This window comes from Antedon bifida, chromosome 6 (assembly GCF_963402885.1).
Source record: "Antedon bifida chromosome 6, ecAntBifi1.1, whole genome shotgun sequence".
NCBI classification, from domain to species: domain Eukaryota; kingdom Metazoa; phylum Echinodermata; class Crinoidea; order Comatulida; family Antedonidae; genus Antedon; species Antedon bifida.
Genome location: NC_136231.1, coordinates 20169162 through 20455599, shown reverse-complemented (window position 1 = coordinate 20455599; position 286438 = coordinate 20169162). Strand labels below are relative to the sequence as shown.

Sequence of the window (286438 nt, the reverse complement as noted above, 5' to 3'; positions counted from 1 at the left end):
TTCGTTCAAATCCTTTTTCAGTTCTGAAGGTTTCGCATGTTCAATTATAGATACCTTCAAAGTAGTAATCAATAATAATATTTATATAATATTATAGCATATCCCACCAATCAGAATCAACACATATAACTGAATTAAATTCTTTTTAAGGTAACAGGTTCAAACTGATTTCTCATAAAGCAAAAAAAAAAAATATGAATCTTCTAAAATCATTGGATAAATATAAGCAGAGATTACGATGAACTGCATATTTTCTGTTTTATCTGCTTCGAAATAGATTTTTAAAATAAATGAGTATGTTGATTAGCACATCTGTATTGAGCTTATTACCTACCATATATGAAGGGAATGTTAGCACTTTTTTGTGCTTTCCAGCGCTAAGTTCTGGATCATCCAATATATTTGGATCATAAAGATGTCCTCCAGTTAAAAGATTCTCATTAAATATACTCTCTACATCAACAACTGAAAGTAAAATAAATTAATACAGTAAGCATATTCATAATTTATTAATATCTAATGTATTATATATCTTTTGTAAAATCATATATATCTTTCATAACATTTTCTTTGTGCAAACAAAAAAGTGTGTAGTAAACTTTAATGACTAAATCTTGAATGGGTAACCATGAAATAAGAACGATTTTTAGTAGCAGCCCTTTTCGGAGAGTTTCTAGTAGCCAAGTGTGTCATTGGCCCATTTGTGGGGAGTTTCCAGTATGCATTATTATCCCATTTTGGAGGAATTTCCCGTATCCAAGTGTTCCCTTTTGGACAATTTTAGGAAAGTTTCCATTTGGAGGAATTTCCAGCATCAACAATTTTGGAACTGTTTTGGGAGAGTTTATGATTTTGGGAGAGGTTGAAAATACAGAGTAATTTAACAAGAGTACAAAACCTTTTGAAGGTGAAGGTGGAAGTCCTGCCGATTTAAATGGGTGTGAGGTGAGCTTTTTAGCAGCTGGTGAGTTTGGTAAAGTTGTCATGTCTTGTCCAATATGTCTAAGTTGTACATGCTGCATATGCAAATGCTCTCTAGTAGGAACCAAGAAGTGACGATAGGATACAATCTGTAAGCATTAAAAAGAATTAGTGATACAATATTAACAAAGCAATAAAATTAATACCATAAAACATCATTTATATAACACAATTAATACAGCGCTAAAATTACAAGAATAGTTTACACCGATTTCAAATTAATGGTCAAATTTCAAAACTAAGGCATTTTTGTATGGTAACATGAAATGGTATCCTGGAGGTAAGTTGGTTTAGAAGCAAATGTACAAATTGATAAAGTAAAGAGGAAATTTTGTAGATGATGTTAACTTAAACTATCTGCAATGAAAAAGCAGCAAATTTGGTCAAGTATGCAAAAACCAAAGCATAGATAATTTAAATGCATAGTAGATTATGATTTATTTTAGTAACTTGTTTGGTTTGTGTTATACTATGTGTGTTTTTTTTTTCTTTGATAAAGTTTTTAAATATTTATATCAACTTCATCACTGTTTACTTGATGCAATAAAGGAAGTAAATAAAATAAATAACTAGACATGAAACTCGTCACTTTGACGAGTTAGTTATCCGCACAACGACAAACGCCACGTGCATGTCATACGTTGGAATATTGCACACAGATAAAGATTATGGCATTATGACAAGAACTGAATAATATGATATGCTGTTAGTGCTGAATTCTGTCAATTTGTGTCATATAGTATATACATGCAAAGAGTATAATCTGTATACATATTACATACAGTGTAGAATAGGTGAAATTACGGGACCCGCCATTTATTCCAATTTTTAACATGGCGACGGTATCAAAATGAAACACTTAAATAGCAATTTCTGGAGGAAATTATCTCAGGAACAACATATTAACGTGTAGAAGAAATTTGAATACGTAAAATATAGATGCGCACCCTTTTAAATGTGATGAACTATTACGCAAAATATGAAAATACGACTTTTTTTATTCAACTGGCCATATGATGACGTCACAACATCCGATTGGCAAAATGTTTACATGAATTCGTATCTACAATCCAATAGCTTCCAGAAAACGTTTTAATCGTGATTATCACATTTTATTCTTACGAGCTATTACAGATTAAAATTTACTGTAAAGATGAAATTAATGACCCACGTAATTAAAATTTTTAGGCATGATGACGTCATAAAAATTAAAATATTTTTATCTCATGCTAAAGAAAGTTGATTGACCTACACAATATATAAATTTAGGAGAAAAAGGAATATAGATAAGCGTGATGCGCTCCATTGAATGTGATGAGCAATAACGAAAGAGACAAAAATCCTATATTTTACATTCGTGTGGCCATACGATGACGTCACAATGTTTTTTTAGCCTTATCGATGCATGATCCGATATCTACAACTCATCAACTTCTAGATTTTGTAATAAAAATAAACGGTTCACGGTTTACTTTAGAAACTATGACTGTTTAAAAAAAGACATAATTTTGACGATTTTTTAAGCTTTTTCATAAAAAACGCGCACGAATTGTCTAATTCAACGTGTTCGTATGGCGTTATTTAAACTGGAAAAGGTCTAAATTGTTTTCAAAATTACTAGGAAAGACTTGAAAAATATAATTCAAGAGAAAAAAATATGTTTTTAACGGTACGTGCGCACCGCGTGCGTAAAAAATTGCGCGCCCGTGGGAATTTTTGACATGCTCAAAATGACAAGAAACGCATAAAAAGTTGATTAGAAATTAATTTTGCGCATTTTGAAATTTTAAATGCGCGTGCGCGCGTAACTTCTTGTGAAACATGCCATTTTTAATCCGTAGAAAGTTTGCCCCTGATATGACTTAAATTTTGTCAAAGTGTCAATACTAAATGACTTTTGGTTTTTAATCTATAATCAATCATTGAAATTCATAAAATTGCGCGTAAGTCACGTTGCGCAACTATGAAGTCATTCAAAAATAGGAGGTGCACAACTTCACGTAAATGCCCATATGTTGTCAAAGTTATGAAATGTTATGTTTACACATTTTAGAGAAACGCGACTCACAAAAAGGAAGGAAGGATCCAAGAATAATACAGAAAAAAAATATTGATCCCATACAATAACAAGGAGTTATCCGCTCTACCAAGCGGATAACTAATAATAAGTATTACTGTATTACCTTACTGTCAGCCACCTCACTGTTTAGGTTCACAACGAAATCATCACACGTTCCAATTTGCTGGTTGCCAGAGTGTTTCCGAGATCTCAAATTGGATTCAATCTCATATCTGAAAAAAAGGGAAACAATGACAATAAATTCAGAAGAATTGATTGATAACTGAACCAAAGACAAAAACAGAAGATTATTGCCCATGAATCTATAATGTAAATGATTACTACTACAGTATATTTAAAATTAATATACAATTTAACTCATTATTCTATTCATAATTCCTTTAAAGGCAATCTGTATATAAAAGGCATTATTATGACAATTTTTTCGAATATTGAACTTGTCAATTTTATGCAATGTCAATAATTTGATTTTTATTTTTATTTTACTGCTCATATAGATGGCAGTTTTGCATGTGAATCGACCAGGTGTTACTACATCATAAACTGACTCACAATGTTTGTTATTTATCAATAAATTAAACATACCTGCCTGCTCCTGTTTTCAATCGTTTATAGGACAAGTATGAAAATATTGCAAATGGGGATCGTTGACTTGAAACTAAAACCATTCTAAAAAAGTAAAAAATATCAGAAATATGTAAATGGTAAATTCAGTAGACCTACACCAAATTTGAATTAATTAATGAACTAGTTTATACATAATTTTGCAACCAACTGAAATTGGTTACCAACCAAAACATAACTTAAGCTGTTTGAACAGATTTCATTACATGTGGAGTATAAATAAAACAAGTCTGTATAAAGAACAAGTAAATATAGCCACAATGCATACTGTATGTATAAGAATATTAATGTATTTGTCCTTCTTTGCTTTATGCGAGTATAGCTTTGAATCGTCAACTGATTGTTATTATTTCATTTGTACAGTTACTATGTGCATGAAACGATGACGCTTATGTGTATGTAAATCCACTGCATTAAAATGAGAACAATAAAGGTGGATCGATTCCTACAAAAGAGAAAAAAAAACTAAAACAAAATATCAAAATTCATTATATCAACTTATTCAGACAAGCATATGTAGTAGTAGAGCGGCCAGTTAACATGTATTATTGTAGGCTAGTTAGTGGAAGTTAATTGATCAATATACCAACTGTAGCATACACAGATAGTTCTCCATAACATTGATTCTGTGAGTCATGAATTGGTAGTGATGTCAACTAAGAACTCATAAAATCTTGGCCAATTAATATTATGGGTAAGATTCTCATTCTTGCGCACCTTTAAATTGTACAACTATGTTTTTTTACACACCCAATCCAATAGCTACTATTGAGCTACAAAGGGTTCAATGCACAACAAGACATGTCAAGAAGTAACCAATCACATGTTTAAATGCTATGGAGAATTACAGAAGCTACCTGTTCGAGTCCGTTTGTGAAAGCTTTCAGAAATATTTTGTTTACGCAGTCGTGTTATCTTAAACACACAAAAAAATACACTTTTTAAAAAGCCATCTGCATATTTTAGGCCTATAATTAATATTATTGACAGTGTGTAGTAGACAGCACTAATGCGTTTTTACACCTGACTTTAAGGTCAAGAATCAAATACACAATTTCCGTGCAACAGAATACATCTTTAAGGGAAATAGTAGCATGGCGGATTTCCACACCTTGTGTTGACTTTACTGGAAAATGGTAATAAAAGGTTTGCCCACGTCACTGTAGGATTTATATTATATGCAATATGCAATGCAAGTAAACATTTTAGTGTACAAACATAGATGCAGGGCCACCACCATTTGACTGCTGTGTAGGTGTATTGTATACTGATGCAAGTATACTGACTGTTCAAGTTATCCAAACATTTTAGAATGGTTAATTGTTTCTGGGAAATGGCTTTAATTGTATGAATTAATAATGAGAAAATGTAACATGGTATTTTTCGAAAAGGTGGGTTATATTTTATAAGAACAATATCCATTAACAAAGTGCGAAAGTGCATTACAACACTATGCATCCTAGCTAGTGTGAAACAATGCTTTTCTGAATATTTTTTTAGATGTGTGAGACCAAAAGTGTCTTTCACACATGTTCCTGCACGGTTCTACTCCGGTGGCCTGAAAATTAAAACGAACGTCAATGTTTTGTTTTCACGTGGCTATGCACATCTAGGCCTATTGGCGCATATAGCTCCGTGTAGCCTTGTGAAAACGAAACACTTGAAAGGGTGTGAAAGACCCTTTATGCATGGGAGTTGGCAGGTAATAAAGTGTGGGTAGTAATAGTAGTAATTCTTTAATAAAATGCAGCGTTACAATGCTTGTCTGAATAAGGTGTACAATTACAATGGTAAGGTCTTCCCACCTGATATTCACATTACTGCTCCCACATAGTGGTAATGCTATTTTTTTATCATCAGGTAACACGGATCCCATAACTAAAGTTTTATCTTGACTAATTAAAGAATGCGAACGATCTTTTAGAAGAACTACAGAACTTTGTCTTTGCCGAAAGTTTGTCTCTAATTCATCTTTACTTCGTCTCTTTCCACCATAAAATCTTACGCTTGTGTCCTCAACAGGATGGAATTGGCCTATGCCTTGTTGTGAGCTTATAGCAGTTGTACTTCCAGCAATGCCACACGTGCTGTCCATGGAAACTAACCCTAGGCCTAAGACTTCTTCCGCTGTCGATACATCATCAGTCAGAGCTGCTGCAGCGGCACTGCCGCTACGTGTAGGCCTACAGTCTTGTTGCAATTTACCCTGCGATTGCTCCGATAATTCACTCGAACGTGCATGTTTTAATTGTATAACCTCATGACTTGGACCATCAAGTGGAATGTTTGATAGAAAAACCAAAGCATCAGACCTTCTTTTAGACTTTAAATGCTTACGCCTCCGACTGATTATATCAGCCATGTTGTTGTTGTTGACGAAGAAGTCGAGCGAAAGCAAAACAACGCCCCCACCCCATCCAACGAGCAGCGAACGGGAACGCGTTTTTATTAGTCAAGTGCTGGATCATGACGCGTCATTTTAATTTTTGGCGATGGATGGTTTAATCTTTTACTTGGAACCCATCGATCTATTACCCAAAGTAGCATTTAATTCGGCGATAATACACTTTAATACTCTAAAACAATGGCTATAATTTTGTATAAACACTTAAAAAAACAAAAAAAAAGACATTTAAAAAAAATTGCCATTCATCCTCTAGTCTGTTGAGTTGAATTAGGCTAATTATCAATAAAAACATATTGGTGCGCAACTGATTTTAATTCCCCGTGTTAATTGAGGTGTGATCGACAGTAGTATTTTGTTGCGGAATACAAAGAGCCTAAAGGATCAACACAGATACGTGTTTATTGAAAGGTACCTAATTAGTCTGTTACCAAATACAGTATACTGTATTTGGTAACAAAATAATTAAGTACATGATTAACAGAGCGAATAAAGCGGTGAAGGCATTTTATATAGCAGCTTGCTAAATCATTGATAAATTATTATCAATAAACAGAGACTATTAAAATTAATTAAAATTTCCCGTGTTAACTGTTGGTTTTGTAATTAAGGATGACATTGTCAAAAACATAAAAAAAGAAGAATAAATTAGGACTATGCCATTTTTCAGTTTTAATCATAAAGCTATTCACTCACTCAAAAAACGGTGAAATTTAACCAAAAACCCATTGACAGTTGCTTTAAATTACACTTTTCGTGTAAATATCTTTGTTTGGATCCAATTTGTGGTCAAAGTTATTTTTTATTTCTTTAAAATGGCATATTCAACAAAGAAATTTTTAAATATTTTTTCAGGAGAAAATATTACCTTTAAATCTATTTCTCGTATGGAATCGACAAAATAGGCCATAAAATTGTGTCTCAAAGATTCAATATCATTAGAAAACAAAACCAAGGCTGTAGGCATAATTTTTTTCCAAGAGATGTTACGCATTTGATGTTATGACAACATATCAGTGATGCCTACGGTAAATAATAGTCACAATGCTCCTGTGTTTAGACCTCATCATGGAAAAGCAAAGCAGTAGGCCTACTGGTAAAATTACAACCTTCTTGAGATTCCACGCCGTAAGATGAGAAAGACAAACGATGCTAGATTGAAGTATGATAACCCTCCCGCCTATTTTGTTTTTCTTTTTTTTATGTAGTACCGGTAGGCAAAGAAACAGAAAAAAAAACCTTTTTACAGAGTCAGGTAAAATACTAGATTGGTAAAATGCTTAAAGATTTTCAGGTCAATTTTTGTAATGTTATTACTATATTAAAATCGCCATTAACACTTAGAAAATATATTATTTATATACTGTATTCCTGTCATGTTTTTGAAAAATGACCAAAATAGATTCACTTATGTTTGAACAATATTCATTTGCTATGATTTAAATCAAATTATTAACAACTTGTCAAAGCTTGCTGTGTAGGCGGCCTATAGGCATAGCTGTTTGTATACTGTATTCCTGTCAGTTTTTTTTTTAGAAATGACCCCAAAATACGAATTAAAAGACGTTTACTATATAATTTCAATATAAAATTTAATGACAAAAATAGAGATCGACGTTTCGGTACCATCATAGAACCATTTTCAAGTGAATACAAAACAATAATAATTATGTGCACTAAGCACCAAAGTTGGTGACAGGAAATGCTAATTGAGGGCTAATTAAGTAATTAGCTCCTCCTACTGAGTTAGATAAACAATTTAGCTTTGATGGAATCCGATTGTTTATTGAGTGTAGGTTTTATCTCTTTGATCCACAACATCTCCTTAATTAGGCAATCAAACTTATTGTTATATTTACATTTAAATGTAACAATAAGTTTGATTGCCTAATTAAGGAGATGTTGTGGATCAAAGAGATAAAACCTACACTCAATAAACAATCGGATTCCATCAAAGCTAAATTGTTTATCTAACTCAGTAGGAGGAGCTAATTACTTAATTAGCCCTCAATTAGCATTTCCTGTCACCGACCCCAAAATAGATTCACTTATTATTATGTTTGATCAATTAATTTTTTATAAGAACAAATGCCTTTTGATATTGCGCACGAATATGACCGAGATACATTTTAACCTTGTCAATTTTCTTGAATCAAATTAAAAAGGAGTTGTTATTATTAGGTATTATTCACATGACCGATTTCATATTCGAATATTGTTTTTATAAGCTATATACATTACATTTTCTAATCACGTAATTGCCTAAAAACATTATACAAGCCCTGGGCTGTAATGGAAGAAGACGTGGATGTAAACACATCACAGCGCTGTACGACAAGAAATTAAGTTTAAATTTACTAAAATATTAAAATATTATAGCTTATCAATTTCATTTTAAAATCGATTTACTATGAGACTATGGCCAGGCGAAGACATCGGAAGCGCAGAAAACAATATACTTCCATAACGACTTTCCGTGATCTATTATAGTCGCAACTCATTAGTACACAACACGATACAGTGGAACATTATTATTTTTTAAATAGGAATCTAAACATTTTGGAAAGTATGAAATCTATTCCACTTCTTTTTAGTCGCGTGCAAACGCGACTCTACAGCTCACTATGTCGGTCGGTTTGTCGGTCGGTTGGTCGGTCGGTTGGTCGGTCGGTCGGTCGGTCGGTCGGTTGGTCGGTCGGTCGGTTGGTCGGTTGGTCGGTCGGTCGGTCGGTCGGTCGGTCGGTCGGTTGGTCGGTCGGTCGGTTGGTCGGTAAACACTAACTCAAATTTGAGCACGCGACTGCAGCCATGTATATGGTCTTGTTTCACTCAGAAGTAGCTTGATTTTTAAACTAATTATTTTTTAATAATTGTGTATGGAATAATATATTTAACCTCTTATCACACAAAAAAATTCACCCTATATCGAATATAGTATTAGACCAAGTAAATAATTCAATTATAATCAACTTTATTTATAAATATACCTTATTTATATAATTACATTTTCTAAAAGGCAATAAATCTGTCAAAATGTATAAAAGAAGTAATGTCATGTTTATTGAACAAAGGTTTACAATAGTTTTAAATTGAATAATTGCAAATAGTCTAAAACTACAAGATCTACAAGTAGGTAACTTATGTATTATATATCACTGAGGACTTAATACATCATAGGAAACAGTTTACTGCAAAAGTCAACATTGTTTTTCAAGGAAACCAACACTTTAGGCTCTGTCGTCAGATAACGTGGAGACTAGGATGTCTTTTTTATAATTTTGAATTAACAAATTACTTTGCTCCAATAGAATATCCGGTTCAGCGACATAATCGAAGAATTGCAGGTGTTACAGAAAATGTCAAGCATTCGATCGGATATTACAACAACATTGTTGTGCAACGCGGTAGGCCTCCTATTGTAAACTACCTGTAGGGCACAAATTCGAGAGAGAATGTTCAATTGCCTAGCTTTCAACATTACATTAAGATAATAGCAGCTGGTTATTGATTTTATTAGGTGTGTTATAAAATTAAACTATTTTATATTCGTTGAATAGAGATAATGTTTTCATTCGTTGACATTCATCTCATGATAATTATTCTCTCCATTCTGTCCCAATAAAGCGGCAATGGATTATAGTACTCTTGTCGGCCAGATTCTCTTAAGTTTAGTAGGTAGTTCAGTAGGCCAGAATGATCATAAACTAAAATAAATAAATAAACTAAATAAAATCTTCATCCATTTTTAATAACTATAATGATGACGATGATAATAATAATGTATCAGGAGTAGATCTTGATGATTACTCCATCGTTGTGGTTCCTTATAAGCGTAGTGCTATTTGCTGCATATGGGCCACCATCTGATTCACGTTAAATCACAATTACGATTTACAGTGTATGCAAATCAGTGAAAGATTATATCTAATGGTGGAACCATTTTCGTTGTTAAATCCGTTGGTTGTACAGTATTTAAAATCGATAAAGTCATATACCAATGTAGCTAGACAAGTTATTTTATCTTCTGTAGTAGTAAACTCAATTCATCACGAACTATACAAATCAGTAAGACTAAGTTGAGTTAAGGTTTCATAGTTAAACATCTCGGATCGTGTAAATTTCAATCTTTCTGTCTGCTATGTCTGGTTACCGTTACATGTTATGGTGATCTCTCAATCAAAGTAAATGAGTATAATACGAAATGTCAACAGCAAATGACTTCCGAATGTCTTTAAGAAGAGTAATAAGTGGAAAGTGTAATAGAACCAATCACCATCACCAATATTATACGGAGGCATTTATCCTTATCCCGTTGTATGGTGTAGGATCAAAAATACTCTCAGCTGATGTTGTACAGTATAGGGATCTTGGAAAGTAATAATATTGTGATCAAAATAACGAATCTTACTTGATTATGGCTTTGTCACATTGGGTGTTTAGAAACAGTACTATATTATGCCAATATCTGTCTCGTTCTGTTATGTTGTAAGAGAAGTAATGTCATCTGCTGAAATTGTTTCTAACTCTGTATAAAAATCAGTAACCTTTTCTGTATTAAAACCATTCGTTGTTAAATTCGTTATGGTCATCGTTGTATATGAATTAGTAGAAAGTGGAGTAGAGCCACTTGAGGTTGTTAAATCCACCGATGTTTTACCAGAACTTGACAAAGGTGTTTCCATAGTTGAGATACTGTTTGTATTTGTTAAAGTCGATCGGGCTACCGAAGTTTCTGTCTCATGACTTGATATTGTTAAATCCACTGATGTTCTATCAGACATTGACAAAGGTGTTGAGACACTGTTTGTTGTTGAAGTAGTTTCGGCTACCGATGTTTCTGCCTCATTGTTTATTGTTGTACGAGTAGTAGTATCAGCTGCCGGAGTGGTCATTTTTGTATATGAATTAGTAAAATATAGAGTAGAGCCACTTGAGGATGTTAAATCCACCGATGTTTTATCAGAACTTGACAAATTCGTCTCCATAGTTGAAACACTGTTTGTGGGTGTCACGGTAATTTCGGCTACCATTGTTTCTACCTCATTGTTTGTCGTGGAATGAGTAGTAGTATCAGCTGCCGGAGTGGTCATTTTTGTATATGAATTAGTAGAATATAGAGTAGAGCCACTTGAGGATGTTAAATCCACCGATGTTTTATCAGAACTTGCCAAATGTGTCTCCATAGTTGAGACACTGTTTGTGGTTGTTAAAGTGGTTTCGGCTACCGATGTTTCTGCATCATTGTTTGTTGGTGTAGTACCAGCTGCCAGAGTGGATGTTAAATCAACCAATGTTTTATCAGAACTTGACAAATTCGTCTCCATAGTTGAGACACTGTTAATGGGTGTTACAGTAATTTCGGCTACCATTGTTTCTACCTCATTGTCTGTCGTGAAATGAGTAGTAGTATCAGCTGCCGGAGTGGTCATTTTTGTATATGAATTAGTAGAATATAGAGTAGAGCCACTTGAGGATGTTAAATCCACCGATGTTTTATCAGAACTTGACAAATTCGTCTCCATAGTTGAGACACTGTTAATGGGTGTTACAGTAATTTCGGCTACCATTGTTTCTACCTCACTGTCTGTTGTGAAATGAGTAGTAGTAGTATCAGCTGCCGGAGTGGTCATTTTTGTATATGAATTAGTAGAATATAGAGTAGAGCCACTTGAGGATGTTAAATCCACCGATGTTTTATCAGAACTTGCCAAATGTGTCTCCATAGTTGAGACACTGTTTGTGGTTGTTAAAGTGGTTTCGGCTACCGATGTTTCTGCATCATTGTTTGTTGGTGTAGTACCAGCTTCCAGAGTGGATGTTAAATCAACCAATGTTTTATCAGAACTTGACAAATTCGTCTCCATAGTTGAGACACTGTTAATGGGTGTTACAGTAATTTCGGCTACCATTGTTTCTACCTCACTGTCTGTTGTGGAATGAGTAGTAGTAGTATCAGCTGCCGAAGTGGTCATTTTTGCATATGAATTAGTAGAATATAGAGTAGAGCCACTTGAGGATGTTAAAACCACCGATGTTTTATCAGAACTTGCCAAATGTGTCTCCATAGTTGAGGCACTGGTTGTGGATGTTACAGTAGTTTCGGCTACCGTTGTTTCTGCCTCATTGTTTGTCGTAGAATGAGTAGTAGTAGTAGTATCAGCTGACGGAGTGGTCATTGTTTTATATGAATTAGTAGAATATAGAGTAGAGCCACTTGAGGATGTTAAATCCACCGATGTTTTATCAGAACTTGACAAATTCGTCTCCATAGTTGAGACACTGTTTATGGGTGTTACAGTAATTTCGGATACCATTGTTTCTACCTCATTGTTTGTCGTGGAATGAGTAGTAGTAGTATCAGCGGCCGGAGTGGTCATTTTTGTATATGAATTAGTAGAATATAGAGTAGAGCCACTTGAGGATGTTAAAACCACCGATGTTTTATCAGAACTTGCCAAATGTGTCTCCATAGTTGAGGCACTGGTTGTGGATGTTACAGTAGTTTCGGCTACCGTTGTTTCTGCCTCATTGTTTGTCGTAGAATGAGTAGTAGTAGTAGTAGTTGTAGTAGTAGTATCAGCTGACGGAGTGGTCATTGTTTTATATGAATTAGTAGAATATAGAGTAGAGCCACTTGAGGATGTTAAATCTATCGATGTTTTATCAGAACTTGAAAACGGTGTCTCCATAGTTGAGGCACTGTTCGTGTTTATTAACGTGATTTCGGCTACCGGTGTTTCTGCCTCATTGTTTGTTGTTGTAAGAGTTGTAGTATCAGCTGCCGGAGTGGTCATTGTTGTATATGAAATAGTAGAATATAGAGTAGAGCCACTTGAAGATGTTAAATCCACTGATGTTTTATCAGAACTTGACGAATGTGTCTCCATAGTTGATACACTGTTTGTGGGTGTTACAGTAGTTTCGGCTACCGTTGTTTCTGCCTCATTGTTTGTCGTAGAATGAGTAGTAGTAGCTGCTGCCAGAGTGGTAATTAGTGTATATAAATTAGTAGAATATAAAGTAGAGCCACTTGAGGATGTTAAATCTACCGATGTTTTATCAGGACTTGACAAAGGTGTCTCCATAGTTGATGCACTGTTTGTGGTTGTTAAAGGGGTTTCGGCTACAGTTGTTCCTACCTCATTATTTGTCGTAGAATGAGTCGTAGTAGTATCAGCTGCCGGAGTGGTCATTGTTGTATATGAATTAGTAGAATATAGAGTAGAGCCACTTGTGGATGTTAAATCCACCGATGTTTTGCCAGAACTTGACAAAGGTGTCTCCATAGTTGAGACATTGTCTATTGGTGTCACAGTAATTTCGGCTACCGTTGTTTCTGCCTCATTGTTTGTCGTTGAATGAGTAGTAGTATCTGTTGCCGGAGAGACACTTGAGGATGTTAAATCTGCCGATGTTTTATCAGGACTTGACAAAGGTGTCTCCATAGTTGATGCACTGTTTGTAGTTGTTAAAGTTGTTTCGGCTACCGTTGTTTCTGCCTCATTGTTTGTCGTAGAATGACTAGTACTAGCTGATGCCAGAGTGGTCATTGTTGTAGGTGTATTAGTAGAATATAAAGTAGAGCCACTTGAGGATGTTAAATCTATCGATGTTTTATCAGTACTTGACAAAGGTATCTCCATAGTTGAGACACTGCCTGTGGGTGTCACAGTAATTTCGGATAACGTTGTTTCTGCCTCATTGTTTGTCGTAGAATGAGTAGTAGAATCTGTTGCCGGAGAGCCACTTGAGGATGTTAAATCTACCGATGTTTTTATAGTATCACTGTTTAGTTTTGTAAGATCGGCAGTACTATATGGTGCTGTGGTCACTCTTGTGTATGAATTAGTGGAAGGTGCGTTTTGAGTATTAGATTGCGTTGCCGAAATTGTCTTGGTCGTTGACAACTCTATAAAGACAATACAAATACATATGACATACCTCATTTTGTTGCAAGCAGACTACTTTTTATATTTGCTTGGCTCGTCACCTTGACTTCTGTATTACTGAAGTTAGTAGCTTTGGGCTTGAAAAATGTTACGGAATATGAAATATGACCCTTGTGCAGTCAGATATAGCATCCTCAAGCTATCGTTACCTTGGTAATGGGATATAATAGTGCTTGCATAGTATGTTCACCGTTTTAACAATTAAGAACAAATAAATTTGAGCAATATTATCAGTCTATATGACTTATGATATGGACAATTAATAAAGACTAATCTTTGGGATTTCTGTAATGTAATAATTATTTTACATTCATAAATCATTATATTTATTCTCCTTACAACTAACTTTTGACACTTATAATTGAAATCGTGTATTATGTCATTGTTTTTATTGTAGGTCTATGGTCATTTAAATTTTGTTGGGAGTGTCAAACATTTTTTAAATTAGATATCGGCGGAATCATTTGTATATAGGCCTATAAACATCATAGGCACAGAATAAATTCTAAACCACCCAGTGATATACTGAAATTTAATTAATTAATTTGAAATCTATGAGAATGAGAAAAAGTCGCCCCAACCGAGATAAATATATATATAACCGGGCGGCATTGTCATTATTTTCAGTAATTTGCCTTTGGATTTATACATATATATATTATTATTATTATTATTGGTTTTAGATTTAAAAAGCGCAAACAAATCTGTAAGTGATAGGCTTTGTTCCTCTATAGGAAGCTTGCTATGACATACCGTAACGATAACGATTACAGTTTTTAAATTCAGCAATTGATAAGATTGTAAAACAAACTAATTTAAACTTACCAGTATTGTCATCTTTTGGATTAATCAAAACAACACAAAGTATAACAGTAAGAATCAGAAATGCTATAGATCCTATTACAATTGCGATTACTAAAGGATGTTTCGCCATCCAAAGTTTAACAGCTTCATATCGGGTAAGTTCAACATCTTGGTCTATTAAAGTAATACTAGATTTGTACGTATTAACTGCCTGTTTATCGTCTATCGTTGCTTGAACTGTATTAAGTTCCAAGTTTTCTTTTCCATCTAATTCTATCGGTTCGTTTATGGTGACAACAGAATGCGAACTATTTGACATTATGTTTAGTGTGTTGTGTGATATTGCAACCTTCAAGATTGGTAACAAAGTAAGTATGATCAACAAAATCGGTAAAATGCAACCACCGATGACGTACGTACTGCTGTTTAATTGCTGGAGAATAATTAGTCCGGGATTTCCAATATCTACCAGCGCCACCAACTTCCAGAAAAAAATCAAATAATCATTTTCACTAGATCATTCAAGTTTGACAATATTTAATTAATTAAACCTCATTGACAATGTTCTTGAGGGAATAAAGGCTTAGAGTAAAGTTAATTGGGTACCTAAATATTTGTTATTATAGTGTCAGGTAGGACTGTCGATGAATGACCGCAATATCATCTCTCTTAAAATTGGTGAAATGATCATTACCATAGGGACGATTATAAATAAATGGTTAAGTATATTGAAATTGAAAGGTTCTCATATTCATTAAGTCACATCATATCGATTGATTAATTATTTCACAAACATTTTTAATTAAAGAATCAATAACAATATCAATAACGTATAAAAATGTTATTGGAAACCTAGACACCGACGACGTTATAATGTAGAAAGGAATAATAATACTATTGTATTTGTCACGTGATGCTATTGTATAGCTATTGTGGAGTAATAATGATATGAAACGAGTATCTTCTAATCAATATCCTCAAAACCATACGCAGATGTCTAACTCTGTGTGCATTCTGGTTGGCAAAATACAGAAGAAGCTGAAAAGATAACATTTTATTCAAATTATATTCATAATAATATAAATCAAATTTAAGAAGAGAAAATGAAATAAGAAAGTATATTTAAGAACGGAAAGAAAGTAAGGAACAAAATGAAACAAGCAGAAGAAATATAACAAGGACATGGCTGCAGTCGGGTGCTCAAATTTAGTGTTTACCGACCGATCGACCAAGCGACCGACCGACCATTCGACCGACCGGCCATCTGACGAACCGACTGACACAGTGAGCTGTAGAGTCGCGTTGCACACGACTAAAATGTAGTTCAATTACCATTGAATATAACATGCGCCTCCGTAAGCCATTGTCACTGTATAAACTAGAGTTTGTAGTAAGCTAGTAAGCATACTGATGAAGGAACAGTCTACTAGTAGGCCTATGTCATTACTCTATTCGTAGTTCCTGGTTAAATAGAGTTTAATTCGATTGCATTAATTTTGTTTCCCAGCTTATTTTTAATATTTCATTTATGACTAGAGTCACACTGCGCTCTCTTATTTAAAGGAAAAATTTTTTTATTCTATAAAATATATAGGCCTATTGGAACAACAATTGATAATATTAACAATAACTAGGGTCTATTCTTATTTTAATTGATGATTTGTTGTCTTAGAGCAACTTCAAATGTTGGTGCACACAAAACGTTCATCCAACGTATGCTTAAGTCATATCCATGCAAATTAGTAGCCTACGTTCCAAGGGTGGCGCCAGTGGAAAGAGAAGAGTGAAAAGAGAGGGATTTTTTGCAGTAGGCCTAGTAATTAATAAATAACTACATTTTATTAACGCGAACGTAATATACAAGTAGGAAGTACATTTGTAGTTCACTGCCACTCTATCAGGCTAATAACTCCCGCCGTGCATGGACGCGGAAAATCTTATAATATCAAAACATTTTGCTATTTGACACCAATAAATAGTAATTACAGTCCTATTTCCACTTTGTCTATTTCATACTTTTAGTACTCCTGTCAATTTTAGGCTATTGACTAATGGTTGCAAGCTCTAAGACAAGTTTTTTCAAAGACAAAAGGACATATTATGATCTTTTATATTGATTTTAAACAAATTAATATTTTTTTCATTATTAATTTTCAAATGAATTTGTTTACAAAATGTCAAAGCAATAAATATCTAATTTTAAGAGATAATCAAACAAGAATATAATATGAAATACGAATTTAATTACGATGTACGGTAATATTAAAAAATAAAACTTTGCACAAAACGTCTGATGGCATTATGTGACACCACGTTTTACAACATAATTAATTCATAGTTTGTCCAAATATAAATTAGAAATTCAAATTGATAGCATAGACATACACACTCTGGAAATACTTTATTATTTTTTTTTCTGGACACTGGCCACGTGATCTCTATACAGATACCATTAACTATACATATAGTCATTTCATAGCGAGGCTTTGTTTTTCTTACGTATTGTTAATTCAATTAACTTATTTTTTTTTTATTTTTCAACGTCGCAAAAATACAAGTTTACACAATTATAAAGCATAAGGGACCGTTTTATTGGTATCCCTTCAACATTTATTTTAGTGGCAATCGTGATTTTTCTTTAGTTTGATTATTTAATGTAATCATTTTTTTTTAGAACGAATTCTTTAAAACACAAATTATTTATAAAAAAGATGGAAAATTAATTATTTAAAATAAAATTTAGATTTTTTTAATATTCGCAAGATTGTAATGAAATATAGCAAGCTTGTTGTTAGAAAACTAGGAAATCTTTTCATCTTTTTGTATAGTTCCGCCAACTTAGTAAAACTCCATTTCGTGACGATTACATTATGTTAATAATTCACTATTTATTAAAAAGATGGAAAATTAATTAAATATTCGCAAGATTGTAATGAAATATAGCAAGCTTGTTGTTAGGAAATCCTTTCATCTTTTTGTATAGTTCCGCCAACTTAATAAAAATGTGATTTCGTGACGATTGCATTATGTTAATAATTCATTTAACAACACTTTGGCGCGTGTTTCTCATAGTTTTGTTATACTTATATTGTATAATAAAGTATCCTTTACGAGACTTGCTCATTTGTTCAATGCATGCATTCGTATAATACGTATATGTAATGTAAATATTATGTGTATCCAATATCGATACACGAATAATAAACTGATACTTGATACCGTAGCCCACACTATCCATATTACTTTTATGATAACAACCATCCAGAGCTCTCATCAACGGACATTTGTAATTGGCATTACTATGGAAACAAGATACAAACAAATCTAAATGTTGATCATTCGTGTTCTTCAGAAATGGCAGTCATATTTGCCATGTTTGAGATTTATTAACTGTTTTCCAATACTAGTATTTGATTATTTATTAAATAAAACAAATTTTGATCGATTACCGTAGTACAGTAACAAGAATGAATTATTCAGCTAGTTATTAAATGCTAGTAAAGTATAAAGGTCAAAATCAGGATCAAGATTTGTGTTTTAATCACCGACGACGGATCTTGACATATCCTGGACAAATAATTACAGTCGCACGATTTCAAAACCTAGGTATTACATAACCTCTATATATCAACATAAATGAGTTGAAACTAAACCGAATAAATATTCACTTTCACTCAATAAACTGATATGCATCAAATACATATTATTTATAAAAATATACAAAAATGAATTACAATTAATTTGACATCCAGATAAAAACTGGGATAAAATTTATCAAAAACATCATCTTAACTTGCTTAAGTGAACATTGTTTTGGGGGTATTTTTGTTTATACACACCTTTTAACACATTTAAAAAGGATATGATAAATCTATTGAACTAAAAACTAAAAAATAACTTTAATTCACAATCTCATACCTGATTTTAAATATTTATTTGTATTTATTTTCACAAAAAAATGACATACAAGGTTTTGCTATTAATTTAATTACTTTGGTTGTAGTTCTTGTGATATACAGCATTTAAAACCTCGTATCAAAGATATAACATTTTTACTCGTGTGTAAAATATACGTAGTCAGAAAAAAAACTGGCTGCTTTCTAATTGGCAACTGGAACCAAATCACAACCATGGTTTGTACGACTAGAGGGTGAGCTCGCTTTGAAAACGATGGTTCTCGGAATGATGACTTGGCTAAAAAGGTTTTTGAAGGACGTTCTGGCCTGGATGTTTTCGGTCGGTTACCATTATTGAATGCTTGATATTCGTAAATCTACTACTAACCTGTTTCACAGTGTCTTAGATGATTAATAGCATTTTAACGTATAGTGTTTATTGTTTGGTAGGGCCCTTATAGGATGAAGGTGGGGAGGCGGAGTTAATTTGAGGGAGGTGCTTATTCGAGGGATACGTTTATTTTTTTTAGTTTTAATAATATGGTAACATTTATAAATAAAATCCTTTAGTAGATATACAAAGTGGTAAAAAGAATAACAAATGCTTTTAAATTGTAGATAACAGTCCGATGAAATCTACTACAAATAGTATAATTGTGTTATAAAATAATACAATATTGTGTGTATAAATGTGGATGGGCGATTATTATTTTACGTGATGTTTTATTGGGGAGGTGTTCCTGGCGTTTATTAAAATAAATACCATCCTAATTGGTATAATTAATACATTATTCCGCGACAAATTGGGCCGTTTTGGCCAAAGATGGAAGACGTTTTAGCATAATTTATATATAGATACATCTGACAATATATTGGTACAATGCCAGCACAAATTTGAGATAAAAGGTATTGAAACAATGGCGACGATTTACGCTTCCTTTAAAAGTATTTGTATAGAGTTTCATCATTGTTGTAAACCAACGTTTAATCAGACTAAGAGTATTTTATGAGACAAGAATTAATAACTACATCCAGCATTTTGGTTCTACGAAACTAGTATAGTTAAATTTAACACCATAAAATAGAAAGTGGAACGAATGAATAAGTACAATGGCTTGAGAACAATGGCTCGCTGAATCGATTTTTGAATTTTGTAATAATACCTTGACAACTCTACAAAACCGTCATATATAATGATGTAATGGTACATCATTTCAATTGTTCTCCCACGTCTCCGTTTAGTATTTATATTGACTATACTTTAAATCAAACAGCTTAAGCTTGGTTACTACTTGTACACAACGCAATGACGTAGGTACAAGTCAAGTGAGAGAGACCAATCACAAGCGACAGTTGAGACGATCCATTGCGTCGTGATTGGTCAAATTGCTTTTATTTGGGTTTCGTCCAAGTGGAACCCTCGATTTAACCTCATATCTACGCCGTAGAAAGTATACAGAACCTGCTCACATTCATAACCTTGCTCGACATATGGCACTGTGCTTAGTCTAACTTACAATAATCATTATGGTACAGTACTACTGTTACAGTATTATTAGGCCTACGGTATAGTAATCCCAGAGATGAGAATAAATATAACTTTCTAAAAAAAATTGGGAAAAGGTAGCCATCTCTCTCCACAAACACGTTATACAGTACTTAACTCTCTTACATCATAACTACTTTCCATTGTTTTGGTTAGTTGAATATGTTTTTGTGTTTAATATTATTTCGTTTTAATAATAACTTATACCTGCAGGTGCAATTTTTATTAAATAGAAGAAACTATCAAATTATTCTATTTCTCACTGAAGATGGTAGGAAATTACCGAAGCTTAAAGAATATAATAATGTGAATTGTATACGATGTACACGTGCATTTGTGCGTTTTTGTTTTTTTTAAATTAAATGGGTTAAATTATCTTCTATCAGAAAGATCACTTGTCGAATTACAATAATAGTTGTGATGTGGGCACGTTATCAACAGACAAATAAAGCAAAACTTAAATAATAATTTTATGATTAAGTTAACAATGAAGAAAAGATATGTGATTATATATATGAATTAGTATAAGGTGTATGTATAAATGTATGTTATATTGGTACATACATGTTTTCTACATTCCCATACGGCAAATAGTTTGGTTATGCTTTGTAGCATGTTACAAACCGAATACTGTAATTATGATGGATTAGATTAGATGTATAAATGTAAAAATCATAATGAATGAAAAAACAGACACCCCTACGAAAACAAAAATTCGGTTTGGATTCAAATGTTTATAACATTCTTTTTTGTTGCAATTTACACAAGATCACGTCGGCCATGTGACGTATCTGGTTACTAGTAAACAATTCCAATAACTATTCAATAATGTATCAATCAATACTATACTTGACAATTATTTCAACTTTTTATTTAGTGATGAATGTCAAAATCATTAATGATCCACTATTGAATAATAAAACATGTAATAATAAAGTAGACCTAGCTGTTCTGAAAAATAAAAAAAAATTCAAACAATTTAATAATTACAAATTGAAAATTGCAGTTTAGACAATACCATACATTATAAAACAAATTTGTCCAAGATAATCCACATACTATACTTTCCTATGTTACATATTTACATGCTTATTTATCAAGATCTAGACACATAATTTAAAAACAATTTCACATATACCTGGAAAAATCATCATTAACATTGATTAATAAAAATCAAAAGACAACAAAAACAATTGTTTTAAATCAACTAGAACAAACGTGTGTTTAACCAGTAACGATGATGATAATGTTATTTCCCAGTTGAGTAAAATACTAATTATTTATGCATTTCAAGGAAGAATAGTGTCAGATATTTAATTATACACTTCATGTGAGTGCAAATGCAAGTTTCAGTGTGTTTATTCATCAACGTCACTTGTACTGCTACGTTCACTGTCATCAGACCTATCCACGCTGTCTTCACCATCAGACTTTGGACGTTTAGTAAACAATGTCATCAAAGTGTTGAACCGCTCCTCAACCTAACAAAACATAAATTAGACCATTCCATTGATTTTAATTTAAATGTTTACAAGAAATTACACAACTTAATCGTAAACAAATACAAATGATATACAACACCAAATTAAGTTGTAATTAACTAATTAAATTAGGCCTATCTTTCTGGATACAAGAATGTTTTAAACTGTTTAATACATTTTAAATATGTTGAGGCTTTCCAGGAAAATCTTTTATAAATGTATTTATTTGTAATGTCTGAGGTTAATGTTTTATCATTTTGTATGTATTTTTTATAATGATTTTCCAATTAAATTCAAATCAAACTAGAAAATATTAAATATATGGGGACTTTATACAAGCGTGACCCAACCATAGAGGACACTACATTAAACACAATCAACCATGGAGGGCGCTAATTTTAAAAAGGGTCAGTTATTATGTCATTAACATTATTATTCTAACATTCATTACAATATTGAGATTAGGTAAGTTTAACTTAATTTCTGGAAAACTTAACTGTCACGATAAAAGATCATATTATAAACATTATATTATTGATAATATAATGTTTTGACATACAGATAATACCATGAGCACCGTCTGTGCATGTTATAAAACATTATTAACAATGCTATTAAAAAGAGCACTTAAAAATATTTAATTTATTATTATTGATTTTTGTATGTGGCAGTTCATAGATAATAAAGAAAAGGCAAGCCTACATCATACAATGTTTGATTGCACATAGAGACATGAGATTCAACCTTACTTAAGATTATTAAACAGTACTAAAAAAACATAAACATTATTGTAAAGAGAGAAAAAAAAATACCTCAGGAAGGCTTTTGTTGCCCAATATTTCAGATACCTGATCAAAGGCCATTTTGTTATTGTCTATTGTCTGGCAGGTCTGCAACAGTAATCGATCTTCATCTCTGAAATTTAATATTATAAAACATTATTATTATTATCTTAGGATGGACAATATTATTTTAGAGAGCTAAAACTAAAAAAAACTCTTCTTGCTTTATATTAGAATAGAAATATTAATGAGGGCAGTCTAGGGATCAACACTAGTATCGGTATAAATAACTCTTCCGGACTATAGTATCTTCAGGCTAAATCGTCTACCAGTAATATCAAAATAGTAGTATATGATCAAAAAAAGTACTACACAAGTTGTTATTCTACAATTAAATAATTATTTGTTGTCTGTCTGTGTATATATATATATTATTATCTGATGAAGTTTATTTATATAAGTATTTAACACAATGAAGATAAACAATGAAATGTTGAGTAAATACCTTGTCCAGGAGACAACGATACTGCCATCTATTTTCTGTGTAACATTATCGGCAGATATCTTGCTCTTTGATTTACTATCGTGAGGCATACTGTTTTGTCCAGTTGTTTCTATTATTGAGCAACTGGTGTCTTTATGATCCTGTAAACAACTTGTTTCAGCTTTATTAAAGTCTTTATCTTCTTGCAAACATTTTGATGCATTATTGTCTTTTTCTATGCTCTGTTCTGTTGATCTTCTCAATTCTTTGGCACCTGAAGATTTCATATCACAGATTTGTAGTTCTTCATCCTTCTTTTGAACTAACTCCTTGGTTGGTGTCTCTTTTAATCTATCATGCTGGTCATCCTCCTGAAATGAATCGGGTTGCTTAATCTGTTCTGTAGCATCTTTAGCAATAGAAGAATCATTATTACTATAATTGCTTACAACATTGCTATTCCTACTATCAGGGTTCAACGAAGCTTCATTTGATGATAAACAATGCATACTATCAGTCCTTGAATTTTGGTCTGAATATCTACTTTCTCCTTCAGTGTCAGTCGAACTACTAGATTCCATGCATATCTTTTCAACAGTAGGAAGATTTTTACAAGGTTCATTAATTGATATAAGCTTTGTATTCATTTCTAAAGGAAAATTATTACTACCAACAATGTTACCAATTTGTTCAAAATGTCTTTCTTGTGTGTCTTGGGCATTAAATGTGTTATCTATGGATTCTGTTCTATTGTCTTCTGAAGAATATCCAATTGGTGAATTATCTTCACTTCTATCGTTATCCTGAACTTCGAAAGAATTTGATAAAGGACTTTTGTACTCAGGAGATCCAATGTTACTGTCTTCAGATTCACTACTTCCTTTACTTTCTTGACTTGACATCTCAGCATCTGGTGAGTTACTGGATGTTGTATCAGCACCAGTTATCAACTCTGGATCATCCTCTACAACAAGGCCATCACCAATCAACTTCTGTACCTCTTCATCAGCTTCATCATCATCCATCTCCATCTCTTCGATATCTTCCTCTTCTGTTTCCACAGCATCTTCTTCCATCTCTTCACTCTCTCCACATGCATTTTCATTGAGATAGTCTGCTAGATTGCTACACATCTCGGATAAGTTGCTTACAGCAGCACTGTATGGGGTTCCGTCATCATGATCTTCATCATTGTCATTTACTTCAATGTGTCCACTTTCTTTCTGGGATTTTGAGACTTTTATTCTGGTGCTCGTTGATGCACGACGTCTGACAGATGCAATACCTCGGAAAGAGCTAGTCAATTCTGCTCTTGATACCTGAAGCCAATAATAATGTTATAATGATTTGTATACTGAATTGTTTTATATTGTTATATAATTACATATATTTTTGATGTAAGGAGCTTTATTAAATTGTTGAATGTTGTATTGGAAAGATGGAATCTTTTTTGCCCACATTTTACAGCGCCATAAACATTGATTGTTGAAATGTCACTATACAACTGTACATTATCATTATAAATGTTTATTGAAAAACTAACAATGACAAAAGAATAGGTTTGACATCTACGGGATCGAAAGGGGGTCAACTTAAAAAATTGTTTTAAAACCAAGGTACAATGAATGGCCTACTGTGTCTTTGGAAATAAGCACACTAAACAATATATTAACCTTTGCAGCACAATATGCGCAGTGCCTTGTTTTTTTCTGAACTCTTGTATCCAATGAGCGATCATGACAACTACAACGACATCTTTTGGTTCCATACTGAAGCTCCGCATTCAGTGTTTGCCAAGGGTCAACGGTATCAACCTGTAAAAGTAGTTTGACTAAATTAATAAGTTTAATTTGTTTTGCAAATATCTAACAGTAAATGAAATATCAATTACAGGATTTATCAAATTATCAAAAAGCAATTATTCTATTATACGTGAAAGACAATTAGTCAACTGACCTTTCCTGGATGTATTTTGCCTTTAAGGTGCTTCTCCTCATCTTCACTGTCAGGTAATTCAACCTCCTCAAATCCATCAAACTTTAAATGTAAATATCATAAAATAAATCTAAATTTATTTATAGTCTACTGATAACACATGCAACTAGAATATAGTTAAAGTACAAGTAGAATTACAGTATTTATGGTTCGAAAAAATGAGGCACATTGCCTGTGAAATCTAGTGACAACTGACAAAATAGAAATATTGCATTACTACTAAAAGAGAATGGAACAAATATAAGGGTTGTTGCCATCATGTTTCATGAACTATCTTGGAAAACTATGGTTTGTATTCGAGAAGGTTATTTTCACAAAATATTTGCATTGTGTCTGCCTATCTCCGAATTATTTTGCATAATATATACACTATATACTTGCAATTAAAATTAACATACCTCTTTGTCTTCACTCCATTCTGCCATCTCGAAATCAGGCATCAATGTCTCTGCTGGTTTATCATATGGAAATAGACTACTTAACTCTTGCTCCAAGTGAGGCTGACCCTTTAGTAATGGCAACAGCAAATCTTTTAACTAGAAAAACAAATTAAAGTATATATGCTTAACATTACAGTATATGTTTGTTTTCGTACCTTTTAACAATTAAACAAAGGGTGGGATGTCATTAGTCAATTTGTAAATAACAGAAGCATGTTAGAGGACACATTTGCATGTAAAATAAAAGTCATTGTTCATCACTAAACTGAGATACAGTTAATTTTACAACTGGTGTAAATGACATTGGCCTTAGGTAGCAGAACCAGCTATATAAAGACAAGATGAAATAAAAGTATCACTTGAATAATCTGTTCTTCACTGGCTTAAAATTGAACAGTGTATCATCTACAAAATATCTACTCTACCAATCTTCATTTAATATCATTCACAAAAAGGTCTTCTCTCTGAAATGGCTGCTCTTCTTTTTTTATTCATTCTGAAATCTGCCAAGCACCATTGGGTTGAAATCACCTTCCACTTATACCCATCAATGTAAATCTCTTATGCAACTCAAGTAAATTTAAAAAAAAATGTTTTTAGGTTTTTTTTTACAGATTTAAAATAAAAATGTGTTTTATTATTGACCTGTTGGTATGTTCTGTTCTCTGTATCCCCCCATGTAACAATAGCTTTCAAAATCTTCTGGAAGTGGCCAGGCTGCTTCTGAAAATGTACCTCTACTTCACGAAGAAAAAGCTTGGCTTTGGAAAACTCCAAGTACGACATTAGCTTAACAGAAAACAAAATTAGCATAAAAAATGTGATTTTTTACATATAATTACCGGGTTTTTTTTATATTCAAAGTCATTTGATAACAAACATGTTTAAGTGTAGTAAAATAATCAGTAAACTACAACTCCCTGCTCTATCATTTCGACAAAACATTGAACAACATAAAATTCACAAACATCTGCATATAAAACATTGTACAGCTTTCATGTATTTTTAGAACCTTGATCATGGCTCTCTTCATCATATTAAAGTCTTGCAGTACTGTAGGTGATTACTTAATAATCCTTACTTACCACACCACACTTCATTGCTTGGGTTGGATCAAGAAAGGCAGTGAAGTCTTCAATTAATTCATCATGTCCATGCAATACATTCTTTAGCTTTTCATAACACTTAAAAATAAATAACAATTACATATTACAACCATAATTGGGTATATCACACTTTTTTGTCAAACTAGTTTGATATTGTAGACAGAGCTTTAGACTAAAAGCACTTGAAAAAAAGAAACCAAAAAAAAAGACTTGTGCTAACCAACTCAATGCTCAAACAAAAGATTAAAGCGTAACCAAACAACATAAGAAAAAAAATAATTTAAAAAAAAAGGTTTTATGGTACTTACATGTGCTATATGTTGTTCATTTGACTCAATCTCAGCCAAAACATTTAAAAATTCAATATATTTAATAGGATGGTCTTTATAGGTGTTCTGTAGAAAATAATGTTAGTGAAACAGAAAATTTATGTTGGTCTTCATATACAGTATTGTAGTTTGTAGAAAATTAAAATTAACCATCTTCTGCAACAAGATTTTTATATTGAATGTGGAATCATATTTTCTTAAAGACATGAATACATTTGCTTTAATATTTCAATGCATTTAAAAAAAAGAAAATTATGTTTTGATATGGCATTTAAATCAATACCTCAACTCGGCTCAGATACGATGTTGCAAACAAATCATCTCGCTCAGCTTTCTGAAAAAAAAAAAAAATGGAAGTAATGTAACATTATCATCATGCAATCAACTTACTAAGCACAAATCAATATTCAAGCAGTCAACGAACTACTGTACTTAGTCATCTTTTGTAAAAATAATTAATATCTATTCCCTATAACTATAACAGATTTAAGCAATACGTTATGTTAAACAGTGGATTGCCATACTTGTTGCCATGGCCTATCATTTGACATACAATTAGGATGGAATCAGCAGGTTTTGTGTGGAATAATCAAATTCACTTCAAATATTTAATGTCTTGAATTCATTGAATTAGAGAGAATATTTCCATTCATTGGAAGATTGTTCTATACAACATTATATTCAACAGAACAGTCAATCTTTCAATTCATAATAATTTCTCCTCATTCAATATTTGTTTACTAGCGTATCATTTCATTAAAATGTATTTTGTATATACCTTAGGATCATTTTTTACAATTTCTGGATCGAGCAGAACAACAGTTGATTCCATTTCTTTGCGAAGTCTGCTCTTTAACCTCTTTGCAGCTACCTTTCTTGATGCCTTTATCTGTTCTTCAGACATCAAACCTGAGACTGCATCTGTAGAAGTCCCTTCATCAGGACTGTTGTCATCAATGTTACCTGGATCTAGAGATTTCTCTGGACTAGTCATCTCATCTGTTATTAGTTCTTTATATGACTTTGAATCAGAAGCATTGACAACATCCAGCTCAAAATCATCTTCATCAAGTTCTGTTTCTTTATCATCTTCAGCTTGATCTTCATCATCAGCAGTCACACCTTCAACATCAATGTCATCCTCTTCATAATCTTCGTTGATGGTTGATTCATCTTCAATGGGTATTCCAGAGTCAATACTAACATCTGGATTTGGTTTCACTTGCTTTTGTATGTTCTCATCAGAATCAACAACAGGTTTTATTGACAACATATCTGAAGATCCTTCAGAATGGTCACTTTTACAAGATGTGCCTATGGTACTATGGTTATTTTTAATTTCTACTTGACAATCTGTGACATCAACAGGGTGAGAATGTTTGTCAGTTGCCATCTGATGAAATGACTGAGATGGAGAACATTGGCCATCTTCTGACGTTTGAATAGCAGAAACTAAATCTTCAGATGCCGTGATGGCTTGTGAAGAAGTATTCCTTTTCTCTGGTTTCTTCTCTTGCTTTGCTTTTGTTAAATCTGTATTATTTTGATGAATTTGAAATCCTTTGAGTGCTGATATTCCTCCAGCAGTACCTTTATTAAGACAAGACGGTACAATATTGGTATCTGATTTCTTATTAGCATCCTTGGCCAAAGACTGTCTTCCTCCAAATTTAATTACCTGCCCATGCTTTCCCGGACTCAGCTGAATAATTTCCGATTTGGATGGAACAATTGACATATTGGAAGAACTAGCTTTGTTGACTGACCCATCAGTTTTATTTGTATCAGTATTTAATGAATTGTCTTTAACTAAAACAAAATTTCTCTGTGGTGTGCTTTGTGGAATCATTATAACTGTAGGTTGTGAACATATAGGAGTAGTAATTACAGGATTAGTTCTTTGAGAAGGTAGATGTGTTTGGAGGGTCACAATGGAAGTGGTTGTCACCGGTGTGGTTACACTTGATAATGCTGGACTAGATGTTGCAGTTACCAGTTGGCTTGATACAACATTTGTACTAGTCTTCTCAATTACTGGTTTCACAGTTACTATATTTGTTTGCATTGTACTACTATTTTTTACAGAAATGTTAGATGTTGGCACACAAACTCTGGGAACCACTGTTACTGGTTGTGGTATTTGACCAACAGTCACACTTTGTGTGCTACCAAAAACCGTAGGTTGCGGTAATACATTGATTACGGTTGGTAAAGTTACAGGATTGTTTGGTAAAAACTGGATAATTTGTTGTCCATTAACGGTCTGTACAAGAGCAACTGGACAACTTGTTGGTAATAAAGTGTTCACATTCTTACTTTTCTTCTTTAATTTACATATTTCTATTTTTTCAACAGTAGATTCATTGACAGAAGCAAGTACAGCTTTTCTTGTTCTTTCTTCCGTTTTTCTTTCTTTTTCTGCATCTCGTTCCAATTTTATCAAACTGCTCATTTTTAAATTCTAATCAAAAAAGCATTAACAAAATTATTTCAATGAAATTATTTCAAATACATGTGCAATTCATAGCATTTCATATGAAGTTTATAGTTCCTACTCTTTCAGTTAAATGTAAATAATACATACTCCAATCAAATCTAAATCAATTTAGCAATGAATGGTAGAAATTCTTACTTTCATCCAATCAGGTAACTGATCTTGAAATTGGAATATTGGAGCGACCTCTTGACCTGGTAAAACTGGTCTACATGGATTGAAACTTAGTGGTATAATCTTATGCTTCCTATAGTTCTGTAAGAAAATCAGAGATGAGTATTTTAGGTAATAGGAACTTGTTCCTCAGTTGCCTGCTCTCTTCCTGTATGTTGTTTTTATATTCAATGGAGGTACTGTGAACTCAATTAGAGTTCGCTTTAATAACGGGTTACGCTTCTGAAATTGCCTAGATATAATAGCGCAAGCATGAAGTTTGTTACGAATAACGTTCTCTCTTTCTATGAATATTGGAGGAACTCTATACATAGTTTTAAGAACAGAATTCATGACAGTTGCAATAGTCTGATTCAAACCATAATTACCATACTTTCACAAACCACAATTGGTTTTTCAGGATATTGTAGGTTGGTTTTGTGGAAGTTGCTTATATTGTTAATTTTCTGGTGTAATTGTTTCTCTTCTTGTTTTTTTTGTATGATTTTTATATTGATTTACTATTCGAAATAAATGAATGAATGAATATATTTTGTCATTTTATGTATTTTGGGGGAAATAAATATATTAATGTGAAAGGAATATGCGGAATATTTCAAATAAATAAATAAATTGATTGTACCTTTATGATATTATCACGTTTCTTCTTAGTGCTGAAGTTCTTTATCCTTGCCTGAATCTGCTTTACTGTTTTTCCTGGAATCATGTGTTTTTGAATAAGTCTAAATTTAGTTGAATACTGGTCAAATTGGTGCAAACCTAATACAATCAAACTAGAAAAAAAACAACAGGAACATTATGCAGTTATAGGTCTGTACATGCACCATGTTATTCCTAGAACAGTTAAATCATGCTACAAAATCAGAGACATGCATGATGGAAAACTTTAAAATACTGTGAATGTTCATCAATCAGACATAAGTGCAATATTTCACTTAAGTCAATAAATATTTACGGATTTCCATTTAAAAAACATCCATATTTGGCCTAGATTTACTTGTGGTTTGGCATTACATCAAGATGGCAACTGAAAGACCAACTACTGTATCATTTATCACTATTTTATAGATCAAAAATTGTAGGAGTACATACTGGTCTTCTGAGTCAACAAACGTGGGCTTGCTGGATGATTGAAAGCGCAAGCCATAATGAGGCAACAACTCAGGATACATAAACACAATACTGCTCATCAGAATGATCTTAGCATGTTTTGGAACATGCTTTGAATTATAATGTCTTTCCGTGCTACAACTACTACTGTCTACTTGCTTCTTTATACTTTTCGAGGGTGTTGTTTCTGCATTGTCTGTTTCATCATCACCTTCACTCCAGTTATTCACAATCTCTAACGCTCCTTTTAGGTTGCAAGCTACGAAAGCAGATGTGGACTGGCCTGCTTGTTTAGATGTTCCTTCATCTTCAGACCCTTCTGTTGCAGTCAGACCTCCCAGCATTGCTAGTTCATTTAGGAACATTTTGGCTTGTTCAGCTTCTCTGTTGTAATTATTGTCACCTCGCCCTAGCAAATTTAACTGACACAGAAGCTGCACATGCTGTTTGAGAGATAAAAAAACCATAATTGTCTCTGTCAGGTTTATCACCTTTCTTAAATGCATTTTGAGAACCATATATATCATTTTGGTTGGTGCAACACTTTTCACTCATACAGATTATATTTATAATGTACTGAGCTGTGATTATATAGATAAACCCTTTGACTTCACATCTACTACTAACTCACATTATAAATATTTATGTAACATAAAGTTAAAATATAAAACAGTCCATTTTGTTTTGGGCTATTAATTTTTGTACAAATACTTTGAAAATGTTTAATTCATTTGGTATGATAATTTCCAAAGTGTCTCTTTCTGCTTTAAAGAGATGAGAACAAACACTTGATTTTAAAACTAAAAATACAAACCTGTTGCATTTGTTGCTGAAGTTGTAAACGTTCACTAGGCGTTACAATTGGAATCACTTTAACTGGAACTTTGGATGTTGGATTATTGGTAAGGGTACCTGTACTTCTCATCTGAGACAACATGACCGCCAGTGTCCTAGGTGGATTGTAGTCAACTCTTGGCGCTTCAACTGTGTCAGTCCAACTACTTTCTTCACCATACTGTCAATAAAAATGGCTATATCATATTGTTTGAAAGTTTAAGGCAATAAATAAAGTATAGATTTTTCCTATATTTAAATATATTATTTTTATATTGTCTTTAGGCATAAGGATTACCACTGTTCTGTTAGATACTGTAGGTGGTAATCCCGACACAGGGTACAGTAACTCTCTTACAAAATTATAAAGGGTATAATTGTATTATTCAGAAACCCCTCAGATTATATTTTGAATGACTTACACTTTCCAGTAATTCATCCAAGAGAACATTTAACTCTTTTTCTGTAAAAAACAAAAGCAAGTATGTTATACAATAATATTCCTGCATTTTGTTTTTTTATTATCATAAACAATGCCAAACATGCTGTTGAGAAATGATGTGCTCTATTGCTTCAGATGGTGACAAGTATATTATGATTCATTATAATTAATAATTACAATAAAGACTATGTCATATCTACTCTTCTCTCATTTTTTTTTTTCAAACATTCCTAACATTCATAGTAGGCCTCGGCTAGTGCAACAATTTCCAATATAGGATTTATTGAATCAGGCATTACTATTTGAAAACTTTATATTCAAGTGAAATACTTACTGCTAACTCTGACAGCCCGATCATTTCTCGTTTCTTCGGTGTCAATGACTTCTTCTTCATCCGCCATAAAGTTAAAATCAGGATCATTTTGCTCATCATCAAACGTATCATTTAACTCATTTTCTAGAGAAATGGTATTGTAATAATATAGTATTTGGTAATGAAAACAATGATTTTGAAATGGTTTTGGTAATTGCTGTAGCCTTAATGACATAATGACATTATTGTTGGTGACTTGAATGAATTACAAAACTATAACACTGAACATTTAAAAGATTTGCATTGGATTCATAAAACATCATACAATAGTAAACAAACCTTTTTTATCTTTAAATAAATCATTCAGCCACTCTTTCCATTCTTTATTATCCTCACAATCCGAGTCGTACATATCAGCAGTAATATCAGGTGCCACAAACGATGCCTCAATCTCATCTAATGAGTTCTCAATCGTCAGTTTTGATCTGGTTCTTTTTGCAATGATATCCTAATTTTAATTAATCAACATCAAATCAAGTTATTTTGGTAAAATAAAACAACTTAAATTAAAGGCTTCTTAATTTCACAATCAATTTTAGGGGAAAAAAAGGAAAATTATGGTGTAGAAAACTACATTCACAGATATGTTTCACAGGACAGAAAAAAAAACAAAAAAAAGACTATTACATTTTGAAATGCAATATATTTGAATATAACATTTGTCTTCTACATTTGTTTTTATTCACTGGTCCTTAAATTTAAATTTTTTCATAAACCAAAGCTAAGCAGGCCAATACAAACTTTCTGTATGATGACTTTATTTCCAGTAACCAGAATTTATTTTATCTAGAAAACACTGATTTTATAGACTAATACTCAATTCTGCCTAGTTAAAAGAAAACAATTTAATAACATTTGTACCGTTCCATGTGGTTTCTGGCTCATTGAATCCAACTCTTTATCCATCTCATCCAGTAACTTCATAAACTTGTCATCATCAGATATCTTATCTGGTTGTGGAATCGATGATGGTGGCAGCATAGACGTTGTCGCCTTCTCCTTCTCATTTAGGTGAGGAAGAGGCACTGCAAGAGGCTCTGCAGCATCTTCTGTTGTGTTTTCTATTATACAAGTGTCTTTCAAAGGACTTTCTTCTTGGTTTTCTAGGAAACTGTGTTGAGACAATGGCGTAAATGGAGATGGTGACCCAAACTCACTCACTTGTGATGACAGGTAACTTTCATGATCACTTTCATCTTTCTGTGTTGTAACAAAACATTATAAAGTTAGAAATTGAGAACGGTATGGCAAAAGCATGTGAGAGTTTTGGCAAGATGCAGAGATTTTTACGCAGGTATTTTGGTTTTGGTCTCAGCTATTTTCTAAATCTAAGGCCTAAGCTAGAGTCTTCCTTAAATTGTGGGTACTGAATGGTCTCCCCTGCTTTTGTAAAGGTCTTCTGTATCATAAATCTTAAATGAAAACCCTGATGTGAGGGATTAAAGGCCTGTCCGTGACATAATACCTTTAGGCAAGATGCTATCATTGTCTCATCAGATGGGACATACGTAAAATACACATGTGTACAAGAAAGAACTTGGTATGTGAAAACAGTAGTGTGTTGATTACGGTAGGAAATGCACTGTGGCTGCGGACTGCGGCTGTGGGTCTGAACTGAGGAAAGTAATGCACAATATGGATGGACTATCTGGATAGAGGGAAAGAAGGGCATGGTGAGGTTTAGACGGTTCAAAATTTACCTTCTCTGTAAGGTCTAATGCAAGGTTGCTTACCGCAATATATTCAATACTACAAAATTCCATTTCAACAATTCTCAAAAGTACCTCATTTGGATCAGGCTTGTAATCTTCATCATCCTCAGAATCTTCATCAAAATTAATTTCTGCAAATTGTGGAACAACTTTCTTGTTCTTCACTGGAGAAAGCGGCCAAACATATGGTGCCTAGAATTTATAAAAAATGTAACGTTGAAATACAGATTTTAGGACAATTCTATTACCTATTTCAACACAATAAACATTAACAGTAAGACCTACTAATGTTGATATAAGTTTGCGGTACACCACATATGTTAGTTCTGAAAAGAACTGTTGAGAAAATCAACAGTTCTTTTAAGAACTAACATATGTGGTGTTCCGCAAACTTATATCAACATTTGATTTCGCCATGCAAACCTTCAAACAAGACCTACTAATTAACACTTACATTTCTAGCTTGTTGAACAACTTCTTTTAACTTTGATCTTGTCATTTTTGGTTCCTGAAAAAGTTTCATACATATTAGTACATGATAGTAAATTAGAATTGTAATAAAGAAACAGTGCGATTTAAAAGTTTTAATGAATCTCTCATAAACTTAAAGACCTGAAGGTCTCAGATTTCGCAATGTTGGTCAACGAATCATAAGACACACTTCTGTAAAAGTTAATAATAGACATCTGTATATACTGTACAGTACTTACGAATGATGCTTCTTCACTTTCTTCTATCTTCTCTGTTCCTTCAATATCTTCATTTTTTTCTAACTGTTCTTTCTCCTCTTCTTCTAACATGGTATTTCTCACCATTGCCAGAACATGTTCATTTGTTATTACATGCTGTAAATAGAAATTTAACAACATATATCTATTGATAACAGATTTTTTTTTGGAGAGGTCTTGAAAATGAAAAATATTAATACAAAATTTGAAATATGATTATCTTCCCAATTTAGAGACATAACAATTTATTTTGTGTCAAAATTATAGATTAGCATGGTAGCCATTTTATATTCTTAAAATTCAAGTCTTTATTTAGCATTATCTGTTTATTTGGTATTAAAACTCATGGTCATGTCTTGAGACTGTATAAAAAAAGTAGTAATCGTTGTAATAGTCATACATTCAATGTATGTACATACATTTTATAATACTGTATATATAAAGTTTAGTATGTTTATAGTAGTAGGCCACCTCCCACCTCTTATATAAACTTACATGCAATATGCTTTTAACATTAATAGCTGTCAGGTTATTCTTTGTAGCGTTAGCCTCTAACGTTTCCTCTAGTTCATCATTGACTCCAAAACAGCTTTCATCACTTGATTCATTGTCCACTTTTCTCTTTTTAAATCTTAACTTCTTGAGCTTTTTCCCCTGAAGCTTTCGTTTAAATCGGGTACCAGAGCACGACTTTTTAGGAGAAAACCTAAATGGTATCTTATGCTTTGAGATGCTTCTTAATCTGTCACCAGATTTGGAAGTTGATCCCTGAAGGTTGTCATCATGCCCAGAAGAGCTTCCCGTTTTAGCAAACTTTCGTTTTTTAGATCTTTGGTGGTACGTTGTTTTCTTTCTTTTACAGGGAAGTTTGGCTTTGCCAGTTGACTTCACTGGCGATTCATTTTTTGGTGATGAATCTTCATCACTTACATAATCATCATCACTGTTATCTGAAGCGAAATTAACGATTTTTAATTGATTTTCATCGTCTTTCTCAATCGTTTTATCATCAAGTGGTGGCGTTCTTAAAGAAACTGATTTAGAACACATGGCAATGTCTGTATCTTGTTCTTCTTCTGCTGAAAAACTCTCTTTCATTACTTGTTTATTCATGATTTTATCTTCAGAATATGTTTCTTTTTCAGTTGTTTCCTGGGCATTATTACTGGTGTCTTTTGAACAAAAATTCATGGTTGTTTTATTTTGAGGACAATTTCTATCTTCACTCGGGTTTTCCTCCCTTGAATCAGGTGGTTTCACTCCTGCCATCAATTATTCCGAGTCTACCTCACTCATACTATGATAATTTATATCAATCTTTCGCATTGACTGAAATATAAAAAAAATATATAAGTTATCGAATTCAGATAATTATTGATTTTTAATGATACGGAAGACCGTTCAGGCGACTAGTGAATTTGTAAAATGCATCAATGTCTTTATTGCAATGTGTTTTACATTGATGATGTAAAATATAATGTGGATGCGATTATTAAACATCATATTCATATATTTTTTTTCACTATTTTTCGGTTCGGCGTTCATTATTATTGGGGTTTGGTGTTGTTCATTATTATTGGGGTTTGGTGTGGTTCATTATTATTGGGGTTTGGTGTGGTTCATTATTATTGGGGTTTGGTGTGGTTCATCATTGGAGTTCGGTGTGGTTCATCATTAGGGTTTAGTGTGGTTCATCATTGCATTGGGGTTTAGTGTGGTTCGAGATGCACTGACTGAGAGGGAGGTAATTCGAAGGACCCATATTTTTAGCCAGATAATTGTCGCCTAGTCTAGTTATAATATTAGCCTAGACTATTAAGATATCTAGGCCTAGTTAGTAGGCCTAGGCCCTACATAGGATAGCCGCCGGATAGCCTAGGCCATAGTCTAGCTAGAAGACAGGCGCGCCAGCAGCTAGCAGGAAAACAGGTTTTTAGGCTAGCTAGTAGAGGCTAGCCTAGCTACCTTTTTAGTTAGGCCTAGTTACATACCTTCAAAGTTTCAATTCAATTTAAATATTCAGACACATAATCTGCTAGGCAATTTGAAATTAAAGCTTATGTCTTAAACACATAATTAATAAACTCATTAATTTGCACTCTGCGTTGTTTTTGTGCGCCAAATCACAAATATAAAAATTGACAATTGTTTTTAATACGCTGCCCTCATGCGGCCGTGGGTAAAAAATCAACTTTGACATCATCTGAAAAAGATGATGATGTGTATTCGTGGATGAATTGAGCCTGGTGGACTTGACTAAATTGACATTTAAACATGTTTACTGAATTGTATATTGCTGTCAAACTTTGATAATATAATCATCATCTAATGAGTATTAATATTAGGAGATCAAGTGTTGAAATTTATATTAATATCTTTAATAATTGTGTTTATTAACCTAGGCTACAACCTAGCTTATCAGCTGGAGGGCCCATCATTGACACAACAGCCGGTAATCAGTCGCCATGTCCGTGGGCGTTCTTGGAATGAATACCCACACGCCGGCCTACGAATTTGAACGGGCAAAACTGTTACCAACAGTGGGACAAGTTCAGAATGTACAAAACGCAAGAGTATATGTATTTGGGGATGCAGAATTGTCTGATGAAGAAGTTAAAACTGACGATACAGCGATTGAATTAACTCAATTGAGGACTCGAAAAACTGACAAGTCGAAACATGGAAAATCAAAAAATAATCATGTGAAAAATGAACCAGATGAACAGGTTTTGTTAGAAAGACAGATAAGACCGTCGGATACTTTATTAGGATTTGCGTTGCAGTATGCTGTTCCTGTACGTACAGTATCTCAGACTAGCCTAGAAAAAGCATTAATAATTTAAATGTTGTATTTTTGTTTCAGACAAACACATGTGAATGGCACCACTGCGAAAAGCACTGTGGCACTTTTTGAATCTTTCAGAATGTACTTTTCAATTGCATGACGCACTATAGTCTATACGACCCCCAGAATATGTGCGCCATTCTTTTCGATTTGCATCATATGTACAGTACAGTATACCATGACTCACCTCTGCGTCAAAAACGTTAGAATTACGCACCCATATTTTAATTAGTGACAGACCTTTTAAAGAACAATGATGCAACCCGACTGTCCAACGTAAATTGACGTTCATTGAGGTGAAATACAGAAATAAAAAATATATATTTTTAAGCCTACTTTAGTTTCAATATTCAAATTTTACTCTTATTCCATTTTCTATAAAATGCAAATGCATAACAAAAATGCCAATATGACAAATAAATGTTTAAATCACCATAATAAAAACCATTTAACATTAAGTTAATTACATAATCTACTGTACTGTAGAATTAGTATAAATTTCAAATTGATGTTGATTCAAATTTGCTTGTAATTTATAAAACAGATTTTAATTTCAATAACAATATTTTTTTTTTCCAGGTTTCAGAGCTAAAACGAATTAATAATCTGCTTCAAGATCAAGATTTTTATGCATTGTCCAAAATTAAAATCCCAGTAAAACGTTACGGACTTCTAACTGAAATTAAGGAAGAAGAGAAACGAAGGCGTCTACAAGAAAATGAAGCTGGATTAACAAATTCAACTCGCATTGAAAATCTGAGCGAGGAGGACGAAGAGGAAGAACTGTTCAGTGTACGCAGAATTAGTATACGAGATGCCATCCATGATGGCGAAGCAAAGCAATTCTTGCGTAACATGGACCGTGATTTAAAACGTATTCAAACAGCGACAACTTCTAAGAAAGAATCGTTAGATGAGGTGCTATCAATGTTGACTGAGAAACGTATTCACCCTTTCCAGCAAAAAACTCCTGCAACGTATTGTGATGGGGCTACGTGTGGGTTAAAGTGGTGGACAATGCTTATATTGTTGTTTGTTATAGGAATATTTATACCCGCTTTCTTTTACTATGCATGGTCTGTTAATGAAGGCAAAGAACATGATGGCAATTTACAAGTAACTAATGCTGCTGCCGGTCATTGACGGTATATAGAAAAGGGTATAGTAGCTCCGAGCTCAATATTGTCAACATTATAAAATATGCAACAACATTGCACAAAAATTCCTGTAGTACCACGTTTTAGACAAGAGGCTTGGTGAACTTACGTCGACACGCAACTCAACAAAATTAAACTGTGTCGGCATACATTGTCGAAAAATAAGTGGGGTTTTTATCAATGTTGTTGCAAAGTTTTATATTTTTGACAACAATAATTTGCAGAGCTACCCTTTTGCAGAACTGCATAAGCAGATCCACCAGAACATTTAAAAATATGAATAATCTTTTTCTGAAATTATATTATTTAATTTTCATATATTATATTTTAGCACTTTTAGTTTGAACTTGTTCTGCACTGCAGTTTTTTTTTTCTAAATAGTTATGTGGATCTTCTGTGCTTTATTTAATATATTCACATTGTGATGAATCTGAGGTTAAAGTTATTTTATAGACTTCCAAAAAATTGTGTTGCCATTACAGTATATCTTTCTGTTTTCACATCATGCTTTCTTTTAATAATTGTATCAATGGTGAGAAATTGACCTTTGAATTTAAATGAATTTGTAGAATAAAATGATAAATTTACAAAACACACCATTACCAATCTAAAAACATTTAATTTTAATGTAATGCTATAAATGTTCAATAATGTATCTGACAATTTTAAAGAAGCTAAAGCAATATCTTTTCTAAACATTCACACTTTAGGTAAAATTAAAAACGTTTTAATATAAACTCATTTTTAAATTATAACTCCAATTCAACTCAGCAGCCTTTTAATTCTGCAATATCATTGTATGTGTGTTCCTTGTTGATCATGTTATATTGTTATTAAATCCAATAATATATAATATATATACAAATACTTAATTGTATCTTTAATGTTTGTAAAGCAAACATAGTTTTTCTAGTGTAAGGAGGTACTTAAAAAATGTGTATAGATATGGACACATTTTGGTCTTCATATTAATGAATTGAATATTATAAAAATCAAATTACTCATTTACTACAATAATTTAAAATACAGAGTTTTTGGTCAGGATTGAGGTACAGTACTGTTGATAAATGTTTAATTATTATCTTTGTTTTGTATTTTATTCAGTTTACTTGTTTTATTGATTATGCACACTGTTTATGAGATATTTTAATGCGATATTTAATAATATTTACACCACCAACATTAAAATTATGTTTATTATTAAAATATTAAGGTTGTGTTCAGACTGATTTGAGGTAATTTATCCATAGTATAACTTTCTACTTGTTTGTTGTCTACAGCATCCAAATTTCAGTACTGTAGCTACAGTAAATATAGGTTAGTTTAATCGATTTTGGCTCAAACAGTGAAGTACAGTATCTGATCCCGCTTTCTTTTTGTTGATACCATTTATATACTGTACAGTAGGGTATAATTTGTAGAATACGACAGTTACTTGTACATTTCAAAGTTTAAAATCAGTTCTACTACAGTTAAAAATGTTTAGAAAAATAGTGTGTGGTTGAAAATCATTTACAGATTTTGATGAAACTTCAATTAAATATATTATTTAAGAGTCTGCATTGAAGGTTCTACTCTACGGCGATTCAAGCCCAAACAGTTATTGCACATTTTACTTTGAAATTTACAGTTTATTTCACAGATATTGATGAATTTATATTTTATTTCTGATAAGCCAAGTATGATCTGCAGTATATCATAACCCCTCTCCCCCTTTGATATGGCCCCTACTATTGTATTAGTAATAGCAAATGTTGTAATTTGGACACATGGATGAATTTGCATAAACTTTGCTTCAAACTTTGGGGTGAGCTTATATCCTAGGTGTGCTTATACAAAAGTCACTGCAGTTTTTATTTGTGTTTGTTTTCAACACACATTTGTTTCCCAGCGCATGATGGGTTGATACATATTTTTCATTTCAATAAAGTCAAGTGAAGGTTATGAAATAGTGTTTTAAAAATTGTATGAGAATAAGGTGTAAATAGAGAAAATATATACTAGTAATAAAATTCAATGAAGAATAATTTAAAGTCGTCTTTGTGTCATGGTTGAGTAAGCATAAATTAAAAAGTTAAATATGCTAATAGCAAAATAATCAATGTGCATAGGAAAATCAATACAATTATGCATATTTTACTGGGCAGTTTGGAACAAATAATCTGCAGACTTGCTCCTTAAACTACTCTCTGATTATATTTAAACAGTGCTATATTATATATCATTGCGAGTGACCAGCTCTGAATTATTATTGCTGAGACTTTGTTCCATATATATTTATTATTGTACTTGTTGAAATTGCATTAAACTTTAAACATCTCCCTATACTGTAAAACGTTTGGTAGTAGAATGGATCAAAATCATTCATTGTAGCAGCAACCACTTTAAAAAGTACTGTATGTATCTATCGTCGATTGGTTTTAAACTACTTCAGATTGTATTAATAGCCCGATTAATAGATGTTAAAAGTATGTATCCAACAGATGGACAGCAGCTGGACACAATATCTATTTACCTAACAATACTATTTATTATTTGGACTTGAAAGCAGTATGTGATTATACAGTACATTCCTGCTTGGATGGAGGTGACATTGATTTTGCTATAATTGCAGTATAAAATCATAATAATTATTTAGGGACCACTGTTAAGTTCCAGAGCATATATATTATTTATTAAGAGTTATTTTAAATATACTGAGAATTGTACACATTAGATTACAATGAATGATACATTGTAATACAGTACAGTATTTATGTTTTTAGCTTCGAAAATAAATGCTCTTAAAATGAAGAACACTTTTTAAAGGCCTACATTTAAAGGAACTTAAAACATACAAAAAAACACAGGAATTTGAGGTTGGAATTAGGACCAATTTCCTGAGGCACCTAAACCATTTTCGCATACCTTTAATTTTCATTTGGGGGTTGTATTGTCTTTATGGCAGACATTCTGTTTTCTTGTCTACTGCAAATACAATCCTCTTTTATTCACCATATTTTTCCTAAATTTGCTTGATAAAAGCTAAAAGGCATCCAAACCATTATGAGAATGTACATATTGCAAAAATTCAAGAGCACCTTTTTTTGACCATCTTCTGTTTATTCACAATAAACAATAATATAGACCACTTTCTATCATGTATTTACACTAACTCATTGACAAAACAATAACATACTGTACTCATCTTTCTTTTAATAAAGTTTTTTTTTGTTTATACTGTATTTTATTTTAGTACAGCCTGGAATGTTCAAACAGTATAAGCAAAGAGTTCCCATCAATAGGTAAAGACACTATCAGACATAAGTAAGTTTGTGACCTACCCAACAAAATTTGCTATACTTTTTCCATGAAGCCACCTTAACCGTGTAAATTGTATTCAATTGGTCACTATTTCAGAAGGTAAATACTGTTCTTCATCACAATTCGTTTATTTTGTTCTTTTATATTAAAGCACGAAGCATTTAAAAAAAAGCATCGGTTTATGTACATGCATTCTGACTCCTTTCTGTGTTCAGTCTAAAAACAGTTTCTACTATGTGTGCAGTGTGCAAACAATCTGATATCTGGACAAAAACTTTTTGTGAAAATAATTTTTTTCCTGCATTATTAGCATCCTTAAAAACTCTTCATGAAATAAGATAACCAAAACACAAGATATTATTCGGTTGTTCACATATTCACATATTCATAAAGCTAATTTCTCAGTAAATGAATGTCAGATCTTTACTACAGTATACATGATCATTCTAGGCTTGTCTTTACACTATGTTGCAATAGTACCCCATCAATCAGTGCTTGTGACTATCAGCGAGAAAATCTTTCAATGTTTGTTACTTTTCTGAGGTCAGCAAGAAAGTGTTTTTGTAAACAGTAATCTGGAACCACAATCATCATTCAGTACTTTTCAGTGCAAACACTAATGTTTGTTCATTCTTATACCATTCTATATATGATCGATGATATTAAAGAACCAATAACAGAGAAGGCTCATTCACGTCACCATTTTCCAAACTTCACAATATGTTATTTCACAGCACGGAAACTTCTCAATATCTCAATCTTGATACTTCAGTAAACCGGTCCATCTTCTAAGTTATCATCTTCATCAGGTGCAAAATCTTCTCCATTATCAAAATAGTTCACAATGTAATCTGTTCCCTGTTAGTGTTAGAAAATAAGTCATATTGTTTGTACAACAGTTTAATGTCAATTTTCTTTAGGAATTGTAGTCTTATTACAAAGAAAAACAGAATTTCTCTTACCTCTTCCATTTCTTCCTCATCATAGAACTCTTCATCATCTTCTATAGCTTCCTTTTCCTCCTCTTCTTCTCCTTCCTCTTTTCCTGACCCTTCCTCTTCCTTCTTGACCAATTCCTATATAGACAGTTATTTTTGATGAAAAAACATACTCATACACATTTAAAATGTTAAAAGTAAAGACTTTTATACCATAAAACAAATTGCACAAGAGTTCTTCTTGGAAAGATCTCAATCAAAACCTTACCAAGGCAGCTCAAGCAGAGCAGTCAGAAGACTACTCAGTATAAAGGCTTTAAACTTAAGTTATGGTAAGTATCTAGTTTATAAAATAAAATAAAGAGGTCAATTTAACGGAACATTTCAAAGGAACATTTGGAACGGTGGTTATTGATGAGAATGTATACATTTTAATTTGCTTAAGAATATGTACAAGAAATCAAGCAGGCTAATAAAGGATGAAGCTTGGTGCAGTAATTAGTTTTTTCCTTTGCTTTGGTAAAGACATTTATTATCCGCATCAAGTGTAACTGGAAACTGAGAAAATTTGGACTATGCCCTCCACAGACCCACAGAGCAGCCAGCAGTGCAGCACCTACCCAGAAGATGACTCCCTCCTCCTGGTATGAATTAAGAAACAGCTAGCTATTTTAGTGTTATTGCCTTTAAAAAAAAAAAATCTCAAGAATAATAAAAACCAAAAGAAATTACCTCCAGCTTGTTTTCAATCTCTTTTGTTTTTTGTTTATCTTCACTCTGCTTTTTAAGTGAGGGCTTTATGCTTCCTTTAACTAGAAACAAATACTTTGTTAATTTGGGGATAGGTTTTTTTTTCTCTCACCTAAATTAAATTAAGTGCAGACAACAGTGAATGGACGCCAGATTGGACTAATTGGAATTAAACAGAATTTCTATGTTTTTTCTTAAAACAAATGATAATAAATGATACTTGACTTGACTTGACTTAAATAACCATATATTTATATATACCTTTTATTTGGAGAAGCAAACTTAAAGACTTGGCTTTCATTATTTCTTTTCAACGAATATATTCACTATTTGTATACAAACCTCTTGACTTCTTGACCCTTATTTGTAGTTCTTTTGGAAACCTAGTCCAATCTGGCGTCCATTCACTGTTGTCTGCACTTTGACCACTTCCTTGATATTTGTCAGAGTATCTGTCAATATCTGGTAAAACATAACAAAAGTATTGATTTGGTAATTCAAAATTGCTACAAAAACAATGGGTCTGAAATAATTTAAAATCTCTTCATTTGTAAGAGTTGAATTAAATATTTTACATTACCAATTGACAGTAATGGCTTGAAAATCAGGTGAAAGTACCTTTCTTTTTGTTTCGTGGTTTAATGTAATATGGTGAATCTCTGGAGGATGCCCGAAATTCCTGCTTCAATGCCAACATGTACTCCCTTGCCTCACCAGTTAAAAGAGGAAGTGCTTTATATTCTAAAGGCTGAAAAATAATATTTATCTCACAAAATCAAATTAACAAGAATCTTAAATGGTGCTTATAAACTCAGTCATGTTTTAGATTTGCTCTTTTCTATGACCATGGACCTAAAATAGGTCCATGCTATGATGGTAAAAAATTAAGTGCTATTTTAAAGTGAAGGTAAGATTGAACTGAACTGCTGGCATGGCTGGACCTTTTTTTCTTAATCTACCAAGTTCTTTAACTTGCACTATATGAACACGGGATCAACGGCTTTGCATCGAAAGACAATGCACCAAGAGTAAAGCATATTGCCTAAGGATGCAATCAGTATGGTACAGATAGGCTCGAAACCATGCCCATCACATTCTAGTCTGATATATGCTAGTCCGATATTATCATTACACCATCACTCTTCAGTATATACAGCGATTCCCAGAATGCAACCGTTGAGCATAATTTTAACGGAATCTGCACCGGAGGATATTTCTGCATCCACCTACCTTCAAATAAGCTATCTTTGGAACAGGCAAAAGCAGCAATGGTGAGCTCTGCTCAGGGATGAGCCACAATAAATATCTCATGTTGGTCCTTCCCTATACCATACGATATTCACCTACCTCAGACATCAATCTTTGAGGGTACATCTATTGCCAGGGGCTACGAGAGTGACTGACACACTCTCCAATCAGGAGCTTGCACATAGAATCGGGAGAAGACATGCAGACATAATAGGACTGATTCAGTGGTACATCCGTTGCCCAATTCTGTAACATGCTGCTACGTAAAGTGAACTCATGACCAATCCCAATTGATCCAGTATTAACAGGGATCAAGGACCAACGACCAACCTAGTTGATGTGTCGTCAGTAGTCGTCTGGATATAGAAACCATCAAGGTGAGGAGGGAGGACACATATCCAGATATTTAGAAATAAGTATTTTTCCAAATTCAGTCTCCTGTACTAATTCAATGCTCTGTCATTCATTCAATAGCTCCATGAATATTTTACATGCATATTGTGAATGCTAAATAAAATTCTTTGATTGTGGTACATCAGTCAAGGAACAAATAGCAGCATGAAATATATTCTACTCACAACGGAATTTATGACTGCTATAAAACCTCGGAACACTAGTAAACCTTAGTGACGGTCCTCTTACATGAGTGGATAACAAATACTGTACTCTGAAGGCAGTGGAAAACACTATTCAACAACATTCCCTAGAACTGGCTATCGATGAACTTTAGGTTTCCAAACTAGTTTCGTTTTGCGGAAATGGGATCACTATATGTTGGTGTTTTCCAACTTGGAAAAATTAGTTCAAACACATCTCAAGTGATGGCTTGATGGCAGACCCATTTAAAGATCAATTCAAACATCAAAATCATCTGCTCATCAATTCCAACAAAAACGTTTTCATAGATAATTAGGGAGGAATGCTGTCTCCACAATGTTGCTGGTAGTGCTAGGATACACAATAGGAATGTCTAAGATGTTTTCTAAGCTTGGGGACCCTGTCAGTGGCCAGTGGGTTCTCTTAACTATGCTCCATAGGTACCACATGGAATTGAAACAAGTCTACATTGGCTCAGGTCCACAAAACACTGATTGAAGGAGGCCCTCCCAAGTGGTGGTGCAAGCAGATGTATACCATGTGGCACAGAACATGAGTCTACCATCTTCTTTTAGACAAACACAAAAACAGGTAATGTCAGCTCATCCTAACTTGTAAATGTGGGGAAATAACATTAACACATTGCTTGCAACCTAACTGAGCTGAATTGCGAGGACATACAATAACTTTCTTCTCTCCTAAGGGTGCCTTCATGTTGAGTGCTGCCATCAAATGGCGCCTGTTTGTCTGTCTACGACAGGGGCTGAATGGACCATTACACCAGGGTAACCTTACTCTTCCAAAAGATAACAGGGTCTTTAGAGTACACACAAGCCAGATATGTACACCATACCTCTAGTTTTAAGTCCTTATCTGAGAAGACTTGTTCTACCAGGCCACCAGAACAGTAGTCAAGGCATGACTTGCTATAGTTTGCAGATGCCCTGCCTTTAACCACTGGACCACTCGACTTGACTTCAAAAAGGTAAGTGAGCAGTCAATCATCCATGCAAGTTCCACATCCATCCTTTGGGGTCAAGACAAGGAAACTGGGCAGCCACATCAGATTTAGTCTTGGTGCATGGCACTGCATACCTTGTTCTCATGTTCCCATTTACATAAGTGAAGAATTAACCCTGCCATTCTGTTAACACTTCAGCAGTATACAGTACAACTGGCTATGAACATTAGGCTGGGCAGTTGAGGCCACCAATGCATTTGGTATATACAGTATCATATCACATCCTAGAGATATGCATGCCTTCATATATATTTGATGCTCTTTAAACTACCAAACCGCCATCGTCTACACATCAATTGCAACAGTTTTCTCAAATTCAGTCTCCTGTATAAATTTATCACTCTGCCATTCTGTTTATCAATGGCTCCATGAAAGTTTTAGTATTGTGAATGCTGACAGAATTCTTTTACCAACACAGCATGTAAACATACACTATTTATTTCCTAGACAATTGGCTGATCGTGGCACATGTCATTGTCAGTCAAGGGACAATAAACAGTCTGAAATAACATACTCATTACGGATGTATAACAGAACGCACCTGACTCAAAATCAGTCACCTTGGAACATAAACCTGTGTGATAGTCCTGTTGTGACTCTCTCTCTGATCAGTGGGTAGTAAATACACTAAAGGCAGTGGAAAATACTTACTGCTCCAACAGCATACATTTCTGTACAACTGGCTAGGAACATGTGATTTTTTAAACCAGTTTCGTTTTGCTGATTCGGAAAATGGGTGCACTATCTGTTGGTTCAGACTCACTTTAAAAGTGGTTTAAACTAATGTGTTCATTCATAATACATCTTAAGTTGTAGACAAATTTACTAAAGATCAATTCTGAACATCAGTATATAAACAATGCCTCTGGAGTTGACTGGGCGCTGAGGCCATCAATGCATTTATTTTGTATCTGGACATCACAGAGATGCATGCCTCATCAATATATTAGAATTATGGTAGCTCTTATGCTCCTTCTGCCAAACCAAGATCTGTTCGTCAAGTCCAACACAACAGTTTTCTCAAACATAGATAATTAGGGATGCATGCTGTCTCTGAAATTGTGTTGGTATTGTTGGGATACACAGGCAGGATGTAGGGGATCTACTTTTGGCGGCCCCTGTCAGAGTGGTTAGTGGGTTCTCTTACTGTGACTCATAGACACCAGAATTTAAACAAGTCTACATTGGCTCAGGTCCACAAAATACTGATTGAAGGAGGCCCTCCCAAGGGGTGGTGGTGCAAGCAGATGATTGCCATGTCGCAATGAACATGAGTCTACCATCTTCTTAGCCGAAAAAACAAAAAAACAGGCAATGCAAACCCATCCTAACTTGTAAATATTAGTGTGGGGGAATGACCCGGGTCCCTTCATGTCAAGTGCTGCCACCAAACGGCACCCATTCGTCTGTCCACAACGACAGGGGCTGAATGGACCAGTACAACAGGGTAACTCCCTACTCTCAAAAGATGAACTGGGTTCTTTAAAGTGCACACAGGCCAGATGTGTACACTGGACCTCCAGTCTTAAGTTCTTATCAGAGAAGACTTTTTCGATCCCTAGATCAATGGTCGAGGAGTGACTTGAAACTGAATGTGACAGCCTGAGATTTATCCTCCTCATTACAGAATTCTGTGACCGCAACCAACTAAAATTCCTTTCTACCAAATCTTGTGATGGTCCCACCTCCAAGACAGAACTCTTGGGCAGTTGAACATATACGCTCATAGCTCTGATAGAACAGTTTCCTAGTACATGAATTGTCAGGGAGGCAATCATGCTGTCTTGCCACACATGAACATAATTTAGCTGCAGTCTGAATGACGCCCTGTCCCGATCACAACTGATGCTGAGAATTGCCACCCAAATCTTCATTATTTTGGTAGCTTAAACATAGGATATACCTGTGCAGTAGTGCTTGTAACTTCAGGCAACACATTGCAGCTTCTAACATTTTGCAGAGCTGGTATCGTACCATGATGCACATTGACAGTAGATGCCCTGTCTATACCTTAGAACAGCCTAGGGGCATGTACTTCAACCAATCTCAATACTGTCAATGTCAATCAGCCTGATGCAGATGTAGCACCAGAGTGTGCTCCAATGATCTACAGCTGAGCCGATCTGCTATCTACCCTCTACATCAACTTGGTGTTCCCAATAGACAGATGTCTATGATGCGATTGCAAATTTGATCCAATATTCCACAGACCACATGACTGCAACTTCAGTCATAAAGATCTTTTTGTGTGGAAGTAATGTGCTCAGTTCAGCACTTACTTAATACTGGCTCTGTTGGTTTATCTGGCACAAAATAGAATATCAAACCAATGTTGGTAGTTTATGAGTACTGGTTATTGTCCGAGAAAGAATCTATTAAAATTTGAAAATCAAGATGGCCCGGGTGTGATTTAAAAAATTGATTCTAATCATGCAATCAATTTATAACATTTAACCAGTTATTTTAAGCAGCCGGACCTTTGAAACTTACCGGAAAAAGAGGAGGAGGCTGTAGAGCACCAGTTGGTAATGCATCTGCTCCACGACCAAGACCCAGTACTTCTGCAGTAAATGATAAAGCTGACCCCCTTCCTCTACCTCGGCCACGACCACCCATTTTTAGTAAAATCACAGCATTCCACTATTAATATTAGTATTAATAATTATCAAGTAATAAGATTAAGAATTACACTTAGTACAACAGTATACTATAAGTTACTATCAAACATTGGATCGATATTTTATAGTATTTCTTCTAACCGTTAGGCCTAGTCTAGGCCTAGCTAGCTAGTAAGAAGTACTGTAGTACTACAAGTCACAAGTGTAGGCCTAGGTCTAGCTACACTAGCTAACCTGTGGGCTAAGGGCTGGTACTGTAACTACTATCTAGGAGACTATTTAGTAGTAGCCTAGTTATTAGTAGCAGTGGTAAATACAGAAGCCGTATGGCATATAATATTACAATAGGCCTACTAAAAGCTATGATGCCTAGCATACCAGAATGAGAACAAGTTTCGCGGGTCGGGGAGAGAAGTGAGTCACACACGTTGCACACCACCACCAACGACGACCGCGAGATGGTCTGTTGCATGCCTTCACGTCTCACTAAAATGGTGACCTTCTCTATGCTATGCTACGCTGTTTGCACTGACATCTGTCCACTAGACGATGATCTACCAGAAGGTGAAATCTTTGAATTAGGAAACAGACCTATCCATTTTCAGAGGGGGGAATAAAAAAACGTAGAAAAAAAGATATTTTAAATGAAAAAATTATGGTCCTAGCGTGTTTTAGAGCCCAACTTGTTCTACTAATACCTGAATAGTATTTATACATTTTGTTTTTATTAGGGGAACCTGCTGATTATACTATGCCTATGATAAATATACAAACAAAAATAATAAATGAAAACAGGGTACTGTACTAATCAATTAAAAGCCTACTTAATTTAGTTGAATTTAAAACCGTTTATTTTTGTCTTTTTAAGTGAAACGTCTTTTTTTCCTATGGAAGTGATTAACTTTATTAAAACTGCGAATGGCCTTTTTTAAATCTGTTCATGTTTTATTGGGAGAAAATACATATATATATTTTCTATAATAAATAAATACACATTCGTTCAAGACTACGTAATTTTGATTAAAATAAAATACTATCTGTTTACAACACTGTTTTCGTATTTTATCTGTATTTAATAAGAATTAATGATTATAGAAAACGGTAGACATGGATCATTACAGCAGCACAATGTGAAATTTAAAAACCGTATGCTGTATGATATACTTTAAGCATGGAGTTATAAAATTAATTTTATAACTCCATGCTTTAAGAAATAGGATTGAGTCTAGGTGGGGAAAGAGAGAGGAATCTACCCCGCATGAGTGCTTCCAGAATTATACAATTCGATGATCATTGTTTCAGCATTTCTGTCCGAGTGAATAAAAATGATAGGCCTACATGCATGCTGGCATTTTCGAAAAAAATTATTCAAAAAATGGAGCAAAAAATATTTTTGCTCCATGGACGGTATTGGTTTGCATTTATCTGAGATGCTGAGATCAAGTACATACAAGAGGTTGACTGCATTTGTATGCTATTTTACATCCGCCCAAGGAGGGCCGGGCCCTAGTAGGCTAGTCGATCGCGGTTAAGGAGTCAAAAAAGTCATTGATCTTTACCAAAATGAAATACAGTTGATATGGCCATTAAATTTTGAAGGCAATCTGTACCAGGGTAAATTTTTATTATTATTTCGGACCTGCTTGTAGGGAGAAAATTTTCAAAAGTCGTAACAAGTAGGCCTAAACTGAAATTGCATTTTCTCGAGAACTACTTGTCCAAAAAAACTTCTTTGTACAAGTGGCAAGGGTTATAATTTGTGATTTTAAAACATAATTTGATTTAATGTACATTTTTTTTTTTTTTTTTTTTTAACCATATTTAATGGTCATTAGGGACCCTCAGAGGTTCACAAGACAAACATATACACAAGATGCTCTACATAAACAAAGTCTTATTACAAGTCTTTGGGAGTGGAATAATTTGGTCCTTAGAAAAAATCCTGACATGTGACGGGACTTGAACCCAGGACCCTTAGAGTGGTAGTCAAGCATCATAACCACCAAGCCACAACTCCACTTGATACGAATAGTTTTTAAAAACATATTTCTTTTCAAATTCACCCGTTTGTTTTTGGCGTTGCTGTTCTATTGTTAGTCAACAGAAACTATTGTTAGTTGAAGGCTGATTACATAACCATACACCAAATTCGCATACACATGGTTTCACCTCCCTGGTTGTAGTGAACTTAGCCTAATCAAACACAGCTAACATAAGACAAAAAAATAAAAATATTTTATTTTCCGGCCCTCTTATGTAGAAGAATTTTACAGTAGGCGGAGGTATGCACTCTCGGAGTGTCGTTCTAGTTATTATTATGTAGTGGAAATTGAAGGTGCCAAAAATATATAATTTTTTTTTTAAATATACCAACCTATGGAAAGATTTTTAAAATATAAATTATATATTGCCGATCCATTTTTCAGGCTGCCTTTATCACCTATTTTGAATAATGGGAAAACCGACGCATGCGTATCGATGCAACACAATTATCACCATGTGGTAGATATACGCAAATATACGCAAACAATCTATTTTTTATATACGTTATACGGCGGTCCGTGATCAAATGCAGTTTTAGCGAGAGATTTGACACATCAATACGTTTGTGAATGTTGCTTAGGCTAGGTAGGCCTAAATTATTTGTGATCTGATCATGTCTTTTCTTGTAATTTTGAATATTTTGTGAAGAAATTATCTAATGTATTGTAAGTATAACGTTGGGTTTTCTTGTATTGTTTGTACATAAACATGGCAATACTTTTAGTTTTAAACTTATTTAGGCCATGCGTAGGATGCGTAGGGTGGGCCAATATTAATAATCATTTACTTGAGTAGGGGTAGGCTAGGCCTTCTACAAGCCTATGCCTACCTAGTCCTACTACTGTAGGCTAGCTTCTAGGCCTAGCTAGGGTTAGGATTAGGCCTGTTAATAGGCCTAGGCTTAATTTGTGCCCTGGCCTGGTTTTTACCATCCATAGAAATTTTTGTTTTGAATTTGATTTGATAAGCTAGGCCTAGGCCCTATCTATGCCTAATTTATATAGGCCTAGGCCTAGAAAACTATTGAAATAGAAAGTAACATTTGATAATAATTATACTAAGCTTACTATCTATAAGTGTGTAATGTAATTTTTATTGGTGCCAATATTAATATTAGATCTGTTTAAAATGGTAACATAATTTACATGTAGACTTATTTATATTAATATTATTATAATAATAAGACAAGAATTCAAGGTATTTTTAGCTCTTCAGAAGAAACATGCACAGCTACCTTTATGATGAAACTTTATTTAAATAATTCCAGGTATAAAAAATACTGTGATTATAATGTTTTGCGTACAGATTTAACTGTGTTCGTAATGCACTTGTCAATTGTATGACCCACTATACGACCCCCGGGAGAGGTGCGTCATTTGTCCGATGTGTGTCATTTGTCCGATGTGTGCCATGATTACCATGATGCACCCATTTTGAAGACACTGTGATCATGTTTTTTATGATATTTTGGGTGTTAAAGTGACGGACATTAACACACCATTGGTCATTGATTTGACGTACCATCTAGGTTTTTTGACCCACCCCTGCGTCTGTAATTAATTGTAAATGACGCACCCATGACGCACCTCTCCCGGGGGTCGTATAGTGGGTCATGCATACAATTGACAAGTGCATAAGTTACAGTAGTTGGTCCATGCACTCATTACTTTTCGTAGGACCATGTTCCTTTTTGCGATGCTCTTCTACATTAGGATTTTTCTTTCAATATAAATGTGTAATACACTTTTAAATGTAACATTAACAATAAACACTTTTAAATACAATGTTTTCCCTGGTCTGGTCTCTCTAGTCTGGTCTTTACATGGTCTTAAATTGAAAAGTTATCTAAACTCCCAGTCTACTTTTTTACTCATGAGAATAGTCTGGTAAATAGCCCACACAGTTCCTATTTAGAATCAGACAGCCTGCTTTAATAGAATAGTGTTTACTTTTCATGTAATATCCTCTAGTGTTAAATTTAGTAAACTGGTCTGCAATGCTGATCAATGGTCAGTAAAACCCAAGTAATAACTTAAATTGTCTCTTTTGGCCAATTAATGTTTGTATTGCCTTTTTAATAGCACAATAAATACAGTAAATCTCGTAAATTTAGAAAAAAAAACCTTTTTGGTGAAAAACTATTTATTTGTTCTTACAGTTACAGTATATAAACAAAATAATTATTTTGTTAATTTATTTGGCAAAAGTGAATAACTTTATTAAAACTACAAAATAAGAGTTTATTCAAAATGTCAAATTGTATTTGTCTTTATATTATATTGTTCATGTTTTAGGGGACAATTAGATCTTTCATTTTGTCTAACTTTGTCATACAAATTAAAATCAGTATGTACAGTAATGTAGGATAGGAATATACATTAATAATAACAAACCCAGATGGATTTTGGCTCAGTGTGAACGTACTGTTGGAATAATGACATTAAGGAACACTAAGTCTGTTAAGTTAAATTACATTCTAATAGTTCAAAATGTTGCATTAATTTGTAGTGAACATTATGAATTGAGCATCATAACACTGAATCACCTGTATGTCTAAGGCTGTATTAGATTTGACAACCACCTGTCCATATTTCCGTCCAAAAATATTAAAGCAGAATATAATTATGTCAAACACAATGCACTACTAAGTGAAAAAATATGTTCTATTCTTTGACCAGTGTAAGCTTCTCATACTTATTTAGCCTCATATCTTAATATTCTTCTTACTGTAAAGTGCTATCTAATTTCTTCTTATATGAAATAGTTTGTTTTGTTGTAAAATTAAAAATCAGTTCATTCAGTAAAATAAAAATGTAAAGTGTAGTAGTAAATTCAATTATTTCCCACATTATAGAAAGTTTACACACATTTCACAGTTATGTATTGAGGAAATAGGATTTTATTTTATTTCAGAGTGATAGAAATGTTACACGAAATTTAGTTTTTACATAAATGTCACATATACATTCTGGGAAATCCATTGGTCTACTGAATTTCAGTAGCAATAAAACTGAAGCACAGGAAACCATTGTGGCTTTTATCAATAGCACCTATTCAATAATAAACAAGGATAACAATGGCAAACAGATTGAATTGTCTTGAAATGTGGTGTGGTAATGAATAGGCTTGTGTAAATAGTAGCCTTGTTAATTACTGCATGATTTCATGACCATTGTGGTGCTTGTCCTGTCCAAAACATAAACAGTACTATACACTACTACTGTAGTGAATTTCCAGAAAATACAAAAGAAATAAAATATATCATCAGTCATTTAATACGTACATTGTAAATTTAGATAAGTAAAATGTAGGTCAATAGTATGGACCATGTATGGCCAGCATTTGAGAGTCCATTAGGAGTGCTAAGCCTGGAGTGCCTGCGTTATACCCTGTGTAGTTCCTTACTATATATACATTATATTCCTCTATCGTTTTTTTACTTTCAATTTGTAAATTAGTTATGTATTTTCTGTTGTTTTGTAGGGAATCAAAATGCCGATCAGTGCTGCAAATGCACAAAGGTGTCTCAGACTTCTGCGTGAATTTCAAGAAGATCTAAAATCAGAACCAGTGTCTATCCAGGATGATGTTAACCAGAGTGTACGTGTGCTCGAGCTCTTCCTCAATGGAATTGATTCTGCAGGTGGAAGTCCTGATAAGGTTGATGAACCAAAGAATGCACAAAGAAGAGACAGAGAAGAAATACATGTTGCCGTGTTCAGAAACCCTCCACCCTCTATACAAGAATTAGGAATATCACTTAAAGCAGAAAGGAGCCTGCAAAATTATTCTTTCTTAAAGAATAAACCCCTGGTTGGCAATATTAGGATTAAGGCAGTGACACCGGATAGTCTTGCAACAGGGCAACTGCAAGCTAACGATGAGATTTTACAGATAAATGAAAAAGTATTAGAGAGATGTTCCATTGAAAGGACTAAGTATGTAAAAATAAAATAATGTCTAATATTAATAATAATGTCCATGATTAGCTTACCTTGATAAACAGAAAATAGCCCATACTCTCCTGAAGGAGATCAGTACGGTATGATTGGAAATGTATAAAATATTTTACCACACCTACAATAATGGACTAATCTGCCAACCATGCACATGTCGTCATTTCTTTTTTGGTAATAAACTGACAATCCACTACAGTATATTTGTTGATAATTGTAGAAGAGTCCTCATAAGGACCTCAGGAGAGCTTGGGCTAATTGTCAGTTTATCCGGGTGAATAGACTCATATCATAGACTACCATACCAACTCAATAATTTGTGATTGTATTCTGTTTAAAAACTACAGTTGGTTAGAACAAGTTTTTGAAATTATCCTCACGTTATTTAATTTGTAAAGTGTCCACAGTTTATGAATTTCTCTTTTAAAATGAAAAGTACAGTTAGTATAATAGTTGGTTAATTATTCATGATTAATGCTTTAATACAAATTAAATAACAATTTAAAATAGTACCAAATGTAATTGTGTATATTGCAAGACAAATTACAGTTTACATTATGCTTTGCTCAACCGATTCATGTACATGAGATAAGGTAATTAAATTTGATTAACAATACATTTTTCATGTACAGGTTTCTATTAGAAAGTGCTCTACGTGCAGGTAAACTGTGTCTTACTGTACTAAGAAAAAGTAAACGTAAGGCACCATCACCACCACATGACACATGTCCACCTGGCGCTTTAGTCGAGAAAAGAGACATTCAAAACTGGATTGAAAAAAATGATGTTGGTGGGAAAGTAATGATGGACTGGAGTCAGGAAAACTTTGACCCAAACAACATCGGGAATTTTCTGTCTCCTTACGGAACTAGTATTGATAAAAATTCATTTGACCGTAATCAAGAAAAGCGTTTGTCGGGAACAAAACGTAGACATGAACCGCCAGAAAGTGATGTTGATTTTGAGGACACGATTGAACTTCAGCAAACGGATGTACCGCCATTGAAAACAGTTAAAATTGATGAAACCTTGCCACCCTTATCACCACAAAAAGTGGTTAGAACTGATTCTATTCTCTCACATGCAGCTCAACAAGCAAAGAAAAAGGTACAGTATGGCTATAACATTTTTTATAATTGCTAAATGAAGGCTTAGCACTTACAGTATTTTTGTCATCCCTAAAGTAGTGTGTTCGACCTACTCCATTATTGTGTGTTTGAAATTGAAGAAAATGGTTGTTATTTTGAATGATGTGAAGAAAGAGGCAAAGGAAGAGAAATATTACAAGTTATGATTAAACTTTTGTTGTCAGATATTTTTTTTACTTTATTAAATTTAATAGCCTTTAAGAACGGACCTCTAAGATACTGTAGTGTGAAATAATACAAACACATTGCATATAACACAATTATACTTTTATTGTTTTGAGTATTAATTATGTAAGTCTGTACACCGATTTATTACAATTCGCGTTTTGTTTGCCAACCAAATATACAGTAGTTTCCACAACCTGTGTTAAATACTTTTGTTTGATTGCAACAGATATTGATTTTGCCTACTATTGTTGTGGAGTATGGTATTATTTTACTTTTACTGTAATACTAGATCTGTAATCCTGTTACTTGTGCAAATTGAACAGATTGCCTTTAACACTATGTTTACTACTGTACAATATATCTGAATTAATTCAGTTGAAAGTTTTCTAATGTGAAATATTTAAAAATGTAATGCTTTTTCTGGTGTTGATCAAACATGCACTTTTAAGTATTTCTTTTTCAAATCATACTACTATTGTTCATTGGAAGTACAGTAATTCAGTCAGTCTTGTTACTTACTGTTTATGATTGTGAATGAAATAGATATTTAAGGAACATGTTCATTACAATTTACATTCATTCATCTTCTACTGCGTTTATACAGTAGTTCAGACATTGTTCATTTCAAATAGATTTCCTTAATTTCATTGTTTATGCTCCATTGTCCAAACGTAGACAGGCCACAGATTCAGAGACCTGTTACAGTCAATGAACTAAGATAGGAACTGTGGCCTGAAACTTGTCAGTTTAATCCCACCCTAATTCTTGCCAAATGTTGTACCATGTGATTTAGGTCAAATGGGGATGTAATTTCCAATATTACCTTGTGTGTACTTACCACTTTTTAACAAACTGAAGCCTATAGTATTGCTTGGATTGAATCATTAGATTATACTTGGCCTTGGTGCTCTTCTGTCTATAATAAATTAAAACCAGATTTAACTGAAATTGCCTACAGTAGATATAAACTACAGTAAGTAGTACTAGGGTACAAGACTTGTTTATTTTTTATCTAGACATTTTCCAAGAATAAATAACATTGCACCAGGTAGGCCTTGATAAACTTCCTAGAGTGTGAAAAGTAGGCTGAAAAAAGTGGGTAAAGTGTACACTTCAAAAATCAAATGCACTATGTATCGCAAGGTTAATATCTAAACCACCTCATCTACCACCTTATTTAGACATTTGAAAGAATAAATAACATTTCGCCAGGTTTTGCTGAATTGCATAAAGTGTGCAAAGTAGGTGGAAAGTAGGTAAAGTGTGCACTTCAAATGTGCTATGTATTCCCAAGGTTAATAATCCAAACCACCTCAAATTAATTATATCAAGATGAGGATGATTAAAAAACATATTAACATTAACACTTTTGATTCCTTTACAATTAATTTAAAAACTCATTTATTTTGGAAAATTTAGGGATTCAATGCACTAAATGTTGTTTTTTTTTTGGAATTGCATAATAAATATTTTGATTATAATAATTGTGATATTTTATTTGTTATGGTACCTATCAAGTACTAAGAATTGGTCAATTTCTCAATAATGTTATGATGATTCATTTCTGTTGGTTTCTTTTTTTCATAGAAAAGGGAAGTTGTAAAAATGCATTTGGTGAAGGGTGAAGGAGGCCTTGGAATTCAGATTGCCGGGGGTAAAGGTTCAAGGAAAGGGGATATTGGTATATTCGTAGCAGGGGTTGATAAGGACAAAGCTGCAGAAAGGTATTTGTGAATCTTTTAAATGTAGGTTAATAAAGACGTTTGTTATATTACAGTATTTCTCAACATGGTCATACATTCAATGATTGTAATTATAAAGAAAATATGAACTTAAAATAAAAAGGAAATTACACTGACATACATTCATTTTTAATTTAATTTTTTGTTGTGGTTAATGTAAACTGTTCTTGCTTAGGAATTAAACCTGTTAATTGTGTATTAACATATATTTTTAAAAAATATACAAATACAGTGTACAAAAGTTAAAAATGAATACTGATATTGATTTGAGGCATAATTACTTTGTATCTCTACTATTAAAGTACAGTAATAGCAACAGATGTGATTAATGGATGAATTTTATTTATGATAATTTGGGAAAAAATGAATAATGTTTTTAATTCCTACAGTATCATTATTTGCATCATACATTGTATGTGTTATCTTTACATCCTATATTGAGTAATGGTAAAATGTAACTAGTATGGATTTAAATAGTTTACACAGATACTGTATACAATATACTTTTTCTATTGTTTTTCTTCATCTCTTAATCAGTGGTTCCACATCATTTATTATAACATTACAGTTTGGAGTGTTTTTGTAAACACTCTTAAAAACTAGAAATATGAAATCTAAAATATAAGGCCATCTGTACCTTAATACACACAAATGATACCAAAATACACAATCAAGAATTGCAAAAACATATGTATTGTTCTAATATTATAGTTAATAGTTAGTGGCACCACACCACGTTTTCTAGATTCTTCGCTGATATAGAGTTTGGTATGACTTTTTATATTGGCTGATTACGGCATAACAGATAATGATGGGAGAAAATTGTATTAAAAATTACTCTCCGCCATATAAAATCATTAGGAAATATTTATTAACCGTCTTTTCAGTGCTAATGTTTACACATCCCTTCATTCTATTTTTATTTCAATTGGTGACTTAATACAATTTATAATATTAAGGTCATATATTTTTGAAATAATTTTCTAGGGATGGCCGACTTCAGAAGGGAGACGAGATACTGATGATTAATGGACATAATCTTATGTGTGTCACACACAACGAGGTCGTCGACATCCTGCGTAATGCGGGAAATGTTGTGCAACTTGTTATTGCACGCAAGGTGAGTTTAATATCCCATAATATTAATCCATTGTTCAAGTGGGTATTTACATAAACCGATAATATTTCACTTGAAATTAACTATGAGTTCTTCAACAGAGGTTTACAGTTGTATAATTTGTTTTTATATTGCAAAAGAAAACATGTTTAACATTGTTTTATTACCACTGTGCTTGCAGTTAGACAATTGCTAAGGAACAGACAACCTATCAATGTACAGTTAACATTAACAATAAAACTTGTTTAGATCATAATCAGCACTTGGGAGTTTCCCTCAATATTCCAACACTAATAACATTAGCAATGCTACTGGTGGGAAATTTTTTTTGTAAGAAGAAGGAAAACATGCTTGGTTGCCTACGTGATTAAGTATTTTAAACTTGATGCTGTTTACTAGTTCTACCCCACTAAATTATAGCGAAAATTTAAAAAATCTTAGTTCCATTTTTGCAACACTTCATTCTACAAATGTCAGATTTTATCAAACTGTGCAGGTACTGTTCTGATCATTAAATCCCTTCAGGATTTTCTATTTTTAATGGTGCTGGAGTGCTGTGGCCTAGCTGTCAAGGAATTGACTTCTCCACCATGATGTCCCTTTCTTCTCTACAGACATTACAAAAAGTGGCCTGAACGATTTTGTAACTTTCTAAAATAGCTTAAAATAGGCGTGATGAATGAAATGCGATGAAGGATTGGCTGAAAACAAAAGTTTAGATCATAATCAGCACTTGGGAGTTTCCCTCAATATTCCAATACTAATAACATTAACAAACGCTACTGGTGGGAAGGAAAACATGCTTGGTTGCCTACGTGATTAAGTATTTTAAACTTGATGCTGTTTACTAGTTCTACCCTACTAAATTATAGCGAAAATAAAAAAATCTTAGTTCCATTCCACTTCATTCTACAAATGTCAGATTTTATCAAACTGTGCAGGTACTGTTCTGATGGTTAAATCCCTTCAGGATTTTCTATTTTTAATGGTGCTGGAGTGCTGTGGCCTAGCTGTCAAGGAACCCAGTTTAATTGACTTTTCCACCATGACCACCATGATGTCCCTTTCTTCTCTACAGACATTACAAAAAGTGGCCTGAACAATTTTGTAACTTTCTAAAATAGCTTAAAATAGGCGTGATGAATGAAATGCGATGAAGAATTTGCTGAAAACAAAAGTTGATCATAGCATGGAGGAATTTAGATCATTCCTCCATGATCATAGTAACACTGGTTATACCCAAGTTTAAAATCATAAAATAAAGAATCGATGTATCTTGACTTTACAGCCCATAATGTCTGTATTGTAGCTTATTGTTGTAAGGATATCACTAGTACTAGTAGTACACTGCAAAGAGATAATTCTCCATGGCTGTAGCACTTAATATGTTCAGTGTACGTACATCGAGAAACATGCGCATGTAATATTATCCTTAATCTCAGTCTCTGATGATACTGAGTCATGTTTGCACTTTTGTGTCAGGTTTGCTAAATATTACTAAACTGTATGTTTGGCAAAGAACTGTACCAGACTAAAGTTATTACCCTGTAGTATTCTTTACTGTAGATCAGATCTTTTTTAAACATTAAATTACAGTAAGTTATGGTTATTGACTGATAAATCGCAGTATTGATATTTTCAGAAATCGTTTTTGAAAGTTGTCATACATCGTATAAACCATTATTAATGTGTACAGTGAAACGTCTGTGTAGCATTATTGGCATTGATTTTAATGTTTATTACAAAAATCCAAAATGAAATTTAGGTTAATAACACATGGTTTACTTTACTTTCACAATGCCCAATGATGTTTCAGAAAATTTTTAGTCGCGTGGACGCGACTCAATAGTTCACTATGTCGGCCTGTCTGTCGGTCCGGTATCACTATGCGTTTTATCGCTTTATCTTACTTTTTGAACTGTTTTGATGTACAGAAAAATTTTAAAGTACATTACTTTTTGAAAGTTCATTTTTTTCTGAGAGCACGCGACTTATGGCTGTTGGCCTTGTTGTCTATTAAAATACAATTCTTAAAAACTGAATTTTTAGAAAGCTGACCAAGGGTGTATTTTAAGAAAAGATCATGATTTATTATTACTGCGAAAACTAAAACAAAATGAACAAATTGTCACAGATGGTCAAACTCCTCTTGAATCTAGAATAAATTATAACACTAACTTCCCAGGGTGTGATATTAGCATGCACACTAAAAATTCAATGAAATAGCTTTGTCAAATACTCCATTTAATAACGATATAAATTAACTAATTATGAGGGTGAAACCATGTGTGCTTTATCAGGAAACTGTACTTGTCACTTTTGCTACTGTACATTTCTACTCATTAGAGCAAGTGAAGTGATATTTTAGTTATATTTAACACTATGAACTCATAAACTTAAAGTATCCATTCGATAGGTTGTCATTAAATTACCATAGTCTAGGTGCCTGGTAGGTAACTGTAGTCTGAAGTTAAGGGATATCAATTTCAGTTAGTCTGCCTTAAAAACTAGAATTTATAGTTTGTTTAAACAAAAAAGTATTTAACTGTATTTGTATTGCTTACTAGTAAGCATCCTTATGTGGAGACCAAACCTAAGTAAAGTGTCATGTCTTCCAATCAGTATGCCAATAACAAGCAACAGTTCGGATAATCAAGCACTTGTGATTGGACAAATTGATTAAGTTGCACTTTCATAGATGCGTTGCATCCTAGTATGAACCAAGCAAGAAATGGTCTTGATCTTGCAATCAGAACACAGAAACATGATTTTTCTCAAATTTGCTTGAATTACTTTTATACAAGGATACAAGGATACAAGGAAACTTTATTCATCCCATCTTGGGAAATTGTGTTGCTGTCTTATTACAATGCCGTAAAGAAAAGAGAAATGATAAGCATAAAACATAAGTGTGATAATTTGCACTTTGGTAAATTTTACTCCTAACATGTTCTCTATTTTTTTTTGCCAAAAACAGTATGAAAGAAATTTAATTTGTTTAAATGCATAAATTGTGAATGCCAACAATATGAACATGAATGCAGCAATGTATAGATAATGTCAGTACTTTCTTCTGTAGACTTCCCTCATTATTTTGTTAGCATGAGATTCGTGCCAGCCCACTGCAGGCCCCTATTCTGACGTAAACTGACATGCACCCTAAAAATAGACTTAATTCCTTGAACTTCTTATAGTGCAGTTATCTATTAACAACAATACATTAGCGTGTGCTATTAGATAAGTAATTTGTGAAGTGGCGTTAAGTGCTTACACACGTATGACACACCTCAATGTACTAGATGTAGAGGTGGGGGCTACAGTATTGGATCTATGATTTTTAAAAGGGGTTGGTGGGTGAGGCGGGGAGGCGGTAACAAATTAATGATATAGTAAACATAACATGTTTTAGACAATTAGGCCATAAAAAAATGTATATTTCTTTGTACCGTACTCTACTGTAGCTAATTTGTTTATGTTTATTTGATACTCAAGCATGGGAATTTGTACACATCCTCCATCATGATGTAATGCTATTATAATCAATGATAGAAATCTTAAATCATGTAGCACCCTTTAATTCAAGCATTCATGGGAGATTGGAATTTTCTTGGCATTTAAATGTTTTACACAAGACAAGGAAACATTCTTAGTGTTGATTTCCCTATAGGACGTGACTCAACTTAATGATTAATTGCATTTGTAAAATGTGGGGTTTTCTATTGATTTCATTTCAACTTTATTAAAATATTAATTAACATTTATAATTAGCACGCACAAAAAAAGAAAATAAAAGAGAAGTGAAATTGATATAAAGATATGCATTGTATTCTTTTAAGTGTATTCTCTGCGGCTTCTATGAAAATTATTTCACATTCACTTTTATAATGATTGATTAAAAGACTAAAAATAACTTAATCTGTAGATATACATACAGTACTGTACAGATATACAGTACTGTAGAGTATATCATGTAAGATAATTCATTTCATCAATGTGTAACATTAACAAAAAAAGAATACTTATCAATAAAGTAACAGTTTAGATTCATTCCAAAGAGCTCCAAAGATATTTAAAATTTTGTTTTCATGGAAATAAAAAGTCTATTATCGATTATTGTTAACTACTTTAATGTCAAATATGTTTTAAGTGTGGAAATTAATATTACATTACAAAAAAAGAGAAAAAAAATAGCAGCCGATCACTGACTAAATAAGAAGCCCTTTTTATCGAAAAAAAATGATAGTAATCTCTGATAAGACAATAATATTATTGACCTAGGCAGGTCAACTCTGGCTGACGAATGTCTGGTTTGTTCCGTCAGACATCCGGCACTTCCATTAACTGGCAAATGAACATGATATGTAGGGGATGAATAAGGGTATGACAACTATAGAGGATGTAGATATAAATATTTTGAATTGTACATCTATATACAGTATCTAGCTTATTAGTCATTTTTAATTGTTTCAACACTTACAAATATATAATGATATTTAAATTAGTGTATTATTCCATTAATAATTCAGTTTTAAAAACTCAGCATTCTCAGCACTCATTTTATTCTATCAGTTCAAATGTCTCATAGCAATAGGCCTGACTGTTCATGTTAGTACTCTAAAGTTTGGTTCCCACTCAGATGAAATGTATTGCCAATCAAAACATCATTTGACAGTCGGTTATTCATGTTTGGTCAAAATACTTTCTGTAGTAACTAAGCTTAAACATGGTCATTAAATTCTTACTCCTTCAAACTAAAAATTACCTAATTATTTTCATTTGTTCTTTTTTTTTTCACAAGATAAAGAATAAGCTCAAACGGTCTCCGTCAGGCTCATCTGATACTTCAGAAAATAGTTCCTGTCCTAGTGTCTTGAGTTCATCAATAAGGTCACACAACCACTTTGCATTGAACTCTGCAGACGAAGCAGAAAAAGACTGGTCATCGCCACCCCCACCCCCACCACATGCAGGCGAGAAGGTGAGCATATGTCCAACATTAAATTTTGTCATGAACAATGTAAACACGGACTGGCACATCACCAGCTCTAATTATTTTAGGACATCCTGTAGTCTGCACTTTTGACCTCGAGTCATCAACAAGAGCAATCAGCATTCATAATTTTTACTTCATTAATTAGGAGCCTTCTTTTGTGTTAATTCTATACAGAATACTTTAAATATTTCTTACTATAGAAAGTAACTTTGTTTTAGATATCATCTAGCTACTAATATATAGCATATTAAAAATAGTCGGTTAGAATCACCTGTTGTAACTTGTTAAATGTTAACAAATAGGGCTGGCCCTGAAATGGCTGATTTTCCAGAAGCTCCTTTTTTAGTGCTACACCTTTTACATTTAATACCTTTATTTAGTAGGAAAGAATGTTGAAATATTAGATGATTTTATGGGGGTGGGACACATGATTGTGGTTGTTTAATTTAAGTAATTCAGTAGCTACTGTACTGTACACACCCAGTCTTATAAACCACTGGTGCTTATAATGCTCAGTACGACAGTTAGTGGGCAAGCTCTACTGTAGTTCTGGTTTGATTATAATCCTATATGCTGTGTACAGGCTCTAGTTATGGCATCAAAGATATATTTTATATCATGTTTCAAACTACTCATGGATTAGAACCTTGGATATGACATCCTTTAATACCCAAAGTGGCCTTTCTATTTAATATTGTGGTTATGTAGCCTCGCTGTTGCCTATAACTATATATGCAGTATGACATAACTGTGGCCTCTCACATTTGATACATAATCCACTTTCCCCAATTTGTACAATACATCTGTATGTCAAATTCCATTGCAATTGAAAGTTCATAGTGCAATGTGACAGGTGGGTGGAGGAGAAGGAAGGGTAATATTTAACAACAATATAAAACATCTATGCTATATTCTTTTAAACAAAATTAAAACCATTTAAGCATGTTCTTCCACTTGGCCTAATGGTATTTTCACACAATATAGAATAGCTGGCAAATCTATGGTAAAATACAGAGTTACAATCTCGTTTCTTAGAACTTTAGTTGCGTACATTGTTGTTTTTTCACATAATTTCCAGGAGTGTTTAGTACTGTTTGTATTGTTTAAGGGTCCCTAATGATCAACTTATGCTGAATGGATCACCCTCATAAAATATTGTTGAAATAAAAAAAAATAAAGTGCTTTAAATCAAGTGGGAGGTCTTTATGCAGTTCTGTACTTTGTAACATTGTATACAGTTCATTGTATAGAAGTTTTTCCTGTACTGTACAGTTTTTATTTCCACTTGCTTCTGACCAGTACAGTATAACATCTTTTCTTTTCTTTTTTAAAATACAGCACCCATAAAAAAGATATAACTTTGATTTTAAGGTACAGTATAAATAAGAAAACAATAACTGAAAGTTAAGTTTTAGTATATTTTCTTACAGAAGAATTCGGTGCCTTCGGTTGTCCAGCAAGTTTCACTGATCAAAGGAGGTCTAGGCAAGGGACTAGGCTTCACGATTTATTCAGCTCAAGATCCAGAAACATCTACTAAAAGTATATATGTAAAAACAGTATTTCCAACAGGAGCAGCAGCTGTAGATGGGAGACTGAAAGAAGGTAGTAAACTAAATTAATAATATAAATAAATGGGTTTAATTATAGAGCTCATATAAACTTATGCTTCGGGTAGGTGGACCATGATGACTGACTGTTATATGATTTTCAATACATTCATTCTTTGTACTGTCATATCCATACAGTCATGTACAGTCACTCACTCATCTATCAATTACAAGGCATGTGAAACCAGTAAAAACAGAGTTATCAGAGCTACGTATTACAACAAATGTACTGGTGTGTAATTGTCTGCATTGGACCAAATAAGTCTAATAAAATCTACCCTGATATATTTTGTATTTGAAAGAAAGCCTGTCCTCTTTAATCTCTTGCAACAATGAATTTACAGTTATCTTGAATGTGATCTAAACAAATAACTATCTAAATGTATTTTTATGCTAGGAATCCAAACTACATTATAATATGTTGATGGGCTTTTCTTTCTCTTCAGGCGATGAAATATTAGAGGTAAATGGTCAATCGTTCCAAGGCCTCACACATAAACAAGCACTTAATAAATTTAAAGTGAGTTTTTATCGTTTTCTTTATTATTTTATGATTAAGATAATATTATTTTTATTATATACTGTCTAAATAGTGACTAATGATGTAAGGCTACAGGAGATGACATCAGATGGAGGAAATAGTTTGTGATTTAAAGCCGTCCTAATATTTATATTACATAATCTTTATATGCATCTTTTGAAAACATAAGTATCTCTGAAATCTCAACCTGCAACATGTTGGTTGGATGCCAGCCAATACATGCAGATTGTAAAAAGAAAGATGTTGGTTGTTTAGTATCAGATAAAGTATTTCTGAAGATAAGGAACACACGTTTTAAATTGCTTAGAACAGTATGCTGGAAATGATATGCTGAATGATAACAGAATTAACCAAATTTAATTGTCACATAGACTGCTATGTTCACATCGACAGATTAATAAGATTAAATAGAGTGTTTAAATGTATGCAGAACAACACTACAAACAAATTTTTTTTCACTGATTTCTTTATACATTATTCTCTAATTACACTGCAATCCTTTGATTTTTGTTTTAATATGGCACCTTTTTTGCTGAACTAATATTTATAATACCGACAGATGAATTACTGGAAAATTGGTGCTATGATTCATATCTATTACCCAATTAAACATTGTATATGCAACTAATACTGTACCTTGTTTTAACCTGCAAAATGTAATGTTACATCCTCTGTTGAATTATTTGCTTGTAACCATATAGCGTATATTTCGGTTGCAATGATATTATTGCAATGCAAATTAGACAAGCCAGTCTAGCTAAGAATCCTCCCCCACCTCTACCTTATAAGGCTAACTAATCTTGTATTATATTCAGTGCTTGAGATTTAAGTGACCAGTTTATAAGACACTCCAATAATTTAAGGGTGTAATTTGTGTGTGAAATGGTAATCACTTTTACAAACAATTATTTTTTTCTGTCAGCAAATGAAAAAAGGTGTTGTAAATTTAACTGTAAACAGCAGGCTGTCGACAAGTTCAGCAGCACCACCTTCCAGTAGCTCAAGCACATCAAGCCCTAAACTCTGGCCCTTCAGAAGGTAAGAATTGCATTTACAGTATTTCGCATTCACAAACATAACATAAACAACAGGACAATGACTTTATACTGAGTTTCTTTTTGTTTTGGGACAGCAGGCATTGAAAATCAAATACACTGTCCTAATAATGAATAGAATGGTGTATACCCAGCTTATTTGCATGCATTATACAACCTTTGTATTATTAATTACTGCCCATGAATCGTTGCTAATGTAAAACAATTAGGTACAGTAGTAGCATTACCTAAACAGTCTTGAGGCTCTCAAGACTGTTGAGATAAGATAATCACAATCTACTGAAATCATTTAAAGATGTATTGTCCCCCAATAACATGAAAAATGAAGATTAATTAAATCAGACTTTGAATAGGTTATTTTGTAGTTTTAATAAAGTTTAATCCCTTTCGTAAAAAAAAAAAACAAAAAAAAGAAAAAATAATGTTTTTTTTGCTTTAAATTACAGTTTTTTCAGGTAAATTATCTAAAGTAAAAGTGGGTTGTTTTTTTTTTGTTTCATTTTTAGTTTCATTATATAAAAAAACATTTAAACAATAACATTTCATCTTGTTTTTCTGTTTGTCTGAAACTAATTTGTTACCTAGTAGTTAGTACATTGTGTTAAAGTCAAAGTCCTGTATTGGGAGACTTAACTGTAACCTCAGTATTACCTGTTAATATGTTACAATTACAGTATTGAATTATCTACATTTAATAAAACTTACCACCTTTTTCTTTTAATACTGTATGTTTTTTTGGTTTTTTTAAAAAAATATATACAGTACCATAAAAATAAATGCAAATACAACTAAAGAGAGTAACTATTAGTTTGATGATGGAGACTATAAATAGCTCCATGGTTTGATTGTTGTAAGCTATTTCAAAGCACTCAGTATATCCTGATCTGGTTTGGAAGTTCATCAGGCATTTATTAAACTTAATCAATATTATTAGCCATTGTCTGGATAGACTAATTGAACACAGTGTTCTTAGAAGTGTTTCGAAATGGTTGTGCTGCTCTGTGGCTGGTACACAAAAATGTTAATTTATTTATCAATATACAAAACTAGCATTATTACTTATAGGAATGAAATAAATGTGTTTTTAAATCATTAATATAGCATCGCTAGCATTTTATGAAATCATACTGCATTATTATGCACAGGTTTATGATCACAAATAATTTCAAACTGTCCTCTCAATGATTTGAAATGACCTTTACACATCTGTACATACACAGTAGTCATAAACATACTTTTTAGTTTCTTTACAAATACAAAAGCGCCTTGATCTTTGTACAGTAGAAATGTCATAAATATTATAAATGTCAATTATTACAAAATTCCTTTTTTTTTTAAATTTAGTAATGAATAATTATGCCTGTACTAGTAAGTTTATATGTTATCACAGCATTAAAGGTTGACACACAAGATTAAATAAACATCTCTGATCTGACAATTCTTACAACGCCTTTGATAAATTTTGTAAAAGATATTTAAGCTTGTCATGGGAGAAACAGTCTTCGTTGAAATATTCCCAATGACTGTTTTTGTTGTATTGTTGCTTGTATATAGTTTAATTTTCTTTTAGTTTCTTCATGTTTTCTCTAGAAGAAATACCAAATTTACCATTTTTTTTATGATATTAAAAATGGTATTTTATTCAGGAAGGTTTTATTACAAATTAAGAAAATTATTAAGTTGATTCAAAAATCATATTTTACCATTATTAATAGTATTCCAATGAAGTTTTGTTCTTGTCACATGGTGTGGCGTCACCTATGTTGTCAAATGCTTGCAATCAAAGACGCAAGGTTAACGACAGGACGCATTTATATTTCTGAGTCAGCTATCTACAAATTGTGTGTGACTCAAATGCTGCTAGTTTAAATTAAGACTAACTAGCTGGCCTTTATAATTTCTTGCCTAATTAATAAGATGTCTGTGGCTATAGAGTTTAAGTTTCAGGAAAAGAAAAAGTGGGCCTTTTTACAAGAAGGGTATAGATGATTTTGTTGGAGAAGGGAATTTCAAGCCTGTCTGTTGAAACAAATTAAGACTACATGGCTGGCCTTTGTAATTTCTTATCTACATAATAAGTAACACTAACAGTAGTTGATACGTCAGGAAGTAAAACTTCAGTAAGATAAGATGCAAATGTCTTCTAATACCCTTTCACACTGCAAAAAGTAACAACTTTTTTTAAACAAGTTTCAACCAGGTTTACAAAGTTTTCACACGGATAACCCTTATAAAATCTCTGGAGAAAAGCAAACCAGTTGTTTTTTGTTCCGAATTGTTACCATGTGAGTGTACTTGCACTGCATTATTTCACTGACCAATTGCAGTACTGTACATAACATTTATTATTGGCTCCCCTAACTATATAATGACAATGCTTTCTAGCAACATTTTTCAAGGATCAATAATGAAACAAAAGAAATTAATCTTTTCAAGTTCAACAATTTATGTAAGGTGTGAAACAGGTATAAGAAGAATGTAAATAAACAGCGCAAGGAAGGAATGCAAGTGTCAAAATAATTTGACAGTTTTATCAAATTATGATGACAATACATTACCATGAATATTAACTATAGTAAAGATTTTTAAAATTATAATATCATATAGGCCTACATAAAAAATATGTAAATTTATAAGATAATAAGATTTAGACAAGTACTAAAAGTAATGTACAGTAGCAGTCCTGTGTTTCTTGGTGAATTTCAAGTATAATTTAATAATACATATTGAATTGATGCCAAAACAGTGCCAGTGTATATGGCACATGTAACGAAAGTGATAGTGATGCATGTAGTATACTGATACTTATTTCTAGTACTATAACAAAGTAAAAATGAAGATTTCTTTGTGATGGCTTTGTTGTGTAAAATCAGTTCATGTATATCTTATTATGACACATTCTGTCAAGTGGAAGATGAAACAAATATTAAGAAAGATGATTTGTTCCAAAAATGCATATATGAAGGGGGTTTTCAACTGGCTAGATTGTACTGTAATTTACAAATAATTTTGGGCCAGCTATAGAGCATAAGTGTCACATGTTATGTAGACCATGGGACAAAGCCTTGCAATCCCATGAGCTTTAAGGACATTTTCATTTTCTAACAATTACTTGTTCCTTTAGTTCTTTGTGGGCAATATGAAATGTACTATCAAGCCACCTGTTCTGAACCCCTAGTATATAATAATTGTCCCACACCATGTGGTCTTTGGTGTTACCCTATGTATATAAACAACTCTGCCATCAAAATTTAAAAATGTCACAATCCTGTTTCTTTTCAGGAAAATGAAAGATATTGTTTGGTCTAGTAAAGAAGGAAAGCAAGAGGTTGGCTTAGAATATAGAGTTAGCAATGACATAGAGGATAGCATTACACCAGACAAAGTTTCTGACACTTGGGCATCACCAGGTGGCACACCCAGTACAACGTCAAGTGATTCACCTTGTCAAACACCTAACAGTTCACCTTCTAGGACTCCAAAAGAAGCAAAGGTTACCCACCGTGTTGTCCTAGAAAAATGTAAGTTTATTCTAATATTCAATTCACTTTCAGCTCTAACAAGGTAAAATCTTCTACAGTATCAATGGTTTTAGTTCTCAGAGGGCAGAGGTTGGAGTGATGAAAACTTTGCATTGCAGTGTGCTAATAATTCAGATATCCTAAATTAGCACATTTAATTAAAATGTTTGACATTCTAATTTGTTTTTATTCATTTGTAGCTGGTAACAGTCTTGGAATTGGTGTTGTTTGCCTTCAACTTCCAGGCTCAGATCAACGTCGAATCTATGTACAGTACCTTGATCCAACATCCCAAGCAAAAATGGAAGATAAACTTTGGTATAGTCATTTTGTAATCATTATCTTCACTGATTGATTGCCTTTCCTGTAAGACCAAAGCTCTATACAACAGGTTAACATGATGTTGCTTGTACAGATACTTCTACCTCAACCATGACTTACAGCCACAAAGAAAGCACTTTCCATGACAGGAGCTGTGTGGTCCTTAGGTCTGGGTTCTATGATTCTATGATTGAGCTACTTTGAACCTATGTGTTTCACCAGATTATGATAACCTTTCCTTAACCATCCAATCCGGTTATTATACATATTTATTACTTTATGTGTTTCATATATGTGTTTTAACATAATTTTTATGGTGTTAATGTTGATACCATTCTATCGCCTGTGTATTTATGTTAGGTTTGGTGATGAAATGTTGAGCATTAATGGACAAAGTCTGCTAAATGTTGGCCTGCAAGAGGCTCAGGGAATACTTGGTGCCTTGGAGGAGGGTGAAGTTGTCTTGGAAATTGCTCGATATCCTAACCCAATAGTAAGTGAAAGTTTATTAACCTCATGAATATTCAAATCATGCATGTTCACATACATTTGGTATTCATATCAACATGATGCATATTTAATTACACAGTTCATGCATATTCAATTTATAGTGAACTTGCATACATTAAATATATGATAATCTAACCATATGAATGTGTTGATCTTGATGGTTATAAGTAAATAACATATAAAAACTAATTTACTTTCATAGTTATTATAACTTTTTATTATGTGTAACCAGTTTGTATAACAAAGTAATCTCTAAACATTGAACTTTCACAAGTGATTTCACCATATTGATTTAGTACCTATCAAAGATGAGCATATCAGAAGATTATTTTAATTATTAAAAAGAAAAGCTAATAGGACTCTATATCTTTCAAATTTACGTAATCATGCAGTATTCATGAGAATTGAAAAAAGCATTTTTATAGATAAACTTTAGTTAGTTTAAGCTGTAAGCTCTTAATTCTAAATGGATCAAAATTACATGTAAATGTATCTGTGTACTTGGATCAGATTCAGTTTATTCTTTATCAAGATTTGAATTTCCTTTAATAGTATCCCTATTTTACACTTTCTCTGGGAAAAAATTAGAAACAAGTGTTTCTCAACTGATTTGTGTCATATGGGGTCTACATATCCACCAAAAAAAAGTTCCAGCTCATCTGGCCTGGGGAAAGCCGCCATTTTGGATTTTCAAAATGGCTGCCATAAAATACAGGTTTTTGCTCATATCTCCTCTTCTACATCATGCATGGAAATGATTTTGGTGGCAAAATGTATGTTTTGAGGGTCAAGGAATCTAAATACAGCATTTTGAAGTTCACTCAATGACCGCCATCTTGTTTTTCAAAATGGCCGCCTTAAAATACAGATTTGTGCTTATCTCAGCTTCTACATCATGTATAGACATGCTTTTGGTGGCAAAATGTAGGTTTTGACGGTCAAGGAATCCAAATACAGCATTAATTTGAATTTCACCCAATGGCCAATTTGAAAATCAAAATGGCTGCTATAAAATTTACAGATTCCTCATATCTCAGCTTCTACATCATATGAACGTAATTTTGGTAGAAACGTATGTTTTGAAGGTCAAGGAATTCAAATATAGTATTTTAAAGTTCACCTAATGCCCGCCATTTTGTTTTTCAAAATGGCTGCCATAAAATTTACAGATTTGTCCTCGTACCTCCTCTTCTACATCATGCTTGGAAATGATTTTGGTGGCAATGTTTATGTTTTGAGGGTCAAGAAATCTAAATACAGCTTTTTGAAGTTCACTCAATGGCCACCATTTTGATTGTCAAAATGGCCACCATAAGCTACAGGTTTTTGCTAATTTATGAGCTACTATGATTATGATTTTGCTAAGCCTATGTTTTGAAGGTTACAGAATAAAAACAAAATTCAGCTTTTGAAATACAGTTGGAAAGTGATGACGAGAATAAGTCAATATGTTGGTGATAATATATGGGAACCACAATGATTATGACCCCAGGAGATACTGTACACAAGAAGATACCAGCGATGTACTGTAACTATATCATTCGCGTGAAGAACCTAAAAATAAAATATTCTAAAAATGTTTGTTAGACGACATTTTAAGATATTTTCCAAATCCTAAAGAGAAGCATGGCCAACTTTAGTTAAGCATATTCCAATCAGATACATTATAGATAAAGCAAGTAAAGCAATTTAAAGCAACATATCTTATGTGACTGAATGGATGGTTACCTAATACACTGGGGACTAACACTACTTCACCATAACTGGTTTGGATTTATGCATGTAGGTATAATGCGATAACTGGACAAATCGACAATAGTTTATGCCGATCATTCTTTTTTATCCAATTAACATGTCAACAGTTTATACAATGGTACAGCCATTCTGAAAACGTATATCTAGCTGCTCATCTACCAGTCATAATAATCAGACATGGAGGAGTTTATCTTTTCAGGAGCTTTCTTGGTTATATTGGACATACTGGTGGGTTGAGGTTTTGAAGTTGTGCATAACCTACTTTAAAGAGAGCTGTATATTCTAAAGCTCTTAGAGGATGCAGCTATGTATCATATAATAATAACACGAGATGAGGATGTACCATTTTGTCTCCAGATATAGACACAGTATAGGACAATTGACCATGATGGCCAATATGCCTGAACGACAAATTTCCATATACATACAATACAAGATGTTCCAAAAGAATGGATATCATGCAACGTGTTATAATGGTGAAGAATCAGTTTTCAGACATAAGCACAATAGAGAAAACCTTATGTATCTTGAAATTTGTCTTTCAGCATTTCCAGATATAGCCTTCCACTTTTGGCATTTTGGCCATGACCAACTGCTGCAAATATGAAAGCATACTGTAGATCCTATATCTGAACCTGGAGCTCCCAATTGCACAATCATGCCTAAAAAGTTATACCATCTAATGATACAGCCACAGCTTAAATGTTCTTGATATCTTTTTGACTTTCCCAGAAAGCTCTTAAGAATCTTTCGAGTTTGACGACAAATGGCAGTTTTCTTTCTCTAACTATTTGCATTACTTTACGTCACATTGGTTGATCGAAGGTTATTAGGATGGCAGATAAGCAGCTAGATTTAAACATAAATGCAGACCATTTAGGGTGACTAGTGTTGATCTCCCAGTGTATTACCATGTATTCATAAGATATGTTACTTGCTTTATCCATAAGTTGTACTTTTAACTGCAAGTTGGCCATGCTTCTCTTTATATTTGGAAAATATCTTTACATGTCTATGTAACTTCTTTAGAATATCTTGTTTATTAGTTTCTTCTCGCGAATGATAGTTACAGTACACTCTCTGGTATCTTCTTGTGTACCTCTTTGGTCGTAATCAGTATGGATCTTGACGTTGACATAGTAATAATGAGGATTGTGATAGCGATAGATCTTGGAGACTAGACAAAGGGGATTGTACATAAATGTTGTTATTATTATATGTTGTGCCAGTTTGATTGGGAATTTTAAAACTATTACTGTATTTAACAAACTGTATGCAAAAAAAAGCTAAAGCCAGTGGAGCAGTAGCCTTCAACTATGAAGTTTGGTCCTAAATGGAATAAGAAGATCTGATCACTTTCCGACTCTGTATTTTAGAATGCTGATTTTTTATTCTGTAACAATCAAAACATAGACTTAGTTATCAAAATCATGTCTTCATTATGTATATGAGCTACGAAATTAGCAAAACCTGTATTTTATGGCGGTCATTTTGAAAAACAAAATGGTGGCCATTAAGTGAACTTCAAAAAAATGCTGTAATTGAAATCCTTGACCCTCAAAATATATACATTGCCACCAAAATCACTTCCATACATTATGTGGAAGCTGAGATAAGAGCAAAAATCTGTATTTTTATGGTGGCCATTTTGAAAAACAAAATGGCGGCCATTGAGTGAATTACGAAAATGCTGTTTTTCGATTTCTTGACACTCACAACTACACTTTGTCACTAAAATCACGTTCATACACGATGTAGAAGTTGAGATGAGTACAAATCTGTATTTTATGGCGGCCATTTTGAAAAACAAGATGGCGGACATTCAGTAAACTTCAAAATGCTGTATTTGGATTCATTGACCCTCAAAACATATACTTTGCCACCAAAATCATATCCATACATGATGTGGAAGCTGATATATGAGCAAAAATATGTATTTTATGGCGACCATTTTAAAAATCCAAAATGGCGGCTTTCCCCAGGCCAGATGAGCTGGAACTTTTTTTTGGTGGATATATAGAACCTATATAACTCAAATCAGTTGAGAAACACTTGTTTCTAATTTTTTCCCAGATTGGCCCTTTTTAGACTTAAAATAGGGATACTATAAACTTATAATCATCGTTTACCTTGTGAAAACCATTTCCTCTTCAAAACTTTCAACTTTAAAAAATCAGATTTATTCAATAGCCTTTACTCAAAGCCAATTATCTACTTTCTTTTCCATTATCTTGTAGAAGAATTTGATAGCTAAGCTTGGACTTGTATGGTGTTAACACCTTACGCAAAGCCTTATATTTTACTTTACACAGAACAGCACCCCATCATCTGATATAGGCATACATAACTATTGTAAGACTGTAACAAGGATTGGTGGTGAAATCCCCTTTCCTCCTTATTTGCTTTTTTAAATCTGTGGTCTCAAACAAAGTCTCACATTATAATTCATTTAACTTCTAACCAGAAAAGCCTTAAACTTTAAACATAGTGACTCCACCCAGGATGACAGAAATTATCTCTTAATTGATACTTGATTGTCTTCAAATAGAAGTAAAAAAAAAAAAACATGTATGTTAATTAACATCGTGCAGTAGATCCAGCAATCCGCGTAGGCGTGTTATCTCTGAAGTCATCTCTCTGAAGTAAAAATATATTTTTTTCAATCTCCCAATCATTTACGAAAATACATTTACCCTTTAAAATCAAATTAAGTTGATTTATATAGACAAAAATATTATTTGATATTGAAATAAATCTATCTATCTCATAATAATTTACTGGTAATTAGACACACAGGCTTGTAAATTTGCTGTACTGAAACCTATACAAAACCATATCATAGTACTACACCATGGTACACCCTGACATAAAAGTAAAGTATGGTAACTCCACATCTGTAAAGAATTAAATTAAACCAATACATACATTGTATTTTTATGGTTAGCATGACACTGACAGCAGCAGTGATGGATCTAGTGTAAGTTTTGGTTTGTGTCATATAATAATATCAATATTCAAATGTCAAATTTAATATTGTTCAAAATTGTATAGAAATATAATTCCAATTTATAGCAAAATAGAGAGAGAGCTATATTATTATTTCTTTTGTTATTAGTGATTCTCTTATGTTGTAGTGTCATTACATACTGTATGTTTGTATTGGTATGAATATTTAGCATGTTTAGATTGTTACTTGTATTCTTGCATGTAAGTCGCTGAGATCATGGAACTGAACGGAACTTTGAATGAGAAAACTGCAATTTTGACTGCAATTCACATAAAAATATTTAATAATTTCAATTATACAGATACAGATAAACTCATGTTCATGAATGCTGCCATCCTGTTCGCAAATAGCATAACTGTTTACTTTTGCAAGCATTTTCTTTCACACACAGTTGGTTATGAAATTAGTTTAGTGGAGTTTCTTTCAGTTCCAGGTCAACATAAAGCCTCTTATTTAATATGTGCACAGTCTATATTGTTTATATTAATATTTTTGTTTAGTGTTTTCAGTAAAATTTATTTAAATCATTTGTGCCATTTATGCATCTAATAGGCTAGTAGTATAGTTTTCAAAATTGTGTAACAAATCTTTCAAATCATATTTAAATCTCATATTTGTTATCACAAGTCAAGGCACTTTTTAATTATAAGCTTCCTGATTGAATAAGCATCCTTAAAAAGGCCCCTAGAAATTCCATAACAATCTTTAAACTTTTTTAAGTAAATATTTTGGATATATTATAAATATTTCATGTATTATTTCATGCTTGCTCTTCTCAAAGACAACCCTAACCCCTCTTCATTCCCCAAATCACCTAATTTATAGGCTAAATGTGAGATAGGATGCTGGATCAAAGTCCTGACAGTCAATGCAAATTGGTTATACTGCGTAGTTCTTTAAGAAAAATTGCAAGGCTCAAAATTAAAAATCTATGTTAAGGCAGCTTGCAAATGAGCATGTTAATCTTTTTACACTGCCGGGCTTAGAACCAACCTGTGTCGCGTCCGGATAAATTTCCCTTTCACACCAGATTCATTAACCTGGGAATGACGCAGGTTGCATGTATTTACACTGCAAAATACCAACCTGTGTAAATGTTTTAGATTCTTAAAAGTACTAGGTCTAGCAGTGCATTTAGTGCTGACTTAGTATAAGTTCAAATTTAAAGCTATTCATTATTGTAATCATGCGGTAAACATTATCATCACAGGATTCATCGAATGAAATGGAAAAGGCAGTGACAGTGACATCACCAGCACAGCTTACTAGCAATCCTTTGTATGCTGTACCTATGAAGGGATCAAAGAACATTCCTCCTGCTCTACCAGCAAGGAATTCTGTCCCTCAAGTTGTTAACTCCCCATCATCACGATTGAAGCAAGCAGCAAATGTAGATAGCTTGACAGGTAGTTAAAGAAAAGTTTGTTTTCATTGATTTCCACACATTATCAATAAAATAATTATACCAAGTCTGGTATTCAGAATGTGTATTTAATGTTAAAAATGAATTTGGAACCTTTTGAACCTCAAGAAAAGTCTGGTTTTGGGAGAGTTTCCAGGTTTCAGAGAGTCCGGTATTGAGAGAGTTGACTGTACTACAATAAACCTCATGCATTTAAGAGAGATGTGTGGAACAAATAAGTTAAAAGAACTTAACAAATGTGTTACTGTTTGTAAGTGTGCTTTGTTTTGCCATGAAAGAGACGGTAAATTCAATAGGCCGTGATGAGTGATACATGTATTATTATATTTCATAACCATCACAGTCTTTTAAATTAACGTCTCATCCTTCTACCATGCCAAAACAAAAGCTTGCTATTTTCTAGTCCCCCTTTCCGTAACTTTTGAATCCTGAGTGTTAAATTAACATTTTTTAAATATGGCCTTACTACTGTAGGTAATTAATAAAATGAAATGTAGTATGTTTACATTATTTTAATATGTTTTATAATTGTGTGATCTAGATCATTGTAACGTTATTGTCTATTATTGATTTTAATACAATTGGCCTTGTTGCTTATTTCCAGGCATGCCATTATCTCCTGTGTCAGCATATGGTTATCAAACATTGCCAACTGTCATCAAACCAAAGGTAAGTAAGTAAGGCTGAGAAATGGTGGTTTAAGATAAATTGTAGAAACATAGATAACTAATATAGGAATGAAACATGGGCCTATGCATGGGAATAGTGTATTGTTGATAACAAAATAAATCGTGTTATTAAATGTATTAATTGTTATCTCTATTGGACTTGACTATCATTTATATGTAAGGAAAACATCCAGCTGCATTTATACAACTAGTACACAATTCTATAACCTAACTAATTTTTAAATACTTAATTATAAATATTCTTCATACTCTTGCATATTTTTGTTAACATCAATTCAAATGAAAATGGATTTGTTTCATTAACATGTCATTTTAAAAATATAAACCATTTTTTGGATATTATAGTCTTCATGTTCAGGCATACACTATCGCTTACCGATTTAAATATACCTATACATAACCTTACGATCTGATAACTTTAACAATATTAGTATTTCTATGCACTGCAGTCAACTCTCCCACAGTCGGACTCCATAAACGGAAATGGTCCAAAAGGTCACAAAATATTTCCTACTACAGTATAACACACTGACCATTTTGAGGCAGCCCAAATGGTGTCCTATTTTGGGAAAGTTGTCTGTACCTATAATCACCACAGCAATGCTAAATGTAAACATTTTATTGTTTGTTATAATGCAAAGCAGCTTGGTAAACATGTACGATGGTCATCTGTGGTAGGTTTTAGTATCATCACTTAGACACATTGTTTTATAATAGCATTTTAATGTTGTGATACTGTGTTGCTTTTATGGCAGTGAAGTCAATTTCAAAGTATTGTAGAATCTCTACTGCCGATTAAATTAACTTGGTCGTCCTGATTACCCACAATCCATTTTGATACTGCTCTATCTATTCTATCTATCCAGCATCTTAGAATGAACTTTCATTCTTTTCTGTCCTGCGTACCTTACTCAAATGGTTTTAATAATTATATTAAGATGGATTTTGTACCAGGTAGACCATCTCCTGATCAATCCCTTTGAATAGCTTCAATAGGGGGGAATATCTTACCCTGCAATGTCATCACTAAAAATTGCTGAGTTAGGTATAGATGGATCTCTTCATACTAAACTAAAATTCTAATGTAATATAATTAATCTGAACACAATTTATTTCAAATGGAATATTTTTAAAATGGCATATTTTTTGCCTAACAAAGTAAAGGAGCATGCTTAGTCTTGTACTCTACAGTGTAGAATCCACCATGAACTATTAGATTTAGATAAACAGTTAGAACACTCTATTTTCCTAAAAATTACCACCTTATCCATGTATCAACAGTCAATGTAATCGTTGTTTACCATTTCCCTCTATTTAGATAGATCAAGTTGATTTGATTGGCAGTAGAGATATATTAGCACAAGTAAACCGATACATATTCATATTCCTCGATATAATTATCATTGCTTGAAACATTTTTGAACTTCTATGTAAATGTTTTATAAAGAAATGTTACTAGCTAAAGCATTACAAAAAAATTCTATTGAACCTTGCAAAAGAATGTTTTCAGTATTAGATCTTTTAAGCATGCTATAGTATAGAGTAGATTAGATTTCATACAGCACAAATCTGTTGATGTAGCAATTTTATCTTTTTCTTGATTAACCGTTTTGTTTTGGATTTTTCTGTTCCATTTCATTCAAATGTATTTGATAATTTAAGGATGTTAATAGCATGTTCTTTACAATATGTTTTGTATTTTATAGATAGTGATGTTGGTAACAGTTTTAGAGTATTACATTTCTGTTTCATTTCTGCCTTCTATTTTATGCACTTGTATTTATCTTTTATAGGACGAATTGATTCCATTTAAACGTTTTTCTGCTGAAGAGTGCTCCCGTAGCCATATGCAATCTAATGTCAAATCAAGCTTTTCACATGAAGTCATTTCACACGGCTCTCAACAACCCATCATTGATGACAACGATGCTGTACTAGGAAGCTCACCAAGAAACCGAATGAAAAAACAGTCAAGAAATCTACAGAAAATGCAAAGTTTTGATGTTATTGAAGAGAAGGCCCAAATTATAGCTGCTGAACCTCTGTATTCTGAGATAATGGAGATAGCAACAACATCATCAAATAGTCAAGTAAAGGTTGCAGATAACGGGAACAAAGTTGATGGTAAACCGGGATTGACCTCTCAATATGAAGCTGTTCTAGACGCTTATGAAGAAGCCATGAAGACGGAAGAAAATAGTGAAAATTTTGCAATTTCTAACAAAACAAAGAATTTTGGATCATTCCGCAAGTATGATAAAGAATCAATAAAGGTTGTTGAAATTCAACGAAATCATGGAGAACGTCTCGGAATGGGACTTAATATTCAGGGTATGCCAAACTCATCAGAACATGTTACTGGAGTGTTTGTGCGGGTTGTTCACAAAGAAGGCCCAGTAGCACGTGCCAATGATGTACAGTTAGAAAATCAGGTTTTAGAAGGTGATAAGATTCTGGAGATTAATGGAAAAAGTTTAGAAGGTCTTTCGTATTCAGATATTGTTTCAGTTTTTAATGTCTTGCCAGAAAAATTCAATATTGTTCTTTCAAATGGACATAAAGATTCCGAGAACCGAACTACAAAAGAATCTTCTTTCTGGAACAAAATAGAAACAACTAAAAATGAAAATGTCTTAAATACGAAGAACAAGAACAGTAATGGTTTTGAATTTAAATTCTGGAAAACCATAGAAAACCACGGAAAGGCATTATCAAGTTTGCGTGATTTGATCAGTATGAAAGGCAAACAGAAATCTAAAGACATTACAAAAGAAGATGCTCCTAATTCTGATTTTGATAATAATCTGCTGGTTGACGATGATGAAGATGACGATGAAGATATTGGTGAAATGTTAATGTTGGAGACAGAGCCTATTGATGATGCTCAAAATTCTGATACAGAAAGCCAACAAGAAGTATCTATGCTAGAGACTTCACCTTTGTATGCTAAATTAAATCACCATGACCAAATATTGTCACCTACAGAATCTGATGATCTTATGAATTGTAAGATACAGGAATTAAGTAATGGCCTCCATGTTACATTAAATGATATTAGAGATGCAGATCCTCCTGTGACTAACATAGATGATATTATGTCATCTGAAAGCAGTCCAGACATCAGTTTAGCAAACACAATGGAAGAATCGCCAGGTTATGCTGAAATTAAATGTAATGGAATAACATTTTCTAACGACCATACCATTAAAACTGATTCCAGCCATCAAATTCAAAGTAATCAGGATAGTGATGCCTTACAAAGTGTTGTTGATGACATTTTTGCTTCAGTTTTAGATGATTCCACGGGAAGTAACAATTATTTACAATCAGATGGCAGTGATTTTGGAGATGATTTGATTACAGAGACTTCAGATAATCCCAATTTTGAAAAATCATCTACCGACGATATTAGACCACCAACTGGCTTTAGTGACAACTCATTATTAATGTTTTCAGGTGAACTTGAAGAAAATTCATCATTAACTGATGATTCTGTTGGGCCATCTCCGCGCAATAAAAAAATTGACCGGAGCTTAGATTCTATATCACCAACCAACAAGTCTTCTGTGGTTGCAAGCTCTCAAATTGATTCTGCAGCACAAGAAAAGCTTATTAAAGCAACGCATTTGTCATCTGTGGAATGTGAATTGGATGTCAATCCAGATTTCACTCTTGCATACAACATTCACCCAACAATTGAGAAAAAAAATGAGCTTGATCGTAATGCTAAAATGTTACTTCTATCTAAAATAAAAGCAGCATCTTTTGATGATCAAAACACCAACCGATCAAAACTATCTACCAGAACAAATGAAAAGGAAATTGTTGAAACAGTCAACTTAAAAGAAGTGAAAGAAGAAGTACCATTAGATCTTCAAAATCGATTTGCTAATGATGGTAGACCTATTTCTCCTGGATCGCCAAGGCCTGAAATACCAGTAAAGCCAGTTCATCTCAGGAGAGCACAATCACAGACAACGGCAGATAATATTGTGTCTAAGCATATTTTTGAACAGAATAAAAAGCTTTTAAAGAAAACCCCAACTTTCAATGACAAATTTAACAAGAGGCTAACAGCTGAAGAGATAAAATCTGCAAGAAAAGGTGGTGTTCAGGATCGAGCTGCTCTTTTTGGGAGTGTAGTTAAAAAGAAATCTTCATTTTCAAAGACAATTTTAAGAGAACAAACTAAAAAGACAGATGAGGAAACATCTTCCCAAGAGGAATGTACACCTGTCCTGTCTGCTGTCAAAATGGAACCTGTCTTTCATTCTATTAAAGATCCATGTCTATCTCCCAATAACAAACTAGACTCCTTACCAATTTCTGAGGTTTCTGAACCTGTAGAAGATAACATAGAAAAGGAAAAAAGAAGTGGTACTGAATCAATTCCATCTTCACCATCAAATTCACCTCTGTCATCGGCATTAACTGCTTCACAACCATCCTCACCAATTTCATTATCAACATCAAAAGTATCACCTCCATCATCTCTTTCTTTGTCATCATCAAAACCATCATCGTCGTCGTCTTCTCCATCATTCCCTGAAACCACATCAAAATCATCATCCAATGTATCGTCACCTCCAATATCAGAATCAACACTATCATCTCCAATATCATCATCTTCTTCATTACCAGCTTCCCCATCAGCATATTCTTCACCAGTTCTTTCAAAATCTGAAGGCACAGACCAACTGGAAGCTGATTCACATGATAACCTTGAAATATCTCAAAAGCTCTCAAATAAACAAGATATTAAAAGCAAGAAAGACAAATTCCAAAAGTCTGCTGCCACTAGTGAAAAAGGAAGTAAAGGAACACCAGCAAAACTAGCAGTACCAAAGAAAATGTCAACGGTAATTGATGTTGGGAAAAGCACCAAGGCTTCAAGATTATCTGACACAAAAAAGACACCAACATCAACATCATCCAGAGACAGTAAGGCAAGGTTGTATGGGAAAAAATTTAATTGGAATTCCAAAGTAGAATCTGCAAATAAAGAAGAAAAAAGTAGTTTAAGTAAGCGCCAACCTCTTGGAAATGGAAATGGTTCTAAACAATCATCCCAGAATCAAGCTTTCACAAGGCTTCAGGAAACTAAGAAAAAGTCACCCCAGTTGTCGCCAAAAAAGAAAATGGAACAAGACAGAATAAAGAATAGAGAACCAGTTTCAACAAAATTTGCACAAGCTTCAAAATCAGATGTATCGCCTAAACCTAAAAGAAAAAATTTGCAAAAAGATGAAGAAAAAACATCTCCAAAACGACATCCAGTTGCCAAATCAAAAGATTCTGATACAAATTTAAAAAGTAAATTGATTACTGTTGGACAACAGAAACGTAAAGAAGGAATCCATCAGAGGGAAACATCACCAGTAAAAATAAATGCTAAAAAAGATATATCCAAATCGGTAGATAGAATTTCTGGTTTGAGAAAAAAGTCTGATTCACCCAGTCCTAAGGCAACCAAAGGAAAAGAAGAGGTAAAAGAGCCTTTAACAAGTTATGGTAGAAATGTCATGAAGAAGGAAGTACTCTCAAAAGATTTGCCTCAATCACAGCAAGAAGACCATTTAGTCAGTCCTGATGTTTTACCAAAGATAACAACATCTGATCAAACGGACTTTCCCAATCGATTTTCACATGGCTATGATGATGATCCTTATGAAGGTGTCTTGGAAGTTCAGGTACGTACACGAGGTCCACTAAACACTTAGTCTATACTTTAAACTAAAAACACAGATTTTCTTTTAAAGATTAATATAGAACATGAATAATGTTAACGTTTTTAATTTTGAATCAATTAGAATTTTATTATTCATAGATGTTTTATTGTAAAAAAGGACGTTATTCTTTTTCTATTTATTTAATCTTGAGTTTGATATGTTGATTTCAATGAATCATTAACAAAGTACTGATACAAAAGTAAAATAGAAATTTTTTGTTACGTTTACAATACAATTGCAATAAAAAATGTAATGAAAGTATATTGACATTAATAATATATTGTTCATTTTACCTTGATTCATTTCATACAGTAATAGCTAATGATTGTCACGTATGTTATTCTTGTACAGTGATAATGCAATTGTCCTGCACATAAAAATTATAAACGTCAACAAAACAAGAAGTGACATCACAACTTGACCTTCAACAATTGTAATCAATCGCACAATTGACCTTGATAATGATTGACCTAAAGTATTTATATATCCTCAAACAGTTAAGTATTTTGCTTTTTCACTAGATAAACCCACGAGAGAAAGAAATGCTTGGTTTGAGAATTGAAGGAGGATCAGACACGCCGATCGCTTGTGTCTATATCCAGCACATCCTGCCAAATTCTGCTGCACACAGAAACGGTCAGTTACTTGTCGGAGATCAGCTTTTAGAGTTCAACGGTGAGAGTATGATTGCTGTAACCAACGATGAAGCTAATAGTATTCTACATAGGAATACAGCAGGGCCGTTTACGCTCGCTGTATCGCGGAAACGACAAGACTGGAGGCTGGATGATACTGGATATACAGTCATGGAACGGTATATGTTACATAATGAACATATGTTTGATGCAGTAGATTCAGAAACTGTGACACTTAGAAACAAAAACTCACGACTACAACCTTACGGTGAGTTAATGCACTTACTTTTTTTACTAGCTTACTTTGAATAAGGCAATATTAATTAGAATGATATTTCCCAAATGACACTATTGACAGACACATTTCTTTGTTTTTTTTTTCTTTTTTAAAGACTCTTTTAAAATGTTAACATCTTAAAACCACATTTCAGAATGCTAATCTTCAACAGAATCTAGATTTCTTTATTTTCTTATTGCAAATTGTATAATATCTACATAATAAATATTCTAATGCATGTGGTATCTTCTTTTGTTTATGGTGTATTTTATTTTACATAAACTATCTTAGTGGCTTTGTGGCTTTCCTTTTGGTATTGTTTACGTACATTTTACTACACATGCCCACACAACTCATTTCTGTAACTTTTTCGAGGGTACTTAAACCACTTATAGACAAAATTCTGTTAATTTTGTTTACTCTGTACAATTTAACTTCCTGAAGTGAAATTCAGTATAAACAAAACAATGTAGAAATGTGTCTGAATTAATTTTAATATAAAAAAAACAACCATCAAAATATCCAGATCCTAGCCTGATTATACACGATAAATGCATGATAAATGATGACAATGAACAGATAAATATAAAGTTTTTCCATACAGAAACAAAAGAAATTATAAAAGCATGTCTTCGTTAAAAATACTAATTGTTACAATTCTAATAAAATGTCGTCACTATAACTATTTTTATGACATAGGATTAAACTTTTTTGGAATTTAGAGAGCTATCCCTGGTACTGTACCTAACAAAGATTGTGTTTTTTTGTGTTTTTGCTTGTGTATGGTATTGAAATAAATCAAATCATAACACCAAGCAAAATATGGTAATGTAAAAATCTTTTTTTGCGTGCATGTGAAATCATTTGAATTTGTCAATTATGTTTTGACGTAATATTTATTATCATTAAGTCAACTTGGTGAATATAGCTACTTAACATTTTATGACACAATGAATGACTTCAATTATTTTAGATGACATCCCATAAGCCCCTGTCACTCTGATATGCTCCTTCACACATTTACACTACATAGTACAAATCAATGATTAACTCATTATTATCTGTCCTGATTTCCTGTGATTGCCCTATCAGCCCATTTTACTCAGTTTGGCATAAACTGCATTGCACACTAAACGTTCAGTGCATTCTCTCACTGTATAATGTTCGATGGATGGATGATTGATTGGTCAGGAATACAATAATGTGCTGTTGAATATTTTGTCATGGATATGTTTCAGGACTCTTTATATTCGGAATCTGGCAGCAGTAACACTACGGAATGGATGCCTAGTAATATTATTTTCATTTTATTGATATTACTTTGTTTGTATTCTTTATTATAGTTGTTTTAAATAATAATATTTTTATAATTATATCTTTATATTTATGATTTTTAAAAATCATATTTTTTTTTTATTCTACTATACTAACTACTTTAGTTCTTAAATTTTTTACTAGGTATTATTTTTGTTTGTATTATAGTTTTATAATACAATTACAGTGTAGTATAACAAATGGTCACGCTTGAAATGGAGTCCTATAAATGTCAAAACTGAACTGAAAACAATGCAACTCAATTATGTTGACTTATTAGGCATTCCGAGAAACTGAACGCAACTGAGATCAACTGATCAAAGTAACTCACAGTTGTGCAAAATGTGATGATATTCTCATAGTGGGTCTCTGTACTTCTTTCAGTTCTTGTAATTCTGTCGCAATAAGATGCCATGATGAGTGCTCTAGCATAACTAACATAATTTACAGATTTTCGCTAAAAAACAAACAGAATAGTGAATACTCACTGTGGATAATACTGTAGTGATGTCATTACACAGTGTCCACTGAAATGAGCAACCATTTTTACCAGGAATTAGTAGAGTACAATGCTATCTTGGCATGTATACAAATAACAACTATGGTGTATAGGAAAGTTTTTCAATAGAAATATGCTATACAGATCTCAATGTCTTTTCATTGCTATTTATATGACTAGTTTGAGTTCACCGTCAAAACAAACATTACATTGTGCGTTTATTTTGATTAGCAAATAGTTAACAAAACAAGGTACATAAACGTGTTATATGTAATTCAATAAAAATGTCCCACTTCAATTTCCTTGAAAAAATAGGGTTAGGGTTAGAACATTAGGTATGGTATGTACTGTATGGTAAAATAATATTATAAACGTTAATACTTTTATAACATTTATTAATTTGAAATGCAGTATATATGTCATCAATTTACTTATCAACATTTTTAATAAATGTAAAATATCAAAATTCATTTTTGCCATTTCCACACATTTCAGGTATGGCTCTCCTGCATTAACTTCACTTAAAATACTGTAATGCAATATGTTACAGCTGTTGAGTTTCACAATCATTTGAAAGCATTGTTAATACATGCCTTTTAAAGGTATTACAGATTTAACAAGTTAATACTTCACAATTAACAAAGCACTTACATAAATATTGCATTAAAATCAACTTACAACTCCCATGTACGTTTTATTCATAATATTAAACAATCAGGACATGTAAAGTATTCGTTCTTCCTGCTTAGAGGATTAAATTTCTACTTAAATAGTTAATTGTCTTTGTCAATGTTCATTTTTTAAGCATATAAACTAATACTATGTTTAAAATAATTTATACTTCAAGCAAGAAATTGAAAACAAATCAAACTGTTCAGTCATTCCTAGTTTCCTGGGATCCCATTTCATCATTTCTCTTATATTATAAACACTGTACATACCTTACTATTTTCTCTGATATGATTTTGATAAATAAACATATCCGTATTCTTCTTCCTGCAACCTTCACAAAGTAGAGAAATTATATAATGATTTAGATTAATGGGTAAACGTTAAACGTTCCATATGTACATACCAGACCATAGGTCTGTATTAGAAACAGATTAGAGGAATCTACCTGCTACAACACAGATGTTTGATACATATGCTCCATATAAAAGTTAATATATTGTATTTATTTTCATCCCAACATAAACATTGTTTATAATATAACAGTTAAATAAATGTATATAAATATGAATTAATAAACTATAGTCTTACTTATTTTACAATTGCTGTTTTAATATTTTTTCAGGTGGTATCTGGCAATCAAAACGTCTCAGTTGTTCAGAGTCTGAAGCATCAAATTCAACAGTACTTCTTAGTAAGGCCGAGCTTGATAAGTTGCTTGATGAAGCAAATGATGCACTTGAACACCCAGAAGATGATGACGTGGCTGTGATTGTTCTTCATAAGGAAGATGAGAAGCAAGGCTTAGGTTTGACATTGGCTGGTGGAGTTGACCAAGAGGTTAAAGAAATCACTGTAAGTTAATAATTAAATGTCTTAACAAGTCTAGCACATAACATTTTTTCCATCAATATATATTTTACTATAGGGTGCAGATCAATGTATTTTATATTAAATGATTAATTTTGATTGTTTTATAGGTACATAAACTGATTCCTGGTGGGTTAGCCCATCGAGATGGAAGGATACAAAGGGGCGATCGACTTATCTCTGTCAGTGGTAAAGTGTTAAAAAATGTGACACATGCGCAAGCATTGTCATTCCTCAAGGTGAACAGAAAAGATGTTGTTTTAGTGGTTTCAAGACATATAGAAAAAGAAGATGAAGGTATGTATTTTTATTAGGATCAGGTTTATATGATACCTGCAATATGTCTGTTGTTAGCTCTTTATTAAAGTTTTTTACAAGAACCTCATAAAACACAGTATTTTGTTGAGAGTTAATGCATTTAGTATTATTCAGTGTTTTTGAGTAACTATAATGTACTGCGCTTTCTGTATTTTTTTAAATAAAAGGAAATATTTTATAGATTTTACTATAATATCAATGTTGGTATCAAAATGGCTATAGATTGCATTTATATTCATAATTCCTTAAATACGTTTATTTCCTATTAATTCTGTTGAGAAGATTATTCATGCTTAAAACGTTATCATGAGGGATTAAATTTTGTTAAAAACAATTAGAGTAGGTCAATTGATGTCACTTAGGGTCAATTAAGTATGTGCGGAGTCACCTCATAAACTGATTACTAATGATGATAATTCTGTTTCAGTATCAATGTAAAATTATGTTGACATCAAATTTTAGGCAAAAACATAACCATCATAAAAATTGATCAATACATTGATTATCATAGTTCAATAGTTATAGCTGCAGATTGACCTCTCCATGACCTGAATACGTTACATATAAAGATGGCGAAGAGTTGCTTACACAAGTTCACCCCTTTCAGAAAAATTTAAACAAAAAAATGTTTTGTGGAAAATTGCAGTTTTAAAGATAGCCTTCTTTGCCCCATGGAGATAGAGTACAAATAATTACTGTATGATAATAGATTAATGTTATATTATTTACCTTCAATATTAATGTCCTTATATTTTACTTAGGTCTTCCAGCTGGCAGCACTGAAATAACACTAACCAAGGGTTCAGCAGGCCTCGGCTTTAGCATTGAAGGTGGACGCGGATCCCCCAGAGGTGATATACCAATCACAGTAAAGAAAATATTCACTGGCGGAATCTCTGATCGCAGTGGACAGCTCCATGTGGGTGATGAGATCTTGCAAGTTAACAGCTATAAGTTTGTGAATTTAACACACTATGAAGCCTGGACAAAACTAAAGAGTATCCCCTCTGGTAACGTGAAAATGATCATTAGGAAAGCTGGTATTACGGATGCAAAAGACTGATTGAAGATTTGAATATTATTGTAATTTATGTAAATTATGAGAAGACAGAATTTTGAAAGGAATTGTACTGTTAAGATATAAGAAAGAAGACACCTGAAAATATGATGAAAATTCATATTGCAGAATCTATTTAAACTTGTTTATATTTTGACTCTTATTATACATTGTAATGAATAAAATAAATAATATTTATAGTTGAGATTTGCAGGGTGGGATTGTTTTAATATTATGTCAAATGATACCTGTTAGTAGATTCCTGTCATTTAACGGAAGGATTGTTGATAATCCCATTCCATGGCCTTTACCGTGCCTCATAAAAATTGGTTATACTGTTGTATAGTCTGGCCTATTAATATTGTCTGCTAAAATGCTCTCCATTGTTTCACTGTCAAATTTGCTATATTATGATCACATCCCAAAGGGGCTTTTCCCATTAATTAATGACAAAAATCTACTGTACTTTAATGTAGAATAATGAATATTTTGCATTCATACTTAGTAATTTATACCATAGAAGAAACTTTTATTGCTCTATGTTCATACACATTATTTGTTGAAAGAATAACAATTTCATTTCATCTTTGGACACAATACAAAGATTTGTAGCGGCGTTTTATATTCATTTTTGTGTAAATATGTACGGTAAACATTGATTTTGCTGCCCATTCTCTGTCACAAATCATATTTATTTTATTCTTTAAATCTCTAGCAATATGATTAGGACTTCCCAGTATTATTATGATAAAGAACACCTTAACTACTATTGGTATAACAATCTATATATTAATATTATTATAACTAAGTCAAAATAAAGTCCTTGTTTATACCAAGATATTTTATCATGCATCTTATGGATATCAAAGCATTTTTAATTAATATAATAAAACTTTACTAGTTACCAAAAAGAAAATCACCTAATTTCTGGATGTTAGTATAGTTCAGATATTATCATTAATGATAATTTTGTTTTAATGTATATGTTTGATATTATGTGTACACTCAATATAAACTATGGATTACACTAGGAACAATTTGGTGCTTTGCATTTTCCATTCGTAATACCAAACTAATTAATAATATTTATGCACAAGTCATGAAATAGCCAGAGTTTCATTGAAAACTTTGCTTTTAATAATCGTTATTACCCATATTTGTTAACATGTTGACACCAAATGATGCATCATAGTCTGTATTGCATAAAATTCAGATTCTGAATGTGACCAACCCATGAACTTATTGGACTCTGGACAGGAATAGGCAATTGCAAAGAATGGGTAATAGGTCACCTACCTGTGGTATCAGTAGCATTTAAAATTAGATAATATATTCAGAATGATTGAAATCATATCAGAGAAGAGTGCCATTTCACTTTGTCTGAACACATTTAATCCTTCCAATAATATTTATACTATACATTTTAACCTTTAATATTTAAAATATTAGTGCATCCCTCTAGAATAATGGAACAAACTATAACTTAAACCTTGACAATTTATATACAATTATACTTTTTTTGTTGCTAGATTAAATAAATTGTAGATTGATTAGACATTTATATATTTTTTGTAAAGAATTATGTATTTAACTTTAGTTGAATTTTATTTGTTTGTACTTTTATTAAAATACAATTAACTGTAAATTGTATTTAAAAACTGAATTGAGTCACATGTCTCCTTATACTTAAAGACCCATTCAACCAATCAAAAACTTTAAGTAATGAATTTTTTAGTAAACTTTGACCTGATAGGGTTATCTGGAATTAAGATACAACCAATCGAAATCTAGTTAATGAATTTTACTGAACTGATTGGGTTGTATCAAGTTATGATTTTTTTTAAACAACTTTTTTGGTGTAAAACTTTTTCTCGATTAGGTTTCAAATTAAAAGTCCATGCAACCAATTACACCACAACCAAATTCAGCCAACTTAATGCATTTTATCTATATATCAACATTTTGATAGCATAAATGGACATTTTTACAGATATACAATCTTTCTAAACGGGTACCCTTTTATTTTTTCTATGTACATTTATAGTAATTGTGTTGACTAATTTGTGTTCTGTTCTGTATTCTACATTTTAACACCTTTAAACGCCTTGCTATATTACACCCCTTTCTCTGCTGTAGTCTTAGGTCTACACTGAATGTACTTCTTTTGTACATTATCTATTGTTTTATTGTGAATATTAAAATTATTTGGAATGTAACATTAAGATGTATTTACCCTCATATAGATCTTATTTATATTCGTTTAATAATTATCTAGCGTCTGTTAAATAATTAAGTATTACATTATGGCCAAACCTAGATGAGCGAATACCTTTTATTTAGTCTTTTTGTCAAATCATCAGTTGAATAATTATTATTTTTCATTTTCTTGACAGTAAAGAGATATGTAATTTCACTGTAATATCTCTATGATCTACCACATAGCTGGTGAAAAAAAAAATGTGTTGGTGTTAAAAAAAAACCTTGGAATATCTTAACTTTCTTATAATAATATGACTGATTTATTTAAAAATTATTATTAACCATGTTTCTACTTAGTGTGTATGTGATAGGGAGGGTGCTAGATAAAAGGGTGAAAGTAAGTTTTCTCTTCTCACAAATTAGAATCTTGATATATTATAAAACATATTTTTGGCTGTGATTTTATACAATTTAGCATCTTCAAATAAATTTGTTTCGAATTATATTAAGTTCTCTTGTAAATAAATAAATTGTACATTTTATTGGTTATATAGTATATATATATATATCAAAGAAAATGGATTTTTTTTAACAAAAAAAATGTATTAGTTAATATTTTGTGTCATATTATTGTCAATTTGATGTTTGTATGAAGGGTGTTGCCATTTAGTTGGCTCTTTTATCTAATGGTGCTGGAAATTATAATCCAATATTATGTTGTTGGTAAGAAGGATTTTGATAATAAAAAAATGGTATTTCTTACTTTTATTATTGTTTATAATGTGCTTTATATTGTTTGTTTGAACGATTAGGCCTTGTTTCTATTTCCTCTAAGATGTTGTTCTCGAATCTGATAATAAATGTTAATTAGTGCAAACATACTCTGCTGTTAACTATACTCAACGGAAAAACAAATATTCGGTCACAAAGCCCCATGAAATAATTATGTCAATTACCAAGAATGCAATACAGACATTACAACATGTATTTACTATTAATCCCAAAGAAATTAATTTTGTATATAGGAGGACCAATAATAATATTTTTCCAATTACATTTAGATGAAGTATAATTTAAATGTTATATATAAACAAGAAATATTTCTTACAAAAAAACGCTGCTCGCTTGTTGACGTAACAGTTTTAAAGATATATTGTCCCCCTGAAAAATATTTTTTATTTCAAATTTGTTTTTGAATGTGTCATTTTATTGTCACATAATAGTTATTCACGTTAAACAAACAATTATTTACCTGAAAAAATGTAATATAAAGCAAAAAATACTTAAACTGTCTGGTTTTTGGGTTATAATTAACTTTAACTTTTGTATTTGAAGTACAAAAAATACAACAAGAATTCATACTTTGATATGTCATAATTGTGCAATTGAAATTGTTATTAAATAATAAATAAATAATAAATTTTTAATAAAAATGATGTCTAAATAATATTACTTGATATACTAAACAGACTCAATTTTGTCACTTTAGTTTTTTTGTTGCTAAGGTCAAGTCTGGGGTCACTTCATCAAGCCTAGATGCTTCAAGTGTCAACAAAGTCATTATTTATTGAACAAGATTTTACAGATTACTGTCTACATGCATCTATATATCAGCAAATTGTTTCATAGACTCTCTTCTCCCAGACGTGCTTTGGGGTTTGTAATTTTAGCATGACCCGTCCTAGTTTACAAATTACCAAAAACGTCGGCATCTAGAACTATAACTGCTGCTTGCTTTAGCTTCTGAATGAGTAGTCCTCTTGGGACGTAGCTGGCTAAAGCAGCAGCGTGAAAAAATTCAACGAATACGTACAGGTAATTAAAAAATTATAGAAAGATGAGGGCGCTGTATTGAGAAAATGAAAATAGAAATTGGTACTACTAGCTTCCGATATCCTCTATAAGTGCCATGCGAGAGATAACAATTTCAATATAAAACGTGATTTTTTATTATTTTACGATATGAATCTGTTAAAACATTTAACCAGAGTTCAGTTTTACCACTCAACTAATAAACTGTAAGTTTATAGCATTAGCTAGGCCCTACTACTAATAAAACTTAACTAGACCTATGCCCCTCTGTCTAGCCTGGGCCTAGGCGCGCTAGCCTAAATTAGTTGGCTAGCTTCTAAGCTAGGGTGCGAGCCGGGGTGTGTGTATGACCGTGACATACTAATCTTATCTACGTCCGGTGGGGCCCGGTAGGATTTTATAATGTAAAATGTTATTAAGTTGCGCATATGCTAAAATTATATTTAATGTTATTGTGATATTAAATGTTACGTTACTTTTATACATTTTTTAAAACTCAAAATTACTGATTAGGCTAGGCCCCCCTAGTTTAGATTTATTCTATTCCGAAACTGAAGAGACCGCCCTCTGGGTGTTAAGTTATGTTTTGTGGCGTTAACGCGTTCTTGTGACGAATGAAACATTTTATACATGCAAGATGCGTTTACCAAATTCAACAATTTTGGAGAACCATCATTGGAGTTCTGTCTGATGGGAGAGTGAGTGAGATATATTATGATTTTTTTTTCTCTGAAATTGTTTTTTTTCTTTTTTTAGAATCCAAAATATAATAAGTTCAAATCAAGTTCACAGAGCAACTTATTCAACATCCTTTACAAGGATTTTTACCAACCCTGGATGTTTACAGAGAAGTTCTTCACCTTCAAGCATCATTGGAGCTGATACAATATGCGTGCCATGCAGATTTAAGGCAAGGGGAAATACCTATCAACCATCTACATTTAAGAGGAAGCGGAAGTGTGGCTTGCATGCTAGACTAAAGAAAAAGGGAGGAATTGCAATTCTGTTGAGGCGAATCATTAAAGGAAGAACAATATTGACTCATTGAGAGAATTCTGTTGAAGATGAAAGAACAAAGGATGATTGTTTGACAGAAAAATAGATAATTACAAAATCAAACAATGATCGACACCTAAAAGCCTGCAAGTCTGTTGAGTACCTATATAATGCTAATTATCATGAATGTTAGAAAATAAAGAATACTTACTGTAAAAATAATTGCATTTATCTTTTCATTGAAGTGGCCATCTCCAACAACTCTGGCAAATATTCCACAAATTCCTCAGGTGATCGCTGAACATGGAAATAGGGGTACAATAAGGGAACAATTTGTCCCAAATATGTTAATACTATAATAGCGCTATTATAGTATTAACACTAGGGGTTCCAATGTACTGTATTTAGAGACATGGTCAGATTTCATCACAAAGCGCTATCCACACGTTTTTTGAAACGCATTTTATAGACAAACGACGCGTTTCGAGACTTGAGAGTGTACATTTCTGCAAAACAACAGCAGCACAAATCTCATGCAACTAGAGTTCCGCGAGAGGAGAGATTTCGCCAGTCACAAGATCAAAATTTCCGTGTTCAATTTTAGCTAGCGTTTAACGATCTAGGAACAACATTTTCTAGATTATGGTATAATATTGAACATCATTAATTAAACAAATTGAGTATCCGAAGGCATTAATATAAGCCGCTAACTAGGCCTATATTAGGCTAGGCCTAGCTAGCCTAACTAGGCCTAGTAGTAGGCTGCCGCCTAGGCCGGGCCTAGGCTCTAGTCTAGCGTAGGCCTATACTAACTATAGATAAGCTAGCCTATGAAGAAGGAGGCCCTGGCTGGTTGGAGAGGGCCAGAATCTTATGGAATGGAATAGCTAGCTAGACCTAGCAGGTTGGCTATGCCTAGAATTGAAAATAACTAGGCTAGTTAGGCTAGATATGGCCTATTATTAAAGGCTAATAGTAATAGCCTAGGCTTCAGGCCATGTGTAGGCCTAGTAGCCTAAGGCTTAGGTCTACACTAGAGCTGTAGCTGCAAATTCTTAGCTACTGATTGAGATTAGGCTAAATTATGTTTAGAGAGTACATTCAGGTCACATCATTATCAATGAACGCTAATCTGTGGTTGAAACCTAACCCTAAAAAATCTTGGTAGGTAGTGTGTGAAAGGCTTCCGATTTAAACGTTGAAAATTATAGCTTATTTTACTTACCAGGTTACATTGTTTGTAAATGCTGTATATTTTACGCACTTTGTTTTTGCAGGTAATTATCGAGTCAATGGTAGTAATTGTGTAAGGCAATAAATTGATAAAAAGAAAATGCCAACATCTGAAATTGCAAAATCCCAAGAGTACCAGAGCTTTAGGGCTTCAGTATCACAGCATAAGGTAATCTGCACACAGTGCCTTATGACCTTACTAAAGAGCTTATAAGAGCTAAACATTTCGGTTGCCTCAATTAGCGAGTGACTGTTCCAAACCCACTGGGTTGTACATGGTGACACAACCTCCATCAGATATGAAGAACAACTGACAGTGATTGCAAATTGCTGATGTTTATCATTGATGTCATATTGTACAACAACTGTAATTAAAGCTTTTTAGCCCCTTGTCTACTGGACTTCAACAGAAAACTCCATTCACTGGTCCAACTCAAACCATACACCTCTTCAAGGTATTCAATTCATTTTTTAAATATATTATTTCATCAGGTTCAGGTAGATGATGGATCAAATAAAGAATGGACCTTATATGATGCTGGGCCACGTTCTGTTCGCTGTCCCCTTGTTTGTTTTCCACCAGCAAGTGGAACGGCTGACATATTTTTCAAACAGATTCTTGGATTAACAGCAAAAGGTTATCGTGTCATAGCTGTGAGTTTTGTTAATTATAAATTTCCTCTACTATATTAGAGAGGTTTCGCAACGCTACAAATACGATAACGAAAACGAATACGTCACGCACATGTATTCGTTTTCGTAAGCCTGCAAAAATCGAGGGCGCCGTCGATCCAAAAAAAAAAATGTGACTGCGGTAAATTCGAAGCGCAGCAGGTACGTGTTGCTTGGCTGCCTAGGCCTAGCGTAACATCAAAGCGAGTGAGCACTTTAAAAACTGCTATTTATCAAAATCGACTTGTTATTTTAGTAAATTACTTTTAGTAAATTACTTTCAATAAATCTATAATTATATTATAATCATGAATCATTTCTGATTCAAATGCAAAATGTGGAAAATAATCAAAAACTATACTCGTTTTGTAGTTACGAATATGACTGGTGATATTCGTCAACACAAATACGCTTTACGAATATGAAATGGGGATCAGCTCAAAAGTTTCATAAATGTATGACGTATCCGTTTTCGTTATCGTATTCGTAGCGTTGCGAAACCTCCCTATTATTATACTATGATATATACTATCTCTTCAATTTTTAATTATTGCTTTGCATAAATAAGCAAATCTTTATTGTTAAAAACAGTAGGAAGCACCTAAGCTTTATTGCAAATTTTAGTTTCACATTTCTTTTTGGGCAGGGGGGATTTATTAAGCAGAGTCTTCCACTTACAGTTTGAGTCAGTACAGTCAATCATCATTTCAAAACGTTGCATCTTTATTAAATTGTGTACTGTATTATGTGGCAAATTAATGTATGCATCATGACATTAAAAGTATGTGTAAACCATTGAAAATAAAAGCAGGAAATGATATTAATTAATTTGTATTATTAAAAAACTGTTTCCTTATTAATATTATATTAAAAAGAAAACTTTGTAGGACATTTTATATATAAGATGCTTGTTTGAAATTGCTGTCAAATTAGACAAATAAGAACAAATATGAAATTAACTTAATTTAATACTTAGGCACAGAAAATTATAATAAAAAACTATAAAACATATTTATTTTGGTGCAATACTAATTTTTTTATTAAAAGATGTTCTCATATTTTCATATTTTTAACTGTGCTTTTAAAGCTACCCTTAAATTATGCAGTAACCCATTTATTAAATTACTTTTAAATTAATACATATTTATCAATTAATAATGACCAGTTAAATATGAATTTATGAGATAAATAATACTTTTCAACTCATTTTCTGTCTTTAATCTGGTCACATCTAAAACCATTCAAATCAGATTATGGTACTATACTACTTATTAACCATTGTGTCTTAATCATGAAGTGAGATTATATTTGAGCTAGAATATAATTGTACAATGATTTTTGTTTTTAGATGGAATATCCTGTATTGTGGTCATTGGATGATTTCTGTGAAAGTTTTAGAAAATTACTTGACCACATGAGATTAGATAAGGTACTGTATTTTAAAAATAACTGGTTCTGTACAGGTTATGGAAATTCAATTCAGTGATGGTCCTGGAGAATGACTGAAAAAAGTTCTGGAAATATTTACAAATGTCAAATTTAAATTAATAAATAAATGTTTTCTTTAATGTCTGAAACTATTTTTTTTTTCACATATTTTTTGGCTTCCATAGCCTATTTCCAAAAATAAGTTATTGATCCTGTGTTTTCCCAATTCTGGCATAATTGTACTGAAAATTGAAAACTTTGATTGAAATTGTTGACTGGGGACTGATGATGCAAAGCTAGTATTAGTAGTATGAGTAAATTATCATGTTATAGTACCCGCTGCTTCCTTGCACTCAGATCTAACAGGTAGCCATCAGTAGGCCTACAGGCTTGCTGGTTTAGATGTATGAACACCAGACTTGTGATCTTGAGGTTGTGGGTTTGTGTCCTCTTAAGAATCACTTGAACTTCTTTCTGAATGTACTAGTCTGGAAAATAAGTTAGGCGAACATCTGATTTGTGTTGTTCTCGAATACATATATTGAAGCATAAAATAAAATCAACCTTTTTTAAAGCCTAATGCATGACGAATTGGGCCTGGACCTGATTAATATACCTGAACAGCAGGTCACCCACCTGACACTCTCTAATGTAGCTATATCTGAATTGGTGTTAATTTATATTTTCTACAGATTCATATTTTTGGAGCATCTCTTGGAGGCTATTTAGCTCAAAAGTTTGCAGAATACACATACAGAAGTCCACGTGTTCACTCTATTATTCTTTGTAATTCGTTTGTCGACACAGACTGTTTCCAGCAATCACAGTCAGCTACAACGTAAGTTGCCCTCTATGTCACCAAGAGATCAATTGTTCGACGCCAGACAATTTCTTATACACATTTTGAAATAGAACTTTTCATTTTCTTAAAATTTCTAAATTTGAAAATTATACAAGATCAATTAATATTTAGTCCATTTAATGTTAAAATGTGCTCAAGCTGCCTATGCAGATGCAATTTTAAACCTATATATGCAATTCTTAACCATATTCAAACATTTTTAGACCACCCACTACTATTTGTTATGTTAACAGGGTTGACAAATTTGTAAAGGACAGTGAATGTATGGCTATCCTTGGCAATACACCTACATTAAGAATACAAATATTTTTGGAAACATTTAAATTTATTTAATACAATAATATATATATGGTTCACAACATAACGCATCTTTTTATTCTTGTTAAACACAGATACTGGGTGCTTCCAGGCTTTCTTCTGAAAAAGATGGTGATGGGTAATTTTTCCTCGACCACTTTACCTGATGCTGACATTGTGAACTCCATTGACTTTATGGTTGAGAGAGTAAGATTTTATCAAACTTTACAAATGTTACATATTAATTCAACTCTCCAATCATCTTGCACCATGATAACAGATTTGCTGAAGGTTTAAATTGATTTCTGAAAATCAGACTTTTCTAAAAACGAAAAAGCGTTTTCAATATCGGCTCTAACTGAACTGTTTACTGATAACATTCAAAATATCTGAAGTTAATTCCTATAATGTATTTTGAAAATATTCAGATATATATTTTTAAACTGTACCATAAAAAATGTAATCTTTCTTTATTTCTGTATTTTTTGACAAAACGTCCAGTACTTCTAAACTGTCAATGAAGTTCTTTTCCTAGATGTTGCTCTGCAAATATTTTCTGATTGATCTATTTCATTTCAGCTGGACAGTCTTGGCCAGTCAGAACTAGCATCTCGGCTTACTATTAATTGTGCAAGTTCATATGTTGAACCACAAAAACTAAAAGATCTTTATGTAACATTGATTGATGTAAGTACAGTATGAAACATTTTGATAATCTCCTTTCACACTAGCTTTTCCATCATATCTATTCTAATTGAACTAAATGCATTTGGCTATGTGATCCTTTCAGATAGGAATCCATAGATGTGGTTGTGGCTTTATTCATAGTACTCTGCCAATAAAATGTACCTGAATAGGATAGACAAAAAAATGCTCATCTAACTGGAAGTTACCTGCATGCCAAACCTGAATGTAATAATGTACTTACTCAAATCAAGAAGCAACAATATTTTTGCTAAAAAATTATTACCTATATATTGTTACAAACCGTGAAAAGTATATTATTAGTGTATAATTTTTATTAAGCCTAATCAATGTAGAAAGTTTTATAAATATTGTATATATGAAGTCCCAGTTATTGTCAACTGTTTGGAACTAGCCTCAAATGTTGTTTATATAGGTGTTCGACAACTGTGCCATTTCCCAAAATGTCCGAGAAGAAATGTACAAATGTTACCCAGATGCAAAAAGAGCTCATCTAAAGTCAGGTGGAAACTTTCCATACCTTAGCAGAAGTGATGAAGTTAATCTTCACATACAGGTAAAAAACCATTGTTTACATTGTTTAGTTTTATTGAAATTAGAGTATTTGTTTGTGAAAACATGTACAAACCACAAACTATATAAGCTTGTCATGGGGGAAACGGTCTTCGTTGAAATATTCCCAATGACTGTTTTTGTTGTATTGTTGCTTGTATATAGTTTAATTTTCTTTTAGTTTTTTCTTTTTTTCTCTCATTATGTTTTCCTTCTTTTTGTTTCTTTTTCAAATTGTTTTGTTTTGTTTTTGGACCGCTGCACCGCATGTTGTGAGTGCCACCGATCCAAAGGTGAATGGGTCAACAAATAAATAAATATTCATTTCTCTATTTTTTTCTTTCTGTATTGACCAATAAGAAATAAACTTCTTCTAATTGCTCAGATTCATTTGAGAGTTTTCCTAAACACCAAGTATAGTGCACGTGATCCAACCATCATTGAAGATGATGGAACAAGTTATAGAGCCAGTGCAAGCAGTGCTACAGAGATGCAGTGATGCCATTTCACCCTCCAACAGAAAACCGAGGCCTTGTGTACACACTATACAAAGAAATATATGCTTTTTTATTGTAAAATATTAAAATTAAAACTTTTGATATATTGTATATTGTAATTTGATATATATATATATTTTTGAGTTTTTTTCAGCAAGAGGTGGATTATTATTATTTATTTTATAAACTTTATATTATAATCATAAAAATAATGATAGTGTAAATAAAAAAAAATGTGTATTTAAAAAAACCGCCAGGAAATAATCGTTCTAACTTAAGCATGTCTAGTTCATTATTTAGAGGGTTATGTTCAATTATATTATGGAAATATATCCACTATCTTCTAATTCTTTAACATGGAAAATAGTTAATCTCATGCTTTATTCATGATTTCTGCTTCAGATTTCCAGAAACAAAAATAACTAGAATTTACTATTCTGGAAAAGATTCTGAAAAGAAGTAGTAGTTACTGCAACATAATAATTTTGACATCCCTACTTTATTAGAAAAAAAGATTCCTTTCCTACTTAACAATTTGGATGGAGGAGATATTAAATTTGAACTGAATAGTTCCAGACTGGAGACCTGGGAACTCCAGACTGGAAACCTGGGAACTCCAGACTGGAGACCTGGGAACTCCAGACTGGAAACCTGGGAACTCCAGACTGGAAACCTGGGAACTCCAGACTGGAAACCTGGGAACTCCAGACTGGAGACCTGGGAACTCCAGACTGGAAACCTGGGAACTCCAGACTGGAGACCTGGGAACTCCAGACTGGAGACCTGGGAACGCAAGACTGGAAACCTTGGAACTCTAGACTGGAGAGCTGGGAACGCAAGACTGGAGACCTTGGAACTCCAGACTGGAGAGCTGGGAACGCAAGACTGGAGACATGAAAACTCCAGACTAGAGACCTTGGAACTCCAGACTGGATAGCTGGGAACGCAAGACTGGAGATATGAAAACTACAGACCTGGAAATCTAGACTACAGACATGGAAATCTAGACTGGAGACTTGTGAGATTCAAATTTAATTTCGTGCTTTGATGCATCATTTTTTATTCATCATTTTTCCTAATAATATTATATTGGTGTGTAAAAATGTAGAATTTGATTGTTTTGTTTTTTTTACTCAAGTATACATGAACCATATAGAAATAAATGTTATTTTTACTCATTTTAGATTATAACAAAAATCACATCTCTTGTTTTACATCTATGAACAGTGATTTTAGAAATGTCATATCTTTCAGTACATTAATTGTTTTTGTTTCAATAATTGTCATAGTTTATATTTTTTATGAAAAATTATGTATATGTATAACGTAAATGAAAATGTATAATAAATCTATATTACAAAATGTATATTTGTTTTATTGATAATTAAAAGCTGTTTCACAGGTTTTTTTTTACATCAATGTATAAATAAAAGATAACATTCGTAGGAGATTATGTAAATGTAAAAATATGTAAACAGGTGCACATACTGTTGAAATATAATTATGATGGTGTAAATCAAAATCTCGGAAATTGCATAGTAATATAATAATAGTTTTGGGTCCTAACACCAGCACCAAAAAATAGGAAATTTAATGTATGCTTCTGAATATCTTATCTTGCTATTAATGTGTAATATTACAGTAAGCCTATTCAGCAGGAGAAGAATCATAGCTCTGATTATAATTATGTGGCTTCTACGTGATATTTAAAGATAAATATAATAATTTACTAGAAATGAAAATTTCAGTTGACGATAGAAATTTAGAACCTACAGTAGGCCTACAGTGTTATTGTTCACTTTACTCATTTTATCTCTGTGCGAATTTTCCAGATGCAAGCATCTTTGAACAAAATATCGAGTTTTGACCAAACGTGAAAAGAAAGGACTTATTCGCATGTAAAATACTTCGCAGACAATTATTAAAAATAAAAGCACTGGGTTGGGTCGACTTTTTCTCATTCTCACAGATTTCCTCATCTTTATTGTTTCAACTTAGGCCTAATTAATTAAATTTCAGTATATCATCGGGCGGTTTAGAATTAATGTTCTGTGCCTGATATGTTTATATATATAATATATATAAAAGTATCTCTTCGAAGATAATACTAAAAATTGGTCCAGAATTGGGACCCTGGTCCGGATTGCCTTCAAACGTTAATGGAGTGGTCCTTGACCACATATCTATTGTATTTTAATTTTGGTAAAGATCTTGCAATAACATTTTGAGTAATCCAAACAAACAGACAGACAAGCACACGTATATATACCTCCTTGGCGGAGGTAAAAAAGGAAATACACATATGCAAGATATTATAGAATTCTAAGAAATTAGGAGTGGAATCAACCATAACCTCAGCAAAATTATATGAAAACCTAAAACCAACATGTAATAATTATATACACAATCTATAACATTCTCTTTGTATCTATGTAATTACATAGGCCTATATCTGCCAGAAAATTCATTCTAGTGTAGTTTGGTATTGATAAGTAATTCAAGAAAGAAATAAAAAAAAAATCAACTCTGAGATTGTAAACTTGAGGAAACTGTTTGCAACAAAACATTGGTAAAGCAAGTATGGTCTCGAAAAAAATTATTATATTTACTTTTTCTTTGTTGCATAATTATACAATATAAAACTTGAATCTAAGTAGTGTATAATTATATAGTTAAGAGTTTTTCATGTAATTGATTCGGGATTAGTTAAACGAAAAACAAAAGTCATAATTTGCTTCTATTTTGAAAGGAAATGCGTATAAGTATCTTCGACAAAATGATTGCGATACAACATGTACACTTTGTTTTTTTTATTATAAATATGCCTTTGCAATTAATTTGGCCATGCTGCTTGTTGCTTGAATTGTATTCCTGTAGTTTTTAAGGAATGTGTATAGTTGAGATACAAGAATCATTCTATATAATAAATTGTCAATGACACACATAAAGATATAAAATATCTTTTCACCTTTCATTGAATTTCAAATTATTTTATGTTTCAAATTTCATATGTCTCCTTCATTAAGAAAATCATAATTACTTATACAGTCAACTCTGCCAATACCAGACTATTGGATCTCGAGTAAACATCACCAGCAATGAAAGCCAACGGATACCATGTATTCGTCAATGGCGGCGGTTACAAGAAAAGTAACAGTTTGGGCTAGCCTAACATGTCTGTTTTTTTTTTCAGAAATTCTAGCATTTTAAATGTGTCTCTTAAGGAAGAGTTTTGATTTTCAGGGTCCGGTATATTGGGAGAGCTGACTTTATATAATAATGTTCGTAAATCAGTTTGTTTGCACATCAAAGTATAATAAACTATTTTAGTTTGAGGCTGACTTTTTGCACCCATGGATTAGATAACATGAATAAAACTAATAACTAATTTAATGATCTGATGACCCACTCGTTGAGATACAATAATTTGTATTATCAATGAGATTGGGAATGTGTGTTAATGTGAATGCATTACGGAAGACTAATAGGCCTATAGTTTTTGTAGGTAAGCGAGGCAGAAGTATTCATTACTTATCGGAATTGAGTTTGTTTGTTCTCTACATATTTACAAGCTGGACACATATTCGAACAAGTACGATATTGACCCATAAAACATAAATTATTATAGTGTATTTATTAACATGTCAAATGATTTAAACATGATTTAGAAAATTAGAAAGTAAAATGAAAAATACTAATTTTCAAAAATAGTAATTAGGCCTATGACTAAAATTGAATTTTAGGTGGTAGTAATTAATTCTAATTAATATTACTTATACATTAAAGGTAAGATTATTTATATGAAAAAGTAAGAAATATGATTGATCATTACTGTAACAATGTATTACTTATAGATTATACAAAATAATTCATTCTATAATTAATTATTTAGGTCTAATCTAGGCCTAGTTTATTTTGCGTTTGACATTGACTATTTTTTTAAATAACATATAATAAATGAAGGTTTTAGTATTAGTAAGAACATTTCTGTTTTATATAAATCAGATAAATTATTTATTCTTGTTCGTAGTAGCAGTAATAGATGCGGTGATTAGACCCTCCTGCACTATATGGGTAAGGGGCAGATACCTTATTGGAATTATCATCATCTTCGTCGTCCCATCTGATGAATTCCATCGTTGCAGACATTCCCATAACCTCTTGGCATTGTTTAGTAAGTGGGAAAAGATAGAACGGATGGTCAATTGGTAGGTAGATAGGGTTTTCGGCAAAACCATCTTCTTGGCAGCAATAATTGATTACTGTGTTACTGCCATAGCTACCACTTGGGATGGAATCATCATAACTGTTTCTGTTATCGTCATCTTCATCATCCCACTTTATATAACCTTCATCCATTCCTAAAAATACCGACAATAATACATGAATATAAGTACAGATTTAAACAAAAAAAGATATAGTGTGACCAAAAACCTGAACAAATGAAGATTATTAAAATCAGACTTTGTAGTCTTAATAAAGTTATTCACTTCCGTAGAAAAAAACACCAATGTTTCACTTTAAAAAGACAAAATAAACTCTTAAATTCAACCAAAAACCACCGACCGGAAGCCAATTTGAATTTATTTATTTATTTATTTCTTGTTTTGCTTTAAAAATAAGTTTTTAGGTAAATATTTTTGGTCAAAGTGAATAACTATTATGCATGTGATATTAAAACTGCATACTCAAATATAGAAATTATTTTTTTCAGGATATCTAGGATATCTTTTTCAGGATTTTCTAGGATAAGCTGTTATGTATTGTTTGAGAAAAAAGTTATATACCGGTACTGAAAATTTATTGGAAACGATAAAGAGGAGAAAATGTGTAAGCAATTCGCCTAAACCGAGATTCGAATTGCTATTTTAGGACTTCCTATGACACCTAATGTAAACTGTTGCTTAAAGGCCAATTTAAAGGGAAGCAAATTTACACAGACGAGCGGTAACGGTAAGCGTAAAACGCAAAAATAGAATCTATGCTATTTCTTACGACCATTTACAAAGAACGCGGAGCGGACGGGCGGTTAAGCCGAAATCCGCTCTCTACGACGTGATTGATTATGTTTATGATACATACAAATATACAATTAGGACGTTATTAGGCAACAAGTCCCTTTAAAACCTAAGCCTGTGTGTGGTATAGGCTACCGCTCTAGGCCTACTGACAGTCAGTCATATTAATAGCGTGCATTTCCACAACACCGCTGTGTGTGTGGGACAAACAACTACGCGGTTTTCCTCGTCTGTGTTAATTGGCCTTAAATTACTCAAACTGCTTATTCGCATTTACAATGTACAGTGGAAGTGTTTTGTTAAAGTGTCTGCATCCAATCCAGACACTATATCTACGACTAAATAGGTTCCATCGTAATACGAATGACTGAAGTGGTCAGTTCTCAGCCTTCTTTATCTGGAAAAGAGACTTGAACACGTAATGCGTGTTTTACCAGCAGGTATGATTTGTAACAACTTTTTCCCAAAAGTAAATTCGTACTTACCATCTGGGCAGCTGCCAGTTGATGCTTTGAACACACAGTACTTTCCCGATGGCCAATCACGGTCGTGGTCGGTAAATGCCTCTTGTGTTTTCATACAGAAATATTGCCTAATATTACTACCCAATCCACCAACGAAGTGGTTGTTTGACGACCAATCATTTTTGTTGTTATCATCCTCAGTATCTTGATAACGATATCCTGTATGGAATTTGACTCCCTGTCCATCGGGGCACCCTTCTGCTGAGTTAGGAATTCCATAGGTTCCAAGAGGCCAAGTTATTGGCACACTCAGAGTACTGTCTATATTTAGAAACCATAATGTAAAAAATTTAGTAAGGGATTATCATTATTCACTGTGAAGTCAATACCGTCACATTTTTGCAGAAAGATAAACCAATAAAGTTGGTCATTGGTTAGTTAAATTTAGACATTAAATTGATATTAGAATATCGATTTCCTGAAAATAAATATACATTGTCTGTACAATGTATTGAACAAAAAATATTACGGATATTTTGAAACTTTCTATTAAGTCCTGATTAACTAAAAAGTAGATTGCAGACAGGTAGGCCTAGTTGATCATTTTGGTAGGACGGCAATAATTTATTTCTGCCAGGATTGATTAATTTTTTACGTAGCAGACATCCGTCAATCAATTTCAGATACATTTTAATGAAATCCTATCAATTTATTTGGCAACATTCAATTCATATCCGCCGCCCCCCACCACCCCCGCATTTTTTGTTTGAAGTTTTTACATAACATATTATGCAATACAAAATAAAACATAAGAAATTAAATAAAGCGGCAACATTAATGCAAAACACTCTTAAATTAAAGTCACATACCTTCCACAGCGTTTTTAGATCCCAAATACTCTGGATAATCAGCTAAAGCTAAAGACATATAACTCCTCATGTCACTTAGTCTACCATAAAAATCAGCTGAGAGATAACCGTCATCCACGTAATCCTGATACAACTGCCAGTATTTTTCATCAAATACTTCGTGAATGCTAAGCAAAGTATATGAATACGGCAATGACAGATCGTCGTCACCAAATGTGAAGGTTTCGGTTGAAGCGTCAGAGGACATTTCCGTGTTGAATGAGCTAGTCAAAGAGTCAGTGTCAACCGCAATCGAAGCAGAATAACCACCATAACTACCATCAAGCGAAGTACTTGAGGCATACTGTAAAATAAATGTTAAATTAGTCCTACATATGGTTTTAGTTCACATAAACGCTAATTACACCACATGTTATTATGAATTGAAGTAGGCCTATAGTATAGGTAATGTATCTTGAAATTGTTTGGAATCAAGAATGCCATCATTAACATGAACTACTTGCATTTAGGCCTAATTGAAATGACACTACATATCCAATCAGGGCATACAAAAAGATGCATACAGAAAATACGAAAAACATACTTCACTAGTAACAAGTGTTGCAAATTCACTACTAGTCCAAAAAGAACGTTCTATTTCTTTGGTTCCAAGATGTACATCAATCACCACATGCTTTATGGAAAACATAGAAAATAATTATTAGATACATATTGTCCATGTCAAAAGCATGACACACAACCCTTCAAGCTACAGTGGGTGAATGCATAGTTAGAATGAAGTGTGTATCTAATATGAATAAATGCTGTAATAAAACCACTCACGAACCGGAATGCACACATTTCAATAACTACATACATACAATCATGATTTGTTTTCCTCATAGCTTCTTCCATAGAAATGATTTTGTCGCGGTTTTTTTCTATAACAGATATTTCTATTTTGAAGTAGGGGTAAGAGATTTCAATTTGATTATCTCCCAAAAAACCCCGAACCAACAAAAACAACTTCAGAACCCCGTTCACCTCCTTTTATGCCATCTTTGTTTTTACGGTGTTACATCTCATAATTTTGTAATCTGTCACACTTTGTTAACTGAGTTGTCCAACTTTGTAATAAAGTGATCTGTCGCACTTTATATTACCAAAATATCGCAATTTGTAATAATAATATTACATCAATGTTTAATAACAATATTACAAGGTGCGGCAGCACAATTACAACGTTTGGCAGTAAGGTATTACAAAAACTACTGTATTAATAGTGTAATCATTACAAAGTACAATTACTGTATTAATAGTGTGATCATTACAAAGTACAATTACTGTATTATTAGTGTGATCATTACAAAGTACAATTACTGTATTAATAGTGTAATCATTACAAAGTACAATTACTGTATTAATAGTGTAATCATTACAAAGTACAATTACTGTATTAATAGTGTGATCATTACAAAGTACAATTACTGTATTAATAGTGTAATCATTACAAAGTACAATTACTGTATTAATAGTGTGATCATTACAAAGTTCAGCGTGGCATACGGTTGTTGGTCGAATAAACATTCCTTACTAAGTTATGAACACAATCTGTTACAAAAATAATAATTCAACAACACTTACAGTTCCAAAATCTTCAAAGAAGTCCATGTAGCTGGTATCAAACTTGCTATATGTAGTTGGAAGGTCGTTGACCTTGGAAACAAATGACTCTGACAGAGGATATTTTCTATTTTTTGCAAGCTCAGTTTTATACCTTGCATCTCCTTTGTAGCAATAGCTGAGTTTTTCATAGAAGACGTAAGAAGATGATTCGAAATGGTCTGACGTTTGAGAGTAATCTGTGACATAAAAACACATTAGTATGATAGTCATCGTTCAGTGTAATTACATTTTATATAATAATCACATTTTGTATTAAATTATATCGTATTTTGTAATACACATCTGTTAAGTTTATCAATTTAATCACTTCAATAAATGGAGGAAAGTCCTATTTTAGGTTGATTTTCGTTTTCGTTTTTTTTGTTCATATGGAATGTTGTTATCCTAAAATAAAATGATCAATCAATCAATATTTAAATTACTGTGTTTTTTTCTATTGATTAAATAAAACTGGCATATAAAAATATGCTCGCACTGGCGTATTAGCGACAAACTTCTTCCATGATATTAGTGATACAACATTTCTCTTATTTTGAACAATCAAGCCATACAAACGCGAAGAGATCATGGCAGGGGTAGAAGTGCTAGTAGATGCTGCATCAGACTTCTAAAGAAATCTCACAATGAATGAAATAGATATACACGGTCGTATTGCTGCTAGAATGAGTTTCAGAGTGAAAATGAAGTTGAATGAAAATCAAATACTTACAACTACTGTGACTAAATTTCACTGATGAAAAAACAGAGCTGTACCCTCCTGTAAGCAAACATTATAAGATATTAGAAATGGCTCGTCCCTTTTATAAACATGCATTGCAGGCCGAAATCATGCTAAACTATTAAAGGTGAATTACTTTATTATTGCTATTATTACTATTTTTTAGTGGCGTGGACGCGACTCTATAGTTCACTATGTCGGTCGATCGGTCGGTCTTTCGGTCTGTCTGTCTGTCGGTCCGGTATCACTATGCGTTTTAGCACGCGACTTATGGCTGTTGGCCTTGTTATAGAATAGTTTCGATATTGAGAATTTATTGTAAATTAGACTGATTACGTTACCTGACACAGTGACGTCTAAATCAAATTTTGAAGCGTACGAGTATTCGTTATGATATATTGATTTTGCTGTGGTTGTAGAACAAGTAGATGACTTGGTGAACGATATCTCGTCTGGTACTACATTATTGCCCGTAAGCGTTAAGGAAAAAATGTGCCAGTTTGTTCGCAGTCCAGGGTCTAATGCACCAGTAGTTGGGCTTCCATCCGGATTGCCATATAGTATATTGTAGCCAATTCCTACATAGTTGATACCATATGGGTCGATGTTAGTGTTTCGTTTTTTTATTTTATGCCCTTCGGAGAGATGGTCGATTGTGTAGCTTTGTGCTAAAACCACATTCAGAAGTATACCAAGAAGGATGTAATACCTCATTGTTACTAGACGACCTGAAAGAAGTAATAATATAATTCATTAATTTAATTGAGGAGATTATGCATAATAACAATATATAAGCATCTGTAAGTAAAATAAAAATTAATAGAAAACAAACAACAAATACTTACAATTACTTCTTCAATAACAACTGAATAGGCGTCTACCTTATGTTATACTGATTTCATTTAATTTGAAAGAATATTAAATACTCTTTAAAACTTTGCACGTGAAGTTTTTTTTATATTTTCTTCATTTTTATTGGATGAACCGACAAGTCAACATCCAATAAACGTACAGCTAAACTTGCACTGATTAACCACGCCCACTGTCAGGGTTAAGGAGTGTGCAGGCCTGCAAAACAAGAAAAGGTAAGGCATGACAAGATAATGATAACAAATAACGAGGTTAATGAAAAGAAACAAGGCCAACAGCCATAAGTCGCGTGCTCTCAGAAAAAAATGAACTTTCAAAAAGTAATGTACTTTAAAACTTTTCTGTACATCAAAACAGTTCAAAAAGTACAGAAAATCGATAAAACGCATAGTGATACCGGACCGACAGACAGACAGACCGACCGACCGACCGACCGACCGACATAGTGAACTATTGAGGGCTGGGGTTGCCCGAAAACTCTGCAAATTGTTCAGGCTATTTTAGGGCCTACTTTATCGTTTTGATTTAGTTGTTTGATTATTTATTTTGTATCTCCATTGAGATCTAGCCAATTTTATTCAGTAATTTGCCTTTGAATGTATATATTAATTGTGGATTGTATACTGTATAATAGATTTGAGATTACATATTGCCTAATTGATCGAGGCACGAATGTAATTATATATCCTCGATCGGTTGTTTAATATATTATTTATTTGATTTAGTAAATTTTATACCAGATTTGGAAAAGTTCCTAGTTTTAATGATTCCTTGGTTTAACATTATTTTTTTATCATATATTATTATCGTATCTGTATAGGCCTAAGCCTACTTATTGTATTAACTCCATGTGACGGAAATCAAACTATAAATGCAAGTTAATTAAGAGGTGTTCTGTTAATCCTATTTTAAGGGAGCGTCGTGCCTATATTATTATTCGTTCCGTTAAAATCTTGCAATAATAATATTGAACAACGTAGGCCTATGTTTATCTTACACATTATTAATTAATAACAATTATAACCTGTTTGTAATAAATAAATGTAAATAATATTATACGTTTCTACTGTATAAATTATATTTAAACACAAATTAAACTAAGCAGTGAAGTTGGTATAACCAAGGTTCTCCATTGTATAGCCAAAATAATGCTATTTTGATTACCCTGGAGAAAACAAGGATTGTCTAATTGACGGAAATCAAATGAAGAGGTGTGTTATTGATCCATTTTAAGGAGCGTCATGAAACAAGGATATCTCATATTAATCTGCACTAAGTCAAAAACATTTTTTATTAATCATGATTGTATGTTGTCAACTTTCAATACTTTCTTTATTTGTTATTTTTATAGATTAGCTGTTTACGATTTAGACATAGGTCGCATGGGTAGATTTTTCATAGACAACAACCACAAAAATAAAAGGCAAACACTTTTTTTAACTGAAAATGATAGTTAAAAGAGTATTTATTTACATTTCATTGGTATTTTTCTATTTTGAAACAATGCAGGAATTGTTTTATGTGTTTGATCAAATGATGAATAGGCCTACCTTGATTGCTGTAACTCTTGCGTCCAAAGTTGAGTTTCTGTTATGCTTGCGTCTTTTTTTGCAAACAAAAATAGGCCTACCTCTCCTAGGCAAAAATTATTGAAAATATTTTTGAAATGCATGGTTTTAAATTATTGATGGAACGTATATTTCAATGAAAACTGTTTTCAATCATGTCTCAAAAATGTGTGATACAGCAAACAAAGAACAAGGGCTAGAACACCAAGTATAGGAGGCCTACTATAATTAATATTTTTAATTAATTGAAGAACATTAGTTATACATTTTAAGTTCAAATCATCGGTAACATATTATTTGATCTGTCTGCTTTTAACTAAAGTAACTTCCAACGGCCGTATGAACACTAGGCAAATTACTAAAGGAGATCTTCTTATCCCTCGTCCTTACCTTGAAATCTTTAAACTTTCTTTTAGTTTCAATGCTCCTTCTTTCTTTAATTCTCTACCTTTAAGCATTCGTAACTCTTACAATTTCTCCTCCTTTAAATCTCTTTTGAAAAAACACCTGTTTCTCTCTCTCTGATTTTATTTCTTTTTTTCCTTCTTTCATTGTTGGCATTCTGTATATATATATATATAAACAAATCAGGCAAAGAACATTAATTCTAAACCGCCCGGTGATATACTGAAATTTAATTAATTAATTTGAAACGATGTTAATTTTGTGTTTTTATAGTTTATTTTGTATTCACTGTTTGTTTGAGGGTCCCTAATGATCAGCTGATGCTGGATGGACCACCCCCATAAAATATTGTTGAAATAAAATAAATAAAATAAAAAAATAGAATTTGTTTATTTTTGTGTGACTTGAATACACTATTATATAAGATAGACGTAGGCCTATATAACAGTGCACGTTAAAGAACTTGGTACACTATTCGAAAAGAGTAGGGGATCGTCTCCCGGTGTGCTGATCTGGTAGGCGCTGCACTGCTGGCTGCCGTGGGTCCGTGGAGGGCCTAATCCGAATTTCCTCAGTTTCCAGTTAAGCTTGAGGACAAATATGAATACCTTTACCCTTTACCCTTTATAAATCTGAATGTTATATTATACTTATACTTTAATTATCTTTAACAAGGCCAACAGCCATTAAGTCGCGTGCTACAATGCATAGTGATACCGGACCGACAGACAGACCGACCAACCGACCGACCGACATAGTGAACTATAGAGTCGCGTCCACTCGACTAAAAATGATTCCAAATTTCAAGCATATTTGATTAAGAAAAGAGATAATGTCTTCCAAAGTTTAGCATGTTCATCAATAACAGGTTTCACTGATTATCATTACATTTTCTACAAAAATGTGAAAGTTATTCGCTTCGTGTAAATTGTTATTAGCCTATATGTGATTACACTATCAAAAAACGAAATAAGAATGGAATAATATAGAATACAGACTGCAGATACAGAATCATTATTGGTTCCTCATCAATGTCGATTACGTAATGGCGGCGGAGATCAAAGTATACACGGCGGATTAATTTAAAGGTGTGTTTTTAATCCATTTCTGTAGGGAGCGACATGAATCAAGGATATTTCCGATTAAACTTAAGTATATCGTAGCCAATACTAACCGCTAATAAAAGTACAGTCAATAACTTTATTTTATGATTATATGTATTGTGCTTCCAATATTTGTTTATTTTGGTTTATAAGTGTATATTTAGTCGCGTGCATGCAACGTGACTCTACAGCTCACTATGTCGGTCGGTTGATCGGTTGGTCGGTCGGTTGGTCGGTAAACACTAACTTAAGCACGCGACCGCAGCCATGTATATGGCCTTGTTTATATGAACATAGATTTGTACATGCACAAACAAACAAGGAGCGTCATGAATCAAGGATATCTCATATTAAACTGCACTAAGTCAAAAACATTTTTTATTAATCATGATTGTATGTTGTCAACTTTCAATACTTTCTTTATTTGTTATTTTTATAGATTAGCTGTTTACGATTTAGACATAGGTCGCATGGGTAGATTTTTCATAGACAACAACCAAAAAAATAAAAGGCAAACACTTTTTTTAACTGAAAATGATAGTTAAAAGAGTATTTATTTACATTTCATTGGTATTTTTCTATTTTGAAACAATGCAGGAATTGTTTTATGTGTTTGATCAAATGATGAATAGGCCTACCTAGATTACTGTAACCCTTGCGTCCAAAGTTGAGTTTCTGTTATGCTTGCGTCTTTTTTTGCAAACAAAAATAGGCCTACCTCTCCTAGGCAAAAATTATTGAAAATATTTTTGAAATGCACGGTTTTAAATTATTGATGGAACGTATATTTCAATGAAAACTGTTTTCAATCATGTCTCAAAAATGTGTGATACAGCAAAGAAAGAACAAGGGCTAGAACACCAAGTATAGGAGGCCTACTATAATTAATATTTTTAATTAATTGAAGAACATTAGTTATACATTTTAAGTTCAAATCATCGGTAACATATTATTTGAAAATAGAATTTGTTTATTTTTGTGTGACTTGAATACACTATTATATAAGATATAGACGTAGGCCTATATCAATTTGAATGTTATATTATACTTATACTTTAATTATCTTTAAAAATGATTTCCAAATTTCAAGCATATTTGATTAAGAAAAGAGATAATGTCTTCCAAAATTTAGCATGTTCATCAATAACAGGTTTCACTGATTATCATTACATTTTCTACAAAAATGTGAAAGTTATTCGCTTCGTGTAAATTTTTATTAGCCTATATGTGATTACACTATCAAAAAACGAAATAAGAATGGAATAATATAGAATACAGACTGCAGATACAGAATCATTATTGGTTCCTCATCAATGTTGATTACGTAATGGTGGCGGAGATCAAAGTATACACGGCGGATTAATTTAAAGGTGTGTTTTTAATCCATTTATGTAGGGAGCGACGTGAATCAAGGATATTTCCGATTAAACATATTAAAGTATATCGTAGCCAATAGTAGCCAGTACAGTCAACAACTTTATTTTATGATTTAAAATGTTTTGTGCTTCCAATATTTGTTTATTTTGGTTTATAAGTGTATATTTAGTCGCGTGCATGCAACGTGACTCTACAGCTCACTATGTCGGTCGGTCGGTTGATCGGTTGGTCGGTCGGTTGGTCGGTAAACACTAACTTAAGCACGCGACTGCAGCCGTATATGGCCTTGTTTATATGAACATAGATTTGTACATGCACAAACTAAGTTATGGAATATTAAATAATACTGTATTCGGGTAAGTGTTTCTATGTGTGTTTTTACAGTAATTACAGTAAAACGTTATTTCTAAGAAAATATATGAACAGATAAATCATATTTTTTATTCGACTGCAATTGTGTGGATTTAAGGCACATTTAATTTACATGTGTATGCTACGATACAGAACTTGAAAGAGTATACGTTTTGTGTGTTCTGATACCATACCACACTACAAACACACAGTATGTAAAAGTATTTAACGTAAACAAAACTGTGATAGGCCTACTCATAAATACATTAACAAAAAATACGTTAAAATGTTGTTACGGTTATTTATTCTAATTAAAATACATATTTAAAGAAATTACTCGGTTTTTTGTATAGTCCATAGATTTGGAAAAGAGGTATGCCTACACGATTTGTTTGAAAATCCAAATTTAATATACAGTAAGCAGCTATGAGTGGGTGGTCACAGCTTTGTAAAACGCGTTGCTTACTTTTAAGTGTAAAACGCGTTGGGAACGCACTCGACATCAAAACTCAAAGATATACGACACCTTCATAAAATCGATCGTCGTCAGGAGGTCATAGTACCAAAGAACTTATAACACAAGAATCTCCTGTTCGTCCGAAGCGCGTAACAATTTCGAAAGGCATTGTGGGATAGAATAGAGCTATGGGTGGCGCCATTGTGAGCCATGGAGTAGGGCGCCCGCATCAAATTAGAAAGTCAAAATCATAGAGGGGATCTGCTAATACTCTAGGGGGGTCGAGTAATTGACTGAGGAGTAGGGCGCCCGCATCAAATTAGAAAGTCAAAACCATAGAGGGGATCTGCTAATACTCTATGGGGGTAGAGTAATTGACTTCCTAGTTTGGAGGGGGCGCTTCTCCATGCTGTGAAATGGCGTCGCCCAGTTTGACCTTTTAACCCTGTACTTCCGATACTGTGTTTTGAATGCAAATTGAAGAACAGGAGATTCTTGTGTTATAAGTTCTTTGATAGTACGTATGACTGCTGCTGAGTGTCGGTGGTGGGCCTAGCCTAGTAAATTGACAGTATGGTAAGACTCTTTTTACCATTTACTTAGCTTTATCAATCGTCATGATACTTAATTAAGATGTCAATGAACTGTAACAAACTTATTACATAGGCATAGTTAGTAGTAGCTTTTGCGATTAGCTTTTTTAGCCTTCTCACTCCCTGACTCCTGGCCTAGCTAGGCTAGGGCCAGGCCTACCTAGCCCCTACACTAGAGGCGAGTCCTAGAGGCTAGGGTAGCCTAGCTAGTGCTGGTGGTAGTAGTAGTACTAGAAATATTGTAAATGTTCTGCATGTTGTTGCAGTGTTATTTGTTTTTTGTTAATATAACTTTTATTTTAATTTATTCTCTGGCCAGAGCATGGATGAGTAATAATAATATTATTATAATTATTACTCCATGTTCAGAGAGAGTATTAGGCCTATATACCCTTTTTACACTATTGATTGGGAAAGGACCACAAACAAGTTGAACTCGGGGGCTATTTTCGTATACAATAACCGAAAAACTTGAGTTTTGAGCACCCATTGTGTAATTTACTATGGTTTTAACTAGGTTGTGACCTTAAATAAGAGAGAAAATGTAGCTAACATGTCTTCAATAGTAAGTATTAATTTATTATTACTATGTATTCCTTGTTTTTGTTTCGAAATGTTCAAACAATCATCAAATTGTCATAATTTTTTTTTATTGTTTTGATTTACAGAACACCAGTGAATTATTAAAAAGTTTACCTTCCTTTAATGAAAGAAACTTCACTCGATTCCATTGTGATGCAGGTAAAACAACGGTAAGCAGAAAATAGTGTGAATTTAATTTTTAAAAACAGAAAGAAAAATTAAAAATTTGAACAACCAACAAATTTTGTTGATACCATTAAAAGGCTAGTTTCCAGTTGCCAATCAAAACCTATAGTACTGGTGGTAGAGGGGAATTTCAAAATTGTTTTTGGTGCCATTTTTGTAACTGTTTTTAAAATTAATTGTTGTACAAAGTTTGTGATTAATTATAAATAGGAGCGGCTAAACCCAAAAAGCTAAAACTTGTGAAGGGCTGCTGAAAATAAAAAATTAAGGGCGACTTTCAAAAACTAATCACTAGGAGGAGACGAATGACAAAATCATGTTGGTTTTACTATTTCTAAGCTTAATAATCAATATGTGTGCACTCTAATGAAAAAAAAAGAGATTCTCAAATGTTCTGTTTTCAATGGGATGTGTTTCCGGGTTCCTTCCAAGAATTCCCTGACAATGCAATTGATTATCATCAATAACATATATATATATATATCCAATCTGCAGACAGTACTGTTTCAATCTTATTAGATCTCGTCAGTGCAGCTCAGGTTTCGAAATGAAATGTACCGCAGAACTGGCACAATATATAGGCCGAGTCAGGTATGCGGGACATGGTACACTGATTATGAACACAAAGAGTTCACAAGCTCAACGTGTGTATTTTTTTTTTTTCAGAGTAAGAGACCAACAGTGTATCTACCAACCAAAGACTATCCATGTGAACAAGGTACAGTAATGGATTATTTGCCACAAATTATATTTCTTGTCTGACTACCAGCAACTGAAAAATGAATGATAATTTGATATGGTATAAATCTGGTATAAATGTGTTGTAGCTAATTTAAAATTGTGCTTTTCTGTTTAGCAATGTATTTAGGTTGTTGAATTTGTAAACAGTAGTAATCTTTTCCAGCTATGCAATAAATATTCCCAAAGCATACTTCATACTGGTTGCTAAACTTTGTAAATCCTCTAAGTCAGCTATGGCTATATTCAACACCAACCATCGTAGAGTGTTCCAGATCCGAATGTTATTCAGGATGAAATACTGCTACGCGCACTATAGTTCGAATTCATGGTAATAACTATAGCCCAACGATTAACCAATCAGATGCTGTGAATTATATAGTAATTAATATATGTATTTACAGTATATGTATTATTATTTATTTTTATTTACATTGAATTGAGAAATATAACAAATAACAATTCTGTTATCTGGAACATTTTTTATTTCATTTTTTAACTTGATTTATTTTTACCTGTACATCATCACATTTCTATTATTATTAAGATTAATTTGTGTTGTTTTGTTTTCAGTTATAACAACAGAAAAAACTAATATTTTACTGAGGTACCTACATCAACAATGGGACAAAAAGGTTGGTTCTTTTAATTGGATTACAACAGTAAAATGAATACAATACAAAACGGTGCCACCCTCAACTTGTTGTAACCTACCCTTAGCTGTTTGTGATTGCATTCAACAGTTCTTTTCAGAACTATATGTACCACCAAATTTATATCAACATATTGATTTCATTTTGCAAACCTTCAAACAATATATGATTCATGCCTTATTCTTTATGTTTTACATATTTATAAAACTGTCTTTTCTCTGCTACATACTTTTTAATAAATTTTGTGTGTGTTTTTTTTCCAGAAAGTATTCACTCTGAAACAATAAACTAATTTCGTTTCAACAATTGATATAAATAATAATTTGGTATTCTGATTAGGCGGCCATGCGATATGGTTCTCGCCTGTGTGAAGATTTTTGCCCACATAAAAAAGTTCATCTTTGTTTTTTTACATTATAAAGATTGAAGATGAAAGTTTTTGCAGTATTTTACAAAACATGGTTTCTGTTCATGTAAAAGTGTAGGCCTTAACATGGACTAGCTAGACTGCCATATACTTATAAGTAACCTTGAGTTAGACGACATATTTGTGCAAGCGATTAAAATCTAGTGATGAAAGTTTACCGAAATCTCTCAACAAAATGTTGAGAGTTGCTGACATTATGTATTTCAAATTCAACAAAATAATCATTTCTAGTGTTTGGAAAGCCCAATATAGAGATGGTTTCTCAAAACACTGTCTTTCTTCATCATTTCTAAAATCCTTCTTTCTCTCCAGAATAATCAAAAGAAACGCGATACAAGTAATGCCAACCTAGAATCTGATTCATCACCTGCAAGAAAAGTACCTAGAGTAGAATCGAACCAAGAAACTAGTAATGGATAGACTACCCACACTATTTGACCACAATTTAAGGAATGGTGTCATACTGTGTTATTCCTGTAGAACATTGCTGCTGAGAATTATGATTGTTATTATAAGTTTTTATTTATCAGGGAAACAACAATTCAATTTTTTTTTCTGTTGTGTCAAATTCATCATTGTAAAATATAAAAGGTTTTATGCTACAAAATGACCTGATTTATTTTACTTATTTATTATTTTTGTAGTACAAAATACCTGTATTGTGAATATAGACAGTATATCAAATGTCATAGCCACTTGTAATCATTACTTTAATTGATAATGATATGTGAAATGCCATATAGCCTTAAATGTTTAAATTACTACAATAATTATCTAATTAATATTACAAATTGTTTCTTCTTATAGACTTTTATTCCCCCATTAATTATTTCCCCATTAATTATACAGAATTTCGGGTATTTTTTATATTTTATCTTAAACTTACACTGATATATATTTGTTTTAACTTAAAGAGACATTTCACTTCAAACTATCGATTCAAAGGCGCTTTTAACAGTTAGTTGTCATTATTTGACGTAAAAAAACTATGCTGCTATATTAAAAGCTTTGATTATATACAGAATTTGAACGTGATTGCAACTATTCATAGTTGCTTTATTTTGAATATTCACACCTATGATACATTTAATTCAGCAAGTACTTTATGTAATTGTACTGTAGGTAAGAAAATATATGTACAAAACAAAGTACAATGCTATTTCTGTCAACTCCCATAGTTAAAAAATAGAATAGAAACATTGATTCGAACAATTGTAAACATATAATTAGCAATGCAAACACATCATTTTGTTTGTATTTGTCTATCAGGTGTGTATGTTATTGCTAACACAACTTTTAAATTAATTTGAATATGGGAAATTAAAAAGCAACGTATTGCACTATGTCATAATACATTACGTATAATACATGTTTGTTTGATGCGCCTAAATAGTATTGATCAAAATATGACACAACTTTAATTAAAATTCATAATATACCTTACATTTTTTAGTTTATTTATACTGTCTTAACAGCAGGTGTGTATATGAATGCTAACTTAACTTAAATTTGGAAAAAAGTTAACAGTAATATGGTAAATTAAAAAGAAATATCAACAAACAAAATAAATGTTTGTTTAATGCAACTGCATTTTCTTGTCACATAATATGTCTACAGTATTATTTTATTTTGATTGTTGTATTTTTTTTCACTTGGTTATTTTTCTTTTTTTTGTGCGGCTGTAAAACATTACTGTTTTATGAGGTTGTAAATATGTAAAAATATACTAGCTGAGTGTTATTATTGGAAAAATAATACTGTACTATTATGTTTAATAAAAGCTATCTGTTATTTTATTTTTGTTAGTAATGTTTATAATTGGATTTATTTTTACAATTATTGTATTGGTGTTTTGCTAATATAATATTTCGGATTATGCATGATAAACAACAACGATAAATATAAATGTTTCCTACTGAAAACAAAATTATAACATTTTTCCGCCTACAACTATAGAATAATCGGAGAGCTCCTGTTAAATGCCATCATGATCAGTAAGAACAATAAAATCGATATCATTCTTGATCCTGACGTCATTTGAACACATGTTATGAATGGTTTTTCCAGGGAGTTGTTAAAATTAACAACTCCCTGGTTTTTCTGTAGTTCTTGTGTTCAACTTCAATTTCTTTTTTCTGTAGAAAAAATGCACATTTATCAATTATCGTCGTTGTTTATTGGGAGTATTGTAAACTCTTACTTTATATGTCCTACCAAAAGAATTAGGATGTTATTTAGATTGGCTATATTTAGACTAGGCCATAGGCCTGGACGCATTATTATGAAGAACCACATGAATCCGAACATATACTGTACTGTATTTTGTTTAAAGGTATATAGTTTTAAAATGTCAATAAAATAATTTCTTTGTAAAAAGTCTCAGTATCCCCATCCTCCGCAAGAGGTCCGTATAAACGTTGACTAATAAGTATAAATTCTCAACTACAACAAAAGAGGGCTTACTGTGATTAACCCATCACACATACCCCCACTTAATTGACAAAAACGACATTTTCATACAATATTTTACTAGTTACATGTACTGTTCTCATGTGTGAACATTGTATTATTTACTCTGATAAACTAAACTAAATCGCATCAAGAATAAAATAATGTATGCTCCAAACCGCAACAATGATACAAATGCTTTAACGCTGACATCAAAACTAATTTTTATTCTTTTTGTTTGGTCTTCATACATTTATGGCGAATTATCATAACCGAACTCTTCAGCATGCACTTAACAACACAAGTAGAAGTACAATTTGCTTTCTTTCTCATGTGCACGGTTTTAATAATAATAATTTGAAGTGGAAGTCTCAAACCTAATAATATTTTAGGCCTACTTTTTTCCAAGACTTCGCTAGGCCTAACAGCTAAGAATGTAGTAGAATTCTTGACAGGATGACTCTAACTTCCAGTAAAAGATACATAAATATGTAATTGTGGATAGTTCATATTCGTCCTGTCTATTGACAACGCCCTGATTAAAATACTATAACCGAATCATATAGATTATTCCCTTTATTCCCTATTATTTATCATGCTTATTTCCAGTAAATATTCCAATGAAAAGCACAACAGGTTGAAGCAATGTAGGCCTACTGACCAATACATTGGTTATTTAAATGATGAAACCAATGAAACTTATCATTAACCCAATTCCCTTATGTAAGCCTACACTAAACGTTAGTAATTGTCATTTATCCAATCATATTCAACTTAGTCATGTTTGAACACGCTTCAGCCTGCTTACGTCTCTTCATATCAGTTGCCCTGATGTCATGGCTGCTGATATTTTTTCTACATACGGCATCAGGATTCAGCATACGGGATTCCGCTGAAATGATCCAGTCCAGTGGCCATCGTGGAAAACGTGACACGGTACAATGTGCTACTGACCCGGCTTCACTGCAAACACGGCGTCGCATGGGTATAAAGTTAACAAAACGCCAAACGTACCAGATTCGGAAACATAATGTGGCAAAGGCAGATTTGTCAGATCAACCGACGCTGGTTGAATTAACAGAGGGACAGCAAGCAGAAGTCATTGCAATATATGGTTCGTATTTTCGTGAGAAGGAAAGCATTGACATAACTAAAAAACACAGTAGGATGGCAAGAAGTACTATTGATGCGTTGGTATGCGAAAGTGTTTCCAGTTATGACACTTTCATTTTGGCAAAAAACACAGATGGCAAGTTTGTTCAGGTTGTACAGGTATTTAACTGTATTGTTCTTTTACTTTTCTTTTTCTTATCTTTTCTAGATTTAATAAACATGAATAATTTAACATGTCCTTCCCTTTTTATGTACATAGACAATCACGTAACTTGTTATTTTATCAAGCTGAAATAAAATAATGATGTAGGCTATTGGTAACACACGTGACAGGCCATAATATTTAGAATAAAAAAATACATGTACACTCACCAAAGTAGCGATGAGTATATGTATTGTAACCAAAGCAATAAGGATTTTGGACGTATATTCATCAGTAGACCGGGTTAGGCCTACAGAATATTATCTTTACAATCATTTTTACGCTATGGAATTCAACATCATATAATATTATCTACAGTAATATTACTAAAACAGACTTCCGTATTAAAACAACATACTTATGAAACTCTTAAATTATTCAAACAAGAAACAATCTTGGTTTAAATGTACAATTGTTGGGCTTGTTTTTGCATAATATTACAATATTTAACAACCAAATAATATTTATGGTTGAGAAGGTGAGGTTGTTTTTATAACTACCATACTTTTATATATAGAATATTTTTATTATGTTCTATATTATAGTTACGGTTCTGTATCTTAATATAAAGATTGAAAATAAAAATTAAATAATAAAAGAAAACTCTCCACTGTTGGGCTTGTTTTTGCATAATATTACAATATATAACAACCAAATAATATTCATGGTTGAGAAGGTGAGGTTGTTTTTATTACTACCATACTTTTATATATAGCATATTTTTTATATAATTATGTTCTATATTATAGTTACGGTTCTGTATCTTAATATAAAGATTGAAAATAAAAATTAAATAATAAAAGAAAACTTTCCACTGTGCTATATTAATTCGATATATTTAATTATATTCACAGCTTCCAGACAAAAATCTTCAGCAGTACATACTACAGGAAAGTTGTCTTTATCCATTGTCACGATTTGTAAATGGCGTTAGTTGTTCAGAAAAAGAAAGAGATGTATTTGCACTGATTGTAGAGCCAGAAACAAACCTCATCACTGAAGGAACGATAGTTGTGGGTTGTTGTGCAGCTTATAAAACTCTGTAGTAGGCCTAATTGGAGTAATAGCTAGGATAAGGGCCGGTGCTCCGCCGGAAAGTAAACAGCGTTTAAAACATTTGAACTGTATATTACATAAGACCTTTTTTTGGTATCCTATACAAATATTTCATCATCATATTTTTTTACCAGAAGAACTCTCTCCAAAATATCTGATATATAAACTATTGGAAGTGTCAATCAAAAGAATTTATAAATCTCTTATTGTTAGCCGAAAACAGCTTTCATTTTGTAAATATAAATTTCCAATTCTGACGTCTATTCTATTGATTATTTTGTATATACCAGGGAGGTGTTGGCCTACAATTGATTGAAAACAAATACTAGGAAACAATATCTCTAAGCATCTGGTTTAAAATCAACACATCAGCTGTACTTGCTAACTTGAAACACTGACGTAATATTCAAATATCAAAAATCGTATTATAAATAGGTCTAATACATACAGAAATTGTTGGAAGACCTACAATGTGTTTTGGTTAAATCTAGATTGGTCTTTTGGAAATCTCGTGTTGTTTACCCTACATTAACATTAAACTTCTTATTTTCATTTTCTATATTTAGGAACTCTTGTTTCCAAATATCATTAGCAAGTAAACATTGTTTGTCCTTTTGAGTTGTCCTTCCTATTTCTTCAATAATATTATCATTATGTTTGATATAAATGTACATATATATTTACTTATATATTTAAAACTCTTCGAGCATTAGGCCTATGTTGTTAAGTTCCCAAGGTTTTGAAAAGTCATCAGTAAGATTAATAAAATCAATATCGAAAGAGTACAATTACAATTGTAAATGTACTTTTCCATGATAAAATGTACACTACCAAACGAATTTGCTTCACGTTGTTGTTTCATTCATAAAGAAAATAATTATGGGCCACAAGTAGTAAAAGAAGATAATCTGGATTCACAAGCAAAAATTTACTTAAAATCAGTTGAAAGGGCAAACGTGAATGGATAGGTGTGAGTTAGTAATGTAACCCATTTGGAGATTTTGGTGGGAATGGCTGAAAGTTGTAAATTAAGTTGAAAGTAGTTGGTTTTGTTGGGATATCAAAATCGTTCCTAAAAAAATGAAAACAATTTCTTAAAAACAAATATTTATTATCAAATATAGGCTTAGGCCCTACATACAGAAAATCAATTACGAAACAAATTAAAATGTCTAGTATTTTATACTTTTATTTGATAAAAGTAATATTAGGGTTTCTATACTGTTTTTCTACATAGCAGTATAGGCTATTCCCGGAATTTAAGGCGGTATAAAACTGTATCATACATATGCATTTTAATTTGGTTAAAATTGACTGAATAAAATAACAATGTTAGTTATAATTGTATCAGTATAAACTACTCACCATCACCCAATTAAAAAATATTATTAATATAAAATACGATATTATCTTTACTTTAATTATCTTTACTTTAGTTAAATTAGGCATTTCTATTAAACTTATTTTACTTAAACTGATACAAAGGCGTTTTTTGAACTACAGTAATATAATATACGATATTATCTTTACTTTAGTTATCTTTACTTTAGTTATCTTTACTTTAGTTATCTTTACTTTAGTTAAATTAGGCATTTCTATTAAACCTATTTTACTTAAACTGATACAAAGGCGTTTTTTGAACTAATATAATATACGATATTATCTTTACTTTAGTTATCTTTACCTTAGATAAACTAGACCCTACTTAACCTATTTTACTTCAACTGATACAAAGGCGTTTTTTAAACTGTTTTCTCCACCAACATGTTCTTCAACATCGCGGTTGTAACAACATCTACATACAATTTCTAATAACTTGGTTATAATGCGGTCTAGTGGTTTGAGAGAATGAAGCCATTGTGGAAGAAATTCCCAATCCCGTAAAATAACTGGGAGCCATCCCGGGCGTTTATTTTGTAGGACATTGACCATTACAATCAAGAGGAACAGGATGAGAATTGGCAAACCAAATCCTACAAGTGCCCAAATACTCCACAACGAGAGACTAAAAACAATGCCTGGCAATAGAAAAAATACAAGTAACAGATACAAAAGGGCAAACCAACGATACTTAGCAGTTGTATTACCTAACGATTTTGCCAAAGATATTGGTACTTGACGCATAAAAGGTATAGGATACCAGATAATGATACCAGTTATGTTAAAGAAAAGATGGCATAGAGCCACTTGGATTGAAGGTTTCAGTTTGTTTCCACTAGCGGCTAAGGATGCAATCATTGCAGTGGCAGTTGTGCCTATGTTGGCACCGAGTGTCAGTGGGTACATTCTGTCTAAAGTGATAACCCCAACTCCGACAAGAGGAGTTATAGCGGAGGTAAAAATTGAACTACTTTGAACCAGAAAAGTTAGGCCAGCACCGACTAAGATTGCCAGATATCCGGTTAAAAATGACAGCTTCCCTGGAAAGTCTGCATTGATGAACTTTTTGATAAGATGTGCCATTTTTCCTCGAAGAACTGTGTGCAGAATTTTGATGATGACAAATAAACAGAAACAGAGCAGGAAAAGAGATACAAACAACATTATTACACCAGCTTGTGAATCCGTAAGAGATGTGTTGGCAAAAAGATGTTCATATTCACCTGAGGAAAAAAAAAACAAATTATTCATACAATACCTTACTAAGCTAAATTGTAATCGGATTAGGATTAGTGGGTCATTCCATCCCAATTCAAACCAGTATAATGAATTTGGCTTAACGTTTAGTACGAATTTACTTTGTTTTATTTTTTCTCAAAGGGTCATGGCTGCCATATAATTATAGACTTCTATTTTTAGCAAATATTAGGACATGGAACTTATTTCTCCGTGGTGTTAATGCACTTATTTATTACATTATCATCATGTGCAATTTACCCCTTATGTTAAAATCAATATGCGGGAACTTTTTGAGAGGGATCATCGCCTCAAAAAAGTTATATTAAAAAAGTAGAGAGGGTCTTACAAGGTGTTACATTATAAGGTCCGTCGTCACAAACTTTTAGTACTCGAACATCAATCACTTCATCCTCTCCTTTGGTTGCGACCGCTGTTATTGCTTTTTTGTCGACCTGCAACATAAATTAACATCATGCAATAAGTAATGTAGTGTTTCATTTTGACCACTGTTATTTGTCGAACCTGTAAAAGTCTTCATATATACCAATATTGCAGTGTTTTTTTCATATAAAAATATATAATGATGGTATGACAAGATAAATACCAGTTGTGTTTACAACAATCTCAAAAATATATTACTTAAAGTATTAACATCATACAATAATAATGATAGTAATGTAAGTTTAAATTGAATCTTTAAACAATAAACAATATCTATAAACAATTTCTTTTTATGTTATTGGACATACATAAGAAAGAAAAATGTTGCAGTCTCCGAGTGCCGCAAACTATGACCTCTTTTCTCCATGTCAGTGGAAGAATAAAAGCATATAAAAATAACAAACAATTGATTTTATAATGAAATTAAACAAAAGTATGAAGACGACCTACCTCAATGATTAATTTCGTGAATGGCTTGGTAAGAACTTTCAGCAATTCAATTTCAATTTCCTTACTGTCTAGCTTTTCGGGTAGAATCGCCTCTGATAACTTGTATAAATACCCAAATGCCCACTCGATAGGAAGAAGGATTGCTACTGTAAGCCAATTGAACATATCATGCACAGTAGCGCCACCAAATGCCCGTCGAAATTCATTTCTGTCTCGCGATTGGCCAAGGGCAACGATAGTGTTTGTAACCGAAGTTCCGATGTTGGCACCCATGATAATAGGAATGGCTATTTTGACTTCAAGAACTGAAATATAAAATCATAAGGCTTTATGAATTATGTAGTAATGGTAGAATATGTAAGTGGAATAGTTGTGTCAGATTTTTTTTTAAATAATTTAATATTAGTAAATTACTTACTTCCTGCCCCAACCATGGAAACAACAATAGATGTTGATGTGCTTGAACTCTGAACTAAGACAGTTACTAACACTCCAATCATTACTCCAGATACAGGATTTGATAGAATGTCACTTTCAGAAATTACCTGAATATAAATTAAATAACATAATAATTGGCATATAGCGCTAATGATCAGCACCAACTATGGTAAACAGATAATATTCAGCTTAACATTATATGTCTATAAAATGAGTTTGTTAGAAATAATAAGAGGGTGTGTTTTCAACAGAAAACTAAGACAGAACTTTACTATTGTTCGATAATTGTCACTTTATAGAATTCTTGCAAAGCAAAAGATCAATAAAAATGTAATTACTATATTGTGTTTTGTTCACACGAATCGTAATGCTCAATTCAAATTTGTACAATCCTTTCATTAATAATCATGGCTAATCTGGTAGATATAATGTTTTTTTTAAATATATCTATAATAGTTTTGTGTAGTTTATTTCCTTTTTTGTTTCTTGCTGTGTTTTTTTATTTACAATTTAATTTGTAAATTTGAAATTTTAATCAAATGAAATAAAATACTGTACTGTTAAACATGAATGTTCTATTGAGAGGTAATACACCCGCAGAACAGGTATGACATCATAAGTAGGCTTTTATGAAAAATATGAAGTAATTACCTCTCCTGCTGCTTCTCCTCCCAGTAGACGGAAGGCAGAACTTAAGAAATCCAGTGAACAGATGAACAGATACAGAAATCCGATGAATAATATTGGAAGACAAACGTAAAGCCATACATAATTTGCAACACGTTTTATCCTGTCCATACAATCCAGATCTAATCAATATTGTAATGTGAATTTAAAACAATGTATAGATTACAATTCGTTGCTATTTTTTTACGAAATTTTACATTTGGAAATTTTTCTTAAATAAAGTTGAAGCACAAAACTGGAATTTAGTAGGTAACGTTGTGTTAATTTGATAAAACTCACATTTCCAGGGTTCCTGGTTATCATCAATTTCTGGAAGAACTGCTAGCCAGGGATCTGCCTCCTCATCTTTGTCTTTATTAACATTTTCTTTTGTGTTGACATTACTTTCTTTCTTCTCACTGTTGGCAAGTTCGTCTTCATTCGGTACATAGCCGACGTTATCTAGTTCTACGACACTTGGATTTCGGTTCTCCTGTGTTAAGAAGTTATGGTTGGTTTAAACGTATTTAAACAAAATGACGATGAACATAGCAGACGAATAAGCTACCGTAAATGACTCATGGTTTGAAAAATGGCGGCTTCCCGCCATTTCAACATCCCTTACACCAATCGATTACATAGGCCTACTTAAATTTTAAAAAGAAACTTACTTGAAGCATTATTGCAATTGAAAAATATGCTCTTAAAAGGCAGACAAGTAAAGAAACACCACTGTCTAACAATAATACTAATATGTACGCCTGTTGTTGGCAAACAACTTACTATAGGCATACAACTTACCATCTTTCTTGTATCACCTCTTTCGAAGACTGTTTTAAACGAATGCCTATGGTATTGTTAGTTAGTTAAATAATAACAACTCTAAATAATAACAACAGAATGTATTGTTATTTAAAACTAAAAGCAGAATAAGACACAAAAAGAATAATTGAAAATTTACCATCTTCTTGTCTTGTCTGGTCTCTTTTCAATACTTTCCTAAAGCTAGGTTGTTAGAATAAAATGTCCTTATGTGGGTATTATCAGTAGGTAAATAATCGAAAATCTAAAGAAATTCCTACCAGCCGAAGTTATTGTGAATGAAAATACCTTTTGTTCTCATTAGCCAATCATGATCACTACACGTGAAACACACATTTTCACATGTGAGAGGATTTGGGTTCCTTTCTAAGTTGTTCTATGGTGTTGCTAATTAGTTTAATTCAGTTACTTGCATTTCGGGTTTAGAAAGAGGGATAACAATTCACTCTACAAGACGAAGTATAGTAATTTACATAAAATGGCATTCTAAGGAATACACATGACATATTATTAAACCTCATTATACAACTAATATTAAATACAGTTCGGTAACTGTTGCCTTCTAATAAGGCCGGTGTGTCCTATAATGCAAACAATAATTTTTTCACGATATCTTAACTACAATTTAACATAGACAAAAGACAAAATAAAATAAACTAAAATACTGTTCTACCCGGGAAGAGAGAGATGTTAAACTCATTCCTACATTACTACTAACCATGTTCTTGGAAGCGTCTGTACCTCGTTTTTCTAAAACAGTTATGTCCAAAAGCTAAAGATAACTTCGTTTGGAAGAACTTGACGCACGAACATATCATCTCCGTAATAGTATAGTGTTGTCTGATGGAAGTTTTCATGGATAATGTTATTTCCCCACGGCCAAGTAATGTTTTCGTAAACCAATCATGATCAACACACGTTATACCTCAACATTTTTCACATTTTCTAATTTCCAAAACACAGCATTATATCTTAACCTATGAGGAATTAATTTACAACATCCTCATTGGATCATGGAAGAAACGCATGCGAGTGAAGTAATATTCGGCCCAACGACATCAGACACCGTCTACCACCCGTCGTTTTTCATATCAGTGAATCGTTTTCTTAATTCAATCACCCACAGAGAGTAACTCATTTACTCTAAAAGGGGAAAACCAACAATTTTCTAAAAACTTTTTATAAATTACATATTCAAATTACATATTTATTCTTATTATTTTGATATAGGTATGCTACTTTATCTTTCAAGAACCACCCAGCAAAACATATCTACAAATAATGTACACAAAACTACTTCGTTATTTTTTTAAATGATGAGTGGGGTGTGATAGCGTGGTACACTATGACCAAATTATTCCAATTCATGACTATTTATGTTGACGGTGATGCTATGAGTTTATAGTACTATATGTATAACGTTTGGGTGATTGTTTTATCATTCTCAGTGGACAGATTTCAAATATAAGTATAATTATGCAACTCCTTATTTCATAGGCCTAGTACTACAACCCACTTTTAATAGTAGGCCTATTTTGCATGATTAAACGTTTGTAGGGACTATACTTCATACTTCTCTCGCACAAAACATAAATTCTGTATTTTGATCCTACATTCTAAACTAAATCAAAATCCGACCATATCACTGTGTCATACTACAAAATATTTTACTTCCGTGTCCTCTCTTTTTTCTTTTTTGACGGGTGGCATCAATATACTGAAGCTATTAAAAAAAGAAGCCTGCCCAAATCTATGAAAATATATCTGATTTATTTCCGCATTGATAAAAAAAATTCCACAGGCCTATATACAATTAGCCATACAGTGATTGTAAACATACGGCTCTATACTGAAATAATTTTATCGTCGACAGGTAGTTTTAGGCAACAATTAACAAAACAATTACTACTAATTTAGAAAACAGGTCTTAATTAATTTATTATTTAAAATTTGCATTCTTTTTCTCATTTATTAAAACATTCTATATCGCAGTTTATTGCATTCAATTATTGTTGTTTAGTTGTGTAGTCAAAATGTAATATTTAATGTTTAATAATCACTGAATCTAATCCGACAGATATAGCTAGAACTAGTTAAATATTATAGAAAGATAAAATATGAATATACAATGAATATAATACAATTAAAATCATTAAAATATGCATAGTAAAAAACATTGACTTAATAAAGAAATTTAAATTCATATTTGCTCGCCAATGTATGCTGCGTTGTCCGCACTAGGTGCCAAACAAACAGTGTCTTCAATTTCACCCTTTGCGCCGTTTCTTTTTATTGTTAACCAACAAAGAAAACAAAACAGGCAATCAAGCACAAGGATAAACACCGATAATCCTATGTAGTAGTATCGATATAGTTCAACATCGTATACCCAACACGCTCCTCGCTCACCGCAGACCTCGTTCCATGAGAGGCACGTCAGGTCAATCAGTGATCCATAAACAATAGGTGCTGGAATAATACCTAGATTATGGTTGTAAAGAAAAGGGACATTTAAAAATAAACATACGAAATGAATTGACAGATATTTTGTAATTTGTTCTTTATATCTATTTATATAAATCCATATCTACTTATATATATATATTTATTTATTTACTGTATACTTGTTGCACATCTCATTAAGACTGTGTCTCTGTTTCAATAGAGATAAAATAAAGTTCAGACAAAATATCATCATTATTTAAACAGGTAAAAGTGTGAATAAAAATAGAGGGCACCAACAAAACAATACATCATCAGATAGAGGACGCTATTTTATTTTTTAAAACTCAGGGAGAGCTAGTGAAATGTGAATTTTTCCAAAACAAAACATTGCAATTTAATATTGGTTGGGAGTGGTGGAAACTATCATGCTTTCCTTTATTGCCTTATGTTTTTTAAACTGTATTAGGTCTGCATTATGAGTAATAATAGGCTTTGTCTACACTTGGCCTGCCTACCAATTGGCTTGCCTACCTATTGGCATGGCTTGTGCGTTTGTCTAAATAGTAGGAGTAATGTCCAATATTGGTCGTGTTTTGAGTGATTAAGCAAACCACTACCAATGTCCAACAACCTTTTTTGTGTACCAATATCTCAGAGCTTACGTAGTCATTTAATTCATTTTTTAGTCGACTCTACACAGCTCACTATGTCGGTCGGTTGATCGGTCGGTGGGTCAGTAAACACTAACTTAAATTTGCTGCAGCCATGTTTATGGCCTTGTTATTATTATTATTATCCCATTACATAATTCAATTGAAAATTCTACGTGTTATACACAACTTACCAAGTGCTCCAATTAAAATGTACCGGATTCCTAGTGCCAAAGATTTGTGTTCTTTTGGTACACTCCTATGATAATAATAAAAATCAACATGTTGGAATATCATTATGTAAGGTTTAAAAAGGTATAAGGAAAAAAGGAACTGGAAACTGAGGAAATTCGAATTAAGTCATCTGCGGACGCGCGGCAGCCTACCAGATTAGCCTACCAGATCAGCACACCAGTTGACGATCCCCTACTCTTTTCAAATAGTGTGTACCAAGTTCTTTCATTCACTATGTACACGATACCAACGGCTTTTCGTCCCATCCGAAGGACGCCGGGAATGAGAGTAAAGCATCTTGCCTAAGTATGCAATCAGTATGGTACAGATAGGCTCGAATAAGCCTATCACATGCTAGTCCGATATATCATTACATTATCAATCTCCGGTATATACAACACCCGACGCGAGTACCAGAGGTCTCCAATCCAAAACGCAACGGGGAAAATTGGAAAAATGTATGTTTAGATATCCCTGATTGGGCCTTGTTTTGGTACTGTGTAGCAATGGCGTCAACGATTCCTGTTTGAAAATTGCATTCAATTGTTTGTTGAACCTGGAAATGTATTCGTATATCTGAGAATTTGCCGACACAAACTTTCGGTACTGACGCTGGACACATTTCCAACTAGAAAGCAACTCCGAGAGTGTATACCTCCGCCTATTGTAACATTCTCCTACATAAGATTTCTCCGGGAAATTTGTGTATATTAAATCTAATTAAGTTTTAAAATTACAAATCACAAATTATAACTCTTGCCTCTTGTACAAAAATGAAGTTTTTTGGACAAGTAGTTCTCGAGAAAATACAATTTAATTTTACTTGTTACCTTAAGACTGCTCACCGGCTTGTGAAAATTCTGTCCTACCTACACTAGCAGGTCTGAAAATAATTCTAAAAAGTGGTCCAGAATTGGGACCGTGGTCCGGAATTTCACCAAAATTGGGCAGTGTCGTCCTTGCACCAGGCGACATGTATGGTAGTATTTTGGAGTCATTCTATTCAAAATGAGCGCTAGACACACATAAACCGAACAGATCAACATACTTGGCCAATTTTCAATTTGGCCAAGTAACAAACAAACACACAAACCGAACAGATCAACATACTTTTCCAATTTTTAATTTGGCCACCCATAGGCAACTAAACTATTTACCCTCTCAACATACGCTTTTAAAAACCTGCATCATAAAATACGTATAACCTTACCTAAAAGTCAACATAAGCTGTGGCATCTCTTGGGCAGCAACCGATATTACCAATAGAAAGAGAATGAACGAGAAAGGAATCAATGTATTGCATTCATTATCACAGTAACCTTCTGTGGCTAAATTCGATTGACTTGAAGAACCACATCCACAGTTGCTATATGTCTAAGAAATAAATACAACCATGATTTCAGATAAACGTTAGCCTCACGATTGTAGAAATGAACTTTGCAGCTGCATTAAGAAACTTTGCAAGATCAGACGTTGTACTAATTATCACGTGTAGGCATACTAACTATATTAGGTACACCACACATTGATGTATGACATATGTCGCCGAAAACGATGATGTGCGAGTTGCATATTGAGGGAATAATAAATATAGGGTAGTTATCCCAGCCAATGATGTTTCTGTAAAATAAATTTGTAAGAGAAAATACATTTGACAAAATCTTACCATATTTGAGTATTCGTTAATACACCCCGCGTGACAGGGAGAAAAATAATTTCGTTCTTCTAAGCAGATAGGCTTATATTGGTTTTCAGCACAACTACAGTTAGCATTACATTCCCAAGTTAATGAAACTCCGTCTAATCTTAAAAAAGGAAGAGTTTACATAATTATGGTCTACTGAGAGAATCAATGCTTAATTTAGTATTGGTTAAATTATGACATAATTTCCGTTCGTATCCCAATAAACTCGTTGATCCAGGTAAACAGTTTATACTATTTCCTTAGTTTAATTAGGGAATATCGCTTTCTTGGTTAAAAAAATCCACTTATGATTTAACCATGTTTATGGTATTTATCTTAACCGTGTAGAAAATAATCTAGTCCTTAAAATACAGAATGAACAACAAAAGACTTACTCATTTAGTTGTAGGTCGTGAGTGACACCAATAAGTTTATTCGGGCTGCAGCCGAGAAACATTGTTATTAAAGCAAATGCAGTGGCGCATATACTTAACAAGAGAGAAAGCAATGCGATGCCTTGGGCTTTTAATTCGAATCGCTTCACCAGATAACCACCAATAACTATTCCTATACCATATGCTGGCAACGGTATCAAGCCTAAATTAAGAAATCAAATTTACTTTGTTATATAACTTATAAAATAATGTAGGACTATTATATACACGTTTGATTATACATTCCTTTAAAAAAAACGACAGCAATACTAAAATATTGTTGGCGACATAAAAAAAACTCCATGGAATAGTAGGCATGTAGTCGTATTAGTGTATATACTCTATATTGTAAATACAAACACCATGTTTGAAAAGCGAAAATAGGAAGGAATCTATTTAGATGTTATATAAAACAAATAATTAATGTTTTATATTCGTGTAATGTTACAAATAATGGTATTTGGTGAATGGAAAGGTTATATATCAACTCGGCTTCGCTTCATTGAAATATAACCTTTCATCATTCACCTCATGCCATTATTTGTACCATTTCACTCAAAAACATTCATTATTTGTATACTAACATGCCATACATATGAGCCAACATTGTAAACAAACAGAATTTGTTTTAAAAGTGATGCTCTAATAGATCGAAAACATGGGTTCTTTGTAGTTATTTAATTAACGACGCTATAAGTATACTAACCCGTCAGAATACTGGCATCGGCTGCAGTAAGTCCAAATTGAGTTTCAAAAAACTTTGGTGTAAAACTACCAATTGCCGCAGTCAGTGCAGATATAGTAACATTTGCTAGGGCAACAAATATGAAAGGTGGTGTCGAACATACAGCCAATATTGACTTGCCCAATGCTGAAACAAATGATATAACAAATGAGTAGAAGTAATAGCAGGGCATGAGTTGGAGTACAAACATGATCATGTCAGCAGGAGTAGATAGATGCAGTATGAAGTTCTTTAATTCAATATTTTTGATTAGGGAAAGTAGGCCTACGATAAATGTTAGTTTATGATCATAACACATGTAAGTATACGATGATGGATAAATCTTCAGTCAATTTGGACTAAACTTACATTTTCCCTTTTCTTTCATAGCCACAACTTCACCAGCTAGTGTCATCTCTGTGTTTTGAACGTTACTACTGTCTTTATGTTGTTCAGACGAAGATATCGGTAACTTCTTTGGGAAACATAAAAAGGGAATTGACGAGGCAATGAACATAAAAGAACCGATTAGAAGACCTATCCACCATGCTCCTACCCAGCGTGGATCAGTATCATCGATAGTAATCATCGAGGTATCAACACTGTCGAAGTCTACCCAGAGTATAAGAAAAAATCCGCCGACAAGGAAAGCTATAATTGTTCCAGGTCCATACATACTATTTGCAATTCCTGAAAAAAAAAAGAATAGTAAGAAAATAAGCATATTAATACAATTCAAATTACAGCAACATATTGATTTCTATAGATGTTATATTTCCTCCAGGCTTTAACGGTGATAAATCTAAAGGATAACATTATGTTAATAATATTGCAAGGGGATAGTATGCTGATTTATAGCCACAAAATAATACGGTACATTACCAGAGTAAAATGCTGATTTTGTTTCTGAAACATTATCATCAATGTAAACCAACCCCAGTGTTGCTACGAATGTCCAACCGACTCCAACAAAAAACTGACCAATGATTGCCAATGCGTAGGCCAGTCTATTGTCTGCTTGTTCGTTAGAGTCAATTGTAGTACAACCATCGTTAAGAGCAAGTGGTTCCACAAGGCAGGTTGATACGTTCGAATCCTCCCTTACTCTGTAGTCATATTCGTCTACAATAAAGTGTGATAGTACCGTAATGAAGCTTCCTATCGCTGCAATAATCAACCCGACAAACACCAATCTAGGCTTGTGACTGCTTGGCTTCCCGCCAAAATATGTTACAAATACGGATACTACCAGAATACCTGCTTGGTACATGCCAGCTATTACTCCCACCTGTGAATATTGTAAAACTATTAATGCCTATTTTGTTAATCTATTGGTAAATGTAAATAATATGCCTTAAATTAAATTAAAAACCTTTTTAGCAATACCAAACAATAATTTCATTTAATAGTGCATAATATTTATGCTCCCTGAAATAAAATATTAATGAGATTATATGGTCTGTTAATAAGTTTTATATATGAATGTGTTCAATATATACATACAATATATATATATTCAGGTTGAAGTTATCAGACCGTTAGGATAGAGTGCTCAATACTAAGGTAGAGCATAAATAAATAAAATAACAGCAGAAAACTTGGTTACTTCATTGTTTTAATCACTACAAATTTGTTTCGTACGACCAGCATGTAGCTGGCCGCACTCTTCAGGTGAAATGTAAAACATAAGTGATATACAATATATATATATATGTATATATAAACCGGGTATTTATTTTTTTAATGTGAAATAATCCGAAATACTTATTTAAAAACATACTCTAATTTATGTTTATTTTATATGTATTTAAATATAAGGAATTTCTCACATTCATTTAAAAATGCAAAAATATATATATACAAAAACACGTAAAAAACGAAAGTCATGTTTTATAAAATTATGTTTAGTGCAGCTAAAGGATGCTGCACAGAATAGTTACGATAATACAATGCCGACTGGCGACAAGAAATAGTTTTTCTAGTAAGCGAAAACCCAAAACTGAAAAATGGACAATAGAATAAGAAAATAGCTTTATTATTTGTTCTGCACATTGTCCTGACAATGGCTGATGTCTCAAATTTCTATTATAGAAACTGATGTGTATCGCGTGATAGCACCATGGTAAATAAAGGGTATTATGTGGGAAGAGGAATGAAAATGAACAGCAGACGAAATGCTACATGCTCGTTGTGAAAGAGAATGCAGATTGCTTTAAAATAACTCACAACTCTTTATCAACTGATAAAATATTGTAGCATGGTAATTATTCACCTTTCGTCACGGGAGTCAGTCAGTAGTAGAAATAGTAAAAATTACAGTCTAGTCAGATGAACCTGAGCGCTTGCTGAAATAGTAATACAAGAACTTTTAACAATTATCAAAAGAAGCCATTTTAAGACTTTACTAGCATTGACAATAATCAGTAACAAATAACGTTTGCAAGGTAAAGAGTCTCTATACATTAGACCTAAGAACAAAAGGTCTGATCTTTTTCTAACTGGGCTATGTGATCGAGCAGTATTCGTGTTTTCTCTTAGTTGAGGAATAATTGTTGTCTCAGATCGATGCATATTGGTGTAAATAACTAATGTGTACTGCTGTCCGCTATGTTAATCATACTGTGAACATTATTAAGTCTTTTGAGGTGAACTATTACAACTCTTTGATAATGCTGATATGTTTACCAAAGCATTTTAGGCCTATAAAGTGCTATAGTAACACGTTTGCCACGAGGAGAATTCTCGTTTTACGAACCCGACGCAAAATGCGTTATAGTCCCACGTAGGCCTATATTATTTTTTTTCTAAATTCATCAAATTGCTGACACATCAGTTGTTCTTATTTTGCTATTTCGTACATGTTTTTTTTTTGATAACTGAAGAAAATGCATTTGTAACCATCTTACGCATATTGCTATTGGAGATTTGTTACTTACCTTTTTAAGATACAGTAGGCCTAAAACATTTTTTAAGAGCAATTATAATCATGAGTCATAACAATCAAATAACCTGTCCTAGATTTAGGAATAATAATAGGCCTAACTAAATACAATACAAAATATAATAGGTCCAGTATGATTTGATTTATAAATCCAAAAGCAAATTAAAAATAGTAAAAAATATCCAATCAATACGAATAAAATGTGAAATTAATAATGACCATACTATAATATATAGCTTAAGAAAAACGCACCGGACAGGCATATAGGCCTACAGATGTTTATTTGACTGGTGTAAGAACCTACCTGTGATGTCTTGAGCTGGAAGCGGAATTCGATTGTCGTTATGATGCTGAATAAACTCCCGATATTGAAGGCATGGCTTAAGTATGCCAAGCATAAGCAGAATGTAAACCATTTTGCAGAAGAAAATCCCGATCTTTCATGCTGGTCTGCCATTTTAAATGAACACATATCCTACCACAATCGAAGACAGTACTGACACGACAATAATATTTACAGTGTTAACCTTGTAAGCAGATGTATTGTTGAAAGGAATCTGCATAATAAATGGTCAAAGACACAATACATTATTATCCGGGATACGAACGTTACTTTTAGAAATAAATAAGGCGGAATATGTAGGCCGCTGTAAAAACACAATAGAGTCGTTTGCATTATACTCCCTACCCTACTTGTAATGTACATGAACTACTTACGTTTACGTATGCCTACCGATATGTCCAGACTAGACTATTGTGCAAATAAAGTAATGGCTGGTTATGGATTCACTAGACCCGATGTATGCTACACAACATGGCTAAAGCAGTAGAGCAGATATAGATTGTAGCTCCGTAATGATTATTAGCTTTCCAGTGAATTCTCCCATCATTAGCATTTCAGATACGTGACGTCATCGATTATGTCACGCTCATTTCTATAAAACCGGATAGCCAGTATAAAAAGGGATAATACACGGCTTAAATAGATTGGAATCTATATAGTTTTATAAATACTAATAATAATGTCACCGGCGTATAAAAACAATTACTTTTTCTTATAACCGCCTCGACCGTATAATACATTATAATAATAAATAATGTTATGCTCGAAAGATTGACATAATGTAATAATGTAAGAATGTTATTACATTACGACACTGGGTCGAAAAAGTAATCAATATTATTCTGTAAACCATGCCTTTCCTCCATGCGTATCTTGACGAAAAGTATGGACATATCCAAGGACCTGGTTCCATTAGTAGGAACTAGATTCATAATAAGTTATTTTGCATACATGCATTCAAGCATCTAATCTATACATTGTGACAGGCATACACAGTTAATAATACAACCTGGTGATAAACGGTCATGGATTTTAAATGTGTGTGACATTATGGCACGGAAATCAGTAATGAAGGCTCAGATAAACAATATAAGTATTAATGCATTTCATTTAAAGGCAATTAAAGGTTTTTTTATTGTATCAAACATTTTATCATATAAATCATGAAAATATGTATATAGATTGCATATATATAGTCTACAATGATAGAAAGTCAATCAATGGTAATACTGCCCTAAATTGAGTACCTATCTTAATTTAAGTAAGCGCAAGGCATATTATGAAACGAAATCATATCTTAAAGTATTATACTGTCTACATAATGATAGAAAGTCAATCAATGGTAGTCCCCTAATACTACCTTAATTTGAGTAACAAGTAATATTCGGCTATTCAAAGATGTATTAAAATTTCAAACACTTTCTACTTTTATATTTTGGGATGTCAAATAAAGCGCTTTACTGTAGCATTTGAAAATCGCAGGATATACTTTTATAACACCACCTATTCACACCATGCGGTTGTTTATTGTCTCTAGATATAGGCTAGTTCCATACGACTTTCAGGTGTAAAGCTCTGTCTACACTATCACACTGTATGTGACAACAAAATGTGCCCTTATATAAACATGAAGATGTCATATCATTACCGTATTTGGGCACAGAACACTTTTTTTTGTAAAACTAATTTTAATTGTGTAGACAGAGCTTAAAACAGATGGCCGAATATTTAGTATAACTTAAGTTTTTAAAATCTCAATTAAACAAAGTATATGAAGGTAGAGTAGACTATTCCTAAATATATCAATGACATTGTTAAGTACCGGTAATTCATGCTTCTAATCGTAATAAAGCTAAGTACATTATATAAATATATAGATATAACGTGCTTTTGTTTTTTTATCTCTGAAAAACTACGTGACACTAGTAAACGGTCAAGAAAAATGATAAGAGTATCATCAAAAAGGAATGTTATGATGAACATTAATAATTGGCGGACACTTAAACCCAACTACATAAAAACTCATATCAATGAGTATATGATGTACACAATATAGTTTCTTTTAAAATTCAGAGGTTGAATATATGTTTTCATTTGATGGTTGAATATTCGTAAAGCCTTGTGGAGTTTCCACAGCTTCCTCTTCTTCTTCCCACTTGATTTCAATATAATCCCCAGTCTCATCTATGTCAGTATTTTCGGTCGTCTTCATAACTATAGAAACAAATGAGCATCAAACGTTATGAAGAATGACTATTCTTTCAGTAAGTTAGTTGCATCATCGTATCCAGTGTTATTCCTATAATTATGATTGAATATTGCTCTTATATGGTGTGTAGTAGCAATCGACTTTTGAAATGTCTTTTTAACAAACCAATTGAAATAAAAACTCTGATAGTAAAACGTTACCTTCAATACAAATGTTTTGTCTGACAGACATTTGACTCTTTGTTGCGTTAGATTGCAGCTATTTTAGGTAAATAATTTGATTTTCGATCCAATTTTTGGTCAAATTGAATAACTATAATGTGGTATTATGGCCTATTCTACACAAAAATAAATATTTGTTGTCATGGTGACAATATAACACTGAAATCTGAAAAAAACATTAATGACTTGCACGTTATAATCTAATTTATGAAGAGTGTATACAATCCCAACGTCTCCAGGCCGTCAAACCGTAATTTATATAATGGGGGAAAACTATAAATGTCTGTCAACCTAGGTAAAAAACATTTACTTTTGTACGTCTTTGCTTTTCTTCGGATGATGAATACGAATACCACGATCACAACAACACATCCTCCACAAACACCTCCGACGATGTAGGCCACGTTGCTGCCATCCTTTATGACCAAAACAAAATTAAAATTGAAAGAAAAAAACCAGTCCAAATGTTAATGAATTTAGCTAAATAGTGTTTCAATGTATACACAAAAAAGTGAGTTTTCGGTAGACTGATTATTTTCTATCTAAAATGATCCTTTGGTATTTTTGTACCGTTTGACGGTATCACTGATATTAGAGAAAAAACAGGAATCTTAACCAAGAAAATTGAATTTCCTTACTGAAACCAAGATGGTTTGAAAATAATTGTATTTACCTTTGCCGTTGACTTCTCTTTCGGTAGTGGTGTGTTTAGTGGTGACGTACTAGACGTACTCGAAGACACTAGCAAAATATAATATAAATATAATATAATATAAATCAAATTTTTTTTTAGGTCTATAGTCTATAGTTTAGTATATATGTTTACATTCATGCTATTCAAGATATGTGAAACGTGTCAGTACGATTTTCGGTCTGAATGTATTCCTGACAAGGAACGTTTCTGCAACAATGGTTATGTTAGGAAGGGACATGTCCACCGTCCACCTTTCCCGTCGGGGAGGCTTGTTTGTATATACGGCTTCCAAAACTTTGTAAGGTCTAAATGATAATTTACTTTGCCTTTCGCATCGCTCAAACCGTGAATAATATTAAAACTATGGTTTATTGCGTACTTTTTTCACTGCATGTTTTTGCTCCAACATCAACATCGGTATAACCATCACATTGCAGACACTCTTTTTTTCCTTGTTCAGGTTGGTAAGACCCTTTTGGACATTGCTCACATAATCCATCATTTCCACGATACGATCCGGGAGCACAATCTACTGATAAAAACATACGAATAATGTCTAACAAGTATCTTAGTGAATAACATGCACTGTAAACATGTAAAACTAATACTGTATACATACAATTATTGACCTTTTAAAAATCTTTAGAAGCATAGGGTAATTTATCTATAAAATATCAAATCAGGCACGCAAGGAAACAATATGCTATTTTATAAAAACTCATCATACAATGCTAACTTTAACAACATAACAACTATAACGTACCGCAGATTCTAGATCCAACATCAGTGTTAGTGTAACCATCACATTTCAGACAAGCCGTTTGTCCTTCTTGGGGCTGGTAAAATCCTATTGGACATAGTTGACAGATCGCAGGCAAGTTATTATTCCCACGATATGATCCAGGTGGACAGTTTACTAAAATCAACAAAGTAAACGTATTATTTATTGTGTTTGTTTTTCAAAATAGAGATTTAAAAAGCGAATAATTAGGCCTATTGATACCAAAATAAAATACAAATGTTGTTTAAAATGTTAAATGTGAAAAATGAACAAAAATTCAATCATGAACATTGATTAATTATAATATACAGTAATCTAAACAACTCACCACAGATATATCCATCAATATGAGCGTATTGATTGTTGGGACAGATTGGACCATTCAAACCTGAATTAAACGTTGTTACTTCCACTACTTCACCATGATGTTCAAATAGTTCTGCTGGACTCAGCAAATGTTGAAGCTGAACAACCTTGTCAGTGATATTGTCAATCTTATATTTGACCGTTTGTGCTGAGTCATATCGACTTTCAGTCAGAATATCAATGGATGTGACATTAGTACTTTTTATTTCGAATGTTATCTGAGTTATAAACGTTTTGCCTTGTGGACTGGACTCTTGGTAATTGAGAAGTTCTATTTCTGGGTCATCGTTACTAATAACATTCGCAATGGTTTCTTCCAAAGATGCATTAGGTGTTTTGGAATTGGTTCCTTGATAAAGCCCGATGGTTATAGTGCTTGAAAACTCAGGCATCGATATCCCAAGAACTTGAAATCTTGCAGGATTCGATAATACGTGCCCATGTTTGTTCCATGCTTCACAAATATACCATCCATCTTGGTTAAATCCCGGGCTTAATATCTGAATACTCGAAACATTCTGACCTGGGAGGGGTTCCATGTCGGATGACAACCTGTTCTGAAAATACCATTGGTAGTTTTCTAGTGGCTGAGCTGACGCTTTGCAATCGAAATACGATCCTACACTATTACCATATTCAGTATCAGCGTCTTGCGGATGTTCTCTGATCCACGGTGCAAATTCAACAGTGACGTTACATTGCAGTGACGAAACTGTTGTTACTGCATTGATAGCCTGACATGTATAAGTACCTGAATCAGATGCGTTCACCTGCTTCAGTGTCAATGTGTTTGAAGTCATGCCACTCAGCACGTTTCCATTAAACGTCCAGGCAAATGTTGGAAAGGGATTCCCAGAAGCGTTGCATGTCAGAGTAAAAACAGCTCCTTCAGTTGTTATTAATGTTGGTTCAGGATGTTCAGTAATGACAGGTTCTTCTAAGCATACATCATTATAATCTTTTAGAAAACTAACCTGGTCAAGTACAATTATCGCACTTGTTTCTGCTTCATTAGCACTTGATGCATTACTTCTAACAAATGTGGATATATATTCATCGAGGACAACAACATCTTCATAAATGTCTCTACCTTCTGACAAATACTTTAAAGAATTTAATTCAGTTGTAAGGCAATCGTAGAAGCCTTGGCAATCCGTCATACAACTGCAATTACAGATGTAGGTGTTCATTACCGTTTCCCACTCAAATAACACATCAATCTCAAGTAGTGATCTTGTGTTGTTTGATTTTATCTTCGCAGAATCGATGACATTTGTTAAAGCAATTTGTTCATATCCATCGTCTTGTTCTGTATAGTTGCTGTCTTCGAAATCATCCATAGTCAAATTCAAATACGAAATTACACTACTGTTTACAACATGTGGTGACGATGATGCTGATAGATTGTACAAGTAGTCATTTTGAAATCTCTCTTCATTTTCTAATGCCTCTGTATTGCCAGATTTGCTGTTATTTACAATCTCCAGAAGTGTTTGGAATGAATTTTCAATAAAATCCAGTATGTTGTTATAGTCTGTGCACTTCTTTTCATTTTGGACAACTTTTTGATCTCGTGAAAGGTTACTAGTAATATTAATATCTGATTTGTTTGTTGGAATATAATCTACCGTTTGAATAGGTGGCTGTTCAATGATGGTAGTAGCATCACGTTCTATGCGACGGCCAATGTGTCTTGTGTCTCTTCTTCTTCTAATTGATCTTGTTATATCACCAAACAACTCTTCCGTAATGAAAAGAGCAGCATTTTCAATTGTATAATTTAAATTGGTGACGTCAAGAAATATTTGTATATATACTGGAGTGGATGATAGCGTTATGTAGCATACTATAGGTAGCACGGAAATATCTTCTCGAACTAGGTCAATGTTAAATGTCAGTTCTTTGAAGTATAAACTTCTTTCAAGTGATCCATTGATTTGGTGCTGTTTTACATTTAGCCCTGCTGAAACCTGTATGCGTATTTGGTCCAGTGCCTCTTGAGTATTGTTAAGATGTTTCTGTAACGCCAATACCTTGTCTGATATTACCTTTTGTTGGTTTAATGCATCATCGAGTTCGATTATAGCTTCGTTCAATTCTGCATCAGCAATTGATGCAAGTAAAACAGCATCATCAAACTCTTCAATTGGTACAGTGAGGTCAGGAGATACGTTTTGTATTATATCAAATAATTGAGTTCGCTGTTTTCTACATTGCTCGTTGTTGTTTACACATTCGGCATCCGGGATCTGTACACTGCAAGAAACTTCTTCGGTTTTAATCTTTTCTATCTGGCCAACGACTTCATAACTGACACAAGTGCTACATGACTCAAACGTGACTGTTATTAAAACAGGTTGTTGATACTCTTCACAACATTCGCCTAGTGTCCACGACGTTTCACTGCCTTTACCTACAGAATTTACTACTTGTATTGTCCCTTGAACGTATCTACCAGTTGCTATTTTTGCAACACCCCTAACAAGCTTTGTCACTTTAAAACCGCCCTTAACCTCAGTTGAGATCCAGCATCTCCGGCAGCAACTGGTTGTCTCATTAACAACTGTTGATACGTCTCTGTTACTACAACATTCATATGGCACGTATGCATAAACGTCTTCCAAGTAAGTAACAATTCTACTGCCAGGTAAACATACCCCAGTGCATTCAGTAATTGTACACACACTGTTCAAGCTTTCTTCGACCTCTTTTGTATCTTCGCGTGCATTTTCCAATGATTGTCGTGCACTTTCAACTGCGATGTTGGCTTCCATAACCTCTTCTACTGCATAATCATGTTTTTTTCTAGCCTCAACTACGTTAGTATTTTGTATAGCTTCGTCATCTAAAGCATCCTGTAATTGTGTTGTTGCTAATTCAACAGAATGCGTAGCTTGGCTCAGTCTTTGTTCGCTATCGTCAGCAGATTTCTGGGAAAACGTAATAACTTTATTTTTTAGAATTCTTCCTAATGATAATGGCCCTTCAGCTGCAATGTTGCCATATAGAGATATTACCATCGACTCGAACGAGTTTAATTCAGAACTAGCATTTCCAAGCATATCATATAGACCCCACAGTTTACCAGAAAAACTGAAACAGGTTCCTGTCATTGTAAGATGCATAGTTGTCTTTTGTTCAATTCCAAGAAATGCGATAAACACTGGAATACGTCCTTGCCAATAGTTGTTGTTAGGCTCAAAAGCTAAATTTAATCGTGATCCAGTCTGGATACTGATGAATATATTAAGGATTATCGCATTGGAGTATTCTCCTGTTATGCAAACAGCAGGTGTTGGTTGAAAAATCGATTGAAGATCTCTGTATGGAATAGAACAATTCACAGAATTCAATACTTCTATCTTTAACGATGGAAAGCAAAGATGTGATGACAAACAAACTTCTGAAATCATGCGAAAACCAGATCCAGACGTACTTTCGTAAGCGAAAATATTCTGTGCTTCAATAAGAATGTTATTGCTGAGACTTTCCAAATGTCTTGTAACATTTAGTACATCATCACTTCGCAAATCACTTTGATTAGTGTTGCTAATTAGTTCATCATTAACATTCCACATAGTTAATATACTTCTTTTACATTGAATGCGTATTTCAGCTAAAGCGTTAGCAATTACTTTCAAATCTGTTTGAGTTAAAGTTTGGAAATACTTCGTTATACTGACATTCAAATCTGTGGCTGCAGCTAGTAGATCAGAATATAAATCAACATATCCACCAAAAAGTAACTGCCAAGCCAATGCGCTTAGTTTAGGCGATAGGGTTTGTAGATCACTTATAATCTTCGTCATGGTGTTAAGATCTGTTGGAATTTCAAGTTTCGGTGACAAATCATAATCTACAAACACTTCTACATCAGATTGGTCGGTCTTAAGCAACCAGGAAAACGGCGTATCGTCAAAAACCCCAAATGACGTCGATGATTCCAATATTATTCCTTGATCAGACGAAAAGGATCCACCTACAAAAATAAACCAGATTTACTTCTATAAAATTGGAGGTTAAAAAAAACGCAGATTAAGTAATTATTTTTATATTATTATTGATATATGGTTTTGGTGAATCACAAAATTTTCTCATATTGTTACGTTGTATTAATTATTTAATTTAAAAAAGAAACTAACCACCAATGATTGAGCTCAATATCGGTCTACTCGTTTGGATTGAAATGAAAATTAGTTCTACGTCTTCATCAAGCATTCTCCAGAATAAGGTAATTTGAGAATCTCCAAACTGTTTAAACTCCCAACGTTGTATAAAAAGATGACTGAATAACTGTAAAAACACGTATTTTGATAAAACAAATAAAGCTAACGATTGTTATTTATTTAATATTTTTGTTCTACATCACATCCCTCCTCCTCAATACAAATAATAAATTAAAAACAAAACGCACCTGTGTAATATTTTCAAGGGATACATGAATATCACCGCTGCCTTCGACTTTTGCCAACACTGTGTTGTTGATGTAGTAGGAGTATTGTAGATTTGCCAAAATGTTAGTGTTGTGTTTTTCACTCAGATTGGACAGAGAAGACTGATGTTGTGTTGTATTACTCTTCTCTTGATTGAGCATATCCGCTTTTGAAAATGCAAGAAAATTGGCATCCACTGCAAGGACATCATCATAATAAACGTTCTTGATGAAACTTAAGATATTTCTTGAACCTTCGGGAAACACCATCATAACAGTTCCAGATGTCAGATCACATACACCCACTACCAAACAATATTTTCTTTTGAATGATGGTACTGACAGAGATACACGTCTGCCACCAATAGTTAACTCTGCCTTTGAGAGTAAGAAGACAGAATACTGGCTATCACTTACAACGGGAGCAGCTGAACACCAGTCGATTGATTTAACATCAGTACCGCTAAGACTCAATGTTGACAAAGATGATATAGCATTCATTGGATCTATATCGACGGATATAAAAGTCATCCAGTCTGGCAGAATATTTTCAAGCTGACGCGTATAATTACGATACAAAGAGTTAAATTTAACAAAGCTTTGAATATTAGCCAATGTTACATTTTTACGTTGACAGTTATTATTTGGTGATAATGATGCCATATCGATTGGAAGTTCCTGTCCTTCAAGACAAAGTGGCAGTTCGAATGCTTCAGTTGCCAATGATACAACGCCACTAGTTTCCAAATAAACGTTACCTACCTTCGTCCATTTCTCGGTAGATGAATAATCTATTCCTGTACAGGTGGAGTGATCAGAAAGTACAAAACAACCCGAGGGCAGACGATAGCCCGGTGTAAATTTCTCATCAGCAGTGTTCAACGAGTTGTTCTGTAACACAAATATTTCGTCATCGTCTGGTGTAACGAAATCAGCTGCTTCATTTCCTCTCAAGACATATGATATCTTTACAAACCCCTGACTAACCCCATAAATAGAACATGTAATATTATTTGTTGTTGACGAAAATGATAACTCATGGGGCTCAACAAACACGTTATCTGAATCTACTTCAATAGTTAAATCAAGTGCTTGCTTTGGTTTGGCAATGAATTCGAAATCATACACATCTCCTACCCAAACGTCAGGCCAATCTGGTGTTGTTACAACTCCTTCTGCACAGGTCTTCCCTGTATAGCCAGTCCCGGAACAGTCGCATTGATATCCACCTACCTCATTTTGCGATACTCGGCAAACACCATTTGCACATGGAGATGGCGTACACACCTGCATTTCTAAATTTAGAGACATTTAGTATTTCATCAGAGTATACATTTGATCAAGAGAAGCAAGATGTGTAATGGTTGGTAACCCATGATAGTGGATATGTTTGTGTATGTTCTTTGTATTATATTGAACAGTAGACGGCGCACGCTACAGGTTTTTTTCCAAACAGTCACGCTGCACAACATTCTAAAAAATGTTTACAAACATCTGACAATAGAATTGTTACTGTGTATTGGAACTACTGTGACACGAAATTAGCTTATATAGTATTACCAGGTGTCTTTAATATATGAACAGGTTACTACAGTATCTTACCAATACATTTTGGAAAAGTGCTATTCCATAGTCCAGGCCATAGACATTCTGTAACAATGCTTTCTTCTAGGAAATATCCTGGATCACAACCAAAACTACATTGACTTCCAATTTGATTCTCGCATGGAAAAAGAATGTATCCATTGTGAGGTGAAGGGACGTTGGGACATAGCATCTCTGTAAAGGTAATATGGTAATATTATGTTGTTGTATTTTCACAACAGTTCCTAAACATTTAGAATACTTTGTTTATTATTATTACATAAGGGTAGTTTTTTTATATTGGAAAATACGATGTGATGTGATTAAAACACATACACAAACTTAGTATAAGTCGGTTGCTGCAATGAAACACCATGAAGTGCTTTAGTTATTTAATAACGAACATTTACATAAATATAACAATTATTTTATAATAATATAGGTTTTAGACGGCGATTCGGCTTAATATTGTAGAAAAGATTTGAATGGTTTGTGTTTTGGCACAAATAGCGTGTCATATGTATGCTTAAGCTGGAATTTACATGTAGTTACGGCAGAAAATAGTAAAGGAATGTTAAGTAAACAATAACGAGAGACTTAAAGCAAGTTTAGCAAATATGTTCAACTCAGGAGTGCAGTATGAATTAATTACGCCTAAACTACTAACGATTAAAGATCTGTCTACAGTAGGCCTATAAAGCTTTATGTGACAAAAAATGTGATGTGCCCATATATCAATATGATATCACTACCGTATTTGGGTACATCATACCTTTTTGTCAAACTAGTTTTATAGTATAAACTATTAGGCTTTAAACAATCAGTTTAAACAAACCTTCACAAAGTGTTGTATGACCACTCCACATACCATTCGGTAAGCATTCTCTCAGGTCGGACCCTAATAAACGGTAGTTCCATTCACATGAAAAAACACATATTTCTCCTGTTGTAAATCCTGTACATGTTCGATTTCCATTAAACGGCAAACCGACTTCAACACAAGGATTGGCTGTTAAAATACATAACAATGAAATTATAGTTTATTTATATGAATTGCATACTTTTTTTTAAATAGAAATTAAAGTGTGGTTATTTTTAGTTATTTTTTCAGAATCACATAATAATTATAGGCTTACTTTTTGTAAAAATATTTCATGCGAATTGAAAATATGCCTCCATAATGTAATACGAAGACACAGTATTTACATAAACGTATTAGTTACAGCGAAGTATTTTGCATCAGTACGTTACATCTCTTTATGTATTGTATTTTAATTATATTGAATAGTAAATACATAAACGAAACGACACAAAAAAGAACTACTTCATTATGCTTATTTATTCTATAGCCTACCTGTGCAGTTTTTCTGATCTTTATTAATTGTCCAACCGTCATTACAATCGCATCTGAAGCTACCGATAGAGTTTAAACATAGTTGCCCACATTCGTCAATACCACTGGTACATTCGTTAACATCTGATGAAAAAAAACACGTGGTAGGCCAAATATTATTACGCAAAATATAGTATCATCTGATGACTAATTTATTTCGTATGATAAAGTACTGTATGTAAGAGCTCCTCGTTCCACCCAGATAAAACAATCTAAGTTCGAAATTCACTCCAAATCCGTTTATATGTTTTCACCTCAGACTTTCAATTAAGAAAAACAAAATTGTATGGTATTGAATCAACAAGAACAGTAGATTGAAGAGATCCATAAAAAAAGCAAACTAATTGTTTCTGTTTCAAAAAAATATATTATTGAAATAAAATGATAATATAACCACAATGGAAATTATTATTTGTGGGAAATTGGAAATAAAGGCCAGTGAATCTCAAGTGCAAACAAAAAACAAAAACAAAAACACACAAACAAACATAGACAATAAAAACAAAACTAAAATAATTAGGATTAAAAAAAACATGTCTACCTTCACAGTTGTATAGATCGTAGGCTTCGTATCCTGTGTGGCAAAGACACTCAAAACTACCATGTGAATTTGTACATCTATGGCAATTGGCGAAGGAACACTCATTAATATCTGAGGAAACGATTTGAAAGTAAGATAAAACTACGGTACAATAAAAATCAACATGTTATCATTCAGTTTCGTGCTGTTCTATTATATATCTAACTCTAGTAAACGGTAATTATTTAATTCTTATTTATTTTATAATATCAAAATACATGTCAACGAATTATGCACATCAATTTAAAAAAGTACAAACACAACATTTAAAATAGATGATAGTAATCTACGAAACAATACAATTCAAGATCAACATAAACAAAAACTATTGCTGTAAACACAAACTATGCTTAATATAAAAAATGGAATAAAATACAGAAGAAATTGTCAGTATGAGCAACAAAAGAGCTAGTATAAAAATGTGAATTTATTAGTGTAAATACAACAGATGTTTCTAATGTGTATTGAATATTTACAGGTAAAGTAGGTAGTGCGTTTGCATACCTGTGCAGTTAGTGGTGCCAGAATATCCTTCTGAACAATAGCATCTAAATGTTCCAGGAAGGTTTTCACAAAAATGTTCGCAGTCGCCATTGTTGAGTTCGCATTCATCAATATCTATCATAAACACATAAATAAATATAGATAATAAATATATATAATGAAATGCGATATATTGAAAACAATATTTTGGTAATTAATTCGAGATGTTCAACAGTTTTCAATGCAATAGTCTGGTAATGAGTACATTACAAAATCATAAAGAATAGGTGCAATTTGAATTGACTTTATTGTGATGTGATGATTTCTGGATAAGAGAACAAACAAATTATTTTCAATTAATTCACATTTTTGATAAAGCAATAAACATTTTGTGTAATTATATATACCAATTTCACATCTATCTCCTTCGTATCCGTCCGGGCAGACACAGTTGTTGGGTCCGGTACACTGGCCGTTATTCTCGCATGGAGGATCACAAACGGCTGTAAAAATAATTATTCATTAAAAATAACCCAAATTATAGTTACTTATACTATATAGCCATACAATTAGAATACGTGATTCTGGAAATACTTGTACCTAATTCCTCAGAATGCTTGAATGAATTATAGATGGGTAGGTACATTTTTTTCTAATGGGTTAGTAGGCATATATTGTTCCATGCAAACTCTTATTATGTTTCTGCTTAAACAAATTCTGTGAAATGTGAAAATATTAGTACAAGATTTTCTAGAAGTAGCAACTTACGCAAACATTCGGTAAGCCTTGAAAGTGCATACCCAGGAAAGCATTCGCATTCAAATCCGCCATAGTTGTTAGTACATATGTGAGCACATCCATCAACGTTTTTCCAACATTCATCCACTATTAGACAATTCAACTTATAAATCATTTACAATATCAATAATATATTATTATAAAATATGAGTGTTCTAAACAACAATGAGTCTATCATAGAAACATTGTATAACCTGTGGCAATCTTTGTAAAACAGCGTCGTCAGAGAAATACATTCGGTTTATTATGTTTTCAATGTCACTTACCATCGTCACATGCATCGCCTGCATAAAATTCTTCACACTCACAGTTATCTGGAGCTGTGCACTCCCCTTGTACACATGGCGGGGTACAAGTAACTATAGAATATTTCAAAAGCCGTATTATTAAATTTTACTTCAATTTTTTAATTAAATGTGTAATTTGGATTGCGCCTACATAATATAAATTTGATATTATTATTATTAATTAATTAAAATGTAATTGGTGTCCTATTCTATTGGTTTGCTTGCCTAAGCTAGGCCTACTAGGTTTAGGAAAGCGTGAGAGACAACCATTTTTGTTTGTTTGTTCTAAAGAATAGAATAAAAAAAATTATATTCATGTGGCAGGATTAGGCTTTCGTACAATACATTTAGTGTTTAATTCATTTACTATACCACATTAACTGTTGGCAGCCAAGTTAAAATAAATAGTATATATTATGGTACTTTAAATTAGATTCAAGATTTCCATTCAACTTTACTTAGGAGTGATTTGGGTTACTACCTTCACAGTCCTTTCCATTTGTCAATAAGACATATCCTGTGTAACATTTGCAATAGTAACCTCCATCGGTGTTAATACAAAGATGTTGGCACCCGCCCTTGTTCACCGCACATTCATCGATATCTAAAATATATAGAATATCACAAAATGTAATGTTATAACAATTGTGTCAGCCTACACTAGGAAAAGCCATCTCTTACGCTTGGTTCCCAATAGCAACGCAAAGACGGATTAGGTTAGGTGCAACGCAAGAGAGTTGACCAATGACAAATGACAGTTCGAATATAAATATATATATATATATATATATACAATTATGTAGTAACAAATCGACACAAATGGAATTGGTTTCGATTGAATAATAATCAACTTACCACGACATTGTGAGCCTTCAAATCCGTTTTCGCATTCACACGTGTCAGGATCAATGCATGTTCCACCAACGCCGCAATCATTAGGTGGACACAGTGCTACCCATCCATAAACAAACAAATACCGTTAATTTGTATATTTAAAAAAAAATAAAAGATACACTTTACAATAGGTTTTGAGTAGAACAACCTTGGTGATGAAAATTAGGCACCTTTCATCCTAAGGACGCGGTCAGTCTCCGACGAATTAAAAGACGAAATTGACATCTAGCGTGATTTCGGCAAAGTTTTTTTGTTTTCCGATAACAATAAATTAAGAAGTTTACAGTGTCTCGACTACGTCGATTTTTATTAATCAAAGATCTCCATATATACCTCGATAATGTTTGTTGGTCTTTGGGTTGGATTTTTCGTACATGATTTCCGTTGGTTGAATAATACAATATAATACAATTAAAATGTATTCATCATAAAATATAATAATATATTGTTAAAAAGGACATTAAAAAAAAGCTCAAGAGAGCTTTTAAAGAAAACTTTATAATGATAATAAATTATAACGAATTAGAAAACACCTCACAACTTAGCCAGCTACTCAAATGATCAGTCACTTGAACATTTTGTGGTAGTTTTCAACTTTATTTAATAATTTTCGAGCTCTATTTTATTTAAATACATATAACAATTTATACATAAACTTACGGTGTGTACATCCTCCAAACTCATCCTCACCCCAACCGCTACAGCAAAAGTAGTTAATTGAGTACACGCTGTAATACTGGACACGGTATGCCCGGCTGTATCGCCGACTAAAGAAAACATTGCATTTAGTACCAGCAGTAATGATAAAACAACAATTTCAATGTAGACTAAGGTATTTTGAAATAGAAGAGTTCTAGAATAACATATGCATTTTTCTTTTACAAAATATGCTGACAATAAACACAATTTAGCAAATAATTTACAAATTTAAAAAACTTTTTTTAGCTGATCTCCATTTTTATATTTGTCAAATTATATTCGCTTTGTCGAGGATCAGCCGTAGTCGTAAATAAATAAATAAATGCTTATAGCAATATCATAAATGAATGAAAGTAAGTTACTGACATGCGAGGTGAATTTGATGCGCATGCCAAATAGCATTATAAATTTCCATCGATACCAAAAGTGTGCGAAGTGATAGGCTAATTACAATTTTTTTTTTAGAATTGTTTGAATTTAGTTGAATTTTACGTCATAATTTGCTGTTTGTAATATATTAAAACAAAGAGACATTGATGGAATTAGTCACTACTCTGCTTCACACAACAACAACTTGGTTGGAACCAGAGAATTAGCCTCACTTTCTTCGTCAATAGTATACACCTCAAATTGTTCAATTAAAAAGTCTTTAAATAAGATAAATAGCTTGAATTATAATTTACCTATATGTTGCACAGCGGTTCCAACCAAATGCTCCGCACTTCGTGTAACCTTTGGTTTGATGAGAGATGGGGTAGGAAACTTGACGTGAATGTAAAACGGATACTTGCCTACTGCAAACATTTTCACTAAAACGTTTATAAAGTGTATTATTAATAGTATAATGCTAATTACTCAAATTATCTAAATGTATTAGTGGAAGAACAGTGGTAGCAAATTGACAATCATAAGACAAATACACTGCTTCTATTATAAGAAGTTCTGTTTGTATTAAACGTGTGAACGCTGAGCTTATTTCGGTCTTTCACACCGGTAATATTTTCAATTCAAAGAACATTTATTAACGTCCAAAAGACAAATAGTAACAAAAACAACAACGGCAATTAGAGATGATAAAAGATTGCCTTTACAAATCAATAGAACATTTATAAAAGAATAAATATAAATTAAAGTTAATAAATTAATTTTAAAAATAATGAAATAAAAAAATGAATATAATACCAGTAGAGACCAAGAGTCTTAAGGTTGATAATTAAGTGACCAATTAAAATTAATTTGGTAAACAAAATTAAGAACCATTAGAATTTACCGAAATAAGAATTGAACAAAATAAGGCTGGGAAATGTATCAAATTAACTATGCTAGAGGACACTTTTAGTGAATTGTTCAATTCATCATCAGAAAAAGAATCTGAGTTTGTTTTAATATTATCATAATATCTTTATATCATTTAGCATCGTAAATTTGGAAAATATATATTTTCGTTAGCCAAAAATAATTGTTCTTAAAAACAAGGCAATAATGACGATTGTATTGCCATAAGTTCTAGAAACCTGTGAATGCCAATGGCTTGTTAAAAAAAGAGCTTTTAGTCATAAATTAATACAAAAATAACTTACCCTCCGTGTATTGGAACAGAAACAACATTGTTCACAAAAAAAAGAAAAACAAACACCACGAACACCATTATACTAATAGGGCTATATAAAATATTTAATATACAAATTTGCTTTTCACAAAAATATTCGTCGTCAAAACGACAATAATGTATAACCTAATGTGTGACGTTTATTTTTTTCTACAACTTATATAGAAGCCTTACAAGTGTTAATATCACTAAAGATTAGATAATTTAATTTTAAAATGATTATTACATATAATATTTTAACATTACTTCCTATTAAACAACATCTTTTCGTTTATTTGTTTACCTAAAACTTAATAAACAAATAATAATAATAATAACTAATACTTCCTTACTTTGTCCACTTCAAATTTTCCGCCTGTCCCGCCTCAATGCAAACTCTGCTTTTTTTAAGTAAGTTGACTGAATCTCCACAGTAACTGGCAAAGGAATCACTATCAATGTACTGTTGTATTTGTATTTTTCTTTTGAACAACATTTTTGTAAACATTTGTCAAAGTGTGTATGAATGTGAAGTTTCTTTGTACGATAACTATTTTCAATTAAAGTAAATTGGAGAATATATAAAAAAAAGGTGAGGCACTCTGAGCTTTTTTCCACCCAATCGAGAATCAAACTCGGAACATCCTACCTCATATGCGCAGATGTCCTAACCATTAGACCACTTATGATATTGTTCAAAATAGATAAGATAGCCACTATTTAACACTTTCAGTGTGGTATGCGGAAGTTGGGAACAACATTTCTTTTTTTAATCTTTCTCAGTTTACTTTAATATCATGTAATTATGTCTAATTTGTTTGTTTTATTATTCAATGTGAACTTGTTGCACATCTCATTGAGACTGTGCCTCTGATTTAAAAGATTAATGTGTTGAAATAAAAAATTAATATAGTTATATAACACGTTGTTATCTGAGCACAGATAACAAAGACTTTCATAAAAAAAAGCAGGAAATAAATTAAAGTTTACTGTTTATATCAATATATTAATAGGTTTATATTATTTATTGTTGTCAGATAATAAAATAGATGTTAGTCTCTATAAAAATGTACTGTTTTTACTGTTGATATGTTTTTTTTTTATAATAGTTCAACAATGAATTAAATTGCACTTAGAAAAACAGACTTTCAGAAAAACAAATCTCAGAAAATTTTCGGTTCGGTTTTGGAAGAGTTGATACGAAGTATGAACACAACCAAACCGAAAATATCTGGTTTTCTGAAAGATTTGTTTTTCTGAAAGTCTGTTTTTCTGAGTGCAATTTGATTAATTGTTGAACAATTATCAAAAACATATCAATCTATACAGCTTGCTTGCAGAAAAAGCGCGAACCGCCCACAATTTTACAAAACAAGCAATGGGTTCTCATCGGCACACCTGATAATACTGCTAATTAGGCTGTTACACTATGCTTGGTTCTTCTTTCTTCAAATCACTTATTTTTGGAGATCTATATGCCACAAGCTTTCGGTTGCGATACAGCGTAATGGCAACAAACCACCGGTTACGCGCTACCTTTCGACGTCTTTCACCTTTCTCTGGGGTTACAGTCTCACTATTAGTAGGCCTATTACTTGAAAAGTACCTAAGCTTGACATCTGTAAAACAGGAAAAAGCTTTGTTAATAAGAATACTAACCTTTGCAACAATTCTACCTAGACGTACAATAAACACCATATAATACGGACCTGTTATACCTAATTGATTTGTAATAGATTTAGTTACAGATCGTTGCTTGTATTTCGTCGTCATCAAATAGCGATGATATGACTCTATTGAGTCCAGAAGAAACTGAACGTCCAGAAAAAAAAAAGAGCTTTCAAAACAGAAAAACAGCTGCAGAATATTAATTTTTTGTGTGCAAAGGAATATTAAAATTGGTAAGGAACTTTAAAATTGGGGTGGATCTGTATTTTTTAAAGCAAGATTTACTATAGAAACCCAAAGAAACATTATATACGTTACCTGGAGTCTGTGAGATTGAATTGGTTGACCTTTTCTGAGACGCACTTGTATGAAGGAATTGACAAAAGCATACAAGAACTGGATGTGTGTGAACAATTTCCAAACGCAAGAATCCAAGATAAGAACGATAACCTAAAAAATAGAACTTAAAATTCAGTGTACTAAACCAGGGTGTTTAGTGAGTTGTAAGAATTTCTTTGACATTTCTGTCCTTAAAAGTATCGTGTTGTCGAAAATCTAGGATCAAATCATCAATGACATCTACTATTATCATTATTTGTTTTTAAATTAAAAGAAAGTATAATCGATTGTACTGTTTCAGCTGAAACTTGATTAGAATGCCATTGACGAGATTGACTTTTAGTATATTCATGTAGTGTCAGATAAAATAAATGATTCTATGACACAGCTATATATTACCTGTATCCCAAAGTTCCCAGCCTCGCATTAATAAACACCGATCCAGCCGTCCAAGGTAGTATAAACCAAAAAGCACTGCCTTCACAATGCGCATTAGGCAGGAGGCTAACCCGATTACGACATTGTAAAATATAAGCACGTATGTAGCGTTGTGAAAGTATCTTCTGCAAACGAAAAATTAATACAGACATTATGAAAGGCCTTTGATAATGCAATTATATTCTTAGTTATTCTTCGTCCATCATTAGTCATGTTAGGTCTACTTGTTTTAGTTGTAAATAATGTGAGCATAAATAGTAAATACCTGACGTCAACGTGATATGTCCAATCCAATGTTAGGTCTACTTGTTTTAGTTGTAAATAATGTGAGCATAAATAGTAAATACCTGTTGTCTAATCCAAGTACACCATCACCATAATTTTGAAGGAAAAACAGGAAAGCTCCTAATGCTTGCAAGTAGTAGAAAGCATACGTTCCTACCAAACTCAGCCTAAAACAATAATCATAAATAATAAATAAGGGGTTTTTGTACGAGAATCTTATCTGTAACAGATGACGTCAACGTGATATGTATAAGTTTAATTTAGCCAATACACTACACTACGGACAGTATAACGCAAGCATGTATCGTGAATGCAGCTTACGCCGCTCGTATTAAAGACATACGATGTAAATTTGTATTGATTGGTGACAGCATTGCAATGAAACAATTCTTATTGTTTGACTTATATAATATAATATATATATAATTTATCATTTTCTTTTCTGCATAAATGTAATGATTTTCTTTATAATATCATATATTAGGAACGGTTCTCGACGACGTAAATAGGGGATTGTTTACAAAGTGGGCGGAGCTTGCACATTGCATGTTTGGAAATAGCATTAAGTTAACGTTAGCGTTTACTCCCTAATACGAATCTCTTTCAATCTTAATACATACATGTTTGGTCTGAATTACCGAGAAAAAAGCAAACTTACCCATATTCCTTGATAAACTGCGTAACGATGGTATACCTTCCATCTTGAAACGGATGAATGATGAAGAATATACAAAAGAGAGTAACCAACCATAAAGTACTTTGAAGAAGAAAACAACCTGCAAATATACAAGTATAATATATTTATATGATTTTTTTCAACCCTAAACATTAAGCACAATACGTTATCTTAGCTTTCAATGAAATAGAATGTACATTTTTTTTAAATGATTATACATATACAATAGTGAATCCACAAACGGAACGAATTTAGGTTGAACCAGGATTAGAAACCATGTCTCTGGAACTTATACACCTACACAATTTATTTTGATATTGGATGTCCATTATGTTAGTGAACTACAACCACTTCTAATTCTCCATCCCACTTCTAATATGCTCACCCAATTCTGTATTTAGATGTCTCCAGTAGTATAGAAATACTTGATACTACATCATCACATGTGTTTCATATGCATAGATTAGTATCATATACCATAACCTAACCCTTAACAGTGCCTTACAGGCAACACATGTGATACAAATAAGATGCTGTTTTACCAAATAGTCCTTACTAAACATTGCAGTATGTGGAGATACAGCACTGAGAATCAGGTAATATGTTGGATTTACCGGTTCACGTTTTAATTAAGTTTGGCCATGATGATGAAAGCACCAATTGTAGTATAAATATTATAAAAAAAATGTTAATATTTAAAGTAGGCCTACTGTACATACTAAAATATACATTATTTTCGATATAATTATGTTATACTTGTATTTACCCCATATCGTATATGCTATGTGGTAACCGGTATATCGGAAGCCAGATACCTTGGGAAAAAATGAAATTAATCGTGTTAAATAACTGGAAACTATACTACCATAATACTTTCTCTCAGTTGGTGCCAAACAATACAATACAATAATGGAAGCATGTATAATACAGAAACATATCCCACTGAAGATGTGTTCTACTGTAATATATATTATTATAAAATATTATAACAATAGTTGGTATCCAATATTTAAAAAAAATTCCCAGCGAAATTTGCGGTGATGTGGTACTTACTATGACCATCCAATTCGGAAACGGTTCATTGGGACAGAACGAAAAATCTCCTTTGTACATCATCAACGTATCCCGCCTGAAACCAAAATAAGTACAACCTTTATGTTAGCTTTTCATGTTTGGTGCTAGGTTTTTAATATTATTATTTTATATAATTACAGAAAGAAGAACATTGTATTAGTTTAATTTATTAGACAATGAAACAAAATTTGAAAATGATACACACCTGTATGATAGAACAGCACGAACAATAAAAAACACTGTAATACCAATGGCGACATATGAAGTGAAAAGAAATGAATCTGAAATGAAAATAAATGGAATTATCTTGACGTTACCAACATTTTCAATATCCACATTTAATACAAAACAAACCTTCTATTGATCCAGAAAATTCGGAATCAGGAAGGTTTATCTTCGACCCATTGCTTGATTATATTGTGTACGAAGTTTAAAAAAAAGCCAAAACAGTTAGATTTATTCTAAAGTAAATTACATCCATCGTATTTCGTTATATTAGAGATATGACCATTTTTGATGTACTACGACTATATCTGGAAAGAGCCCAATACCATATCTTAAGAATCTAATCAATTATTTCACCAAATTCTTTTTTTCTCTTTCATTCTCGTAATTCGAAGGTCGCTGCGACACCCACAACTCAACCTAAAGGGTAGTTTACCTTTTGAAATCTTAAAACCTTCTTCTAGAGAAATAAGTATAGTCAGATTTAGGAGTTCGGCAATTTCACTGTATGACGTACTGTTGTCTGATACCGCATCTGTAAATTCTTGAAGACTATCTGAAACAATTGACACGTAGCTAATCCATACCTAAAAATACCAAAACGGTCTTTACAATTTATGTAGAAATGATGCATTCTTTACCAAACACTATGTATAGTGAAACGACTGCAACAGTACCGTAGTAAAAAAAAATATGCCATGTTTACAGGCTCTTACTCCCTATTTGCTAACTCAAAATTACCTTACTCAGAAAAGAGCGAAATTTACTGTTCCCTGATTATATACTTTAGAAAAAAGACCTAAATTTGCCAACAATAATATTGAAATCAATAAAACTTTAGAAACTGCTAAAATGAAGGAATCTTTGAGTGCCAAAACAATTCGTCACAGAACAAGCTGTATGATATCCCAGGTATGTTATTTTGATCGGTGTCTGTGTTTCCAAGCTTCTTGTCGAGTCGCTCCAAACGTCTACATTCTTGCTTGTAGACGCCGATATCAATTTCATCAATGGAAAATGCTTGGTGTAATTCCAACATTATAAATACAATAAATTAAGTATTGTACCTGATAAATGGCTAAAGATGACAGTGCAATAGTGCTTACAAATCTCCTCGAATACTTGAAACCTATAACATAATTTAAGAAACATTTTAATACGAGTGGTATATTTGTAGGTAAAGTATTTTGTATTTTACTTTTATTTTGTAATTTAAAAAGTATGGCGTCAAATTTCTGTGTTGGTGCTGCTGGTGTAATAGTTAGTGGCTTGATTTGTACTCCGATTAAATGATGTCATCTAGCTATCTTATGGCGTTTAATGCTCAAAGCTCCTAAGCGCTTTCCATTATTACCAAGGTGGCATCGTAGTTACAAAAAAAAATATTCAATTCATAATAATAATATAAGTACGATTTTAAACAATTATGTACATTACAATAATCCTGGTTATAACCATAACCCTGTTTATATTAATGCTTTACCTGGAACAGATTTGTAAAATATTTGTGCAAATTGCTGAAGTTTAGAAATCGGAGCATCATCCCTGAAATGAAAAACATTGTTAGCACTTACGGAATTATATATTTCTTATAAAGTTTTTCATCTTTTAAAACCGCGTATTTTTATTTTTTATTTAAATTTAGTTTTGTAGGCCTACTCAATATGTGCACTTATGATATGTTTTAGTTATACGAAGTTTTGGTAAAGAAAACATTTTTTGAACAATAATAAGAAAAAATAATCAACAAGCCTCATAGTTACTTTTTTAATGAGAAATAATTCAAAATACTTTAATAAAACTAGAATAAATTTATCATAATTTTTCTTACTGGAATCTGTGGCAATTTTCCAATGTATTACATATTTACAAGGATAGGCCTAAATACAAAACAAAAACAAAAAAAACATCCACCCTATGTTTTGTTGAGATACGAGTTCTTGAAAAAATAGTGACGATATATCAGGGAGTAAAAACTTCCTGGAAATCACTATTAAACTATTCATTCATTCATGTGCTTATAGTAACAGAGGCACTGAGAGGTATCGAGTTTGACACACAGAGAGAGTGGATGCACGAGAGGAGCTGAATTATAAGTTGCAATGTTTTTTAAACCATTACATCTCACGGCCGGTTGAGTGATTTCCTAGAAAAGTCTCAATTTAATTTTCTTTTTAGAGCGAACTATATTAGTTTTAATGACTAGCAAACAAGTTCAATAATAACCTACTTACGCTGAATCCTTATTTGTCAACAACTGATTGACGTATACATAATAATGAGTTTCATTAAAATCAACTTCTGTGTTTTTGGGAAAAAACAACTGAAAAATAAGCATGTGGTACATTTAAGAAACAGTTACTAACAATTTGCTTTATATCTTGTTTGATAAAAATAGTTGAGAAGTTCAAAGTTAAACAAACTGAAGTTAATTTGTTGTATACTTTCGATATCAATTTCGATTCTTGATCCGTATTTTGTTATATAATTACAATAAATTTAATTTAAAAATTAGTCATTAGGCACTCTGATAAAATAAAGGTGTGGATTATATTCATCCATTTGAAATAAAATTCGGAGGGAACATTCGTTTAAATTTTCGAGTACATGTTTACTCGTCTAGCCTACTGGAAGAAAATATATGTGAACCTGTTTATCTTGGAATTGAGATTTCAAAATGCATGCAGGCCAATTTTCTTTTTTGGATGAAAGCGATTTTCGGAGAGTGTTTATATATTGGTGACGGTTGTGCTGTGGAATAAAACGTTATGTTAAAGTATTTTTAGTTCTGAGAAAACGTGTTTTTAGTTTCGAAAACAAAAATTATAAAGAGTTTTAAAGAGAGATGGAGAGATATTAATGTGAAAGTTATTTTAGTATGTGACTGTAAAATCAGGAAAGAAAAGTTCTATCATATCATCACTACTACAAACTATCTTGTTCTACAGGACTTTTATTTAAAAAGTATAGGCTATGTTATAGAAAATATTTATTTGACGATGTTCGGTAAAACAAACATATATAATAGTATTAAGAAAACAATACAATCATTTTACTAGTACAACACATAGACAATATTAGGAAAAATCAAAGTAAAAAAAAACAAAAAAGATTACAGTGCAAGATTTATCTATCGTCGTGGTTGCTAATAATCTCGAACGTTACCGTATACAATATTGAAATATGTAATTTAAGCGTTTTAAGCGTTTCAATAAAATATTAAGAGTATGGGTTGAGTAAAGAGGTGTTAATATTATTAATGTTGTAATTGGAGATGTCATATTACATGTATTAGCTAATAACTAAAATAATGCTTCACTTGCATCTGAAATTGTTTTCATAATGAAAAGTGCTTCAAAAGGTAGACAACGTAATTAGATTTGGTTTTCGAAAACAAAATAATATGATAAAAGTAAGTGAGTTTAATCAAAGTAACTTAATTTTTATCCTGCGATTAATGATAATAATTGTAAAGATTGTGTTATTGATGAATACCAATATCAAATTTACATTCTTATTTTTATAATGAATATATATTTGATATTGTTGATTGATTCTTACCTGTTGTGTTCTCCTTTTCAAGTATATTTCCATAGCAGTTTTACATAGACCCCATGTAAACCGAATTAATAGAATGACATAACACACCAACACTGGAGAATTTAAATACAACGTATTGGGCATACCATTGACCTGGAAAATAAAAAAACAAAATACTACTATTATTTTATCATTGTTTTAAGAGTAGAGTCATGTTAATTGCATAGCATTCTCCAGAATATCTTGTAGCAATAACAACTGAAACGTAGTATTTGAAGAGCTAAAAATAATAGTGTAGGATAGCAACAATGTAATCATGAGCGGGAATAACTGTATTCATTTTTGTATTAAAGATGTATTGTCCCCCAAAAACATAAAAAATGAAGATTAATTAAATCAGATTTGAATAGGTTATTTTGTAGTTTTAACAAACTTAATCATTTCCAAAGAAAAAAAACCGGGAAAAAATAATGTTTTCACTTATAAAATGACAAAATAAATGGTTAAATTCAGACAAAAATCCATTGGCTGGCAGCCAATTTAACGATTTTTTGCTTTAAATTACACGTTTTTCAGGTAAATACATTTTTTTTCGATCCAATTTTTGGTCAAAGTGGATAAACATTATGTAATATTAAAATGGCATATTCAACAACAAAATGTTTAAGAATTATTTTTTCAGGGGGACAATACATCTTTAATTCTGAATTAACGTTTTAACTACTGGATAAGTCAAACCTATAATACAATGTAAAGTCATCATTTACAATAAAAACATGACATTTTTGGAATTGTAATAAATTATTGAACGCTACATGTTATAGTCAAAAAGAAAAATAGAATTGCAACATGTTGACACAGTTAAATTCTCTTCACAATATACCGTAAACGATTAATTGTGTTTTTTACACAGTAAAATGTCAATGTATAATTCAACAATGATGGATGATTCTATATCCTCTAGGCTAGCTGAACTGGCTAGAGCATACATCGTGATTTTAGAAAACCTCCACGAACCTAACCTAAATTCATGTTTAAACAGCGCACCCAGTCAGTTTGCAGATGTTTCGAATTACTAATTTATAACACGCTTGTGGTAAATCTATTGTATTACTGTATTCTTCTTGTGTAATGGAGATCGTTATGTGTATACAAGTAATTCTGTAGCTGCCCTTTCATCCTATGATGCAATATGTTTTATCAATATCCAATCTAAAATGAATAAATACCGTTATTAGTATAAAATAAATTAAGTAAAAACTTACCTCTACTATATCGTGACACGCAATTAGATTATAAGTGTAATAGAAAGCCCTGGAAAAAGAAATGTATACATACAAATTTAATAATAAATTATAAATACAACAATGACATTTCATCATGAAGTAATGTAATATCAATGGGAATTCATTATTTTGTAACAATGTATTAAAAGGAAATAGGCCTCGCTTTCAAAACTAAGTTATGCCAGGGAAGAGTTAAATTATAATTGTAATTTAACTCTTCCCTGGTTATGCTAATTACACACTGCTGGACGATCTTGAACCGACAATAATAGGGACTGTTAAAGATGTATTGTCCCCCAAAAACATGAAAAATTAAGATTAATTAAATCAGACTTTTAATATGTTATTTTGTAGTTTTAATAAAGTTAATCAGTTCAGTAGAAAAAAAACGAAACAAATAATGTTTTCACTTATAAAATGACAAAATAAATGGTTAAATTCAACCAAAAACCCATTGGCTGGCAGCCAATTTGAACATTTTTGCTTTCAATTACATTTTTTTTCAGGTAAATATATTTTTTTTCGATTCAATTTTTGGTCAAAGTGGATAACTATTATGTTACATTAAAATGGCATATTCAACAAAAATGTTGTAAAGAATCATTTTTTCAGAGGGACAATACATTTTTAAGTATGTTAGTCACTGAGAACCAAAGTCGACAATTAGTAGTACAATTTAAATATTTATTTTACAGACAACCAAGCGTTTCCATCATACAACAATATACATTTACATACTGTATGCTCAACAAACTTTAGAATAAAGAAAGGAGCAGTTCATTCAGAAGCTCCAAAGAAAAACTCATCAGAATACGGACTGTACAAATAGTCCTAAACAAGGAATCATCTGCGTCATGCTATATTAAATATGCACTGTCACTCCTAATAATAAATGTTTCGACGAAACCCTAAAGACGTAGGCGCAACGCAAATGAATTGACCAATCACCAGCAACAGTTCGGATGATTCGTGGCGTCGTGATTGTTTCAATTACTTGCGGGTGATTCAAATTGCATGTAGGCCCATTACAGAAATGTTTCTTTTTAGAATATGATCAAGAGTAACCATACATAAACGAATTTAAGTTTGTATAAGACGTAATTTAAGTTTGTATAAGACGTAATTTAAGTTTGTATAAGACGTAATTTAAGTTTGTATAAGACGTAATTTAAGTTTGTATAAGACGTAATTTAAGTTTGTATAAGACGTAATTTAAGTTTGTATAAGACGTAATTTAAGTTTGTATAAGACGTAATTTAAGTTTGTATAAGACGTAATTTAAGTTTGTATAAGACGTAATTTAAGCTTGTATATTTACCAATATGTAGTGTACATGAGTCCAATAGCGTTCCCTATGAGTTTGTATTGCGTTGAAAGACATATAAATATTGGGTAGAAAGCTACACTGATGAGAAGAACGTTAAATGCTATCGTGATAATATTCACCGTTCCTAGAATATACAAATAATTTTTAAAACATAGTTATCAGTTTAGAAGGTTTGGGAACATTTAAAGTTAATCCTCTCACAAAATAAAATCAATTAGCTATAGGCCTATATTTATTTTATATTCTGTATGTACATAGTGTATTTCGGAGAAAAGAGTTGATGACAGTCTATATTATGATGTATAACGTATCAACACCTCCGTTTTTCATTTTACTAATTGTAAAAGTGTTTAAATGATTGATTATTATTAAAATGCTTTATTTCTATTTTAGTTAGATAGATGGATCCCGAATCAGTCCTCGTTTCCAATCCTCACTACAAAAATGGCTATATATGCAGGTTAATTAGGGGTTATGTATCCTCGCCTTAAAACCCTCCTTTCCGAATGATGTAATATAGACATTTTAGTTGGATCCATGCAAGTAACACACATAAATAACAGATATACATTAATGTGATGTTAATCTGTTGATTTACCTTTCCATATATCAGCTACATGTGTAGTATCTATTTCGAAATAACTGACACCCGAAAACAAATCTAGGACACATTTCAACGAACTACAAAAAGCACTTGCAAATGTGAATCTGTCACTGTAGGCGTCCACTAAATTTACAGGGCTGTAACAAGAATGAATAATACGATTAGCTACAGATAACAAAACATCGTCACGACCACAGTATTCATAAGAAAAATCGATAAAACACATACTTATCGATTTGGTTTTACTGTATAGGACCATTCCGGGCACTGAAGGTATTTTAACTTACAGGAATAAGAGCTGGTACCCCTAATTCACTTTTTTTACATCATTTTTAGTTTCAAATTCAAGTTCAAATGATTTGCTATGCCTACTCACTTCACTATGGAAGTTTGAATGGGACGCCACTTTGATCTACTTACTATATGACACCTGGAATACCAGAATTGCATTCCAAATAAAGTCTCTTCCGTCTTTGAAGAAGGGTAAATAATACTATAATACATATCTACAAATGAAAAAAATGTGTTTTTATCCATCGAATTTAAAGAAAAGCGAAACAGTACTTTGTCAAAATGCTATTAATTGTTTTAAACGCGAGTAACTGCAAGACTTAGGCCTTATATCATATATTAATATTTATACAGTATTTCCTTGGCTGGTGCAGATGTTATTGTATTGACCATTTCTATGTTCTTCTTAATTCAATAAAATGTGAAACCAGCCCAATTATGTAATTATTCATATTTGACGATACTTACGGAAGCAAGTTGACTCCATTTCAACCAATCAGTAAAGCTGTACGTTGCTTCTAAGCAAAGGTTTTCATCATCTGTCAAATTATTTGCCATTGATGCTGATAACTCAAAGAAAACACCACCGGTGTCTACATTAGATAAAACATAACATATCATTTTGCTATGCAGATGGCTGTCAGGGTGGCCGTATATTGAACTACAATTAAACTAAATGTGTTTATGATGTGGGTTTTTTTCTTATTCATCCACACTTTGAATAATTGTAATCGTTATTTCTAAATGTTAATGACATCATTATATCAAAAATGTCATATCATAACTAGCCGTTGTTGTATCCTCTCTAAAGTAGCCTAACTACGTTAAATCTAAATTATCTGTCAGGGTGGCCTTATATTGAACTACAATTAATTAAATGTTGTGGGTTGTTTTTCTAATTCATCAACAGTTTGAATAATTGTAATCGTTATTTGTAAATGTTAATGACATCTTTACCGGTATATATCAAAAATTTCATATAATAACTACATTTTTGTATCGTTCTAAAGTAGCCTACCTACGTTAAATCTAAATTAAGTATAATAAAAAGTTTAAAAAAGTAAAATAAATCAAATAACTGGGCAATATCACATTAAAGAGTTTCTCTGCTCTACATCTGCATATGCCAGACTGCGGAGGAATATATGATGGCATAATTTACTGATGAGAACTTGTGTACAAACATTGATATGCATATGCCTAGTAGTTGTAATAAGTATAGATAGATAGATATATCTTACTTGTGTTTTGTACCATCGTTGACGCCATATCTTCCCAATCACTTATGTAGGAATCGATGATGAAAACCGACAACGACCATCGCCAGAAGTATTTTGCTTGCTATTTGACTCAGTATGCTTTAGCGGTGTTGTTTGCCATTCCTAATATTACAATACTGCAGGGCGGTATTGCTTACAATTAATGTGTAATGAAGCATATCAATCCCCAGTACAATACTATAGCTGAGATAGTGATGCGTTAGCATTACAGCCTTCGTTATTAACAACGAAAATTTGCTACAGTAGGCCTAATATTTGCAATTGAACAACAACATGTAAGCGCATTCGTTTATGTAAACATGTCCATCACTTTTAAAGCATTGTCTGTCAGCCGTCTATTAAGGCCTACAGCTTGATATATTTCAACATAAGCCTACACGTGATGTGCTCAATTAATAGTAAAGTCATGTTCTTTATATCGGAAACGAGGAAGTCCGAACTTCCAGTATAGCAAATTGACTTATTCATTGTCAAGGTTGAATATCATGACCAGAAAAAAAGAGAAATAAACAAAATAGTAATATCAAATTTCAGTTTTATAAACGCCCTCTTACATCCCATTTTACATACATGATTGTTACATTTAGACACTACATTAATACGATTTATTTCCAGTTATTTTAGTTTCTCAAACGACTAGATGTAGAGTATTTTAAAACAATATTATTATAAATGTTATCATTATTATGTTGTAAATTTGTTCATGTAAGGTTACTGTATAAGAAACTTTTTAATGCTTCGGAATTAAAATTATTGGTAAACTATTTAGAAATTTCCGGCGTAATGCCACCAACTACCCACAGAGATTTCTTAGTTTGATGACGTCATTCGACGTCCCTGGATACTGATTAAAACACAATTTATTTGACTTAAATCAAACAATAACATACCTTGTAAATTTTACTAATGTGAATAGTAAATCAACTGTAAAATATCAAAAATAAGAAGTTAAAGCAATTAATCTTACCATATTACGGTATGTCAATTTTATGACTGCTTTGTTCTAAGTAAAATAATGCAACATTTAGCTTTATTGTATGAATAACTATTGATTTGATATGCCCATATGCCCTAAGGATTGAAGTAAGTAATAAGTAGATTTAGCTTGAAAAATGAGATACTATTGTAATTTGTTATCTCCGACGTCAGCGTACAGTAGGTCTATTTGTAGCAATGGTTTAATTTCCGAAATAATAATTTTGAAATGTAACAATCATCCCGATATAAAAAAACGTTAATTTCGCATTTTTTGGTTCGGATATTTACAGTAATAATAATTAAAGTGAGATTGTCAATTAACCCAATTATCATCAATTTATCAATTGGAAAATCATGATAAAATCAACCAATGCTGTATACTTTTGCTCGTACCAATTAATAGACAACTTGATTGATACAAGATTTGCCTAATCTTTGATATATGTTTTAGCCAATGCCATTTCACTAATCTTTAATTATATTTGACAATGATTTTCTATCATTAACGATTATTATGAAATTTTGTTCTTATTGCGTACATTGTTTCACCAATACAATTATAATCTATCAACAAGTACGGTATGGAGAGAAACAAACGATATGAACAGTGTATAATAAATCAATAAATAGTAATATAACTTTGTTAATTCTTAATTAAGAAAGTTAAAATCTCATAATGTCATATCTCGTATTTCAATCCCATCAAGGGTCACAGACCAATCGCTGGTAAACCATTACTTTATTTACGGTATCTCATACATCCAACAGCGAGTAACCCGCCAATTACAGGATGGATAAACTACTTTATAATGTATTGTACTTATAAAGTCAGTCTCATTTGAGGCATACAGAGTGGAGTTGAAAGAGTTGTAAGTTACAACCCATGACACTAGTTCAGTATTGAACCCCGGACCTTGGGTTGGAAGGCAAGCACATTAACCACCAAGCTACAGTTCCATTTCCTTCCTTTAGCCCGATGATAATGTACTTCCTACTGGATAGGTCGTGAAAAGTGACAATGATCATCGTAATTGTAGTTTTCACTTATTATTATGGCTTAATGTCCAGAAAATTATTAAAAAGTAGGTAAATATCCTACTCACAGTAATAACGTAATTCACCTACTGCGTAACAAGTATACTTGATAATTGTTTTTTTGAAATCCATAATGTGGAAATAAAGCACGCGCCCTCACAAATATAACATTTTGTATCTAATCACCACCTGTCATTGCTATAACTGTAGCTGTGGCAACAGAATCCAACACATCATTGGCCGTCGACACCATTGACTTCTCTTTCTGTTGGAAGATGTTAAACGGTTACATTTATAATATGGGCAATCAATTTCATCAAGAACAGAGTTCCGGACGTTGAGAAATGAGAAATTTCACATTGCGTCTAAATCAATACTGCAATTAAGACATAGAACTGATGTTCTTTTCATTGTAAACATCCTGCCGCCAAGGAAAATAAAATTCAATAACTTTTTAAGATTCTGTATTTCTATACTTGGTAATAATCGTCGTTATTCGTCATTTCTCTTAACTTTCCCTTTTATGTTAAATCCAATGTATATTTATCATCATGGATGTCACAGTTAGTTTTTATCACCGATGCTTGCTGCTATTTTAAAACTAGAGGCGATTAAGAGACGGACCATTCTCTTTTTTTCTATAGTTATAAATGGCCGAATTATTTATCTGTCGTCATAATTCCATGTAGTCTATAGTCTATAACTAAGCAACCCCGTCATAATTTACAAAACGGGTTGGTGCAAAGTTATTAAAGAATGTAGTTACAGGTTGTAAATACGATATGTTTAACCTCAGGCAGTATGCTAACCATTACCCTAATTTCAGATAGCATACAGAGCACATAGAGTTTTGTATCGTTTGCATATACCCACATTAATAATTTACCTTCTAAACAGATTGTTCGAGTTATGCACAATATTATACAAGAACAAACGCCAGATGATATATTATGAACCGTCGTACCACGAGATGAGATAGTCTTCGAAAGTATAAATTCCGCCTCAAAATAGATCTGATTATCATCATGTCCAAGCCTGCTTTCATACTATGTCTTTGTATTATTTCACCCACAGAGTGTAGTATATAGTGGAACAAACAGCTCTTAATTTTAGACTGAAATTTATCCGAGGAGAAGATAATTATACTGTAGTAGTACAAGGCATGATTAGATATATTTGCTAAATGTAACTTACTGATTTCTTTTCGTCTTTCTTGTCATTACGTATCCGTTCCAGTTCTGGTAGTAGCGCTGCACGATTCACGAACACGTGTTGATTGCGCATCAGGGTAATAGCAACGAACCATCGGTTCCGTGCTACCTTGCTTCGACTTTGAGTACTTGATAGACGAACCGCTCCATAGTTGGTTTCTTTTACAAAAAAAAGTATAATAAAATATAGTATAGTAACATATGCTATCACGCTTTATGCGTTTTCCATTTCTTTTTTAATATTGGAAGTGGCAATGTGTTCTTTTTAATATTTATGTATCAGAATCAGAAATTCTCATAAGGTGGGGTCCTTCGGCTGCAGCAGTACGGCCTACATATATCCCCTACTATTTTCGAAGTGTGGAAGAGTAATATTCTTTAAGGTGCACATGGGCCATGTTGCACAAGGAAGGGATCAACGACTTAACGTCTCATCCGAAAGACGGTATGCTATCTACATGTATTCAAACCCACCAATGCAGTTATAACACATGGAGTAAGGACCAAAGGAAATCTATTGTCTGTCGCGTTTTAGCGAACACAGCTTACTTAATAAATTGAACAACAATACCGTCTTTAGAAACTATAGACTCCCATCGTTTACTTCTTGTTGAACTCCACAAAAGATGGCAGAATGTAACCAAAACCGGATGAGTGTGGGAAACTTCAAGATTTAAAAATCCAAAATATGCTTTGTATCCTGCGATCGAAAAACAAATAGTTGAAATATAAGGAATAATTTAAATAGGCGGACAGTGAACACGCAGATGTTTCGCGAAAAGTAGATTTGAGAACATTATGTAAAACCATACGATAGTGTTTCTTATCTTTATCTTGAAATGTCAAAAGAAGTGGTTTTCAATCAAAACTTCAAACATTGTAAATGCATTTGATTCGATTTAGGCTTATATCTAGTAATTTTCCTATTATTTATCATATTGCAATAACAAATATACAAGCAGCTTCCTTATGAATTGAACATATTATAATGTACATTTACACCAGGTGGTCACATCCGCCAATATAAATTATTTAAAAACATAATTATAATATAACTTTATGTTACCTGAATCCCACAGTTCAAACCCTCTCATAAGAACACATCGATCAATACGTCCAATAAAAATTGCGCCGAAGATTACGCTTTTAATTATCCGTAAAAGACACGAGACGAGGCCAGTGATGACGTGAAAGAAGAACAACGTGTATGTAGCTACGTGGAACCAACGCCTTTAGGTGAAAATTATAAATATTATATATTAATACATTCATTAAAGGTTTTAAATTTCATTGTATTAGGATATAAATACTTGTCATTATAATGAATTAATCATTTGTGTGAAAATTAAAAATTAATACAAATTCAGCTTTAGGGGAATGAAAACAGTTTTTCCCTTCAATTTGAATAATAAGACTATACATTTCTTGTACTGAAGTCTTGATTATATCGGAACTGATTTATAACAATGAATACATTAATAAGACTTTATTTGTATTTATTATTATATTTCGGAAGTTGGAACAGCGTATTTACGTTCTCTTACAGCTGAATTGGAATTTCGAATAATTTATCATGAAATAAATTAATCAACTAAGCCTAAGTGGATTTCATTTTTTTTATTGGTTGATATGAATAGTTATTATGACCCTGTCATTATAATCTTAATATCTTGTATGGAAATGGTAACGCTTATGACGTCAATGTAAATGGTACAAGTTGCGTACATGTAAGTAAATCGGACATCACTATGTCGGTATGTAAACACACGTATAACTCCAAATACAAAATAACAGTAAGAATTTTTTTTATTTATATAAGATGACACTAAATTCATTAATACTAATAATAACATATCAGAGAGAAAAAGTCATGAGATATTATCAATATGTCTTAAAGATATCAGTGATTTTAACTGATTAAATAAAATAATAATTGCATACCTGTTATCAAGACCCAATACCTTTCCCTTTTCTTGTAGACAACAATATTTTATTGCAAATACTTGTCCGTAGAAAAACGCATATCCGATAACTAATGTTAGCCTATAAAAAATAAGACACATTTTTTATCATTATGAATTTGTTTTCTATAACGAATACAATCATGGTATTCAAACATAATCCTGATTACTTTTTCTTAATTACAATGCCTCTGGTCCGAACGCCTCAAAACAGATTAAACTCAGTGATTGTACTTACCAATAATCTCGCATAAGAGTTAGTACGATAGTATCGTAACCATCCCGGATTGGTAGTATTATTGTGAAGAATACAAGAAATACAAAGGCCCAAGCAGTGATTTGAAAAATTAAAAACTCTTGGAGAAAAAAAAGATTTAATTAAAAGTTTTAATTACGTTTCATGTAATTGTGTTTGCTGCAATAATTTAACAAAATCTAATGACGTAATGTTATCAGTCAACATACATGAATGACAGCTTTTACCTAATTACAAAAGAAAATCAGCGATATGGTTTCGATCTCTTTATGATTTTAATGATCAATCTATTCTATTCATTACGTAATGTATTATATTGTATTAATTAACGTTTTCAGTGTGACGTCGTTGTTTCGCTACTGAGAGGGCGCCCAATTCAAAGCTTGCTTGCTGTGGCGTCCCCTTTCCACTTATATATTCCTTTTCTTGCATTATATTAATTATGTTCATTATCGGTTGTATATTTATTATGTCACTATGTATATTGCTCTATTATTTGTCGAAATAAATATATTTTTTACTATTATTATTACTTTATGTAATGTGTGAATAGATGAACATTACAGAACCACAAACACTTACCCCATAGCGTGTATCCGATTTGGTATCCCGAATAGCGCATACTAGCAACCTACAAAACAGATGAATCAGCAATCTATAAAACGTGTATAGTAGTATTGAATACAGTTAACACTAAACAACATTAATATAAAAATAATGTCATTTCATTTTGCAAATATTGGTAAGGTATGTCAAAAAATCAGATCGGCTCTATCGCTTCCATCGTATATTTCCGATTCCATAATTTAATCAACTCAATTAGAAATGGATCTACTTGCAAGTTATTAAACAATTAGATTAATTGGAAAATAGTTCAAAATTATGTAACATTTACTGTATTATAAATCAAGTTTATTTAGCAGGCCTAAGTGGGTATTTATATGACTATTGTGGCTCTCTACATGTGGATAACTTATATATATTAATTAGTTCCAAAACATTAATAATTACACATGATCCTTGTAGTTAGATTGCTCATTGGGTAGTTATTTGATTTTATTTATCTTAATTAAGTTGTAAGAACACGTGCTATTCTCAGTAAAGATTTGTTTTCAGCTGCAAAGTGTCTGGTTTGTAAGAAGTTAGACAATAATTCATCGTGATTTTCAAAATATCTTTAAATAATCATATCACCATTTTATAGGAGTAAACGCAGATATAAATTGTACAGTCCATGCAACTCGCAACACAAACATAATTACAGAAATTGACTCAGTCCTTGAAATTGCCTAAAATCACCCGATTCTCACTAGCTTGATAGTGTAGACAGTGCTTAAGAACAATATTGATTATATTTTTTTAAACAAAGCGCCTAAATTTGCATCTGAACGTGTATCATTCTGCGGTGGCAGTTTGCCTATATCGTACTATAAAATCTTAAATTGTTGAAAATATAGTTGTTTTTTTTTGTTGCTATTCTTCACACATAACAGTTCATAAGGAAAACAATGTCCGTAAAGACGTCAATTTATATGTGTGCTGATGTTGTTACTAGCATGTAAGTCTAATTGAGAGTAACAGCTATTTGTGTTTCAATTATTAGTTTTGTCCGTAACGAATACATCATGCTTAAACTGACCATAGGCATTTCCGTACAAGTACGTCAATGGTTGCATACTAATTAAATTTGTGACTTTGAGTATGTTCGAAGAAACGGCAAAGATTAAAAAATACCCTCACACATTGGTAAACAGTTATGGCCCGAAGAAGTAACGTAAGAAGTACCAAATTCCTGACTGATCTTTCTTTACTATTATTATTTTTTACTGTTCAAGAGTTATAGCAATATCTTTATTATAGATAAAAATGTATTTTTATAAACTGAAGTTCAACGGATGTATACTTAAGCTTTGTAGAAGATATTTTCATTCTCCCCGTTTGCCAAGACAAATTGGAAAGTATGTGGATAATCTGTCAATAAAATACTGGATGTAAAATATTCTGGTTGTCTAAAATGATAAACAATTTATTTGCCAACTTTTAAATAAACAAAAAGAAACTAATTCATTAAACAATTGACTTACTACAATAGATGGGTTTGAAAATTCTTGAGGGAACGATGATCTGTCACCTTTATATAACAACCGTGAATTCCGTCTAGAAAATGTAATTACATTCAATATATTATTATTAAAATCAGCGAGTGAGTGGCCGAGCGGTTGAGACAGTGAAATACGTTGTCATAACATCGTCGGCAAGGGTTTCGAGCCTCACTCGCGCAAGTCTTCTTGCATAATGACTATAAACCGTAGGTCCAGTGTACACATATTGCTCATGTGCACTATAAAGAACCTAGTGACGAGTAGGAGTAGGGGTTGTACACACAGCCACTGTCACAAAACTCATATATATATATATATATATATATATAAACACAACAGGCATAGAAATAAATTCCAAACCGCCCGGTGATACACTGAAAATTATTTAATTAATTTTTGAAACGATAAAGATGAGATGAGATATATATATATATATATATACTCTTTAAGGCATCCTGTAATTGGCGATATCGCTGTTGATGTATGTGAAATAAAATAAAATAAAAAATCAGGAAAAGGTCACGAAGGCCGTCTATATGCAATGTATTAATGGCGATAATAACGATACTAATGATGTTAATGGTTTTTTGATAGCGGTAGGAAGGATTTTTAAGTAAAAACATCCACACAGATGATTACAATATCAATAGCTAGATAATTTTAGTTTTGTTTTCAGGTAAGTCAAGCATAATCAGTGTGAACTTTATGTGGAATTAGGTGAACACTATTTGATGCGCGACGTTTGGCAGATGAAGTTGACATTACTAATTAACTAAATTGAAATTTATATGGCAGGATTTAAATACATAGTGATGATTTGCATTATATATTATGGTAAACATGTCAAAATGAACAAGATTATGTTATTGTTTTAATTAAATGAAATAAAAAATACGTTTATAGAACAGTTCGTCTATCGAATGGTTATATGGAAATCCAAACGTACAGTGAATAACTAACCTGTATACAACGAGACTATGAACTAGAGAGAGCATTCCTATAGTGTACGATATCCAACTTGTTACGTAAAACGAATCTACATGAGTAAAGATGTTAACATTAAGTTTGCAAGTAATGGTACTGTATGTTTGACATACATCGGCAACCAACTACACATCATGATATGCATGCGGTAATCAATCAGCTCCGTTGCCATCTCGTCAGCGTGTGTTCTTAAAAAGTGTGTTGTAGTGTTAACATTGTGATTGCAATGAGTACATCAACATAACTGTTCATACATAGAACGTACAATAGTTGGTTTTTTGAACTATAGATTTATGGAATTATCCCACATTCTTAAAAAGTAATATGAACATTTTCGGAAATTAGAGACAATGATACAATTCACATGATTTATTGAATAATAATTAAAATCAATAATAACAGTATGTTCTTGTATTAATTCTAATTAATTATAATAATCACAAAACGTAACACTAACCGGAAAGATGTAATTCCGAAAAATCAGTAACGTTAACGTTAAATCGTAAATGTCAGATGGTCGTGAAACGTTCGGCAATGCGTTAGTAGATTTAAGAGTATCACCGAGTTTAACATTTTATATCGTTTATTAACAACCTTATAACTGTACTGAGATATTGTGTATTAAAAGTATATTAAAACAGCTAGCCTCGTATCTAAATGACTTGCGATAGTCAGTTGGACTCTACCTACTGACAGCTGCAGAATCGGATGAATTTTCTGATCGAGCGTCTTTTATTAAAGTGGTGCTATAATACTTCTTTTAGTTTTAACAGAAAAGAAATTCAAAAATGTACTCTCATTTATGTAAATTTGAGTCATTTTTTTCTTCTTCGAGAACAATCTTCGAAAAAAAAGTCATTTTACAATAGAGAAACTACTACTCGCATTGCAACAAATTGTAAGTCAACCTATCTTGTAAAGTTACGAAAGATTTCATTCACAGCTTTATTTAGAGAAAATGACATACCTGAAGCAACTTGGAAGAGTTCTTTGGCATAGTTGTAATCATCTGTAATATTTCCATCAGGACGTGATAAGTCCTCTTCCGGTATATACGTATCGTTGAACAGTGTTTTAAATAGTTCATCCAACGCTTCTTTCACAGCATAGGTATATAAAATACCAACCTATTAATTGAATTGAATAAAAAGTGATCAGGAGGATAATTCGTGCTAAGAGTGATTGTTATCACCGATCTATACAATGCAATTGATCATTCATATGAATGACTGGTTGTCTAAACTACATATGATTTAGAAATGCAGTTTTTGTGTCATCTTGTATTAGGCCTACCCATTTCTATAATAAATTGTGTTTTTTTAATGTCAGTATGTTTAAGATACCTATACTGTATAAATTAAGCATATGCCTACATTTAAACAAACATTAATTTCGGGCTCAAAAAATACTAGAAAATGTAACATACCTGGTGGAGCGTTAAAACAGATAAGACAAATGTACAGATAAATCGTGTTGAATATCTGAAATCTAAAAAGCAGTTTAAAGTAAGTAATAAGGAACATTCAATTAAAAATAATTCGTATTACACCTTCACGTAATATGAAATCGTACACATGAACGTACATCACTTGTGACAGGAATAGCAAAATTATACACATCGTGAACTAAAAATGGCGTAAATAAAAAAAGAGTTCGGTACATTTTTAGGATGTAAATTTATATTATGATATAGAAAATTATGAGGAAATTCATAACCATAGGGCTATATAATACAAAATATTTACAACAATTATATTTCTTCTAACATCCTAAGGGTTTTAACTTTACCTGCGAAAGGTTGACGTTAAAAGGGGCGACATTCAATGACGTGACTTTGAAAAGGAGTGACTTTGAAAAGGAGTGACTTTGAAAAGGAGTGACTTGACTAGCATCCATCATATCATAGGTGGTTGATACTATAGATAGTATAGATCCATTATGACCAATTATATGGTAAATCATGATATGAAGCAGTATGCTAAGAAGAGTAAAGACAAATTGTACTCACGAGGTATGTTCTTGTATATTTTGGATATATATTTCCGACATTTTCCGACATCTTCCCTGATAACAACATTAACAAAGGTAACATAAACAAGCATAACGTATATTGTAATTTTGAAATAATTTAACATAGTACAACTCATACCAATTGGAATACACCTATGAACGAACAGTTTCGGATGCGTTGCGATACAGGTACATACTTTAAAGACAAAAATTATAAGATAGCTTACCGGCGCGGCGCCTTTAAAATTAACGTATACCTAACCGTCTGAATAATGTACTTTTATATCTCAAATTACCCCTCACTTACCCCCACACTCCTAACCCAGAAAAAAAGTAGAAAACTTTATTTTTTCAGTTTAACTGTGCCCACTTAACAAAATAAGCATTATGTACCTATAACGCCACCGGCAGTGCGACGCACTTAATTTAGTAAATGGTACTTTCTACTGGTTGGGTAAATTATAACGTAAGGATAGAAGCTGGTATTTACTCCGCGGATACAATGTTTTTGTCCATGAGCTATGATCGATACAATTACTTACTTGTTCAATGTCTTGGATTCTTAAAAACATTTCTTATTTAATATTGTCTTTAGAATAGTATTTAATGTGCGGAAACAATTACAAATACCTTTAAAATTAATGTTTTGTCTTTTGAAACGTGCTATAACAATGAAAATACTCTTCAGCAAAATGCATGCGCCTTTTAAATTTGTAAATTTAATTTTTACATAAAGAAATACAACGTGACTGACGCTGAAGTTTTGTATGCATATTATAAGCTGACTGTTAGGAACACGTGTATTAAAATCAAATGTAATAATTAAACTGTACTTCAATATGGGTACTTCTAAGACAATTAATTAGGTCTAAAAACTCTTACAGATGCCTTGTCACACATTAGATAACAAAATCACAATTATTTCCTTTTTTATATAGTATAAATCTAGGCCTAATTAACTTTCAAATTACAAAATAATCCCGGCTTTCAAGATAAATCAATATCAAGAAAAACACATCATTCCCTCGGATGATATCAAATTGTATAGGCCTAATGCATCTCCAAGCAGGTAGGAAATATTTGTATACTGTATCAATGACTGGCAGCTAATAAAAATGTGGATCCTAAAATGAGGAGTAATTAACTAAAACCTTCATTGTAAACGCAGAATACTTACTCTTTTGGTTTATGAAGAAGAGTCAGAACATACTTATAGTAATGACTTTTAGTAAAAGCGCAGAAGATCGGGTCATTATCCTCCATCTGAAAATAGGTTGTATTTGATAAACTGTAATAACATCGTTTAATAAATGTGTCTTCCAAAGCGATGCGGTCTAAATCAATCTTGTTTTCTAACCGATTAAAACCAAGCGAAAAAAACTAAAAATAACCATGCATGGTTATACCATGGAGCTATAATAGCTCCATGGTTATACAACTCGTACTGTAGTTGGTACATATGGAATAAAACATTCCGTATGCATGTTGGCTCTTCCAAACCAGGTTTGCCATTTGAAGGTTACACCTTCTTCTTTCGAGTGTCTAGAAAACTATTTAATAAACTGGTTTGCTGCGATTGTATCCATAATTACTTTTTTTTGTTTTTTTTTGTTCGTCTATTTAGTATGATTATAATGTATTTATAGTTCCTGATATTTTTAAACGTTTTGTAGAAGTGACAATATTTCAGTTGTTACAATTGATTGATAAATGACAACGGAATAGGATTTTTAATGCTCGATATTCTGTTCTGATAAAATGTTTCAAAAAATAATATTAATTACCATGTCTGCTATTGGAGTAATTGAGCTTCTAGACAACACCACTTTCATTGTCTGTTAAAGCATAATTATAAAGTTATATATTAGTAATATTATTACTATGATGCACCAACAAAGCAAATACAACAGTGCAATTGTATCGATTGTGTCAACGACAATAAAAAAAACAAAGACTAGACAGTGAAACTAAAAATGAAGAATAATTAGATAATAATAAACAATTAACACCGATAACAACAAAGACAAAAACAAATATGTGACAACAACAAATATGAGATTGAAGATTGCAGCGGAAACTATTACTTTAGACGGAGGCGAATCCGATAATAAAATGACGGCTATGACGATAATAGCCAAGAATAAGATGACAGTGACAATAATACTCACGACAAAACCGACGATGACAAATGTGACAAATGCGAAAAGGAAATACGGAGATGGAAACGACGATGACATTGACAAGAACGAAAATGACAAACTGTACGGAGACGAAAACAACCACAATGACGATAATACGCTGAAATCGAAAATGATAGCGACTAAATTGAAAATGGCATGTTGTACGGAGATGAAAAAGACGAAAATGAAAATAATAGCCAAGACACCGATGATGACAGTGACAAGTACGAACATTACAAACTGTACGGAGACGAAAACGACGACAATGACGATAATAGCTACGGTGACAGCTACAATGGTAGCGACAATAGAACGAAAATGACATGTTGTACGGAGATGAAAACGACGACCATGAAGAGATAAGTAGCCACAATAAAATGGAAGATAACAGTGACAAAACGAAAATGAATCATGGATACGGAAACGACGAAAATGAATCTAAAAGCCACGTTGACGGCGGATTTTTTTTAAAATTTATTTTATATTTATTTATTATCATTTTAGTTTCTGTCACTGTCATCATCGGGTTCGTTTTGGCTATTACCTTCATTGTCGTCATTCACGTCAATGTGGGTTATAATTGTTACTATTTTTATGAGTACATTCAACTATATATTCGTAGATTTGAGTGCAACAATCACAAGTGTCTCATATAATATATATTTTTTTAAGTTAAATGTGTTCACTATTTCATTGGTAATTAACTTGATGTAGCACTGTTGTTGACTGACTGGCATTTATGACGTAAGTAATCGTCTGCACTTAAGCGGCTCAATAAAATAAATAAGATTTAATTTAAATAGTAAACAACTAATGAATATTTATGAGTGGTATAGGTTGAAAGATACTCTGGTCTGTTATGTTATTTATTTTTAAATTTACTCTACAGCTCACTATGCCGGTTGGTCGGTCGGTCGGTCAGTAAACACTAACTCAAATTTGAAACGAGACTGCAGTCATGTATATGGCCTTGTTTATACTAGGCAACCTCTTCAGTCAAAGACTGGTGTATTAGTACACCGGTACACCCCCTACTCGTCTCGAAAGATCTACTAGGTTTTTAGTCGTGTGCAACGACAGCTCACTATGTCGGTCGGTTGGTTGGTCAACACTAACTTGAGCACGCGACTGCAGCCATGTAAATGGCCTTGTTTACATGAGCTAGATGTGTACACTGGACGGTGTATAGTCCTTATCCGAGAAGACTCATTCTACCACCAGAACCATGGAGCGAGTGATCCTCGAATGCTTGCTGATGTTATGGCTACGTAATCAATATGGTTCCATTGCTCGGCCACGCACTCACTAACTACATAGTTATCTTTACAGACGGAGAACACCAGCCTCGCGTTGTACAAACTGAACGTGCAATGAACCATCTGAACTTGCAAAGTAGGCCTACTACCTGATGCTCCGAATAATTGTGTAATTTGAACATAATTCCCGCACCGATGCCGCCCTGCCCCTCACCACCCCCGCCCCCCGCCAATAATGATACGCAAACATTTGATATAAACATCGCAATTGATCGCATAAACACCGCAGTCGAATACGAAATGCACTAAAATAATTTTTTTAACATTATTTTATAATCGTATTTGTTATGAAACAATATAACAACCGTTACCATGGCCGTTGACGCACTATTTTATAGACTAAATCATGAAACGCAGGTAAATAAACCGTTAAAATGTATTAATACGAACAATGTGATCGGAAGTTTAAAGTCAAATAAACCGGTGTGTAATTAATTATTGTCGTGCAAATACGTTCTCTGTATTCCAACTAAAATGTCAATATGCTTTACTTGAGAGGAATATTAACGTGAGTAAAATATATGTCCTTCTTGCTTAATGATTTCACAAACCATCACCTCTTTTCCGGAAAATACTATCTAAAGTTGTGATTATATATCATTTTATATTTACATTTAAAACCAGAATTGCCTTTTAATAGTAATTTGGGGAAAAGCAGCAAGACATAGCTTTTAATGTATTGGCTATATCAGTGTCGGGTCATTATAAGGTCGATGTTTTCTTTGGGTCATTTAATCGTACTGAATGTATTAAAATGTCCAAAAGCATACATAAAATGCAATATTTGAACATAAAAACGTGCATACTCACATAATTATGGTAGTATAGCACATTTTCAATATTTCAACCAATAAATGATGGCAATAATTCGCTACAAATTAATCGTTTGCGTGTTTTACAGTAAACTATAATGCCATGATGTTTATTATCAAGTAGACCTACTTCGAAAGATGAACAAAATAACACATATCTAAAAGTAGCTTAAACGGAACTGTCAATAAAAACCTATTAAACACTACTAGATGGGTGCATAAAGTGCATTATAGTCATATACAATTAGTTAGTAGACCTTCATACCCTATTTACTTTATATTTGTATTGACGTAATAAACTCATGAAAAAATGATATTTATTAATTAAAATATCACGTCACGTAATATATTAGCTATCATATTGGTGAATTTTCATTTGTGTAATGTGGTCATTATGTCTATTTTTAGTTAATCTATCCTTGAATTGAAATGAATACATTAATTTGTGCAAAATAATAAGCAATACGTGCATTCTATAAAAAATAACAGATAATTCAATTCAGTTTATTATTTCAAATATCATAAGACCAGAATACCTATGTAACAGCGGCACTGTAACTTACAGTAGATAGACGTAAACTTAATGTTTATGACGTGCGTAAATTTATTCTGTTAAGATCAGGTTAAGGCATAATTGTGACTGGATTTAGTTCGTTTGCAGTTAGAATCTCACTACTGTATCTAGATTTCTCATTATAGGAATATTTTGTTACAGTAATATAATAGTGACAATACATATGATACAGATGAGATACTGTATTACAAATAGTGTAGTGTGTGTGAATATACAGTACTGATAATCTGAGAAGTTTTTATGTATTGTATTTGTAATTGATTTTTGAAGATGTATGATTGAACATTTTATGTGTTTTGGGGAAATTTTTTCTATATTTCGGCTCTCGGTAAATGATTGATCGTCGTGCTTTTTTTTTCTTTCAAAATTGAAGTCAGATTTGAATCTAGTGAAAACAAGACAAACAGCAATACGGGGAAAAAAGAATCTAATTAATTTGAATCACTTATTTTGTGACGCCATTGTTTGACTAGCCACAAACACATGGAAAACACGATTTCCTCCTCCTTCATTTCCCTAGCCCGGCATCATTTCAAGACATCTAGACAGTTAACTAAATCTGTGAAACATTCAAAGAAACATACATACATATACCTCCTTATTGATGACACTGAAGGGAACAAAACTTTTTTCTGTAGCTACTCTTACAAAATGCCACAACTCCAGTTTATTTATGCATATTGTGATCCAACTGATCTCCAAAAACCTTGATGGGATGTTACATACATCAAAAATGTTCTTTCCAAATAGAGACGCATCAATTAATTTCTGAAGTAATACACTAAATGTTTATCAGCCTTCGGACTACTACCCCACAAAACATTGACATATACCACCTTGAAATCACAACTCAACAATTATCAAAGAAGCTTAGTTGACGAAATCTTACGAAGTAACTATAAATCTACTTTGGAAAGTGAACATGAAAATCTATTGGATGTAGCCATCCTGTCGATGTTTCTTTACAAAATGTTCAGACAATTGCCGTACGCAACAATTCTAAACATGCGCATTACCTCCATTCAGTCTATGGCTCATTGCTGATGATCTGAAGCCTAATAAAGAACCATCATCTATCGACGAGATTGTTGTATGCTATTCTGCTTTATCACGTTGAACCACAACTATGGCCATGTGTGACCATTACTTTGTCTATGCCAATTAATGTATTCATTGCGTAACATATTTATATTATACGCCTTATTTCACGAGTGTCCAGAATATAAATAATGCAAATTGGCAGTTTCTGAATAGGCAACACGGATGTATGGAAGATAACAACATGTATATTACAATATATTGGTTAGGTGCGTGCCATACACATTTAATTGTAAACCTATGTGATTATGGGTAAAAGTAAAGAGAAACGCACGAGACGAAATGTCATGTATAATAATATGTTATGCTACCAAAAAAACGTGTCGATTTACCGACCAGAGCGGAGCAGCTGCGTGGTGGACACAAGACCACACACTGGGCCCTACACCAATGTTTCTCTCCAATATAACCATATTATATATAGTAACTGGAGTAAACATTTTTTTTTTTAAATTCAATTATAAATCATGACAGGACAGTAACCCTGGAGAAACATATAAACTTAGCATACTGTTTATTTTGGTGTCTAAATACCTAATACAATCGTAGGTCTTTCTAGATATTACAAAGCGTACAAGTTTTTATTACGTATTAAGGTATTATGATATAATGCAGTAAGTAGTATTTGCGTAAGTCCATATGACATACATATAGTATACAATATACAGTAACAAAATGACTAACTAACCTTTGTTTCTTTATATGAATGATACCAAAGTTGTACGTCTTTGAAAAAACCCCATGCAAATCGAACTAAAAGAATTACATAGCAGGCATACACAGGACCCAGTATTTCTGCGTACAGGTCACCAACAGGCTAAAGCAAATTAAAAATACATACTGATTACTTAGGACTGATAACTGTTGTTTAGACCTAGAGATTCAATTCATTTTAATCCAAAATTCTGTAATCATCCCACACGGGGCAATTCAAATAAAAATGTCTGGATCAAAATAGAGATACATTTATATGTATGCATATTCATCCCGTTGCCTACTTTTCATTGCGGTATGTATATACTTAAAATTACCACGAGTTCTTAGAATTATTATTAATAGTAACAATGATGAAACACATTTACACCGAACAACGACACGTAATCGATTAAAATCCAAACATGCACTTGAATATACTTGAATCACTATATCAAAAGACTACTATAAACTTATTGACGTTGAATGCATTATAGGATTGTTCGTCGGATCGTAAGATGGTCTGAAGTGTTTTAAGATACAAACAGGCTCTCTCGGAATGGAAAACACTACCACACCTTTTCGTTGTAATAGAGTATTTCAATATAATACTTAATATCGTTTTTTGAACCGGTCGGTTGGTCAGTCGGTAAACACTAACTCAAATTTGATCACGCGACTGCAGCCATGTATATGGCCTTGTTTTTCTATAATATAAATTATTAATGTAACCAAATGATCAAATTTCTTTCATTAATGAGAGAGATAATTTTTTAGGAAATTATCAATGTTATATTTATGTTCAAAACAAACTAATAACACCAGAACATCAGATGTCAGACATGTGTAGATCTAGCACATTCAGATTTACTTAATACAGTGTATGTATTTAATGTTTAAAACAATTAAAAGCTACCATTCTATAACTTTATGAAGTATACAATTATTGCTACTAATTACAGCTACTTCCCTCGTATGTGTGGCATGATAGCGTTATGGTAGCGTGGTAGGTCTACCTCAGACCTTACTTTTACTTATCTTAGACCTACCACGAGACAAGTTATATCATCTACGGTATCATTTGCATTTAAATGATTTAAAAGGATGCTTACCCCGGAATCAACTGGACAGTCTACGAAGCGTATAATATAGAAAAATAACCTAAATAGAAAAGAAGATAACCAACTAACAGTAATTGATATAAGACCGGCCATTACACATTAGCATAGATACATTAGGCTTGCCATATGATTGTTTGTTGTCGGCTTACCTCGTTTATTATCATGCTAATTATTGCCTCATTTAAATACAACCTGTGTTATTGATATATAAGTACTCTAGGCGTTGATTTCAGTTCTGATGATGAGAATTGCATTCTCGAAACATGTCACGGTATTTTAAGGCAGTTTGGCTATTCATCAACTGCCTCACAATTTTTATTTTAACTCGAAATGTTGTTTGTATCATACATGATTTATCTAACAAACACATTATTCTAAGTTTAAATTCACAAGAAAAAGAAAGGTTATATATTACTGAAATAGTTTAGGTATAATTAGGCTACCATGAAATATCTCATTTTGAACAATTCTTTTGACGTGATATACTTGATAAAGCTCTGTCTACACTATCAAACTACTTTGACAAAAAAAGTGTGATGTGCCCAAATATGGAAGTGATATGCTTAAATATGGTAGTGCTATGACATCATCATGTCCATATATGGGAACATCACATTTTTTGTCACAAAAGGTTTGTAGGACAGAGCTTTAGAATTGTTCAAACAGGTTCAGTATCTGCTTGACATTCTAAGAAGCTTACCAATTTGCCGTGTAAAAGAAACCAATAAGGTTGCCAAGCAAAGATGCAGGTGTAGATAAACAAAGTAAGAGAGGGTAATATACAATGCATACTTCGATAACGTTTACGAAACAGATTAACACCTGGATTGTACCTAAAATGGATAATAGATAATAACGTGCATTAGGACATGTTATATAACACCTAAATAAACTCCTGTCATTTGATTGGACGATTGTGGGTCACATGGCGTGCATTCATTATTTGTATAATAGTATACATCAGCGTTCTTTCATTTCGTTCGTGAATGGCGAAAACAATGAGATTTTAAATAAAGTTTGATATAATATATGTGAGTTTTCTAGGAAATTTATAGTCTAATGTTTGATTTTCAGGTTTTTACGATATTAGAATTATGTATAACATGATTGAACGCCTTATAACATAAGTTCACCATCAGGTCAATAAAGGTCCATTTCAGTTTACTCATTGTCAGTTTAACCCGTCTCAAGTACGTTAATTAAGATCAATCAAGATGACATTTTTGGACGAGAGAGCTAGTTTTGTTGATGAATATACATTTCAGTAGTAAATTAAATATTTAGTTAAATCTGACAAAGGGTAATTAATTCATTTTCAGTTTAGTTTATTCCACACAACAAAATAATGATATATACATTTCTAATATAATAATAATAATAAACTTTTATTTCGCAAATTCAATGCATATGAATATAACATGGAGTATAAAAAATATAAAATAGTAAAAAATAGTAATAATAAATATTAAATAATATGCTTAATAATAATACATTTGATTGTGCGTGGATTGTAGTTACTAGATTGAAGAGAGATCAGTATTCGGAAATCGGGGGAAGTTGGAGAATAATACATAAAACTTTTTAAACCTATCCTGACTTAGGCTACTGGTACTGCGTCTTTGTTACAGTAGTCCACACCTTGAAACGAAAAGAATTGTTAGAGTATGCGAACAGAACAGTCTGGCGTTGTTGTGATCTTTATCGACTCGTTATAATGACTGTGAAAGATGCCTAATAATGTCATGTCTATACAACGCGTTTGGGATCGATCGATGTGTGTTATTTTAAACTATTCTCGGAAAAGACATATTTATTAGTGTCCTTTTGACCCTAACCTTTTTGAAATTCGGCGAATTCATGTCATTACTAACCTTTTTATTAACCAAGTATTCTCAATGTACTTACAGTAGTATAAAATACACAATTACGTCAGAGTGTTTTCAAAATTACTAAACTTTCTAACGCAAAGCTACTCCGTGACAGTAGTTAAATAAATTGTTATCCCGTTGGAGCAGGCTAGCCGCTGCTTATTTGGGCTCGAATTTAACCTCTATTCGATATACTATATTCTACTTTCTAACATCTGTAGTATTGAGTAACTTTAAGTTTAAGTTTTGTCATAAATAGTTAATTCTTATTACATTTCACTTTGTGTGTACTATTTATAGTATTTGTTATTAAGTATTAGCTAATATCCTTTCACCAGCCAATCGTTTTTTAATGACAGGTAGGCCTAAACGTGTTTGTTCGAACAAATGGTATGTTTAGTGTTTGGAAATGATAATTTATTTGATTTTAACTATTATAATTAATGTTTTATCTTATAGGCTTGCAATTTTTTTCGCATGTGATAATTACCTAATCTGAAGTGTTTAATGCACATTGTCGGCTACAGTTTTTTTTTAGAGTTTTTTTTCCTTTGATTTATTACTGTGATCATGTGGGCGAAATGACTAACTATCAATTAGTTCAGATAATAAACTGTCACTAGATGATAAACTTATAGAATAAAATTCTATATATAGATTGCAGAATGAAATAATGTAGATTGGATAGTGCCAACTTGTTAAGTTACTCTTGAGAACACATTTCTTTCTTTTTGTTTTAAGATATATTTTCTTTTTAGTGAAAGTGAATAGCTTGATTAAAAGTACAAAAATTACCTATTCAAAGTTTGATTGTATTTCTCTTTATTTATCATGCTTTTGAGGACAGTAAAAATAGACAATAAATCATATATATATATAATGTGAAATATATAAAAAGAAAAAAACATATGGGAAAATGAAAATATAACACTTATATGTATATGGTATTATTGTATTGGGAACAAAGAGTACATGTAATAAGAGTTACTGAATTGGTAATGATTTTATTTTTTTTAATGTATTAATGATATTGCATATTATATATGTACATATTTCATCCATGTTTGAATGCCTTTTATAAAGTGTAAGAGGACGTCTTTAATGTGAAATGACATTTAACAAACATAAAGAAAACAAAGAAAAACAGAAAAAGCAATAAAAAACAGGTTTTTCTTGTAAAAAATAACAATGCATATTGAAATGAGAATGATAGGTAATAGTAATGAAGATGACTGAATGTTCTAATGAAGAATGAAAAAAAAATCTCAAAAGTCAAACAAAATCTCACAAAAAAATCAATTATACTGTATTATCTTTCCATAAAAGATAAGTAGTATGAGTCAAAAGAATTATTAATCGAAGAATCGAATTGGACAATATTATAATTTTTATTTTTTTTAAATGACAGTTTGAACTTTATACAAAGCATTCACTTGGGATCAATTCTATCACATTCTCACTGATGTCAAGATCATAAAAACATCATATTCTATGAAATAAGTGACGTTATTACAAATTACAGTAACGGTATATAATGCACTCTTCGAAAGTAGATGGTCATGGTCGTAAATCATTTAATTTATTAACTCTTCCACATTATAATGATTACGTCATCATTCTCTTCAGAAGTTTCATTATTATTATTGATGTGAAGCTGCTATTTGAGTATCTACTAAAATAAGTCCTTTCCATGTAATTAATGATTTTATAATTATAGAGTTTTTTAATTAAAATTGATTTTACCATGTAACTTTCGGTACAAAGGCGTTTTATAATATCTGATTGATTAGTAGAATGAATGTGTATGGACATTAGGACTGCAATGTATCTGGTTGTGTGTATTTATTCAACTATTTAATTAGGTGACCATGTTTTTATTAACTGCTGAAATGCTTGTTAAAGTTGGTGTTTTTAGTTTTGGTGATTTTTTGTTACGTATTGATTTATCTAATAATATGACTGTGAAAACTGTGTGTGATAAACTGCTTTTTAATTCCAAATTGTTTGCCAGCTGGTTTGTCATTATACATCTGTTTAACTATTTTATGTTTAAATACTTCATGTTTTTTTTATATGCATTGAATTTGTGAAATAAAAGTTTATTTATTATATTCTAATTTAAAGATGCCTGAAACGTAATCACAGTCTTTTGGCCTGAATTTGTTTCATTGTGGGAAGCAACAAGAACTAGTGACATTAGGCGTCAAATGTATTCATGTAATGTACATACCTGATAGCATTGACGGAATATCACTGACATCGGGTTGATAGTAGAATGAACCAGTAAAAAGGTCTAAGATACAAGTAGAGGTTACAGCAAACGCACACGCGAATGGAAGGCGATCATCATACGCGTCTACTAAATTTACTGGGCTGAAGAGAAAAAAAAAGTAAGTAAAAGTAGTATTGAAACAATTTATATATTATTAAATAAATTCATCTGGTTCCGAATATAATTAACTGGGAAATATTACTTTAACGTTGAACCAATAAAGACATACACAAGGTATTTATACCAATTGTGTATGTCTTTATTGATTCAACATTAAAGAAGGCCTAATACTTTCCCAGTTAATTTATATATTGTTATCAAACGCATCAATGATGAAAAAGTCAAACAATATAGTACCAAATTATGATGAGGTTAAGACGAGAATTAAAATCAATTAAGATTTGTGTGTGAACAACAAATATAAGAAACTTGTTTTTGTTATTAGTAAAAATTACTTATAGAAGACGTAGTAATCATGTTTTCATTGTTTGACAAAACCCAACTTGTATGTGAACAGCGCATTTTAATGTTAAAACCAATTCTGATAACAATTTGATACCTACAAAGCAATACCCGGTCGTTTGCCACAGCATCCAGGACACATTCGTTTCCTCGGTTGCCAAAATGAGAGAAAGACAATTATCCAGAACTATAAAAGAAGGAGCCATGTAATTGAATAAAACGTGTATAACTTTCTCTAATCAATTTAAGTACCCATTCGTGTCTTTTATGACTGCATTTCTTTTTATAGTAAATTATTAGACACATACTGTCAAATATACAACAGATTGTTGACATGATGACTGTACCTTAGTTATTTTCAACTTAAAAAATCAAACCAAAAAGTTGACCCACAGATTTAGTTATCATTGTATCAGAGTTAATGATGCACGAAAGCCTTGTTCGTATTAATCTAACTGCATTTAACCGGAAAAAAATAATTTTAAAAAGTTTAAATTCTATTTTACAATATGGTTCTGGAATATCAGGAATTGGACTCGATATATATTTCCTTTCATTCATTAAAAGTGAAAAGTAAAAAAAGCTGAGGCGTGCAATAAACATGTACAAATAAGACAGTCAATAGAAACGTTGAAGGAGACAGTAAGCTTGAATGTAACTCCCCTTTAGTCATTCACTAGACATTACTGTAACAAGATTAATGTCAATTGATTAGAAGTGAAGTTACGTAAAGTGATAGGTTTTTGTTTGGCTTAAACAGAAAGAGATGAATAATCGGTACTTATATCATTATAATAGACTTGTTGACGGTCACAAAATACTGTGAACGAGCCAGTTAATTAAACACTAACGAAGACAAAACAATTCATGGAAATAATCAGCTATTAACAATATTGTCTGAATTACCGGTAAAGGCCAATGGAATGTACAATAGATAGTAATATTATCTATTTTATCCTATCGTTCATCTATTTTTATCTTAAATTAGTATAAACTATCGTGTTATAAACTGAATAAGCTTATGAGTGATTTCTGTTCGTTCGCAGACTTTACAAAAATACAGACCAAAGCAAGCAGTTTCTTGTGAAAACATTTCAAAATAATAATTGACTTATACACTACATTTGCTTTATTTGGTGTCCAAACACCTCAAACGCACTATCCATTCAGCCTAACAGTTTTTGAAGAAGAGGAAATCTATATTATTCTTGTCAGGAGACGTAAATAGAAACGTCGCCGTCGGCAGACACGGTACTTGGGGTAGTTTATTGTCACCTGACATGATACCGAATGAGAAACTAGTGCCAAAATAGAAGCACTGAACGATTGAGTAAGCTTAAACATCTTTATAACTTGAAACATTGTTTTATAGATGGAATTCTTGTAAAAAGTGACTACTGTCAGTACTGCTTTATTGAAACTATAATGCTTTCAAAATATAGAATAAAGTAAATAATACTTACTGCCGGTGCTAAATTCCACGCAAGGTAATCAATGAAGTTAAATCTTGGATTATCGCAACCGTATTCACCAGTAGATCTTGAATGTAATAATACACAATATAACCAATTATTTAATTGTCAGTTACACTAATTGTACTGTTTGTATTTTTCACTTTTTATGTCATGTCTGTTTTGTAGCTGTATTTATTATCTTGTCTTGAATTTTATACCCAGGAAACCGCATATCATGTATGTATTTATATGACGATGAATAAAGAATCTTGAATATAAAACAATAGTAGTTTGAATAGCAATTATGAAAAAAACAAAAGTAATATATAATCAATAAGATGATTAAAATAACAACAAATAAAAACTACAATAAATAAATACAATACAACCATCTTTATCGCAACATTATCTGTCATTCTCATCATTTACAACCCTTACTGTAACTAATTGTTGTCACTAACATCGTTAGTGTATTATCATAATGATCTTCATCATCTAAATAATCCTAATATAAGGGAGAGTTGCTATATTCACGTGGATTGACCGGAATTGTACTGTAATGTTTAGTGGGTGGAAGTAAGATGGGTATTTAAGCACCTTGGGGCGAGTATCTTTCCCATTCATTATCACTATTTGAATATAAGAGTTATCACCACAAGCAATACGATCAAGTTAAAATTAATTTTAAATCTTCGGGTTCTTAACTATTTTTAGTGTCATAAGCCAGTACGTTTATCAATTTAGAGAATATTTGATCTTACTGCTTTCCGTTTTACTGAACAATAAGAAAAACACTAAAACAGCATAGCTAAATAAAAGGTTAGCAACGCTTCTCTGGGAAATAAAGTTTTTTGACAATGTCTGAGCCTTGTACACTCATCATACTCATTGATTTCGTTAAACATTATTTCTTGAAAGCAAACATGAGGAAATTACCCAAAAATCCAGGATTGTGTAAACTTCCAAAATTCATCCGACTGCGCATCGTCTGAGTCATACGCACTAAAATAATCCATAAAGTAGTCTCTTTGATCTTCTGTGAGGTTAGCCTCATTGTAATAGTCTCTTAACTCTTCGTGTGTCCACTCATCCGCCCCTGGTGGCAACTGATCAATTACCGTATCATGAAGAGTCATTCTAGAAACTACAACAAATTATATAGTTTAAAATGTATAATAAATACAGTGTATTAGTAAAGTGATGACAATGTGAGTTTGATTTGCTTATTATAAAGCAACATCAGACATACAACCTCTTTAGATGCCTGTAGGCCTACAGTATATCCATGTTCTTTGTCGCATGTAATTAAAACACTGCTGCGTGGGATAGCAATTACGCATACAACAATAATAATTAGGCATTGGTTAACGGTAAATGAAATAATTAAAAATGTGACAAATTGACATTCGAGATTATATTCAATGCATTCAAATTATATCCTTTCTGTCACATTTATAAAACAGGCATACTGCATAATAAACTTCTTATATAAATCCACACAATTATTTGTCATTATTTCTATAAATGTATGACAAAGTATGTTAAGACAAGAAATACACACACATTGCCATTTTATGTAAATTTGAGGCATTTTCGAAACAATCAATTTTAAAATAAGGAAAATGCTATTTTTTTAGAAATAGTTAAATGCTAAGTCATTGGAAATCAGTACCATAAATATCTTATCTTATAACATTATGAAAAAACATCAATTTTAAAAATAAATGGGTAATTTCACAATGCTCGTATCATATTTACAACTCATGAAAAATAAGTGAAGTTATTACCTATATTGTTGCTTTGCTATTTTTAACAAAAATAATAGGACCTTTATACTCGGAGATACCTTTAAGAATTTCTGTGACGGTAATTTGCACGTCATAATTGATACCAAATCCACATAATAATTATGACAGAGAAAGTATATTGATCCATGAAAGGGAAATAACACAGTAATTATGATGAACACGATTAGTTACCTTGAGCAAGAGTAAAATATCTTGGTAAAGAAAAAAAAGATATATTTTCCTTCTATGGATTTACATTTATATAACTAACATTTCGTGAACACACCTCATAGTGATACGACATTCATAAATTGGGAATGATTAAATTAATTAATTGTACCACGGAAATATAACATTAGTGAATAATAATGTAAAAGTATTTTACATAAAAAGAAACAATTCTTTGCTTTATACAATGCTAAGTCATACCAACCAATCCAAAACACTTAGTCGAATGACATCACAAACCATGAATCAGTACACTATACATTTAGCCACAATGATGCATTTTGATCTGATTCTTACAATGCTGCAACAACCAGCGTACAGACATAATTGCTCACGATGGAGGAGGAATATTACTCAAGTAATCTGTCCTCACAATATGATGCAGGGCTTAACGCAGAGGAAGCGAGACAGATTTATGAATTTTTCAGGATGATGTCTATAGTAGCCCCTGTCGTTTTCGTTCTGATAATTGTTGTCGGTATAATTGGGAACGTTACTGTGTTTTATATTATATTTACTAACCAGGAGATGCGCACAGCCACAAACTATTTTCTTGCAAACTTAGCAATGACAGATATCGCTCTATTATTAACGTGTGCATTACCAACAACGTTTATGTACCGAGGGTGGGCTGTTGGTCCAGTTGTATGCCGGATCGTAAATTACATGATGTTGGTAAGAGGCATTTTAGTAGATTTATTTTTTTTCTAGTCATCATGTTTTTATTGTATTTGTTAAATTTTTTAAAGGTAATTTGTAATGGCTGATTGATTGATTGTCAGTCACCTTCGTATCATATTGCATAGCTTCTCCTGATTTTTCTGTCATTCAGTTGCTCTACTGATTGGTTAAATACTTCCAGTGAGATTGTAATTTCACTATTCCCTGGCACTTCAGCTCTCCTTGGTTCGGACCTCAAATGTGTCGTTTTATTTTTTTCATATGAGAAATTATTTAGAGGGTTAGGTTATGTTAATATTTATTAGGTACAGTGGTATCATCAGCAGACATGATACTGCACGATGAATTTATGTCTAAAAAATATTTTTTTTCAAAACCATGTTATTATTTGCCAGAATAGTGCTTTGCCAAAGCTTGTTAATCTACGTTACTTATTTTTCTTGATTTGTGATTATTTAATATTATGAATTATTGTAACCTAGCATTTGATTTTTTAAGTATGTTTACAGATTACGTAATTGATATATGTATACTGAAAGGTCAATTTATTTTGATTAGTGTTGCATAATTAGAAAGCAAATTGGTTCATTAATATACTAATCACTGTTATATGTATACTACATGTGTGCGAATCGTCGTTCATTAGTTGAACGTACAGTATTTACCATACTAGACCTATTAATTATTAAAGATAAAACAAAGTGAGCCGTAAAACATATAAATAAGTAATAAGGGCTACAGTAAATCATAGGTCGGCTACCGGTAATGAATCTGAATATTTCTATTTCATTTCCATTATGACATGCTATAACTAACGTGTCTATACAATGTCATATGTCTAACATTCTCTAAAGATACAGTTAAGTGACATAATGACATATTTTGACACAAGAATCATAGACAAATGGAACGCATTACCACAACATGTCATAGACAGTACTACTATAAATAGTTTCAAACAATCATATGATAAACACATTAACACATCCAAGAGAGGAGGCAGTCAATAAGAGTACTAACTCACCTGTCTCCTGATTCACTTAAAGGTAAGAACAGTCTGCAACAACCCTTGATACGATACAAATCCAAGAGTTTGATTACTTAATGCATAAACTCGTTCTAAAATAAACAACAGTAAAAACGTTTATAACAATTAAGTCTATAGTGAATACAGTACTCTCTTAAACAGAACCAAACAATAACATACACTTTGACAAGGAAAGTATATCGTATTACGTGTTGTGTATGATCGATCGTTTATATGGACATATTTATATCATAATTATTGTTGTTATAAAAGACCGTGAAATAACAACCTTTTATATTTGAATTTTATAGAATGCAATGGTTTGCATCATTCATAAAAGATAACATCACTTCTATTATATTCCTCTAGGTTTCTGCATTTAACACTATAGCCCTATAGCATATAACAATATACACTACATAATATTCTGTATAAGTATAACACTTTGTGGTAGGCTACGGTTCACGGAATTTACAGAATTATCAGAAGCCACTTAACCTCGTTAATCAGACATACTAATATTATACAAACAATGGTCATTAAATAGACTACAATTTTTCAACAAATGAAATATTCGTTCTATTCAACAATTACGGAACATGGAGATGCCAGAGAATACATACATTGCAACGTACGCATCAAACTGGAAATTAAATGAACATTAGAATTGTGGTCTCATAACACTGTTTTAACAACTGATAATAATGTAGCGCATAATGGTAAATTATTTAGTGTTACCATTACACTCTAAGTTTGTTTCTCTCTTCATTTTTCAGGTGAGTGTGCAGGCAACGTGCCTTACTCTGGCAATAATGTCCATTGATCGATATCGTCTTGTTGTACTGGCGATTCGTTCTAGGAATACGCGCTCTAAAAGTATGGTTGTCACGACAGCTATTGTGACATGGATAGGTTAGTATCAGTATTTTCAACTATCTTCCTTATTTTCCCATTCAATATGAAATTTCCTCCAATGCAGAAACTTCTTATGAGTAACATAATAATTATAATGTTGCTGATAATTATATAGGCTACTGGTGCAATGTATCTCCACTTTATCAAATTGAGATTTTAAATCTTCGGTCATTTTAAAAGGTTCAAGTAAAACCATTCTTTTGAACACACATTTCGATATACAATTACAATTTTGTTTCATCGTGTTTTGGAATTTCATTATTAGTTACAAGTTTTTTTGTTATTAAAATGGGATGAATACTATAGTTAAACTTACCAAGTAAATCCATAATGTGGTAAATAGATTAAATAGTGAAAAATAAACGGTATGGCAAAAACAATTATCAGGTTACTATATGTAATACAATTTGAATTTTAAGTTTCTGGTGTTTTTATTCAAGTTCAAATATGCTACTGTTTATCAAAAATTATCCAACGTACGCCAACCAACTTTTTATAAGGTTTTCAGAACCGGGAACTTACCCGATAATTGTAAACTTCACTTAAAACTAAAACTACTGGAAAGGTCCGACTGGTTTTTATAGCAGAATTATGCATTTGACCATTTAAGTAGAAAACCATGCTGAATTATGTTACACATATATCTGAAATGCATGCAGTAATATGTGAGCTTTAACTAAAAAAAAACAACTAAGACCTTACTGAAAAAAACCCTTTCCAACATTCCTTAAGCCGTACATTTTCAAATAGTACGTTGATAGAAAATTAACTGCGCACAGATCAAAAACAAGATTGTCATTCAATCACCAGTACAAAACATGAATACCGAGAATTGAATTAAATGTTCCTCTCTTTTTAATCCCAAATAAATATTTTATATTGCATAAAATATATTCCAATGGAGTATGTTGCATGAATGTGTCTTTAAAGGAACCTTAAAATAACAAGTGAACACATTTTATAGTCTTATTTAATGGCAGATAATACACATAGGATTAAGGTTATTTCGTTGGCAGTTACTGTTATTTCAATTTATAAATTAATCGACGTCAACTCCTACTTATATAATCGTACTTTTATTGCTTTACCAATCGCCATGTCAGTTATGTTATATAGTTCGCTGTGCGCTGTCACCCGCAATGTGTCAACATGAGATTACCGAACCAAGGGTCGCCTAAGCGATAGATCAGAACAAATAAAACACAGTACTACAATGCGCTATTCAGTCTGCTTTGGTCTAAATGTGTACAATCCCTATTTACCGACCCTTCCAGACCTCGCTCCCAATCCTTTTTTTTTAAATCGGAGATGTTCTACATCAATTAATTAGTTAGGTCTTGAAAAACACTGGAAATTAGTCCTAATGATGCCAACTAACATTGGTTCGTGTTCGATATTGATATCTTAAATAGTGTAGGTAATATAAATGCATTCAGAATATTCGACAGCTCAATGAGTGTTTGATAACTAATCTATTTCATTTCAACGAAGATTACCATATTTTTAAAAGATTTACTTAATTTTCTATACAGTATGATTAGTACTGATAGTTCTAACACGGATCAAGGTGGTCATCGACTTTGATGACAATAATCAATAGAATTTTTTGCCTGTGTTTTACTTAATTTAATGAATGGGACAGAACCCTGGAGTGCTAATAAAACAATTATACTGCCGTATTATAGTCAAAACTTCTACCAAATCTCTTTAAGCATAGAAAGTGGAGTTGGCATGTCGAGATAAAATGTCATCATCTTTGACACGACCAGAATCTCAAAAGACAATTTTTCCTTATTTCGCAAGGGCCAATCGAACCTAGTTTCAATTGTCTAAGAACTTGTTTAAGGTTTATCCTACCATACCTGCAAAAACCAAAAAATGTAATCAAATGTAAGAAAAAAAATACTATACCATAGAGTATAATAGAATTGGCTATCAGCACAATTATATATTATTTCATATTAATGATATAAACCAACAGTTGTTTTTTCATAATTCGGGGTTTTTTTCTGATACTTAAGTTGAGTTTTCTGAATTTAAGCATCTCAATATTTGTTAAATAATTTTTTCCCAAGAGAAGACAATGACATTTTCGTCTTCGATATTTTGTCCAAATTATATGGAAATTAGAAGATTAAATGCAACAGGTGTTACGGAATAACATTATCTGCGGGACGCGAATGAGATTCTATAAAACACTTTCTCTAATTACAGTAGGTATTATTAAAATATGACGTAAGTAATAATATATAGATGCAAAAATGCCCTTAACGACTTGCGATAAATGAAAAGGTGAAACCCAACGGTGTGCAGAAAATGAATACGGTAAATATACAAATGAAATGTCACATTATGATACATAACGCACTAATCAATCAAAACGATAATGATGACGGCTGAAATGGCAATGCGGATGATTTTTCAGGAAAAGTGTAAAGGATAGATGATAAATTTTGTTTTGGGGTGTTTTTATGCATCATATGCGAGATTAACTATTTTCTATGTTAAAAAATTAAAAGAGAGACGATCTATTTCCTAAATATAACTGAACCTAACCCTTTAAATAATCTCTATCAACTTGTAAAACGACGGGTGCGTAATGTCATTAAAGAATAACTTATTTTATTTCATTTTTTGTTCGTACGCTAGAAGAGTTTTGTTGTTACAATCACGATTGGTACAGTCTATTGAACGTCATGTGTTCCACAATAGAAATGCTAATAAGGGTAACGTGAAATACTTATGTAAAGATACAGGTGCAATTTTTCTACATTTTAAGAATTGTGATATTATTAACAATACACTGTAGGCCTGAGTAACTGTTGTTTTTTTTTTCTTGCAGTTTCATTCACAACACACATCCCTACGATAGTGTATATGACCTACGAGGATGGCGTGTGCCTAACTGCCTACCCATCTGAACTAAGTAAAAAGGTGTACATAGCTTTTACTTCGTGTACAACCTATTTCCTGCCACTAGCGAGTATTTTTGTGTGCTATTTAAAGATTCTTATTCAAGTCTGGCGTAAAACGTCCCGTGGAACAGAAAGTGCACAGGCTCACAGAAGATACGTGCGTCGAAGACGGCGTGTAACAAGGATGGTATTCACAATTGTTATACTATTTGCTGTTTGCTGGGCCCCTTGCCAGGCTTCATTCCTCATAGAAACATTCCATCCACATTTCTATAATGACATTTTCACAATTGAGGAATACAAGAGAAAAAATATTTTTCGTTTGTTTACCCAATGTTTAGCTTACACCAACAGCGCTATGAACCCTATCGTGTACGGATTCGCTGTTAAGTGTTTTAGAAAGTACCTTATGAAAATGTTTTTTGCGAAAGTGCCTAAAAAGAGTAGCTGTGTTACAACGACAATGCAAGCCAGAAATGGAGTATCAACTAAGTATAGCAGGTACTCGAGTGAAGATATGCTATAATTGATCATACTTGTTTTCTAAAGTGTCCTGTCGAGCACTGTATATAAAGTATACTAATGAAATAGATTGTCTATGTATATTCTTCGTTCTTTATTGTCCAGTATTGTACAATATATGCGCAGTCTGAAGAAGTCTCTGTTAAATGGTTTATATGGATGAACCAAGTGAATGCGTTTATACAGTGTATCCATATTCAAACTATTATTTAACTAAACAAAGTGCCGGTTCCTTTAGTTAACTATTTTAATTTTCTTTGAAGAATTTATGATAGTCATTATTTTTTTGGTAAAAGCAATTTTCAAATAAATTAGCAATTTCGTATAGAAATGAACATACTGCTTCGGGCTTATAGATAAACATAACATGAATACGTGAATTATGGAGCATTATGTGTTTTCTAACATTAATCGTAATGTCACAAGCGAAAAATTGAATATTTATGTCCATCTAGCGAACGTACCGATATGGCATTAAATTGAAACAATCTTACAATAAGTGACTATTAAGCCTATAATCCACGTGCATTACAGTTCGTGTAATATTCATCATCATATTGTGCACTTTTTTAAAAACATTAGTATGATGACTTTGCTTTGGTTGTATTAATGAATGCTTATGTATATTTTGTTTTGTACATCGTATTATCTTTCCTGCTGCAGAATCTATTTACCGCTTCTATCTGTACCTAATCATTGCTGATAAGTAAACCTAATTTAAACGTGATGTGAAATCTACAGGATAAATTAAAAGCATTCCCGCAAGGAATACACATTGAAAACGAACGTCAACAGCAGACTATTGTCAGAATTAAATTGTTGATCAAGATGAAGACAATCAGCGTCCACCATGAATTTGATTGCCCGAGTGAATTACTGCCTGGTGGATTTGATTTCCAGATTCGAATTGAATTTGATTGGCCTATTCAATATATACAGCGGGAGTGGATTCGAATGCAGAGATATATTTGACTACTGATGTAACCAAAGACAAACGCTTGCTTCCAAACATGCTAATTACAGGCTATTACTGTATTTTGTTATTGTAAAACATTTCATCATTTTCAAAATTACTAAAAAGTCTACTGTACTCAGCATGGACAAAATTTGAAAAACAATAATACCGGTGTATACAACATCGATAATTTAGTGTCAACTGTACATTTTAAAATACACAATTTAGTATCACGACTATCTGTGTTGGCATTGTAATCATAAAGAGTATAAAGTCTATCTTCATGATACAGGTACTGTCAATGCAAACGGGATAATGTGCATTTAGGTTAAAGATTTGTCAATTCGATTTGGCAACAGCTTGGGACCAGGCATTTTTATGGTACTGTTGACATTGAGTTTGGTTGGTGGAGGGGCGGGGGGGGGGGGGGGCGTTGTGGAGGTGTGGTCTGAAATAACGTAATGTGTAAGTCGGTGGTCTTGTCATTGCAAACTATATAATTCATTTGTCTATAATTTCTATACCAAAAAATCATTATATTATTTAATTTGGTTACATTAATATAATGGCAAATACGATATTATTATTTTTTAAACTCACACAATTCAGTTTTATATCATTACTGAGATGTATTCATTTGGGCCAGTGGCGTAAGTATAAATCAAGTCAGTATTAATGTATCTTGCCTAGAGAAACGACGAAATAAATCAAGAAATATCAAGATACACTCTCATAGATTTATACAACAATTATATTTATAAAATCATATTTGTATTTCAGAAATTTTAATAATAATATATAAACATTTTCTAACGCGCTGCCATCAGAATTGTGAGTAATCCTTAACTTTATTTTGAAATCAATACACAAATATATTTCTTTTGTTTGTCACAAGTTTTCAAAAATAAAATTAATCATGTTTGGAAGTTCCTAGATTCATTTATTGTCACCAATAAAAATAAGATGAATAAAAATAAATATTTTATTTAGTCAGGTTTATAGCTGTATAGTTTTAAACTAATTTCCAAATTAATAGTATACATACATAATAATGTTTAAGAGTGAAATGGTACACAATTTTTGTATGAGGTGAACACCCATGTTTTCACTCATTGAAAACATTTATTCTATTGCACAATTGCAAACATTCATCATTTTGTTTTATTAAAAGAATGAACGCGCATAGTATTTTAATTGAGTTGAAAAATATCTCTTAGGCGTTGTATAATACCTGATTGATGTTACCGATCTATAATATATTTTCATATTGATAATTATTCCTTATTATACTACTTTCTTAGATATAATCCTTTTTTCAAAGAAAGATTATCATTAAAACACCCGGGGTAATAATTAAGGCTTTGTGGAGGCGGAATGTTTTTTTTTCATTTAACTAACATTAAATGAAACTGTGTTATTTAAATAAACACCGTTCAATTGGACATGTTACATGTACGTACGGAATAATGTTTTCTTTTTTTCTTCTCTTGATTTAATTGGGGGTTTTTTTTTTAGATTCTTCAACATTATATATTTCAGTATAAAGCTAAAAGATATTCTATAAACATTCTAATGCATTTTTTGAAAAAAAAAATGGTATGAGTTGTCATTATAGGCGTAATATTGATAGGCCTACATAAAATTAAATTTAAATGCTACGATTTCAATGATTTATGCATGTGACTTAGCTAAACCTACATTTATAGGTCTAGAAATTCGTATCAAAACCGAATCCGAATGCTGTTAAAATGAAAAGTAAGCCTTTTCCGAATAGTGAATTTGCCGTAAAAGTGTAGGCCTACTATTCGTATGAAATCGTGGTAATACTTGGCTTACTCTGGTAAACAAGGTTTAATATGAGAGTGATGGACCATCTTCAATCTAAAAATGTATTGAAAATTATAGGCCTAGTAAGTACTAGCATTTATATTATTTGTTATTGTTAGGGACGTTTTATTTTAAAACATTTTATAATAGTAAATTTGCAGATTAAAGTTCTTTTCTTGGCTATAAAATTGTTGAAAAAATGGAAAATTTGTCATTGCTAAGGGAAATTGTTCACGACATCCGATCAATGATTTTGAACACTGATTAATAGATTCTTCAAACTAAGAAAAGATTCTTAAACTAAACCCACTGATGACCGTGGTTTATCATCTACAATGTGTTATACAACCTTGAAAATAATAATATTAATAATCGGAATCTGGATTTTAGTATCGTAATATCCCACGTCAAGTACCTTTTCAGTTAAAATATCAAAAGCTGCCTCGGAGGAAGTTACATTAAACTAACACGCCCGAATTATAAGGATATTGACACAATATTATGCTGCAGAATTTAGAGATTGTACTGTTAATAGCAAACGTTTGCAGCGTGACGCTCAAAACGTATGATGTTGTAGAAAATGACAATACGTAATATCGTGTTTAAATCATGTTTTGTTGTAACTATAATCAGGTTAGTTCTTGTGTGTGATCCATATTTAATCAAAACTGCCTCAAGTATAAAACAATTAAAAGCACATCGATACTATTTGAAGCGGGGAGTAAGTGTTTGATAACCATTCGCTAATAATCGCTACTATACAACACAATATTATGAACAGCCGTATCAATTCATTGTAATGTCGTGGTTTCGAACAAATAAAGAGGAGAAAACACTTGGTTTCTTTCCTTCAGTGCGATTTTATCAGTTTCGTATATATTGTACTTCAGCATCAAATCATTACATAGGCCTAAGTCATTTCAAGTACAAGAATTCAAGATTCAAGATTCAAGCCCTGCAAAATATGAATACAAATAACAATTGCCACTGTATCTAACAGTCAATTATAACAATAAGTAATAATTCACAACACTAATCCAACAACGAACAATCAAAATATAATAGTACCTCAAGTTATCAACACCAACGTATGACACAGCATCAACTCGTGATAACAAGATAACAACTCCTGATTATTATACTTCCGACCGAGCAAAACTAAGATAAATATTGTAAATGCAAGTTTCATTAATTGTAAGCATGATTATAGTTATCATATGGTAAATCAGTTGCTTATACATATACAAGTTAAGCTTAGTACTTACAAAATAAGAACATAGCAAGAGCTTAAACAAACTCTCAAACAAAACTGTAACATAGCGAGAGCCTGAAACACAACGAACAAAAGACCCGCTCTGCTTACGCACGGTCTTTTACCACACAGTGTCACCTGTATTCCAATTACAGAATGACTACACATCGCCCTCAATACTCAATTCATCACATCTTCCCCGCCCGAAAGTACTTTTTCCCCCAAAAGTAAAGTTTCAATAAAAAAATGCAATAGCCATATTTATTTGTTTAGAACAGAAATTGGAAGTCTATGAGGATTACTATTAATACCCTTAGTGGAACGGGTTGACCTTCTCGGAGGAAAACGGACACTTTGTGTGGGATAATACGATTCCCAAAGCTCAAAATGAAAATGTTCTGGTATTTTTGTTTTGTAATAGTAAAAAAAGGGTTAATCAAAAGTAATAAACCATCCATTTATTGCTAAACTTCTTACCGTACATTTTCTTAACCGCTAGTACGTGTATTATTCAAATTTATTCAAAATACAAAACGAGCATTATATAAAAAGCAAACAAATATTATTAGGTGCTAAAATTACGTATGGCTCCTTGAAACTTCAATATTTTTCAAATCAAATTGTTTTCAAATACAAAACGAGCAGGTATAAAAGGCAATGAAAACAGGTACACGCTAGTTGGTAATGCCAAAGCTGAAAAAACAAGGCCATAGGCTACATGGCTGCAGTCGTGCTCAAGTTAGTGTTTGCCGACCAACCAACCGACCGACCGACCGACCGACCAACCGACCGACATAGTGAGCTGTAGAGTCACGTTGCACGGACAAGTTAGTGTTTACCGACCAACCGACAGACCGACCGACCGACCAACCGACCGACATAGTGAGCTGACTAAAAGTATTACAATGTTTCCTCTGGTAAAATTGAGCATCGGAAATGTAGTCAACATAAGTGATAGGTACGGTATGAAGGAGTTAACAGTGAATTTTCATTATGACAAAATTAAAAAACAATGTTAAATAATAATAATATAAACAGGTTGGATGATATTATTACAGGTAGAACGTATAATATTGGGGCTATCGCAAGAGGGCGCACATCCGGAAGTATCTTCTCCGAATCCGCAGAATCCAAAAAAAAATGTATAGGCCTACTGTACATACTACTATTATTATCATTATTATATTGTATGCAATACAAATAAAAGTGTTGAGTAAACATAGAAGAAATGTTTTATTTATTTATATATTACCAAAAGTATTTTTAATGGATAAGGTCCCGTGCACTAAAGAATGTGGCATATAAACGTGTTCAAATGAATTATTGGCGTTTTTTGTCGAACTTGGTTACGTAATTAATACGAGTCAGGTTATGTAAACACTATTATATTATCAAGAATCAGGTTACGCTATTTTGGATCTGATTTTTTATAAGTAGGCTATGTAGGCCTAAGTAAGTGACGACTATTACTATTCAAAGATGTAGATGTATGTTTAGTACATTTCTGTTTAATTAAATGTAGGCTACTGTACCTGACAATGATTTCTGGAGTTTGAATTTAAAATTGATGGTATATTTCGTGGATTATCAGAGAGACTGACTCGTCAACGACAACGACAGTCAGACTTATACTCATATATTATTAGCCTCGTACGAATTGTGAGTGAGTCCGTTATCTGTATGTTGAAAACGTAATATTTATGTCTGTGTCAAGACACATAGTAAAACACAGTACATACGTAATATAAACACAGAGTGAACACAAATTGTGTGGTGTTTTTTTTTAATCTGTGTACATACATTAATTTTGAGTAGAATAATTATACTGCCTATTTCATAAGAGATCAACAGTATGTTTGACATACATATTGACAAATTAGGACAGCCGTAGGTACGTCAAAGCAAATTAAAGTTGAACAAGCATTGATTGCCATGAATCAGAAGTTGGTAAACAAAATGAATATATGTCTCTGACTCTTCTATATTCATATCATCTCGGCGATTTGGCTTAATTGAATTATTCCTAATAAGAAACATTGTGGCGTATTATTAAATATTAATATATATATTATTTATTATTAAATTATGACGTATCAGAACTACCTCTGAGCTGGACCAATGGTGACACCTGGACAAAGTGTCCCCATAATAGGAGTGGCCCATCAACAGGCCGTAGTGTTAACACATTCTTTACTTTAAATGTTCTCCTTAAAGATATGTTGTCCCCCTTATTTTATTTTTTTTTATTTGAATATACCATTACTTTTAATGCCACATAATTATTTGATCAAAAACAACATATCTATTCAATCAATCATCAATCAATCAATCAAAGTAACATTTATTTCTCTTATAATTTCATAGTAAATAAAAATTAACAGTAAATATGATTAAAATAAGAGGGGTAAAATTCCAAAACGCGAAGCTTGTATCCCATAAAACTGAAAAAGAAAACAGGACAACACGGGAACCGGAAACAGGACATAACAGTAACGAAGACTTTAGTTCTTATGCCTATATAGTATTTGAACAATTTTGCTAGGCCCTTCAAGGAAATATTATGTCTGGTTACTGAAGTGATCCTTTCCCCATTAACCTGTCTTACTAGGCTTACATTAAGATAGAAATTGAACCAGTTTTTTTGTTAATGTACTGATATTTTACTATTCACATTCTGCTCTTAATGCAATGTCTTGAGATATTAAATTTTCTTGTCTTTTTATGACATTTTCTCGACGCGATTTTCGATTGAACTTTCCATAATTACAAATCTGACCTTCTTTTTATGTAGTAGTGTATCATCTTTACCGAAAGAGGTTTTAATTTACAAATCACATTACTGAAATCATAACGTACTTTTCACATGTCCCAAAGAGCTTATAGCTTTCGACTTGAGATTACCGACGACAAACTTCCTAATATTGAGGCATTTTGATTGCAGAACAACGATATTTTAAAATTTGTTTATAAAAAAGTTCAAAACGCGTTCCCATCTGCACCTTGATGCAAGAAATGTTCCACCACTAAAATTCCATCAGACATAATACAATACTATACATACATTTTATAGACGATGGAACGTTTTCCAAGATGAACATTTGATTGAAAAAGTAGTTCGAGTGTTACAAGTTCTGACCTACTCTGCTGTCAAGCCATTTCAGTTTGATGTGTCGCTGTCAGCATGATGTGACTTTATACAAACTTCCAGACGTGTAATGATAGATGGGGAGCGAAAATAACATTTGAAGTAAATTCCAATTTGTTAATGCAGTGTATTGGATTTTTTGTTCTTGCTCTTTCTCTCTCTCTCTCTCTTTAGAATAGCCAAAAGGTTTATCTGTCCTTAAGGCTAGCCCACGATCTAAATGCTTTACTTAATTTGTCTACTAACTGTTGGCCGGATGTAACTCTCCTCGGCGGGAAACATTTTTAGACTAAGCTTCGTGGCTAAACGTTGTTTTGAATAAAGTAAATAAATATATAATAAATATAAATAAATACTCTTACATGTACAATCCTTGCCAAATACAATACATTGTTGTGCTGTTCAGAGACAATGATTGGCGCATGCGTAGTTGTTCGCGTTTTGAGATTCGGCGGATAAAATGAGATGTGTCATAATAGTACAAGATAGGCATACTACATTAATGTAGCAAGGTTTATTATTAATTGTTTATTAAAACACTTTCTAAAGATAAAATTCAGTAAGCCTTCATAACTTTAGAAACTCATGCATGCATTTTTAATCGTAGGCCTCCTATAGGAAATATTCTCGTCATATATACTAAACAGTAAATATACACTTTTTTGTGCAGTGAAACTTACTAATTTGTTTTGGTTACCGTAAATTGTGGGTAAACTTGTTTGAGGTTTATGCAACGAATATTATTGATTTATGTTATTTTCATTTATTATGCAGAATAAATTAATATCAAAATAAACAAACAATTAAACATACTTCTTTTTATTACTCATATATCAGTATGATTCGTGATTAAGGATTTGATGAAGAATTAAGTCATGACTAAATATGTGATAAATAAGATTGTTTGTCAGTTTGATAATGATTGTTCATTTTGGTGATTCCTTGCGGATACGAGGTGATACACTGGCGTCAATATGTCACAGAGGAACTTATCTACATCATAAAATTGTGTGTCATAATCTTATTTCTCTGTATACTTCTTATGTTTTATCAAAATAAATGGTTATACGTCTATTAACCGCCATTCATGTAGTTATAAAGATTGTAGAATTGACACAGTAAATTGTTATTGTATTTCCGTATAAATTATGAACGTGTGCCACTGATACAAAAGCGTTTGTTCAATAAAGTTTACCTCTTCAAATAAACTTAAACAATAGTAAAACAGTTAATTAGAATGAATAGATATATAGAACAATGCATTAGGCCTATAATAATAAACTAACATTTTCCATCAACGTGTAAACCCACAGTGATAGCACTATCCTTTCATACTGTATATACTTTCCATAGGCCTGACATACTATAGTACAAAGTTCAATACATTAAACAGTAGGCCTAATAATATTAATAATACAATGAATGAACATATTCCTACCTTAAATAACCAACTTTAACCTCGTAGCAAAATCCCGCATATAGATATATATTTTACGTACAGATATGAGGGGCCTAATGCTTATAATGTTTTCAAACAACGTTCATTTAGTGTCAGATGTAGCTGCGTTAGATAGTCGTATTTACAACTTATCAATTACGCATTTACATATTAGCATAAGTTACTTATTTAAGATAATTAATACCAATACGTGTGTTCCGCTTGGCAATAAGAAACACGATTGTGGCACAGCCCTAGCAACCATATTTGATTATTATTATTCTATTATCAAATGTAAACATTTGAATTATGACTTGCAGTCAATGATTATGACAAGAACCAATAATACCGATAGGCCTACTACAGTATAGATAAAGTAGAGTAGGCATACACTCACCAAAATAATCCTACCACTAAGGATGATTTACACACCGTGTATAGCACCAACCGTATGAGGACGCACCAAACGAATTTCTCTCTGCAAAAATCTAATCTTTTGCTTTAACACAGTCTTCGTTAAAGTTCTTTCTGTGTAGGCCTACAATCTAGTAGTAGAACTAGTAATTGTTTAACTTTAATGTTGTAGGTAATTTTAATTATTTTGTTATTTGTTTTACTTAAATTAATTATTCTTATTTAGTAATAAACACAGGAATGCGTACAGAATTATAGTGATATTATCTTATCATATTTATAGCATGTCAAAACGTCAATCAATAGCACCGTTTATATATTTAACCTGGGGTAATAAAAGCAACGACACTAGATGGCAGCAGACAGAAAGAAACGGTCCCATAATGCATCTGATTATGTTCTTGATTGTGTGATACGAAGAAAACAACAGAGTAACAAATGACCTGAGTCGCTTCTTGTGCTTCTAAATTTTCATTCAAAATCTAGCATTCACAAATTGAAGTCTAATTATTGTTGTTTTTACAAATGAATTGGATGAAAATGCAAACATTTACAATTTTGCTATATATCGGTAGGCCTAAATGGATATGACGCTGAAACGTCATAATAAAGATGATAGATTTTGAGGAGCTTGTTTCATGGCCGGCTACCGGGACGGCCATGTGTCCTAACTTACCATCCCAACTAGCACCGCTCTCCCCTACTAATTATTTTCCAGACGGGCCACTTTCATGGTGAAAAAATGTATTATGTGGATGGCATTCAAACTTGTGATCTAATCTAAGCATTTATTTTTATTATTATTTTTTTTTTATTAAACTTTAATTTTAATTAGGGTGACAACGGGAACGATACAAATACGAAAAGACGAAAAAAAAGATAACAAAATGAGAAAAAAAGAGACCAATAAAAAAAAATATAATATATATATTCAAATTAATTAATTAAATTTCAGTATATCACCGGGCGGTTTAGAATTAATGTTCATTGCCCGAGGTGTTTATATATATATATATATATATATATATAAAAGTATCTCTTCGGAGATCCCGCCTCGTGAATAAAAATACTGTAAGATGAGGGCGTATCAATTTGATCTCTGGTGCGCGTGCGTACAACTGAGGACTAGTGCTGTTCCGCCGTACCACGCCGAGAATGTTAAAGAGTCGCTATCCAATCGAGTTCGAACAATACCATGAAAGCCCCAGTGGTCTAATGGTTAGGACATCTGCATATCAAGCAGGCGGTCCGAGTTCGAGTCTCGGTTGGGGCGACTTTTTCTCATTCTCACAGATTTCCTCATCTTTATCGTTTCAAATTAATTAATTAAATTTCAGTATATCACCGGGCGGTTTAGAATTAATGTTCTTTGCCTGATGAGTTTATATATATATATATATATATATAAATCATACTGTAAATTATAGAAACAGTGCTCATATTCGGAACATGATCTCATAATCGCGTCGAGCATAGCTCATTGGCGAAAGTTCCGTATTTTTTAGTTGTATGAAAAAATGTCTCTGGCGGGATTCGAACCTGCAACCTCTCGCTTACAGGGCGAGTATCATACCACTAGACCACAGAGCCATGTATGGTATTATCACATTTCGAAACTTTCAGGGAAAGTACCTATACTTAACGTATCTATCGAAATATTGCGCCCTCTAAGGTGTGAAAGGAATTAAAACTTGAAGAGAGCTTCGATAAAACGGAGCATTTTGTCATCGGTAACGCTCTGTATTCGCATTTTTTTTATTCAATTTTCTGCCATATACAATACAAAGAAGACAAAACAAATATAAAAGGCAAGGAAAGATCTAACAGGTGCTAAACACCTATGCTAGAACAGAGCACAGAAATAAACCAAAACAAATACAATCTACAATTAAAGCATCTACAGGAAAGCGACCAACTATACACATTTTCAATATCAAAATTATTTTTAAAATAAATATTGAGATAATTTAATATTTGATTTTAAAGAAATATTTAAGTTTCTCCCAAGATACGCCAATGTCCACTATTAATTTGTAGATTGTTTAATGTTTTAATTTTTAAGGAAAGATAATCAGTTTAAGTATAGTTACATAAAACCAATTGATTTAGTTTTTTAATTTCTATTTTAATTAGCGTAAATTCCGGAATTTTTATAATAGATGCCCTAAACAAAACAAGCAAAGTTTTAAACAAGAAAGAAACATATTGAAATAAAATTGAAAAATAATCCCAAGATAATATGTAGAAATGTTAGGCATACAGACAAGACTATAATTATAGTGTTTTCAAAAATTCATTTCAAATTTGTAAAATAATTTAAACAATGTCACACAATAGCTGTGTTGATTTGCGTCACCAGGGCGAGAATCCAAAATCGTTCAACCGTGAGCCCTCATAGACTCTTTTCCCAGACGTGTTATGGGTTGAGCAACATGGACCTAGTGTTGTTACTGTTGAAGTCATTCGATAGCCATATCCATCGCCATATTATTGACGGCCGTGAATTCTGTCTAATATTCGGGAAAATAAAAAATAGAATAGACATAATGATAACTGCATGAATTAAAACAAATGGATATTTGATAATGAAAATAATGGCTATACCGCCCTCAGTTGGTCAGTCGTTTTGCGATATGTCGTCATAAATTCTCGTGAGTGAAATAAAAGCAGAAAATAATCACAATGATAATTGGCGGAGGTAAATTATAAGTACTTCAGACAATCAATAAACAAGTTAGCATTATGGGAAGTTTCCACACCTATTATTAGTATTTGAATTATGGGCATATCACTAGATTTGGAATGTCTGTAGGCCCTACGTAACAAGCCAACAATATTCAAGTTTACATTATATTATTAATAATAATAATAAACAATATTTATATAGCGCCTAATGGATCACTGACCCCTCTAGGTGCTTTACATTAGACCCTAACTAATGTTAATAAACTATCCCCCACCGGACACCATTCCGGTATTTCTTAGCCGAGGTTTCGGGGATGGAAACAATCAATAATGTGAAAGAATGTAACTATGCTTAACTAAGGTAAAACTATCCCCCGCCGGACACCATCCCGGTATTTCTGAGTCAAGGTTTCGGGGCCAGAATTAAGAATAGAGAGTAATTAATATTGATCACGAAAAATTAAATTTGGCATGTATGGCATATTTTATCCTATTTATATCATGTTTATTTTTCAAAATTCTTAATCCTTAGATAGACCCACGGTGGCTACAACTAAGGTCACCAATACCTACAATATTATAGGAATTGTAAATTGTAGTTGCTCATAATAATGCTGTTAACTTTCAACTTTATTCACATCATACAAACAGTACAATATGTGAAAAGGAGCCAAAAAATAGCTTTCGCTAATCGAGGTTTGACTCCTGTCACAAAAAATAAATTAGTTAAAATTCATAAATTTTGATCTAACAACAATAATCAATAAGAAAGAAACAACAACTATATTATAAAAGAAATAAAGTAAACAAGGGCTAACATTAATGTTTTTGTAAAAAAGTAAACGTATAAGTATAAAAAAGTATATCAAGACGATTTGATGCACCAATCAATCAAACTCGATAGACAGTTTCTGGTGGAACGGTTTTCCACAAGAGAGACAGGCCACCACACTCATATAGTCGTTTGAGCACCGTGTTTTTCGTGTAGAGAAAAAAATAATAGTCATTAAATCAACGTCACCCTCGTTTTAAGATTCTAAATCATGTTTATGTTTCATTTCGTGGAAAACTTATTGCAAATTATCAGGATCTCTATTTCGTTGTTACTTGACATGCAAGCAGCTCAATGACGTGATAACCAATGACATCCAGCCTACGTCACTACCCTCGTGACTGTATGACGTAAAATTGACGGCTTCGGTTTTATGCTGCTGCTGTGGGGATAAGTAGATGTTAATAGTATCTATCATGGCACGATTATAAAGATTGAAAGCATTCAATGAGAATTTCAATTTCTGCTAATATTACCTGCTGTAAAAATTGTAAAAATAGAATAATGTAAATATTGCATTTCTAAATTCACAATGCATACAATGAACAACCGGTTTTAAATTCGATGTGTCTCTTTTATCTAATCTATTGACAAATCAACACGGTAAATCTTTAAAAAGAAGCACTAAAAAGAAATCATGAATAACAAAGAATTTGAAAGCGGACCTAAAGAATAAAATTAAGAATAAACAATATTACTTTCGTAATCGAACAATAATTTATTTGATATACAAAACATTATTACTAGACTTCGTGGCTTCAAGCGTATATGCATGTACGGTGAGAAGGGTGGGTTTTAAGTAGGTAGCGGAAAATGTTTTTATTTATGACTAAAATCGACAAAAATAAATAGGATTAAATTAATTTAAACAGTTTGTTACGTCATAACGTTGTCATATAATGATTCGATTATCGTTTTTTCCCTTGCAGACGCCCCGAGTTGTATTTGATCAGGCTTCAAGGTTTCGTTGACAAAATTGTTATATCCCTTTACTGTTTTACCTAGGTAACCGGTTATTGCATCATGCTGGGACATATACTGTACCGTCTTATTAAAATATGAAAATAATGACACTGTGTCGAAGTTTGAGCTCTTGAATTCTAATTCTTGACAATCAACTACAAAGGTTGACCACAAAAGTCATTATTCAACAATTATACAATTATTATAATATTGTTATTATTGCTATAATATCCGTTACCTAATTGATTTCACAGAGTGTGCGTTGGGTTATAATCGGCTATTAAATCGTACGCATCCGCTATTTTTCCGGGATCTAAGTTCCGATGAAAAGGTTAACAGTTTTCACGGAAAGCTCAGCAGTTGATCATCTGGATTAATTTAATTTTTAGCTGTGGTGATATTTCGACCTTTATGATATTATATACATGTACGGTCTGTGCCAAGATCTACAGTCTTCTGATTTTCAAAATCAGTCGTATCAGCACCTTGGGAGACATTTTAAGTGGTAGATATCTACATGATAGGCCTACCTACCTGTGAAAAAGGAAATGTGATAATACACATAATTATTCCCCAAATTGTATTGTATTTGTCTGAATCAGTTTCTTTAAAAGTGCACTTTTGGGAGCTGTGTGTCTTGAATTGCCGCATGCAGAATATTACCTAAATTGTTTAAATAATGGAGCTCTGGACAAGGTTCGAGTTGATTGACAGCTGCAGGCCCAGCTTCCAAGTGAATCATCCCATTATGAATAAAACACCTATCTAAATGTAATGAATTTCTAACATTCAACCGCCAAATGAATGTGGCCGATCCAACCTAATTATCTGATTTTAATTGCCGAGAGTAATTTTGTATTCATCTCAGCAAATCTCTAAGTAGGCCTAATAATATTCTGGGAGCACTCTACTTCGCCAATAATGAAACTCTGCTTCTCTCATTAGGGAGGATAGTTATTGTGAGAAAAGAAATCATGATGGAACGTCGCCAAACTTTGAGAAATAAACAAAACCCAAAAAAGACGACGAATTCAGAGACGATGTAGCCTAATGGTTTAAAACTTCAGTAAGAGACGTCCTAATTTACGTTTCGCATATCTTAATCTGTAACGAAATGGGCCCTAAAAGAATTAGTCATTATGTGTGTTGCCTACAAGATTCAAATGTGTTTACAAAATATATAAAAAAAGACGTTAAATTTTAAACCAGAAGAGTGACATTTCACTGATTTAAGCCAATTGCCGATATTATAGTTTTCGGAGGACAATGAGACCCAATGAGAAGTGAAACATTGTTAATTTGGTTGAGCCGCGAATATTATATAGGGAGTGGCAGGACGCACATGGTGATAATCACAATTGGTTAGATATTGAATAAATCTAAAATCCGGGTATGTATATTTCCTTGGATGGACTGTATTATACATTACTAGCAATTATACCTGACCCAGGGCGGGTTTAAAAATTAGTTTAAAGCCTTCTCAGTACATAACACCCAACGCCAGTATCTCTCTATACACACCAACCTTCACCCCTCTTCAATAACACCCCACACTCTTTTTAAAAACAAATTCTTCCCGGGACAAATTTCAATTCAACTTTAGCTTCAAAATGAGAGGGGTATGCATAGCTATGGTAGGCCCGGTTTAAGTACGTTGTAAACTGTGTAAATGAATAGGAATTTTTGAAATGTAGTTTAAACCTTCCCGGTACAATTGCGGTCATTTTGATACCCCATGTGTGGTTACGTGCAGAAACAGAAAGTTGTATAACGAACAAACATCGAAAGTGGGGAAAAGTGGGCAATTTTGACCACATTTTGGCCCCTAAATTGGATCGTAGAATGATGTTCAAATATAGTTTAGAAGTTTCCCGGTACAATTCCGGTCATTTTGATACCCAATATGTAAGGTTATTTGCAGTAACAACAATTTGTGTAACGAACAAACACGCAAACAAACATACAAACTCTCTCACTTATAATATAGATTGTAATGTAACACAAATTTTTTCATCGGTCCAGCCATCAAAGTAGGCGTATAGGCTACTATAGTATTTTAGATGTTTCGAATTTCATCTTGTTTTTTCTCAATCGTTTCAGGTTTTAAAATTTACCTCTATTCCTACACTGCTCGCTGTGCCTTATTACATCTGTGCATGATGTCGTGTGCGCTGTTAAAGATGGGGGAAAATCGCATCGGGCTGCTGAACTTTTTTTTGACGTTGGCCTCAGTCACGAATCTTTCTCTTGCACCAACTGCAGCTGAATACTCTTGGTTGGAGTAGGTCATTCCAATATTTATGAGCTAAACGTCAACTTGATCATTAATTAGTTACACTGTATCCAGCCCGCATCACTGTAGTATTATGTCCCGCGCTTGTAAAATCAAAGAAATGGTGGAAAATTATACTAGTGGAACCAACCAAGCTCAACTAATTCAGTGTTCACACGTCCATTCGTGAAATCAGCGAATTGTTTAAATGCATAGTGTAATTTAAATTATTGTACCATCATCACGGTCCGAAGATCACATCAGGGAAACACCTACTTGTTAATACTGTACCATTGTGTCGGCAGACGATCACAGTAGCGACCAATGACGTCACGTCGATATCGGCCTCTTGTAATGACATCATAGGCTACTCCATGTTTACAATGAACCGAACTAATTCTGCAATACTGTATCTCTCTTATTGTTTTGCGATTTTAATGCATTTTGTTCTTGAAGGTACGTTTCTGCTTGAGTCACATGCAACACATCAGTACTAAGGTCGAATGATGGTCGGTCAAGTTGGTAAGAGACGCAATTTAACACAAGGTTTGACCAATCACAAGCGATGGATTCAAACTGTCGTTGCGTCTACGTGCTTGTGTTGCGTCTCTATGGGAACCAAGCTTCAGTTGTCGTAAAGGTGTTTTATTTAAATGTATGCGCATGCTCTCGAAATGAAATTACGTAATTTTTTTTTTTTTTTGGACAGTCATAATGAAATTATTATACAGTATATAGTCTATCAAAATATAGCTATATCGAACAGTTACAACTGTTTAATATACAGTTTTTTACTATTCCACAGTCCACAACTACAGTATCTTTTTTATATATAAATCACTCTGAACAAAGACAAGAAATATTCAAAGAATTCCAAGCCTCTTTCGCTTTAAACAAAAGAAAATAATTTTATTATCTGGAATGCTTTAGGCATATTGACATAAAAAAACGAAATAGTAATACCAAATCGGATACACCAGTCAGTTATATAATAATTTAATATGTTAGTCTTTACTCTGTATACAAATATGCTCACTCTTGTGGCATAAATACCTCAGTAATCAATACAGCCTTTAATTAAAATTATCTTTTTATCAACAAACCAGTTTACTTTCATTTGTGTACCTTTTAAAAAAACACACATAAATTGCTTGACATTTTAACATACCACATCTGCTTTGCATCTTACATTTATTCCATAAAAATCTTTAATTTACAAATTATTACTATATAAAATATATGAAAATGAATTGCAATAATTAATTAGATTTGTAGCAAATTAAATGTTAAGTTATAAACAAAATAAGCAATATAAATCATATTAAATGAAAAAAAATTATTATGTAATGTTAAATATTAATATTTACAAATCTCAACACAGTCAATCTTATCATAGATACAATCTTAACAATAAATATATTTTTCCTGTTTTTAATAAAGTTTACAATGTATTATGTTTGTTAAATAACCTTGTTATTGATAAAGCATTTTATTCACACTGTGTTACTGGTTGTGGAATAGAACGTGGTATAGTCCTTGAAAGGTACTTTAGGTGGGATTTGAATGGGTAGGCTATACTTCTTTCTATTCCCTTTGTATTAATTATACTCTATAATACTAAAGTGGTATGCAAACTTGAACTTGGCCTTTAAATAGTGCTACAAGAATGCCAAAAAATAGATAATCATAATTTTTTTTTTTAAATCAACGAAAGATTCAAAGTCAAAGAAACCGAGCTGCTGAAAATTAACAGCAATAACTAAAAAGTGATAAAGTCGTAGGAAGGCACAGTGTCGTACCGTACTTCTAACGATTACAATTTTGGGCAACATAAGCAACCGAATAAAAGTTTCAATTAAACATACAATTATTACTGTTTTTGGTCACAGATTAAGTCTGTACAAAACAGAAAAAACCCTGAAATATTTATAATAATTATAGGCCTAAACATTTCTATAAATAGTTTTGGTTGGGGTCACAATTAGTGTATATCTGTTCAAAGGTAATCCAAGGATTTGTAATAAAAATGTGAACAGTAGTTCAAAGAAAAAAAAACCACCAGAATAATTTCAGTTTTAATTCAACCACAGAGATGAGTCAGTCACTTGTAAGTACATGTGGTTCAAATAAGTGAACATTTTTCATCTAAAATGGTTTTAACTTTTAAAAGCACTTTTGGTAAAAACTATTTCTGTTTGAGGCAATACAAACTGTACTTGAAAAGTAATATCAATTAGTAAAAAATAAAATTGTAATTATTTTTTAAGAATTTGTTATCAATTATAGTACAGTATGTAACAATAAATAATCTCCATAATATATACAGAAACAGAAATTTGATTTTTAAATGGATTAATAACATAAAAATGGGGAAAAAATACATCATTGTACTGTATTCCTATTAATTTATATAGGGAAATATCTTCCACTTTAGTAAATTATAATGCATGTCCCAAACAGGATATAACTTGCTCTAGGTGACCTAACATAACCCCATTTCCTGATAACTAGAATGGCATGGTACCAAATATCACTTCCCAGTACTATAGGATAATCCTGCTTCCTTAGAGGAAACAAATCAAATTAATGATATAAACAGTATATATTTTCTTAATGCTTCAACATTCCATTAATGTTTTTTTCAGTACTGTAATAAATATATTTAAATAAAAGTACAGTAAAACAGTATTTATAGCACAAAGTACTGTATGTACAGCATTAGTAAAATTTCCTGTAGATTATACACTGTTCATGTTAATAAAATGTATTCATGGAAATGTTTCGAATTAAAAGGCTAACAGTACACGTAAGCATTCATCAGAAAATCGTATGTATTATATAATACATTGTTTTAATTTCAGTTATTAATTTATAAATATGCATGTATTTTAATGCAAAGATCCATGCTTTTATCACACACATTGTTGTTAGGTGACACAAAAAAATTATATCGCACCTGAGACACAATATAGCTTTTGTTGTGTGTAATGATACAATAAAACAAATACTGTATTATTAAGGTTTTTTTTTAAATATATACTGTAATTAAATATGTGGAATGTTCATCCAAACTTAACAAACTGTATTGTAACATACAGAAGGTTCTCACCTTTGAAGTAAGGGAAAAACTCAACACACAGAGATAACTTTACCCCTGCCTTTACTACAAGCAAAGCCATGCGTTCCATCAGGTCCTCTTGGATTGCGTATAATACCACACAAAGCCGCAGAATGTCTCATCATCTTCGGACTGCCAACCGGACTATTTCCAGCAGCGGGTGAGGATTCCGCCGCAAGAAGACGTCGTCTTCGCACCCACGGACTGCTTCCTTCAGGTGGTGATCCATCGTTGTATTTATATTTTGATTCTGGACTTCCTTTAGGGCTGTTCTTTGGACTTGCTCGGTTGCTTTCAGCTAATGGTGAGCGGCCAATACTCTTTTTCTGCACACGGGGGCTACTGTGTGGACTGTTTACTGGACTAGATTTTGGTGTAGTGGCTGGGCTTAGAAGATTAGGACTTCTTGCTTGTGGGATGGCTACTGGTTTGCTTTGCTGACGTATACCTGTTGACGGTGAAAGTTCAGGCTCGGATGAACTGTTATCCCCGCCCTCATTCACCAGCTCTTCAACACGATTTTTTCTTTTATTTCTACGACGACGGCGTTTTTCATCCCCTTTCATGCTTCCATCAGATTCTGCACCACTGCCAACTGGCGTTAAACTCCTCTGCTGTGGTGAGAGGGTCTGTCCATCCTCTTTTGTTTTTCCAGGTTCCTTTTTGTTTTTCTTTGGGGCAAGCAATGTGACATGCATACCTGTACGCCAATTATCGTCATTGCTCATCAGTTTCACAGCATTCAGCGCAGACTCTGATTTTTCAAATTCAACAAGTGCACACAGAGTATTTCCAATATCATAGTGTTTCCCCATGTGTTTGCGAATGTCTGGGGGGACGGACTTTCCTGGACGAATGATCCGTACAAGGCTGATTTCACCACATTCCTTAAACAATTCATTGACATTCTCAATGGTAGGATTTTGCGATGGTAAATTAACAACAATAACGGTCCTTGATGGTGTTGTTTCATCATATTCAGGTAGTGGGTCTTTTCGCTTCACTTTCTTTCCATCTGGATTCACAACTAAACTCACAGACCTCTGCTGTAGGCTATGGCGAACACTTCTCCAGTCTTTTGTTAATTTCTTTACTTTTTTGAAAGAAGTAATGAGCTTTAAACTTACGTAACCTTCACGATTTCGTTTCACATGCTTCAGAAGAAATGCATCCTTTGTTATGTTTGTATCAGAGAAATAAAACTCAACTTGTTTTACAATTTTCTCCTGTAGTTCCTCGTCTGGAGGCTGCCAAGGTTTATTGTTGTTGTTTTCAATATCGCTCTTAACACGTTTTTCATTCTTTTTCAGTCCATTCTCTTTATTCGCAACATTTAGGTCTTCTTCGGCATCTACAAATTGTTCATCATCGCTTTCAGATAGGGAGGCCTGGCTATCAAAGCTGTCTATTTCACTCCCATCTGTCGCCGCCCGTCCCTCCTCTTTCACCCGGGAGATGTGGACAAGCGGTGGTGGTGTTTTGCTCAACACCATGGCTAGCTTTTCGTCGGCTTCTGAACCGTGTACGGCCATATTCAAAGCATTAATTTCACTCATCTTCGATACAGAATAATGTTCACTATTAAAAACAACGGTCGTATGCCCTACAGTGAATTATTTTCTGCTTTGAATGTGCCTTCCTCTCGGTCAGAACTCCGTTGTAGTAATGATGACCGTGCTTTCCCTTCCAACGTACTGCATGCGATTATTATCGGAGCAGTGATGTCTAAACAATTACCATGAATGGAGAAAGCCTATATTTGATTGGTCAAAGTATTAAGTGGAATTTCAATGAATGTTTTTGTGAACGCCCGTGTGTACGTTAAAAATACCCAAAAATAGAAGTGAATAAATACAACCAACTGTAAAATTGCATTACAACGTTTTTTTCTTTTTAATATTAACATTCAACATCAAGAAATTCTTTTAGAAACCCCGAAATAGCTATAAAACAAATTAATTGTTATACCTCACTAATGGGGACGTCCCCTAAATGACGTGTAAATGCTAACCAATCATATCACGGGTTTCATACCATCTTCAGGTGACGCAACCTAGCAGCTACTTCCGTGTTTACGCAACTATGTCAATGAGGTCGGTGTTAGTTCAAAACAATAATAATGATAGCTGTACAAAATAATAATAATTTCCGCATGCGTGGAGCTAGGTAAGTGGGTGGCTGGTCACTAAACTCCCATACTGCCACATGACTCATACATCATCACAAGTCGCAATGTACTTATTAATTTGTTTAGAATATTATTTTTTTGCTCGCATATGGTAGGCCTATAAATAACAAAAAACAAGGAAAATTGTATTGGGGGATATAATATAATTGTGCCTCTACTAGTAGAACATTAGGACAAGGCCATAGATCTACAATTAAACCGGCCTCTTAAAGGGATATCTAGTATCTACATTGGATTTTTGGTTTAAAATTTTAGGGAGTGCAGAAATAATTTATGATGAGAAAATGAGCATCCGAACTCGGGAATTTCCCTTTTAATAACGAATGCCTCCTAATATAAAATTTAAAAAGAAAGTCAAACGCATAGCAAAGTTTTCAATTTATAATTTTAGTGTAGGCCAACTGACAATTTTCAAGTATCCCCGCAACCCCCCTGCCAGTCTCCCCTATGGTGTGATGTTACGATGGAATTTTATTTTAATATTATAATTTCATAATACAAAACATTACTTTATAGGCCTTTATTTAAATAATTATTATTATAGATTATAGTAGATTTCAACTAGTGCCTACATGCCGACGTCGTCAAATGGAAATGATTTCGACTGTTTCAACTGTTGCATGGCGTGACCTACAAAATGTAGGCCTATGTTTAATTGGTCTGATTTGACCGGTGAAGATAGCCAAGTTCAAGGCCGGTCGTATGATGACTCGCAGACGAGTGGCTGTTTACTATATAGTTCACTCACCCATTTAGTTATTAAAAAGATAAGTGGACGGTAAATAAAAATATAAATTGTCACTAAGTTGATCGTGGGGGTATACATACTTAGGCCTTGATCATTCATAATCATATTGAATTATCAGTATAGACCCACATTCCATTTGTTTTTATTATGTTTATGGGTAGGCCTACAAACATATTATGAGCAAAAGGCAATATCCTATCAAAATGTACCGGTTGTGTATAGTATTCCGTGGTGTGGCGATGTGAAAGGGAGTACTGTATTCGCAGCGCAATAGTGATGATCTGAACTTGTTTAATAAAACAAAATGATTGTATTAATGCTAATATTTTTTTAATTTCGTTATCTCATTCTCTGTCATTTATGAACGAACAGAAAAAGTGTATTTACATAAACCGGTTGCTATAGTTACAACGCGATGTGCACTTAAGATGCGGCTTTAATTAGCCTCTATAATATAAAATATATTATGTACTTGCTATTTATAGAATGGCCTGCCATCCAGTGATGACGACATTTGTACTGTAATTAGAAATGGATTTCACTCAAGCTTGGTTCCCACTAACGACGCAACGTAACGCAACGTAAGCAAATGCCCTTCTAATATTAAATTATGTTTGCCCCCGCCGCCTGCTTGAAATCAAACCTGCGATGTTTGCAGCATATCATCGTCGTCGGTTCCCACTTGTGATTACGCAATACAACACTTTGCGTCAATACGTCGTTGCGTTGCGTTCTAGTGGGAACCACGCTTAACCTAAACAAGGAATGTTCCACCACCATAATGAACACTTATTTTGTATGGAGGGGAAATCACTCATGAAAAAAAACATTCCGTTTTAATATCGGGTTGTTTCTCAATAAAGCGTGGTTCCCACTAGATGAAAATCATATTCTTTGATTAAAATTAATGTAAACAATTATTTTTGATATTTCACAATGAACTGGTTTGCGTCACTTTCTACGTAATACACGTTCAATGTTCGAAGAGGCGCGTGTCATGTCTTGTGTTTGCAAATGAGAGTAGCTTGCCAGTTTGCGTCAGTAGTGGCTATATTAAGACTTTAATAGAAAATAACAACCGAACCATAATCACTGATCGATTACCAATTATCACTTAACTAAATCAGGGAATCTAAGGGATTGAGAGTAAACAAAATATTGTACAATAAAAACATAAAAACATAAAAACAACTGACATATATTATTATTAATTTTGGAGGCAGAACTATTTCAGTTTCATCCTCAGCCGGTAATTTGTCTCCATTGAATAAATAAAGGTAGAGGTCGGCTTGCTACAGATACGAAGAATGCTGGAAAACAACTCGTGATTCAATAATCTAACAAATAAAATCATTCGGCATTTTTCATGTCATCATTATCCGCATTCGACACACAATCATAATTAAATGATATCAACCGGATTCAAATGTTCAATCTGTGCGGTATTTTTTGCTAACCTCCACCGCACTCTAATTATAGATATTAACATATACATTAAACATTTTCATGTGGTATTAAATAACATCCGCAATCCATGTTCATATAGTTTTGTTGTACTATTCGCGTCGTTGAATTCCCGTTAATGTCCAACTTAATTCACTTGTCATAGCTATTTTTAATATAACCACGTGCTTAACTAATTAACTTATCGAGGGCAAAAGGTATTTTGTCTGGGATTCGGGTTATAAAATTATTAGATTATGATTTTCAAATGAAATAGATTATTGAACTGGTCTTACTACTGTCTGCATCTCATCTATCTTTTCCCAGACGTGCTTTGTGGTTTGCGCATGCCCAGTCCGAGTTTCCAAATACGCATTTTTTCAGCCATAGTAACCTTCAGCTTCCGCGTGATACCAGATTCCTTATCCCTCTGTCCTCTCTACAATAAAACTGCCTAAAAATCATCAGAATTTTAAGGACAGTATTTTTAATACAAAATGGATACAATTACTAATTAGAAACACTTACAAATCAAACATGAAATTGTTAGAGATTAGAATAATTGTTATGAACCTGTATTTAATTTATAAGGAGATGGATATCTATGTAGTTTTTGTTTGCTTTGAATTTAATTTTATTATGTTTTCCTTTGTAATGTCTTATTATGATGAAATCATTAAAACTGCCTAAAAAGCCCCAGCGCGAAAATAATATAATAGCGATTCGAAATAAAACAGCCTCACCTACTCTACAAAAAAAACGTTGTGGATTTCTTTTTCTTTTTTTTTTGGAGAACAGATGAGCTTTATTTATTTATGAGCTTTTTATTAAGGAATCAATCGTTATGCTATGGACCTTCCTAATTATTCCACTGTCACGTGACAAATATCATAATTAAATATTCATTCAGGATCATTCATTTCAGCAATACAAGAAAAAGTAAAAAGAACAAGATAAGCTAGCAAACTATACTAAACAATGAGAGTTAAAATGGCATAAAACTTATATATAAAATATAAAGTAGGCCTATTACTAGTACTAGTAGGTCTATTGGTCATCAAAAAGCATAAATAAAGTTAAATGAAGTTCAGTGCTGGGGTTATATGATAATCTTTAATAGACATAATTATTTTTATAGACAATTTTGTTACAGAAAAAATGACACACTTTCTGAGAAAATGCATTTCCCGGGGGCATTAAATCACGAAATAACCAATCACATCAACGACGACTCGTGTCCAGTAAATACTGTAATTACAATTATATGCCTGGCCACCAGTGCTAAAAATACATACATGAAAGGTCAGATTATAATTCAGAGTTTCGAAGTCCTTACAAAATATGACAATGTTTAGAAACTGAGTTAGGCTATATTTAAACACACGCGTTAAATTCACCTGCTAAACTCGGGGAAATTATTTTGAAACGACGATATATTTCATCCGTTAATAACACGTAAAGATCACTTCTGTCGTCACAATATTATAATAACTATGTTTCTATTGGCTGATAAACGGATACTCTATTCCCATGACGTCAGCACGTGTTAATGATTAGTAGTACAACGCAATGTACATCGACAGTTGAGAGATCTCAACGAATAAGGGAAAAATGAAAACATTTTAATCTCAAAATAGATTCAGCATAATTCATTATAAAATCTGAACGCATCTGTAACAATAACATGCCAAACAGAAGTTATATAATATATAACATATGCACAATTATGCTCATAAATTAGATATTTTAAAATGTTAATTGGACCACTTTTAACGCTTGTGTCACGATCATTATTTAATGTGCTATTTTAGTCATGATTCGAGTAAGTCTTCCATTGTAAATTATCTTTGACCAAATTTATTGTATGCATGTTGTTTGCTTTATCAAAGATGATAAGAATACAGTATAAAGAGCAGAATCAGCAGCAAAACATCTTGGCATTTAACACTAATCATAAAACCAACTGTCTAGCCTACTACTCTGACTACCAACAACAAATCATGACATATTGGTAGCAGTCTATTACTCATCCCTGGGTAAATCAATCAATAAAATCAATACGAATCATTTGTTGTATATAGTGCACGCCTAACCCACCCTGTGAATAATCATAACTCACAACAAAAACCAACCCCAGATGAACTCATAGGAGAAAATATCAACTCCCTTTATTTCTAATACATAATTACATTTGAACATGAACTAAATAGGCGTAGACTATAGCATCTAATTCAAAAAACGGTAAAAATCTCAATGGAATTTGTAGGAATACGAAATAAATTGCTCGTAGGCCAAAATTCTACTAAAAGCACCAACATCTAGATAATACGTACAGACGAGACCGACCTCCGTCCGGTGACGGGATAAATGTGGGCTTATCTTACATTTCTCGGAACTGTATGCGTATATCTTTGTACATACAGTCTGTTGCAGTTTGTGTTAAATATTTTCCTATTATATAGTTTTAATTATGTAAACAATTTTAATGTTGAATAAATATGCAATATATTTATATCTGAAACATTTAAAACAAACTATTTACGTTACTACTGTACTTCCAAACTAATAGTTCATCACAATTACATTTGCAAAATACGACAGCACGAATCCTACCAACAATAATCATAACATAGAAATAGCTGTAATAAATTTAATATATTCAGTACCAATAGAGTCAATAGTTGGAAAGATTTTAATTCGTCACTTTTCCGTTAAATATCAGGGAGTTGTAACTAATTAAAATCATTAACTTTCAAATAAATATAAGCCTCAACCTTGCAAGCATATACTATTATGTACTATTATGTAACTTTTTTTCAGTAATAAATCAGGTTTTTTTAGGTTGAACGACAATTGCACACCTAAAGGGGTGGGTCATTTCTTTGTGCAACACAAATAATAAACTAATCTCCATTAGACAATTTCGGTTACTATTTACAACAAGAAAAAAGAAATGTCTCACATGGCATGTCTTCTAAAAAATAAACTCCCTCTTGTGACGCTACGTAAAAAGAGACAATAGCTAGTTGTGGCAGGGAAGAGTTAATTAAACTCTTCCCTGTTTGTGGCAAATCTAAAATCAGAAATTACTCCCAAGCATGTTCTTTTTACCCTCAACATGTAAAATACCACCTGTTGATTGTTTAGCTGAAAGGGATATTGAAATTACCAAGCACTATGATAATATAAATAATACCCCTTTCACACCAGTGAGTGATCTCCGGAGACACTGCGGGGTTTATGACCATTCAAAACATCGACAAACTCCGAAGATACTCCTTTCACACCAACCTAGCAACACCGGAGTTTATAAAATAAAATTGTATATATAATATATTAAACATTATTTAGCTCTATAAAAACACCATTATAATAAACCATTTGTGAGAATAGGCGGCGCTCTTCATATAGAATAGGTAGCACTCTTCATATAGAATAGGTGGCGCTCTTCATAAATGTTCTTTACTCCTTAGATTTTGTTTTATTTCCTGTGCTGTGATAATTTCATCCCATAATACGAACTGTTTTGATACCATGGTGATCTGGTAGATTGTTAAGGAAGATATGTCATTAATAACAAATAACAACTGTAACATAACAAATATTTTATTATTAATATCATAATATTTTGAGAGAATAATATTTGTATAAAAATATGAAATGGATAAAAAAACATCAATTGTAGCCTTGTATTCTATAACATAACATTGTCATTTCTATAGTGCCTTTATAAAGATCAAAATGCTCATGGTGAACATTAATTTTTTGGGAAATGGAATTTACTATTTGCTCAACTAGCAACCAAAACAATTCATTCAAAAGCCGAATGTACGAGCCATGGTACACACTAAATACCAATCTTACACAACCAATGAACTTAGAACTGTGGAAAGTTTTAATTCCTCTTTATCCTATGAACGGCTCTTTTTTCTGCAATCAAAATGTAATCATGATTCATGTTTAATTGTAATCAAAATATATTTTATACCTGGAGAATATCTACATTGTTTTTGAAAGGATACAATATTATTGTAGGCTTCAAGTAGTTGTCTAGTTTCTTCATCTAACTTTGCTGCTTTATCCTAAAAGGAAAAATTATAATGAACATATATCTACAAACATCAAATCACAATTATAGTGCAGGTGGTTGTGATGTCATCAGTGGTGGTTGTGATGTCATCACTGGTTATGACATAATACAACTAAGGCTGTTACAAACATTTGAGCATACAATTCTAGAACTTCCATTTTAACTTCTTTTGTCAACGTTTCAAAACTATTTTGATATTTGACATCACTATCAAGCCAAACTGCATGTGGAATGGCATTAAATTTGATTATCAGTGATAAAAATATCACAAATTGCAAATTAAACTGAATCAATAGAAAAGATCAATTTTACCTGTTGGTCTACCTGTACTGTTATAAGCGGCTGAAGTTTATCTGATGATTTTGAAGACACTAAAAGAAAAACAAGCATTGTTATGCCTAGGCCACAACATAAACATCAACTTCTTAGTAGATATGTTAACAGTGGGATAACGCCTATGAGCGCTCACTAGCTAAACCCAGGGGCCCCCAAGCTTATGGGAGCCTGTGAGCAGTGCCTAGAGGAAAAAACAGGCGTTATAATATGTCGAAAAAGGCTAAAATTGCAGAGGCCTCCAGCGTAGGAGGGTAATTTTGTATGTTAATGAATGTATGTTTCAACGCATGAAACATTACATGATTAAGGAAACGTCCCTTGCTTTTAGGAAGGGTATCTTTTCTATTATTATTTTATTCATGTACAAATAATAAATGCACCTTTTAAATGGTCGCTGTCCAAAATAGATTTGAGTTGTTCAACTTGTTCCAGTTGTTTGGCTTGTTCCTTTAAGTGGCCTTCCTCTGTGGAGAACAAATATGAACATTGTTTTTTATTCATCACATATATTCAGTTAAGTGTAATAACTGGGCCCTCACTAGATACAAAAACTTGTTTCATGAAGGCCCAGTACATATATACAGTATAATACATATAAAATAGTATATTTACCATTGAGAATGATATCAGCTTTTGCATCTTCAAAAATTGTCATCTTTTCAATTGATTCAGGGTCTAGGCAAAATTTCAACTCGTCCACTGAAAAAAAACCAGTTAAAACATGACATTAAAATATATTAAACTCTTCTCTAGTTTCTAAATAAAAAAAGTGAAGGGTAGAAATAAATGTTATAATGCTTCTGGAATATTATACTATAGTCAAATTCAAATATGATCCATCCTGATGAAAGTGACTGTAAAGAATAGAGATCATTGTTTTACAGTACATTTTTAATGGTTAAATAATTGGTTATAAATACAAGTAATGACAGTCTCTCTAAAGGTAAAACACTCTAACGTTACTTACTTCTTTTCCACATTGTCTGTATCTTTTCTTTGCCAAGAACTGCATTGTGAAGCCTTTTTCGTATGTTGTGAATGTCGTCAACTAACTGCAGTACAAAAATGATATTTAATTTATTGTTTAAAATGGTCAATTTAATTATTTTTCTAGCCTAGGCAGCGCCTAGGTTGTTGCAGACAGATGGGATAAATGGCATGTGGGCTTAGTACTGTATAGATAGGCTTACCGCGCTACTAAAATTCTGCTTTGGTTTGTGGCTAGGCCTAGGTCATGACAAAAGGTTGTTTCACTAGCCGACACCATACGACGGGCGGTGGCGCGGTAGATCTCTCACTCTTATCTGCATCGACATTATTGGGCCTGACGATAATAAAATGGGCGTTTTTCGTAAGTTTAGAAGTACTATTTACATACACACGGGCAATTAAATATCACATTTTTTATAAATATTATACAAAAATACACATACTTTTGAATCATCATAGTTCGTGTCAGAATTTCTGTTCCAAACCCTTGATTCCAGTAATTTTAATCTTGTCTCAAGAGCAGCGATTGTATCGTCAGTTGCCATTTTGTCTTCCCGAAATGCAATATTGCCCATGTTTTATTGTTTACTACTATTTCGCCCTCTATATTTTACTGAAATATTAGAGAGCTTATTAGAATAGATAAATTGGGAGGGGGGTTGGTGGGGTTTTTCCCAGTACCGTACTTATTCGCCCCGAGGCTCAGGTTCAGGAGATTTTTTAGCGGGGCATTTATTCGAAGGAGTAGTTTTTTTCGGTGGAGGCGTTGATACAGGGAAGGCGTTTATGGCAGTGCCCGGTATATGAACATTCTCCCTAAAATTGTGTAAATAAAAATTGTACATCATTAGAAGTTAATGAATTCTACTACAAATAGAAATGTTTTATAACTCAATATTGTGTATAATGCATGTGGCGGGGCTTTTATTCGGAGTGGGAGGGGGGATTTATTCCAAATGACGTTCTATGGAGGTGAGGGAGTTTATCGAGGGAGACGTTTAGTCAAAGCGTTTATTCGTATAAATAGGCCTACGGTAATTAATTCCCGTTCTAAAAGCACTGTCTCATCTAAAAAACGGCGTGAGTTTGGTCATTTTAGGAGGAACAAGATGAGGAGGAAGAGTAACTGAAAATATTAATTATGCGGCAAGTTGAATAATTAACTCACTCAATTAGGCCTCGGCTAAGTCTTCAAACTTACCTTCCACAAAATGATTAATATAAAACAACAGGTAGTATTCAACTATAAGATTTAGCTACAGCGCGACCTATACTTCAAAACGTTGTCAACCACAGTACAATCACAATAACTAAATCATATCAATGAATGCAGTTTGTTATCTACGATTACCTATTGTTCAAGTGTGAATATAGTTATTATTTCTTTTTTAGCACAATAACAAATAATGAGTAACGCATTGATTGCGGCGGTGGCTTGACAGTGTCACGAGCCAGAGATCAATACGTTTAAAAAAAATGTTGATAGATTTGAATGCATTAAATTTTACTGTATATACCTTTATTTCCAAGTTTAATTTTAACATGAAAAAAAAAAAATGGAATAATGCAGTAATAATAATAATATTGTTGATATAAAGTTTGCGGTACACCACGTGTATTAGTTCTGAAAAGAACTTTTGAGTTTCTCTTAAAAAATGGGGCTCGTCCGGGAATTGAACCCGGGGCCTCTCGCACCCAAAGCGAGAATCATGCCACTAGACCAACGAGCCGATATATCATAAAGCGAAAGTATATGGAAATTACTGTTCTGTGCCGAGTTTAATACATGTCGAATAAATACGTTGTTCAATGCTCATTTGTCAAACGTTATTTATTTCACTTTTTGGTAAATTATTTCGATGTCTTAAAAAATGGGGCTCGTCCGGGAATTGAACCCGGGGCCTCTCGCACCCAAAGCGAGAATCATGCCACTAGACCAACGAGCCGATATATCATAAAGCGAAAGGATATGGAAATTACTGGTCTGTGTGCCGAGTTTAATACATTTCGAAGAAATACGGTGTTCAATGCTCATTTGTCAAACGTTATTTATTTCACTTTTTTGGTTAATAATTTAAAAAACTGGGCTCGTCCGGGAATTGAACCCGGGGCCTCTCGCACCCAAAGCGAGAATCATGCCACTAGACCAACGAGCCGATATATCATAAAGCGAAAGTATATGGAAATTACTGGTCTGTGCCGAGATTAATACATGTCGAATAAATACGTTGTTCAATGCTCATTTGTCAAACGTTATTTATTTCACTTTTTTGGTAAATTATTAAAAAAATGTCTTAAAAAATGGGGCTCGTCCGGGAATTGAACCCGGGGCCTCTCGCACCCAAAGCGAGAATCATGCCACTAGACCAACGAGCCGATATATCAGAAAACAAAAAGATATGGAAATTACTGGTCTGTGCCGAGTTTAATACATGTCGAATAAATCCGTTGTTCAATGCTCATTTGTCAAACGTTAATTATTTCACTTTTTTGGTAAATTATTTAAAAATGTCTTAAAAAATGGGGCTCGTCCGGGAATTGAACCCGGGGCCTCTCGCACCCAAAGCGAGAATCATGCCACTAGACCAACGAGCCGATATATCATAAAGCGAAAGTATATGAAAATTACTGTTCTGTGCCGAGTTTAATACATGTCGAAGAAAAACGTTGTTCAATGCTCATTTGTCAAACGTTATTTATTTCACTTTTTTGGTTAATTATTTAAAAAATGTCTTAAAAAATGGGGCTCGTCCGGGAATTGAACCCGGGGCCTCTCGCACCCAAAGCGAGAATCATGCCACTAGACCAACGAGCCGATATATCAGAAAGCAAAAAGATATGGAAATTACTGTTCTCTGCCGAGTTTAATACATGTCGAAAATATACGTTGTTTAAGGCCCATTCGTCAAACATTATTTATTTCACTTTTTGGTAAATTATTTCGATGTCTTAAAAAATGGGGCTCGTCCGGGAATTGAACCCGGGGCCTCTCGCACCCAAAGCGAGAATCATGCCACTAGACCAACGAGCCGATATATCAGAAAACGAAAGGATATGGAAATTACTGGTCTGTGCCGAGATTAATACATGTCGAATAAATACGTTGTTCAATGCTCATTTGTCAAACGTTATTTATTTCACTTTTTTGGTAAATTATTTAAAAAATGTCTTAAAAAATGGGGCTCGTCCGGAAATTGAACCCGGGGCCTCTCGCACCCAAAGCGAGAATCATGCCACTAGACCAACGAGCCGATATATCAGAAAGCAAAAAGATATGGAAATTACTGGTCTGTGCCGAGTTTAATACATGTCGAATAAATCCGTTGTTCAATGCTCATTTGTCAAACGTTATTTATTTCACTTTTTTGGTAAATTATTTAAAAAATGTCTTAAAAAATGGGGCTCGTCCGGGAATTGAACCCGGGGCCTCTCGCACCCAAAGCGAGAATCATGCCACTAGACCAACGAGCCGATATATCAGAAAGCAAAAAGATATGGAAATTACTGGTCTGTGCCGAGTTTAATACATGTCGAATAAATCCGTTGTTCAATGCTCATTTGTCAAACGTTAATTATTTCACTTTTTTGGTAAATTATTTAAAAATGGGGCTCGTCCGGGAATTGAACCCGGGGCCTCTCGCACCCAAAGCGAGAATCATGCCACTAGACCAACGAGCCGATATATCATAAAGCGAAAGTATATGGAAATTACTGGTCTGTGCCGAGATTAATACATGTCGAATAAATACGTTGTTTAAGGCCCATTCGTCAAACATTATTTATTTCACTTTTTTGGTAAATTATTTCGATGTCTTAAAAAATGGGGCTCGTCCGGGAATTGAACCCGGGGCCTCTCGCACCCAAAGCGAGAATCATGCCACTAGACCAACGAGCCGATATATCAGAAAGCAAAAAGATATGGAAATTACTGGTCTGTGCCGAGTTTAATACATGTCGAATAAATCCGTTGTTCAATGCTCATTTGTCAAACGTTAATTATTTCACTTTTTTGGTAAATTATTTAAAAATGTCTTAAAAAATGGGGCTCGTTCGGGAATTGAACCCGGGGCCTCTCGCACCCAAAGCGAGAATCATGCCACTAGACCAACGAGCCGATATAGCAGAAAGCAAAAAGATATGGAAATTACTGTTCTCTGCCGAGTTTAATACATGTCGAAAAAATACGTTGTTTAAGGCCCATTCGTCAAACATTATTTATTTCACTTTTTGGTAAATTATTTCGATGTCTTAAAAAATGGGGCTCGTCCGGGAATTGAACCCGGGGCCTCTCGCACCCAAAGCGAGAATCATGCCACTAGACCAACGAGCCGATATATCAGAAAACGAAAGGATATGGAAATTACTGGTCTGTGCCGAGATTAATACATGTCGAATAAATACGTTGTTCAATGCTCATTTGTCAAACGTTATTTATTTCACTTTTTTGGTAAATTATTTAAAAAATGTCTTAAAAAATGGGGCTCGTCCGGGAATTGAACCCGGGGCCTCTCGCACCCAAAGCGAGAATCATGCCACTAGACCAACGAGCCGATATATCATAAAGCAAAAAGATATGGAAATTACTGGTCTGTGCCGAGTTTAATACATGTCGAATAAATCCGTTGTTCAATGCTCATTTGTCAAACGTTATTTATTTCACTTTTTTGGTAAATTATTTAAAAAATGTCTTAAAAAATGGGGCTCGTCCGGGAATTGAACCCGGGGCCTCTCGCACCCAAAGCGAGAATCATGCCACTAGACCAACGAGCCGATATATCAGAAAGCAAAAAGATATGGAAATTACTGGTCTGTGCCGAGTTTAATACATGTCGAATAAATCCGTTGTTCAATGCTCATTTGTCAAACGTTAATTATTTCACTTTTTTGGTAAATTATTTAAAAATGTCTTAAAAAATGGGGCTCGTCCGGGAATTGAACCCGGGGCCTCTCGCACCCAAAGCGAGAATCATGCCACTAGACCAACGAGCCGATATATCATAAAGCGAAAGTATATGAAAATTACTGTTCTGTGCCGAGTATAATACATGTCGAAGAAAAACGTTGTTCAATGCTCATTTGTCAAACGTTATTTATTTCACTTTTTTGGTTAATTATTTAAAAAATGTCTTAAAAAATGGGGCTCGTCCGGGAATTGAACCCGGGGCCTCTCGCACCCAAAGCGAGAATCATGCCACTAGACCAACGAGCCGATATATCAGAAAGCAAAAAGATATGGAAATTACTGTTCTCTGCCGAGTTTAATACATGTCGAAAATATACGTTGTTTAAGGCCCATTCGTCAAACATTATTTATTTCACTTTTTGGTAAATTATTTCGATGTCTTAAAAAATGGGGCTCGTCCGGGAATTGAACCCGGGGCCTCTCGCACCCAAAGCGAGAATCATGCCACTAGACCAACGAGCCGATATATCAGAAAACGAAAGGATATGGAAATTACTGGTCTGTGCCGAGATTAATACATGTCGAATAAATACGTTGTTCAATGCTCATTTGTCAAACGTTGTTTATTTCACTTTTTTGGTAAATTATTTAAAAAATGTCTTAAAAAATGGGGCTCGTCCGGAAATTGAACCCGGGGCCTCTCGCACCCAAAGCGAGAATCATGCCACTAGACCAACGAGCCGATATATCAGAAAGCAAAAAGATATGGAAATTACTGGTCTGTGCCGAGTTTAATACATGTCGAATAAATCCGTTGTTCAATGCTCATTTGTCAAACGTTAATTATTTCACTTTTTTGGTAAATTATTTAAAAATGTCTTAAAAAATGGGGCTCGTTCGGGAATTGAACCCGGGGCCTCTCGCACCCAAAGCGAGAATCATGCCACTAGACCAACGAGCCGATATAGCAGAAAGCAAAAAGATATGGAAATTACTGTTCTCTGCCGAGTTTAATACATGTCGAAAAAATACGTTGTTTAAGGCCCATTCGTCAAACATTATTTATTTCACTTTTTGGTAAATTATTTCGATGTCTTAAAAAATGGGGCTCGTCCGGGAATTGAACCCGGGGCCTCTCGCACCCAAAGCGAGAATCATGCCACTAGACCAACGAGCCGATATATCAGAAAACGAAAGGATATGGAAATTACTGGTCTGTGCCGAGATTAATACATGTCGAATAAATACGTTGTTCAATGCTCATTTGTCAAACGTTATTTATTTCACTTTTTTGGTAAATTATTTAAAAAATGTCTTAAAAAATGGGGCTCGTCCGGGAATTGAACCCGGGGCCTCTCGCAGCCAAAGCGAGAATCATGCCACTAGACCAACGAGCCGATATATCATAAAGCAAAAAGATATGGAAATTACTGGTCTGTGCCGAGTTTAATACATGTCGAATAAATCCGTTGTTCAATGCTCATTTGTCAAACGTTATTTATTTCACTTTTTTGGTAAATTATTTAAAAAATGTCTTAAAAAATGGGGCTCGTCCGGGAATTGAACCCGGGGCCTCTCGCACCCAAAGCGAGAATCATGCCACTAGACCAACGAGCCGATATATCAGAAAGCAAAAAGATATGGAAATTACTGGTCTGTGCCGAGTTTAATACATGTCGAATAAATCCGTTGTTCAATGCTCATTTGTCAAACGTTAATTATTTCACTTTTTTGGTAAATTATTTAAAAATGTCTTAAAAAATGGGGCTCGTCCGGGAATTGAACCCGGGGCCTCTCGCACCCAAAGCGATAATCATGCCACTAGACCAACGAGCCGATATATCATAAAGCGAAAGTATATGAAAATTACTGTTCTGTGCCGAGTATAATACATGTCGAAGAAAAACGTTGTTCAATGCTCATTTGTCAAACGTTATTTATTTCACTTTTTTGGTTAATTATTTAAAAAATGTCTTAAAAAATGGGGCTCGTCCGGGAATTGAACCCGGGGCCTCTCGCACCCAAAGCGAGAATCATGCCACTAGACCAACGAGCCGATATATCAGAAAGCAAAAAGATATGGAAATTACTGTTCTCTGCCGAGTTTAATACATGTCGAAAATATACGTTGTTTAAGGCCCATTCGTCAAACATTATTTATTTCACTTTTTGGTAAATTATTTCGATGTCTTAAAAAATGGGGCTCGTCCGGGAATTGAACCCGGGGCCTCTCGCACCCAAAGCGAGAATCATGCCACTAGACCAACGAGCCGATATATCAGAAAACGAAAGGATATGGAAATTACTGGTCTGTGCCGAGATTAATACATGTCGAATAAATACGTTGTTCAATGCTCATTTGTCAAACGTTGTTTATTTCACTTTTTTGGTAAATTATTTAAAAAATGTCTTAAAAAATGGGGCTCGTCCGGAAATTGAACCCGGGGCCTCTCGCACCCAAAGCGAGAATCATGCCACTAGACCAACGAGCCGATATATCAGAAAGCAAAAAGATATGGAAATTACTGGTCTGTGCCGAGTTTAATACATGTCGAATAAATCCGTTGTTCAATGCTCATTTGTCAAACGTTATTTATTTCACTTTTTTGGTAAATTATTTAAAAAATGTCTTAAAAAATGGGGCTCGTCCGGGAATTGAACCCGGGGCCTCTCGCACCCAAAGCGAGAATCATGCCACTAGACCAACGAGCCGATATATCAGAAAGCAAAAAGATATGGAAATTACTGGTCTGTGCCGAGTTTAATACATGTCGAATAAATCCGTTGTTCAATGCTCATTTGTCAAACGTTAATTATTTCACTTTTTTGGTAAATTATTTAAAAATGTCTTAAAAAATGGGGCTCGTCCGGGAATTGAACCCGGGGCCTCTCGCACCCAAAGCGAGAATCATGCCACTAGACCAACGAGCCGATATATCATAAAGCGAAAGTATATGGAAATTACTGGTCTGTGCCGAGATTAATACATGTCGAATAAATACGTTGTTTAAGGCCCATTCGTCAAACATTATTTATTTCACTTTTTTGGTAAATTATTTCGATGTCTTAAAAAATGGGGCTCGTCCGGGAATTGAACCCGGGGCCTCTCGCACCCAAAGCGAGAATCATGCCACTAGACCAACGAGCCGATATATCAGAAAGCAAAAAGATATGGAAATTACTGGTCTGTGCCGAGTTTAATACATGTCGAATAAATCCGTTGTTCAATGCTCATTTGTCAAACGTTAATTATTTAACTTTTTTGGTAAATTATTAAAAAATGTCTTAAAAAATGGGGCTCGTTCGGGAATTGAACCCGGGGCCTCTCGCACCCAAAGCGAGAATCATGCCACTAGACCAACGAGCCGATATAGCAGAAAGCAAAAAGATATGGAAATTACTGTTCTCTGCCGAGTTTAATACATGTCGAAAAAATACGTTGTTTAAGGCCCATTCGTCAAACATTATTTATTTCACTTTTTGGTAAATTATTTCGATGTCTTAAAAAATGGGGCTCGTCCGGGAATTGAACCCGGGGCCTCTCGCACCCAAAGCGAGAATCATGCCACTAGACCAACGAGCCGATATATCAGAAAGCAAAAAGATATGGAAATTACTGGTCTGTGCCGAGTTTAATACATGTCGAATAAATCCGTTGTTCAATGCTCATTTGTCAAACGTTATTTATTTCACTTTTTTGGTAAATTATTTAAAAAATGTCTTTAAAAATGGGGCTCGTCCGGGAATTGAACCCGGGGCCTCTCGCACCCAAAGCGAGAATCATGCCACTAGACCAACGAGCCGATATATCAGAAAGCAAAAAGATATGGAAATTACTGGTCTGTGCCGAGTTTAATACATGTCGAATAAATCCGTTGTTCAATGCTCATTTGTCAAACGTTAATTATTTCACTTTTTTGGTAAATTATTTAAAAATGTCTTAAAAAATGGGGCTCGTCCGGAAATTGAACCCGGGGCCTCTCGCACCCAAAGCGAGAATCATGCCACTAGACCAACGAGCCGATAGAGGCCCCGGGTTCAATTCCCGGACGAGCCCCATTTTTTAAGACATTTTTTAAATAATTTACCAAAAAAGTGAAATAAATAACGTTTGACAAATGAGCATTGAACAACGGATTTATTCGACATGTATTAAACTCGGCACAGACCAGTAATTTCCATATCTTTTTGCTTTCTGATATATCGGCTCGTTGGTCTAGTGGCATGATTCTCGCTTTGGGTGCGAGAGGCCCCGGGTTCAATTTCCGGACGAGCCCCATTTTTTAAGACATTTTTTAAATAATTTACCAAAAAAGTGAAATAAACAACGTTTGACAAATGAGCATTGAACAACGTATTTATTCGACATGTATTAATCTCGGCACAGACCAGTAATTTCCATATCCTTTCGTTTTCTGATATATCGGCTCGTTGGTCTAGTGGCATGATTCTCGCTTTGGGTGCGAGAGGCCCCGGGTTCAATTCCCGGACGAGCCCCATTTTTTAAGACATCGAAATAATTTACCAAAAAGTGAAATAAATAATGTTTGACGAATGGGCCTTAAACAAGGTATTTTTTCGACATGTATTAAACTCGGCACAGACCAGTAATTTCCATATCTTTTTGCTTTCTGATATATCGGCTCGTTGGTCTAGTGGCATGATTCTCGCTTTGGGTGCGAGAGGCCCCGGGTTCAATTCCCGGACGAGCCCCATTTTTTAAGACATTTTTTAAATAATTTACCAAAAAAGTGAAATAAATAACGTTTGACAAATGAGCATTGAACAACGTATTTATTCGACATGTATTAATCTCGGCACAGACCAGTAATTTCCATATCCTTTCGTTTTCTGATATATCGGCTCGTTGGTCTAGTGGCATGATTCTCGCTTTGGGTGCGAGAGGCCCCGGGTTCAATTCCCGGACGAGCCCCATTTTTTAAGACATCGAAATAATTTACCAAAAAGTGAAATAAATAACGTTTGACAAATGAGCATTGAACAACGTATTTATTCGACATGTATTAATCTCGGCACAGACCAGTAATTTCCATATCCTTTCGTTTTCTGATATATCGGCTCGTTGGTCTAGTGGCATGATTCTCGCTTTGTGTGCGAGAGGCCCCGGGTTCAATTCCCGCACGAGCCCAGTTTTTTAAATAATTTACCAAAAAAGTGAAATAAATAACGTTTGACAAATAAGCATTGAACACCGTATTTCTTCGACATGTAATAAACTCGGCACAGACCAGTAATTTCCATATCCTTTCGCTTTATGATATATCGGCTCGTTGGTCTAGTGGCATGATTCTCGCTTTGGGTGCGAGAGGCCCCGGGTTCAATTCCCGGACGAGCCCAGTTTTTTAAATAATTTACCAAAAAAGTGAAATAAATAACGTTTGACAAATAAGCATTGAACACCGTATTTCTTCGACATGTATTAAACTCGGCACAGAACAGTAATTTCCATATCCTTTCGCTTTATGATATATCGGCTCGTTGGTCTAGTGGCATGATTCTCGCTTTGGGTGCGAGAGGCCCCGGGTTCAATTCCCGGACGAGCCCAGTTTTTTAAATAATTTACCAAAAAAGTGAAATAAATAACGTTTGACAAATAAGCATTGAACACCGTATTTCTTCGACATGTATTAAACTCGGCATGCACAGACCACTAATTTCCATATCCTTTCGCTTTTTGATATATCGGCTCGTTGGTCTAGTGGCATGATTCTCGCTTTGGGTGCGAGAGGCCCCGGGTTCAATTCCCGGACGAGCCCCATTTTTTAAGTCATATTTAAATAATTTACCAAAAAAGTGAAATAAATAACTTTTGACAAATGAGCATTGAACAACGTATTTATTCGACATGTATTAAACTCGGCACAGACCAGTAATTTCCATATCCTTTCGCTTCATGATATATCGGCTCGTCGGTCTAGTGGCATGATTCTCGCTTTGGGTGCGAGAGGCCCCGGGTTCAATTTAAGTCGTTTATAAATAATTTATAAAAAAAAATAGTGTTTGATGAATGAGCATTGAACAACGTCAAATCGATCGTTCAAATTATTTCGCATAACAGGGTACGGTAGGGGGCGCTTTTTAAAGTCAATGATGATGATGTAAACACAGGAAAACACATGCATTATTTTTACAAACAACATCATACCTAGGACTATTGTTTTATTCAATAGTTGACCGTAAGAATGGGCAAAAACAAGCGTAAAGGTAGAGCATAACAATATGTATTTCAGGATCGGTATTTTATACTTTTTATAGGCCTATGGGGTGTTTTTAATTGTGCAAAAAGCTAGGTCCAACTAGGCCTAGGCCCTAAGCTAGCTAGGCCTAGCCTACTACTAGCTAACTAGCCTAGGCCTAAGCCTATGCTAGGCCTAGCCTAGCTGGCATAGGATAGTAGGCCTAGTCTAGATAGAGAGAGAGAGGGCCAAGTCAAGCTAGGATAGAGTAGTAGGCTAGTGTAGTACTACTATTTAGGCTAGTTAGTAGTGCCTCTAGCTAGGCCTAGGTAAGAACAAAGTAATCCGCCTTCGTTGTCTATTTCTTTTATTTTAGTTTTATGCTTTTATTATCAAAATAAAACATCTCTTATTCCTTAATTAAGAAAGATGGTATGTTTCTACTGCATCGCGGGCGCCGAACAAAATAGATTTAAAATGTAATTTTATATTGACTGCATTTTTGCTCAATTACCGTTTAAATCAGAACAACAAAACTTTTAACCGGTTTTTTTATGCAGCAGAAAAAGGATCTAGGCCTAGCTTAACTAGGATTCCCCTAGATATTTTTTTAGGGTAAGATATCAATCACTATGTGGCAATTTGAATTTGTCTATATGGCCTGGAATAGTACTAGTAGGAGACAGTACTGTCACACTTTTGGGGGTGTATTAATTATTCTTCTCAAATACTAAATTGTAAAAGAAAACTAGCCCATGCTCTAGTCATACTAGCAAAGGGAAAAATTTTTAATAATATTTTGAAATTAGAGCGGACTTGACAGAACTTTGTATTTTGTATGACCTAGACATTTTTTTTTCATATACAGGGCCTCAACTATCACATCAGGAGTTAATGGTGCTAACTGTATCCGAAATTGTTAACCATCTGATTGCTGCACATAAAGAATGCAAAGATATTAACCTAAATCGTGTCAAAAGCTTGACAGCTCGCAAGTATGGACTTGCATCTCAACCAAGATTGGTAGACATCATTGCAGCAGTTCCAACAGAATTCAAAAAGGTCAAAATGTTTGTCCATATAAATAAAACATAACAACATACAGAAATTCATGATAATCGAGAATTATAAAAAAAACATTACATTTAAAATTACAGAAACTAAAAGTGAAATCGAAAGCAAGACAGAATATGTTCTCTATAAGATCTATAAATTGTTGGAACTATTTGCCGAAAAATGTGATTGAGTCTCAAAATTTAAACCAATTTAAAACCGCACTCAAAAAGCACTGGTCTAACCACCCGTTAAAATACAGCCCATATAAGAAGAATATGTTCTGGTCACGAGGGGCACAGAAGCATTAATGCTTTAAGTCTCAAAATCCAGGTAGAGGTAGATATTTCTAAGCTAATTTCTAACCAGTGATGTAGCGACGAGAAATAAAGTGGTCCGGTTTTTGCAAGAAAGGAGAGCAGTCTCTGTTCAAGCCACTGGGTTGTCAAAGGCTTCTGTGTAATAGTGGTCAGGTTGAAACCTTACCAACCGCACTGGTGGCTACGGCCCTGCTAATTAATAATTATGGTTTTGTTTTTCACCATCAATAGTTTTTTGAATATTATAAATTAGACCGCAAAATGCATCTGTCACAGAATACCTTAAAACCTCGTAAAGAAAAAGAGCCCATCTTAAAAAGAAGCCCACTCAAGAGTATTAAAAAAGAAGCCTTTGTGCTTCTTTTCAAGATGGGAAATATGGGCATAGGGATTTAAAATTGAAGTGTTAAACTTAACCTGCTGTTGTATTGTATTTGCCAAAATGTAGAGTGTGGCCTAGGCTGTGTCCCCTTGCTTTTGATACACCTATAACAACAAAATTCCTAAATTAATCACAGATCAAACAAAACAATGAAGACCAGAAAGTAAAATTAGTGATAACAGAAACACTAAACTTGTAACTTAAAAATTTGTTGTGTAAACCTATATTATTTAATTAGTAATTATACTTAGTTAATAGTTAATGTGGTAGTATTGTTCTAAATATCTGCTTTTTATTTCAGGCTCTTCTTCCCAAGTTGAAAGCTAAGCCAATTCGTACAGCCAGTGGGGTAATTATTCTTTCTTTTTCTCAGTAACAAATCTATGTTTTAATATTTTTTATTTTATCAAATGCATCATAAATATGTGGGTTTTAATAGATGTGACGTGATGATACTGCTTGACATGCCTTTATTGCTATATAATGCAACTCAGATTATCTTCCCAGATTTCTATTGATTACGGTACTGCCTAGCCTATGAAATAGTAACAAACACACAAGACTCTATAACACTATTAATCACACACACTCAACAATCTATTAATCTTTAATTAATTCATAAGCAATTACAAAAGTAAAAACAGTCACAGTACTGAAACAAATACCAATCTGGCTATGGCTTTAACAACAATTAGAATTGCAAGGCATGTTGTGGATACTGTAACGAACAGCTTTGTGCCCTGTAGAAGCACCTATCAGAGGGAATTAACTGAATTTGTCTTAATTGTTTAGATTGCTGTTGTGGCTGTGATGTGTAAACCTCATCGTTGTCCTCACATTAGCATGACTGGTAATATCTGTGTTTATTGCCCTGGAGGACCAGATTCAGACTTTGAATATTCAACTCAGTCATACACTGGATATGAGGTAAAACCATTAATTAATTTTGGGGTGGTTTTTTTTCTCAAATAAGTAATAACACCAATAATAATATTTACATTTATTATTAATTTGCCTTTGGATTTATATAATTATTATTATTAATAAAATAAAATCTGTTTGTTGTTTAATATAGCCAACTTCAATGAGAGCTATCAGAGCTAGATACAATCCATATCTACAAACAAGACACAGAGTAGAACAGGTAAGAAAGTTATTTTTTTAATGTCATACTGGACCATTAAGGTTTGTGAGACTGGTACCCATGCAACAGAAAAGAGGAATCTGCGTTTGCTCACAGAAAACCTTATTTTCTTGTTATTCCAAACAAAATACAGTATGATGGTTCCAGATGTCAAACCTGTTGTTGAGGAAAGACTAATTGACATCCTAAAGCTCTGTCTAAACTATCAAACTTTATGTGACAAAAAAAGTGTTATGGATGGACATGATGATGTCATATCGCTTCCATATTTGGGCACATCACATTTTTTTTGTCAAACTACTTTGATAGTGTAGACAGAGCTTAGAAATGGAAACTTGTGGATAGGTCTTCTACTAGTAATATTGCTTATCCAATACCAGACATCCTTGGGCTAGCCCATTATAATTGGTTTTCCTAATGCAATTTGAAAAGTAAAATACAGTATTTTTTTCTGCTTTTGGGAGAGATTTCCAGATTCAAAAAGTTAAGTTTCAGGAGAGTTAACTGCTTGGTTTTTATTTTTAACCAGTTGAAGTCACTGGGTCATAGTGTGGATAAAGTTGAGTTTATCATAATGGGAGGCACCTTTATGGCTTTGGCTGAAGAATACAGGGACTACTTTGTTCGTAATCTACACGATGCATTATCTGGTCACACTAGTAACAATGTTACTGAAGCTGTAAAGTAAGTATATATTAAATATCTTTGGTTTCATTGTAAAGGCCAATTTACACAGACAAGCGGTAATGGTAAGCAATAAAACGGTAAGCAGAAAATAAAAATATAGAATCAATGCTATTTGTTATGATCATTAATCAAACACAGTTGAGTGTAAACCCGCTCAGGATAGATACAGACTTCACGTGGGAACTCGCGCTTTTCTGTGTAAATACAAAAGTAGTGCACTTTTCTCGCTGTTTTTAAAATGCAACATTTGAAAAACTGTATTTTGTGTGTTGATGCAGGTTTTTAACTACAAAGAATTTAACAAAATGTTTTTTTATATGCTTATCTTTAGTATCTTATAAATAAATTATAAATGTATGTTATGAAAAGTTTGAGAATTCCAAAGTTGATGATTTCTGAGGGTTTTGATTTTATGCATTTTGTTACTTTTTTGTAGATATTCTGAAAGGAGCAAAACAAAATGTATTGGAATTACCATCGAGACCAGACCAGATTACTGTTTGAAAAAACATCTCAGGTTTTAACACTTTATTATTATTCTATATAGCACTATTTTGCCATTAATGATGAACCATGTGTGTAGTTAGTTTATTCCTTTACAAGTGTGATCAGGCCTAGGCCTACATCATGAGCAAGCCCCTCAAATTTGAAAATACAGTACTGGTATGGCATCACTACTCAGACTTAGAATGTTTCTTAAAAAAAAGAACCCGCAAATTGATATAGGGGACTAACTATATTCAACGTATGTACTTTCTTTAAAGTGATATGTTGAATTACGGCTGCACCAGGCTTGAAATCGGTGTTCAAAGTGTTTATGAGGATGTTGCTAGAGACACCAACAGGTACGTATTAAGCTCTGTCTACACTATCAAACTTTATGTGACATATATGGACATGATGATGTCATATCACTACCATCTTTGGGCATATCACTACCATATTTGGGCATGTCACACTTTTTTTTTTCAAACTAGTTTGATTGTGTAAATAGAGCTTTATAGTTGAAGAATAATACAAATTTGATTTAAAGAATTCGGGTTCTTTGAAAATCTGGAATTACATTTTTAGAGTAAACTGTCTTTTGTAGCAAAGGCTTATTATTCCTCTTACAGTAAATGTTTTCTTTTTTTTTTTGTTATACAACTTGAATTTCAACAATTTTTCCTCATCTTTTCTTCCAGAGGTCACACAGTAAAAGCAGTTTGTGAGTCATTTCAAATGTCCAAAGACTGTGGATTTAAAGTAGTCTCTCATATGATGCCAGATCTACCAAACGTTGACTTTGAAAGAGATGTAGAACAATTTATAGTATGTTTTAAGATAATATATATAGTTCATTAGGTGCATTATTCAACTTTCTTCTCTATGGCTCCAATCTCTAAAACCTGTTGCTGTTTAAATGGTGTTTGGTGGTGTTTCATGCATGGCATTTCACACTGGAGACATCATTTTGTTTTGGTTATTGTGTCAGGTGACAAGTTTCTAAACCCTAATAAAATATATTGCAACATTATATGGCCTGTAATTACATTGTTTTAAGAAATCCAAACAAGTGATTAGCAGTGCAAAGCAGCATCCTCTTCCTCTACCCCCATTCCTTGGATTTCTGCACATTTGCATTTAATTGGAAGGAGTATGATGGTTGCTGTTATAAGAATATTCTTCATACTTTACTTTGCATTTTATAGGAATTTTTTGAGAATCCGGCATTTAGACCCGATGGTTTGAAGTTGTACCCAACACTTGTAATCCGTGGAACTGGTCTGTATGAGCTGTGGAAAACAGGACGATATAAAAGTTACCCGCCAAGTTTACTCATCGACTTGGTTGCCAGGATACTGGCTTTAGTTCCTCCGTGGACTAGAGTCTACAGAGTTCAAAGGTAACCATTCTCCCACCATGATTTATAGATAGAAATGGTTTTGAATGTATAGTAAGAATCAACAGTTTTTTTTTTTTTCTATCTGTTTGAAAATTGTGAGGTTCCCCAGATCATTAAGAATACAGCACAATATTAGCACCTGGCTACCCACAGTTCAGTGCAAGATCTCTTAGGTCAGAAGGTCAGGAGGTCAATCTCAGCTTGTGACCCCAAAGATGTCTACATGTGACTGGAGAGCTTTTGTTGCGATTGCTCCATGATCACTGAACCATGAACACGTTTTTGTTTTATTCAGAGACATTCCTATGCCATTAGTGACATCAGGTGTAGAACATGGTAACCTACGTGAACTAGCACTTGCACGCATGAAGGACCTTGGAACGCATTGCCGTGATGTGCGAACGCGTGAAGTTGGTATCCAGGAAATTCATCATAAAGTTCGACCTTATGAGGTATGTTTTTTACAAATTTCATATGTGTGATTTCCTTTTTCTTTTTCATACACTAAGGATTACAATACTTCAAAGAAAAATCATGATTTTCATGTTAGCCATTATAATATATTTATTTGGTAGCTACAGTTGAAACAAAACTGTATACAGTAGCAAACATTTTGTTAGACATTTTACCTTCATCAATGAATGAACTTGATATAGTGAGTGTATATACAAAAAATAATAGATGTAGTAATGGATTCAGTTTACCAAAGAGAGTATACATTGTTTGTTTCTTCTCAGGTTGAATTGATAAGAAGAGACTATTGCTCAGGAGGAGGCTGGGAGACTTTCCTGTCGTATGAAGATCCTGAACAAGACATTTTAATAGGCCTTTTACGATTACGTAAATGCTCTGATGACACATATAGGTCAGAGTTGAAAGGTGGTGTGTCAATTGTCAGGGAACTTCATGTGTATCCTTTTTATTCAAATTTGTTATTTTTAAGGAGAATATTAACATCATCAGTTAATGATGTATTGTCCCAAACACAGAGTGATTTAACATCTAGACAATGGACTTCAATCTATTTTTTTTTACTTTACAGCCTTGTCGCCGAGAGGTCCATGTACTTCTTCGCCTGGGCTGCCTTGGAAATACACCTCACAAGATTTCTTCATTTGTTTCTATCCTGGCAAATTTTGCTGCTAGATCCGTTGCCAAAAGTGTTTTTGAGGAATTCCTTTTTTTATGTGACATTAAAGTGGTCTATTAAAAAATGTTAATTTTTTCACTTGGGGACAATATTTATGTACTGCCGAAAACTTCCTGCTTATAATGTTGTCCAGATAAAATGTCATCTGTCATGATTGTGATTTAATTTTGCCTCCAGTGGGATATTTATTCTTTAACATATGTAACAGATATGGTAGTGTAGTGCCAGTGAATGCACGGGATCCATCCAAGTTCCAGCATCAAGGTTTTGGAATGCTGCTAATGGAGGAGGCAGCACGGATTGCAAAAGAAGAACATGGAGCATTTAAAATATCTGTTATTTCAGGTATTGTTCACACTCCTTTTCTTTATTTATTTTTGTCTTTGATATGCATCTAACAGCGAGCAACTCGTCAATTACATGATGGATAAACTAATTTATCTGCTTATAAACTAAGTCTTATTTTAGGCTTAGGGAGTGGAGTTCAAAGAATTGTTTGTTTACAACTCTGATACCAGGTCAGGATTGAACCTTGGGATTGGAAGGCAAAACCACCAATCTATAATAGCTCTACCACACTAGAAGTCCAAGATTCAACTTGTCAACTGCATATCATAGTTAGCGACGAGGGCGTATTCGGTTTGAATGCTGCCGCCGTGAAATTCACTTTCTCCCTTTTCCTTTATTTTTTTTCACTGTGCTTCGAGAATTTTGGGAGTGTTTTTTTTCAATGATAATTATATTTACAATGTTATTTACAATGTTATACAAATACAAGAAAATGATATTTATATTTACTACAATGTAATTCTGTTCTTTATCAAGGTGTTGGTACTAGGGACTATTATCGCAAAATGGGATATGAACTGGATGGACCTTACATGTCGAAGCTGCTCAACCATGAAGAATAATGTTGATTATTATTTATAACATAGACAACTTTAAATGGTTGGTTTACAACACAAGACAAATGTATGGAAGTTTGAAGGATTCAACTGGAATTTGCTTGTTTGAGTCTGTTAGATGCAAGGATTGCCCTGAAATTTCTAGAATCTAGGATTTTACTGAAGTTTGCACATTTTACTGGGGTTTGCAGGACATGATATATTGCCCAGGTAGATTTGATCTTTGGATGAGTGGTCGTGATGCCATTTCAACTAATCACGTTTGCATATTTACATAGGCTATTATGTAATTTAAAAATATTGAGTGGGTTGAGGCGCAAGGTTTTATAATTCAAAGTTGTTTGGAATCTATATACTATCATGAGACACGGTATATCTAAATATTAAAGTTTATGAATTGAATTGGATAGAAGATTTTTTTTTTCAAATTATTAATATTCTTCCTTTTCCTTTATCTTTTTTACACAGCGCATTAAGAATTTTTTTTTAAATGATGATTATATTTACAATGTTTTTTACAATGTTATACAAATATAAGAAAATGATAAAGAAAAGGAAGAAGAGTAGAGTAAGGGGTTACCCCAGGGAACTGGTTCACAAAATAGCCCCTGTATCAGAGGGATTACCACCTGTCTGACAGGACAGTGAATAATTCACTATTGGTAATCCTTGGCCACATTGCCTAAAGACATAAAATTTTAAAAAATAAAAATAATAGACGTAAACCATTTCAGTTGGAAAAATGAAAATATTCCACCATTTAACAAATACAAAACATTCATTATTCATTTTCAACTTTTATCCAATTGAACTTTACTGTTCAATGTAACTAAGCAACCAACGCAACATGATACACAGCTATTAAAGATACGTAGGCGTGTTATAAAGTGTATTGTCTAGTTTCAAAATCACAGCTAATATTTGCATTCTCAATAAAACCTTACTCCATGATAAAACCAATGTCAATTATGTGGGTTGTTTATATACCACATAGAGCGCATACTTCACTTTTTTTATATTATTTTAACTACCCATGTGAACATCAACAGCACAGTTTTAAATCTCATAATCTCGTCAGCCATTGTCAAAACAAGAAAGAAATTTATACTAGGAAGTTAACGATCGACGATAAGTAGATAAATATGCATATTTTTTTGTACAGAAACCAAAAACATTTTCATCGTACAACTATGATAACCATTTATGCTGTCTTTGATTCTCACAAGTCCAATCAAATAATAATAATTATTATAATATCCTGGATTTATATAGCGCCTAATGTTGTGAAACCTCTATGCGCTGAACATTATTACCCCAGTCATTTTTTTTGGTCAAAGCATACTCCTATAATGCAGCTAAATCTAAGCGGGTACCCATTTATACACCTGGGTGGAGAGAGGCAAACGTAAGTAAAGTATCTTGCCTAAGGTTACAAGCAATGCAGCGAGAGTTGGATTCCAACCTCGGTCAGTAGTCCAACGTCCAACACACTGCGCCACACGCCAAATAACATCCTGATTTAGTAAGAGCAATGATATTTTAACGGATGAAAAACTTTTTTTCGGTTAAAGATGTATTGTCCCTTGAAACACAAAAAAATGAAGGTCAGAATATTCTAAATTTAAATTGGCCATATCAAAGTAATATTAAAGCTATTCACTTTAAGTCGAAAATTCGAGCCAAAAACAACGATTTTACGTAATTAACAGCTAAATTAGTTTGATTACATTTCGTCTGGAAAATCGTCGCGAGCGAAAGTAAACAAAGATTTCAAACCATGATTATACATTATGCATGATGCTAATTAGGATTGTTTACAACTCGTCACGGTTGAGAAGGTGTTCTCACACAGATCGCGAGGAAGTTTTATGATTATGCATACAGAGTAGCCAAACAAGCGCGTTGCATTATGAGATATGTTTTGATCGAAAACTTTGACTGGAAGTCAAAGTTATTTTTTGAACCAAAAAAACGTCTGTATTTCAGTAAAATGATTTTTTTTTCGACAAATTTTTAGTGAAAGTTAATAACTATTATGATACTTCAAAATGACCCACTTTTTTTCGAAATTTTTTATTTTTAATTTTTTTGGAATTTGACAAAGGGACAATACATCTTTAACATCATGATGGTATGGAAAGGGTCCCTGTCACTTCATTCTTTTAGTAAGCTCTTTTAATTTCTATTATATTGTATCGAATAATCAAAGACCATTGACCAGCGAAGAGATATTGTTTTAAAATAGGGCTGTTAACCAATCAAATGGCATACATCTAAAGCATTATTCCGATATTAGTGCCTTTTTAATAATTTAATCTTAAATTGCATCTAATCATTCATAAGTTGAAAAACATATATGAAAGCCCTTCAAATTCTATTACAGAGAAATATGTCGATAAATTTATAAATCTAAGCTGATCTTATTTTAATCTTATATAAATTATATAATACTGAAACATCACTAATATAATAATGTCATCATTGGTTTTGATATAGAATATATGTTGTACAGTATAGACTTATTTTTGTATATCCATGTCTGTCGGTTGTCTTATAAATGCGAAATTGACAATCTTATACTGTAGAAATAGCCAGTCAATATTCAACTTTTTTATTACGCCAAGACGAAGTTTAATAATTTTCCGGACTAGGTTTAAAGTTCATTAAAATCAACATACTGTACAACAATACAATTTTTTCTTTTGTGTACCACGTCTTTCTTTTGTAAACTGTACGCTTCGATGGAAATCAGTAATTTTATGATGCATAAGTATTTAACAAATCGATATTTGTCACGGAATGCCCGACGGCTTGTATAACCACACACAAACGAAACAATGGACAACGTTGCGGGGGAGCCACTCGATGGAGTTCCAAACGTTGTTCCTCGTAGGCGTAACGAAAAGACGTGAGTTGACCAATCACAGGCGACATTATTTTGTCATGATCCATCGCTTGTGATTGGTCAAATCACTTACGTGGCGCTTGCGTTGCGTCCTCGGGAATCGAGCTTCACCTCTCCGCCAGCAATACAGTCCGCACACTCAGATGTATTGCTACTACCAAATATCTTTCCAAAACAAATAGCAATAGTAGCAAATATAATCCCCCACTATGAAATGATAATACAGTACCTTTATTTAAAAAAAAAAGATTTATTTTCCAATAGATGCATGCGTGAAGTTGACCCCATTTTTCTGTACTATTAAAAAAAATTCCATTTGATACATGCATGCAGTTGACATGCCCATTATTCAGTTTCTTTATACAGTACCTTTTAAAGAAAATTGTATTCGATGCGTACGTGCAATTTACTCCATTGTTCAGAGAATACAACTTGCCGGTTGAAAGGACTTCAATCCGAGGATAAATACAGAATTCAGATAGAATTCTTATGAAATAAACGTGTTTTTTTAATTACGGTTTCTGATTTTCACAATGGAATTGAATTTAGGATATTGAAAGTCATACCTCCAAAGTCTTCTTGCTTTACGCGGCCCCTGCCGGAATTTCTGAATTTGTTTGAAAAGAAATATAGGCCTATTTAACTATCAATGAAGACATGGTAAAAATTATTAAGATGTATTATTTACTCTGCGGTTTAACGCACAATGCGCCGCGGCATTTCTTTTTTAAAGAAGAAAAATCAAGTACAGTAAATATATTCAGAAATATTTATTAACAATAGTTTGTGACTATCAAACCACCACAGGTTGTCCTGTGACAGACCACTTTCCAGACCACATACATAATTATTTCCTTAACTCCTTAGCGACTACTGAATCCCTTATTTCAATTGCACTTACACTTATTTACACTATTCTCGCGTTCTCTTTATAGTGATGTTAGTATCCATGAGCCAGGATGTAGGCATCATTAACGATGAAAGTTTCCCCTAATATCAGTCTCAATAACAGAGAGGTTTCATGAAAGACAGTTTGTATGCCTCTGAATATGGCATATTAATAATCGTGAAAGTAACTCATTGCTCTAAATAAAGAGTAGAACCAGGGAAGAAGAGTGAAATTTCACTCTTCCCTGGTAGAGAATCCACCGTGGAACAAAAAGTCAGCAGTCGATATTCTTTCTCGTGGCATTTTCATGTAGCATGGGGAATAATGATATTCAAACTACGAATATCAACGTCTGTTTACATTGCAACATTCAAATTCGTTAAATAATCCATCCTGATCCAGAAACTCAGCAGATTAAATCACACTCTCTCGCTCGATTAATAAATATTCGTATTGGACATTTGGCACCTGTAAATCTTCTGAATTTTGTGGATCTGTAAACTTCCTGTCAACCATGTACCTATCACGTGCAAAGATACGTTGATAAATTGGGGCCATCAGAGCTAACATTGCCGCTGCTAAGTATATTCCTGAGCATATGTAGAGTGCGATGTCGTACGATCCAAATGCGTCAAACATTTTACCTAGAAAATAACATGACATTTGTTAATAGGCCTAAATAAGAGAACTTTCTTTATTTTCCAGACTTTGAAACAAAGTTCAGAAATCAATTATGTTCCGACAAAAACAATGCCATTGATCATGGTTCTTCCGAAAAGATTCCATCACGAATTAAATGGCCATATCACTACCATATTTGAGCATATGACTACCATATTTGGGTACATCACACTTGTTTTTTCAAACTAGTTTGATAGTGTAGACACAGCTTTAAGATAGGTCTAACTACCTGATATGTAAGAGCCAACAATATAGCCAGCTCCTAGACTGGATATTGACAGGGTTCCAGCCTCAAGTGCCCTGGCCGTTCCAAGTAACTCCACTGCCGGTGGTAGAATCAGTATGTTGTAGCCAGTTCGGAGCAATCCAACAACTATTTAGATAAGATAATAGTATGAATATAACATTTTTTTAAACATCATTGTTACATAAGGACAGTAAGTGTGTGACCAGTGAAATACATACGCTTTATCATCACAATGTAGCAAAATACGTATTGCGCATTATTTTCTATCAAAATTGCTCTTATAATGGTACCGTGCTTTATGGAATATTAGTGGTGTCATCTCCTGTCAGATTAGGGCATGTTCAGACTATGGTGTTACGTATGCTTATAGGCCCTACACATTTTCTATCTGCAAAGCACATACCTAGGCACATTGTGATAACAGGCACGAGTGTGTGAACCCATATCAAGATAATGAATGTAAGAGATGTTAACACGCTGAGAACTGGCAGGAGATAAATCGTCGGAAAGGAAATTCTATCGATGACAACAGCACCGATGAAACACGCAACTAGACTGCCGCAACCACATACTGTCATTCCGACGCTGCTCTGCTCTTCTGTCAATCCTTTACTAACGATGTAACTTCCCTGAAAGAAAGCATTCATTGGTGTTTATGTGGATTTGGCTGGGCCTCAATAAACAATTATTTTCAATTCAAATAAACATTGAATTCTTGCAATTGTAAGCCTACTACGAACACATTGGTTGAATATGAAGCTCCAGACATTGTTAATGATTTCATTTTAGACAAACAATGAAGAGGCTTATTTTAGTAGATTTTTTTTTCCATTTTCTGACAAATCATCGTCAAATTTTGCAAAGAACTTTGCATAAAAAGAGAAAACAGGTCTTTTCAAACTTTCTGAAATATCCTTAGGTCTATTGCTGCTTGTTGCAAAAAATATGGTAACTTAAGTTCCAAAATAAACGTATACGTAGCAAACTTATGATTTTGGGGAGAAAATCTTTACCACGCTCTTATAATGAATTTGAATCGGTGTAACAGAATTTCATTTGTACCTTTTATAGATATAATTTCTTTTTAATTTAAATGTTTAAGACGGAAAGCAAGCAAGATACAAGGTAGAAATAGTATATTATAACAGGGCTGCCAGATTATTTTAATCGTAGACAGAAATAGTAGGCTATATGTATAGACAACAATTTATGAATAGGTTGCTTACTTTAGATGGCTACACGTAGTCTGAGCATGGATAAACTATAACACGTGAAGCATGGTTTTAAGTAACATTGACCATGACCTCTCTATGATATGATATTAAATTTTTCTCGTCACAAAGAAAACAATACAAACCAATTGTTATGTTGGTACAGTAGGCATATAAATACGAATACCAATACGAATAGGACTTAATTATTTATTCATCATTACATATTTTTAAAATGATGAAATGGGTCACAGGAAACAAAGTGTAGCGAATAGCCTAAAGACAGGCTAATTTCTAAATACCAATAATAGTTTTGACTGCATCTCTTTGTGTCTCTTTCCTTTTGCTTTTGAGTGTCGTAAATAGGTTTGGGTTCTGAATTTCAATTGAACGTAAACCAAAAATCCACTTAAACTCTTACTGTATTGTCAATGTCAATTATTAATTTAAAAGCAATTCAAGTTATTACCATTATATAAGCCTATTACAGTATTTATATTTCGTGGGAATAAACAGAAACTTTAAAGAGACCTATTGACAATAGGCTTAAGCATAGACCTAAATTATTTTGATAATGTATAGGCCTAAACATATGTTGCATTCGCAGTATGTTCCTGTGTTAGTAGTGATTATACTATTTCTGAAGTCCTCCTTTTCCCTGTGCACCATAATCCTTCAACAAAACTGAACGGCTTACAATAATTATAGAATTTGACATTAATTTCGTGTGCAAACTAAGCTTTCAAAAGAGTATTGATTGATTTAATATCTAGAAAGCAGCATTATAAGTTAATGATTTTCATTATAGATACTGTGCACGTTACAACTCAAACATTTTTTAGAAATCTAACGGTATTGTCTACTTATACTTTATTACCATGCACTAGGCTACGTCTTTCCCAGGCTAAGGACGTGAACGATATTATTTTAAACATATGGTTAATATAAGTCACTGAAAATTATTTGAAAACTTTATATTGGGCGAATGTATTTGCTTCTCACTTTGTTTTTGTACTTTAATTTAAGCCTTATTCAACGGATGTGGTTATTGTATTTGAAAAAAAGGTGAATAGGAAGTCGTGCATTAATACAAAAGATGAACATATTTATTCAGAAACATAATGTGTGTATTGAGGTCAGATGAAGTTTACTAAAACATTGCGGCATAAAAGGAGGGCCCTTAACCAAACATTAAATTGAATAGAAATAAGGGGAAAGGTTCCATAGCTATGTATCCGTGTTAAAGTATAATAGGGCATTATTATTTCAAACTAGAACGAAACGCAAGACGATATAAATGCAAGACGATATAAGCGCAACCCAACTGACCAATCACGACGCGATGGATCATCCGAACTGTCAGCTCACTTGCGTTGCTCTTAGGTGTTTCGTAAACTTAGAATAGAAATGCGTTCACAAACCAAGCTTTATGGTGTCAAAAAACGTTACCAGAATTTTTTTTTCAATCAAAATCAAAAAAACTTACAATGTAAACATATAAGAAGGTTGATGCAACTCCAGTTAGAAACGTTGCCAGACTAAATATCCATGTTTCTGGTAGCTTCAATACCGCCGTCAGGTAGCCGCTATGGCTGTGGCTCTTCTTTTCTTCTTGTTTTTCGGACTTCTTCCATACTGGTGGTTTCTTAAACACCGTACAGGCTAGCAGTCCAAAAACACAGATGACTAATCCTTGAATGCGCAGAGTCCATCTCCATCCATATAACGATAGTAATTTCTCTACAATTGGGCTAAGGCATAGCATTGCTAAATTTAGAAAGAAAAAGATACAGTATTATTAAACTATTTCCATTTAGCATTTACAGTAGAACCTCGGAAACGAACGAGGGGACACACTGTTTTGGTGCCAAAGTTTGATTTGATTGATTGCAGCCATCACCATTATAATCACGACGTCGTCGTCGTCATCATCATCATCGTCGTCGTGCATAACGATCATAGACTATCTCAGACGTTTACTTTTTTTTTTCATTTGTTTGTTCTTTCCGTTTCTTGAGAAATTTTGAATAAATAAAATGAAATATTATCATCATGGTTTGTTATCTATTAGCCATAATTACAGATTTGTTCATTAAAAATAAAATTACTTCTTGAGCAACATTTCCACCGAAACGTCGAGGTTTGCACTGAGTTCGAAATGTATTGGCTTAATTTAGTATACTAACCTATTGTTGGCCCAACGTTAGCAATCGCTATTGGTGCACGACATCTTTTTGATGGGAAATAGCATACCAGTATATGATGAAGAGATGTGTATACAAAGTTATATGCAATACCACTTAACACACCGAATGTAAAAACGAGAATGACTAATGATTGCATAAATGATGACACGACGTATGAAACGGTGGTGATGAGGATGGCCAATATGGATATAGTACGGTGAGAGTAATGTCGCTGTAGCCATGACGTCACAGGGGATAAGCAACAGCCGAGAGATAGGTACACGGAACCAATTAAACCTAAAAACACAAGAAATAACATCTATAATATTGATAGACTAGTAGGGCTATATCGGCTGTTCCATCTCAAGACATAATGTTTCAGCACCCACAAGTTCCAAAAAAAAAATTCCCTCTCTGATAATACCACCTGAAATAAAACAACACTTATAACTATATTAGCAGAAATGGAAAAGCTACGGTATAGGGCCTATCTTTTTAAATACAATACTTTATTGATTTTATTTTTTAAACAATATGGAGTTGTGAGACAGTAAGCACTATTGTTAGTTACATATTTCTGAATTTTGTGTCGGTGTTTGCACTTGATAATTATGCTTAGATCTCTCCAATTAGCAAAATCTTTCTGCAGTATACCTGTGTAGGCTAAAGCATATTGCAAATATTACAGGTGATTTGTTTTCCTCTCATAATTGTTTGGACCAATGTCTATATTATTACAGGTATTCCAATCTAGCGATACTGCAAAGTCATTGTGGATATAAATAGGTCATCTGTAAAAATTCTAGTTGAAAAGCTTTTGAAATTTGATAGTTAAAGTGCACTTGTCTCGGTGCCTTTTTATGACGTTGATAATATCTGGTGATTTTGGGAAACTTATATTGCCTACATTATAGTTTTGACTTACCTATCAGGGTTGCAGATGCGTCGAAATCGTTTTGAAGTGAAATAAAAGTAAGTGCATATACATAATGAGATCCGATGATCAAAAACCAAACCACTGAAACGCCTATTGTAACAACCCAGCCCCAATGTTCATGAATACGTTTCAGGAAACCATGCGTTATGTGTGGCAGCTCTGCTTCTTCTTTCTTGGTCAACGATTCCATGTTGCAAGCCTACAAAATGAATAATTGGTATACAGTGATACAGCAATACATTATTGTTATCTAATCTGCAAATGGACATTGAAGTACATCTGTGACATCAGTGATACTTATCTTTATGATGTTTTATGTAGTTTTGGTAAATATACGCAATTCTTTATTGACTCTCACCGCACGTTACAGTACCGTATTGTCGTAGAAAACAAATAACACAGAACGAAAACAAAATATACATGTTTACAAAAAAAAATAAAATAATAAATATATATTTATGTAAGGTAATTCAAAAGTTCATTCCCCGACATATTATAATAATTGGAGATGTGTTCACGCTCTCTTTTCTATCGGGAGTTAAATACAGTCACTCCTTGTGGTTTAGTTTTCAATACTGCGTTCAAACAGTATACCACCTAATCATAATATACTCCATCATAATACACTCCGATGGAAAGACGTTATCGCTTTACGTTACGTGCACTGAAAACTATCGGAGGTATACATCGGAGTTAACGACACCACGGAGGTATAAGATAATGATCACATGAGTATACTTTATTTACGCCGGTTGTAATTCGTATATGCTTTTGATTAGTAGGCCTATGTATGCTTAATTAGGCATATAGAGCGTATGAACGGACCTTTAGATGTTGCTGCTATACATTACTTTATTTATAGGCCTACACAATTTCCACATGAAAATCTAATTCAACAACTTTCCATTGTATTTTACGTAGGTATAGATAATATAATTTTCTTAAATACATAAAAAATGAATATCATATTCCAAAATACGGAATCAATTGATAAAGACCAAATATGCCTAATGATCCAAATGATATGCGCCATTTTTAAGGTCTATATTAAAGTATGAGTGATTAAAAAATAGATGCCTACTAAAACATGCACAAAAAAAAGAATTGGACACTATGAAAATTGTTTTTGAGGTTTATTGAATCGAATTATCAATTATAAAAAAAAGCGATCAATATAGTTTTCTTTCTTTATTAGAATTTACTAAATGGCTTAATGCCAGCTCATTGTAATTAATTTTTTAATAGGCCTATGAAAGAATCGTCTGAGTGGGCATTTTTCTTCCAGAATTTAATTTGGCTTGAGACCTATTTGGGGGGAGGGGGAATGATATATGTTACATTCCCTTCATTAAAAGTAACCAATACGATATGGACAGTAAAATGGACAAAAAGAAATAACTATATCACACATGTGAAACATAATCTTTCTGGATTAGGTCCGTATCTGGCACCTACATGTATTGTGTCCCTTTGACAAACACATACTTCGTTAAAATTTTAAATAGATCTAAAACGTTGGTAATTCTCAATAGGTCTATTCACATAAGACTCATGTAATTCGAAGTGATATTTGTTTACATGATATGTATAGCCATATACACATTCTAGCTTCTGTACATATCCAAATACGCAATTCGGTTTGATTTTGACTTGACTTGCCTAAAAACTCCTAAAAAACTGATTCACTCTTACCGTTATTTCAGTACCGCATTAGAAAAAGTAAAATCCGTATTATCCATTCGCATAATTAGTCTAATTAGCTTAGAAAAATGGTATACACTGTCAAGTTAATTGTAGCCTAGCATTTGTTGTTGCATACCGTCCTGTCATTCCTATTCCAGCTGCTACTGTGGTAATGACCTCCAGCAGGTCTGCATGAACATCAGTATGCCTACCAATAATATACACTCGTTTAATATTAGTGACTTCTGCGCAAGTTAGATCTCCAGGCACCAAACGGATTGGTTGAAAAATAATCGTGCAATACACAGGTATTGTGAAGTAAACAATATTGAAGTCGTCTGTTCAATATATTGTATTGATCGTTGTTTGCTTTGTCTGCCTTGATCAAATACAAAATTATAATACTTAGCTCAGTAGACCTACTTCCAATGATCAACTTTTTAAAGAGGCCATTGTTAACTCGACCTGTCAAAAAGTACCGTCGGGATTAAGTCTAAAGAACCGGAATCGTTTATTTCGAAATGAATATTAAGTGATACTTCCTTACTGGCGGATTGATTTTAATAAGCATGAAATGTGTGCGGCACAACGGTACATTAATATAGTCCTCCAATGAAGCAAAAAATATCGATAGACCTACCTATACTTAGGATGTAAACTACCGCATCAGCGCAGATCCGTCGATATAACACCAATTTATTTAGGATATTCGCAAAAAAAATTAAAATCTTGAAATTGTTTGTGAACTCAACTTTAACATGACGAGTAATGTTCAGTCTACAAGCGCCGTTTATATTTAAAATAAAGATGATGTTGAATATCTTTATTAATTCAGACCTAGGAGTCATCACCATTATCACCGGCAACAATTGAATTAATACAAAACATAAAAAAACACAAATAGGTCTACCTAAAAAAAATAAAATAAATAGGCTGAAGCACACAGTACTTGTATGAATAAAATGTAAATCAAATAAATAAATATATAGAGTAAGCAGCGCAAGAACGTTGAAATGCAAAAAAAACAAAAAGTCTAAATCAAGTATTGAAAAAACAAAATCCCTTTTGTTTAAGAAATAATCCTGCCTTCTCAATCTGACTGACAAGGCGAGTACAATTAATTATTTTCCTTATTACTGTACCTATAATGAAAATGGTATCCAACAAGCACGTTACGCATGTGGAGTGAATGATGCCTCACATGCCATGTTACAGTAGGTAGATGACCTATAGGCCTAGAAATGTAGTTTTAACAAAAACTATATACACATCAAAGTAAAAGTTATAAGTAGTTTAATGATATTTGCTTAATGATTATTTACATAAATGTATCACGAATCATGTCAATTTAGGGTCAATATAGATTATTCTATACACCATCAATTCAATGTATAGTTATAAATATTATATTACCGTTATACATATTTGCTATGCTTTGTTTACTCAAGGTAAAGTCAAACAAGGCCGACAAAAACGATATATAGGCCTAAAAGCATTATGGTTTCAAAACAAAGTATTAACATTAATACCAATAGGAAAGCTAAGCATATCCTGTTAAATTTCGTGATACTTTTATTATATAGTAGAATAATATTATAGGTCTAAACTATTTCTCAATTATAACCTCTCAATTGCCACCCGCGCAGCTGTCAGTAGGTAGAGTCTAACTGACTATTGCAAGTCATTTAGTCATCTACCAGTAGGCCTATTTTAAAATAGGTAGACTCGTTTCTAAATGACTTCCGACTTGCGTTTCTAAATGACTTGTATATTAAAATATACTTTTAATACACGATATCTTTCATTATATTATTCTAAAAACAATTCAATTTTCTATTTAATTCACCGGGAACCAGAGGAACATGTTTATCGTACCTTAACTGTAGTCCCACCGCAGACTTACATTCACGGGGTTGGGTCCTGCGGCCTCCAACAGCAAGGCCAACATAGGCAACTATGTATACTGTTATTGTTTATTTTATCATAAAATTACAATTATTTGGATGGCATACGTAAGTGTTTGTCAGCTCTATCTAGCTAGATGACTTGGAGAAGCGGGTAAAATTACAAATCCCTCAATTTTACTAAACCTCTCAATCACTTATGGATGAATGTTTTGTTTTCACGCATAGCTGTGTTAGCGCCTAGTTTTATGCATGCTTAGCTGATCCGAATCAAAATAATCTGTATCATATTTACTACCGGTGTATTGTTAAACAAGCTTTGACCTCAATTTAACTCCACATGATGTAATTGTGATTGCAATTCAGTAGATCCTCTGTATTTAACTATTGTTAATGCATAATCTATTAAACGAGTCCTTATCACGCTACTAGCCTCCGGGTAACGAATTTTACTAGTTCATAATCAAATGTAAAATTTATACTTTTAAGAACAAGGCCAACAGCCATAAGTCGCGTGCTAAAACGCATAGTAATACCGGACCGACAGACCGACCGACCGACCGACACAGTGAACTATAGAGTCACGTCCACGCGATTAAAAAGGTACTTAAAGACCCCTTCCCTGCAATTTTGGACGTTTTTTGGAAAATAATACATATATATCACTTTAAAAACATTAAACCATGTCATTCCTTGTCTTAAATGTACGTTTTATGGTAAATTATGATAAAAAGTGAGAAACAATGCACTACCTAAGTAGCTCGCGGCGATCGACCTCTCGTGGACGGTCTTAGGCCTAGCCTAGCTAGGCTTAGTTTTGTAGGCCTAGCTGGTAAACATCGGTAACGTACGAACATCGTACGCTAGCTATATACCTAGCCTGACGTTGTATAGTTGCTGCATTAATTGTCTTTCTATTTTTGCCAGACTCCGTTGATACAAATTGGGGAAAACCCGGTATTTTCGCTGAAAAGTTAGGAGTCTTCCATTTGTTTTGGCCTCACGATCGATCGAAAAGTGGGCGAATTACAGGTGGAAAACAAAAATATCAATCCGCGCGCAATGCATTTTGGGATTTATAGCGGGCCGCTATAATTATTAGAATCTACTTAATTTTCACATTTTTAACCGTTTAAAGACGAAAAAAGTTATCGCAATAGGACCATATAGTATTATTTTTACTTTAAATATAGTTTGTGATCTTAAATTAGATCTAAAAAACGTAGGGAATGGGTCTTTAATGTTTATTCTCTCACAAACGTCACGAAGGAGCCCTTTTACTATAGGCCTATTCTTACTGTATACTCATGGAGGAATCTAAACTAATTCCTCGATGTTCGGAGGAGAGACAGATGAAGATGTTAAGGAGACGCCCTGGTGCCGGTACGGTGTGGCTTTCAATTACAAAAGTGTGGAAGGCAAGTGACATGAGAACAACAACAAATATAAACTTACTACTTCCATCTCAATGTACTAGCTTTGGATCAGAAACATGGCGAACTACTAGGCCTAATCAAATAGTACATAAAAGGTCTTAATGAATAAGAAATGATGTTATAGGAAAGAAATGGACTGCAACCAGTAGAAACAGTTAACTGTAAAGAATCGAAGGGAGGGAGGAACTAAAGTGTAATTACCTCACTTACAGTACATCAACCCAATACGAACAGACAATTAAATGTGGTAATATACGTTGATGCATTACGAAAGTATATAGACAAAGGCTGGGGTTTTACTGAGACAGGCAGAGTTCATAAATTCTCGCAATCCTCACTACAGCAGGATATAGCAGTTACAAACAATTATTACGATTAATTACATAAATTAAACAACATTTCGAAAATTGTACTTTTCTGTAGATTCAAGGCTTTATTCAGTAAAGTCGGCCAGTCCTTTTGCCTTAATCAATACAACGTTGGTTAAAGAATGCTCATAAATTTATTCTAATATTTCGAAATGTATATTGTTTATCTCCATTTCCTGAAGTTGGACAATTAAAGTTTGAATAAAATCATAATTTTTCAGAGTTTGTTTTATATTGTCTTATCAAACTTATTAAGTGTAGGTTTATTCAACCATTAAATTGTAAGTTGGAATAATTTGCATATTATAGGTTTTGTGCAATAAAATGAAAATAAAAAGTTAATAAAGATAACAATATGTGGATGGATATTAAAAGTTTGCGTCTGATCACCTTCTAAATTTATGATGCTGCATCAATCGTTCTTTTAATCAATGATGATACAATTCAACTCATTATACAAAATGTATTTTTTTTAATCATTAAAAATTGCAGAGGTTTCCTAATTATTGAAAAATGCATAATAGTAACTTCTGTACTCATGTTAAATACTCCTATAGTTAATGTCAAATGACAATATGGTAAAATATCACGGTAATATACATAACTTTTATAAAATTATTTATTAAAATATGAATTCTATATTATTTATATATAAAAATAATAACGAATAGGATAAATTGCAATATACGTAAACACGTGTGATTTGGTACAAGACTACTGGTAGTAGGTCCGGTATACCGTTAAATGTTTGGTACTATGGTTAATTTAACCATGGATAATTACCGGTAAGTTGTTTCTTCGTGGTTTAACAAAAGCTGTATTGCCTAATATAATGCTGTCTCTACAGAACGATCGTTTGTTTTTAATTCAATGCATAATGGTTTACTTTGTATAATTTCATTAACTTCAATTATGAAATGAAAGCCAGTTGAACCCAGTTCATCATTTCGAGACGAGTAGGGGATTACCCCAGTGAACTGGTTCACACAAAATATCTTCTGCATCAAGGAGATTACCACCTAAGGCCTATCTAATGATACAGTGATTAAGATTCAAGATTCAAGAAATGTTATTGATCCACTTTAAAATGGAAATTCATTTTGCTTGGCATAATTAAGACAATAAAACAACAAAGAAAAATACATCAAATTGCAAAAAGCAATGTTAAAATGCTATTTATATAAAATACTGTTAAAAACTATTAAAAATGCAGATTGCAAAACTATTGGTAATCTTCGGCCGCATGTGCCTATAAAGACATAAAAAAAATAAAACTAAGTGTGTAGTTCTTTCTATGATTTAAAAGGTTAAAAAATGTTTTTCAGTTTACCGTTAACCTTTAACCTTTCAAAGCGTAAAACATGAAGCAGACGGTTACTCATCAATTGTTTATGATCGTGTTTGTTTTATATGAAATTCTGAAAATCGGTCCGGTTTTTGTTATTTATTTCGCTATATATTTAGGCCTATGTTCCTGTTCATATTGCTCTAAATTGTATTTTTATACTAATTGATACTTTCTGTACCGTTGCAGTAATATTAGGACACGTAGTCGATCTTTGTTCAAAATAATTGAGAGGTCTGCCAATTCAGGCAGTATGGATGAAAAAACAACGTTGACCTTATTGCCTAACTTCCGTCATTTGTTTGTTTGACTATTAATTACAGCGAAAAATAAATAATATTTTGTGGAAAAGTGGTAGGCCTATAAGAGGAAAACATTAATTTATCGGTATTAATTTTGATTTGTTCACAAATAGAAACACGCCGTAAAATAAAAATAACAACAATACTGTATTAAAGTGAGTTTACAATGACATTTTTATGCCAGGCCTACTACCCGTACAGTATCTCATTAAAAACAACTTTCGGATACACATTATGGTTCAAAATAAACAAAATGAAAAACAAAGTACTCGAATATGAGTGAAATTTAGATAAATGTTTATCAATATTAATCATTATAAATGCTGGTCTTTAGAACACGAAACTATCATTATGCACTTAGGCACTGCAGAATAAACATCATAAAACGATCGCTCTTCCCATATAAACATATTGGTAGGCATATCATAATAAATCGATTTCTAAATTTAGATTTCTTAGCAAAAGTTGTTCTTTTATAATAATTATATATTATATATAAAAGATATAATATGTTATTCCTAACATAATTTTATTTAGGAGAATGGAAGAATATTGTTTTCAGATTTAATATGCAATATAGTACATAGTAATATGTCGTATAATTACTATGTAATTTGTCTTATCGTTATTACAGTTTTAGTAAAATTAACACACTTTGCGCCTCATAGTAATCGAACAAGGCACCCATACGCGTGCTCGGGGCGGTAGTTTCATTCTCAGATCGGAGTTTAACTAAAGACATTAACCTGTCCTAAGACGTGAACAAAGAAAAAACTTCACCTGCATAACTTTAATCTGGAGGAAGGAAACACCAACCTGATTTTGTTAAAATGTGAAGGAAAACATGTTTGGTCTGTATTACATAGTAATTAAGAACGGATAGTGATGATTGTCATCTGACATTCAGACAATCCCAGAGGAATTAACTGAGGCCTACATCTACCTGGGCTAATACACCGACCAACACTCGGCAAGCATTTCAACACATGCGAAATGCTGTTTGTTCAGTTTTAATTTGTTTTTTTCTTTTGTTAGATCATTCCACGTACTACTATAATGTGAAATCGACGAATGTTATAACGGTTAACAGTCGTCGATACCACATTATAGCAGTACTGGTATTTCATTTGAATAGTGAGCTGTTCTCATTCGTTTCAATAAAAAAGAACACAGCATTTTACAGGGTAATACTAATTATAATATTTCTGGCATAGGTACTGATTAATGCCATAAAAAGTATATCGTGTAAAACATCAGATTTCAATCATATTTCATTTGATGTGGTCTATTTACATTCGTTTCAGTAACACCGCATTCATTTATTACAGGTTAATAATAATTAAATAAGATGTATTGGCATAGGCATATTACCATTTACATCAATGACACTACCATGAAAAGTGCTGCGTAAAGAAGTATTTAAAATACACATAGTGATAGTTACCACGAACTTACAATTAGGCCTAAAGTCAACAAAACACTAAACATTCATCTCACCATTCAATACATTCTGGAGAGTTGAACATATTTTATTGAAAATATCATAATTTATGCCATTCCTGCCTCAGAAATGTAAGTTTCCCCTCCAAAATGTTATATGCAATTTCTGCCTCATAATTCATAGGATCATTTTGCTAACGCTGAGGACTGAACTAAAAGTAAGTCTAGAAATCTGTTACTTTCCAACTGTTGCCTTGGAGTCAAAGTTTGTTTGCTGAACAATAATGACTGTGTTCTGAATAAAACATACATTAGAATCGTATAGGCATGGAATGTTTCCCATCTATCAAGAAGACACTCCTACTGTAAGAGAGGGCGTGTGTACATTGTGGAGTTATACGAAACCAACATAGTTTAGAACATTGTACCAGCAGTGAGTGGCAGAGGGAGAGGGTCGGGGTTACACTGAAACACGCGTGACTCCTCTTGAACAATGTGAGAATTTACAGCAGGGGATATACGTGCTAGGAAGTGGAACAAACTTTTTCGGCAGAAGACGTCCGGCAGCTCTTCATTCGTCATGAAGAAAATCACTCTTTGGTTTTTGATTTAAATAAAATTGTAAAATCAAACCTATTAAACGTAATTAAAACGTAGCTTGGTCATGACGGGTCGTTCAAATAAACAAATAAAGACACCTAAAATATCTATTTGGTATAATCAATAGTGAATAATTATAGTTATGACATTTGACCAAGTTGAGTGTTGTCTTCTGATTCGCTGAAGATGACATCATTATTCTATACTTACAGTAAACTATTGTAACTTATTCAAGCAGATATAAATATAGTATTGTTGGCAACAATAGGGTTAAACAAAATTCCTGATGTTTAAACAAGACTTCTATTAATACGTGTCAGGTAACTACAGATCCAACGGGTGGGCTCTGTACTTTTCATCACCAATGTTGAAATCGTAAGGTAAGGTAGCCTAAGTTTGTATGTTGATATTATTATGTAATTTTAAAACTTCTTAGATTTTGCCTAGGCCTCTATAAACAACATAGACAGGAGTGTGTCCATTATTAAACCTAGTATTACTAACATATACCGGCCACGGTCTAGTTCTCACGTCTGTTTTCACTGTCAAATAATATCACATTTGAGAAGGACCAAACTTGATTAACAACTCCCAGAATAAACTTTCAAGCAGCCAGCAGCGAGCAGGTCGCCGATGTTTAGAGAGGATTAAGGTGTATGTCAAAACTAGATTTTTCATTTGGCCAACTGACTAGGGCCTACATAATAACAAATTCTGTTATTTGATTCGCTGAGTTCAGAAACTTTGGCAAACTACCGTATTTTGTCAAGAAGGTGCTTGGGCTAACTTCTGAAAACATTACTACATTGGCAAACATTTGACAACTTTATTACCAAACCGTGTTCGCAAACAAAAATTTGACAAGGCTTTGGCCCAATATCGGTATCTTTTTACGGCAATGTATACAAGTAGCACATATTCCACGTACCTTAACCAATATCATGTATACCAACTCGTACTGAACACAGACATCTTTAAGCTACTAATAGTAATATATTGTCCAATTATTAGTTCATTCTCTTTCGAGTTGAAGAAGGAATTCTCTAAAGTATGCTTTATCGAATGAGTCATCATTAATCATTAACCATTGAATTATCATTTTGATTTGTAGGTCTAAGCATGAAGAAGTTATTAGACAAGATAAAGGGTAGAGTGCAACCCTCAAAATCGTACACACCACTTGAAATTAACAATAATATTGAAGAAATTTCATCAATTAAACAATTTAAGATGCTTCACGTATGTGGACAGGGTACCTTTAGCAGCGTGTATAAGGCAGAATGGACCGAACGTGGCATAATCGTAGCAGCTAAGAAGGTACTGGCATTGACAACAAACGAGCGCGAAATACTGGACCGTTTAAAAAACGAACACATTATTGAAACATATGGAACAATTTTACAGTCACCAGATCACTACATTATTATGGAGTATGCTGCCGGTGGTAGTTTGTATAACTATTTAAGAAGTAGGAATGGAGATAGATTGACGTCTGAGCACTTTTATCGATGGACCGAGCACGCGACTGAGGCTGTCCGCTACTTGGGATCAATCCACATCGCACATAGAGATATTAAAAGCCCCAATTATTTGATAACGGAAAATCAATTAAAATTGTGCGATTTTGGTACTGCTAAGTTCAGTAAAAAGGGTACTTCAATGACGTCACAAGAAAAGGGCAGTGCGGCGTGGATGGCTCCTGAAATGATCCGCGATAGGCTGGCGTCAGAGAAATCTGACGTTTATTCTTTGGGTGTGGTTATCTGGGAACTGTTCACCGGCGGGATACCTCACGCAGGTGCCGATAATCACTACCAGATAATGTGGTTAGTAGCGGTGAACGGTGTTCGTCCTACCATACCAGAAGATTGTCCTGCGCCTTTGCGACAACTCATGAAAGACTGTTGGGAGGAAGATCGCTATTCGAGACCAACAGCGGAAGACCTCTTACAGAAGATTAGAACCAAATCGCTTGGATTGCCACTCTTTGTTTAACCATGATAGACAATTAGTAAAAAATTACATATTATAAAAATTAGTATAAACTGGACATTCTATTATTATTATTATCAATATATTATGATCATTATTTGAAAAACATCCTGTAAAAAGTACAACTAATACTGTTATTGAAATACAGATATCAAAGCCAACTAATCTATGATTGTTCACACTGATTGTCCAACAAGATGTAATGTTATATTTGGAATTAACATTACTTGCAAGGACAAACAGCAAACAAACGAGATTGCATCACTGCAATGTTGGAGGAACTTTCCACATTATCCTACTTATAAATGTGAAATAACAGCTCGACGATTCTGTTGTAAAGCACGTCAGTTAAGGATAAGTACTTAAGTTGCTGGATTAAGTTCAAATTGGGATTAATTTAGTGTATTTAGGCTATGATATAACTCAACGATACAAACAAAGTAGACCTACACATTAACATAATAATGTTTACAAACGTTTAAGGTATTGGAATGGTAACAGTAAAAGCTTGTCCTACCTTAAATTTAGGCCTACGGTACCTAGTTGGGACATTTATTTCAATGTGCGGTGTTCCGATAGAGCCGATACACCTAGTTCCTAATCTTAAACAAATTTACTGTTAGAGGTGAGGGTAGAAGAGTTGATATGCATTTTGATCCACAGAATTTGAGGTCAGAAATTGAAGGTCACAAAAAGAATCATTTGTTTTGATATAACTGTATTTCAGAAATGAAATGCCAATTGAAGATTATAAAAAGATGTTTTCTTGAACTCTGACGTATGGTTCTTAATATTCAATGCATTCAGCAACAGACACAATCGTTATCGTCCTAGTGTAAATGGGCCTTTAGGCCTACTAAAGCAAAAAAACATACATGGTTTTTTCAAGTCTTTGAACGAATTTCGAAATTACTATTTCGTGCGTATACCAAAATAAAATACAGTACCGTAATTATCTATTATTATCTTATTATTGCATATATCAAAATATTGTTATAGTTCAGGCCTCTGGCCTATACATTTTGGAAATAAATGCCCTAGACCACGAGTCAGTAGGGTAGAAAACATTACAGTGAGTTTTTGTCAACAATTTAATGATTCGTCGCTTTATTCTGATCTGCACACTTGTAATTGTCAGTTACTCAGCCCTTGGGAAAGTTATAGTCAATTTAATAACAAGATGTCTAGGGTAGGGCTAATGGAGAAGGTAAATGTTAAAATTAGATTTTAAAATGTTTGGAAGTCGTTCGGTGGTTGTTGTTCAATTGATATTAATGAGTTTTAATGAGTGTAGGGCCTAATTTAAATGACAAAATATGATCTTAACATGCAGCAGGTGGCATTCCAACTTTGTTTAATTACAAATATATAATTAATTTGTTTACAAGTTACAAAACCAAAATATTGATTTAACTCGCACGGTGGTCTGAATTATAGCTACCAAAATATATTAAGAATATTGGATATGGAACATAGATTATTCTATCTAATTAAATTACGTCTGTAAACTAATCGTAACGCAAAACGTAAAACTAACTGTACTTATTTGATATACAAATTTCAGTCGTCATTTAACAACATTATTTATAGGCATACATACACGCAACATATTTACACTATCATACATTTCAAATTACTGCAGTACGTAATACTATTACGGTTTAAATACAACATGTATTATTTGTTTGCGTACAAATATTTATATTTTTGGTAAAGCTGACTGCACGAAGGCACTACATTCGGTTCCATTTGTTAGAACATCATTTATATGAAATTCGGTTACAATTTTACAACTATAAATATTAGTAAAATAAAAAATTAGGGCTAGAAAAGGGTGTTGGACTGGAGAATGTTGTAAAGCTCTGTCTACACTATCAAACTTTATGTGACAAAAAAATGTGATGTGCCCATATATGGACACGATGATGTCATATTACTACCATATTTGGGCACATCACACTTTTTTTGTCAAACTAGTTTGATAGTGTAGACAGAACTTTAGGACTGAATAATGTTGACTGGAGAAGGTAAGGACTGGGACTGGATAATGTTTTGTTGTATTGGGACTGGAGGTGTTAGGACTGGAATGTTTTGGGACTGGATGTGTTTGAAATGGATAAGCTGTTGGGACTGGAGAAGGTGTTAGTACGGGAGAAGATGTGGGGACTGGCGAAGGCATTGAGAGAGTTGAAATGGTGAGAGATTGGATAAAGTCTTAGGACAGGATAAAGCTGTAGGACTGGAGAATGTTTTAGACAGGTTGGTGCTGTGAAAAGGTGCTGGGACTGGAGAATCTGTTTGGTCTGGAAAAAGAAGAGGGGATGAGGTGTTTTGGGAATATAACAAACTTGTATCGTTCTCAATCATGCTAAACAATTTATAACGATTACAAAGAAAATACTATCACAATTTCATTGTTTACCAATTTCTAAACACTGAATAACTTTGCCTTGATCAAATAAAAAAGGCGCATTTCTAGGATTTAGAACATAATTCATATCAAACATGCAGTACATCAAATGTACGTACAGGTATACACAATTTCCAAAATTACAATTATTTAATGTAAGACATAGATTATTGCAAACAGCACTCAAATTTAGATTAATAAATATAAATTCTCAAAACCTTTAATAATACTGTTAATGAATTCTAATTAAATTCATTTATTGGTAACATTATTTTTGCATTTTTCACATAAAATATATCAAAATCATGGAAGCACGAGGACCATCACCAAGTTTTAAATTTGCAATGAGAGCACAATGCGACATTAAATAATTTGACATTAAACGGTGCGTCTCTGGGCATGCATGGCTATTCTTCCTAAAAATCGTTCAGATCTTAATTATTTATCTTCAGTCTATGAAAAGACCAATTCCTTTCTGACTAAGCAACCCTGGATGAAAGAAATGACATTCAATATCAAACATCCTTTAAAAATCCATACAAAACAACATTTAATTATGTAGCATATTTATATGTAAAAAAACTATTCTAGGACTGTCAACTAGCCCTGGACCACACCTCATAAGACTACTAACACAACTACCCTCACTACAACAAATACCCAACTAAACTTAACCACAAGAGGGTAGTTGATAACTATGAGGAGTAATCTTCAGAATGTAGTTGACTATTAAAATAACAATTTCTATGTCTTCTGCTGAGTAAGTTGTCGACGAACCCGATCTAAGAGAAAGTGAAAGTTCTGTTTGTAAAGTTTGTCATTGCTGAGGTCAATCTGACTTGTCTGTGATAAAATCTTTTTCACTTGAGACGGACCAGTGTCGGGGGGCCATGCAATAAACCGCAGTAAAACCGGTATAATAGGTTTTTGTAATTGATCTGCAAGAACAAGATCTTTTGCGCAATTATCTGATTGGAGATACCGTGGAGTGACACAGCAGAGAACAATCTGAGCAGCTTTCATGTTGCGCTGAATGTGACTCTGAAGGGATTCAGAAGATGTTGCAGATGATGTCATGCTGCTTCTAGAACTGATACTGCTGCTTCCTCGTGTCATTGTTGGAGTGATGTCAGACCAGCATGGCATGCCATTGGCTTCTAAAATCCGCTTGATTTCTTGCACCTTATTCTGCATGTCCCATTGGTAGCTAATAAACACCTTTGGCTGTGGAGCATCAGTTGACCAGCCATCATCTGAGAGAATTATTCATTTTGAATTAATTAGCATAGTATTCTAGTATTACCAAATAACACTGAATTCCTTACTAATAGAAAATTAGGTATGTGGTAAAACTATATTGCACAAACATAATAGTATAGCTTATCAATACAATTACCAAGAAATACAGATACAGCAAGACTCTCTTAAAGCCAAAATGGCACAACAAACGGAAATTGTACTCAGAAAACCAAAAATTGTTGTGCTAAGGTTGGGTGTTACGGTATTGGGAAAGTTTACTGTATTTTTTGTCATCACATGTTGGGGAAAATGTATGTTGAAGAGTTTAAAGGGTCATAACATCTTTATAGTGTATCAGAAGAATTAAGTTCAAGTCAAGCAGTCAATTAATATCACAGCATTTCACATAAGAGAGCTTTCACTTTGCAATGACTACCGACCTATAGAAACAAGTAATGTCAAATCAATTCATTGTGTGTGTATCATATGTTAGATAAAATCCATCTATATTGTACTGCAGTAACACACCAATATCGATGATGCTGAACAGCAAATACCAAACAAATGCGACGTGATTATGAATCAATATCAATATAAAAGTACAAATTCAACAAAATGATAGTAACACTAACAGGAGACTATTATTCTACTATACTTACTGGTTGATGCTGCTAAAATCTGAAGTGGTTTTATGCCTTCACTTATTCTATTCAAGTAACTCTGTGCTAATACAACACCAGGAACTTTCCTTAAAGGTTTGATATGGTGGTGAAGTATGTCCATACCATCGCAATACATCTTTGTCTCAAAGTCAATAGCTGAACATTCCCCTATGGATTTTAAAGATAAGAAGGAAAGATACAGATATATACAGTAAATCTTCTAATTTTAACCCTGGGTTATTATTCTTTGATTGTTTTTTAGGGTGGGTTACTATTAGAAGGGGAGTTACTATTAGAGTAGTGGGTTACTATTACTAATCTTAAATTAGGCACCTGAAAATAGTAACCCACCCCCCCACTTTTCTGGTCAGCAACTCATAGCAAAATAATAAAAAAGTATGAATAAACAAATTTGGTTGAACTCTAACTTCATTTTATAAACTCAAAAACACTCAATCCTCCCCACTCCCGAGATAAACATGCATTATTTGAGTTAATGTTTACCGACCGACCGACATAGTGAGCTATAGAGTCGCATTTGCACACGACTAATAAATAGCAATTTTATTCCAGAAAGTACATTAACACAAAAGTACTGTATAGTAGTAGTAAGTTTAAAAAAACAAAAACTAACTAAGGTTCAATACAAACTAACCTAATACAGCTTTTAAAGATGGCCGCATTCTACTCCATACATTCTTGAACATTACTGTAACTAATGTTTTTCCAAGCCAGTCAGCAAAGAGCACTTCATGGAAGACAAATGGAGACAAGACTGATGCTTCTGTGAGAAGAACAATAACGTTCTTTGCTTGAGCCAGCAGTGGCCCATTGATTTGTAGAAATTCCTCTTTAGACTGACCCAACTTATCGTGAGTTAAAACCTGAAAGAGTAACAAATGTTAAAAGCAAAATTAAATTTTGAAGTAATAAATGTTTAGTTTAAAACATTAAATTAAATCTGCAATAAGTTAGTGTTAATATTACAGATGTATTGTCCGCAAAAATATGAGATTAAAAAATCAGACATTGAATAGGCCATTTTGCATTTTTAATAACATTATTCACTTCCGTTGAAAAAAAAATGATTTTATAAAAAGACAAAATAAACAGTTCAATTTAAACAAAAATTCATTGTCTGGCACTCTGGCAGATTTTACAGTTATTTCAGTGAATAATGATTATAATTTAAAAAATCCATACAGAATGTGTACTGTTAGTGAATTTGTATGCACAATTGTAAATTTTCAGGAAATTCTTTTGTGAAGTGAAACTATGAATATGATTAAATATTATTAGTTTCAAGTTAAATGATCCAATGAGTAAATTTTAGATCAGGAGAATTTTGATTGACAAAATGTTAATCTGTAACATCAGTAATATGGTGGCCGGGGATTGCACTATGTTTGGATTTTGTTGTGTTGTGAGGTGAGTACTATATTCTTCATGAGCTACAACAATGTAGGTCTTTACAATGTAATCAGTATTCTAACATTGAGATTGAATGTTTCTTTTGAGATCCAAGACACCTTTGAATGTGCCTCACAATAGGATCTATTATCTACAGTAAGTCACAGTACAGTCAGTTCATACACAAAAGATTATGGCCTACTTCTCCATCAGTTAAATGATTGGATAATTCTTATTCTTAATCCACAATACAACATAACAACCAGTTGGTGAATAATTGATGATGAGATGGCAATTATTAACTACAAAGTAATCAATGAAAAACCCAACCTGAAAATGATACAATGCCCTGTGTATAGTATGCTTGTGGGTTTTATTGTACAACATACAATGAATGAAGTAGTAAACTGTATTTTGTAAACTGTGCAAAACATGAAAACATTACTTTGTATGGTTGTTCAAATGTACTGTTAGTCCTCATTTGTGTATGTATTGTTGCATAGATAGATGCAATGGATACAGTGCAAACTACTGTACTGATTGTTTATCAAAGAAGTAGATAGTTGAACTATCTTCCCTGGTTGAACAGCATAGCATCATAAATACAATCTGACCCATTTAGTCTTCAAAGTGGAAGGCAGAGTACATATTGTCTAAAAAATGTCAGGGCATTCTAACTTAAACAAACAAGAGTTCATTGTCATGTCACTTAAGGGGTAAAATTTGAATTCATTCAATTTGTATAGACCACAATATTATTGTGAAAAAAGATTTGTTTAATAAATTCCAACATGCCGCTAACCGAAAATGTACAAAACAAGTATTTTATACAATAGAACATATCAAGAGAACACCAGACACCAGCTATTATATAATATTAATAATAGGATCAGTTATTATTATTATTATGGGCTAGCAGTTTTTAGTGTAATCACCCTCAACTTTTGTCTTTTATTAAAACAATTATTTTATGCGGACAAATACGGACGGTGTACTATGTACTGTATTAATTACCTGTAGATTCTTGCGCAGTAGATCTTGTTTCAAATTTTGCGCAAGCCTCACATCAGCTGGATCATAAATGAGATAAACAATCTCAGCACGAGAGCGATGTGTGCGTAAACGTAAATGCCAGTTATCTTGCAAACGTTGTTCCTTCTCAAGTGTGAGGAAAATCTGCTGAAGCAGTTTTTTTCGTACGACACGACTGTCTATTGAAAGATGTTCAGATAAATCAGAATCCATCAATGACATCAATAAAAATCCATCCACTGCCTGTTCTGCGAAGCTTTGCTGAAAAAATTCCCGAATTCCTAGGTAGTATAACCAGCTCTGTACGTCATTAGCAGTCCATCGACATAGCTTCTTTTGTTTGTAATCTTCTGTAAAGTCCATTTCTGGGGTAATTGGGGTATTTGCCGCAAATACGGAAGCACAGGTTTCAAGATCTTCCATAAATTTACCAATCACAAGTGAAGATTTCTCGGCTAAACTTAAACTAGCATAAGACCCTGTCAAATTAATGCTATTAACCATCAGTTCAGTATACCCATTTGGAATGCTAATTGAATCTATTAACAAAACAGCAAATATTCTTGGCGGTTTATCCCCACGCCGTCTTTCTAAAAGGCATCTTGCTTCATATATCGACACAGGACATCGGAAATAACTTTCAGTTAAGAAACAAACTGAGGCACGGCATCTCTCAGATGCTTCCATGCGCTGTGAAAACCATGCAGGACTATTTGTATTCTTTTCATCTTTGTCAAACCAAATGTCTTCACTTAAATTATTTTCTTTAAATTGTTTAACTGTATCTGCAACAAACTTCCGTTCCTCATAGCCACCATTGGGAGAGTATGAAATGAAGATACCCTTCTTTATTTTCTTTTGTGAAGTTTTCATAGTATTCTGTTTTGATTGTTTATTAACTTTGTTTTTAGAAAGATTCTTTGGTGCTGCAGTCGAGTCCTGATCTATTACAAATTTCAATTCCTTTTTTTCAACTGACTGGATTATTTTTTCTGAATTTGTATTGGTTTCACCTTTGCATATTGTTGTTAATTTGCCTTCCTTGTTGAACTCTTGAACACCTTCGCCTCGTTCATTCATTCCTTCTTGAGAAACTGCTTGTACTTCCTGGTTTGCTGGGCTTGAGCCTGTTGGTGGTGGTGTACGTTCAGCAGCAGCAGCAGTATATGTGTTTTTACCTGTCAGTGTCAAGTTCAGGTCTTCTTTTGGTCGGCCAGCAACAGCAGTTATAGTCTTAGGATGTCCTTGTGTTTCTGCACACTCTGATGTAGCACCCCCATTTTTCCCAGTTGCTTGCACATTATCTACCATTATGAAGAACACATTTCAAATTGGTTCAGAACGATTACTACTGCATTCGCTGCTGCTTTGACAACATGTCGGCGTTCCGTAAGCATGGAGACAACATAGAGCGAGCTAGGGAGCTAGGCTCCCATAACCATTCTATGAAATGAGCACACTCCCTAAAAGTATGATGAATTGTACACACTCTATTTAATTTACTATATAAAAGAACTGTTGTTAAATACTGTATAATAAAAATCCACACGTAAATATTGATAAATTTATGAAATCGATGATATTTAAGTTCCAAAACGAGAAAACAGTGACAGCAGCTAGCTAGTAGCTAGGTAGTCACGTTTATGGGGGTACCTTGGGATTTATGAAAGCATTTTGATTGGTTGTGAGTGTGTTTACTGATGATCCAGAGAAGATGATCGGTCGGTCGTACCACCACCGTGATACGCCTCTTTTCTCCTGAAAAAAAACAGGTTATTTGTAGCAAAATAAATAGCAACAAAAGAACAATAATGTCTGCTTTTGCTCCACCAAAATCCAAGAAAGCTAGGGATACAGGAGCTTCTAGCAATGGAAACCAGAAAGATTATTTTAAAGGTAGGCCTAGACCTATAATACTAACAGCTAATGTCGGGTACAACTAAAAATAAAAACTAGCTAGGCCTAGGCTAGGGGCCTAGGCCCTAGGCCTAACTAACTAGCTGCCTAGCATAGTCGGATAGCCTAGGCTAGTAGTACTAGGCCTAGTAGCTAAGTAGTAGGCACTAATATTATCTAGGCTAGGGCCTAGCTGTTACTATGTTAGACATATATCCTAGTTAAGATATAAAATCAACTTTCGGCCTTTTGTATGGCGCGCCGCTAATACTTTTGTTGATGATAAAATCGGTCGCGTTTGAAATCGATCACGTTTTATTGCAGTCGCGCCACTTTGTATGGAGTGGGATACATATGTCAGCGGGATATACATTTTCTGTGTTTTTTATAGATTTTATTGATATTTTTTATTTATAATTATAGTTATCAATAATTACATTTTTTATTTTACAGGTCTCGGAGAAGGATCTGTGTCTTTCAAAATAGTGGTTTTTTTTTCTAATGTTTAAAAATAATTTTTTATGATGAGCGTTTTCATTAAAAACGTATCCAGTGCATCCTATACAAATTAGCACGGCCAAAATAAAACGCGACCGATATCAAACATAACTAATATGATAAAACGACTGATCGGCTACTCACAATTTGCAGCTATAGGCTAGGCCTATTACGTATTTTAAAACTCCTTTTAACTTTATCTTTTTATTTGTTCTTATTTCATTATATATATATATATATAGGCATTGGTAATATCCAGTATAAACCAGATGCAGGTGCTGACGAAGTAATGGTGTTTAAACATTACAATGCAACTGAGGTAGGCCTATATAATAAGGTTTATCGAAAATATGTGCGCAACATATCGGAAGAGTTTGGGAGCAAATGTATGTCACAACGCAACATGATTTGTTTTGTTTGTACACATCGTTGTGACTCAAACCCTTCCCATCATGCATTGTGCAATGACATTCTATTTGCGATAAGCCTTATAATATAGATAAAACATTTCCACTCCTGCTAAAAATTTCTCTCAGATAAATAATTAATAAATAATCACCTTAAATTCAACGTTTCTTTCTCTCTTTACACATTCAATTATCATTACCAGAGGGCCAGTCCACAATTAATGATAATAAATTTAACAAAAAGTAAAGTAGAAATTAAGATATAAATCTTTTTAATCTCTAGGTAATAAGTGGTAGAACAATGGCAGAGTGGTTACGGTTTTCAGTTTGTTTCTGGCATACATTTAGAGGGGTGGGTTCAGATCCTTTTGGATTCCCAACAATCAAAAGACCATGGGATGATGGTAAGTCTGTTTTTTTTTTATTTATATTTTTCTTTTTTTATATTTATTTATGCTTTGGTATTGATATTTATTTTATTCAATTTCATGCATGTTTGACAAATAAAGATAAGTAATATTGTGAAAAACTGAGAATAAATGGAACATGAACAACCACAAGACAAGCAAAAACACAAATATTCCTTGTAGTAACAGTAGTTTTGTTTAATTTCAGGTTCAGATAGCATGGAAAATGCGAAACGACGATTGAGAGCAGCCTTTGAATTCTTCAGCAAACTAGGGATTAAGTACTGGACATTCCATGACAGGTAACAAACTGGATTTGAACTCATCACAATTGACATGTTTTGCTCGACACAAACATTTTTAAAATGCTCAACATGGACTGAAACATTCTCTTAAAATCGATTTGCTGCAGTAATGTTTTGTTTACCATCAAGAATGATATTGTTTTGTGCATACATTAAATCCAGGTATAAATAAAGTCAGGGTACGTAAAATGTAGGTAATTATTAAATTTATTATTTTTAGAGATATTTCACCTGAAGGCGAGACACTTGAAGAAACAAATCGTAATCTTGATGAGATAACAGATCTTGCCTTAGAATTAATGGAACAGACTGGAGTCAAGTTGTTATGGAACACATGCAACTTATTTGCAAATCCGAGGTAATTCTTCTAAAATATGTTAAACTTTGTGTTGTGCCAGACTAGAAACAAAACAATTGATGTTTGTAATGGACCGGAAGTTGATGTGTACTTTGAATTTTTTTTTAAATTTCATAGGCATCCAACAGGGAACAACTTGCCATTTACAGGATGGATAACCTACTTTATATAATTTTACCATGCTTATATTATCCAAGGCTTAGGAAGTGAAGTTGACAGAGTTACAACTCGGGCTTGACAATCGAATGTGAATCTATATATATACTGTTTACAAAAAACATTAAAAAAAGATTTAAAGTTTCTGATCAATCTCATTTTACAGCTGTGAATCAGTCTCATTTTACAGCATTTTACTGTGAATCTACCTACCTAGTATTATTGAAGTAAACTGGAAAAACTATAATAGGTGTTATTACTATAACATTACAACCACCTGATACTGCACAACAATCAATCTGCATATGTTTAGGTTGCCACTGTAGCACTAACACTGCCTTTTTAGTACTTGTTTATGATTGTCATGGTTTTTTTATACAATTTTAGGTATATGAATGGTGCTATGACGAACCCTGATGCACATGTGGTTGCGTATGCTGCTGCTCAGATCAAGAAGGGCCTAGAAATAGGCAAGAAGATGAATGCAGAAAACTTTGGTACACAATCATGATCAAATTAAACACATGCTCTAAAGGGTCTTTCGCGGCAAATCCAAGCGAACGTCAATGTTTCGTTTTTACGCGGTCACGCACATACCGATTGGCGCAAAGCTGCGTGGAACTTCGAGAAAACAAAACATTCGCGTTCAATTCGCCGGACCGGAACCATGCCGGAACAACCTGTTCCGGCACAGTTCCACTCCGGCACCTGCAATCCAAACGAACGTCAATGTTTTGTTTTTACACGGCTACACACATATCAATTGCCGCATAGCCACTTGGAACGTCGTGAAAGCGAAACATTGGTGTTCAATTCACCGAACCGGAACAGTGCTGGAACAGGTGTGAAAGACCCTTAAGCCAGGGCTTCTTAACAGTTTTCTAATCTAACTGTTTCAAATAACCTTGCGGGCCTGGCACAGTAATTAGGTCCAAGTGCTCTGCCATAATTAATGGATAGAAGCTCATATGTTTAACACATTCTTTTCATTAGTAGGTCGTGCACATAAGAAACTGAAATGAAATTCATGCCTTCACTAATTGATATCATCATTTTGGGTTTTCCCAAAGCTGGTTTGCCAGCAAGATTTACCGTAATGAAGGGCTCCCAACTGGAAATAAACAGTTGTTGTGGTAAGACTAGGCCTTGTCCATTAAAACAAAATAGCAGTCAGAAGCCCTATTTTGTCTATTGTAATGATTTTTGTATTATATTTGATACTCCTAGGATTCGCTACCTCTGCTAATTGTCCGGAATCGATTTCTAAATTGAAAATGAACTAATTCTGGTTTTCTAAAAATAATATATGAATAAAAAATATTTGTCTTTTTTTTTCTGTAGTTTTTTGGGGTGGACGAGAAGGTTACTTTACTATCTTAAACACGGATATTCGTTCTGAGCTTCAGAACATGGCTAATATACTAAAGATGGTTGTAGGTAGGTGAAAAAGTGCAGTACATTTCAGAGGCTTTTTTGATTGATTGAATATACATTTATTTATCAACAGATCAGTATTTGTAACATAAATTAATCAAAAATAAATCAATTTTTTTTCTCATAATTCAAAAATATTCTTAAGTAACAAATACAAGACTACATCAATAATATAAAGTTAGGATAACACTTTAAACTATAAAGTTTTGTCCACATGCATTGCAGCTTTCATTGTCCACATGCATTGCATCTTTCAGTGTCCACATGCATTGCATCAGTGTCCACATACATTGCATCAGTGTCCACATGCATTGCAGCTTTCAGTGTCCACATGCATTGCATCAGTGTCCACATGCATTGCATCAGTGTCCACATGCATTGCAGCTTTCAGTGTCCACATGCATTGCATCTTTCAGTGTCCACATACATTGCATCAGTTTCCACATGCATTGCATCTTTCAGTGTCCACATACATTGCATCAGTTTCCACATGCATTGCATCAGTGTCCACATACATTGCATCAGTGTCCACATGCATTGCAGCTTTCAGTGTCCACATGCATTGCATCAGTGTCCACATGCATTGCATCAGTGTCCACATGCATTGCAGCTTTCAGTGTCCACATGCATTGCATCAGTGTCCACATGCATTGCATCAGTGTCCACATGCATTGCATCAGTGTCCACATGCATTGCAGCTTTCAGTGTCCACATGCATTGCATCAGTGTCCACATGCATTGCATCTTTCAGTGTCCACATACATTGCATCAGTTTCCACATGCATTGCATCTTTCAGTGTCCACATGCATTGCATCTTTCAGTGTCCACATGCATTGCATCAGTGTCCACATGCATTGCATCAGTTTCCACATGCATTGCATCTTTCAGTTTCCACATGCATTGCATCAGTGTCCACATGCATTGCAGCTTTCAGTGTCCACATGCATTGCATCTTTCAGTTTCCACATGCATTGCATCAGTGTCCACATACATTGCATCAGTTTCCACATGCATTGCATCTTTCAGTGTCCACATGCATTGCATCAGTGTCCACATGCATTGCATCAGTGTCCACATGCATTGCATCTTTCAGTGTCCACATGCATTGCATCTTTCAGTGTCCACATGCATTGCATCAGTGTCCACATGCATTGCATCTTTCAGTGTCCACATGCATTGCATCAGTGTCCACATGCATTGCATCTTTCAGTTTCCACATGCATTGCATCAGTGTCCACATGCATTGCATCTTTCAGTGTCCACATGCATTGCATCAGTGTCCACATGCATTGCATCAGTGTCCACATGCATTGCATCAGTGTCCACATGCATTGCATCTTTCAGTGTCCACATGCATTGCATCAGTGTCCACATGCATTGCAGCTTTCAGTGTCCACATGCATTGGTCCATTATTCACCTTCACTGCTGTGGACAGCAGAACCCTGATTTTGTAAAATTATGTTAACCACACAAACAACACAAAAAAAAACTAATTAATTTCATTTTTTATTAGAATACAAGGAGAAAATTGGTTTTAAAGGCCAGCTGCTGATAGAGCCTAAACCAAAAGAACCAGCAAGACATCAATATGACTATGGTTGGTTTTATTATCATTACATTTTTGTTTTCTATAATGCAGTATTGTCTCTAATGCTTGGTTCTCACTAGAGACGCAACACAAGGACGTAACGCAATGTAAGTGAGTAGACCAATCACGAGCGATGGATTATTCGAACTGTCGCTTGTCATTGGTCAACACGTTTGCGTTGCGTTTACATCCTTGCGTTACGTCCTTGTGGGAGCCAAGCTTAATCCGAATGCAGTAGAGCTATGTTTAGGGATAGTGTGATGCTTTATATGCACTTTTTGCATGCAATTGTTGCTTCTAGTTAACACAAAGCTGCAATTTTAAACTTTATGAACATGTACCTAGATTTTGAGTGAAATTTTAGGGAACTCAACATTTTTCAAAGTCTCTGTTGCAACAAATCCTGCACCCTAGCTTATACACAATGTAATACTTCTGAGAGTTACTGTAGATACGACGCTGATTGGATATCGTCTGACTTTATTATTATTATTATTGAGCACTAATTCTGAAATCATAAACTATTAACAATTTACCTTCACATATTTTAATATGTTAAACTAAAAAGGTATCACCAATTATATGTTTGATGATGTCACTATTCCATTTACATTTTATTTCTGAATGTTACAAATAATAAACATATAAAACAATTATTTCCTGTGATATACTGTTGCTCTTATGTGCTCTATGTTTCAAGACTTTTATTTTTAAATGAATTTTGTTGGATTTTATCTTGTACACCCTACATTACCCTAACACTGCATATTATTTTATATTCAAATTGTCTATATCATAGATGCCATGACTGTAATAGCATTTTTACGTACATATGCTTTGCAAGAGCATTTTAAGATAAATGTTGAACCAAACCACACCACACTAGCTGGACATCCTTACGAGCATGATGTAGTAATGGCCTCAGTGTAAGTATAGCATCATGCCATTTACTGTAGTAATCCATGCAGATCAACTGTGTGAAAGTCCATTATTGTGATATACCCAGTAAATACACTTTATTCATAAAGATACCCACTGTATCCCAATAATAGTTGATTAGGGGTGTCCCCTGAATTGAAGTGTCACCTAAATTGATGTTTCCCCTGATTGTAGGTGTGTCTTCTAAATAGTTGTGTCCCATCCCCTAAATAGATGTGTCCCCTGATTAGTGTTGTCCTTTGAATAGAAGTGTTTCCTGAATTATAGGGGTGTCCCTTGATTACGAATGTACCCTGATAAGCGTGAAAACTGATTTGGGGTGTCAACTCCCTTAATAGAGGTGACCCTGATTAGGTACTTGAATAGTGGTGTCCCCTGAATAGGGTAAATAATATCTGGTGTTGTAGATAAAGACTTTTTTTTTCAATGACTTATATTATATTTATTAAATAGATGTGGTATGCTTGGATCCATTGATTCAAATACTGGATCACCTGATCTTGGCTGGGATACAGATCAGTTTCCAATGGATGTCAAGAACTGTACCATGGTGATGAAGGTAAAAGTATAAATTCGAGATTGATTCATTCCAAAACTAAGTTTATTTACCAGTTTAAAAGTTCTGATAACTTCCTATGTCTAATTGGCTTTTAAACAAATGGATCTGTAGCACTACTTGTCTTTTACACTATTCAATATGCATGATTCGAGTTTTGATTTTGTTATATTATTTTTAAGAATTATTTTACATTACTCTTTGTTTCTCAGACGGTATTAGAGCAAGGCGGTCTTGCCCCTGGTGGATTAAACTTTGATGCTAAAGTTCGTCGTGAATCAACTCACCTAAATGATATGTTCATTGCACACATTGGGGCAATGGATTCTTTTGCCCGAGGGTTGCGAAGTGCCGTCAAAATTAAAGAGGAAGGTATTCTAGCAAACATGGTTCAGGTGAGTATGCATTATAATAATAATATTTATTCGGTCATCAATGTAAAAATAACCATAGTTATGTGTTCTATGCACAATTTTCATGCTCATTCATAAGCTCTGTCTACAGTATCAAACTTTATGTGACAAAAAAGTGTGACGTGCCAAAAAAGTGTGATGTGCCAAAATATTGTAGTGAAATGGCATCATCATGTCCATATATGGGCACATCACATTTTTTTGTCACATAAAGTTTGATACTGTATTTGAGTAACTTATTTTTATTGATGATCTTTTATTTATTTTATTTATTCAAATATTATTAATATATTTATATATATTTATTTGAAATAAATTGATATTATTAATAATTAAAATTCTTTATTATTCAACAGCAACGATATGCTTCTTTTGAGTCTGGATTAGGAGCCAAAATTGCTAAAGGTGTTTCTTCATTAGAAGAATGTGAGGTAATTATGCCCAATGATTTTAGTGGAGTTGTGGCTTGATGGTTATGATGCTTGGCTACCAATCCAAAGGTCCTGGGTTCAAGTCCTGTCATATGTCAGGATTTTTTCTAATGACAATTACACCTCCACTCCCAAAGACTAATTGTTTGGTGGGGAAAGGTGTTGTCTTGTGGTAGGGGATTTGGGGAAGCAACCAGTCATGAATTACTGTATCTATTCCCATGCTGCGTCATATCTCAGTGAAGCGGGAACAATAAATAGACTAAATATTCAAATAGCTGTTTTACAAAAGAACAATTATTTAAGCACATGTACATATGGCGTAGGCAATTATCTATTAAAAATGCTCTCTTTTTCTAAAATTGTAATAATATTGATACTGTAGATATAAATTTGTGGTACACCACATATATTAGAAGAACTGTTGAGTTTCTCGAAGTTTCGATCATGCTTTGATCGTCCTCAGGAGTGAGAATGTTGATACAGTACTTTTTTTTTTGATAACGATTTGTACTTGCTTCCCTGCTGTTGTGTATATTTAAAAAGGTTTATTTTTGTCTGTACACAGGACTATGTCAAACAGAATGGAGAACCGGAGCTCGTTTCAGGACATCAAGAAAAGTATGAGTCTGTACTTAACCACTATGTTTAGATTGTTGCAATTGTGAATGCCTAAGAATCGTCATCTGAAAGGAAAAGTCTTCATTACATTACCAGGGTTCTCAAGACAGATTACTGCAGAAATTTGGTCCAATCACAGAAATTGAGATAAATACTACAAAATATGCAAAATTATGATTTAAATAAAAAAATTAATGTATTTTTAATACAATAATATATTTTTGTATTTCTTGATTGAAATAAATAAAAAGAAAACATGATTTAATGTTCTGCATTGTTTTTAATACATTAGAACCCCTATTGGCAACTACCAAAGAAAAAAAATAGATCTGTCTCGGTATCATAATAGATGCAAATTTATCATGGAAAAACCAAATTGAATACATTCGTGGTAAAGCTCTAAATGGACTGGTATGCCCAGACGATGTAGCTATTATTTTCCACAAAACTTTTATATTTAAAAATATTGCAAACTCTATTGTAATATCTCACTTGAGCAACTG

At 33.0% G+C, this 286438-nt stretch overlaps 26 protein-coding genes and 43 non-coding genes across 72 annotated transcripts in view; 19 read left to right on the top strand and 50 right to left on the bottom strand.

The window, feature by feature from the left end:
• The window catches only part of LOC144845269 (CDK5 and ABL1 enzyme substrate 2-like), an 8115-nt gene extending 2049 nt beyond the window's left edge, over window positions 1–6066 (bottom strand). The window contains exons 1-6 of the mRNA XM_078702460.1: window positions 5491–6066; window positions 3647–3730; window positions 3165–3273; window positions 899–1070; window positions 335–465; window positions 1–54 (exon numbers count right to left, since the gene is read on the bottom strand). The exon at window positions 1–54 is cut by the window's left edge and continues 53 nt beyond it. Of these exons, the coding sequence (XP_078558586.1) occupies window positions 1–54; window positions 335–465; window positions 899–1070; window positions 3165–3273; window positions 3647–3730; window positions 5491–6047 (1107 nt within the window). The 5' untranslated portion in view covers window positions 6048–6066. The remainder of the gene's footprint in view (window positions 55–334; window positions 466–898; window positions 1071–3164; window positions 3274–3646; window positions 3731–5490) is intronic.
• Window positions 6067–9122: 3056 nt separating this feature from the next.
• LOC144845034 (uncharacterized) lies at window positions 9123–15308 on the bottom strand. Its single transcript, XM_078702161.1, has 4 exons — window positions 14864–15308; window positions 13116–13998; window positions 11025–13076; window positions 9123–10976 (listed from the first exon to the last, which is right to left on the bottom strand). Exons 1-4 carry the CDS (start codon window positions 15159–15161, stop codon window positions 10568–10570), a joined length of 3642 nt encoding a protein of 1213 aa, XP_078558287.1. The 5' UTR covers window positions 15162–15308; the 3' UTR covers window positions 9123–10567.
• A 5719-nt stretch (window positions 15309–21027) lies between these two features.
• Window positions 21028–36888, bottom strand: LOC144845268 (GON-4-like protein). The gene is made up of 24 exons (XM_078702459.1): window positions 36760–36888; window positions 35264–36097; window positions 34751–34885; window positions 34495–34548; window positions 34113–34232; window positions 33190–33528; window positions 32608–32776; window positions 32290–32412; window positions 31936–31976; window positions 31494–31694; window positions 30662–31122; window positions 30192–30342; window positions 29534–29650; window positions 27680–29362; window positions 27185–27235; window positions 26881–26967; window positions 26552–26650; window positions 26112–26255; window positions 25425–25562; window positions 24988–25068; window positions 24705–24845; window positions 23053–24350; window positions 22578–22680; window positions 21028–21765 (listed from the first exon to the last, which is right to left on the bottom strand). The coding sequence occupies exons 2-24, from the start codon at window positions 36035–36037 to the stop codon at window positions 21643–21645; spliced, it is 6633 nt and encodes a 2210-aa protein (XP_078558585.1). The 5' UTR covers window positions 36038–36097; window positions 36760–36888; the 3' UTR covers window positions 21028–21642.
• Window positions 36889–36993: 105 nt separating this feature from the next.
• Window positions 36994–40970, top strand: LOC144845271 (lysM and putative peptidoglycan-binding domain-containing protein 3-like). Its single transcript, XM_078702462.1, has 2 exons — window positions 36994–37563; window positions 38193–40970. The coding sequence occupies exons 1-2, from the start codon at window positions 37234–37236 to the stop codon at window positions 38754–38756; spliced, it is 894 nt and encodes a 297-aa protein (XP_078558588.1). The 5' UTR covers window positions 36994–37233; the 3' UTR covers window positions 38757–40970.
• An 883-nt stretch (window positions 40971–41853) lies between these two features.
• On the bottom strand, window positions 41854–49747 carry LOC144845272 (DNA-directed RNA polymerase III subunit RPC7-like). Of its 2 annotated transcripts, XR_013612527.1 has the most exons (8): window positions 49624–49747; window positions 49118–49267; window positions 44380–44509; window positions 44104–44223; window positions 43744–43823; window positions 43036–43149; window positions 42447–42931; window positions 41855–42329 (listed from the first exon to the last, which is right to left on the bottom strand). XR_013612527.1 is itself a non-coding variant. In XM_078702463.1 (7 exons), the coding sequence occupies exons 2-7, from the start codon at window positions 49241–49243 to the stop codon at window positions 42842–42844; spliced, it is 660 nt and encodes a 219-aa protein (XP_078558589.1). In that variant the 5' UTR covers window positions 49244–49267; window positions 49624–49747; the 3' UTR covers window positions 41854–42841. The 2 variants fall into 2 exon arrangements, 1 of the variants encoding a protein (XP_078558589.1); XM_078702463.1 differs by having other exon boundaries at window positions 41854–42931.
• Window positions 49748–51829: 2082 nt separating this feature from the next.
• On the top strand, window positions 51830–93173 carry LOC144845785 (uncharacterized). Its single transcript, XM_078703218.1, has 19 exons — window positions 51830–51948; window positions 54772–55226; window positions 55877–56351; window positions 58148–58284; window positions 59290–59422; window positions 64218–64397; window positions 65843–66017; window positions 66469–66542; window positions 67486–67601; window positions 70901–71139; window positions 71340–71457; window positions 71821–71953; window positions 77943–78138; window positions 78760–78824; window positions 80638–84534; window positions 85095–85476; window positions 88593–88822; window positions 88948–89134; window positions 89917–93173. Exons 2-19 carry the CDS (start codon window positions 54781–54783, stop codon window positions 90216–90218), a joined length of 7485 nt encoding a protein of 2494 aa, XP_078559344.1. The 5' UTR covers window positions 51830–51948; window positions 54772–54780; the 3' UTR covers window positions 90219–93173.
• A 1097-nt stretch (window positions 93174–94270) lies between these two features.
• Window positions 94271–95424, top strand: LOC144845241 (uncharacterized). Its single transcript, XM_078702428.1, has 2 exons — window positions 94271–94429; window positions 94980–95424. The coding sequence occupies exons 1-2, from the start codon at window positions 94374–94376 to the stop codon at window positions 95269–95271; spliced, it is 348 nt and encodes a 115-aa protein (XP_078558554.1). The 5' UTR covers window positions 94271–94373; the 3' UTR covers window positions 95272–95424.
• Window positions 95425–95733: 309 nt separating this feature from the next.
• LOC144845270 (maspardin-like) lies at window positions 95734–102831 on the top strand. Its single transcript, XM_078702461.1, has 9 exons — window positions 95734–95864; window positions 96497–96621; window positions 96945–97106; window positions 98473–98553; window positions 99245–99390; window positions 99807–99918; window positions 100291–100398; window positions 100832–100972; window positions 101354–102831. Exons 2-9 carry the CDS (start codon window positions 96553–96555, stop codon window positions 101465–101467), a joined length of 933 nt encoding a protein of 310 aa, XP_078558587.1. The 5' UTR covers window positions 95734–95864; window positions 96497–96552; the 3' UTR covers window positions 101468–102831.
• On the top strand, window positions 101787–102831 carry LOC144845701 (uncharacterized). The gene is made up of 3 exons (XM_078703129.1): window positions 101787–101831; window positions 101932–102380; window positions 102440–102831. Exons 1-3 carry the CDS (start codon window positions 101787–101789, stop codon window positions 102498–102500), a joined length of 555 nt encoding a protein of 184 aa, XP_078559255.1. The 3' UTR covers window positions 102501–102831.
• A 2018-nt stretch (window positions 102832–104849) lies between these two features.
• On the bottom strand, window positions 104850–111102 carry LOC144844800 (uncharacterized). Its single transcript, XM_078701865.1, has 8 exons — window positions 111045–111102; window positions 110541–110927; window positions 110191–110238; window positions 109440–109657; window positions 108400–108489; window positions 107817–108159; window positions 106969–107268; window positions 104850–105826 (listed from the first exon to the last, which is right to left on the bottom strand). The coding sequence occupies exons 2-8, from the start codon at window positions 110911–110913 to the stop codon at window positions 105480–105482; spliced, it is 1719 nt and encodes a 572-aa protein (XP_078557991.1). The 5' UTR covers window positions 110914–110927; window positions 111045–111102; the 3' UTR covers window positions 104850–105479.
• Window positions 111103–116844: 5742 nt separating this feature from the next.
• LOC144844475 (DET1- and DDB1-associated protein 1-like) lies at window positions 116845–121305 on the top strand. The gene is made up of 5 exons (XM_078701411.1): window positions 116845–116906; window positions 117592–117675; window positions 118358–118409; window positions 119003–119064; window positions 119822–121305. Exons 1-5 carry the CDS (start codon window positions 116904–116906, stop codon window positions 119927–119929), a joined length of 309 nt encoding a protein of 102 aa, XP_078557537.1. The 5' UTR covers window positions 116845–116903; the 3' UTR covers window positions 119930–121305.
• A 1405-nt stretch (window positions 121306–122710) lies between these two features.
• Window positions 122711–125056, top strand: LOC144845163 (uncharacterized). Its single transcript, XM_078702315.1, has 2 exons — window positions 122711–123229; window positions 124127–125056. Exons 1-2 carry the CDS (start codon window positions 122738–122740, stop codon window positions 124316–124318), a joined length of 684 nt encoding a protein of 227 aa, XP_078558441.1. The 5' UTR covers window positions 122711–122737; the 3' UTR covers window positions 124319–125056.
• An 832-nt stretch (window positions 125057–125888) lies between these two features.
• Window positions 125889–130739, bottom strand: LOC144845972 (sodium-dependent phosphate transport protein 2B-like). 2 transcript variants are annotated; one of them, XM_078703504.1, is made up of 7 exons: window positions 130483–130739; window positions 129243–129410; window positions 128928–129085; window positions 128257–128383; window positions 127839–128143; window positions 127294–127399; window positions 125889–126931 (listed from the first exon to the last, which is right to left on the bottom strand). In XM_078703504.1, the coding sequence occupies exons 1-7, from the start codon at window positions 130619–130621 to the stop codon at window positions 126039–126041; spliced, it is 1896 nt and encodes a 631-aa protein (XP_078559630.1). In that variant the 5' UTR covers window positions 130622–130739; the 3' UTR covers window positions 125889–126038. The 2 variants fall into 2 exon arrangements, with proteins under 2 accessions (XP_078559630.1, XP_078559631.1); XM_078703505.1 differs by having other exon boundaries at window positions 125892–126931; window positions 129243–129435; window positions 130483–130737.
• Window positions 130740–131515: 776 nt separating this feature from the next.
• LOC144845131 (solute carrier organic anion transporter family member 5A1-like) lies at window positions 131516–139755 on the bottom strand. Its single transcript, XM_078702286.1, has 10 exons — window positions 139594–139755; window positions 139181–139433; window positions 136818–137223; window positions 136305–136625; window positions 135918–136082; window positions 135173–135374; window positions 134760–134898; window positions 134304–134467; window positions 133054–133118; window positions 131516–132245 (listed from the first exon to the last, which is right to left on the bottom strand). The coding sequence occupies exons 2-10, from the start codon at window positions 139346–139348 to the stop codon at window positions 131965–131967; spliced, it is 1911 nt and encodes a 636-aa protein (XP_078558412.1). The 5' UTR covers window positions 139349–139433; window positions 139594–139755; the 3' UTR covers window positions 131516–131964.
• A 1474-nt stretch (window positions 139756–141229) lies between these two features.
• Window positions 141230–142888, bottom strand: LOC144845700 (uncharacterized). Its single transcript, XM_078703128.1, has 4 exons — window positions 142723–142888; window positions 142323–142390; window positions 141960–142065; window positions 141230–141433 (listed from the first exon to the last, which is right to left on the bottom strand). The coding sequence occupies exons 1-4, from the start codon at window positions 142886–142888 to the stop codon at window positions 141282–141284; spliced, it is 492 nt and encodes a 163-aa protein (XP_078559254.1). The 3' UTR covers window positions 141230–141281.
• Window positions 142889–143060: 172 nt separating this feature from the next.
• LOC144845132 (uncharacterized) lies at window positions 143061–143974 on the bottom strand. The gene is made up of 2 exons (XM_078702287.1): window positions 143453–143974; window positions 143061–143259 (listed from the first exon to the last, which is right to left on the bottom strand). Exons 1-2 carry the CDS (start codon window positions 143880–143882, stop codon window positions 143096–143098), a joined length of 594 nt encoding a protein of 197 aa, XP_078558413.1. The 5' UTR covers window positions 143883–143974; the 3' UTR covers window positions 143061–143095.
• Window positions 143975–156199: 12225 nt separating this feature from the next.
• On the bottom strand, window positions 156200–169341 carry LOC144844384 (stimulated by retinoic acid gene 6 protein-like). Of its 2 annotated transcripts, XM_078701274.1 has the most exons (20): window positions 169223–169341; window positions 168450–168574; window positions 168111–168196; window positions 167685–167827; window positions 167078–167210; window positions 165739–165787; window positions 164495–164626; window positions 163583–163684; window positions 163168–163256; window positions 162417–162478; window positions 162001–162062; window positions 161370–161520; window positions 160914–160989; window positions 160688–160763; window positions 160401–160449; window positions 159617–159734; window positions 159021–159125; window positions 158635–158798; window positions 158215–158346; window positions 156200–157847 (listed from the first exon to the last, which is right to left on the bottom strand). In XM_078701274.1, exons 1-20 carry the CDS (start codon window positions 169248–169250, stop codon window positions 157651–157653), a joined length of 2079 nt encoding a protein of 692 aa, XP_078557400.1. In that variant the 5' UTR covers window positions 169251–169341; the 3' UTR covers window positions 156200–157650. The 2 variants fall into 2 exon arrangements, with proteins under 2 accessions (XP_078557400.1, XP_078557401.1); XM_078701275.1 differs by lacking the exon at window positions 163583–163684.
• Window positions 169342–169878: 537 nt separating this feature from the next.
• On the bottom strand, window positions 169879–194784 carry LOC144845699 (stimulated by retinoic acid gene 6 protein-like). Its single transcript, XM_078703127.1, has 21 exons — window positions 194585–194784; window positions 193658–193733; window positions 192296–192381; window positions 191691–191833; window positions 188293–188425; window positions 187584–187632; window positions 186467–186595; window positions 181583–181633; window positions 180976–181061; window positions 179797–179852; window positions 179215–179276; window positions 178756–178915; window positions 177765–177840; window positions 176787–176859; window positions 175285–175333; window positions 174685–174802; window positions 174427–174528; window positions 173552–173715; window positions 173057–173185; window positions 172469–172644; window positions 169879–171539 (listed from the first exon to the last, which is right to left on the bottom strand). Exons 1-21 carry the CDS (start codon window positions 194782–194784, stop codon window positions 171453–171455), a joined length of 2205 nt encoding a protein of 734 aa, XP_078559253.1. The 3' UTR covers window positions 169879–171452.
• Window positions 194785–196048: 1264 nt separating this feature from the next.
• On the top strand, window positions 196049–203527 carry LOC144844526 (G-protein coupled receptor 54-like). Its single transcript, XM_078701472.1, has 3 exons — window positions 196049–196338; window positions 198148–198283; window positions 201129–203527. The coding sequence occupies exons 1-3, from the start codon at window positions 196093–196095 to the stop codon at window positions 201725–201727; spliced, it is 981 nt and encodes a 326-aa protein (XP_078557598.1). The 5' UTR covers window positions 196049–196092; the 3' UTR covers window positions 201728–203527.
• Window positions 203528–212272: 8745 nt separating this feature from the next.
• Trnat-ugu (transfer RNA threonine (anticodon UGU)) lies at window positions 212273–212344 on the bottom strand. The gene has a single exon. It is a non-coding gene; the product is annotated as a tRNA-Thr (tRNA).
• Window positions 212345–218941: 6597 nt separating this feature from the next.
• On the bottom strand, window positions 218942–222313 carry LOC144844476 (la-related protein 6-like). Its single transcript, XM_078701412.1, has one exon. The coding sequence runs from the start codon at window positions 222178–222180 to the stop codon at window positions 220636–220638; it is 1545 nt and encodes a 514-aa protein (XP_078557538.1). The 5' UTR covers window positions 222181–222313; the 3' UTR covers window positions 218942–220635.
• Window positions 222314–227141: 4828 nt separating this feature from the next.
• On the bottom strand, window positions 227142–230986 carry LOC144844512 (dynactin subunit 3-like). Its single transcript, XM_078701451.1, has 7 exons — window positions 230863–230986; window positions 230397–230481; window positions 230042–230128; window positions 229810–229893; window positions 229406–229464; window positions 229026–229085; window positions 227142–228545 (listed from the first exon to the last, which is right to left on the bottom strand). Exons 1-7 carry the CDS (start codon window positions 230962–230964, stop codon window positions 228453–228455), a joined length of 570 nt encoding a protein of 189 aa, XP_078557577.1. The 5' UTR covers window positions 230965–230986; the 3' UTR covers window positions 227142–228452.
• A 1091-nt stretch (window positions 230987–232077) lies between these two features.
• On the bottom strand, window positions 232078–232149 carry Trnap-ugg (transfer RNA proline (anticodon UGG)). The gene has a single exon. It is a non-coding gene; the product is annotated as a tRNA-Pro (tRNA).
• A 144-nt stretch (window positions 232150–232293) lies between these two features.
• On the bottom strand, window positions 232294–232365 carry Trnap-ugg (transfer RNA proline (anticodon UGG)). Its single transcript has one exon. It is a non-coding gene; the product is annotated as a tRNA-Pro (tRNA).
• A 138-nt stretch (window positions 232366–232503) lies between these two features.
• On the bottom strand, window positions 232504–232575 carry Trnap-ugg (transfer RNA proline (anticodon UGG)). Its single transcript has one exon. It is a non-coding gene; the product is annotated as a tRNA-Pro (tRNA).
• Window positions 232576–232723: 148 nt separating this feature from the next.
• Trnap-ugg (transfer RNA proline (anticodon UGG)) lies at window positions 232724–232795 on the bottom strand. The gene has a single exon. It is a non-coding gene; the product is annotated as a tRNA-Pro (tRNA).
• A 147-nt stretch (window positions 232796–232942) lies between these two features.
• Window positions 232943–233014, bottom strand: Trnap-ugg (transfer RNA proline (anticodon UGG)). The gene has a single exon. It is a non-coding gene; the product is annotated as a tRNA-Pro (tRNA).
• Window positions 233015–233162: 148 nt separating this feature from the next.
• Trnap-ugg (transfer RNA proline (anticodon UGG)) lies at window positions 233163–233234 on the bottom strand. Its single transcript has one exon. It is a non-coding gene; the product is annotated as a tRNA-Pro (tRNA).
• A 144-nt stretch (window positions 233235–233378) lies between these two features.
• Window positions 233379–233450, bottom strand: Trnap-ugg (transfer RNA proline (anticodon UGG)). The gene has a single exon. It is a non-coding gene; the product is annotated as a tRNA-Pro (tRNA).
• Window positions 233451–233598: 148 nt separating this feature from the next.
• Trnap-ugg (transfer RNA proline (anticodon UGG)) lies at window positions 233599–233670 on the bottom strand. The gene has a single exon. It is a non-coding gene; the product is annotated as a tRNA-Pro (tRNA).
• A 148-nt stretch (window positions 233671–233818) lies between these two features.
• Trnap-ugg (transfer RNA proline (anticodon UGG)) lies at window positions 233819–233890 on the bottom strand. The gene has a single exon. It is a non-coding gene; the product is annotated as a tRNA-Pro (tRNA).
• A 135-nt stretch (window positions 233891–234025) lies between these two features.
• Trnap-ugg (transfer RNA proline (anticodon UGG)) lies at window positions 234026–234097 on the bottom strand. Its single transcript has one exon. It is a non-coding gene; the product is annotated as a tRNA-Pro (tRNA).
• A 145-nt stretch (window positions 234098–234242) lies between these two features.
• On the bottom strand, window positions 234243–234314 carry Trnap-ugg (transfer RNA proline (anticodon UGG)). Its single transcript has one exon. It is a non-coding gene; the product is annotated as a tRNA-Pro (tRNA).
• A 147-nt stretch (window positions 234315–234461) lies between these two features.
• Window positions 234462–234533, bottom strand: Trnap-ugg (transfer RNA proline (anticodon UGG)). The gene has a single exon. It is a non-coding gene; the product is annotated as a tRNA-Pro (tRNA).
• A 144-nt stretch (window positions 234534–234677) lies between these two features.
• Trnap-ugg (transfer RNA proline (anticodon UGG)) lies at window positions 234678–234749 on the bottom strand. Its single transcript has one exon. It is a non-coding gene; the product is annotated as a tRNA-Pro (tRNA).
• A 148-nt stretch (window positions 234750–234897) lies between these two features.
• Trnap-ugg (transfer RNA proline (anticodon UGG)) lies at window positions 234898–234969 on the bottom strand. The gene has a single exon. It is a non-coding gene; the product is annotated as a tRNA-Pro (tRNA).
• A 148-nt stretch (window positions 234970–235117) lies between these two features.
• Trnap-ugg (transfer RNA proline (anticodon UGG)) lies at window positions 235118–235189 on the bottom strand. The gene has a single exon. It is a non-coding gene; the product is annotated as a tRNA-Pro (tRNA).
• Window positions 235190–235336: 147 nt separating this feature from the next.
• On the bottom strand, window positions 235337–235408 carry Trnap-ugg (transfer RNA proline (anticodon UGG)). Its single transcript has one exon. It is a non-coding gene; the product is annotated as a tRNA-Pro (tRNA).
• Window positions 235409–235556: 148 nt separating this feature from the next.
• On the bottom strand, window positions 235557–235628 carry Trnap-ugg (transfer RNA proline (anticodon UGG)). Its single transcript has one exon. It is a non-coding gene; the product is annotated as a tRNA-Pro (tRNA).
• A 144-nt stretch (window positions 235629–235772) lies between these two features.
• On the bottom strand, window positions 235773–235844 carry Trnap-ugg (transfer RNA proline (anticodon UGG)). Its single transcript has one exon. It is a non-coding gene; the product is annotated as a tRNA-Pro (tRNA).
• Window positions 235845–235992: 148 nt separating this feature from the next.
• On the bottom strand, window positions 235993–236064 carry Trnap-ugg (transfer RNA proline (anticodon UGG)). The gene has a single exon. It is a non-coding gene; the product is annotated as a tRNA-Pro (tRNA).
• Window positions 236065–236211: 147 nt separating this feature from the next.
• On the bottom strand, window positions 236212–236283 carry Trnap-ugg (transfer RNA proline (anticodon UGG)). Its single transcript has one exon. It is a non-coding gene; the product is annotated as a tRNA-Pro (tRNA).
• Window positions 236284–236427: 144 nt separating this feature from the next.
• On the bottom strand, window positions 236428–236499 carry Trnap-ugg (transfer RNA proline (anticodon UGG)). The gene has a single exon. It is a non-coding gene; the product is annotated as a tRNA-Pro (tRNA).
• A 148-nt stretch (window positions 236500–236647) lies between these two features.
• Trnap-ugg (transfer RNA proline (anticodon UGG)) lies at window positions 236648–236719 on the bottom strand. The gene has a single exon. It is a non-coding gene; the product is annotated as a tRNA-Pro (tRNA).
• A 148-nt stretch (window positions 236720–236867) lies between these two features.
• Trnap-ugg (transfer RNA proline (anticodon UGG)) lies at window positions 236868–236939 on the bottom strand. The gene has a single exon. It is a non-coding gene; the product is annotated as a tRNA-Pro (tRNA).
• A 147-nt stretch (window positions 236940–237086) lies between these two features.
• Trnap-ugg (transfer RNA proline (anticodon UGG)) lies at window positions 237087–237158 on the bottom strand. The gene has a single exon. It is a non-coding gene; the product is annotated as a tRNA-Pro (tRNA).
• A 148-nt stretch (window positions 237159–237306) lies between these two features.
• Trnap-ugg (transfer RNA proline (anticodon UGG)) lies at window positions 237307–237378 on the bottom strand. The gene has a single exon. It is a non-coding gene; the product is annotated as a tRNA-Pro (tRNA).
• Window positions 237379–237522: 144 nt separating this feature from the next.
• On the bottom strand, window positions 237523–237594 carry Trnap-ugg (transfer RNA proline (anticodon UGG)). Its single transcript has one exon. It is a non-coding gene; the product is annotated as a tRNA-Pro (tRNA).
• A 148-nt stretch (window positions 237595–237742) lies between these two features.
• On the bottom strand, window positions 237743–237814 carry Trnap-ugg (transfer RNA proline (anticodon UGG)). The gene has a single exon. It is a non-coding gene; the product is annotated as a tRNA-Pro (tRNA).
• A 148-nt stretch (window positions 237815–237962) lies between these two features.
• Window positions 237963–238034, bottom strand: Trnap-ugg (transfer RNA proline (anticodon UGG)). Its single transcript has one exon. It is a non-coding gene; the product is annotated as a tRNA-Pro (tRNA).
• Window positions 238035–238181: 147 nt separating this feature from the next.
• Window positions 238182–238253, bottom strand: Trnap-ugg (transfer RNA proline (anticodon UGG)). The gene has a single exon. It is a non-coding gene; the product is annotated as a tRNA-Pro (tRNA).
• A 145-nt stretch (window positions 238254–238398) lies between these two features.
• Trnap-ugg (transfer RNA proline (anticodon UGG)) lies at window positions 238399–238470 on the bottom strand. Its single transcript has one exon. It is a non-coding gene; the product is annotated as a tRNA-Pro (tRNA).
• A 147-nt stretch (window positions 238471–238617) lies between these two features.
• Window positions 238618–238689, bottom strand: Trnap-ugg (transfer RNA proline (anticodon UGG)). The gene has a single exon. It is a non-coding gene; the product is annotated as a tRNA-Pro (tRNA).
• Window positions 238690–238833: 144 nt separating this feature from the next.
• On the bottom strand, window positions 238834–238905 carry Trnap-ugg (transfer RNA proline (anticodon UGG)). The gene has a single exon. It is a non-coding gene; the product is annotated as a tRNA-Pro (tRNA).
• Window positions 238906–239053: 148 nt separating this feature from the next.
• Trnap-ugg (transfer RNA proline (anticodon UGG)) lies at window positions 239054–239125 on the bottom strand. Its single transcript has one exon. It is a non-coding gene; the product is annotated as a tRNA-Pro (tRNA).
• Window positions 239126–239272: 147 nt separating this feature from the next.
• On the bottom strand, window positions 239273–239344 carry Trnap-ugg (transfer RNA proline (anticodon UGG)). Its single transcript has one exon. It is a non-coding gene; the product is annotated as a tRNA-Pro (tRNA).
• A 183-nt stretch (window positions 239345–239527) lies between these two features.
• Trnap-ugg (transfer RNA proline (anticodon UGG)) lies at window positions 239528–239599 on the top strand. Its single transcript has one exon. It is a non-coding gene; the product is annotated as a tRNA-Pro (tRNA).
• Window positions 239600–239747: 148 nt separating this feature from the next.
• Trnap-ugg (transfer RNA proline (anticodon UGG)) lies at window positions 239748–239819 on the top strand. Its single transcript has one exon. It is a non-coding gene; the product is annotated as a tRNA-Pro (tRNA).
• Window positions 239820–239963: 144 nt separating this feature from the next.
• Trnap-ugg (transfer RNA proline (anticodon UGG)) lies at window positions 239964–240035 on the top strand. Its single transcript has one exon. It is a non-coding gene; the product is annotated as a tRNA-Pro (tRNA).
• Window positions 240036–240183: 148 nt separating this feature from the next.
• On the top strand, window positions 240184–240255 carry Trnap-ugg (transfer RNA proline (anticodon UGG)). Its single transcript has one exon. It is a non-coding gene; the product is annotated as a tRNA-Pro (tRNA).
• A 144-nt stretch (window positions 240256–240399) lies between these two features.
• Window positions 240400–240471, top strand: Trnat-ugu (transfer RNA threonine (anticodon UGU)). Its single transcript has one exon. It is a non-coding gene; the product is annotated as a tRNA-Thr (tRNA).
• Window positions 240472–240607: 136 nt separating this feature from the next.
• Window positions 240608–240679, top strand: Trnap-ugg (transfer RNA proline (anticodon UGG)). The gene has a single exon. It is a non-coding gene; the product is annotated as a tRNA-Pro (tRNA).
• Window positions 240680–240815: 136 nt separating this feature from the next.
• Trnap-ugg (transfer RNA proline (anticodon UGG)) lies at window positions 240816–240887 on the top strand. The gene has a single exon. It is a non-coding gene; the product is annotated as a tRNA-Pro (tRNA).
• Window positions 240888–241027: 140 nt separating this feature from the next.
• On the top strand, window positions 241028–241099 carry Trnap-ugg (transfer RNA proline (anticodon UGG)). Its single transcript has one exon. It is a non-coding gene; the product is annotated as a tRNA-Pro (tRNA).
• A 320-nt stretch (window positions 241100–241419) lies between these two features.
• On the top strand, window positions 241420–249457 carry LOC144845777 (elongator complex protein 3). The gene is made up of 14 exons (XM_078703209.1): window positions 241420–241547; window positions 242388–242581; window positions 243576–243623; window positions 244067–244201; window positions 244350–244418; window positions 244948–245102; window positions 245542–245622; window positions 245870–245950; window positions 246290–246416; window positions 246797–246990; window positions 247286–247442; window positions 247728–247900; window positions 248349–248485; window positions 248966–249457. Exons 1-14 carry the CDS (start codon window positions 241526–241528, stop codon window positions 249049–249051), a joined length of 1659 nt encoding a protein of 552 aa, XP_078559335.1. The 5' UTR covers window positions 241420–241525; the 3' UTR covers window positions 249052–249457.
• A 3248-nt stretch (window positions 249458–252705) lies between these two features.
• Window positions 252706–260056, bottom strand: LOC144845165 (monocarboxylate transporter 10-like). The gene is made up of 7 exons (XM_078702318.1): window positions 259794–260056; window positions 258090–258300; window positions 257165–257461; window positions 256465–256745; window positions 254171–254396; window positions 253750–253893; window positions 252706–253483 (listed from the first exon to the last, which is right to left on the bottom strand). Exons 2-7 carry the CDS (start codon window positions 258289–258291, stop codon window positions 253254–253256), a joined length of 1380 nt encoding a protein of 459 aa, XP_078558444.1. The 5' UTR covers window positions 258292–258300; window positions 259794–260056; the 3' UTR covers window positions 252706–253253.
• A 7447-nt stretch (window positions 260057–267503) lies between these two features.
• On the top strand, window positions 267504–270096 carry LOC144844621 (mitogen-activated protein kinase kinase kinase 20-like). The gene is made up of 2 exons (XM_078701618.1): window positions 267504–267559; window positions 268291–270096. Exon 2 carries the CDS (start codon window positions 268299–268301, stop codon window positions 269172–269174), a length of 876 nt encoding a protein of 291 aa, XP_078557744.1. The 5' UTR covers window positions 267504–267559; window positions 268291–268298; the 3' UTR covers window positions 269175–270096.
• An 80-nt stretch (window positions 270097–270176) lies between these two features.
• Window positions 270177–277361, bottom strand: LOC144844615 (uncharacterized). The gene is made up of 4 exons (XM_078701604.1): window positions 275907–277361; window positions 274138–274366; window positions 273480–273650; window positions 270177–272834 (listed from the first exon to the last, which is right to left on the bottom strand). Exons 1-4 carry the CDS (start codon window positions 277233–277235, stop codon window positions 272326–272328), a joined length of 2238 nt encoding a protein of 745 aa, XP_078557730.1. The 5' UTR covers window positions 277236–277361; the 3' UTR covers window positions 270177–272325.
• Window positions 277362–277631: 270 nt separating this feature from the next.
• Window positions 277632–286195, top strand: LOC144844617 (xylose isomerase-like). Its single transcript, XM_078701606.1, has 13 exons — window positions 277632–277820; window positions 278561–278637; window positions 279009–279129; window positions 279341–279434; window positions 279658–279795; window positions 280339–280448; window positions 281293–281388; window positions 282901–282984; window positions 283775–283901; window positions 284368–284473; window positions 284683–284865; window positions 285240–285314; window positions 285883–286195. The coding sequence occupies exons 1-13, from the start codon at window positions 277736–277738 to the stop codon at window positions 285964–285966; spliced, it is 1380 nt and encodes a 459-aa protein (XP_078557732.1). The 5' UTR covers window positions 277632–277735; the 3' UTR covers window positions 285967–286195.
• The last annotated feature ends 243 nt before the right edge of the window (window positions 286196–286438 follow it).

Excerpts from the sequence above, each read along its gene's own strand:
- LOC144845034 (XM_078702161.1), bottom strand. The coding sequence starts at position 15,161 with ATGTCAAATAGTTCGCATTCTGTTGTCACCATAAACGAACCGATAGAA. Across the intron at positions 13,999-14,863 it reads TCCAAAAGATGACAATACTG|AGTTGTCAACGACCAAGACA; the intron begins GTAAGTTTAAAT and ends TTGTCTTTATAG. Across the intron at positions 10,977-11,024 it reads ACATCGGTGGATTTAACATC|CACTCCGGCAGCTGATACTA; the intron begins CTCAAGTGGCTC and ends TACAAAAATGAC.
- LOC144845268 (XM_078702459.1), bottom strand. The coding sequence starts at position 36,037 with ATGGCAGGAGTGAAACCACCTGATTCAAGGGAGGAAAACCCGAGTGAA. Across the intron at positions 31,977-32,289 it reads TCGGGCTGTCAGAGTTAGCA|AAAAAGAGTTAAATGTTCTC; the intron begins GTAAGTATTTCA and ends TGTTTTTTACAG. Across the intron at positions 24,351-24,704 it reads GCGCATATTGTGCTGCAAAG|GTATCAAGAGCAGAATTGAC; the intron begins GTTAATATATTG and ends TATTGGCTTCAG.
- LOC144845271 (XM_078702462.1), top strand. The coding sequence starts at position 37,234 with ATGTCCGTGGGCGTTCTTGGAATGAATACCCACACGCCGGCCTACGAA. Across the intron at positions 37,564-38,192 it reads CGTTGCAGTATGCTGTTCCT|GTTTCAGAGCTAAAACGAAT; the intron begins GTACGTACAGTA and ends TTTTTTTTCCAG.
- LOC144845272 (XM_078702463.1), bottom strand. The coding sequence starts at position 49,243 with ATGGGTGGTCGTGGCCGAGGTAGAGGAAGGGGGTCAGCTTTATCATTT. Across the intron at positions 44,224-44,379 it reads ACCACGAAACAAAAAGAAAG|ATATTGACAGATACTCTGAC; the intron begins GTACTTTCACCT and ends ATGTTTTACCAG. Across the intron at positions 43,150-43,743 it reads AGATTGAAAACAAGCTGGAG|GAATTGGTCAAGAAGGAAGA; the intron begins GTAATTTCTTTT and ends CTGTCTATATAG.
- LOC144845785 (XM_078703218.1), top strand. The coding sequence starts at position 54,781 with ATGCCGATCAGTGCTGCAAATGCACAAAGGTGTCTCAGACTTCTGCGT. Across the intron at positions 66,543-67,485 it reads AAGCACTTAATAAATTTAAA|CAAATGAAAAAAGGTGTTGT; the intron begins GTGAGTTTTTAT and ends TTTTTCTGTCAG. Across the intron at positions 84,535-85,094 it reads AAGGTGTCTTGGAAGTTCAG|ATAAACCCACGAGAGAAAGA; the intron begins GTACGTACACGA and ends CTTTTTCACTAG.
- LOC144845241 (XM_078702428.1), top strand. The coding sequence starts at position 94,374 with ATGAATCTGTTAAAACATTTAACCAGAGTTCAGTTTTACCACTCAACT. Across the intron at positions 94,430-94,979 it reads TACCACTCAACTAATAAACT|AATCCAAAATATAATAAGTT; the intron begins GTAAGTTTATAG and ends TTCTTTTTTTAG.
- LOC144845270 (XM_078702461.1), top strand. The coding sequence starts at position 96,553 with ATGCCAACATCTGAAATTGCAAAATCCCAAGAGTACCAGAGCTTTAGG. Across the intron at positions 96,622-96,944 it reads CTTCAGTATCACAGCATAAG|GTTCAGGTAGATGATGGATC; the intron begins GTAATCTGCACA and ends TTATTTCATCAG. Across the intron at positions 97,107-98,472 it reads AAGGTTATCGTGTCATAGCT|ATGGAATATCCTGTATTGTG; the intron begins GTGAGTTTTGTT and ends TTTTGTTTTTAG.
- LOC144845701 (XM_078703129.1), top strand. The coding sequence starts at position 101,787 with ATGGAAATATATCCACTATCTTCTAATTCTTTAACATGGAAAATA. Across the intron at positions 101,832-101,931 it reads ATTCTTTAACATGGAAAATA|TTACTGCAACATAATAATTT; the intron begins GTTAATCTCATG and ends AAGAAGTAGTAG. Across the intron at positions 102,381-102,439 it reads GAAAACTCCAGACTAGAGAC|CTGGAAATCTAGACTACAGA; the intron begins CTTGGAACTCCA and ends AAAACTACAGAC.
- LOC144844800 (XM_078701865.1), bottom strand. The coding sequence starts at position 110,913 with ATGAGGTATTACATCCTTCTTGGTATACTTCTGAATGTGGTTTTAGCA. Across the intron at positions 109,658-110,190 it reads GAAATTTAGTCACAGTAGTT|ATTACTCTCAAACGTCAGAC; the intron begins GTAAGTATTTGA and ends TTTATGTCACAG. Across the intron at positions 108,160-108,399 it reads CAACACTTGTTACTAGTGAA|TATGCCTCAAGTACTTCGCT; the intron begins GTATGTTTTTCG and ends TTTATTTTACAG.
- LOC144844475 (XM_078701411.1), top strand. Across the intron at positions 118,410-119,002 it reads AGACTATCCATGTGAACAAG|TTATAACAACAGAAAAAACT; the intron begins GTACAGTAATGG and ends TTTTGTTTTCAG. Across the intron at positions 119,065-119,821 it reads ATCAACAATGGGACAAAAAG|AATAATCAAAAGAAACGCGA; the intron begins GTTGGTTCTTTT and ends CTTTCTCTCCAG.
- LOC144845163 (XM_078702315.1), top strand. The coding sequence starts at position 122,738 with ATGTTTGAACACGCTTCAGCCTGCTTACGTCTCTTCATATCAGTTGCC. Across the intron at positions 123,230-124,126 it reads AGTTTGTTCAGGTTGTACAG|CTTCCAGACAAAAATCTTCA; the intron begins GTATTTAACTGT and ends TTATATTCACAG.
- LOC144845972 (XM_078703504.1), bottom strand. The coding sequence starts at position 130,621 with ATGAAAACTTCCATCAGACAACACTATACTATTACGGAGATGATATGT. Across the intron at positions 128,144-128,256 it reads TTCCATGGTTGGGGCAGGAA|TTCTTGAAGTCAAAATAGCC; the intron begins GTAAGTAATTTA and ends TTTATATTTCAG. Across the intron at positions 127,400-127,838 it reads TCACGAAATTAATCATTGAG|GTCGACAAAAAAGCAATAAC; the intron begins GTAGGTCGTCTT and ends TTTATGTTGCAG.
- LOC144845131 (XM_078702286.1), bottom strand. The coding sequence starts at position 139,348 with ATGTGTTCATTTAAAATGGCAGACCAGCATGAAAGATCGGGATTTTCT. Across the intron at positions 136,083-136,304 it reads TATGAAAGAAAAGGGAAAAT|CATTGGGCAAGTCAATATTG; the intron begins GTAAGTTTAGTC and ends CATTTGTTTCAG. Across the intron at positions 135,375-135,917 it reads CGATGCCAGTATTCTGACGG|GCTTGATACCGTTGCCAGCA; the intron begins GTTAGTATACTT and ends TTCTTAATTTAG.
- LOC144845700 (XM_078703128.1), bottom strand. The coding sequence starts at position 142,888 with ATGTTTTTATCAGTAGATTGTGCTCCCGGATCGTATCGTGGAAATGAT. Across the intron at positions 142,066-142,322 it reads AAGAGAAGTCAACGGCAAAG|GATGGCAGCAACGTGGCCTA; the intron begins GTAAATACAATT and ends TTGGTCATAAAG. Across the intron at positions 141,434-141,959 it reads AAAAGCAAAGACGTACAAAA|TTATGAAGACGACCGAAAAT; the intron begins GTAAATGTTTTT and ends TTGTTTCTATAG.
- LOC144845132 (XM_078702287.1), bottom strand. The coding sequence starts at position 143,882 with ATGCCTGAGTTTTCAAGCACTATAACCATCGGGCTTTATCAAGGAACC. Across the intron at positions 143,260-143,452 it reads TATTGATGGATATATCTGTG|TAAACTGTCCACCTGGATCA; the intron begins GTGAGTTGTTTA and ends TGTTGATTTTAG.
- LOC144844384 (XM_078701274.1), bottom strand. The coding sequence starts at position 169,250 with ATGGCGTCAACGATGGTACAAAACACAA. Across the intron at positions 164,627-165,738 it reads CGTGTCACGATATAGTAGAG|GTCAATGGTATGCCCAATAC; the intron begins GTAAGTTTTTAC and ends TTTATTTTCCAG. Across the intron at positions 157,848-158,214 it reads TTCAATCTCACAGACTCCAG|ATGTCAAGCTTAGGTACTTT; the intron begins GTAACGTATATA and ends CCTGTTTTACAG.
- LOC144845699 (XM_078703127.1), bottom strand. The coding sequence starts at position 194,784 with ATGACTCTTCATGATACGGTAATTGATCAGTTGCCACCAGGGGCGGAT. Across the intron at positions 175,334-176,786 it reads TTTCAAACCCATCTATTGTA|GTTGCTAGTATGCGCTATTC; the intron begins GTAAGTCAATTG and ends TCTGTTTTGTAG. Across the intron at positions 171,540-172,468 it reads AGAAAGACGAAAAGAAATCA|AAAGAGAAGTCAATGGTGTC; the intron begins GTAAGTTACATT and ends ATCTTCCAACAG.
- LOC144844526 (XM_078701472.1), top strand. The coding sequence starts at position 196,093 with ATGATGTCTATAGTAGCCCCTGTCGTTTTCGTTCTGATAATTGTTGTC. Across the intron at positions 196,339-198,147 it reads TCGTAAATTACATGATGTTG|GTGAGTGTGCAGGCAACGTG; the intron begins GTAAGAGGCATT and ends TTCATTTTTCAG. Across the intron at positions 198,284-201,128 it reads AGCTATTGTGACATGGATAG|TTTCATTCACAACACACATC; the intron begins GTTAGTATCAGT and ends TTTTTCTTGCAG.
- LOC144844476 (XM_078701412.1), bottom strand. The coding sequence starts at position 222,180 with ATGAGTGAAATTAATGCTTTGAATATGGCCGTACACGGTTCAGAAGCC.
- LOC144844512 (XM_078701451.1), bottom strand. The coding sequence starts at position 230,964 with ATGGCAACTGACGATACAATCGCTGCTCTTGAGACAAGATTAAAATTA. Across the intron at positions 230,482-230,862 it reads CGAACTATGATGATTCAAAA|TTAGTTGACGACATTCACAA; the intron begins GTATGTGTATTT and ends TTTGTACTGCAG. Across the intron at positions 229,894-230,041 it reads AGCTGATATCATTCTCAATG|AGGAAGGCCACTTAAAGGAA; the intron begins GTAAATATACTA and ends TGTTCTCCACAG.
- LOC144845777 (XM_078703209.1), top strand. The coding sequence starts at position 241,526 with ATGGGCAAAAACAAGCGTAAAG. Across the intron at positions 245,951-246,289 it reads GTTGCTAGAGACACCAACAG|AGGTCACACAGTAAAAGCAG; the intron begins GTACGTATTAAG and ends CTTTTCTTCCAG. Across the intron at positions 247,443-247,727 it reads ATAAAGTTCGACCTTATGAG|GTTGAATTGATAAGAAGAGA; the intron begins GTATGTTTTTTA and ends GTTTCTTCTCAG.
- LOC144845165 (XM_078702318.1), bottom strand. The coding sequence starts at position 258,291 with ATGGAATCGTTGACCAAGAAAGAAGAAGCAGAGCTGCCACACATAACG. Across the intron at positions 253,894-254,170 it reads TGTTATCACAATGTGCCTAG|TTGTTGGATTGCTCCGAACT; the intron begins GTATGTGCTTTG and ends TTATCTAAATAG. Across the intron at positions 253,484-253,749 it reads TGTTGGCTCTTACATATCAG|GTAAAATGTTTGACGCATTT; the intron begins GTAGTTAGACCT and ends GTTATTTTCTAG.
- LOC144844621 (XM_078701618.1), top strand. The coding sequence starts at position 268,299 with ATGAAGAAGTTATTAGACAAGATAAAGGGTAGAGTGCAACCCTCAAAA.
- LOC144844615 (XM_078701604.1), bottom strand. The coding sequence starts at position 277,235 with ATGGTAGATAATGTGCAAGCAACTGGGAAAAATGGGGGTGCTACATCA. Across the intron at positions 274,367-275,906 it reads TACTGCGCAAGAATCTACAG|GTTTTAACTCACGATAAGTT; the intron begins GTAATTAATACA and ends TTACTCTTTCAG. Across the intron at positions 273,651-274,137 it reads ATCTTTAAAAGCTGTATTAG|GGGAATGTTCAGCTATTGAC; the intron begins GTTAGTTTGTAT and ends TAAAATCCATAG.
- LOC144844617 (XM_078701606.1), top strand. The coding sequence starts at position 277,736 with ATGTCTGCTTTTGCTCCACCAAAATCCAAGAAAGCTAGGGATACAGGA. Across the intron at positions 279,435-279,657 it reads TACTGGACATTCCATGACAG|AGATATTTCACCTGAAGGCG; the intron begins GTAACAAACTGG and ends TATTATTTTTAG. Across the intron at positions 281,389-282,900 it reads TATACTAAAGATGGTTGTAG|AATACAAGGAGAAAATTGGT; the intron begins GTAGGTGAAAAA and ends ATTTTTTATTAG.